This window comes from Homo sapiens, chromosome 4 (genome assembly GCF_000001405.40).
Source record: "Homo sapiens chromosome 4, GRCh38.p14 Primary Assembly".
NCBI lineage: Eukaryota > Metazoa > Chordata > Mammalia > Primates > Hominidae > Homo > Homo sapiens.
In genome coordinates, this window is record NC_000004.12 from 94,087,897 (window position 1) to 94,376,254 (window position 288,358).

The 288,358-nt window shown below is 38.1% G+C and overlaps 2 protein-coding genes, 2 long non-coding RNA genes and 2 pseudogenes across 36 annotated transcripts, besides 5 other annotated features; 3 read left to right on the forward strand and 3 right to left on the reverse strand.

Annotated features, from left to right (window-relative positions):
* Window positions 1-29,923: 29,923 nt before the first annotated feature.
* Window positions 29,924-119,660, reverse strand: SMARCAD1-DT (SMARCAD1 divergent transcript). Its single transcript, NR_125922.1, has 9 exons — window positions 119,634-119,660; window positions 77,952-78,029; window positions 77,240-77,300; window positions 76,002-76,033; window positions 74,701-74,825; window positions 48,128-48,263; window positions 37,005-37,146; window positions 30,885-31,015; window positions 29,924-30,205 (listed from the first exon to the last, which is right to left on the reverse strand). It is a non-coding gene; the product is annotated as an SMARCAD1 divergent transcript (long non-coding RNA).
* Window positions 60,142-60,436: an enhancer, noted in NCBI's record as "tiled region #519; HepG2 Activating DNase unmatched - State 4:PromP, and K562 Activating DNase unmatched - State 8:EnhW". NCBI's record gives its function as "activates a minimal TATA promoter and a strong SV40 promoter by Sharpr-MPRA in HepG2 and K562 cells {active_cell/tissue: HepG2 | K562}" and the evidence as "EXISTENCE:reporter gene assay evidence [ECO:0000049][PMID:27701403]".
* On the forward strand, window positions 60,426-61,452 carry LOC124900734 (uncharacterized). The gene is made up of 2 exons (XR_007058192.1): window positions 60,426-60,524; window positions 61,225-61,452. It is a non-coding gene; the product is annotated as an uncharacterized LOC124900734 (long non-coding RNA).
* Window positions 77,506-78,213: an enhancer, noted in NCBI's record as "OCT4-NANOG-H3K27ac-H3K4me1 hESC enhancer chr4:95086553-95087260 (GRCh37/hg19 assembly coordinates)". NCBI's record gives its function as "activates a minimal SCP1, AML or CMV promoter by ChIP-STARR-seq in naive H9 embryonic stem cells {active_cell/tissue: H9 hESC(naive)}" and the evidence as "EXISTENCE:reporter gene assay evidence [ECO:0000049][PMID:30033119]".
* Window positions 78,924-79,631: an enhancer, noted in NCBI's record as "OCT4-NANOG-H3K27ac-H3K4me1 hESC enhancer chr4:95087971-95088678 (GRCh37/hg19 assembly coordinates)". NCBI's record gives its function as "activates a minimal SCP1, AML or CMV promoter by ChIP-STARR-seq in naive and primed H9 embryonic stem cells {active_cell/tissue: H9 hESC(naive and primed)}" and the evidence as "EXISTENCE:reporter gene assay evidence [ECO:0000049][PMID:30033119]".
* HMGB3P15 (high mobility group box 3 pseudogene 15) lies at window positions 108,023-108,648 on the reverse strand (annotated as a pseudogene).
* Window positions 119,588-119,947: an enhancer, noted in NCBI's record as "active region_21729". NCBI's record gives its function as "activates an Ori minimal core promoter by ATAC-STARR-seq in GM12878 lymphoblastoid cells {active_cell/tissue: GM12878}" and the evidence as "EXISTENCE:reporter gene assay evidence [ECO:0000049][PMID:35858748]".
* Window positions 119,712-203,396, forward strand: SMARCAD1 (SNF2 related chromatin remodeling ATPase with DExD box 1). Of its 32 annotated transcripts, none has more exons than NR_164722.1 (25): window positions 119,712-119,839; window positions 120,450-120,688; window positions 138,223-138,400; window positions 146,058-146,226; window positions 149,056-149,122; window positions 153,010-153,110; window positions 161,758-161,859; window positions 162,856-162,937; window positions 164,720-165,111; window positions 176,811-177,010; window positions 178,166-178,342; window positions 182,832-182,922; window positions 185,721-185,820; window positions 186,842-186,901; window positions 186,994-187,069; window positions 188,443-188,578; window positions 189,126-189,263; window positions 190,526-190,621; window positions 190,720-190,837; window positions 191,027-191,154; window positions 192,696-192,884; window positions 193,576-193,694; window positions 195,225-195,407; window positions 197,064-197,173; window positions 201,577-203,396. NR_164722.1 is itself a non-coding variant. In NM_001128430.2 (24 exons), exons 2-24 carry the CDS (start codon window positions 120,499-120,501, stop codon window positions 201,636-201,638), a joined length of 3,087 nt encoding a protein of 1,028 aa, NP_001121902.1. In that variant the 5' UTR covers window positions 119,712-119,839; window positions 120,450-120,498; the 3' UTR covers window positions 201,639-203,396. The 32 variants fall into 32 exon arrangements, 11 of the variants coding, with proteins under 11 accessions (NP_001121902.1, NP_001362784.1, NP_001362787.1 ...); NR_164732.1 differs by lacking the exons at window positions 119,712-119,839; window positions 178,166-178,342 and adding exons at window positions 119,969-120,174; window positions 125,139-125,256; window positions 125,842-125,874 and having other exon boundaries at window positions 190,720-191,154; NR_164723.1 differs by lacking the exon at window positions 119,712-119,839 and adding an exon at window positions 119,969-120,174.
* Window positions 120,046-120,549: an enhancer, noted in NCBI's record as "NANOG-H3K27ac-H3K4me1 hESC enhancer chr4:95129093-95129596 (GRCh37/hg19 assembly coordinates)". NCBI's record gives its function as "activates a minimal SCP1, AML or CMV promoter by ChIP-STARR-seq in primed H9 embryonic stem cells {active_cell/tissue: H9 hESC(primed)}" and the evidence as "EXISTENCE:reporter gene assay evidence [ECO:0000049][PMID:30033119]".
* Window positions 210,639-254,940, reverse strand: HPGDS (hematopoietic prostaglandin D synthase). Of its 2 annotated transcripts, NM_014485.3 has the most exons (6): window positions 254,899-254,940; window positions 246,601-246,742; window positions 229,977-230,069; window positions 220,738-220,847; window positions 214,250-214,348; window positions 210,639-211,748 (listed from the first exon to the last, which is right to left on the reverse strand). In NM_014485.3, the coding sequence occupies exons 2-6, from the start codon at window positions 246,731-246,733 to the stop codon at window positions 211,584-211,586; spliced, it is 600 nt and encodes a 199-aa protein (NP_055300.1). In that variant the 5' UTR covers window positions 246,734-246,742; window positions 254,899-254,940; the 3' UTR covers window positions 210,639-211,583. The 2 variants fall into 2 exon arrangements, with proteins under 2 accessions (NP_055300.1, XP_005262989.1); XM_005262932.4 differs by lacking the exon at window positions 229,977-230,069.
* RPL35AP11 (ribosomal protein L35a pseudogene 11) lies at window positions 281,875-282,304 on the forward strand (annotated as a pseudogene).

The window sequence follows — 288,358 nt, forward strand, 5'->3', positions numbered from 1 at the left end:
TTCAGCCGCTAAGCCGAGAAGGAGTCAGTCAGAGAGCCTTGGGCCAGAGTTCCAGGGGCTCTGGGAGTGGCTGCCAGGTGAGTTGAACAGTCCAATTTCCAGTGGGGTCCCGCACAGATGGGACACGGCTTAGGAGGAATCCTGGGCTGCAGGCATTCCTTGGCCTGGTGGTCAGATTTCTGGTACTTGTAGCAAGCTCCTGTGGGAGGAGGTTCTGGAGGAACGCCTGGCCGCTGCGGTTCAGGCGTTTGGAAGTTCTTGTGTGCTGGAGATGTGGCTGGGGTTTGTCTCACAGTGGAGGCCAGGAATTGCAACTTTTTTCTATTATTGTACACCTTGAAGGCGAGGTTAATTAAATCCTGTTGTGGGGTTTGAGGGCCAGAATTTAATTTTTGGAGTTTTATTTAATGTCGGGAGCAGATTGGGTAATAAAATGTACATTGACAATAAAATGGCCTTTTGACCTTTTAGGGTCTAGGGCTGTAAAGCGTCTCAGGGTTGCTGCCGAACGAGCCATGAACTGGGCTGGGTTTTTATATTTGATGAAAAAGAGCCTAAACGCTATCTGATTTGGGATAAAGAAAAAGGAGCATTAACCTTGACTATGCCTTTAGCTCTAGCCACCTTTTTAAGGGTAAATTGCTGGGCAGGTGGGGGGGGCTAGTCACAGAACGAAACTGTAAGCCAGACCAGGTGTGAGGAGGGGAGGCGATGAAAAGATTACAGGGTGGAGGAGTGGAGGCTGAGGAAGAATTGGGACCTAGCTTCGGCTGGCGAGGAGGGAAGAGGTCACATGGGTCTGTAGAAAAGGAAGATTAGAAAGACTCAGCGACGCTTGGGGTTGGCACTGAGGGGACAGGCAGGAGGGAAAGAAGGAAGATTTGGGATGAGTTGCACTGGGCACAGAGACTAGGAAGGGACTGATGTGTAAAAGAATGCCTGGACGTCAGGCACCTCAGACCATTTGCCCATTTTACGACAAGAGTTATTTAGATCTTGTAGGATGGAAAAATTGAAAGTGCCGTTTTCCGGCTATTTGGAACTACTGTCGAGTTTGTATTGGGGTCAAGCAGCATTGCAGAAGAAAATAAGGCATTTAGGTTTTAGGTCAGGTGTGAGTTGAAGAGGTTTTAAGTTTTTGAGAACACAGGCTAAGGGAGAAGAAGGATGAATGGAAGGTGGAAGCTTACCCATAGTGAAGGAGGCAAGCCCAGAAAAAAGAGTAGAGACACGGAGAAGGGGTGGGGGGTTCTTGCCCTCCAGAAAAGCAGAGAAGGGGTTGGGGCACGGAAATAAGGGATTGGGGCACAGAGATAAGAGGTCAGGGTGTGGAAATAAGGGATTGGGGCTCAGAGATAAGAGGTTGGGGTGCAGAAATAAGCAATTGGGGGGTTCTTGCCCCCTAGGAAAGCAGGACTTGCCACTAAGGGTGAAGGAGAAGGGGTTGAGGGGTACTTGCCCCTGCCCCAGGAAAGCAGGACTTGCTGCTAAGGGTGAAGGACCAAGGCAGGCCTCCCTGCAATGATTAAACACCAAGGGAAGGCTGCCTTCCCAGTCCGTGACCAGCGCCGGAGTTTTGGGTCCACGGATAAAACGTGTCTCCTTTGTCTCTACCAAAGGAATTGAAAGGAATTGAAATTAAGAGAAGGGAGAGATTGAAGTGTGGCACCAAGACTGAAAGGAGAAAGAGGTTGAGGGATAGTGAGGGAGGTTGGAGAAGAGAGTAAAAAGAGGCCACTTACTGGATTTGAAATTGGTGAGATGTTTCTTGGGCTGGTCGGTCTGAGGACTTGAGGTCATAGGTGGATCTTTCTGATGGAGCAAAGGACAAGAGGACAGGAGATTGATCTCCCAAGGGAGGTCCCCCGATCCGAGTCAGGGCACCAAATTTTATGAGCGTCGGTGTGAAGAGACCACCAAACAGGCTTTGTGTGGGCGATAAAGCTGTTTATTTCACCTGGGTGCAGGTGGGCTGAGTCCAAAAAGAGAGTCAGCTGAATGTTTTGCTGCTCAGAAATTTCTTCCACCAGTTACCCTAAATCATCTCTCTCAGTTCTAAGTTCCACAAATCTCTAGGGCAGGGGCAAAATGCCACCAGTCTCTTTGCTAAAACATACCATGAGTCACCTTTGCTCCGGTTCCCAACAAGTTCCTCATCTCCATCTGAGACCACTTCAGCCTGGACCTTATTGTCCATATCACTATCGGGCTTTTGATCAAAGTCATTCAACAAGTATCTATTGAGTTCCAAACTTTCCCACATTTTTCTCTCTTCCTCTGAGCCCTCCAAACTGTTCCATCATCTGCCTGTTACCCATTTCCAAAGTCACTTCCACATTTTCAGCTATCTTTTCAGGAACACCCCACTCTACTGGTATCAATTTACTGTATTAGTCCATTTTCATGCTGCTGATAAAGACATACCCAAGACTGGGCAATTTACAAAAGAAAGAGGATTACTAGACTCACAGTTTCACTTGGCTGGGGAGGTCTCACAATCATGGCAGAAGGTGAAAGGCCCATCTCACATGGCAGCAGACAAGAGAAGAGAGCTTGTGCAGGAAAACACCCCCTTATAATAACCATCAGATCTCATGAGACTTACCATCACGAGAAAAGCACAGGAAAGACCTGCCCCCATGATTCAATTACCTCTCACCAGGTGCCTCCCACAACACATGGGAATTCAAGATGAGATTTGGGTGGGTCATAGCCAAACCATATCAGCATCCATATTGGAAAAAAGGAAGTCAAACTATCTCTGTCTGTTGATGATATGACCTTATGCCTAGAAAACCCTAAGGACTCCTAGATTTGGTGAATGAATTCAGTACAGTCTCAGGTTACAAAATCAATGTACACAAATAAGTAGCACTGCTATACAACAATGACTGATCTGTGAATCAAATCAATAACTCAATCCCTTTTACAATAGCGCCAAAAAAAATAAAATACTTACAAATACACTTAACCAAGGAGGTAAAATATCTCTACAAGGAGAACTATAACACACTGTTAAAAGAAATCATAGATGACACAAACAAATGGAAATATGTCTCAGGTTCATTAACTAGAAGAATCAATATTGCAAAAATGACCATGCTACTTAAAGCAATCTACAGATTCAATGAAATGCCTATGAAAATACCAATGACATTCTTTACAGAATTAGAAAAAAAAAACTAAACTTCATATGGAATCAAAAAAGAGCTCGAATGGCCAAAGCAATCCTAAAGTAAAAGAATAAATCTGGAGGCATCACATTACCTGACTTCAAATTATTCTACAAGGCTATAGTAACCAAAACAGCATGGTACTGGCATAAAAACATACATAGACCAATGGAACAGAAAAAGAACCCAGAAATAAAGCCAAGTACTTACAACCAACTGATCTTTGACAAAGCATACAAAAACATTAACTGGGGAAAGGACACCCTATTTCCCCTATTCAATAAATGGTGCTGGGAAAATTGGACAGCCGTATGTAGAATAATGAAACTGGATCCCTATCTCTACCACATACAGAAATTAAGATGGACTAAAGACTTAAATCTAAGACCTGAAACCATAACAATTCTAGAAGAAAACAGGAAAAACTCTTCTGGACATTGGCCTAAGCAAAGAATTTATGATGCAAACCCCAAAAGCAAAGGCAACAACAACCAAAATAAATAAATGGGGTATAATTAAATTAAAAAGCTTCTGCATAGCAAAAGAAATTATCATCAGAGTGAACAGACAACCTACAGAATAGGAGAAACTGTTTGCAAACTATGCATCAACAAAGGACTAATATCCAGAATCTAAAAGGAACTCAAATAAATCAGCAAGAAAAAAACAAATAATCCCATTAAAAAGTAGGCAGGTGACATGAGTAGACATTTCTCAAAAGAAACTTTACAGATTGCCAATAAACATATAAAAAAATGCTCAACATCACTGATCATCAGGGAAATGCACATTAAAACCACAATGAGATACCACCTCACCCCAGCCAGATTGGCTATTAGTAAAAAGTCAAAAACCAATAGACGTTGGCACAGATGTGGTGAAAATGGTACATTTATACACTTTTGGTGGGAACATAAATTAGTACAACCTCTATGGAAAACAGTATGAAGATTTCTCAAAGAACTAAAAGTGGATCTACCACTTGATCCAGCAATCCCACTGTTGGGTATCTACCCAAAGAAAAAGAAATAATTATATCAAAAAGACACCTACTCACATGTGTTCACTGCAACACAAGTCCCAGTTGCAAAGATGAGGAATCAACCTTAGTGCCCATCAACTATTGAGTGGATTTTTAAAAAGTTATATATATATATAAAATATACACACACATATATATACACACATTACATTTTATGTATTTGTATTAGTATATATAGAGAGATATATAGATATATATACACCACATTTACATACACACACTACTCAGCCATAAAAAAGAATAAAATAATGTATTTTGCAGAAACTTAGATGGAACTGGAGCTCATTATTCTAAGTAAAATAACTCAGGAATGGAAAACCAAATACCACATGTTCTCACTTACAAGTGAGAAATAAGCTAAGACAGGTATATTGGACATTGGAGACTCAGAAGGTGGGAGGGTAGGAGGGTGTTGAGGAATGAAAAATGATCTACTAATGTATAATGTACACTACTCAGGTGACAGATACACTAAAATCCCAGAATTCACCATTATATATAATTCATCCCTGTAACCAAAAAACACTTGTACCCATAAAGCTATTGAAATTTCTTTTTAAATTTTTTAAAGAAATGCCACGATTGCTTGTATGTTCATTTTGTATCCTAAAACTTGACTAAATTTGTTTATTAGTACTAACAGGTTTTTTGGTGGAATTAATAGGGTTTTACACATAGACATCACACCATCTGCAAACAGGGACAATTTGACTTTTTCCTTTCCAATTTGGATGCTCTATTTCTTTCTCTTGCCTTATTGCTTTGGCTAAGACTTAGATCTTGGAGGAAAAGCTTTCCAATTTTTCCCATTCAGTATCATTTTAGCCATGGGTTTGTCATATGACCTTTATTGTGTGGAGATGCCTTCCTTCTATGCCTAATTTGTTGAGCATTTATCATGGAGAGATGTTGAATTTTATTAAATGCTTTTTCTGTATCTATTCAAATGGTAATGTGGTTTTTGCCCTAAATTCTGTTAATGTGATGTATCATATATATTAATTTGCATATGTTGAACCATCCTTGCCTCCTTGGGATGAATCCCATTTGATCATGGTGAATGATCTTTTTAATATGCTGTTGAATTTGTTTTTCTAGTATTTCATATCCATATTCACCACAGATATTGACCTGCAGATTTTTTGTTGTGTCCCTGTCTGGTTTTGGTATAAGGGTAATGTTGGCCTTGAAGAATGAATTTGGAAAAATTCCCTCCTCTCCAATTTTTAGAATAGTTTGCAAAAGATTCATATTAGCTTTTCATTAAATGTTTGTTAGAATTCAGCAATGAAGCCATCAGGTCCTGGGCTTTTCTTCGGTGGGAGACTTTTTATCACTGATTCAATCTTATTAGTCATTATTGGTCTATTTAAATTTCCCAGTACTTCATGATTCAATTTTGGTAGGCGGTATGTGTCCAGGAACTTATCCATTTCTTCTAGGTTTTCCAATTTGTTGGTGTACAGTTGTTCAAAATAGTCTATCATAATGATCCTTTTGATTTTTGTGGTGTTAGTTGTAATGTTGCCTTTTTCATCTCTGATTTTATTTATTTGGATCCTCTTTCTTTTTTCTTAATCTAGCTAAGGGTTTGTCAGGTTTATTTATCATTTCAAAAACTCAACTCTGTTTCTTTGGCCTTTTATACTGTTTCTTTAATCTCTATTTTAGTTTTTTCTGCTCTGATCATTTTCATTTCCTTCTACTACTTTTGGGTTTTGTTTATCCTCATTTCTCTAATTTCTTAAGTTGCAATATTAGACTGAGATCTTTCTAATTTTTTGAAGGAGGCATTTATTGTTATAAACTCTCCTCTTAAGATGACTTTTGCTGTGTCCCATAAATTTTGGTATGTTGTTTTTTTCATTTTCATTTGTCTCAAGACATTGCTTTTAATCTTAGAAATCTTTAATTTAAAGAATATGGTATATCTTCAAGATTATAAACATTTGTTTAACTTTTATTTTAAGTTTAGGGGTACATGTGCAGGTTTGTTGTATAGGTAAACTTATATCATGGGGGTTTGTTGTACAGATTATTTCATCACTCAAGTATTAAGCCTAGTACCCATTAGTTATTTTTCCTGATCCTCTCCCTCCTCCCATCCTTTACCCTCCAATAAATCCGTGTTTCATTTTCCTCTATGTGTACATATGTTTTCACGTTTTAGCTCCCACTTATAAGTGAGAACATGCAGTGTTTGGTTTTCTGTTCCTGTGTTAGTTTGCTAAAGATAATGACCTACAACTACATCCATGTTTCTGCAAAGGACATGATCTTGTCCTTTTTTATGGCAACACAGTATTCCATGGTGTATATGTACCACATTTTCTTTATCCAGTTTACTATTGATGGGCATTTAGGTTGATTCCATGTCTTTGCCATTGTGAATAGTGCTGCAATAAACATACACGTGTGTGTATCTTTATGATAGATTGATTTCTATTCCTTTGAGTATATACCCAGTAATAGGACTGCTGGATTGAATAGTAGTTCTGTTTTTAGTCTTTGAGGAATTGCCACACTGTCTTCCACAATGGTTGAACTAATTTACACTCCCACCAACAGCATGTAAGCATTTCTTTTTCTCCACAACCTCACCAGCAAGTTACTTTTTGACTTTTTAATAATAGCCATTCTGACTGGTGTGAGATGGTATCTCATTGCAGTTTTCGTTTGCATTTCTCCACTGATCAGTGAGGTTGAGCTTTTTTCATATGATTGTTGGCCACATGTATGTCTTCTTTTGAAAAGTGTCTGTTCATGTACTTTTCCCACTTTTTAATGGGGTTGTGGGATTTTTCCTATAAATTTGTTTAAGTTCCTTATAGATGCTTGATATTAGACCTTTGTCAGATGCATAGTTTGCAAATGTTTTCTCCTATTTTATAGGTTGTCTGTTTACTCTGTCGATGGTTTCTTTTGCTGTGCAGAAACTCTTCAGTTTCATTAAATCCCATTTGTCAACTTTTGCTTTTATCGTGATTGCTTTTGGCATTTTCATCATGAAATCTTGGCCTATTCCTATGTCCAGAATGGTATTGCCTACATTGTCTTCCAGGTTTTTAGTTTTACATTTAAGTCTTTAATCCATTTTAAGTTAATTTTTGTAGATGGTGTAAGAAAGAGGTACTGTTTCAATCTTCTGCGTATGGCTAGCCAGTTATCCCAGCACCATTTATTGAATAGAGAGTCCTTTCCCTATTGCTTGTTTTTGTCAGCTTTGTGGAAGATCAGATAGTTGTAGGTGTGTGGCCTTATTTCTGGGCCCTCTATTCTGTTCCATCAGTCTGTATGTCTGTTTTTGTACTAGTACCATGGTGTTTTGGTTACTGTAGCTGTAGTATAGTTTAAAATTGGGTAGTGTGATGTCTCCAGCTTTGTTCTTTTTGCTTAGGATTGCCTTGGCTATTCAGGATTTTTTGGTTGTTCTTTCATATAATTTTAAAGTAGTTTTTTTTTTAGTTCTGTGAAGAATGTCATTGGTAGTTTAATAGGAATAGCATCGAATCTATAAATTGCTTAGGGCAGTATGACCATCTTAATGATATTGATTCTTCCTCTCCACGAGCATGGAAAGTTTTTCCATTTGTTTATGTCATCTCTGATTTCTTTGAGCAATGTTTTGTAGTTCTTTTTGTAGAGATCTTTCACCTCCTTGGTTAGCTGTCTTCCTAGGTATTTTATTCTTTTTATGGCAGTTGCAAATGGGATAGTGTCCCTGATTTGGCTTTCAGCTTGATTGTTGCTAGTGTATAGGAACGTTAGTGATTTTTGCCATTGATTTTGTATCCTGAGATTTTCTCAAGTTGTTTATCAACTTAAAGATCTTTTGGGCTTAAACTATGGGGTTTTCTAGATATAAGATCATGTCGTCTGCAAACAGGGATAATTTGACATCCTTTCTTCCTTTTTGGATGCCCTTTATTTCTTTCTCTTGCCTGATTGCCCTGACCAGGATTTCCAATACTATGTTTAATAGGAGTAGAGTTTCCAAAGTTATTTCTGCTATTGATTTCTAATTTCAGTCCATTATGGCCAGAAAAGATGCTTGACATAAATTCTGTTTTTGTAAATTTGTTGAGACTTGTTTTGTGCCTAACATGTTATCTATCTTAGAGAAAGTTTAATGTGTTGGTGAGTGGAATGTGTATTGTGCAGCTGTTGGATGGAATGTTCTGTAAATGACTGTTAGAACCATTTTATCTAGAATGCAATTTTTTTTTTTTTGAGAGAGTCTTGCTCTGTCACCCAGACTGGAGTGCAGTGGCATGATCTTAGCTCACTGTAGCCTCCGCCTCCTGGGTTCCAGTGATTTTCCTGCTACGGTGCAATTTAAATCCACTGTTTGTTTGTTGATTTTCTGTCAGGCTGATCTCTCCATTGCTGAAAGTGAGGTGGTGAATTTCCCTACTATTATTAGATTGAAGTCTATGTCTCTCTTTAGATCTAATGATATTTACTTTACATATTTTAGTGCTCTGGTGTTGGGTGCAGATTATTTGTTTCTTTTTTTCTTTCTTTACTTTTTTAAAATTTTTTTATTTTTTTGATACAAGGTCTCACTCCATTGCCCAGGCTGGAGTGGAGTGGTGCAATCATGGCTCATTGCAGTGTTGACCTCCTGGGCATAAGCAATCCTCCCACCTCAGCCTCCTGGGGCCTGGGACCACAGGCGTGCACCATCATGCTCAGCTAATTTTTGTATTTCTAGTAGAAACAGGGTTTGTCATGCTTCCCAGGCTGGTCTTGAACCCCTGGGCTCAAGCAATCCACCCTCCTTAGCCTCCCAAAGTGCTAGGATTACAGGCGTGAGTCACTGCACCTGGCAAATGTTTTTATAGTTGTTATATTCTCTTGCTAAATTGACCACTTTATCATTATGTAATGATAGCTTTGTCTCTTTTTACAGTTTTTGACTTAAAGTTTATTTTATGTAACATAAATATAGCTACTCCTGCTCCTTTTGGCTTCCATTTTCATGGAATATTATTTTCCATCCCTTTACTTTCAGTCTATGTGTGTCCTTACAGGTGAAGTAAGTCTCTTGTAGGCAACATATACTTGAGTGGGTTTGTTTTTTTTTTTAATCCATTCAGCCACTCTATTTTAACTGCAGAATTTAATTCTTTTACATTTAAGGCTATTATTAATAAATACAGACATATTCCTACAATTCTGTTAAATTTTTTCTGGTTATTTTGTAGATCTTTTGTTTCTTTCTTCCTCTCTTGTTGTTTACCTTTGTGGTTTGGTTTGTTTCTATAGTGATAAACTTTGATTCCTTTCTCTTTCTCATTTGTGTATCCACTGTAAATTTTTTCCTTGTGGGTACTCTGGGTTTACAAAAAAATCTTATAGTAATAAAAGACTACTTTAAGCTGATAACAATTGAACTTTGGTCACATACAAATATTCTAGACTTTTACTCTCTTCCCCACAATTCGTAATTTTGTTATCTTAGTTTATATCTTCTCATATTGTATATTCCTTAACAATTTGTTGTAGCTATGGTTATCAATGACCACTTTAACACTTAACCTTCACTCTAGAGATTTGAAAGATTATATACTATCATTAAAGTAATGGATTATTCTGAACTTGATTATGAGTTTACCTCTACCACTGAGTTTTATACTTTTATATGATTTTATAGTGATTAACATCTCTTCACTTCTGTTTGACGCTCTTCTACAATACTCAGTCTTCCATTATTCCCAACTCGGCCCCCACTCCCCACCGCTTGCTGCTTCCAGTGTATTTTTTATCTTAGAAATTATAGTTTTCTTCTCTCAAAATTTGGAGAAATTTTCATCTCTTTTATGTTGCAACACATTCTATCTTTCCTTTAGCTTTTTTAATTTATGGCATATAGTTCTAATAACTGTCCTTATCTGCTAATGCTAATAGCTGTGTCATTCTGGATGAGTTTTGATTGATCTTTCTCCTCATTATGCATGATATTTTCTTGCTTCTTGGTGTGCCTGGTAATTTTTTATTCAGCCTCAGCATTGTGAAATTTATCTTATTGGTCACTCGATGTTTTTTGTGTTCTTATAAACATTTTTAGTTTTATTTAAACTTTTGGGTCTTGCTTTTAAATTTGTTAGGTGGGGCTAGAGCTGTGTGTAATCTAGAACTAAACTACTTTATCCAAGACCCTATAAATTAGGAGCTTTCCTAGTCTCACTGAGGTAGCAGGCCCTATTCCTACCCCTATGGGAGCCCTGGGTGTTGTTACCTCTAATCCTTTTGATAGATTATTTCCCCAGCTTCAGGCAGTTTCCTCACATGTCTGTGCTGATCAACACTCAGCTGAGGATTTTAGAATGACCCTCTGCAGATATCTGGAGGTCACTGTGCAGCTTTAATCTAGTCAGATTTCTCTCCTGCAAACTCTAGCCACTTCAATCTCTCTGACCTCTTAATTCCATTTCCTTAACTCTAGGAACATGCTAGGTACCCCCTGAGTTCTCCCATCCTGTGCCACAGCCTGGCAATTCTCTCACAGCAATAAGCTGAAGCAGTCCTAGGGCTTACCTCTTGTTCTCTCCGGTATCATTGTCTTTTGTGGCCTTATGTCCAATGTCTTGCAAATCATCATTTCATGTATTTGTCTATTTGGGATTTTTATTTTAATTACTTCCAGCAGAAGGAACTATCCAGTCCCTATTCATACATCTTGATCAAAAGTGGGAAAAAATTTCTTTTGGGTGGGGGCTGGTGTGGGGTTGGGCCTTCCTCTTTGTCTCCTGGGCCCCTCAATCACATTTCTTAAGATCTGGGTCGAGAAGGAGGGGCAGCCAAGATGGCCGAATAGGAACAGCTCTGGTCTACAGCTCCCAGCGTGAGTGACGCCGAAGACGGGTGATTTCTGCATTTCCATCTGAGGTACCGGGTTCATCTCACTAGGGAGTGCCAGACAGTGGGCGCAGGACAGTGGGTGCAGCGCACCGTGCGTGAGCTGAAGCAGGGCGAGGCATTGCCTCACTCGGGAAGCACAAGGGGTCAGGGAGTTCCCTTTCCTAGTCAAAGAAAGGGGTGACAGACGGCACCTGGAAAATCGTGTCACTCCCACCCTAATACTGCACTTTTCCAATGGGCTTAAGAAATGGCACACCAGGAGATTAAATCCCGCACCTGGCTCGGAGGGTCCTACACCCACAGAGTCTCGCTGATTGCTAACACAGCAGTCTGAGATCAAACTGCAAGACGGCAGCGAGGCTGGGGGAGGGGCACCCGCCATTGCCCAGGCTTGCTTAGGTAAACAAAGCAGCTGGGAAGCTGGAACTGGGTGGAGCCCACCACAGCTCAAGGAGGCCTGCCTGCCTCTGTAGGCTCCACCTCTGGGGGCAGGGCACACACAAACAAAAAGACAGCAGTAACCTCTGCAGATTTCAATGTCACTGTCTGACAGCTTTGAAGAGAGCAGTGGTTCTCCCAGCACGCAGCTGGAGATCTGAGAATGGGCAGACTGCCTCCTCAAGTGGGTCCCTGACCCCTGACCCCCGAGCAGCCTAACTGGGAGGCACCCCCCAGTAGGGGCAGACTGACACCTCACACGGCCGGGTACTCCTCTGAGACAAAACTTCCAGAGGAACCATCAGACAGCAGCATTCGCGGTTCATGAAAATCCGCAGTTCTGCAGACACCGCTGCTGATACCCAGGCAAACAGGGTCTGGAGTGGACCTCTAGCAAACTCCAACAGACCTGCAGCTCAGGGTCCTGTCTGTTAGAAGGAAAACTAACAAGCAGAAAGGACATCCACACCAAAAACCCATCTGTACATCACCATCATCAAAGACCAAAAGTAGATAAAACCACAAAGATGGGGAAAAAAACAGAGCAGAAAAACTGGAAACTCTAAAAAGCAGAGCGCCTCTCCTCCTCCAAAGGAACGCAGTTCCTCACCAGCAACGGAACAAAGCTGGACACAGAATGACTTGAAAGAGTTGAGAGAAGAAGGCTTCAGACAATCAAACTACTCCGAGCTACAGGAGGAAATTCAAACCAAAGGCAAAGAAGTTAAAAACTTTGAAAAAAATTTAGACGAATGTATAACTAGAATAAACCAATACAGAGAAGTGCTTAAAGGAGCTGTTGGAACTAAAAGCCAAGGCTCGAGAACTACGTGAAGAATGCAGAAGCCTCAGGAGCTGATGCAATCAACTGGAAGAAAGGGTATCAGTGATGGAAGATGAAATGAATGAAATGAAATGAGAAGGGAAGTTTAGAGAAAAAAGAATAAAAAGAAATGAACAAAGCCTCCAAGAAATATGGGACTATGTGAAAAGACCAAATCTGCATCTGATTGGTGTACCTGAAAGTGACGGGGAGAATGGAACCAAGTTGGAAAACACTCTGCAGGATACTATCCAAGACAACTTCCCCAATCTAGCAAGGCAGGCCAACATTCAGATTCAGGAAATACAGAGAACGCCACAAAGATACTCCTCGAGAAGAGCAACTCCAAGACACATAATTGTCAGATTCACCAAAGTTGAAATGAAGAAAAAATGTTAAGGGCAGCCAGAGAGAAAGGTCGGGTTACCCACAAAGGGAAGCCCATCAGACTAACAGCTGATCTCTTGGCAAAAACTCCACAAGCCAGAATAGAGTGGGGGCCAATATTCAACATTCTTAAAGAAAAGAATTTTCAACCCAGAATTTCATATCCAGCCAAACTAAGCTTCACAAGTGAAGGAGAAACAAAATCCTTTACGGACAAGCAAATGCTGAGAGATTTTGTCACCACCAGGCCTGCCCTAAAAGAGCTCCTGAAGGAAGCACTAAACATGGAAAGGAACAACCAGTACCAGCCACTGCAAAATCATGCCAAATTTTAAAGACCATCAAGGCTAGGAAGAAACTGCATCAACTAACGAGCAAAATAACCAGCTAACATCATAATGACAGGATCAAATTCACACATAACAATATTAACTTTAAATGTAAATGGATTAAATCCTCCAATTAAAAGACACAGACTGGCAAATTGGATAAAGAATCAAGACCCATCAGTGTGCTGTATCCAGGAAACCCATCTCGTGCAGAGACACACATAGGCTCAAAATAAAAGGATGGAGGAAGATCCACCAAGCAAATGGAAAACAAAAAAAGGCAGGGGTTGCAATCCTACTCTCTGATAAAACAGACTTTAAACCAACAAAGATCAAAAGAGACAAAGAAGGCCATTACATAATGGTAAAGGGATCAATTCAACAAGAAGAGCTACCTATCCTAAATATATATGCACCCAATACAGGAGCACCCAGATTCATAAAGCAAGTCCTGAGTGACCTGCAAAGAGACTTAGACTCCCACACAATAATAATGGGAGACTTTAACACCCCACTGTCAACATTAGACAGATCAACGAGACAGAAAGTCAACAAGGATACCCAGGAATTGAACTCAGCTCTGCACCAAGAGGACCTAATAGACATCTACAGAACTCTCCACCCCAAATCAACAGAATATACATTTTTTTCAGCACCACACCACACCTATTCCAAAACTGACCACATAGTTGGAAGTAAAGCTCTCCTCAGCAAATGTAAAAGAACAGAAATTATAACAAACTGTCTCTCAGACCACAGTGCAATCAAACTAGAACTCAGGATTAAGAAACTCACTCAAAACCGCTCAACTACATGGAAACTGAACAACCTGCTCCTGAATGACTACTGGGTACATAAAGAAATGAAGGCAGATATAAAGATGTTCTTGGAAACCAATGAGAACGAAGACACAACATACCAGAATCTCTGGGACACATTCAAAGCAGTGTGTAGAGGGAAATTTATAGCACTAAATGCCCACAAGAGAAAGCAGGAAAGATCCAAAATTGACACCCTAACATCACAATTGAAAGAACTAGAAAAGCAAGAGCAAACACATTCAAAAGCTAGCAGAAGGCAAGAAATAACTAACATCAGAGCAGAACTGAAGGAAATAAAGACACAAAAAACCCTTCAAAAAATTAATGAATCCAGGAGCTCCTTTTTTGAAAGGATCAACAAAATTGATACATCGCTAGCAAGACTAATAAAGAAGAAAAGAGAGAAGAATCAAACAGACACAATAAAAAAGTGATAAAGGGGATATCACCACCGATCCCACAGAAATACAAACTACCATCAGAGAATACTACAAACACCTCTACACAAATAAACTAGAAAATCTAGAAGAAATGGATAAATTCCTTGACACATACACCCTCCCAAGACTAAATCAGGAAGAAGTTGAATCTCTGAATAGACCAATAACAGACTCTGAAACTGTGGTAATATAGCTTACCAACCAAAAAGAGTCCAGGACCAGATGGATTCACAGCCGAATTCTACCAGAGGTAGAAGGAGGAACTGGTACCATTCCTTCTGAAACTATTCCAATCAATAGGAAAAGAGGGAATCCTCCCTAACTCATTTTACGAGGCCAGCATCATCCTGATACCAAAGCCTGGCAGAGACACAACCAAAAAAGAGAATTTTAGACCAATATCCTTGATGAACATTGATGCAAAAATCCCCAATAAAATACTGGCAAACCAAATCCAGCAGCACATCAAAAAGCTTATCCACCATGATCAAGTGGGCTTCATCCCTGGGATGCAAGGCTGGTTCAATATACACAAATCAATAAATGTAATCCAGCATATAAACAGAACCAAAGACAAAAACCACATGATTACCTCAATAGATGCAGAAAAGGCCTTTGACAAAATTCAACAACCTTCATGCTAAAAACTCTCAATAAATTAGGTATTGATGGGATTTATCTCAAAATAATAAGAGCTATCTGTGACAAACCCACAGCCAATATCATCCTGAAAGGGCAAAAACTGGAAGCATTCCCTTTGAAAACTGGCACAAGACAGGGATGCCCTCTCTCACCACTCCTATTCAACATAGTGTTGGAAGTTCTGGCCAGGGCAATTAGGCAGGAGAAGGAAATAAAGGGTATTCAATTAGGAAAAGAGGAAATCAAATTGTCCCTGTTTGCAGATGACATGATTGTATATCTAGAAAACCCCATTGTCTCAGCCCAAAATCTCCTTAAGCTGATAAGCAACTTTAGCAAAATCTCAGGATACAAAATCAATGTACAAAAATCACAAGCATTCTTATACACCAATAACAGACAGAGAGCCAAATCATGAGTGAACTCCCATTCACAATTGCTTCAAAGAGAATAAAATACCTAGGAATCCAACTTACAAAGGATGTGAAGGACCTCTTCAAGGAGAACTACAAACCACTGCTCAATGAAATAAAAGAGGTTACAAACAAATGGAAGAACATTCCATGCTCATGGTAGGAAGAATCAATATCGTGAAAATGGCCATACTGCCCAAGGTAATTTATAGATTCAATGCCATCCCCATCAAGCTACCAATGACTTTCTTCACAGAATTGGAAAAAACTACTTTAAAGTTCATATGGAACCAAAAAAGAGCCCGCATCGCCAAGTCAATCCTAAGCCAAAAGAGCAAAGCTGGAGGCATCATGCTACCTGACTTCAAACTATACTACAAGGCTACAGTAACCAAAACAGCATGGTACTGGTACCAAAACAGAGATATAGATCAATGGAACAGAACAGAGCCCTCAGAAATAACACCACATATCTACAACTATCTGATCTTTGACAGACCTGAGAAAAACAAGCAATGGGGAAATGATTCCCTATTCAATAAATGGTGCTGGGAAAACTGGCTAGCTATATGTAGAAAGCTGAAACTGGATCCCTTCCTTACACCTTATACAAAAATTAATTCAAGTGTGATTAAAGACTTAAACTTTAGACCTAAAACCATAAAAACCCTAGAAGAAAACCTAGGCATTACCATTCAGGACATAGGCATGGGCAAGGACTTCATGTCTAAAACACCAAAAGCAATGGCAACAAACGCCAAAATTGACAAATGGAATCTCATTAAACTAAAGAGCTTCTGCACAGCAAAAGTAACTACTATCAGTGTGAACAGGCAACCTACAAAATGGGAGAAAATTTTCGCAACCTACTCATCTGACAAACGGCTAATATCCAGAATCTACAATGAACTCAAACAAATTTACAAGAAAAAAACAACCCCATCAAAAAGTGAGTGAAGGACATGAACAGACACTTCTCAAAAGAAGACATTTATGCAGCCAAAAAACACATGAAAAAATGCTCACCATCACTGGCCATCAGAGAAATGCAAATCAAAACCACAATGAGATACCATCTCACACCAGTTAGAATGGCAATCATTAAAAAGTCAGGAAACACAGGTGCTGGAGAGGATGTGGAGAAATAGGAACAGTTTTACACTGTTGGTGGGACTGTCAACTAGTTCAACCATTGTGGAAGTCAGTGTGGCGATTCCTCAGGGATCTAGAACTAGAAATACCATTTGACCCAGCCATCCCATTACTGGGTATATACCCAAAGGACTATAAATCATGCTGCTATAAAGACACATGCACACGTATGTTTACTGCAGCACTATTCACAATAGCAAAGACTTGGAACCAACCCAAATGTCCAACAATGATAGACTGGATTAAGAAAATATGGCACATATACACCATGGAATACTATGCAGCCATAAAAAATGATGAGTTCATGTCCTTTGTAGGGACATGGATGAAATTGGAAATCATCATTCTCAGTAAACTATCGCAAGAACAAAAAACCGAACACCGCATATTCTCACTCATAGGTGGGAATTGAACAATGAAAACACATGGACACAGAAAGGGGAACATCACACTCTGGGGTCTATTGTGGGGTGGGGGCAGGGGGGAGGGATAGCATTAGGAGATATACCTAATGCTAAATGACGAGTTAATGGGTGCAGCACACCAGCATGGCACATGTATACATATGTAACTAACCTGCACATTGTGCACATGTACCCTAAAACTTAAAGTATAATAATAATAAAATAAAACTTAAAAAAAAGTGGGAGAAACACTATACAGTCTTGTAAAATAAACTATAGAGTTTATTTCAAAATGATACAATTTTATGTCTATTCTTACTAATGGGATTTTAAAGATACCATCTATTACCCATCCAGAAGGAAAGAAATGAATCTCTAGGAAGGAGTACCCAAACCCCCATATAGTGCTGTAATTAGGAAAAGGAAAAAAATGTCTATTTTAATTATATGGAAAGGTATTTGCATCATCTCAATTAAGTTGTATGGCCTGCTAGTGAGAGGAAGAATATATTGCTACTCTTTAGCTCCTACACATGAAAGGTGGCAATGAATGCCTGCTGCTTATGATAATGGTAGATAAGATCAAAAGAGATCTCTTTCAGTTTTCTTAATAATAAGATATATATTAAGGTTTTCAAACTGAAAATATTGAGATTTAATAAGCTTAAGGATAAATATGTGAGATACATATAGGTATTTGTTTGGTAATATCACATACCCTCTGTACCTAGATGACTAGTACTCCATAGCAGTTTGTCATTTAAAGGACTTGCCCCTTGCCATATCACAACATGCAAAGGTTCCTGTAGTTTCTAAAATCTCCTCTCAAGGGAAACTAGGATTCTGTTTCCAGGCTGGCATAAACTGCTAATGATTTATGTGATACTTTTCCTATGCAAGGGCAATGGAAACAACTAGCTTTGCCACAAGACTACTGTCTCATTTTTCTGAGAATTATAACATCTGGAGAAAGAACAGTAAACCTAATATAAGACTTACTGTTTTTATCAGAATTTTTTTTGAAGGAAGCAGCTGGCTAGGATAGCCAGCAATGTCATAGCAAATGAAAAACGTGTTCCTGCTTTATTTTTTTAAGTCAATAACAAAATCATCAAGTAACTATTATTGAAATAAAACCAAAATTCCAGAAATTTTGGCACATCCTTTTTGTTGTTTACTTACGTCTTCCATGCAGGAAGAAATGAGAGGGATTGACTACCAAGTAGAAGTTGGTGACTATGGCACTTAGTTTTAACACAGCAGTTTCACGGGTTTTCTTTTATACTGAGTACAACCCTAGATCCCCCACATATAGATTTCCAAGAATTGTTTGTTTTGTAACCCACAGGAGAGAAAGGCTCTTGTACTCACATGTAAACAAACTTCAGAAGATTGATAATACATGTTTGAGAACTGATGAAGTATATATTTTGAAAGCAAGAAGAGTCACAGTATATGAGGGAAAATACACATCTGAACATAGATTCAGATATACATATGAAAAAACATACAGGATTTGCAGTATTTGTTTAGAAGATATTGAAAATATCTAAAGGATTCAAGAAATTTGTTCATGGAAGTATAATATATATTATAGATTCCTTTGGTTATTAAAATCTACTTTTTAAGAATACCTCTAGTAATTTCCTATGGTTGCTGTAACAAAGTACCACAGACTGAGTGGTTTAAAACCAAAGAAGTTCATTCTCCCACTGTTCTGGAGGCTTGATCAAAATCAGCAGGTTGACAGAACCAAGCTTCTTCTAAATGCTCTAGGGAAGGAGTCTTCCCTGACTCTCATCTTCTGACAGCTTCAGGTATTTCTTTCCTTGCAGCAGCAGAGCCCCACTCTCAGCCTCCATCTTCACATGGCCATCTTCCCTCTGTGTCTCTGTCCTCACATGGTGTTCTTCTCCTTCCAGTGTGTCTGTAATCTCTTTTGGTTTTTGTTTTGTTTTGTTTTGTTTTGTTTGTTTTTTGAAACAGGGTCTTGCTCTGTCACCCAGGCTGGAGTTCAGTGGCATGATCTCAGCTCACTGCAACCTCCACCTCCCGGTTCAAGCAATTCTCCTGCCTCAGCCTCCCACCAAGTAGCTGGGATTACAGGTGCCTACTACCACACCCAGCTACATTTTGTATTCTTAGTAGAGATGGGGTTTCACTGTGCTGGCCAGGCTGGTCTCAAACTCCTGACCTCAAGTGATTCACCTGTCTCAACCTCCCAAAGTACTGGGATTACAGGAGTGAGCCACGGTGCCCAGCCTGTTTTCTTTTTGTAATAAGCACCCCAGTTATACTGGATTAGGGCCCACCCTAATTGAGGATGGCCTCATCTTAACTCACTTACATCTCAAAGATGCTATTTCCAAACAAAGTCACGGTCACAGAGAAAACATGTTAGGACATCAACATGTCTTTTTAGAGGACAAAATCCAACCCTCAACAATACTTGACATAATTCTTTTGATTATGAAGAGGTTATTTTTTTCTTCATTATTGCATATCAGCATTCAATGCAGTGCATTCCCTGAGTTACTGTGCCCATAGTTTTATTTTCTTCATAAGCAGATAGTCAAGAACAAACTTGATTGGAAAAATTGAGGGACGATTCAATGGAATCAGCATTAATATTTCAGATACAAATCTATAACACAATGATAAATGATCCCACTGGATTTGGCCTCCATTTTTTAAAATTTATAAGGAAAACACAAATGTCCCATTGGAGTAAATGAGGAATGTGAATATTTGGATAACCTTCTAAGAAATAAATTATAACCACTAAGGCAGCGGGCATTAAGGCAGTCTGGAAGGCAATTCCTAGAGTTGCAGGAAGGGCACTGATGACTGAAAATGGTCACTACATGTATATAAAACACAGGCCAAAAGTGAACAAAACAAATCAAGGCGACTGGCTGAAATAATTAAAGCCAGAAGTTACCTGTTGAAAAAAGCTCCCTCTCCATTCCTTAGTCCAGTGCATAGGTATCACAGCTAGATGAAGAGAAAGAATTCTGGGACAGAATCCAAGGCTTTATTCCTGACCTTCTTTGAAACTGACTCAGAGAGTAAGGACCAGACAACCCAGCAACCAGGGATATCCTGACCCATTCACATCTCTGAAACACTCTATTACCACCTTTGTAAAGGCTGAGCCACCCAGAGGGAAGAAAGGGAATCCTACCTCTAAAACAGGAGGAAATATTCACCTGTCAGAAGAGGAGAAGGAATTAATGTGGGTGACTCAGATGTTAAAAGTTCCCTTTATTCATGCTCCGATCACATGTGTCTGGAGTTCTAGGTACTAAGTGCAGGTACAGGAACCGTGAAGCCTCAGAAGAGATGGTAAATCATATGTGGGAGTCACTGCCCTTTGACAAAGTATCACGGCACACACATGCCCTGTTACCCCGCCATGCAGCCCCAAACTCTGAAGATGAATTCTTTGACTATAATGGACACTTCTGCAGGAGTCCACAAAAATTTAAATAGAAAAGTAGGAGGTGCACAATGGACCTTTTACCAGATTAACTGACACCGGGGATTATTAGTTAAAATAGTACTTTTCAACCTCCATCCCCAAAACCTACTTAAATCAATTGATGTGTCTAGGAGGTTATTTCATTTTTGGTTGTTGTTGTTGTTGTTGTTGTTCATAGAAACGTAGAGTTTGATATTGGAGCAGAGCCCAGGGAACAGATGAGGAGACAAAAAGGAAGGGGTGAGTCTGTCTCCTACTGAGACTCAAAGGCTAGGTGTTTTTGCCCTTTGTAGAGAGAGCTTCCAGAAAGAAATTATCAAAATTTGCTTTAAAAGATTTAGAATACAATGAAAGCTACTTTAAGGCAAAAAGAAATATATTCTATCTGACTCTTTTTCCAACAGAAGGACAATTTTTAACAATTGTAACAGTAAGTGTTCACAGGAATGTAAGGAAACAAACTCTCTCATGCAATGTTGGGAAGATGGTAAATGAATGTTTTTGGGAAGACCATTCAGCAGAATATTCTAAAACATTTAAGGTACTTACCATCTGACCGAACAATTCCTCTTAGGAGCCTCTATCTGAAGACTGTCATACCCATACACAAAGATGTACACATAAGTATTTTCATTGTGTTAATGCCTAAAGTAGCAAAAACTGAGAAAGTCACTGCTATAGGTTAATGTGTGTCCCCCAAAAAAGATGTGTCAAAACTGTAACCCATAGTACTTCAAAACAGGTCCTTGGTTGGAAATAGGCTCATTGCAGAGTAGTTCAGATAAGGTCATACTAGAGTAGGATGGGTCCTTAATCCAATATGGCTGGTATCCTTATAAAAGAGAATACCTTGTAAACACAGGCATGCACAGAGGGATGACAATGTGAAGATACACACTGAGAAGATGGTCATGTGACTAGAGTGATACATCTACAACCCAAGGAAAACAAAGGATTACTGGCAAACACCAGAAGCTAGAAGAGACAGGAAGAATTCTCCCCTAGACCTGTCAGAGAGTGCATGATCCATTGGGCACCAGGATTTCAGGCTTCTAGCCTCCAGAGTATGTGACAAATTTCTTTGTTTGAAGTGACTCAGTGTATGGTATTTTGTTACAACAACCCTAGAAAATGAATACAGTCACTTACTGTGTAAGGAAACAAGTAAATACACAATGGTACAATTATACCAAAAAATAGCACCCTTAAATGTAGACCAACATGCAGGCACAGCAATCATAGCAATGAATTATTTTCAAAAAAGGCAAGCCACTGAAAAACGCATATAAATAAGACAAATATATATACACTACTTGCATATATCTGTGTGTGCATGTGTGTGTATATATATACCTATTCATATATACGGATTATACACAAACATGCACACACATGCATACACACACACACATACACACACATATATATATTTGTAAGTGGATTAGAAGGATCTAAACCAAATTTTTAACTGTGTTTCATGCTATCATCTACATTGTTTCAAACTTTAACAATAATAATGTAGTTGAGCTGGGTGCGGTGGCTCACACCTGTAATCCCAGCAGTTTGGGAGACCAAGGTGGGCAGATTACTGAGAGTCAGGATTTTGAGACCAGCCTGGCCAACATGGTGAAACCCTGTCTCTACTAAAAATACAAAAAAAAAAAAAAAATAGCTGAGCGTGCTGGCGCACGTCTGTAGTCCCAGCTACTTGAGAAGCTGAGGCTTGAGAATCACTTGAGCCCAGGAGGCAGAGGCTGCAGTGAGCTGAGATCACACCACTTCACTCCAGCCTGGATGATTGGGTGAGACTCTGTCTCAAATAAATAAAGAAATAAATAATGTAGCCATAAAATATTCATATAACTTTAAAAATAAAAGTATTTTCTTGAAACTTTATAAACAATTTTATATATTGTTGACTACATTGACTGGATACTGTAAAACTAAAGTCAAAAGAACTGTACATAAACATTACACCTAGATGGTAAAGTCATTTCTCATGGGAATACAGGTTAATAATTCTGAAACTGCTCTACATGTATACTGGTTGAACAAATAAGTAAAAAGTAGCTGACAGTAGAAGCCAAGCTTCTGCTTATTAGAAAAGAAGGAAATAAAAATGCAAGAGGCAAAGGCAAGAATGAACTATGTGGTACTAGGTTAGATTTGAAGACATCAGTATGAACTTGTTTTAAGTTAACAGGATAAATAATTACAGATATGTATGTATACACAGATTAGTATACATACACACATTTTCCAGTTCTGTTCACTGAAGAGGGTCTAGAAACAATGACACCCCAGTTGCAACAAACATATCCAGTACCCAGAATTTGGTTTCTACTACTATTTGTCAATAAAAGGAGCCAGGGATCATTTGTTGAGGAGACTGTCCTTTCCTGCTTGAATGGTCTTGGTATCTGGGTTAAAAATCATTTGACCATACATGCAAGGGTGTATTTCTGGGCTCTGTATTCTATTCCATTGGTCTATATGCCTTGTCTTTTTGCCAGTACCACACTGTTTTGATTACTATAGCTTTGTAATAAGTTTTCAAATCAGGAAGTGTGAGACATCTAATTTTGTTCTTTTTCATTCCAAGAATCTTTTTATTATTCAGAGTCCCTGAAATTCCATAAGAATTTTAGCACAATTTTTTTATAAATCTAAAAGTATTCTGAAACAAAAGTTTTATTTGTAAAATAATTTATTATTTGTAAAATATTTTATTATTGTTAAATAATTTATTATTAATGTTTTTTCCGTCAACAAATAGATATTGCTATTTCTTTTAACAACTACAAAATGCACTATTGTATGTATGCACTATTTACACAATTTTTTATTGATGGATATTGGGTGTTCGCCAATGTTGTGCTCTTTAAACTGCTTCAGTGAACATCCTTGTACGTACACCTTTTCTAACAAGTGTAATTATCTTTTCAGAAGTCAGTGCTTGAAGTAGGATTACTAAATCAAAGGATATGCTCATTTTAAATGTTGATTTATACTACCAAACTGCAGTATAAATTACTATTATCAGTTTATATCCCACCAACAGTTCATAAGAGAGATTGCCCTTCTCTCCATGTAAGTTTCATCTTTTTCATCCTTGCTAATGTGATAGGCTAAAATTTGATATCTCTTTCTTGCTTTAACTTTCTTCATTTAAAATCAACTAAAACCTTAAAGTTGAGCATTACATCCTCAGATCATCATATGAACTTAAAGCTTTAACTTTTTCCATTTTCTCCAGTAGAAATGTTTTCAGAGACTAGCTCTTGATCTAGCATAAAGTTATAATTTTATAGAAATCACAATGAGGTTTCTTTGCTACATGCCTTAGAAAGCAACTGTGATTAACTTTAGCAGAAGATAACATATTGAAAGCATATCATAAGGGTCACAGAAGTGACAGACAGCTGGAGAATTAGTTTTCTTAAAATGAGGGGCAAGGATTCCTAAGAGTAAAGCCACAAGAACCCTTAAGCAAGGAGAATGTGACCAGCATATTGCCACAGATGTAATGAATAAACTTCTGCAATCCTTTGTATCTTTCACTCAATTTTCAAAAGTCCTGAGAGAAAGTCTGTAATCGGTCAGGTTTAAATCACATGGCTATCCCTTGACTGCACCAAAGAGAGGGAAAACTGACCCCTTCAGTTTCCACAGTGTCATTGGTGTAAGTACATTATTAAACTAACTTATTTGATGGGCAAAATAAATAACCAACAAATCTATTTAAATATACTAATAGGCTGGGCACGGTGGCTCATGCCTGTAATCCCAGCACTTTGGGAGGCCGAAGTGGGCGGATCACCTGAGCTCAGGAGTTCGAGACAAGCCTGGCCAACATGGTGAAACCCTGTCTCTACTAAAAATACAAAAATTAGCCAGGTGTGGTGGCACATGCCTGTGATCCCAGCTACTCGAGAGGCTGAGACAGGAGAATTGCTTGAACTCGGGAAGCAGAGGTTGCAGTGAGCCAAGATCACACCACTGCACTCCAGCCTGGGTGACAGAGCAAGACTCTGTCTCAAAAAAAAAAAAAAAAAAAAAAAAAACCTAATAAAAAATTAATTATATTTGACTTTATCAATAATCATGAAATATAAATTAAAATATTTCTAATTGGCAAAGTATATTTTAACTCTGAATAAGTAATTCAAAATAGGTGAATATGTGCCTGTTATATATAACTCAAAAAGAATAAATTCAATGTGAATCTCTCCAAATCATTTATGTAGTATTATTATCAAAAATAATTAACCTGAATTTAATTATGAGATAATCAGAAAAAATCCAGATTGTGTAACTTTACATAAGACAATTGACTGGACTCTTCATAAACACAAAGATCATGATAAAACAATAAATAGTGGGAGCAGGAATATTCTAGACTAGAGGAGACCAAGTAGTGTCCTTTAATCTAACTATATACAATGCACTATCCTTGATTGGACCTTGGATAGGAAGGAAGGAAGGAAAGAAGGAAGGGAGGAAGGGAGGGAGGGAAGGAGGGGAAGGAAGGAAGGAAGAAGGAAGGAAAGGACGGAGAAAGGGAGGGGAGAGGAAAAAGGGAGAAGGAAAGGAGGAAAGAAAGGATGGAAAAGAGGGAGGGGGAGGGAAGAAAGAGAGGGAAGAAAGAGCTACATAAAGGGCATTTGGGGGACAACTGAAGGAATTTGAATATGGACTATATATCTATAAACTATTATTATGTTACTGTTGAATTCTTTTAAAAATAGTATTAAGATTTTGTAGAAGAGTTTCTTTGCTTTTAGGAGACACAGGCCAAAATAGTTAAGAATGAAATATCATGATATCTGCAACTTACTTTCAAAAGGTTCAGCGGCAAAAGCAACCACATGAGATTCCAATATAAGGCATTAATCACATTAATACTTATAATACAAAAATAATGGTTATAGTCCAAATGTCCTTAGTGGAAATGTCTACACAATGAGATTATAGACATTAAAATAGTTTTATGATTTTGGTTATTTTGCCTCCAAAGAAAATGTATTATTTAAGGGGTTCTTTTACAAAATGTTGCTTTTTTAAAAGGAAATATTTTTAAAGTGATTTCTTTGAAATACAATAAGCACAAAAGAATCACCAAGCCTAATGCAAAGAACAATACATTTTGGAAGTAGCATTCCAATATTTTATTTATCAATTCTTTCAGATTTAAGGATTGCATACAAACAAATCCATTGGCAAGAATGTGATTTTCAAAACTTATATGGTTTCTTCTAACTTTGGTTTCTGTAGTGCAAACAAGAACTAAGTAGGAAAGACAGAAATAAGAGAGTGAACAGCCAGTTATGTACTATGCAGGTTATGATGGCTGAAATCATAGATGTAAACACCCTTTAAGATATTTTGGAATAGGTCAGACACTAACCATTTATCAGCTAACATTTTACTTCTAAAAGGCAAGAAATATTCAAGAAGGGAAAACATATGGAAGGAAAAAATTAAGTCCTGAGGCATAAAAAGTCATAAAGATAAACTTTACCTACCACACTTTTTTCCTAGGTTCAGTCCTGGCATTTACATAAAACCCTCCCAAAACTCCTTTCCACTGTACACTTAACAATGATCTCATGTCATCTTTGGTATATGTACATAGGTTACTGATTTGTTCTATCTCCCTGTTGCCAGACAATAGGAAGAGCAGAGAGAGTTGAGTTGCTATGTCTTAGGTCTACAAATAGGACCATTTGGAAAGGCATTTTTCCTGTGGAACCTGTCTTCTCTGACTGAAACCTATTCAGTAAGACTGTTCATTCCTGACCTCCTGGCCCCTTGACACTGATCGGTCCTGAAGAGGATGGCAATATATTGCCTGTCAAATTTATATTAGAAAGCCATAGCATAAGGTCGTTATTTTTATATTGCACACAATGCTTTATGTCAAAGTTTGATAAACATGAAATCACATTTTCAAAGGCTAAAAAACAAGTGTCAGTCAGTCAAAAATAGTTGACCACTGTGAGTGTCTCACTGGTTGACCTTGAACTCCTCCATGACTCGGAGGTCAATAATATGCCATTAAAGAAGAAATCTCTTACAGGTTTGTGATAAGCTCATTTCTTAGACTAAGATCTTGACATTAGAAACAATTTTAAGTTGTCCATCTTTAAACACCTACCTAGTAAATTAAAACATAAACCTATAAAGGGATCAATCTTCAATTGTGTAATGAACTAACAATTTTCATGCAATGAAATTGATGTTAGTAGGAGTTAAACATGCATATCTACTACACAAAGAACACTAAGATTTCAATAGAAGTTCAGACCCAATAAGAGAGGCAATAAAGTAGAAGAAAAATAAAGAATGTCTGACGTTTCACTTCTATTTTATTTATGCATGATAGAAGAAAATTAGCAGGTAGTATTATGCAAGCATCTTCAAAAGTCTGAAAGAATTGTGAAGTTTACCATTTATTATATTATGTCTATTATATACCATTTAAATATTGTTCTTAGGTTTATAATATATCACACAAATAATTAATGCTATTCAAAGATTTTCAGTGTCAGTTTTTAATATCAGATATTAGGGAATTAAATGTAACCCAAGACAGGCTTACTCTGTTTAGATAGTAGAAAACATCACGTACAATCCTTAATTACTTTCAAAATGCACTTCTTTCCTAGAAATAATGAGTTTTGTTTGCTAGTTTTTTGTTTATTTGCTTGTTTGGTTTTGCCTTTCTGGAAAAAAAAAAAAAAAAAACAGAGCGACAAAAGGAATTAATTTGTATTTCCCTTTCTTCAGTTTCTCCAAATATCAAAGTCATGAGCAGAGAGATTTTAAATGAATAACACAGATCTGTTACAGACATTTACAGATTATTATAATGACCATCCTTTTGTGTTTTTCATCCTCTGAAGGCTAAAAGTTAGCTTACCATCCTCCCAGGTATGTTCAATGGACACAAAATATATCTTATAATTTCTCAACTATGATTTTTTAAAAAGTTATATCCACCTGAATATTCTGCAGAAGTACAAGGGCATGGATATAGGTTACTGTCCCTAAATATTTGTCGAGTATGTTTTGCAAATGTTTTCAGCCATGTGATTATCTGTACTGTGTCTTCCATATCAGATGAACTGTGACTGAAAATGCTGGGCAGCTTTATGATTATTTAGCAATCAGAATTCTTTATCCCACTTGAGTTTCCAATTCAAATAATCAAGTTCACTACACTTTAGTGTCTATGTACGTTTCCTTACTCCCATTTGTTCAGACTTAAGTAAAGACAGTCACTGAGGGGAAAACAGCCCTTAAACCTTATACTCAGTAACTTTAGACTCACATCTACTTGCAGGAGAAATACATGACAGATCTATTGTTCTGTATTAGCAGGACATTGTCCCAGTATATGAACACATGCAAACTACTCAGGAAGGCCTTTGAATATTTAAGGCAAGACACTAGTGGCTCATCCCAGTGGGAACCACAGAAAAGGGGAACCTGATTAAATTTAATGTCATTGTCACTTTTTTTTCATTGGGAAGAATTATATAGGTAGCCATAGCTACCACACTGTTCAGACAGCATGACCACAATATTCCCCCTCAGAGGTTGGCGTCAAGGACTGAATTATTCACTCAAAGAATGTGATTCATTGCTGGATCTGGTTCTTACAAGATTAAAAGAGTCATCAGTACATAAAATGCATATACATCCTCTAGGAGCAGAAGTAAAACAAACCATCGCAACCTTTTGATCACTGATTAGGCTTTTAAAGAATAATATGTTAAAAATTATAAATAGTTATTTGTATAATTTAGACTGTGAGCTCAAGTATTTCCTTTCTCCCATTAAAAATCAATTTAAAGTTAAGAAGTTTTCATACAAACTATTGGAGGAGTTTAGAATGAGATCCTCTTCTTATTCTAGTCCTTCTAAAAGGAAAGTTATTGACTCGATATTTAATTATGCTCTTCTATGGTACCCAGTATCTCTGGGTAAAACCTAATTCACAAAATTGTTCAGCAACACGAAGAAGCATTATAATAATAGTGTTTATCATATACATTATCCTTTATTGAAATGTAATTTCTCTTATGTCCCTAAATTTACAATTTTCCTTTGCTTGGATATGTATTTCTAAATGTGCAGTCATTTCTAAACATTAACATTTCACCTGGATAAACCAAATAAATAAGTTTTTTAAAGTGAAACAGTTAAAAATTAAAACTTCAGAGAGTTTTTACTTATTCATCGTATCTAATCAAATAGTATTATCTCTTACAGAAGAAAACATGCTATTATTTAGCCGTCTATGTTAAATTTCTTAGGTGTCATGCCAAATTTCATATTATTTTTTATAAACATCAGGCCCTGCTCTTTAAAAGGTAATATAAAAGTGAATGCTAGCTGCTGCATAAGGTAGTCCACCAAGGAAGTAATTGATGGCTTTTGATAAATTCAAGGGACTAATAAGGAGCCTTCTCTTGCAGAATGTCAGTTCATCAGTTTAAACCCAGTCCATGTGGGCCTGAGTGAAAGCTACACCACCTGAGTGTCACTCGCTGGAGTTTATAATGTGAACTGGAGGCAGACCCAGTCTGATTAATCATGGACACAAGTCTACGACCCAGCACCCACCATCATAATTGGCTCCCTCATTTGAAGTCTCAGGAGACTGAATGGGCTATGGAATTTGAACTACCAACTCATTCTGGTCTCACTAGGGATAGATGAAGGCTCCCTGGTGGGAATACTTGGAGAAGCTAGTAATGCTGCTATTGTGCCTTAAACCTGTCCTATAGATAGAGAGCTTCCTCTGTACAAGTACACACTTAAGCACCTTTAAAATACCAAATAATTCACTCTGCATACATAGGCTTAAAGCAATATTATTTTATGGTTGCCTAAATAAAAATGTATGTGAGCTCCTTTATTTTTTTTAATCTGCTTGGTAACAATTTTTTAAGATATTAATTATATAATGAAGACCTTAATTTGTACTCTAAAACATAATCACAGTATCATCCAGTAAAATTTTATTTCCTGAGATTGACCTCACATCTAGAATTTTTTAATACAATCTTATTCCACAGTATAAAAATATGCTAATGTCAAATTCAGAGACTGTAATTATTATTTAAATTAGATGCCTATAGAGAAATCACCTTATGGAGAGTAGGTTGTTTACAATGGAATTTATGAGAAGACAACTGTAAACAGAGAAAGCTTTGGAGATGCAACTTTGCCCCTGAAATACCAAATGATATTTTCCTCGGTGAAATGTTAAACAATGTGCCTTCAACAATAAACTGACAATGCCTTTCCTGAGGCTTGTGGTGTGGTCACGGTGTTGATCTTGCCTTTTCTTCTTAATGTGCTCCCATACCAGAGACATTACAATGGTCATTCACAAAAACTACAGTACGGAGAAGTTTAAGATGTTTTTTCTGTAATGTTTTTTTCTTCCAACTGCAGCTGGGAGTTTACAGCTGGTGTCTTTTTTTTTTTTTTTTTTTTTTTGGTTACCTGAATGGATTTCCGCTTAACTGTACCAGCTTGCCATTCATTGCAGCAATAGGTCCAATCAGAATATTTTAGTATCTTCTGGCTTCTGAGTTACCTTTTACTCTTCAAACAGTTTTAAGGCTAGTTTTGCTAATGTGAATATTTTGTTCTTTAATGTCTTAGTAATATTCCTTTATAATTATCTGAAACCCATATAATAACTAATACTTGCAAACAAAAATGATTGAGTAAATTTTAACTAGGGTCTATTTGTAGGAAATTTTTCTTTTCAAATTGGCTATAAACAGAAAAGAGATTATTAAAAATAGAATTAACCACAGATAGCTTCCTAATATTGCAGCTGTAAATGTTTATGATAGTTACAGAAATTGGAAAAAAAAATGAGGCATAAAATAACTAAAATTAGGCTCTCTGCTTCTTAGTCTATATTCTATCTGGGACTAGCGATGCAAATGACAGTCCAAGGCCACTACTAGGATTGTCCAAAACCAAATACTAAAACAGCATAAACAAGTGTTTTAATGACTCTGTAACATGCATTTTTATAAAAACAATCGCTACCATTTATGAAGTTTTTCCTATGTGCCAGGCATTATATATAATACTTTATATTGTATTAAATTGTATTAAATTATATTAAATTAATTCACACATTATAAAGCCTATTGGTGTATATATAAATAGGCCCATTTCACACTGAGGAAACTAGTGATTAGGCAGGCTGGGTAAATTATCTAAGATCTGAAATGATCAAGTAGAATTTGAATTCACATCTTCCTAACTTCAAAACCCTTGCTTTTGTATGCTGTATTATACAGCTTCTCCATATGTACATAATTGGATAGTCATCACCTGTGGATTTTTTATATACTACTATCCAAATATTTTCCCTTGGAAGATTTCTCCTGGCATTTGTTAACATTGGCTTTGATTTACTTGACAAACTTCATACTTACCTGATAAGTGACCTTGGGTATCATTTTATCTCTGAATTTCAACATCTCTCTGATCTCCAAAACAAGGTAAATGAACTGGATAGGTCTCTACAAGTCTGTATCAGTTAGCTTCTACATCATAACAAACTATGCTAGAAAAAAAAAAACTTATGTATGTATTCACTCATGATTTGGGGGTAAGAAAACTGGGTTGAACTCAGACAATGGCTCTTGTGCTAGCCTTGGGTGGGCTCAATCATGTATCTGGGGTAATCGACCATCTCAGTTTTCCTGCCAAATGAAGATGAGTTGGACACCCTACATGTGTCTCTGATCAGCTGGTATTCAAAGTTTTACTCTCATGTAGGGAGACCAGTTGATTGTCTACTGAAGCAACATGGTAAGTGAGCCATGAACCTGATCATCCTGCCAGGCTTGCCAGGCTTATTGATATTGTAGTAGATATAGGATTCACAAGACCAGCAAGAGAGGCAAGCCCCCAAAAGCCAAGTCCCTATCTCTATTACATTTGCTACTCTCCTACAGTTCAAAGCAAGTCACATGGCCCAGATTCAAGTCATGAAGAAATAGATTCCACTCTTAGTGGGAGGAAATGCAACGTTACACTCTAAAAAAAGTAGGGGGGGGGAGAGTATAAAATAAAAGGGGGGGGAGAGTATATAAATGGATGGAAAGAAATTGTAGCCATTTTTATAATCTACTACAAGATCATTTCCTGCCCTAAAATCAGAATTTCTATGTTCATCTACAAGCTCTATGTCAAAAAACCCATGTGAGTAACGGAATTCAAATAACAGCAATTATAGTTTACTTCAGCCAGTTCCAGCTGCTATAATAGAATACCACAGATTGGCTAGTTCAGACAACAGAAATTAATTTATCACCGTTCTGGAGGCTGGAAAGTCCAAGATCATGGTGCCAGTATGGTCAGATTCTGGCGGGGGTCCCTTTTCTGATTTGCAAATGGCCTTCTTTTTGTTGTATTCTCACACAGTGGGGAACAGAGAGAGGGGGGAAGCTCTCCTGTTTCTTCTTGTGACAGCACTAATCCCATTCATAAGGCCTCCATCCTCGTGATGTACTCACCTTCCAAAGGCCCCACCTCCTAATTCCATCACATTGTGGGTGATTTCCACATATTTCAACATACAAGTTTAAGAGAAACACAAACATTCAGTCCATAACATAATCTGTCTGTGGCTATACTGCTCTAAATAATAAGTAAACAATGTAGCTAGTTTAACTTGTCCCAAAACTGGTTATTCCATTGGATGAGTTTGTTTGGACCCCTTATGTGGGAAGTGGACAAGGGTTAAGTTTGCAATTATGATCTTAACATCATCTTTCTTCTTTTAACTTCTGTTAAGATTAAGTATGAAAATACATTCAAAACCAGGATATCTACACTGAATAGCATTTTTTATGTAGTTTACAGTGTGATCTAAAGGGGCCCCAAAAGGCTCAGGGACCCCAGGCTCATAACTGAGGGCAACCCAACAATAATTGCTTCCCCAATTAGAAAGTTCTTTGCAAAATGAAAGGAAAAAAATGCTAAAAAGGTAGTTTTTCATAAAGTGAAATGGATTGGATTATATTTATAACTAATGTATAAGTATACAAGTACCATATATCTACACATACAAAAATTTATGTATATTGCATATATAACATATTTTTTATATAGTACTTATAATTTTTCTCACTTGTTATACAGCAGTCAGGCAGATAATGCAAATGGGTGAAATGAGAGAAGTATCTTGGTGCAATTTTTAAAAACAGCCTGAGGGGATATAGCAAAATGGAAGCAGAAGTTTCATTTAAAGGAAGAAACTAAGTTCTTGGTCTAGGTAATTATTTCCAAATAGAATCAAGGCTCACTGTTCCTTTTTGTTTTTAAAGAGAAGCCAGAGCCAGGCGCAGTGACTCACACCTGTAATCCCAGCACTTTGGGAGGCCGAAGCAGGTGGATCACTTGTGGTTGGGAGTTGGAGACCACCTGACCAACTTGGAGAAACCCCATCTCTACTAAAAATACAAAATCAGCTGGGCGTGGTGGTGCGCACCTGTAATCCCAGCTACTTGGGAGGCTGAGGCAGGAAAATCGCTTGAACCTGGGAGGCAGAGGTTGCAATGAGACGAGATCCCGCCAACGCACTCCAGCCTGGGCAACAAGAGCGAAACTCCGTCTCAAAAAAAAAAAAAAAGAAGAGAAACCAGACGTAGACATTTTTTGTGCCAGGAATAATTTCTCAATTTTAAGATACTGAAAACTGAATTTTTTAAACATGTTTTTAACAGTGCAAGCTAAACAGTATACATCTAGTGCTGAATTCAGGCCACGGGCACCAGTTTTCAACTTCTATAATAGTTGTTACTGTGGATTATTTCCTTACTTGTCAATGTAGAAAGTTGGGACAAATATTTTGAGGAGATTTATTGGTCTGTGTAGGTTTTCCAAGCACAGTATATTTGTTATCTCTTGCTGTGTTATGTATTACTACAAATTTAACAGCTTAAAACACCCATTTTTCTTACCTGAATCCGTAGTTTAGAAGTCCAGCATGGCACTGCTGGTTCTCTGTTCAGTGTCCTACAAGGCTGAAGTCAAGGCATTAATGGGACTGCAATCTTACCTAAGTTTCAGGCTCCTTTACTAAGCTCACTGGTTACTAGCAGAATTCAGTTCCTTGCAGTTGTAAGCCTGAGGTCCTCCTTTCTTGGAGGCTGCCAAGTGGTGGCCCTTCTCAGTTGTCACTCAGGCTGGAGTGCAGCGGCACGATCTTGGCTCACTGCAACCTCCGTCTCTGAGGTTCAAGTGATTCTCCTGCCTTAGCCTCCCAAATAGCTGGGATTACAGGTGCCTACCACCACACCTGGCTAATTTTTGTATTTCTAGTAGAGATGGTGTTTCACCATCTTGGCCAGGCTGGTCTTGAACTCCTGACCTCGTGATCCACCCGCCTCGGCCTCCCAAAGTGCTGGGATTACAGGCATCAGCCACCACGCCCTGCTCCTTCTCAGCTTTCAGAGGCATCCCACAGTTGCGTGTCACATGGCCCTCTCCACAACATGACAGCATGCTCCTGTAAGGCCAGGAGAAAAATCTCTCCACCTTATTTAAGCACTTAACTTGATTAGGTCAGGCCTACCCTCAATCAACTGACTAGGGACCTTGATTACATCTGCAAAATCCCTTTTGCCAGGTAATGAAACATAATCAAGGAGTGACGTCCCATTATATCCACAAGTCCCAGCCTCATGCAAGCAGAAGGGATTATTCAGAACGTGTGCACCAGAGGATGGGAATCTTGAAGGACATCTTAGAATCCTGCCTACCACATATGGCAAACACTAGTTTATAATTCTCTTGTATAAGAATTTCTATTCTTCTGTTTTGTCATTAGCTTTTAGTGAAAAATGATCTAAGATACAGTCTAAAAAAGATACAGTCTTTTTTTTCCCCCTTGAGATGGAGTTTCACTCTTGTCGCCCAGGCTGGAGTGCAATGGCACAGTCTCTGCTAACTGCAACCTCCCTGGTTCAAGCAATTCTCCTGCCTCAGCCTCCCAAGTAGCTGGGATACAGGCACGTGCCACCACATCTGGCTAATTTTTGTATTTTTAATAGAGATGAGGTCTCACCATGTTGGTCAGGCTGGTCTCGAACTCCTGACCTCAGGTGATCCACCTACCTTGGCCTCCCAAAGTGCTGGGATTACAGGCATGAGCCACCATGCCTGGCCTAATCTAAGATATAGTCTTTTAAAAAACTGTTTCTTGGGACAGGCGCAGTGGCTTATGCCTGTAATCTCAGCACTTTGGGAGGCCGAAGCAGGCAGATCACGAGGTCAGGAGATCGAGACCATCCTGGCTAACATGGTTAAACCCCATCTCTACTAAAAATACAAAAAAATTAGCCAAGTGTGGTGGCACGTGCCTGTAGTCCCAGCTACTCGGGAGGCTGATGCAGGAAATTGCTTGAACCCGGGAGGCAAGGGTTGCAGTGAGCTGAGATGGTGCCACTATATTCTGTTGTCCCTTTATGGAGTTCTATGTGAGAAATTTCTTGTAAAGCTTACTAGGAGATGTCTTGCTTTTCCTGAAAAAATAAGATTTTTTTTCTCTTTTACACTAGAAATATATAATGGACTTTATCTCTTTTCCCTTTGGCTGCCTTGAAGCTCAAAGCCAATCTAAATGGACCTTTTTTGTCCGTATACAGTGGAGGAAAATTCCTCCCTATTCTTAAATTCTTATTCATATTTTTATAGTGCTGGCTTTAGTTCTTGATTTTATATATATGTTTTCTCTGTGCTCATCTCAAATAAAAAAGAAGAAACATGACAAATATATAGATTAGATAGATAAAAGAGGGATAGAAAAATAATAAATTAAAGATAAATGGAATAACTAGTGATAAGAGAAAGAGACAAAGTAATGATCATGTATTCTTCCCATTTTATAGGCTACCTATTCAATTCCATAAATGTGTATACCTGTCCTTGTACCAATATCCCACCATTTTATTTTAATAGCACTATAAGACTTTATTGTCTAGCAGGGCCTTGTTTTCACATTGCAAAATTTCTTTCGCAAAAAAAAATCAGTGATAAAATCAACAATAATCGATGACTTTAAATATTAATTTTAGCATTTAATATTCACTAATAAATTCTCTTCACTTTGAGCTCTTAATCAATTTTGTACTCTTTTGGAATATATTGGGTCTGATGCCTTATAGATGTGACTTGGCCAAAATTTTGGAGGTATGATCCTTTCCTTGCTACATTCATATCTCTCTACATGCATTAGGCCAGTTTTAAATCCACAGAGCTTATATCTTTTTCAGACTATTTCTACCTTGCACTTATATAACCATATTCATTTGGCATTAGACTCCATCCTTTTATTATATGTGAACTGTTCACCTCATATAAGGTCTCAGAAGAATTTAAGCATTAGACCTGGGATGGAGAGAGACAGAAAGGACTTGAAGGAATTAATGGTGATCCCATAAGGAAAGTGGAACATTTCATACAAAATTTGGGTTCACCTATACACTTCTTGGAGAACCCGGTGAGAATGCCAACTCACAACAAGACATTGTTTGGGACAAATATGTTCTGGGAAACAACTAAGCTCAAACTTGTTTGCCATCAGTTTAGTGATGATCTTGGAAGGAAGAGTAATATTTCCTTTAGGGTAATTTTGAGGACCGGCCAAATCTTAAACCTAAGAGGTAAACTGCTAAAGATTTAACTTCTATTTTCTCACCATTTTTATAGATAGTTGGTTGAGTCTGCTGACTGTTGGGCAGGGTAGTGGCGAGGGACAATAGGCACAGAAGAGCAAATACAGATAATGATATTTACTGACCCAGGGAAACCAAAAAGGCAATTTGAGTGCCCAAGATCTAGGCCCTTCTTGTCTTCGAGAAAGATATAAAGAACTTTATGACTTTCTAAGTCCTCCTTTTGTACTCAAAGACCTGGAGGGAATGTGTATACATAGTAAGGAGGTAATGAATATTATTATTATAAAAAATATAATTATTCAAATCACTCTTCTATAATATACACATACCTATAGAAAAAGTATCAACACTAACTTACTGTACTCCAACTTGAGACCTTACTGAAATATCCTATTAATACTTCTGTATTGTTAGAAGAGTTGAACAGTGAAGTGTTCTACTATTAGGGTTTTCAATTTTTTTTTTTTTTTTTTTGAGACGGAGTTTTGCTCTGTAGCCCAGGCTGGAGTGCAGTGGCGCCATCTCGGCTCACTGCAACCTCCACCTCCCGGGTTCAAGCAATTCTCTGCCTCAGCCTCCCGAGTAGCTGGGATTACAGGCACCCACCACCACGCCCAGCTGATCTTAAACTCCTGACCTCATGATCCATCCACCTCGGCCTCCCAAAGTGCTGGGATTACAGGCGTGAGCCACCGCGCCCGGCCAGGGTTTTAAATTTTTAAGATATTACTGATTGCTTAAGGAGAGCATCCCCCCCACCCCAAGACATACACCAGGCTGCTGCCCTGCACCCTTGACCTAATTTTTTAGCAGGATCCAGATCTAAACACATTCTAACTTTCATCAACGTGCAGCCGTGTATCTTACCTCTAACTTTTAAAAAGAATTCTGAGGACTTCATTTATTATTCTCCTCAATGCCTAGATGATGCAAACCATATTCTTGCTGCTCAGTTACATTGACTGCCAGCAATTTTTTTTCTGGATGATTTCTGATACAGATACATTTCCTAGAAAATGAGAGGGTTAAAGTTAAAGTGTATCATTAAGGCAGAATCCACTTAACTCTTAGAATTCAATGGAAATAAGTTACAGGACAAATTATAGTATCTCTACCATACTTTCATCTTTCAGATGAGGAGAAAAAGTGTTTTTTGGGGACTCCAAGTCCCCAAGATTTCTTCATTTCTAAATAGCCCTTTGGGCTTTTTAATGTATACTATTAAATAGTTAATAGTGTATACTATTAAAGATACTCATAGAGACACTAGAATTTACAGACAAAATCTGTTCTTAGATCAGCTTTTAGGAGGTGTCAGAATTATCTCGCTTTGTTTACTTGAGCCCTTTAAACAGAGCCATGTTTGGATTAATTTATTTCTTCAAGTTTCCTTGGGAAAATGACCACAAATTGTTTAAGTTTCCCACTTAATGAAGTATTTAACAACAGATGCTATGTTTGTGGGAAAAAATTACTAGGAATGAAAAAACGGTAATTTATTTTGATAACCTCCTATTGTATATATACAGATTATCTAGATTTTCCAATCAAAGCAATTGCATTGATTTGTTTGCTTTTTGTTTGCTGTTGTCGTTGTTGTTTTAGATTGAAGATCTGTTTGGTATTTTCCTCCTCTCTAGAATTGATTGGCCAATAGTTTAGTTTAGTTTATGTCAGTTACAGAGAGAAACAGGGGTGAAGAAGAGAGAGAGTCTTCCATACGGGTTACAAAGAAAGGGACTGATCTGAAAATTAATTTTCAAAACACATTAATTTAGAAAAAAATACACACTAAGCGGTAAAATTCACTAGCTACTTCAACAACTGAAGTCAGATTAGGTGCAGTTTTTTAAATTCACTGCAGATTTCTTAGTGATTAGATATAGTGATGAAATCCTCAAAAGATTTTGGAAGTAGGGAAAACACAGTGCCATAAAGTTATAATTGCTCTAGGGAAAAATTGCTTAGGTGACTGGTAATCTGGAGGAAGACAGAAGACTGGCCTCACACTATCACATGATTAAGATACATTATTTATTTTATATCATCAAATGCTAATCTCAGGTTCAATTTCCATGGAGATGTCATAAATGACAATTCACAGCTACATCAAATACTTGTGGTTCAAGTTCAGTGTAAATATTCTCAATACTTAGTAGTCCTGTTAGCCTTGTTTCATAACATGGAGTGGGAGCTTGTGGGATAATGCCTTGTACTTCTCCTATTTACTGATTTCTATTCATTTTATTATTGAATTCAACCTACGAAAAATGTCAAAGAAAACGGAAAGACTGTTATTTTTTTCCATTTTAATGATCTCTGAAAACAAAATAAATGTCAGTGTCTCTAAAGACAATTTAGTCAGTTTCATTCAACGTAGTTTTCCAAAAAGTTAAGTTACTTCTCCTTATTATATTTTTTAAAAAATTGGCCTTTCTATGTTTTTCTTGAGGGAGGAAATAGAGAATATGTATACAAAATGAAAAAAATAACATGTAAATTTAAAAATCAAATGGTCGGAAGAAAAAAGTCTTTAGCTGTCATCACAACACACACACACACACAGTGCTCCAAAATGAGGGATGTTAACTCTGACTTGATCTTTAAAGTCAGCAAATATAATTCTCTGTACTTGTGCCTAAGAATCTCAGCAGAACTTTATAACGTACCACTACTAAGCAAATTTTGGATGATTAGGTATATCATAGTAGGAGCGAAAGAATGTAAGGGAAAAGACAATTGAGTTGGGGTCCTGTTACCGTTACCAAATACAGTAGCATCTGCATAAAGCTTGTCAGGAGTCAAAGTACTGCTTAACTCAGCAAAGGAAGTGTGGCATCTAGTGGACATTTAGTTTCTGCAATATTTTTCTGTATTTTGCAGAGAAATAGATCTGATACATGATAGATCTTTGTGGTTTAATGGTTTTGTCGTGATTGTTTTTGTTGTTTTAAACAAGTCATGTTTTTATTTTCCACATTGTCTGATTTTTTTAAATGAATTTGGCAGTAAAATTCAAGCTGCTCATATAAAAATAAATTGTTTAGGACCTATAGTTCTACACAGTGATACTTTTCTGTGTGCTTACTTTTTATTTTGAAAATTATTGCAACCTAAGTTTCTTAAATTATACTTACATGACATAAAATATTTTTATTTTTCTTGTAATATTTTCACAAAATATGAAAATGCTTTCACATTTGTTAGAACATTTTGTGAACTATGCAAAATATACTGCTTCATATCATGAAAATCTTACAAATCAGAGATTTCAAGTAATAACAGAGATAGTGAACTTAAAATTCACAGAGTCCTAAGATACACATGAACTTTATTTTGGAAAACAATATTTTCAAACCATGGCATTTTAAATTACAGAATTACAAAAATGTTGTAGGCTTTATTAATTTTAAGTTATTCACTGATAAAGTTGTCCCAATAAACAACATTGTTCCAATAAAATCTTCTGTATATTTATCATGACCCCAAATACATTCACATACTACATTATAGAGTCATATTTCAAAATTCACCTTCATCTTCTTGTCAAATAAGTCAAGGTTTTTAAAAAATGTATAAATGTGGTATTTATTAAAAGTTGAGCAATTTCAAAATAGTTTATTGTTTTTCTAAGAATTGATAAATTTTCAAGTTATCAAAGACTCTTGGCAAGCTTTAGCTTTACTCTAAAATATTATATGTCTAATATTGACTCCCCAATATTTTCATACATTTGCTTGTATATCCTGATAGAGTTAGCCTTTTAGAAATAGGAAACACTGAAGACTAATTTGTGATTTCAAGTGGGCCATCTGAAATGGCTTGGGTTTTTCACCACCTGGAGAAATAATAGAAGCATATATTCTGTTCGTGGTTTGGTCCCCCCTAGTGGACATCAAGTAACACTGTAAATTAAAATTCTTACGTAATAATCCAGTGGTCAAAGTAATAGAGACTAGTTGTAGGTTAAACTGAGGAACTAAAATGGTCATGTTCCTGTGATACATGTGTGATACAGTTCACACATAACTTAGTATCTTTCCATCTATTGTTCAAAATGTGGAGGAAAGACCCTTAAATAATCTGTAAATCCATGAAGAAAATTATATACTCCCAAAGTTAATGTCTTAATGACTTGAGAAAATTTGAAATAAGACACTTATTTACTTGGAAACCCTCTTGTTCATTTCTGAGGTAGATAAATAATCATCTATACGTTGTTCCATGAGACTTTTGTAAATTTGGAAATATCTCTTCTGCTTCCTAAAAGACACCTCACTCTAAAAGTTTTGCAGTGGCTTCTTAAGTGCACAATAGTATTTCTTAAAGGGAAAGCTCTGTGTTCCCTTATAATGATATCCCTTTGCACATAATCTTCCACATCTTTCTGAAATAAATGAATAAATGAGAAAATTTAATGGAAAGACTCAGTGAATGTTTAAGGTAATATTTGTGTTTAACAAAATTTGCTGTTAATCTACCATTTCTAAAAAACACGTTATTCCTGACCTTAGGGACATACAGTAAACTAAATGAATAGTTATTTTATCTCTTTAAATTTAGCAGCCAGGAGTGGTGGCTCATGCCTGTAATCCCAGCACTTTGGGAGGCCAAGGCGGGCAGATTGCCTGAGGTCAGGAGTTCGAGACTAGCTTGACCAACATGGTGAAACACTGTCTCTACTAAAAATACAAAAATTAGCCAGGTGTGGTGGCAGGCACCTGTAATCCCAGCTACTTGGGAGGCTGAGGCAGGAGAATCGCTTGAACCCAGGAGACAGAGGTTGCATTAAGCCGAGATTGCTCCACTGCACTCCAGCCTGGGTGACAGAGCAAGACTTCATCTCAAAAAAAAAAAAAAAAAAAATTAAATTTAGCAAACATTCTAGCTAATTTTCACAACTCCTTACCAAAAAAAAAGCAGAAATAAGGTTTAATGATTTCAAACTTTCTGAATATTCAATTTACCTTAGAAAAGACAATAAAAATAGTCAAAAAGTTTATAGTGGTAAGCCTGCACATTAGGATCTTGGAAAGGTCATCTTCATAGAGCAAAAGAATTCCTAGAAACAAGACTTTAGGACAATTAAAATGAGCAAAATTTAGTTATAATGACTATAATGTTAGCAAAGGTATACTTTGAAAAAAGGTGACGGTCTCAAGCTATGAAAATATTCATACACTTTTTCTTAAGAACTGTTGTCTTGGAAATTTGTCCCAACAGAAAGAAAATTAGAGAGAATGCTGTAAACATCAAAATATTGCTCACAGCATTATAAAGTAAGAAATTAGAAACAACCTAAACAACAAAAGAAGAATGATTATGTGATTATGAAACTAGGTGAAATTTACTAAAATGCCTATTATTATGAAAACTTAATGGCATTATAAATAAACACATTAAAAATAAAATTAGGCAATTTCTTGGGAATTAATTTTAGAATTTTTTTTTCATTTCTTTCAGCGTGAAAAAGAAAAAGTTAAAAAAAAAAAGCAGGAAAAAAAGACTACAAAATACTTAGGTTAAGTAGGGTTTTTGTAGGTAGAAGGAAAAAAGTGATGAACTGCCAGAGCTTGTGTTTTCTTCAGCATCCAAGAAACATCCTCTGCACCAGAAAGTCAATGTTTCTGTAGCTGATGGAGTGATAATGAAAATGAGTACACAGGGCCAGGTGCAGTGGCTCATGCCTGTAATCCCAGCACTTTGGGAGGCCGAGGCAGGCAGATTACTTGAGGTCAGGAGTTTGAGACCAGCCCAGCCAACATGGTGAAATCCCGTCTCTACCAAAAAATAACAAAAATTAGCCGTGCATGGTGATGCATGCCTGTAGTCTCAGCTACTAGGGAGGCTGAGGCAGGAGAATCCCTTGAACCCGGGAGGCAGAGGTTACAGTGAGCCCAGATGGCACTACTGCACTCCAGCCTGGGTGACAGAGTGAGACAATGTCTCAAAAAAAAAAAAAAAAAGAAAGAAAGAAAGAAAAAAAAGAAAAGAAAAGTGAGCACACAGCACATGGTTGTCATATAGCTAGACTATGCTCATGAGTTCAAGGCCTGCATACCCTTAGTTCACGATGAGATCCCCCAAGTATACAAGATGTTGAAGGATGAAAAGAGAAGGAAAGAAGGAAAAAGGAAGGGAGGGCGGGGAGGAGTGAATGGAGTTGCTCTGTGACATTGGGAATGGGAGGGATTGCTCTACTTTGGCCATTTCAGCACTCTCCTATGCAAGCAGCCATGGCAAAATGCTGTAACGTAACACAAATGCATTTTATACACATAGCTGCAAATTATTTTAGTATTTAGTATTAGCTGGGGCTCAGAAAATACTACCCCAACAACTTTGAGCTGAAAGAGATTGGGAGGGCCTCAGAAGCAAGATGGTCACCCTGACCTTCCCCTACCTTTCTGTGTGAGAGCTGGCCATAAAGAAAAGAAAAGAAAAGAAATTCTCTGACCTACCTTCTGTGAAAGTAGGTCATAAGACCCTCATTCCAGGGAGGTCCTGCCCCATACTTTTTTTTTTTTTAAAAAAAAAAGGTCTAGGGTCTCACTCTACAGTGCAATGGCGCCATCACAGCTCACTGCAGCCTTGACCTGCCCGCCCCATACTTTAGGGAAAGGAATCCTGCACAGAGAGGCCAAGAAGAATCTGAATAGACAGGCCTTCCTGGGTTTCCCCTGCTCAATCTATTACCATTAGATCATACTCTTTTATCCAATCATATTTCTACACTGCTGTTTATTTTTCATCAAACCTAACCATAGAAATAAACAGTTTTCCCTGGGTCTTTGGGTCTTCATTTCTGAAGGCTCCTGTGTCACATAAAACTTTGATAACGTAAATGTGTTATGCTTTTCCCTTGTTAACCTGTCTTTTGTTATAGGAGTTTCAGCTGTTACCCTGATGGTGAATTAGGAAAGGTGTCCCACATTGGGACGCCTACACCACAGGATTTCTTTAGGTCTCAGGTATGAGAGCCTTATGTAATGTCTAAAGCACTACACAAACATGGTAGCAGTATTAGTAGAGTAGTACCCCCTTCTTCGTGGAGGATATGTTCCAAGACTCCGGGTGGATGCCTGAAACCATAGATAGTACTGAATCCTATATAGACCATGTTTTTCCTATACATACATACCTATGAAAAAGTTTAATTTCTAAATTAGACATAGTAAGAGATTAACAATAACTAATAATAAAATACAATAAAATAAAAAACAATTCTAATAATATTCCAGCATCACTTCTCCTGCACTGCAGGGCCATTATTAAGCAAAATAAGAGTTGCTTGAATACAACAACTGTGATGCTGTGTCAATCAATCTGCTGAGAGGGCTAAAGCAAATAACAGGCAGGCAGCCGGTCGCAGCCGCAGTGTGGATATGCTGGGGAAAGGGATGATTCACGTCCTGGGAGGGAGACAGCAGGATAGCAAAAGATTTTATCACACTATTCAGAACAGTGTGCAATGGAAGACCACAGAATTTATTATTTCTACAATTTTTCATTTAATATTTTCAGACTACAGTTGATCACAGGTAACAAACAGCAGAAAGCAAAACCGCACAGAGGGGGAACTACTGTACTGCTGTTTTTGCAGCAGCAATAATAGCTGGGACTTAGAGAGTGCTTACAAAAAAATATAGATGCAGTTTTAAGTGGTATACATACCTAAATTAGTTCATTTAATCCTTACAACAACCTTACAATGTGGGTTCTATTTTATCCTTATTTTACATATAGGAAAATGAGGCACAGAGAGAGGTTAACTGCCCAAAGCCACACAATTAGGAAATGGTAGAGTAAGGTTTTAGCCAGTAGTCCTAACTCATAAATCTGTGTGCTTCACCTCTGAGTCTCTTGAAAATAATATTAGTAATACAGGAATAGTAATAAGAATCTGATACGGAAATGCAGTCACGGGCTACAGAATGACATTTCAGTCAATGATGAACCGCATATACGACAGTGGTCTCATAAGATTATAACGGAGCCGAAAAATTCCTATCACCTAGTGACGTCTAGCTGTCATAAAGTTGTAGCACAGTTACTATTTTTACAAATTTAGTGTAGCTTAGGTGTACAGTGTTTCTAAAGTCTATGCTAATGTACAGTGATGTCCTGGGCCCTTACATTCACACACCAATCACTCACTGACTCACCCAGTGATATAGTCTGGATGTTTCCCCTCTAAATCTCATGTTGAATTGTAATCCCCAATGTTGGAGGTGAGGCCTGGTGGGAAGTCATTGGATCTTGGAGGCAGATCTCTCATGATGTGGTGCTGTCCTCACAATAGTGAGAGAGTTTTCATGAGATCTGGTTGTTGAAAAGTGTGTGGCTGCAAGGAGCTGTCGCTGACGCCTGTAATTGCAACACTTTGGGAGGCTGAGTTGCGCAGATGGCTTGAGCTCAGGAGTTTGATACCAGCCTGGGCAACATGGCAATACCTTGTCTCTACAAAAATAAAACAAAATAGCCGGTCTTGGTGCTGCACACCTGTAGTCCCAGCTACTCAGGAGGCTGAGGTGGGAGGATTATTTGAGCCTGGAAGTTCATGACTTCAGTGAGCCAAGATCATCCCACTGCACTCCAGCCTGGGCAACCAAGCAAGACCCTGTCTCAAAATAAATAAATAAATAAAATGTAAAAAACATAAAAAGTGTGGGGCACATTTTCCCCCCACCCCCCACCACTGTCTCTTGCTCCCACTCTTGCCATATAATACACTGCCTCCCTCTTTGCCTTCCACCATGATTGTAAGCTTCCTGAGGCCTCACCCAAGGCCAAGCAGATGCCCGGCACCATGCTTCCTGTATAGCCTGCAGAACTGAGAGCCAATTAAACCTCTTTTCTTTATAAATTACCCAGTCTCAGATTTTGGGTTTGTTTTGTTTTGTTTTGTTTTGTTTTGTTTGAGATGGAGTTTCCCTCTGTCGCCCAGGCTGGAGTGCAGTGGCTTGATCTCAGCTCACTGCAACCTCAGCCTTCCAGGTTCCGGCAATTCTCCTGCCTCAGCCTCCCAAGTAGCTGGGATTACAGACACATGCCACCATGTCCAGTTAACTCTTTGCTTTTTTGATTTATTTTTGTTGGGGGGGGGGGGATGGAGTCTTGTTCTGTCGCCCAGGCTGGAGTGCAGTGGTGCGATCTCGGCTCACTGCAAGCTCTGCCTCCCAGGTTCACGCCATTCTCCTACCTCAGCCTCCCGAGTAGCTGGGACTACAGGTGCCCTCCACCACACCCAGCTAATTTTTTTGTATTTTTAGTAGAGACGGGGTTTCACCGTGTTAGCCAGGATGGTCTCAATCTCCTGACCTCGTGATCCGCCTGCCTCGGCCTCCCAAAGTGCTGGGATTACAGGCGTGAGCCACAGCGCCCAGCCAATTTTTTGTATTTTTAGTAGAGACAGGGTTTCACCATGTTGACCAAGCTGGTCTCGAATTCCCGACGTCAGGTGATCCACCTGCCTCGGCCTCCCAAAGTGCTGAGATTACAGCCATGAGCCACTGCGCCCTGCCTCAGGTATTTCTTTATGGCAATGCAATAATGGCCTAACACACCCAGCAACTTCCAGTCTAGTAAGCTCCATTTATGGTAAGTGCCCTATACAGTTCTACCATCTTTAAACTTTTATATCATATTTTTACTGTACCCTTTCTGTGTTTAGATACACAAATACTTACCATTGTGTTATAATTGCCTATAGTATTCAGTTCAGTGACATACTATACAGATTTGTAGCCTAGGAGCAATAGACTATGCCATATAGCCTAGGTGTGTAATGGACTATGCCATCTAAGTTCGTGTAAGTACACCTTATGATTGATGTCCACATGACAAAATCACCTAACTACACAATTCTCAGGATGTAACCCTGTCATTCAGCAACACATGACTGCTTATTAAGTGTATACAGTAGAACTAATTATTATAACCCAATTTTGGATAAATTCTACTTTAAAATAACAAATATCACTAACATACATTGTAGACACTGATATTATGTTTTAGATTCATTTTCACATTTGAGAAACCAACCAGCAAAAAAATGCCCTCTTGCAGAATCACTGTTTCTATATGTTAATATTTAAAATGAAACAAAAAATATGAAAAGGCTCTGCACCAACTTTTAACAAGAAAATAATGTATTTAATCCAAGATCTTCATTTATTTATTTTTTAAACTGGTTTTTTTAAGTAGTGAACCCCTTATAATCTTTCAAAGACATTGGATTAAAGGGAGATTTATCTTTTTCTTTAAAAACAGCTTGCATGTAAAAGTCTGGAAATTCCCCAGCTCTGGGTGATAAAAGTTCAAGTTTATACAAATGTATCATCCTTTGAATGTGAATTAATTATATCAAACATTAAATAATAAGAATTTCAACGTATTTTCAAAGTAAAAGTATCAAATCTGCATATTAACACCATTGACACAATTTAGCACCAATCTTTGTTGTATTTGCTATCATTATTTTCCCTTCAATTAAAACGTTTTCCTATTTTATGATTAATTGATTTAGATTTATCTACTATAAGAACATTAATTTTAGTTATATGATCTTATATAGAGCTCAAGTTACATGAATGTCTTATACCAGAAAGGATAAAAATTGATCTTTTACAAATTGTATCTTTTGCAATTGGTGTGTTTCTAATTTCTTTATACATAGGCTTATTTGTTTTTAATAAACCTCAAAAATATCAATATAAACGTTAGAGCCAACACCAAAACTATGACAACAGAGTATGTTTTTCAAAGAATGAATGACTTTTGAGTAATAGAATAGAAGCAACAGAATAGAATCAACAATTTTGAGGTACCTAGAACTGCATTAGATATTTTAATGTATCATCTTATTTCCATGATTCTCAAAGTGTGGCTACTAGTGCACTTACATAATCAGCAGGGTACTTGTTAGAAATGAAAATTCTCAGACTTACTCAATCTGAAATGCTGGAGGTGAAGCCCAGCAATCACTGTTTTAACAAGCCTTCTAACAATCCAATTTAATCTTCACAATTCGAAATTAATAATTTCTGCACTTTACAAACAAAAGTTAACCAACATTCCAATGGTACAAAATGACAGAGAGAGAGAGAGATCCAACTGTATGCTGCCTATAAGAGACACATTTTAGATTTAAAGACACAAACAGGTTAAAAGGATGGACCTGGCACAGTGGCTCATGCCTGTAATTCCAGCACTTTGGGTGGTCTAGGCGGGTGGATCACCTGAGGCCAAGAATTTGAGACCAGTCTGGCCAACCTGGTGAAACCCTATCTCTATTAAAAATACCAAAAAAAAAAAAATTAGTTGGGTGTGGTGGCGCATACTGGTAATCCCAGCTACTCGGGAGGCTGAGGCAGGAGAACTGATTTAACCCAGGAGGTGGAGGTTGCAGTGAGTGGAGATTGTGCCGCTGCACTCCAGCCTGGACAACAGAGTCAAACTCCATCTCAAAAAAAAAAAAAAAGTAAAAGGATGAAAAAAATGCTATACATGCTATACAATTAATAGCCACAAGAGAAGTGGAGTGGGTATGCTAATACCACACAGAACAGAATTTAAGACAAAAGGTATTACTAAAGACAAAGAGTAGCATTTTATAATGATAAAAGCATAAATACATCAGAAAGATATAACAATTATAAACATACACATCTAACAACTGAGCCCCAAAGTATATGAATTTAAAGAATTAAAGGGAGAAAGAGACACTTCAAAAGTAATAATGGAGGACTCAAAATCCCATTCAAAAATGGATAGAGCAACTAGATAGAAAAATCAACACGGATATAGAAGATCAGGATAATACTGCCAACAATCTTGACCTGACATTTACAGCAAACTCCAGCCAACAACAACAGAATGATGCTCAAGTGCACATGGAACATTTCCCAGGACAGACCATATGTTAGTTCACAAAGCAAGTCTCAGTTAATTTAAAAGAATTGATATCAGCCAGGCACAGTGGCACACACCTGTAGTCCCAGCTACTCAAGAGACTGATGTGGGAGGATCATTTGAGACCAGAAGTTCCAGGCTGTAGTGCACTATGATGATCGTACGTATGAACAGCCATTGCACTCCAGCCTGGGCAATTCAGCAAGACATCATCTGTAAAAATAAAAATAAGAATAGAAAAAATTGATATCATACAAAATATATTATCTGATCATAAGGGAATTAAATAAGTCATAAACAGGAGAAAATATGGGAAATCTGCAGATATTTAGAAATTTTAAAATGTACATCTGAATAACCTATGAATCAAATAAGAAATCACAAGAGAAATTAGAAAATATTTTGAGCTGAATAAAAATGAAAACCTGGGCAGGCATGGTGGCTCTTGCCTGTAATCCCAGCAATTTGAGAGGCTGAGGTGGGAGGATCACTAGAGCCCAGGAGTTTGAAACCAGCCCTGGCAACATAGTGAGACTCCAACTCCACAAAAAATTAAAAAATTAGCCAGGCATGGTGGCTCATACCTGTAGTCCCAGCAACTCAGGAGGCTGAGGTGGGAAGATTGTTTGAGCCTGGGAAGGTGAGGCTGCAGTGAGCCATGATCACAGGACTGCACTCTAGCCTGAGCAACAGAGCGAGAAGAAAGAAAGAAAGAAATCAAAAGAAAAAAAAGGAAAGAAAGAGAGAAAGGAAAGAGAGAAAGAGAGAAAGAAAGAAAGAAAAGAAGAAAGGAAGGAGGGAGGAAGGGAAGGGGGGGAGGGAGGAGGGAGGGAGGAAGGGAGGAAGGAAAGGGAAAGAAGGAAACAAAGGAAGGAAGGAAGGAAAGCAAGCATTATATATCACAATTTATGAGATCATAATTTAATTTATCACAGCTTAAATCAGGAATAACTAAAATATGTAGAAAAGCTAAATAAACCTAACAAGTGAGGAAATTGAACTAGTAATTAAAAATCTTTACACAATGAAAAGCCCAGGTCCAAGAGGCCTCACTGATAAATTCTACCAAACGTTTAAAATACGACATTAATTCTTAACAAAATTCTTCTAGAAAATAAAAAAGGAGGTCAAACAGTTCAATCTGTGAGGTACTATCTTCATATTCGAAGAGAAGAAAAAGTGACCGAGAAAAAGGAAGATACAAATGACCAAATCAGAAAGGAAAGAGGAGACATCACTAATGATGATAGAGAAATACTGTGAATGATTTTATGGCAATAAATTAACTTAGACCAGGTGCAGTGGCTAACACCTGTAATCCCAGCACTTTGGGAATTCAAGGTGGGCAGGTCATTTGAGGCCAGGAGTTCAAGACCAGGCTGGGCAACATGGTGAAACCCTGTCTCCACTAAAAATACAAAAATTAGCTGGGTGTGGTGGTGCATGCCTGTAATCCCAGCTACTCGGGAGGCTGAGGCATGAGAATTGCTTGAGCCTGGGAGGTGGAGGTTGCAGTGAGCTGAGATTCCACCACTGTACTCCAGACTAGGAGACAGAGTAACACGCTGTCTCAAAATAAAAATAAGAAAAAGAAAAAGAAAAAGGAAAGAAAAGAAAAGAAATAGAGGAAAAAAAATTTTTGAAAAAAGAAAAATATCACTAAAATTGACTCAATAGAAAATATGAATATACCCACAGTAAAAAAGAAATTGAATTTGTAGTTTAAAACCTTCCCACAAAAATAAAGCTCAAGCATAGATAACCTCACCGGTGAATTCTACCAGACATTTAAAGAAGAAAGCATATCAATCCCTCATAAACTCTCTCAAGATAGAGGAGAAGCTTTCCAACATATTGTATGAAGTCAATAATACTCTGATAGCAAAGCCAGACAAAAATATCACAAGAACACTACAGACCAATATTCTTCATGACTATACATACAAAATCTTCAACAAAATATTAGTAAATCAAATCCAAGAACATATAAAAAAAGAGAATGTACCATGACCAATTGGTATTTAAACCCAAATGCAAGATTGGTTTAACATCCAAATATTAATTCGTATGACACCTTACTAATTAGAATTAAAAATGCACTCACACAATCCTCTTAATAAATGCATGAACATCACTTGGCAAAATCCAAGATCCATCCGTGATTTTAGAAGAAAACTATCAACAAATAAGAAATAAAAAGAAACTTCCTTGCTCGATAGAAGAAATCCACAAAAAACCTAAAGCTTTCCCCCTACTGTACTATAGGGAATAAGGCAAAGATGTCTGCTCTCATCACTCCTATTTATCATTGTACTGGAAATTCTAGCCAGGGTAATCTGGCAAGAAAAAAATAAATAAATGAATGAATGAATAAATAAAATACATAAAGATTGGGTTAAATCTTTATTTAACAAAACCAGTAAGTTCAGCAAAGTTGCAGGACAAAATTTCAATATACAAAAATTAATTGTACTTCTAAATATTAGTTATAAACCCAAAAATAAATTTTTTAAAAAAATTCCATTCACAGTGACATAAAAAAAAATACTTAAGAATACATTTGGCCAGGCATGGTGGCTCATGCCTGTAATCCCAGCACTTTGGGAGGCCAAAGCGGGAGGCCAGGAGTTCGAGGCCAGCCTGACCAACATGGTGAAACCCTGTCCCTACTAAAAATACAAAAATTAGCCGGGCGTGGTGGTGCCCACCTGGAATCCCAGCAACTCAGGAGGCTGAGGCAGGAGAATTGCTTGAACCCAAGAGGCAGAGGTTGCAGTGAGCTGAGATTGTGGCAGTGAGCTGAGATTGTGCTACTGCACTACAGCCTGGGTGACAGAGTGAGGCTCTGTCTCAAAAACAAACAAAAAAAGAATACATTTAACAAAAGATATGCAAGACTTGTACACACAAAATGTTAAAACATTGCTGAGAAAAATTAAATATCTACATAAATGGAGAGATATGCCATGTTTGTCAATTGGAAGACAAGATTATCAACATGGCTATTCTCCTCAAATTGATCCAAATATTCAACACAATCCCTATCAAAATTCCAGCAAGCTATTTTACAGATGCTGACAAGCTGATCCCAAAATGTATGCAAAAATGCAAAGGATTCAGTATAGCAAAATAATCTTGAAAACAAAGCAAAGCTCATACTACCCCATTCCAAAACTCTCTATAAAGCTACTGTAATCCAGGCAGTGTAGTTGGCATGCAGAGAGACATTTAGGTCAATTAAACTAAGTTAAGAGTCCAACCATAAATATTTTTGGTCTATTGGTTAAAACTAAGACAAAGGTGCCAAGACAATTCAACAGGGAAAGGATAATCTTTTTAACAATTGAAATGTACATACAAAACAGTGAATTTAGACTGTTAACTCACACAATAACACAAAAATTAACTCAAAACTTATCTTAGCTCTCAACACAAGACTAATTAAACATAAACTAAAAATTCTTGGAATAAAATATTTTAAGAAAATTTGCATGGCTTTGGGCTGTTCAAACTTTTTAAGCTACATCAAGAGCATGATCTGTAAGAAAAAAAAAACTGGAGACAGGTTCAAGATGACTGACTAGAAATATTATTTGCCAGTTCTCCTCCGAAATAAGAACCAAAATTACAAACAGATTATCGTAACTCGAATAGAATATCAAGGAGAGAGTACTAGAACCCAATGGAGAGCTCATGGGGAAAAATAAACTGAGGCACAAAAAAAGAAGGAAGGAAGGGGCCAAGTCGGGCCATCAGACGTTGTCTGGAATCCCTGAGGGACCTGGCATTGGGTGGAAAGGGTAAGTGGGAGGGTTTGGGCTCCCCTCACCTCCATGGCAGACTGCTGGTATGTAAACAGTAGGAGAGCTCTCTGCACTCATGATCCCAGACATTAGTCAGGGCGGTGATTTGGGGACTTCTTGAGGGCATTACACTAGACAGTGATCTTTTGCAGGGGCACTTGCCTTTTCCCCAGACTCGAGTGTCTGCAGCGAGGCACCATTGTAGGGGCGCAGCTGTTGGGGGACTGAATTCTGCCCAAAGAACCTCAGCCCTTGTGTTTCCATGTCCTGGAAGCTCCCATAGACGTTCGCTAGCACTCGCTAGGAGGGTGGTAATGGCACAGTAGTGTCTGGACCCAAGGGAGCTTCAGGGTTCCCAGTCATCTAACCCTCCGTGGAGCGCTGCTCCTAATGGAAGGGAAAGTACACCACACCAACGGGACAGCTCTTGGGACAAAGGAAACCAAAGTGTATGTTTCCCAGTACCCAAAAGCTCCCTGCTTGGGGCTGTGATTGGCAGCCCTCCTTCCAACAGACACACTCTATGCTGGGCTCTGCAAGTGAGGAATGAAATCCCATTTCACCAGCTGAGCAGCCTCAGTACTTGAGCCTGACATAGAGAAGGAGATTTCTCCTCTCTCTCTGCTCACAACTGCTGACGCGACTGTCGCTGCCAACAAGAAGTTAGCACAAGCAAGCAGAGGGGGCAGCCTGCCTGGGCCTGTGAGGGGAGACTGCATCCCCATGGGCAATGTGACCTCTGGGCCCAGATTAGCAAGAAAGGCAGAACCCCTTCCTCTCTCTGCACAGAACTGTGAAGGAGAACAGGAGGGCCAAGGAGCTGTGTGTTTGGGACTGTGGGGGAAGACTGCACTGCAGCCATTTCCAGACAGCACAGAGGCTTAGTGTTGAGCCACAAGGTAGGCATCTCCTACAGTTCTGGGCTACATTGCAGCTTAGTAATAAACAGCTGTGTCTGACCAAACTGAATATCCAGAGCATCTGGATGGAAACATGACAGGGAAATAAATCACATTAATGTATGCTGAGGCCATGGTACTGGGACACCCCCTATCTGCCCTGCAGAGAGCTCAGTGTGTTTCACCAGGGGTCCAATGACTCCTCTGCCACCTTTGTCAGGGCTGGTGCTTGCACCCACCATTGGAGGACCAGAGGGCAGGCCTGCCTGGTCCAGCTCTACCCAGCTTTACCGTCACCTCCCTGAGGATGAGCATGGAGCCCAGGCCACTGTGCTTTCACAGACCAGTCCCTTGCCAGAAGCATCAGAGAGCTTCTCCCAGTAAACAAAGATCTCCTCGTTAACAAAGCATAATTCCTACTGCTACTGCTGCAGCTAGCTGTTACCTACAAGTATCAGTAACTGACCTGGAGGTTGAACTACACAATCCAATACAAAATATGCTGACACAAGTACACAGTGCTTGTGAATGAGATAAGCTTCTCAAGACCTCTGCAACTCCAGTTCTTCAGGAGGTCATAAGCCTGCTCACATGCCCAGTACACAACTACTACAACCAACATTTGATAACCTCACCACACTGAGGCTATCTATAAAGAAGGAATTTATACAGCATTTTTGCCACTGAAAGCACCCAGAAGCAAAGCCGAACAACCCTGTTCAATGTACATTGCAGTCACATACTCAAGGGGAATAAAAACAAGTCATGTCTAAACGACAGTAAATTCAAAAATAACAAGAAATGAATTTCTTCAGATGAGAAGGAGCCAGCATAACAATTCTGGAAGTATGAAAAAACAGGATGTTACAGCACCCACTAAGTATCACAGTAACTCTCCAACAGTATATTCTAACCAAAATGAAAATTTTTTGTTTTGTTTTATACTTTTTCATTTTTTATTTTTCCAAATGAAATTTTGGATATACAAAATAAAGACTTCAAAATATTTATTTTAAAGATGCTCAGTGAGATCCAAGAGAAATCTGAAAACCAATACAAAAAAAAATCAGAAAATCAATTCAGGATATGAATGAGAAATTTACCGAAGTGATAGATTAAAAAAAAAAGAACTTCTGGAAATGAAAAATTCATAGAAGGAATAACAAAATATAGTTTAAACCTTCAACAATAGGCCAGGTGCAGTGGCTCACGCCAGTAATCCCAACTCTTTGGGAGGCTGAGGCCAGGTGTTCAAGACCAGCCTGGCCAACACGGCGAAACCCCATCTCTACTAAAAATACAAAAATAAGCACGGTGGCACATGCCTGTAGTCCCAGCTACTTGGGAGGTTGAGGCAGGAGAACCACTTGAAAGGAGAAAGGAGTTGCAGCAAGCCAAGATCGTGTCACTGCACTCCAGCGTGGGTGACAGAGCAAGACTCCATCTCAAAACAAAACACAAAAACCTTCAACAGTAGACTAGACCAAGCAGAAGAAAGAATTTCAGAACTTGAAAACAGATCTTTCAAATTAATTCAGTCAGACAAAAATAAAGCAAAAGAGGATTTTTAAAAATGAAGGCTTCCAGGAACAATGAGACTATGTAAAACATCTGAACCTACAAATCATAGGTATTCCTGAGAGAGAAGAAAAAGGCAAAAGTTTGGAAAATCTATTTGAGGATATAATTGTGGAAAACTTCCCTAGTCCAGCAAGAGATCTAGACATGGAGCTGTAAAAGCCTCAGAAAACTCCAGGAAAATACATTGCAAGAAGGACTTCACCATGACATTTAGTCATCAGACTGTCTAAGTTCAACGTGAAGGAAAAATTTTTCATATCAGCAAAAGAAAAGCATGTAATCACCTATAAAGGAAACCCTATCAGACTAATAGCAGATTTCCCAGCAGAAACCCTACAAGCCAGAAAAGATTGAGATTCTATTTTCAAAATACTTAAAGAAAAAAACTGTCAAGCAGAAATTTTATATCCTGCTAGAATAAGCTTCATTAAGAGACGGAGAAATAGTCTTTTCCAAACAAGCAAATACTGAGGGAATTTGTCACCACTACACCAGTCCTACAAGAAAGGTTCAAAATGTTCTAAACATGGAAACAAAAGGTCAATAATCACCATCATAAAAACACATGAAAGTATAAAACTCATATGTCTTATAGAGCAATTACACAAATGAAGAAAAGAAAGAAATCAAATGGCAACATGACAGAACACCAGACCACAAAGACAAAACAAACAGAGGAAAAGTAAATAAAGAATCTGCAAAGCAACTAGATAACAATTAACATTATGACAGGGACAAAACTTCACATACCAATATTAACCTTGCATTTAAATGGATTAACCGCTCTATTTAAAACATTCAGTTTGGCAGAATGGATATAAAAACATGAATCAACTATAGATGGCTTGTAAGAAACTCACCTTACTCATAAAGACACTTAATAGACTGAAGGTAATGGGATGGGAAAAGATATTCCACACAAATGGAAACCAAAAGTAAGCAGGAGTAGCTATACTTATATTAGATAAAACAGATTTTAAATCAGAAACAGTAAAAAAAAAAAAAAGATAAAGAAGGTCATTATATAATGATAAAGGGATCAATTCAACAAGAAGACATAACAATCCTAAGTATATATTTAGCCAACACTGGAGCACCCAGATTCATAAAACAAATATTACTGGACTATTGTACTTTAGACCAAATGGACACAACAGACATTTACAGAGCATTCTATCTAACAACTGCAGAACATAAATTCTTCTCATCAGTACACTAAACATTCTCCAAGAAGACTATATATGTTAGGCCACAAAAAAGCTTCAATAAATTTTTAAAAATCAAAATCACATCAAGTATCTTCTCAGATAATAGTGAAAAAAAACTAGAAACCAATTGCAAGAGGAACTCTCACAACTATATATACACATGGCAACTAGATTACCTGCTCCTGTACAATCTTTGGGTCAATGACAAAATTAAGACAAATTTAAAAAATTTTTGAAACAAATGAAAATGGAGACACAATATGCCAGAAAAATCTGGGGTACAGCCAAAGCAGTGCTAAAAGGAAAGTTTATAGATAGCCTTCAATGCCTGCATTAGAAAATAGATCACAAATTAACAACCTAGTGACACACTTCAAGCAACTAGAAAAACAAGAACAAACCAAACCCAAAGCTAGCAGAAGAAAAGACATAACAAAGATCAGAGCAAAACTAAACAAAATGGAGACAAAAAAAAAAAAAAAAATACAAAAGAACAGTAAAATGAAAAAATGGTTCTTTGAAAATATAAAACAAATTGATAGATTGTTAGCTAGACTAACCAAGAAAAGAGAAGGTTCAAATAAATACAATCAGAAATGAAAAAGGAGATATTACAACTGACACAGAAATTTAAAAGATCATCAGAGACTGCTATGAACAACTCTGTGCTCACAAACTAGAAAACCTAGAGGAAATGGATAAATGCCTGGAAACATACAACCTCCCAAGGTTGAACTAGGAAGAAATAGAAAGCCTGAACAGACCAATAATGTGTAGGGAGATTGACTCAGTACTAAAAATTCTACCCGCACCCCCGCCCCAAAAAAAAAGAAAAAACAGGAGCAGATAGATTCACAGCCAAATTCCACCAAACATACAAGTCCTGAGACTTTGCTGAAATTGCTTATCAGCTTAAGGAGTTTTTGGGCTGAGACAATGGGGTTTTCTAAATATACAATCACGTCATCTGCAAACAGGGACAATTTGACTTCCTCTTTTCCTAATTGAATACCCTTTATTTCTTTCTCTTGCCTGATTGCCCTGGTCAGAACTTCCAACACTATGTTGAATAGGAGTGGTGACGGAGGGCATCCTTCTCTTGTGCGGGTTTTCAAAGGGAATGCTTCCAGTTTTTGCCCATTCAGTATGATATTGGCTGTGGGTTTGTCATAAACAGCTCTTAATATTTTGAGATGCGTTCCATGAATACCTAGTTTATTAAGAGTTTTCAGCATGAAGTGCTGTTGACTTTCGTCGAAGGCCTTTTCTGCATCTATTGAGATAATCATGTGGTTTTTGTCGTTGGTTCTGTTTATGTGATGGATTACATTCATTGATTTGCAAATGTTGAACCAGCCTTGCATCCCAGGGATGAAGCCAACTTGATCGTGGTGGATAATCTTTTTGATGTACTGCTGTATTCAGTTTGCCAGTATTTTATTGAGGATTTTCGCATCGATATTCATCAGGGATATTGGTCTAAAATTCTCTTTTTTTTGTTGTGTCTCTGCCAGGCTTTGGTATCAGGATGATGCTGGCCTCATAAAATCAGTTAGTGAGGAGTCCCTCTTTTTCTATTGATTGGAATAATTTCAGAAGCAATAGTACCCAGCTCCTCTTTGTACCTCTGGTAGAATTCAGCTGTGAATTCGTCTGATACTGGAATTTTTTTGGTTGGTGGGCTATTAACTATTGCCTCAATTTCAGGGCCTGTTATTGGTGTATTCAGAGATTCAACTTGTTCCTGGTATAGTCTTGGGAGGGTGTATGTGTCCAGCAATTTATCCATTTCTTCTAGATTTTCTAGTTTATTTGTGGAGAGGTGTTTATAGTATCCACTGATGGTAGTTTGTATTTCTGTGGGATCTGTGGTTATATCCCCTTTATCATTTTTTATTGTGTCTATTTGATTCTTCTCTCTTTTCTTCATTATTAGTCTTGCTAGCAGTCTATCAATTTTGTTGATCTTTTCAAAACACCAGCTCCTGGATTCAGTGATTTTTTGAAGGGTTTTTTGTGTCTCTATCTCCTTCAGTTCTGCTCTGATCTTAGTTGTTTCTTGCCTTCTGCTGGCTTTTGAATGTGTTTGCTCTTGCATCTCTAGTTCTTTTAATTGTGATGTTAGGTTGTCAATTTTAGATCTTTCCTGCTTTCTCTTGTGGGCATTTAGTGCTATAAATTTCCCTCTACACACTGCTTTAAATGTGTCCCAGAGATTCTGGTACATTGTGTCTTTGTTCTCATTGGTTTCAAAGAACATCTTTATTTCTGCTCTCATTTCATTATTTACCCAGTAGTCATTCAGGAGCAGGTTGTTCAGTTTCCATGTAGTTGTGTGGTTTTGAGTGAGTTTCTTAATCCTGAGTTCTAATTTGATTGCACTGTGGTCTGAGAGACAGTTTGTTGTGATTTCTGTTCTTTTACATTTGCTGAAGAGTGCTTTACTTCTAACTATGTGGTCAATTTTGGAATAAGTATGATGTGGTGCTAAGAAGAATGTATATTCTGTTGATTTGGGGTGGAGAGTTCTGTAGATGTCTATTAGGTCCACTTGGTGCAGAGCTGAGTTCAATTCCTGAGTATCGTTGTTAACCTTCTGTGTCGTTGATCTTTCTAATATTGACAGTGGAGTGTTAAAGTCTCCCATTATTATTGTGTGGGAATCTAAGTCTCTTTGTAGGTCTCTAAGGACTTGTTTTATGAATTGGGTGCTCCTGTATTGGGTACATATATATTTAGGATAGTTAGCTCTTCTTGTTGAATTGATTCCTTTACCATTATATAATGGCCTTCTTTGTCTCTTTTGACTTTTTTTTGGTTTAAAGTCTGTTTTATCAGAGACTAGAATGGCAACCCCTGCTTTTTTTTTTTTTTTCTTTTTTGGCTTTTCATTTGCTTGGTAGATCTTCCCCCATCCCTTTATTTTGAGCCTATGTGTGTCTCTGCACATGAGATGGGTCACCTGAATACAGCACAGTGATGGGTCTTGACTCTTTATCCAATTTGCCAGTCTGTGTCTTTTAATTGGAGCATTTAGCCCATTTACATTTAAGGTTAATATTGTTATGTGTGAATTTGATCTTGTCATTATGATGTTAGCTGGTTATTTTGACAGTTAATTGATGCAGGTTTTTCCTAGCATCAGTGGTCTTTAACTTTGGCATGTTTTTGCTGTGGCTGGTACCAGTTGTTTCTTTCCATGTTTAGTGCTTCCTTCAGGAGCTCTTATAAGGCAGGCCTGATGGTGATAAAATCTCTCAGCATTTGCTTGTCTGTAAAGGATTTTATTTCTCCTTCACTTATGAAGCTTAGTTTGACTGGATATGAAATTCTGGGTTGAAAATTCTTTTCTTTAAGAATGTTGAATATTAGCCCCCACTCTCTTCTGGCTTGTAGGGTTTCTGCAGAGAGATGTGCTGTTAGTCTGATGGGCTTCCCCTTGTGGGTAACCTGACCTTTCTCTCTAGCTGCCCTTAACATTTTTTCCTTTATTTCAAACTTGGTGAATCTGACAGTTATGTGTCTTGGGGTTGTGTTACTCTTCTCAAGGAGGACCTTTGTGGTGTTCTCTGTATTTCCTGATTTTGAGTATTGGCCTGCCTTGCTAGGTTGGGGAAGTTCTCCTGGATAATATCCGGAAGAGTGTTTTCCAACTTGGTTCCATTCTCCCCATCACTTTCAGGTATACCAATCAAATGTAGATTTGGTCTTTTCACATAGTCCCATATTTCTTGGGGGCTTGGTTTGTTTTTTGTTGTTTTTTTTTTTTAATCTTTTTTCTCTAACCTTCTCTTCTTGCTTTATTTCATTAATTTGATCTTCAATCACTGAAACCCTTTCTTCTACTTGATCGAATCCGCTATTGAAGCTTGTGCATGCGTCACGAAGTTCTCATGCCATAGTTTTCAGCTCTATCAGGTCATTTAAGGTCTTCTCTACACTGTTTATTCTAGTTAGCCATTCATCTAACCTTTTTTCAAGGTTTTTAGCTTCCTTGCAATGGGTTCGAACATACATTTTTAGCTCGGAGAAGTTTGTTATTACTGACCTTCTGAAACCTACTTCTGTCAACTCATCAAAGTCATTCTCTGTCCAGCTTTGTTCAGTTGCTGGCAAGGAACTGCAATCCTTTGAAGAAGAGGCACTCTGGTTTTTAGAATTTTCAGCTTTTCTGCTCTGTTTTCTCCCCATCTTTGTGTTTTTATCTATCTTTGGTCTTTGATGTTGGTGACCTACAGATAGGGTTTTGGTGTAGATGTCCTTTTTGTTGATGTTGATGCTATTTCTTTCTGTTTGTTAGTTTTCCTTCTAACAGTCAGGTCCCTCAGCTGCAGGTCTGTTGGAGTTTGCTGGAGGTCCACTCCAGACCTTGTTTGCCTGGGTATCACCAGCAGAGGCTGCAGAATAGCAAATATTGCAGAACAGCAAATATTGCTGCCTGATTCTTCCTTTGGAAGCTTTGTCCCAGAGGGGCACCCGCCTATATGAGGTGTCTGTCGGCCCTTACTGGGAGGTATCTCCCAGTTAGCCTACATAGGGGTCAGGCACCCACTTGAGGAGGCAGTCTGTCCGTTCTCAGGGCTCAAACGTCATGCTGGGAGAACCACTGCTCTCTTCAGAGCTGTCAGACAGGGACGTTTAAGTCTGCAGAAGTTGTCTGCTGCCTTTTGTTCTGCTGTGCCCTGCCCCCAGAGGTGGAGTCTATAGAGGCAGTAGGCCTTGCTGAGCTGCAGTGGGCTCCGCCCAGTTCAAGCTTCCTGGCCACTTTGTTTACCTACTCAAGCCTCAGCAACAGTGGACGCCCCTCCCCCAGCCAGGCTGCCACCTAGCAGTTCGATCTCAGACTGCTGCGCTAGCAGTGAGCAAGGCTCTGTGGGCGTGGGACCCACTGAGCCTGGCACGGGAGAGGATTTCCTTGTCTGCTGGTTGCTAAGACCTTGGGAAAAGTGAAGTATTTGGGCAGAAGTGTCCCGTTTTTTCCAGGTACAGTCTGTCACGGCTTCCTTTGGCTAGGAAAGGGAAATCCCCTGACCCCTTGTACTTCCCAGGTGAGGTGATGCCCCACCCTGCTTCAGCTCACCCTCCATGGGCTGCACCCACTGTCCAACCAGGCCCAGTGAGATGAACCAGGTACCTCAGTTGGAAATGCAGAAATCACCTGTCTTCTGCATTGATCATGCTGGGAGCTGCAGACCGGAGCTGTTCCTATTAGGCTATCTTGGAATGGACTCCATGAATAATATATCGTGTAAAAGATTTCTAATCAATAATTTTTTAAAAAGCACTCTTGAAATCCAAAGGCAAAAAGACAAATTACTCAATCTAAAAATAGGCAAAATACTTAGACATTTCGCCAAAGAAAATATATAAGTAGCCAACATGATAGGAAATATTAGGTGTCAACTTGATTGGACCAAGGGCTGCCTAAATAGGTAGTAAAGTATTGTTTCTGGATGTATCTGTGAGGGTATTGCTAGAGGAGACTGACATTTGTGTCAGTGGGCTGGGAGAAGAAGACCCACCCTCAATGTGGGTGGGCACACTAGCCACTGCCAGAGTGGCAAGAATAGAGCAGGTGGATGATGGTGGGATAAGTTTGCTTGCTGAGTCTTCTGGTTCTCTTTCTTCTTCTTATGCCGAATTATTGCTTTTGTTCCTCCTGTCTTTGCACATTAAACTCCAGGTTCTTCAGCCTCCGTACTCTGGGACATGCACCAGCAGCTTTCCAGGGGTTATCAGGTCTTCAGGCACAGGCTGAAGCACTGTCGGTTTCTCTGGATTTGAGGCTTGTGAACTTGGATTGAGCCACTACCAGCTTCTCTCTTTCCTTGGCTTGCAGATGGCCTATCATGGGACTTCACCTTGTGATCATGTGAGCCAATTCTCGCTAATAAACTCTTTCTTATATATACATATATCCCATTTGTTCTGTCCCTCTGGAGAACTCTGACTAAAAGAGATGTTGGTACCAGGGGTGGTTCTAGAGGAACAGAATTTTAAGGATGAATTTCCTTAATTGGTTTTGTCATTTCTGGAGTTAGCTCTCTAATCTGATTAGACCTAAAAATGCTAAGGACTTTACTTTGTTTTTTCTTCTCATTTTACTTTAAGTTCTGGGATACATGTGCAGAACATGAAGGTTTGTTACATAAGTACGCATGTGCCATGGTGGTTTGCTATACCTATCAACCCATCATCTAGGTTTTAAGCCCCACATGCATTAGGTTTTTGTCCTAATGCTCTCCCTCCCCTTGCCCCCCATCCCCTGACAGGCCCCTGTGTGTGATGTTCCCCTCCCTGTGTCCACGTGTTCTCATTTTTCAACTCCCACTTAGGAGTAAGAACATGCAGTGCTTGGTTTTCTGATCCTGTGTTACTTTGCTGAGAATAATGGCTTCCAATTTCATCCACATTCATGCAAAGGGCATGAACACATTCTTTTTATGGCTGCATAGTATTCCATGGTGTATATGTGCCACGTTTTCTTTATCCAGTCTATCATTGGTGGGCATTTAGGTTGGTTTCAAGTCTTTGCTATTGTAAATAGTGCTGCAATAAACATACGTGTGCATGTGTCTTTATACTACAATGATTCATAATTCTTCGGGTATGCATCCAGTAATGGGATTGCCGGGTCAAATGGTATTTCTGGTTCTAGATCCTTGAGGAATTACCACACTCTATTCCACAATGGTTAACTAATTTACACTCCCACCAACAGCGTAAAAGCGTTCCTATTTCTCCACAGTCTTGCCGGCATTGGTTGTTTCCTGACTTTGTAATAATCACCATTCTAACTGGCATGACATGGTTTCTTATTGTGGTTTTGATTTGCATGTCTCTAATGACCACAGTTGATGAGCTTTTCTTCATATGTTTGTTGGTTGCATAAATGTCTTCTTTTGAGAAGTATCTATTCATATTCTTCTCTCGGTTTTTGATGGGGTTGTTTTTTTCTCATAAATTTGTTTAGGTTCCTTGTAGATTCTGGAAATTAGACCTTCATCAGATGGGTAGATTGCAAAAATGTTCTCTCATTCTGTAGGCTGCCTGTTCACTCTGATGATAGTTTCTTTTGCTGTGCAGAAGTTCTTTAGTTTAATGAGATCCCATTTGTCAATTTTAGCTTCTGTTGCAATTGTTTTTGGCGTTTTTGTCATGAAATCGTTACCCATGCCTATGTCCTGAATGGTATTGCACAGGTTTTCTTCTAGGTTTTTTTTGGTTTTGAGTTTTACTTCTAAGTCTTTAATCCACTTTGAGTTAATTTTCGTATAAGGTGTAATTTTGTATAAGGTGTAATTTTGTATAATTTTATATAAGGTATAAAATTTGTATAAGGTGTAAGGAAGGGGTCCATTTTCCGTTTTCTGCATATGGTTAACCAGTTTTACCAGCACCATTTATTAAATAGGGAATCCTTTCCCCAATGCTTGTTTTTGTCAGGTTTGTTGAAGATCAGATGGTTGTAGATGTGTAGTGTTATTTCTGAGGTCTCTGTTCTGTTCCATTGGTCTATATATCTGTTTTGGTACCATTACCATTCTGTTTTGGTTATGTACCCTTGTAATATAGTTTGAAGTCAGGTAGCATGATGCCTCCAGCTTTGTTCTTTTTGCTTAGGATTGTCTTGGCTATACCGGCTCTTTTTTCGTTCCATATGAAATTTAAAGTAATTTTTTCTAATTCTGCGAAGAAAGTCACTGGTAGCTTGATGGGAATTGCATTGAATCTATATATTACTTTGGGAATTCTGTCCATTTTCAAGATATTGATTCTTCCTATCCATGAGCATGAAATTTTTTATGAGGCCAGCATCATCCTGATACCAAAACATGGCAGAGACACAATAAAGAAAAGAAAATTTCAGGTCAATATCCCTGATGAACACAGATGCAAAAATCCTCAATAAAATATTGGCAAACCTAATCCAGCAGCACATCAAAAAGCTTATCCACCACGATCAAGTTGGCTTCATCCCTGGGATGCAAGGCTGGTTCAACATTCGCAAATCAATAAACATAATCCATCACATAAACAGAAACAATGACAAAAAACAAATGATTATCTCAATAGATGCAGAAAAGGCCTTCAATAAAATTCAACATCCCTTCATGTTAAAAACTCTCAATAAGCTAGGTATTGATGGAACATATCTCAAAATAATAAGAGTTGTTTATGACAAACCCATAGCCAATATCATACTGAATGGGCAAAAGCTGGAAGCATTCCCTTTGAAAACCGGCACAAGACAAAGATGCCCTCTCTCACCACTCCTATTCAACATAGTATTGGAGGTTCTGGCCAGGGCAATCAGGCAAGAGAAAGAAATGAAGGGTATTCAAATAGAAGAGAAGAAGTCAAATTGTCTCTCTTTGCAGATGACACAATTGTATATTTAGAAGACCCCATTGTCTCAGCCCAAAAACTCCTTAAGCTGATCAGCAACTTCAGCAAACTCTCAGGATACAAAATCAATGTGCAAAAATCACAAGCATTCCTATACACCAACAACAGATAAGCAGAGAGCCAAATCATGAGTGAATCCCCATTTGCAACTGCTACAACGAGAATAAAATACCTAGGAATCCAACTTGCAAGGGATGTGAAGGACCTCTTCAAGAAGAACTATAAACCACTGCTCAAGAAAATAAGAGAGGACACAAACAAATGGAAAAAAACGACTCTACTTCTAAGAGTGCATAGAGCACTGGTAGTCCTTGGCATGCATTGTTTAGAGAGTTATGCAAAATAAATGCATTTGATACTCCTGATTCACCACTACTGAGAGGCAAGGAGTTTAGTGACTCTATACATGATACCTTTGAATGTTTACAGAGAACCAAGGAACATAGTGAAGTTGGTTGGCTGCTCCTAAGTTTGCTGGACAAAGTGATGAAATAAAAAGATGAGCTCAGAGATTATATATCTCAGCTCCAGAAGTGCATACTTAACCTCAATCTTCTAAGATTGCCCTGGGTTTTTTTCAGGTTTGTTTGTCTTGTCTTCTGCAGACAAAGGGCTGAAATTGCTGAAAATAAGACCAAGCTCTTATCATGTGAGTGGCTGACATACAATGAAAGGCACACACTCAGCCTCACCAGGTGTCTACTGATAAAGTGAGACCATTGACTAGGAAATAATGGAACTCTACAACTTCAGATGGGGATGTGTGGAAGGACCCTGATGAAGCTGGGGACACTAAGTTCCTGAATTCCCATGAGTTTATTTTCCAGAGGAAATGGCCTTCACCTCCCTCACAACCCACTCCCCTGTGGGGGCAACATCCCCTCCCTCACCCAAGCTGCTATCAGCCTCTCCACCTTTGTCTGAGATTAACCCTGCACTGGCTGAGCAACAGTGATGGCCTCCCCTGAGGCAGCTGCCAGGCAAGACAATGCTGATTCTCCTCAGGACCCACCCCTACTACCTCTCTTTGCTTCTAGACCTGTAACTAGACTCAAGTCCCAGCAGACCCCTAAACGTGAGGTACAAAGTGTGACCCATGAGGGGGTGCACTATACTCCAAAAGAACTACTTGAGTTTTCTAATTTATATAAGCAGAAGCCTGGAGAATAGGTATGAGAATGGATATTAAGGGTGTGAAATAATGGTGGTAGGAACATAAAGTTGGATCAGGCTAAATTTTTTGATATGGACCCACTAGGCAGAGATTCTGCATTTAATGTTGCAGCTCAGGGAGTTGTGCTTTTTTTTTTTGTTTTTGAGATGGTGTCTCAGTCTGATGCCCAGGCTAAAGTGCAGTGGTGTGATCTCGGCTGATTGCAACCTCTGCCTCCCAGGATCAGGCAATTCTCCTGCTTTAGCCCCCTAAGTAGCTGGGGTTACAGGTGCCCGCCACAACACCAAGCTATTTTTTTTTTAATTTTTTAGTAGAGATGGGGTTTCACCATGTTGGCCAGGCTGGTCTCAAACTCCTGACCTCAAATGATCCACTCACCTCAGCCTCCAAAGTGCTGGGATTACAGGCTTGAGCCACTAAGCCCAGCCAGCTAAGGGAGTTTTAAAAGGTTCTAATAATTTATTTCTTAGTTAGTTGAAACATGGATCAAAAGATGGCCCACTGTGAGTGAGCTGTAAATGCCTGATCTCCCTTGGTTTAATGTAGAGGAAGAGATACAAAGGCTTTGGGAGACTGGAATGCTAGAGTGGATTTTTTCACGTTAGACCTACTCACCCCAAACGGGAGGGTTCAGAGGGCATACCCTTCACCAATACCCTGTGAAATAGATTTGTGAGGGGAGCACCAGCATCTTTAAAGAGTTCTGTGATTGCTCTTCTCTGTGTGCTAGATCTTACAGTAGAAACCACAGTCACTCAACTGGAAAACTTAAACACAATGGGAATAATCGGATTCCAAGTGGTAGGAGCCAAGTGGTAGCACTCAATTATCAAGGCAACGTGGGAGTAGTTACCATAATGCACAGCACAGGCAAAGCCACAATCAGAATATTCTGACCCATGTAGAGCTCTGGTATTGGCTAATTAATCACGGCATTCCTAGAAGTGAAATTGATAGGAAGCCTACTACGTTTTTACCTGATCTATAAAAAGAAAACTTCCAGGTCAAGTAGAGAAAAGTCTAATTTCAGTTATAAAAGCAGATAATCATAGCCTTCAATCAGTTTCCGCACTTGAGCCAGTTTACACACCCAGAACCCCTTGAATGACGAGGAGGCCAGGTCCCTTTGAGGAAGGACCCCACTATACTACTAAAAATTTATACTGTTAATCTTTCTTCCATCCTTTCCCAAAGAGACCTCTGGCCTTTCACCAGGGTAACTGTGCACTGGGAAAAGGGGAATAATCAGACCTTTGGGAATTACTAGACACTGGCTCTGAACTGACATTGATTCCAGGGGATCCTTGGCCTTCCAGTTTCAGTAGGGGCTTATGGAGGTCAGGTAATTAATGGCATTTTGGCTCAGATCTGACTTACAGTGGGTCCAGGACCTGTCCTGTGGTCATTTACCCAGTGCCAGAATTCATAAATAAATAGACATCCTTACCAGCTGGCAGAATTCCCACATTGGTTCCCTGACCTGTGGAGTGAGGGCTATTATGGTGAGAAAGGCCAAAGGGAAACCATTATAGCTGCCTCTACCTAGAAAAATAGTAAATAAAAAAACAATATTGCACCCCTGAAAGGATTGCAGAGACTAGTGCCACCATCAAGGACCTGAAAGGTGCAGGGGTGATGATCCCTACCACATCCCCAGTCAACTCTCCTATTTGGCCTGTTCAGAAGACAGATGGATCTTGGAAAATGGTAGTGGATTATTGTAAGCTTAACCAAGTGGTGACTACAATTGCAACTGCTGTACCAGATGTGGTTTCATTGCTTGAGCAAATTAACACATCTCCTGGTACCTGGTATGTAGCTATTGATTTGGCAAATGCCTTTTTCTCCATTCCTGGCCAGGGGCGGTGGCTCACGCCTGTAATCCCAGCACTTTGGGAGGCCGAGGCGGGCGGATCACGAGGTCAGGAGATCAAGACTATCCTGGCTAACACAGTGAAACCCCGTCTCTACTAAAAAAAATACACAAAAAATTAGCCAGGCATGGTGGTGGGTGCCTGTAGTCCCAGCTACTCAGGAGGCTGAGGCAGGAGAATGGCATGAACCTGGGAGGCAGAGCTTGCAGTGAGTCGAGAACACACCACTGCACTCCAGCCTGGGTGACAGAGCAAGACTCCATCTCAAAAAAAAAAAAAAAAAGTAGCAACTGGGGAGACATTTGCATGTCAGGGGATGAGAAATAAATCTAAAATTCAGGGGCCTTTTGCCTCTGTGAAATTTCCAGAGTTCCAGTGATGTGAGGCATGTTGAGATAGTCCTTCCAAGGTGAAGGATAAGTTGTTGTATCTGGCCCTTCCTACAACCAAGAAAGAGGCACAATGCCTAGTGGGCCTATTAGGATTTTGGAGGCAACACATTCCTCATTTGTGTGTGTTACTCCATTCCATTTATCAAGTGACCTGAAAGGCTGCTAGTTTTGAGTGGGGTCCAAAACAGGAGAAGCCTCTGCAACAGGTCCAGGCTACTGTGCAAGCTGCTCTGCCACTTGGGCCATATGACTCAGCAGATCCAATGGTGCTTGAGGTGTCAGTGGCAGATAAGGATGCTGTTTGCAGTGTTTGGCAGGCCTCCATAGGTAAATCACAGTGGAGGCCTCTAGGATGTTGGAGCAAGGCCCTGTCATCTTCTGCAGATAACTACTCTCCTTTTGAGAGACAGCTCTTGGCCTGTTACTGGGCTTTAGTGGAAACTGAACATTTGACTATGGGTCATCAAGTCACCATGCGACCTTAACTGTCTATCACAGCAGCATTCCGTCATCAAATGGAAGTGGTATACACGTGATTGGGCTCAAGCAGATCCTGAAGGCATAAGTAAGTTACATGAAGAAGTGGCTCAAATGCCCATGGTCCCCACTCCTGCCACCCTGCCTTCTCTCCGCCAGCCTGTGCTGATGGCCTTATGGGGAATTCCCTATGGCCAGTTGACAGAGGAAGAGAAAACTAGGGCCTGGTTTACAGATGGTTTGGCATGATATGCAGGCACCACCCGAAAGTGGACAGCTGCAGCACTACAGCCCCTTTCTGAGATGTCCCTAAAAGACAGTGATGAAGGGAACTCTTCCCAGTGGACAGAACTTTGAGCAGTACACCTGGCTGTGCACTTTTCTTGGAAGGAGAAATGGCCAGACATGCATTTATATGAATTCATGTGCTGTAGCCAATGGTTTGGCTGAATGATCAGGAACCTGGAAGGAACATGATTGGAAATTGATGACAAAGAAATTTGGGGAAGAGGTATGTAAATCAACCTCTCTGAATGGTCAAAAACTTTGAAGACATTTGTGTCCCATGTCAATGCTCACCCAAGGGTGACCTCAGCAAAGGAGGATTTTAACAATCAGGAGGATAGGATGACCTGCTCTGTGAACACCACTCAGCCTCTTTCCCCAGCCATCCCTATCATTGCCCAATGGGCTCATGAACAAAGTGGCCATGGAGGCATGGATGGAGGTTATGCATGAGTGAGAAACATGGACTTCCACTCACCAAGGCTGACCTGGCTATGGCCATCATTGAGTGCCCAATCTGCAAGCAGCAGGGACCAGCACTGAGCCGTTGATGCGGCACCATTCCTCGGAGTGATGAACCAGCTACCTGGTGGCAGTTTGATTACATTGGACCTCTTCCGTCATGGAAGGGGCAGCAGTTTGTCCTTACTGGAATAGACACATACTCCAGATATGGATTTGCCTTTCCTGCACCCAATGCTTCTGCCAAGACTAAAATTCATGGGCTCATTGAATGCCTTATCCACCTCCATGGTATTCCACACAGCATAGCCTCTGACCAAGGCACTTCACAGCCAAAGAAATATGGCAGTGGACTCATGCTCATGGAATTCACTGGTCTTACTATGTTCCCCATTATCCTGAAGCAGCTGGCTTGATATAGAACGGTGGAATGGCCTTTTGGCGTTTCAGTTACAATACCAACTTGGTGACAATACTTTGCAGGGCTGGGGCAAAGTTCTCCCAAAGGCTGTGTATATATGAAAGGGAGTTTATTACGGAGAATTGGTTCACACAATCACAAGGCAAAGTCCCACGACAGGCCACCTGCATGCTGGGGAAGAAAGAAGCCAGTAGTGGCTCAGTCTGAGTCCAAAAGCCTCAAAACCAGGGAAGCTGACAGTGCAGCCTTTCGTCTGTGGCTGAAGGCCCAAGACCCCCTGGCAAACCACTGGTGTAAGTCCAAGAGTTCAAAGGCCAAAGAACCTGGAGTCTGGCCCCTCCCCCTCCCCCTCTCCGCACGGTCTCCCTCTCCCTCTCTTTCCACGGTCTCCCTCTCATGCTGAGCCGAAGCTGGACTGTACTGCTGCCATCTCGGCTCACTGCAACCTCCCTGCCTGATTCTCCTGACTCAGCCTGCCGAGTGCCTGCAATTGCAGGCTCGTGCCGCCACACCTGACTGGTTTTGGTGGAGACGGGGTTTCGCTGTGTTGGCCAGGCCAGTCTCCAGCCCCTAACCGCAAGTGATCCGCCAGCCTCGGCCTCCCGAGGTGCCGGGATTGCATACGGAGTCTCGTTCACTCAGTGCTCAATGGTGCCCAGGCTGGAGTGCAGTGGCATGATCTCGGCTCGCTACAACCTCCACCTCCCAGCCGCCTGCCTTGGCCTCCCAAAGTGCTGAGATTGCAGCCTCTGCCCGGCTGCCACCCCGTCTGGGAAGTGAGGAGCGTCTCTGCCTGGCCGCCCATCGTCTGGGATGTGAGGAGCCCCTCTGCCTGGCTGCCCAGTCTGGAAAGTGAGGAGCGTCTCCACCCGGCCGCCATCCCACCTAGGAAGTGAGTAGCACCTCTTCCTGGCCGCCATCACATCTAGGAAGTGAGGAGCGTCTCTGCCCGGCCGCCCATCGTCTGAGATGTGGGGAGCGCCTCTGCCCCGCCGCCCCGTCTGGGATGTGAGGAGCACCTCTGCCCAGCCGCGACCCCGTCTGGGAAGTGAGGAGCATCTCTGCCCGGCTGCCCCGTCTGAGAAGTGAGGAGACCCTCTGCCCGGCAGCCGCCCCGTCTGAGAAGTGAGGAGCCCCTCCGCCCGGCAGCCGCCCCGTCTGAGAAGTGAGGAGCCTCTCCGCCCGGCAGCCGCCCCGTCTGAGAAGTGAGGAGCCTCTCCGCCTGGCAGCCGCCCCGTCTGGGAAGTGAGGAGCGTCTCCGCCCGGCAGCCACCCCGTCCGGGAGGGAGGTGGGGGGGTCAGCCCCCCGCCCAGCCAGCCGCCCCGCCCGGGAGGTGAGGGGCGCCTCTGCCCGGCCACCCCTACTGGGAAGTGAGGAGCCCCTCTGCCCGGCCACCACCCCGTCTGGGAGGTGTGCCCAACAGCTCATTGAGAACGGGCCAGGATGACAATGGCGGCTTTGTGGAATAGAAAGGCGGGAAATGTGGGGAAAAGATTGAGAAATCGGATGGTTGCCGTGTCTGTGTAGAAAGAAGTAGACATGGGAGACTTTTCATTTTGTTCTGTACTAAGAAAACTTCTTCTGCAAAAAAAAAAAAAAAAGAAAGAAAGAAAGAACCTGGAGTCTGATGTCCAAGGGAGGAGGAGCAGGAAGAAGCATCCAGCAGGTAAAGTTATCCCACCTTCTTCCTCCTGCTTTGTCTTTGCTGTGCTGGCAGCTGATTGCATGGTGTCCACCCACACTGAGGACAGGTCTTCCTCTCCCAGCCCACTGACTCAAATGTCAATCTCCTCTGGCAACATCCACACAGACACACCCAAGAACAATACTTTACCAGCCATCTGGGCACCCCTTCATCCAATCAAGTTGACAAATAATATTAACCATCACAGTACTGTTTCTTTCAGAGCCAGTATTCATGCGTCCAGGAATCAAGGGGTGGAAGTGGAAGTGGCACCACTCGCAATTACCCCTAGTGACCTGGCTAGCAAAATTTTTGCTTCCTGTTCCTGCCACATTATGTTCTGCTGGCCTAGAAGTCTTATTTCCAGAGGGAGGAATGCTGCCACCAGGGGACACAACAATGACTCTATGGAACTGGGAAGTTAAGATTGCCCCCTGGCCACGCTCCTCCTACCTCTAAGTATACAGGTTAAGCAGGGAGGTATAGTGTTAATTGAGGTGATTGACCCAGACTATCAAGATGAAATCAGTCTACTACTCCACAGTGCAGATAAGGAATACAGAGTATGTCTGGAATACAGGCGATTACTTAGGGCATCTCTTGCTATTACCCTGCCCTGTAACTAAGGTCAATAGAAAACTACAACAACTCCATCCAGGCAGGACTACAAACGGCCCAGACCCTTCAGGAATGAAAGTTTGGCTCACTCCATCAGGTAAAAAACCATGACCAGCAGAGACGCTTGCTGAAGGGAAAGGGAATACAGAATGGGTAGTAGAAGAAGGTAGTTATCAATCCCAACTATGGCCATGTAACCAGTTACAGACATGAGGACTGACTGTCGAGAGTATTTCCTCCTTATTTCATTAAAAATATGCTTGTGTATATATACCTGTACTAAGGAAATATCTAAGTACAGGTATATATACCTGTACTAAGAAAAAATCTTAATGATTTCACAGTAAGTGATGGACCTGGCATTTAAATTCAGGCCCACCTGCCTTCAAATATGTGTTCTCCTTTATGATGACTTAATTGCCTAAAAATAGACCTTTTGGATTTGGAGGTAGCTGAAAGGTAAAATATTTTAGCAAAAGGTACCCTCCAATACAATTAGTTTGTGAGGCTTTTTTCACATTTTCTTGCCCAAATATTTTTCTTTAAAATTGTGATTAGTCAATGATTACTTTCAGGTTATTATCCTTTATTTGCTAACTTTACTAACAGAAAGTCATTAAAAAATTTTTAAATTCAAAACAAAACACATTTTAAAGTGACAGGTTTTCTTTTATTCAACAAAAGTAACAGATTATATCAGCAGCCTAGTCATCCTGATTTCTACTCTCTACATTGTCTAGAACTTCTCGGAGCCAGAACATCACAGACTGAAAAGTGAGTCACCTTATCCACCACCTGCATATAACAGGATCACCTCAATACTAATTCCACTGAGATTTTTATCTAGCACATTTTTCTACACCTCTAATGATCCTGGCTTAATAACTAAACACAGTAATATATCAGAAAAACACAATTCCTTTACAAAAAAAAAAAGTTTCCTGTATTTCACAAAGCAGAGCAAAGCAAATTTCTAATCTCACAATTGTGACGCTCATGGCCTTTCCCTCCTTTAAAAGCTTCCAAAAGTTCCTTGCAGAAAAGTCTTTCCAATGCTTCCCTCCTACACACAACCTTTGCCTAGCTAAGTCCTAGTCATCACCCTTCTGGCCTTAGTTTAAATGTTACTTTATTTATATACCCAGGTTTTTTTTGGGGGGGGGGGTTTGTTTTGTTTTGTTTTTAAGTATAAGTACCATGTGCATACTAGAGGCAAGGCACTGCGTTGTGCTGGATTTTGAGGGGTGAAAGAACAAGCATGGATATAATGTTACTTTATTTATATATTCGGGTTTTTGGGGTTTTTGTTTTTGTTTTAAGTACCATGTGCATACTAAAGGCAAGGCACTGCGTTGTGCTGGATTTTGAGGGGTGAGAGAACAAGCATGGATATCTATCCTTTGAAAGCTTCTGGGAAGTTGGGGGTAGGGACAGAGAAACATTACAATTTAAAACCTATTTATAATGATATAATTATAATCACTAAAGGATAAGTGCTATGAAGGAAAGGTTCAGGTTACAAAGAGAAAGTAAAACTAGGGAATCTAATTTAAAATGAGATGTCTCTGAAGGCCTCTTGGTAAGTGACATTTAAACTGAAGCCTGAAGTATAAAGAATAATTATTGTGAAGGGTGAGGAGAAGTCTTGACTAAACCAACAAAGTGAGGAGACACTAAAGCTTGGGAGGGCCTGAAAGTAGCCTAATGTGACTCTAGGACAGTGAGCAAAATGGAGAAAGGCATGCATGAAAGTGAAAAGATAGGCCAGGTGCTTGGTGACTCACATCTGTAATCCCAACACTTTGTGAGGCTGAGTGGGGGGTGAATCACTTAAGGTCAGGAGTTCGAGACCAGCCTGATCAACATGGTGAAACCCCGTAACTACTAAAAATACAAAAAAATTAGCCGGGCATGCTGGCGGGCACCTGTAATCCCAGCTACTCAGGAGGCTGAGGCAGGAGAATCACTTGAAACTGGGAGGTGGAAGCTACAGTGAGTTGAGATAGCACCATTGCAGTCCAGCCTGGGTGACGGAACGAGACTCTTGTCTCAAAAAAAAAAAAAAAAAAAAAAAAAAAGTGAAAAGATAGACCAGGCTTATAGGCCTCCTTGAGGATATCTAAATTTTATATTTTATTTTAGTACAATGGTAAGCCTGTGACTGGTTTCAAACTGGTAAATAACAAAATCTGATTTACATTTCAAAAAGATCTCTACTGCTATTGTGTGAAAATTGGATTAGGCCAATTAAATTCAGAATGTTTAATCCCCAGATTCTTTTTTTTTTTTTTTTCATTTTACTTTAAGTTCCAGGATACATGTGCAGAACATGTAGGTTTGTTACATAGGTATACATGTGCCATGGTGGTTTGCTGTACCTATTAACCCATCATCTAGGTTTTAAGCCCCACATGCATTAGGTTTTTGTCCTAATGCTCTCCCTTCCCTTGCCCCCGACCCCCGGACAGGTCCCATTGTGTGTTGTTCTCCTCCCTGTGTCCATGTGTTCTCATTGTTCAACTCCCACTTATGAGTGAGAACATATGGTGTTTGGTTTTCTGTTCCCGTGTTACTTTGCTGAGAATGATGGTTTCCAGCTTCATGCATGTCCCTGTAAAGGACATGAACTCATCCTTTTTTATGGCTGCAAAGTATTCCATGGTGTGTATGTGCCACATTTTCTTTATCCAGTCTAACATTGATGTGCATTTGGGTTGGTTCCAAGTCTTTGCTATTATGAACAGTGCTGCAATAAGCATACATGCGCATGTGTCTTTATAGTAGAATGATTTATAATCCTTTGGGTAAATACCCAGTAATGGGATCATTGGGTCAAATGGTATTTCTGATTCTACTTCCTTGAGGAATCACCACACTGTCTTCCACAATGGTTGAACTAATTTACACTCCCACCAACAGTGTAAAAGCATTCCTATTTCTCCACAGCCTCGTGAGAAATGAGAGAATCACTTGAGCTCAGGAATTCGAGACCAGCCTGGTCAACATAGTGAGACCCCATCTCTATTTTTAAAAAAAAAAAAACGGGCAGTCTGGATCGGGACGCTTTTCCGTCAACATCTTTCTGTTGAACCACTGAAGGGATAATATTAACTTTGGGTAGGTGCTGGGGTCTGGTAACATCTTTCTTTCTTCCAAATTTCTGGTGCCCTCTACTATCTCCCACTTGATGGAAAAACAAGTAATCTCTGGATCACTTCCCTCGGGATGGGATGACCTGTGATGGCTGTCATGCTAACAAACATTTTGTTTGTTTGTTATTATGGATCATGGTTTTGTTACTCGTGGACCCCAGATGGTTTTATGAGCATGGAGCAGTATCAACAAGCTAGCAGGATGCATACCTCACCACAGCATCCTCAGGGCACTGTCCTTCAGTAGGAGTTCTGTCACCAAAACCAGGGGGCTGCTCCTCAATGATGCATCTCATCCTAGAGTGGGAGCTTATTTCTCATTCAATAAACAGTTTCTGCATTAACGAGAACAGCAGCATAAAGAGCCACATCAGAAACTAGTATGTGTTGAAAGCCAGTGATTACTAATACTTCAAAATAATTCTGGGAGTAAAAGTAAAATGTGTTCAACCTTTCATGTCTTCCCTGAAGTCTTACAGGAAGCTTTTAGTGTTCTGTTTTTTATTTTCTCACATTTAGAGATAAGAATGGGAGAAGAGCAAACATCATCATGTTTATATATTGTTAGAAGAAAGCAGAATTAGAATAATTGAAGATATAAAATATCTACTTTGCATGGGAAAATGTCATGTCTAATATCTGCTTTAAAATAATTCAACAAGAAGGAAAAAAATAAAGTTGATGATTATTGAAATGGGATGTTGGGTTTATGGGAGCTCATTAGACTATTTCCTATTTTAGCTGTATTTAAAATTTGTCGTAACAATAAAAAGCGAAAAAGAATTCATATGGGGGCCGGGCGCGGTGGCTCACACCTGTAATCCCAGCACTTTGGGAGGCTGAGGCTGGTGGATCACCTGAGGTCAGGAGTTTGAGACCAGCCTCAACATGGGGAAACCCCATCTCTACTAAAAATACAAAATTAGCCGGGCGTAGTGGTGCATGCCTGTAATCTCAGCTACTCGGGAGGCTGAGGCAGGAGAACTGCTTGAACCTAGGAGGCGGAGGTTGTGGTGAGCCGAGATCGAGCCATTGCCCTCCAGCCTGGGCAACAAGAGCGAAACTCCATCTCAAAAAAAAAAAAAAAAAAAAAGAATTCATATGGATTGAAGAAGACATTCTCTGACATATTACTGACAGCACAAATTAGTACAACCTTTTTTTTTTTTTGAGACAGTGTCTTACTTTGTCACCCAGGCTGGAGTGCAGTGGGGCAATCTCGGCTCACTGCAAACTCGACCTCCTGGGTTCAAGCAATGCTCCCGCCTCAGCCTCTCAAGTAGCTGGGAAAACAGTCATGTAACACCACAACCTGCTAATTTTTGTATACTTTTTAGAGACAGGGTTTCACCATGTTGCCCAGGCTGGTCTCAAACTCATGAACGCAAGCAATCTGCATGCCTCAGCCTCCTGAAGTGCTAGGATTATAGGCGTGAGCCACTATGCCCGGCCTTGCACAATCTTTTAAAAAGTAATGTGGAAGTATCTATTAGAATTTAAAATGTGCATACCTTTTGATTTATCATCCCAGTTGAAATTTAACCTACAGAAATAATAACATTAATATTTATGTGCAAGGACATTCACTTTACTATCATAATAGCAAAATAATAGACACACAAATGTTTATTAAATAGACCAATAGTTAATAAGACAAAAAAATACTATATCCATCTTAGTACATACAAGTGTCAGAGGCGTTTGAACTAGAGCAACTCCATCTTGAATAGGGGCTTGGTAAAATGAGGCTGAGACCTCCTGGGCTGCATTCCCAGATGGTTAAGGCATTCTAAGTCACAGGATGAGATAGGAGGTCGGCAAAAGATACGGGTCAAAAAGACACTGCTGATTAAACAGATTGCAGTAAATAAGCTGGCTAAAACCCACCAAAACCAAGGTTGCGATGAGAGTGACTCTGTTCATCCTCACTGCTACACTCCCACCAAAGTCAAGTGACACTTTACAAATGCCATGGCAACATCAAGAAGTTACCCTATATGGTCTAAAAAGGGGAAGCTTGAATAACCCACCCCTCGTTTACCATATGATAAAGAAATAACCATAAAAATAGACAACCAGCAGCCTTCAGGGCTTCTCTGCCGATGGAGTAGCCATTCTTTATTCCTTTAGGGATATAGGACTTTCCCAATGTCCTTGCTTTCACTTTAGGGACTCTTCCTGAATTCTTTCCTGCATGAGATCCAAGAACCCTCTCTTGGAGTCTGGATTGGGACCCCTAGCCAGTAACACAAGATGATTAGTACATACAAGATGAATATGTATGTACTACATGGCTCATGTTAGATCACTGAATGATGTTTTTAATTCCAAACCAGTATTATTGGCATTATGCATCTGTCCATTATATACTGACGTGTATAACTTTTGGGGAAAAGTTGAGAAGGATACATATTACATGGAGAATGGTTAATGGAGTATGGGTTTGCTTTCATACTTTACTGTAAATACTTTGTATTTTTTTAAGTAGTAAGATTACAGGTGGTTTTGTTTGTTTACCCAAGTGGCAAAGCTGAGCGATAAACCCAGGCAGCCTGGCTCCAGATGCCTGGCTTTTAACAACTCACTAAATTGCCTTTAACTGGAGCAGTATATAAAGTGTGAACTTAATATTCTTAGAATTTATTTTTATTTAGTTCTTCATATCATATCTTCATCTCTCCTATCATACTCAGAGTGACTATATGTTTCTGATTCCAAACATCCCTTACCATCCTTGCATCAAGAGTACCTTCTGTTTCATGAAGTATTGACCCATAATATTGCAGGCCCTGGGTACGTCCCTTAGAGATCTGTTTACAAGAAAGAAAGAAAGAACAAAGAACTACTTAACAGAACTTTAACATAAATCCCTGTTAATTGTGGTGCCCTTGAAATTATAACTTAGTTTGATAGTGTAGTTAAGCCAATTATTTTGAAAATGCTACCGAAATGTTCGGTAAGCAACAACCCCTCTGGCCCCCTTTGCCTGGTTTCTTTGTCATTGTTTGGAGCTTCTGCTTTGAAGTACAATAGCCTCTTTGTTGCGGAGCCATAGGTAAAAAGTACTCATGCTCAAAGGTGACAGATTCCTTTCATCATTAATCCCAGGATGACCCACCCCACCCTCCAGAAGTTCTTAGTCTATAAAGGTTCTCATGTATATGCCTGTTAAAACCAAGTTCTTTTAGCCTTGTTCTTGCCTTTCTTCCTACCTCCTTTGCAATTGCTTTTTCCTTAAGGCATTTTATTTAAGTGGAGACACTAAGTTATGTAAGAGAGGCAAGGAACATTTTCTTGCCTAGCCAACTAAAGGAATCTTCTTGAAGTAAATTGAGATAAGAGTAGTGAAAAAAGGCAAATTTTCTGCCAAAAAAATCAAAAAATTATTGTTAATATATTACCCAGAATTAATTAGATGGGCAGTTTAGCAACAGCATTACATTACTAATTTTTTTCCTTACCTCCAGCAGCTTTTAGAAGACTGATTTACCAAGCGTATTTTCTGTCCAAGCTTTCTTTCATGGAAAAATTTGCTTTACCTAGACAAAGCACATTAAAGCAAATTAAATCACATGTAAGATTAAGGAGGTTCTTGTTTGCTTTCAAAGCATATTCTTTTTTTTTTTTTTTGAGACAGAGTCTCGCTCTGTCGCCCAGGCTGGAGTGCAGTGGCGCGATCTTGGCTCACTGCAAGCTCCGCCTCCCGGGTTCACGCCATTCTCCCGCCTCAGCCTCCCCAGTAGCTGTGACTACAGGCCCCCGCCACCACGCCCGGCTAATTTTTCTGTATTTTTAGTACAGATGGGGTTTCACCGTGTTAGCCAGGATGGTCTCAATCCCCCGACCTCGTGATCCGCCTGCCTCTGCCTTCCAAAGTGCTGGGATTACAGTCATGAGCCGCACCTGGCCACACCCGGCCTCAGAGCATATTCTTAAATTATCCTGGTCTTTTCTATTCAGAAGCTTTGTGCACCAGGTATGTTTACTAACATGAATATGAAAATATTTCTGCTCGTAAACTTCAGTGTAAAACTCCAGAGCAAATATGATGAACTTTTTACGACTGATATTGGTCTTATTTGTAATTTGTAGAATTTAACTCTGCAGCAATAGATAAGCCCATGCACATCAGTATGCAAATGAAAATGGTGGCTATCTTAAAATCTTCCCTAAAAGAAATATGCCCTGAGCTAGCACATACAGTGTAGATACCATGATGCCCAATAATACTTACCAGGTTCTTTCATCCACTAAAATTATTTAGAATATTTCCACCAGGGCAAAATGAATAAACAAACTTTTATCTGATCTTCATATTAAATAGTTGAGAAAAACTGCCTACCATGGCAGCCACTCCCAATAAGAACTGTGATGATAATTTGACCTCAAAAGAGTACCCCATCAACCCCACTTGTTCCCCACTTGTTCCCCACCTTTTCCCTGAAATGGTCACTTTCATGCGCGTCCGTGTGAAGAGACCACCAAACAGGCTTTGTGTGAGCAATAAAGTTTTTAATCACCTGGGTGCAGGCGGGCTGAGTCCGAAAAGAGAGTCAGCGAAGGGAGATAGGGGTGGGGCCATTTTATAAGATTTGGGTAGGTAAAGGAAAATTACAGTCAAAGGGGGTTTGTTCTCTGGCGGGCAGGAGTGGGGGTCGCAAGGTGCTCAGTGGGGGAGATTTTTGAGCCAGGATGAGCCAGGAAAACGACTTTCACAAGGTAATGTCATCAGTTAAGGCAAGGACCGGCCATTTACACTTCTTTTGTGGTGGAATGTCATCAGTTAAGGTGGGGCAGGGCATTTTCACTTCTTTTGTGATTCTTCAGTTACTTCAGGCCATCTGGGCGTCTATGTGCAAGTCACAGGGGATGCGATGGCTTGGCTTGGGCTCAGAGGCCTGACAGTCACCAAGGAAAACTTTCCACCTCTAACATTGAACAATTCTTCCTGTTTTGAAATGATCCCAACTGCTTGCCCCTTTATGGCCTACCAGCTATTGCCAGATGAACTCAATGACCACTCAATAAAATTCTCTCTTGCTTCTAAAATTCCTACCTTAATAAATGCTTGCCAATCAGAGGCTTAGTATTTTCTTCACACACTATAAACTCATACTTGTCCAATACCATTGAAGACCTGCTGAAATAAAACATTGCCAAGGGCTTTCTTGCTACAAGTTTATGAATAAATAGACTGTTAATTTTGCCACATGCTTAGTTTTGTCTTTAACCATAATTGTATATGATATGTTAAACTATCTCCTAAATATCTCTGAATCCATCTTTTTCTCCCCATCCCCACTAATATTCTTTTTTTTTTTTTTTTGAGACAGAGTTTCACTCTTGTTGCCCAGACTGGAGTGCAATCGCACTATCTCAGCTCACTGCAACCTCTGCCTCTTGGGTTCAAGCGATTCTCCTGCCTCAGCCTCCCAAGTAGCTGGGATTACAGGCATGCGCCACCATGCCGGACTAATTTTGTATTTTTTAGTAGAGAGGGCGTTTCACCATGTTGGTCAGGCTGGTCTCGCACCCCTGACCTCAAGTGACCCACCTGCCTCGGCCTCCCAAAGTGCTGGGATTACAGGCGTGAGCCACCACGCCCAGCCAGTACTAATATTCTTATTATGCATCATCTAGAATGAGAATTAGTCCAGGAAGTGATCTCTTTGCCTCCAATGTCCTCGGATTCATCCTTGTCTTGCTGACAAAGTATTATTGGTAGAAGGCAAATGCATTCACACCCTTCTTTTATTTTAATGGCATCCCCAAAGCTAACTAACGTAATAATACCCAAATGCTTTCCAAAAGACTTGCAATAATAGTAATAGTAGTAGAATATTCTAATGAAAATAAATTAATACGTGTTAATTTATAATAAGAGTTTCCATTAACCTTGACAAATACTCTGAAGGGTAGAAAGGCTTTGTTATCCTAGCTGAGAAATCTAAGATTCAAGGAAGCTAAATGAAATTGCTCAAGGTAACTTAGCTAGTAAGTAGCGGATCCAGAATCTAAAACTGTGTTTATCAGATTCCAAAGCCCATGCTTTCCTGAATGCCCTCCCCAACAGCCATACTGAATTCTTTCCATTCTTTCAGTATGCTGTGCTGGCTCATACATCCTTCCCTCTGTACATGCTTCTGTCACTCTCATCTTCTGTGAAACTTTCCCACACCTTCACTCTCCCCAGGCAGAGATGACTGTTTCCTCTCCCTACTGCTGCTTTAGCTGAAACTTGCCTCTTTCATAGTCTTCATCACACTTTAATATTATATAAATAATTCCTTACATTGGCATTTCACAAAATTGTAAGCTCTTTGAGAACAAGGCGTTCTACTCCATTTTCCAGTTTTAAAAAAAGTGTTAGGCCAGGCGCAGTGGCTCACGCCTGTAATCCCAGCACTTTGGGAGGCCGAGGCGGGCCGATCACAAGGTCAGGAGATTGAGACCACGGTGAAACCCCGTCTCTACTAAAAAAAATACAAAAAATTAGCCGGGGGTGGTGGCGGGCACCTGTAGTCCCAGCTACTCTGGAGGCTGAGGCAGGAAAATGGCGTGAACCCGGAGGGTGGAGCTTGCAGTGAGCCGAGATGGCGCCACTGCACTCCAGCCTGGGCGACAGAGCGAGACTCCGTCTCAAAAAAAAAAATTAAAAAAAAAAGTGTTACTCTGACATACCAAATGACATAGAATTTTCAGAGAATGAAAAAAAACCTTTTTTTATTGCTCATTAAGGCTCTTCAACAAAGAAAGGAAACGGAGATGATAATTAGTTATTTCCTCAGTGAGTTAGTTTGAAGACTAAATCAGTGGTTCTAAAACCTGACTGTAAACTGAAATTCCCTTAGGAGAGTGGGATAATGTGAATCTCCAGATCTTATGCCATATCTTGTGATTCATAAATTGTATATGATTCATGATTCTATGTGCATGTGGATATCCAGGGGGATCTACTAAGCAACTAGATTTGGCTACCACAGAATTTAATGTTATAAGCTATTTAAACACTCATTAAACACAATGCCCAGCCCATGGTAAATGCTCAATAAATGTTAAATGATAACACCTTACAAATGTCATACTACTTCACAATTTACAACGTATTCACACAATAATTATTCCACTTGATCTTCAGAACAATACCAGTGATATGGTTTGGATCTGTGTCTTCACCCAAATCTCATGTGGAATTGTAGTCCCCAAAGTTGGAGATGGAGCCCAGTGGGAGGTGATTGGATCATGGGGGCAAATTTTTCCCCTTGGTACTATTGAGAGGTGACAGCCTGCTGGCAGCCCTTGCAGCCCTCGCTCACTCCCGGCGCCTCCTCTGCCTGGGCACCCACTCTGGCGGTGGTTGAGGAGCCCTTCAGCCCGCCGCTGCACTGTGGGAGCCCCTTCCTGGGATGGCGGAGGCCGGAGCCAGCTCCCTCAGCTTGCGTGCAGGGAGGTGTGGAGGGAGAGGCGCGAGCGGGAACCAGGGCTGCGCGAGGCGCTCGCGGGCCAGCTGGAGTTCTGGGTGGGCGTGGGCTTGGTGGGCCCCGCACTCGGAGCCGCCGGCCGGCCCCGCCAGCCCCGGGCAGTGAGGGGCTTAGCACCCGGGCCAGCAGCTGTGGAGGGTGCACCGGGTCCCCCAGCAGTGCCGGCCCACCTGCGCTGCGCTTGATTTCTCACGGCCCTTAGCTGCCTCCCCATGGGGCAGAGCTCGGGACCTTCAGCCCGCCATGCCTGAGCCTCCCCACCCCCGCCCTGGGCTCCTGCGCAGCCCCAGCCTCCCAGACGAGCGCCGCCCCCTGCTCAATGGCGCCCGGTCCCATCGACCGCCCAAGGGCTGAGGACTGCTGGCACACCGCTGCTACTGGCAGGCAGCTCCACCTGCGGCCCCAGTAGGGGATCCACTAGGTGAAGCCAGCTGGGCTCCTGAGTCTAGTGGGGACTTGGAGAAACTTCATGTCTAGCTAACTTTGTCTAGCAATCAGCACTCTGTGTCTGGCTCAAGGTTTGTAAATGCACCAATCAGCACTCTGTGTCTAGCTCAGGATTTGTAAATGCGCCAATCAGCACCCTATGTCTAGCCCAGGGCTTGTGAATGCACCAATCAGTGCTCTGTGTCTAGCTAATCTAGGGGAGACTTGGAGAACTTTTGTGTCTAGCTCAGGGATTGTAAATGCACCAATCAGCACCCTGTCAAAATGGACCAATCAGCTCTCTGTAAAACAGACCAATCAGCTCTCTGTAAAATGGACCAATCAGCAGGATGTGGGTGGGGCCAGATAAGGGAATAAAAGCAGGCTGCCCAAGCCAGCAGTGGCAAACCCCCTGGGTCCTCTCCTGCACCGTGGAAGCTTTGTTGTTTTGCTCTTTGCAATAAATATTGCTGCTGCTGACTGTTTGGGTCCATGCTGCCTTTATGAGCTGTAACACTCACCGCGAAGGTCTGCAGCTTCACTCCTGACGCCAGGGAGACCATGAACCCACCAGAAGGAAGAAACTCCAAACACATCTGAACATCAGAAGGAACAAACTCCGGACATGCTGCCTTTAAGAACTGTAGCACTGACTGCAAGGGTCCGCGGCTTCATTCTTGAAGTCAGTGAGACCAAGAACCCAACAATTCCGGATACACTATGTAGGGATAGTGAGCAAGTTCTCATGAGATCTAGTTGTTTAAAAGTGTGTGGCTTTTTTTTAACACTTTTTGGTTAAAGTGTTAAACCACCCCACCTTCCTCCTACTCCAGCCATGTGAAGATGCCTGTTTCCCCTTCACCTTCCACCGTGGTTATAAGATTCCTGAGGCCTCCCCAGAAGCAGAAGCTGCTATGCCTCCTATACAGCCTGCAGAACTGTGAGCAAATTAAACCTCTTTTCTTTGTAAATTACACAGTCTCACATATTATTTTATAGCAATTTTTAAATTCTTTTATTTTATAGCAATTTGAGAACAGACTAACACAAAGATCAACATTAATCTCTCTCATCCCAAACTATTCAGTAGAATGTAATCACTTAAATGCTGTCTCCTTCTATTGGAATGAAATAAAGAGATGAAGACCCCTTAAAAATAAAACTTTCTTTAGCCTGAAAAAACTCATCTGCTCTTCCAATGGTAGATTGAATATGATGACTCCCAGCTTTGGGTAATCAGATCTCTAGCTTGTTTAAATGGCATTTAGATCCACTGGTCATTAGGAGGAGAAAATAAAGAGTACTGGTTGGGCAATCAACACTGTTGTAAGAGTTATCTTTAGGCAAGATACAAATCTATATTTAGCCAAAAGAGTACCAAACCTTTATTTTCCAAGAAGGAAGAACACCAAAAGAATGAGAAAAGATGCTGTTGTAAACGTGATGCCAAATTGTGCAATTCCTACTCGCTCATGCAACTTCAGAAAGCTGAAGTTGAGCAAATTCTTCCAAATTTTTGCTTCCGGAAGTCCCAGCAGGGCACCCTAGTGGTAATACTAAGAATTACATCTAATATATTGAGTAATCTCTGTCAATAAATGAACATAGAAAGTCATAAAAAAGATATACAATAGGTTTCATGTCAAATTAGGTAGGTCAGGAGTTCACGGCCAGCCTGGCTAACATGGTGAAACCCCATCTCTACTAAAAATACAAAAAATTAGCTGGGAGTGGTGGCGGGCACCTGTAATCCCAGCTACTTGGGAGGCTGAGGAAGGAGAATTGCTTGAACCTGGAAGGTGGAGGTTGCAGTGAGCCGAAATTGCACCATTGCACTCTAGCCTGGGCAATAACAGCGAAAATCTGTCTCAAAAAAAAAAAAAAAAAGTCACACTACAGTAAAAATGAATTTTAATCAGGGGCTTGAGGGAAAAATCCTATAAGTAGTGTCAATATCCTTTTTGAAACTGTATTTGTATGAAGTTCCTAAGTTCTAACCAGTTACATCAGAGATGAGAATGAGTGGGCAGGCAATATTGCTTCTGTGCTAATCCAATAAATTTAATGATTTAATTTGTGATTTATTATGACATTTTTAAATAAATACATCTAAATAAATTTAAATGCTGTTGGACTCACGAATTTAATTTGAAACGTATAAATAAGTTTGACTGATATTAGACTTGTAACTTTAATTCAAAAATTGTGAAATTATTTGTTCATGAACATTATTTCAAATTTTAAAATAATTCAATATTAAACCCTCAAGTTTAAATTTATCAGATATGTAAGTAATAGTCAAATGCTTGAATAGACTTGTTGGATTTGCAAGCCTTCCTTGATTTGTTGTATCCTTCCCTCAGACATTGGAAAACTCCAGTTGAGCTTTCTCTTCACACATGCCCTCTTCGCCTTTGACCTTCTCTGTCAACGTTTTGACTTAGCACAAAAGCTCTCACCAGAAGCCTAGCAGATGACAGCACCATGCTTCTTGTACAACCTGTAGAACCATGAGCTAAATAAACCTCTTTTCCTTGTAAATTACCCAGCCTCAGGTATTCCTCTTTTAGCAACACAAAATGGAAAAAAAAATCTTCAATTGAGTATCTTCTAAATAGATGGTAAGAATATGTAAGAGATAGAAAAAAGAGAGACAATACTGTGTATTGGTTTTGTTAATGTGTCTACTAATTTCCTCTGTTTGGAATGACTGGCATTTCTTAATGTTTCTACTTCTATTAACATTGAGTGGAGGCTGGGCACAGTGGCTCACGCCTGTAATCCCAGCACTTTCGGAGGCCAAGGCAGGTGGATCATGAGGTCAGGAGATTGAGACCAGCCTGGACAACATGGTGAAACTCCATCGCTACTAAAAATACAAAAAAAAAAAAAAAAAATTAGCTGGGTGTGGTGACATGCACCTGTAGTCCCAGCTACTTGGGAGGCTGAGGCAGGAGAATTGCTTGAACCCGGGAGGCAGAGGTTGCAGTGAGCCGAGATTGCACCACTGCACTCCAGCCTGGGCCACAGAGCAAGACTCTGTCTCAAAAAAAAAAAAAAAAAAAAAAAAATTGAGTGGAATACCTAAAATGTTTCTGATTTTTGTCAGATGATGTACAAATTTAATCAAAATTTACAATTAGGTGGACACAAATTCCATTCACAAAATTATTTTAATTTTATTCCTGATCACCTTATATTCCTTAAAAAGAAAAAAAAAAGAAGGAAGCAGGGAGGAAGGAGGGAGGGGAAGGATAAAAGAAGGAAAGAAGGAAGGGAGAGAGGGAGGAAAGGTTGGGAGGGAGGGAGGGAAAAAGGCAAAATTCCTACGTTTCAGAGTGCTATGATCTGAATGTGTCCCCCCAGAGTTTTGTATTGGAACTTAATTAACACTGTGATAGTGTTAAGAGGTGAGGTCTTTAGGAGGTGAATAAGTCAAGAGGGCAGAGCTCTCATAAATGATCAGTGACTTATAAAAGAGCTGTGAGGGAGCTATTCATCCCTTCCACCCTTTTTTTTTTCTTAAACCCCTTCTCCATGTGAGAATGGAGCAACAAGTTGCCATCATGGAAGCAGAGAGCAGCCCTCACTAGGCACCAAACCTGCCAGCACCTTGATCTCATGCTCCCCAGCTTCCAGAACGCTAAGAAATAAATTTCTATTGTATATAAATTACCGTCTGGGGTATTTTGTTTGAGCAGCGCAAATAATCTAAGACACAGACATATTCAAAATGTAATCCTTTTACTCTTTTCTCTTTTGGAAATATTCAGTCATTCACCAAATATTTTTCAGGTGCCCAAGTGCCACATCCTGTGTTAGATGCTAAAGATGCACTCCTGAGTAATACAGGCATGGCCCATACTGTGTAGAATTTAAACAGAACTTAATAAGGTACAATAGAATAGACTAAAAAACTACAAAAGACAAGTAGATTTTAATTTTCTAATTAACTTGAAATATCTCTAAAGTATATTTTAATTCCTCACTTTATCAATATTTACTATACTAATAGATGTATTGAATTTAAAGGGTAGATGTGGGAAAAAAAGGTTCTGTTACACCAAATGCCCCGTAGGTGGATTTTTAAGATAAATATTTTCACATTTCAGTCTTTCAAACTAGTTATTGTTATTAAGCAAAGGACAAATAGACTAATTATGCTGTTTGGGGCAATGGTTTTAAAAATGGTCACAATTGGCTGGGCACGGTGGCTCATGCCTGTAATCCCAGCACTTTTGGAGGCTGAGGCCGGTGGATCACCTGAGGTCAGGAGTTCAAGACCAGCCTGGCCAACATGGTGAAACCTTGTCTCTACTAAAAAATACAAAATTAGCTGGGTGTGGTGGCATGTACCTATAGTCCCAGCTACTTGGGAAGCTGAGAGGCAGGAGAATCGCTTGAACCCAGGAGGCGGAGGTTGCAGTGAGCCAAGATCACACCATTGCCCTCCAGCCTGGGTGACAGAGCTAGACTCTGTCTCAAAAAAAAAAAAAAGTCACAATTAGTATAGTATATTAATTGTTTTATAAGCTTAGACAATACCATACAACAAAAATCTTTACTTCTAATCCATGGAAATTAAGTCTGAAATTATTTTTAGCCTATTAATACAATTTTGAAATGCCTTCTAAAGGAATTATATAAGACAGGAATCATTGACATTCAAGTTAATTAAGAAAATCTCTTTATAATTTAAAAAAATCTCCTATAGTCTATAAGATTTTATAGGAAATAATTAAATGCAAATAAGAAAGCCATCTCAATATGAATTTTGCTGGCTCTTGAGAAAATATTTTAATTTTAAAAACCACTTGATATACTTGTTCTTTTCTAAGTGTTTCATCCATTTCCATGAACTGAAAAGTATAATTTAGATTTAGGTCTTCCCTGCAAGAATTGGTCAGAAGCATTCCTACACAATACACAAAATTCAGAAGGTAAGCACAAAAGGCTAAGTCTACTCTCTTACTATAAGAACAAACAAGCTAACATTGCACTTTCTCAGTCTTTGAGTCCTATCTGATTTCTTCATTCTTGTCTGATTACTTCTCTGGCCTCAATCTGTTAACACTGCCCCTTTTCCTACTCTTTAAACACCACTTAGCACACTGAAGTTGTACTGACCCATTTACATCTTTTGACATTATGGTTTAGTGTTTCTCATACTGTGCTATACATTTCCTTTTACTTTGTTCAAGCAATAGAAATGATTTTGTCATAAATTTTGACCCCAGCCCTTGTTCAAAAATGGGCACATTAAAAATTTGTGCTTACCTTTTAGATGTCTCTCAAATAATCTTATTGTTTCATTCAAATCCAAAGATCTAGTTTAGTTTCTGTGGAGCTGAAATGCTTACTGGTTGTCTCCTCACTGGCTCTACAACCTGCAGGCTGCCTCCCACTTATCAAATCATTCCTTAATCTTGTTTTCGAAGACAATGGCAGCAGTGACTATCAGCTGGTGATAACATTTGGTGCCTTCGAGATTTCAGCATTTCATGTCCCTTGTCTGGGACACATGCATACCACCAGGCTCACCCTGTTTCTGGGTTTTCTACAGCTTGGTAAAACTATCACGGCTTCTCAATTTCTTACTTAATGCTTAGAGGACATCTACGGGAGTTTGGATTGGGTTGTCTGTCTTGCTGGAATCAGACATTAAATAGTGCCAGTGCTTAGAACCACAGACTCAGCACCTGCATCTGGCTCTGATTCACATCTGCTGTCTACTATCTAGTTCAAAATCATACAAGTTTTTTTTGTTCATGGTCACGTGATCAGAAATCCACATAAAAGCAGGCAGCATGAATTATTTTATTGATTTATTACAATGATGAGGCAAGAAGGTCTGTGTGGCAACTCTTGGGGTGATCAAGTGCATGTAGAGGTTCTAGCTATACTTGTTTACCTCTGGTCGTGGTTCTTCAAAACACTCCAAAGTGGACTTTTAGTGGAATTTAATTTGAACATCTCAAAATTGATTAATTCAACTTCAATTATAGTGTCTAATATAATACCTTATAGCAGGCAATTATCCAACATAGCACAGAATTAGTTGGGACAAACTGGCACCCAGTTTGTGCTTGGGTTTTTTGTTGTTATTGTTTGTTTGTTAATCTCAGGGAATATATGCAGCATTTTAGATGCTCAGGTTCTACTTTAATTTTAGAAACACAATATTGTGTTCTTACTGCCACTCCTCCTTGTTTGGTACAGATCCTATAACACAAAAAGTGTTTAAAAATGTGAATTTAATACAGGTGAATTAACATTTTCTAAGCTAGTGGCCTGTCTTTCTGGTGAAGCAAAGCTATAATTTTCCTATTCTTTAAAGCCGCAGTGGGGTGCAGTGGCTCACACCTGTATCCCAGCACCTTGGGAAGCTGAGGCGGGCAGATCACTTGAGCTCAGGAATTCAAGACCAGCCTGGCCAACATGGAGAAACTCTGTCTCTACAAAAAACACAAAAAATTAGCCAGGCATAGTGGTGCGTGCCTGTAGTCCTAACTACTCCAGAGGCTGAGGCAAGAGAATCGCTTGAACCTGGGAAGCAAAGGTTGCAGTAAACTGAGATTGTGCCACTGCCCTCCAGCCTGGCCACAGAGCAAGACTCTGTCTACCACAATTTTGATCGCAAACGCGTACAATCAACCCTATCATGAAAGACAAAGGGCATCTGACAATTAAAGAGATTATTATATTTGGGCTGTATTGGGAGATTATTCATTGATGAGGAACATCTCAAGGAAAAGTGGAGGTAGGGTTTTAAAGAGGTGGATAAACAGGGAAGTCATTGAGGAAGGATGGAGATGGGTTTTTTTGTTTGCTTGCTTGCTCTGTTTTTTGTTTGTTTGTTTGTTTGAGACAGTCTCACTCTATTGCCCAGGCTGGAGTGCAGGGTTGTGATCTCGGCTCACTGCAACCTCTGCCTCCCAGGTTCAAGTGATTCTCGTGCCTCAGCCTCCCGAGTAGCTGGGATTACAGGCACGTACCACCTTGCCTGCCTAATTTGTGTATTTTCAGTGGAGACAGGGTTTCACCATGTTGGCCAGGCTGGTCTCGAACTCCTGACCTCAAGTGATCCACCGGCCACCACCCCTTGCCAAAATGGGTCTTATCTAAGAGCACACAACAGACAGCAGGGTAGTTGTTTGTGGTTAGCTATTTCTTGGAGCACAAAAGAGTCGGAGGAGGGATCCTGACTATCTGGCTTTCCAGGTACACAGGGTTCAGGTAAAATTGAACATTGTCAATTGTCCTTTTGTTCAAGATAAATGAATATCACTTATTGCTGAACAACTTGGAGCTGATTATAAACTTCCCAAATGTTGACGAAGGGTCTAAGAAGTAGTCTCTCAAGAATTATTGTTGGTATTGTTCCTAGAAATCAGTTAAACCATCTATTAAGAGGTGGTAAAAAATGTTGATTGTTTTAGGATCCTGGAGACCCTAAAGGCTTGGGCATTGCAAGAGACAGATGCCTAAAACGAAAAAGAGAAATATTAGTATAAAAAGTTGTATTATAGTAAAGAGCTAGGAGTTGAACTCTGAGGGTACTAGTTCAGTGGATTCTAAGAGGTTGTCGAAAATCTTTTGGGTATATAGCATTGCTTGTTGCATTTCATGCTCTTAAGATAGCTTGTCAGTGCTATTGATGTTGTCCACAGTCTTGGTTGCATCTCATCTAAGGGTATGCTTGACCCAGGAATTCCTGGAATTCACTGGAATTCCTCAGTGGTCCAGACAGTGGCTTGTCCAGGGAGAAATCCAGCTCACTCATGGGTTGCTGCAGTGGTGGGTTCTTCCAAGTTTATATCAGATCACTGTTTAACTTGAGGGACTTCTTCAGATTCTGTGGAAAGGGTCAGCTGCAAGGCAGCCTAAAGTCCCAGAGATTGGGCAGTCAGGTTTAGTTCTCCGTGACTCCGAGTCAGGCAAAAGGAAGAAAAATTAGAAACATTAGTTTGGAGGACTGTGGCCAGATATTGAAGGAAACCAGAAGAATTAAAAATTTGGTAAGGATTAACTGAGCAAGGTAACCAAATTCAGTCCAATTTGTGGGTAGGTACCAGAACTGTTTTTTTCCACAGGGTGAGGGTTGGAAGTCACTTAAATCTCTGACAGACAAGACAGAGTTTGCATGTCTATCAGTTATCTATCAGTTACAAAGAGACATGAAAAAGACTTCAAAGATCATGAACTGGGCTGGAATCTAATAACCAGGAAGGATGTGCTGTAAATGACACATAGTTTTCCATTGAAACACAAAATTTCTCTCTATAGTCACCCGTCTTTTGATCAAAAATATTCCCAAAAAGAAGATTTTTTTTTTTTTGGGGGGGGGACAGAGTCTCGCTGTCACCCAGGCTGGAGTGCTGTGGCACAATCTTGGCTCACTACAACCTCCGCCTCCCAGATTCAAGCAATTCTCATGCTTCAGCCTCCCCAGTAGCTGGGAGTACAGGCACACGCCACCATGCCCCACTAATTTTTATATTTTTAGTAGAGACCGAGTTTCACCATGTTGGCCAGACTGGTCTCAAACTCCTGGCCTCAAGTGATCTGCCCAATTCGGCCTCCCAAAGTGCTGGGATTACAGGCACGAGCCACCACATCTGACCCCCCCACGTCTTTTTTTTTTTTTTTTTTTTTTTTTGAGACAGGGCCTCACTGTATTGCCCAGGCTGGCCTCAAATTCTTGGACTTAAGTGATCTTCCCAGCTCAGCCTCCTGAGTAGTTAGGACTACAGACATGCACCACCACTGTGCCTGCTAAGATTATAGATTATTTTTTTATTTTTATTTTTATTTTTTTTTTTGAGACAGGCTTTTATACCCAGGCTAGAGTACCAAGGCACGATCTTGGCTCACTGCAGCCTCTGCCTCTTGGGATCAAGTGAGCCTCCCATCTCAGCTTCCTGAGTAGCTGAGACTACAGGCATGCACCACCTTGCCCAGCTAATTTTTACATTTTTTATAGAGACAGGTTTCACCATGTTGCCAGGCCAGTCTCGAACTCCTGGGCTCAAGCAATCCACCTGCCTCGGCCTCTGAAAATAATAAGATTATTCTTGATTACAAAATAAAACTGGTCTAATTAGATTTGACTTGATTATTTATTTAGGTGTAGTCATAATAATAACTTACCATTAAGACCTTTCTAAATTTGCTTTACTGAATGTTTTCAATAAGGATTTAAGAATTAGATTAGACTTTTAAAAGCTTATTGAAGCTAGAAAGCTAAGCCAAGAAGCTAGATTTCACCTGCAGAGGCTATAAATTTGGGAGAATTCTTCTCTTCTTGGGGTTCCCAAATTATCTTCAGGCTTCTTGGCTTGCTAGGAAATACCTTTTCTTGCTCATCTGTAAGGCTAGAATCACTATAAGCCATGAACCAGACCAGTTTCCCAAGAGGGCTGTGTAAGCACTGGGTCCACAAAGTCAACCTTAGTTCCTTAAAAGTGCCTAGTGATATTAATAAAAATAGCATCATTCCCAAATATGATGTTCCAGGCCAAGATCTTGGTTGCATAACCAATGCTTCTAGTTATGTCCTGGTAACAAGGAGGACAGGCTCATTTTCAACCTATCCAGATAACTGTATTGCCATTAGAATAAGAATACTCAGTAATAGTTTCTGAATTTTGGAGTGGTTGAAATGGAAAAAAAGATCATTTACAAATGTTTTATATTGTTTTAAAAAGCAGAGTCTATTAAATTGTTATGAGTTATAGATAGCTTAAGAGAAAAGAGCAACTGGTTTCTTATATTTCCAAAAACTAGAACATTAAAGCATCAACAATACTCCAAACAAAAATCATAATCATCTCTCATCAGTTCATTCCTTTCAGTGTAATTCATTCATTCCAGTGTAATTAATTCCAGTGTAACAATTAATGCCCAATCTTAGATTAGTAGCCTCATGAGCCCACCTGCTTCTTGAGTGGCTTCTGGAAATACCTGAACATACCTGACTCAGTCTACTGGTATAGTCTGAAAGTTGTTTAAGTGATGCCATCAAAAGTCTGTACCTCAAAACATTTGGCATCATCCTTTTCCACAGCACATGAGACAGTCCTTCTTTGCTGAAGATGAAGTATTCGGGCCTGTAGTTAATTATAAGAGCTTTCAGAGCAGCATTAGAGAAAAACAAAAAAACTGTCTATTGATGTCCAAAGATTAAAAATGATCGTGGTTAAATTATTACTGATAATTTTCAAAAGTGGAAGGTCTGATGGGTGTTTTTAACAAGAATAGTGCCACTGAGAAGAATATTTGGGTATTTCTGTGTTATATAAAACAAGATAATAAAGTCAATCCAAAAAAGCATTTAAGACAAAATGTAAGCATAATGATGAAGCCTACTTTCCAAAAAGAGTGGTTATTACATTTAATTTATACATATGGATACGCATGATCTTTATGAAGAAAAAACTCCAGATATAATAATCCTGACATATACTATACCATGACTATATGCCAAGCACATATTTAGAATATATCAAGAATATCAAGTAAAAGGATTCTGTAAGTCTGGAGTATGTCCTAATCAGAAGATGCTAGATTCAAATTAAAGAAGTACAGTTGTAGCCAATATTTTTTAAATAACTGAAATTATGACTAATAACACTATACTGTTGCTTTTTTAATATGAGGCAAAGCAGCACCAGGACTCTGATAAATAGAAACATATCATGGACAGTAAAGGCACTGACAATTCTCCAGCAACTTCCCATACAGTTTACAATTTCTGAAATATTTGTATTAATAACATTTTACCATTTAATCTAGGGAAGACTAATCATAACTTCCTGCTTAGCAATTGCCCCACCCCAAGTTCCATTTAGCAACTATGGGCCAAGAATGAATAAGGGCTCTGGGGACTCAAAGGTGAACAAGACAAAATTCCTTTCTCCAGAGATCTTTGTCTTACAGTGTAGTGGGGAAAATACAGTAATAGGAGTTACAAGCACAGACTAGCCACTCTGTGCCCAAACTAGGAGTAGTGAGTAGAGTGAGAAAAGGAAAAGTAATGAAGGTGGGTTATGTACGGCTTTTGGAGAAATGATCGCTAAATGATTTTATGTGGTTTGAAGAATGAACCTGAAGAGTAAAAGAAAGGATATCTATGTAGACTTTTCTTAAAAGAGTTTAATGGAGTGAGTAGATAGGAAGGCAATGAAGGTATAGACAAGATATGAACAAGATCCTTAAAGGGACAGAAATCAAGAGCACAAATTAAGAAATACAGGCCAGGCACAGTGGCTTGTGCACTTTGGGAGGCCGAAGCAGGCGTATCACTTGAGGTCAGGAGTTCGTGACCAGCCTGGCCAACGTGCTGGAACCCCATCTCTACAAAAAACACAAAAATTAGCCGAGTGTGATGGTGGGTGCCTGTAATCTCAGCTACTCAGGAGGCTGAAGCAGGAGAATCTCTTGAACCCAGGGGGCGGAGGTTGCAGTGAGCAGAGATTGTGCCATTGCACTCCAGCTTGGGTGACAGAACAAGACTCCATCTCAAAAAAAATAAATAAATAAAAATAAAAAGTAAAATAAACAAATAAATAATAAAAAGCAGCCCTGAAATAAAAACGTGAATTTAAATGTAAAGTGATAGGTAAATTCCTCCCTAATCAGTAGAATTTTCCCAATAATGATGTCCTCTGCCAAGTGTGATTCATATAGTAATTAGAGCTTTTGAAGATTGGCTATAAATGTTTGAAATAGTTGCCAAAGAAAACAGGAATGAAAAGAACAGTGTCCAAAGACTGTAAAAGCACTTTCCATTGGCACTGATCCCCACCATGTATTGTAGAGATAATATTTCTGGAGGCACCAATCAGGTTCCACATTGGAACCTTCTCTAGCAGGGCCAAAAAGCCATTGTGTTGAGTGGAGAAGGCAGATTATGGAGGAGTAAAGATGTGAGACCTGGAGTGGGAATCAAAGGAATGGAGGGCTCTGTGCAATTAATAGTAGGAATAATGGGACAGCCTAAAATAGCTGGAAGGATAGGACCGCCTTAGCTCCTAATCTGAACCTAAACTATTAAACAGCTCATTCATTATATTAAATCCTCACATCAACCCTCTGAAATGAAGTGACATATTTTAGAAGCCACAGTATCCCAGATCTTGTACAGAAAATATTCTTCCAGAAATTTTAATTACACAAGCTCTTTTGAACCCATTCAAATCAAAAGGTATTTTGGTAATTAACTGATTTAATTTTATTTATTTTTTCTTTTTTGAGACAGAGTCTCACTCTGTCACCCAGGCTGGTGTGCAGTGGCATGATCTCAGCTCACTACAACCTCCACCTCCTGGGTTCAAGCGATTCTCCCGTCTCAGCCTCCTGAGTAGCTGGGATTACAGGCACCCACCACCATACCCAGCTAATTTTTGTATTTTTAGTAGAGATGGGGTTTTGCCATGTTGGCCAGTCTGGTCTCGATCTCCTGACCTCAGGTGATCTGCCCACCTCAGCCTCCCAAAGTGCTGGAATTACAGGCATGAGCCACCATGCCCGGCCTTATTTTAATTTTGTATTGTAGATGAGTCTGCTTCTACAGTAAACTCTTTTATAGCTAAGGATTAGGGTAATTTACTCAAACATGCTTTAAAAAGTTTATTCATTCTCCAGCAAAGTCTTAGTAGAAAAAAAGTTTATTCAGTCCAACAACTGATGAATAAATAAATAAAATGTGGTATAACCAATTAAATATTATTTGGGGATAAAAAATAGTAAAGTACTGATGCATGCTGTAGCATGGAAAAACTTTGGGAAAAAAGCAGCATGTGAAGTAAAAGAAGCCAGACACGAAAGGCAACATATTATATGATTCCATTTGTATGAAATGTCCAGAACAGGCAAATCTATAAAGACACAAAGTAGATGATGGTGCCTAGGGCTAGGGGAGAGAGGGAGGAGAATGAAGAGTGACCAGGTTTCTTTTAGGGGAGAAGAAAATGTTCTACAATTAGATTGTAGTGATAGTTGCACAACCTTGTGAATATACTAAAAAATACTGAATTATATACCTTAAATGTGTAAATTATATGGTATGTGAATTATATCTCAAAGCTGTTTTTTAAAAATTTACTCATTTCATGTTTTAGAGACCTAAAATGTACTAACAATTCAAAACATGATAGTTATTAACAATTTAGTAACCCGCTAGAAAATATTTCACAACCTATATCTGTTATTCCAAATAATTGGAAGATGGTAAATCAGTCATGTACCTAATTGATTGATAATTTATTTTTTAAAAAACTATGATATTTTGGTATAATGTAGAATGGCCTTTTTTCTTGGAATTGTATTATTGTAGGATTGTCTTATAATTTATTTATTTTATGGTGCTTATACTTCCATAATTTAAATGATTTAAACCCAATTGTACTGAATTTTGCTCTATAGTCATATTTTAAGGTGACATTGATATTTTGGTCCTCTATTTGGTCCATACTTATAAAATCATGCAGTTATTGGTATTTTAATTATAAAACATTGCTGAATCATTTCATCAAAGATTAACAAATTTCTTGGATTAAGAAAATGTGGCACATATACACCATGGAATGCTATGCAGCCATAAAAAATGATGAGATCATGTCCTTTGTAGGGACATGGATGAAGGTGGAAACCATCATTCTCAGCAAACTATCGCAAGGACAGAAAACCAAACACTGCATGTTCTCACTCATAGGTGGGAATTGAACAATGAGAACACATGGACACAGGAAGGGGAACATCACACACCGGGGATAGTTGTGGGGTGGGGGGAGGGGGGAGGGATAGCATTAGGAGATATACCTAATGCTAAATGATGAGTTAATGGGTGCAGCACACCAACATGGCACACGTATACATATGTAACAAATCTGCACGCTGTGCACATGTACCCTAAAACTTAAAGTATAATAATAATAATAATAATAATAAATTTCTTCACCGTGGATTGCTAAACATTAAATTCAATGTGTGGCACCTTTACCTGTTTGGATAGGTTATCTCCTTAGTTCCCAAATCAGCCTTACATTCTTCTTAGCAGCCTTTGTTTTTTGTCATTCATTCATTCAACAGCTTGTATTGAGCACCTCTTATGTGCCAGGTACTGGGGATATGCAGCAAACAGACACTCTCTCTGGGATGTAGGAGTCCAGGAAGGATGTATAATTGAATAAATAATTGCAATAATAGGCATTGTGGCAGCACTTAGTAAAGAGTCCTTAACAGATATAGAAATCAAGCTAAGGCATTTCAAGGAAGGTGATGACAAGGTCAAGACTTGAAAAATGAATAAAAATTAGGAAGGCAATGAGTAGGATAGTTCAAAGGGATAATAAGCATATTAAAAAGTGCAGAAATCGGTTACATAATCAAGCTTCAAAGGTAACGTTCAATAGTTCAGAGTGGTTTAAGAATTGAGTGCAAAGGAGGAGATATGGCTACAGAGAACTAGACAGGTTTTGAAATGCCTAATAAGCTGGTTTAAGGAATTTCGATCGTCTAAGGGGAATGGAAGTCTTGAAGAGTCTTAAGCTTTAAAACAAGATTAAGATCTGTGATTTTAGAAAGATTAAATATCTTTAAGTACTCTTCAAATCAAGCAACCTGACAAATCCTTATAATCATGATTCCTATGAACCTCAGCTATTATTTCCAAATATTTGGCATTTTTTCCCACTTGAAAAAGAGTTATCACAAAGGGATAATCTGTCCCTTCCAGTAGCAACCAATCAATTTGCAAGTGGAGCTCCCTTGGCTGAGAGCTTCCAGGTGCACTAGATCAAGAAGAGTAAGAACAACCATTTTTAAAGCTCCTTTTCATTACACAATGTTACCTCTGAAGAGATAATGGTACGTTTGCACCATGAAATATTATGTAATCATTAAAAATAAAGAATTAGAGCTATTGACATAGAAAGGTTTCCAGAAAGTATTTCTAACAAGAAATGCAAGATGCAGGAAAGTGTCTCCACAATCTTGCAACCATAACATCCCACTATATATGTATATGTATATTAGCATATGTATTGTACATGTTTATATTTGAATATGATGAACATTTATCACAGTATCCAAGCTGAGTAAAGTTTCTCACTTCCATTTGTTTTATATGCATGTATAAAACATGTATTTATATATATTTGTGTATATATATATTTTATGTGTATATATATATATATATATATATATATATATATATATATATATGTTTTAGATAGGGTCTGGCTCTGTCACCCAAGCTGGAGTGCAGTGTGGTGCAGTCTCCACTCACTGCAACCTCTGCTTCCCAGGCTCAAGTGGTTCTCCCACCTCAGCCTCCTGAGTAGCTGGGACTTAAAGGCGTGTGCCACCACACCCAGCTATTTTTTCTTTTTCTTTTTTTTTTTTTTGAGATGGGGTCTTGCTCTGTCACCCAGGCTGTAGTGCAGTGGCGCAACCTCAGCTCACTGCAACCTCTGCCTCCCAGGTTCAAGCTATTCTCGTGCCTCAGCCTCCTGAGTAGCTGGGATTACAGGCGTGCACCACAACGCACAGCCAATTTTTTGTATTTTTAGTAGAGGCTGGGTTTCCGCATGTTGCCCAGGCTGGTCTCGAACTCCTGAGCTCAGGCAATCCGCCTGCCTCGGCCTCCCAAAGTGCTGGGATTACAGGTGTGAGCCACCACGCTGACCCTGTTACATTGTTATATAAGAGCACATGTGATTGCACAAAGCAAAACAAAACGAACCTAGTAAAAAGAACCCCATCAACCAACTCCCACTAGGAACCTCAGCTTAGTCTTGATTTTTAATGAATACACATACACACTGAAGTTTTCTCAGTGTTGCAATTTGGCCTCCCTGGGAAGCTGACTCTGAGTTGGAGAGTGCAGGGAGTTCATTGAGAAATGCTTTGGGGATCAACCACTGTGGAATATTCTTGCAGAATTGTGCTGAACTGAAACAAAAGGACATTTATATTCACACAGTAATCAGTCATCGATGCGGGCTTCCTCCTCCCTACACACTTTGACTTTGTAGACAGCAGGTCTACAATCTTTTGAGGGAGAATGCAGCTGGGATGGGAACTGTAAGTTACCAGCAGTCAGAAGGACTTAGTGCTTCAGTCGTGAAATGGGGAATGAATAGAACATGTATCACAGCATCTACTACAAGTCATTAGCATTTTTTTTTTTTTTGAGATGGAGTCTCGCTCTGTCACCCAGGCTGGAGTGCAGTGGCGCGTCATTAGCATTTTATAAGGAATCATGATTTAATATACTTATTTATCCTATTTAGTGCTTTCATCTTAAATTCCAGCTCGTTTCATATTAATCACATTTATTACTATTATTAAGATTCAGGTCATTTTATAGACCTAGTAGTTAAATATATATTGTGGTAGCCAGCCTCCATGATGGCCCCCAATGATCTCTGTCTCCCAGTTCTCTCACCCATGTGTAGTTCCTACCCACACTGCACTAGGAGTAGTCTCTGTGACCACTGGAATACAGTAGAAGTGATGGCATGTCAGTAGTGACATTCAGTTATAAAAGACACTGCAGCTTTTATTACCCTCTTTTCAGATCCCTTGTTCTGGGTGAAGATGCTAGCTACGATAGGCAGGCTCGCTGCTGAGGACCTGTGGCTTGCAAATAACATTAGTAAGTTTGGAAGTCAATACTCCAGTCCTACTTGAGTCTTGACATGACTGCAGCCTCAGCTAAAAACTTGAGAAACCCTTATGCAGAACCACACAGCTAAGTCACTCCCAGATTCCTGATTCTCAGAAATGAGGTGAAATAATAAACATTTGTTGCTTTAACCTGCCTGATTTGGTGGGTAACTTGTTGTGTGGCAATAGATAACTAATACATATATATTTTTAATTATTGAAATATTTCTACCAAATTTCTGGAACTCATGAAGGTATAATTTAAACCAGCTAAAATAAATAAAGGAGGATAAACAATGGAAGATAATTAGGATATTAGAACATTTAGGACTATCATACATTTTGCTTTGCTAGAATCTAGGTATCTGTGTAGGCAAAGGAATAGTAAGATTGCTATAGAAACAACATACATTATATACACCCTTTCTCATGTCCTCTATTAACCCAAGATGATTAAGTTGGTTTAAATATTTGAGGGTTTCTCCTTTTTTTCTTTTTTCTTTAATTTTTTAAAAAAATTAATACTTATGTAGAAACTCATCTGGGGCTGACAGTCTGTCTTCTAGCTTACAATTTATAGCAACACAGAACAACTACTTTTATGATGCTCAACAGTCTTTGGGAATCAGTCTTAACAGGTGTGCTGCAAATGTCTATTTCCAAGATGACGACGATGACTACATCAATTTCAAACAGGAATGTGTTAGAATAGGACTGTGTGTCAATATTTGTTGAAAACTTAAAATAATCATGAATCAATGACCAAAAAGACAAGATTTAAAGGAAACAGGCCTAACAGATACTATCTAATACTATTACATAATTTTTCCTAAGCACACTAAAAATTGTATTTTTAGTTTATATCAGTTAAAAAATTAACTTTTAAAATTATTTGATTATTCTTACATCATTGGAGGACAGACAGTTTTACAGAAATCACAAGGAACATGAAAACAAAAAATGTTTAAGCAACAAATAGAAGTATAATAACTTTATAAAACTTGGAATAACTCTAAAGAGTTTGCAACAGAGCCCACTAGAACACAACTTTTTTCAAGTTCTAAGAATCATTCAACCTAATGTTTTTATTTACATATGAGAAAACCAAAGTAATAATAATGATAATATTTTACTGAAGGCTCATATATGTCAAGCAAAGCACCCACCTAAGCATATACCCCCGCACTTGATCTTTTCAATTTTGCCTTATCCTTTTCTTTCCAAAAGCAATGATCACTTTCTAATATACCACATAATCTATATCATTTATTAGTCTACTGTTAGGTTAAGTAATTTACCTACTCCCATGGAGCTTGAGCTGGGTTTAGATTCTAGATTTCCTTATACCTGTTTGAGCCTATTTGAGACTGTCAACAAATTTGTGCCTACTACGCACCACAACACAATCTATCCACAGGCCAAATTGCTGCTGCTTCTTTTATTTATTTATTTATTTTTTTTGAGATGGAGTCTTGGTCTGTCACACAATCCTCCTGGGTTCAAGCAATTCTGCCTCAGCTTCCGAAGTAGCTGGGATTACAGGCGCCCGCCACCATACCCAGCTAATCTTTGTATTTTTAGTAGAGATGGGGTTTCACCATGTAGGCCAGGCTGGTCTTGAACTCCTGACCTCAAGTGATCCACCTGCCTTGGCCTCCCAAAGTGCTGGGATTATAGGCATGAACCACTGTGCCCCGCCTCCAATTGCCCCATCTTACTGGAAATACAAAAAATTTTGAGGAGGAAAGTGCTTTAGAAATGATTCTAAATTTTTTTTATTTCCTTAAAGAGACTGTATTTAGAATATGAACCCATATTAATTATGAACTATTTCATGATTTAAATACATATGTTATTGTTTGGCTACTCTAGATATACAGAAATGTGTGAAATAAATGTCCCTTGTAGGATTAGTTCTTTTATCTTAAAATATTATGTTCACATTTAACTTGTGATTAGGGACTGGAATTCAGGCAGAGTAAAGACCTGTTTGGTTTATGACTCATACTATATAGATTTTGGGTGGTTTGGTGCCTGTGGCACTTCAGGCCTGTAATGGCAAATCATTGCTGGAATGATGATTTTTTTCCCCTCACTTTTGAAATCCTTCATCAAATGGATAAATGCACTTAAATAACATAACTTATGTAGGCTAAATATTGCAAAAATGGATATGGAGTTATGCTGTTAATATGCATTTCCCAGAATTTTTACAAAAGACTTACATTTAGCCAATTACATTTTGATCTCTATTCTTCCTTACAATTTAATCCCCAAACTCAGCCCTAAATATCAAAGGTGTTTGTATACCAAATTGTTCAAAGTACGTTTATACATTTCCAAATTATTTCTCATTTAATCCAGTTAAATTGGGTGAATTTAAGTCTGAACTCAAGTTATTCATTCCTTCATTCCCAGAATATTTATAGAGCATCTATTTCAAAAAGCATTTCAATAGGCTGTCACAGAGCTTAGAGTCTATGGGGGGTGACAGAGAATTATACAAGCAATTATGACACAGTGATAAGGACACACAATAGGAAAATACTGTATTCTCTGAACACTGAGAATGGCTGAGAAAGGGCATGAAAGACAATCAGCTGGGTGAAGGTGGGTGGAGATAACCTACCTTCAAGGAAGAGCGTCCAAGACAAGAGAACGGCATATGTTTAAAGGCTAGGAAGGGTGAGAATGTTGCACGGAAGGAGCAAAAGTTCAGTATGGATGGAGTTGGGTGGGGAGGGTCATAACTGAATATGAGACTAGAGAGAACCCAGTAAAATTTCCCCAATACAAAAGCTTCTTATCTATTTGTCAATGCTTCAAATTCCATTACTTTGCTCACTGGTTTGCTGATGATTCAAACTCGAGCCTTTCATTATGTAATTAAAAATTAAATTTAAACTGCAAAGACACAAGGCAGAAATAGCCACTGAAGCATTAATAACAGAGTATGCCTTTAGCTCACGCATACAGGTGAGTCTAGAAGCTTAAAATTGGGTGCAAATTTATGAGGGCCAGAATATTAACCTTTTATTACTTACACCTTGGACAGATCGATTTCACACTTATCTTCACCTCCTTTTCAGAAGACACAGAAACATTCATAACTGAATGTCTATGTGCAGATACTGGTTCCAGCTGGAAAGTCTTATCCCAACTTCTTTGTTTGCCCTATTTCAACTCATCCTTTCAGGACCCAACTGAATAGCCATCTCCTTAATGAGGCATTCTCAATTTACACAGTTAGTCTTACACCTTTTGTGCTACCAAAGTATGTCATTCATACCTCTGTAATAGCATTTACTCTGTGGTAATATTCTGTTAACAAGTCCATCTCCTCACTTAATGACAAACTCCTTCTCTACAGGTACTAGGTCTTATTTTCTTGGTATCCCTAGCACCCAGCATTGTAACTAGCCTATCAGACATAAAACTGATGGGCATGGTGATGAGTGCCTCTATTCCCACCTACTCAGGAGGCTGAGGCAGGAGGATCATTGGAGGCCACAGTCTGCTATGATGGAGCCTGTCAATAGTCACTGCACACCAGCCTGGACAACATAGTAAGGCCATATCTCAATCAATCTGTTGAAACATAAATCCAATCAGTGGCTAGCAGGGACTGGGGAAGGAGGGGAGAAGACTGATAATAAGATAAGAGGATGATATATTACCCTCTTGATATAGATATATGTCTCAGGGGATATATCTCAGGGGTGATATGTCTCAGGGATGGTGGTGGTTATATGACCATATATATTTTTCAAAACTCATCAAACCATTCACCTAAAAAATGTAAATTTTACTGTATGTATATTATACCCCAAAAAACTGCATAGGAATAAGGGAATAAACATGAATTAATGAAAGATACAATGAAGCATTTACCTGAGACTTAATTTCCTTGCTAGGACTACTTACTTTTTTTAAAGTGATATCTGAAACCAGGGCAATGCTTAGCAGCAACAGAACTTTAATGGTGGGTATTTTAGATACACCAGTGAGCTTTCTGAACAGGGGCACTTCTACTAATTATTTACATTATTCTAATTTGCCTAAGTATAAAAGTTACTGGCCAATATCTATCATTCTGAGACAACTTTGGTATTACTTCTGATACAGTACAAGTCATTATAATTCACAAAAATAAAGTATTCCTTTCGGTATAGTTAACTCAAAACTGCCTTTCCAGTAAGTCTGAGAGATATATTAAGAGAAGAAAACAAGTGCGCTACAGAAATTTCAAATGAAACCAAACTCTGAACATGTAGAACTTATAAAATATTTTGGACCCGGTGCATGGTAGCTAACATCTGTAATCCCGGCACTTTGGGAGGCAGAGGTGGGTGGATCACTCAATCTCAGGAGTTTGAGACCAGCTTAGCCAACATGGTGAAACCCCGTGTCTACTAAAATTACAAAAATTAACCACGCATGGTGACACACACCTATACTCCCAGCTACTGGGGAGGCTGAGGCACAAGAATCTCTTGAACCCAGGAGACAGAGGTTCCAGTGAGCCAAGATAGCACCACTGCACTCCAGCCTTGGTGAGGAAGTGAGATTCTATCTCAAAAAAAAAAAAGGAAAAAAATTGCATTAAATTTGTGACCTTTTTACATGTGCCTTAAGATGATCTATTTATCAAGTTATCCTTAGACACCTTTAAAATTGTGATAATCTGACAACAAATTAACCGATGTTGAGTTAGAGTTGTGATGGGTTACTAACCTGTTTCTCCCTCTCTAAAGACTTAGGTTTAAATTTGTCTTAGGACATAAATTTAAATGTTTACTATTCTAATTTAATCACCAGTGAAAGGTGGTGTCTATGCAGGCGTGCACATACAGCACCGTCACCTCTCATGAATTTCAATCTCCGCTCAGCGATGTAAGGATATTCTCCTACATAAACATAGTACCACTGTTACACCTAAGCATATGAACAATAATTCCATAATATCACCTAACATATAAACTATATTTAAATTCCTCCAATTGTCCCAAAAATGTTTTTTACATGATAAAAATATTCCTAAAATAAAAAGTGAAACTTGAGGCCTGTGTCAAGCATCATGGTACATTACTTGAAGCAATGTCTAGTATTGCATATAATTCACAGTTGTTTCATTTCTTCTTCTGTAATTTTCAAACCCAGCATTTTCTACAACACCCCGGGGCAGTTGGAAACAGCTTATGTCTGTTTTCCAGTCTTAGTTCCACTTCTTACCAGCTAAAACATGGGCTAAGTCACTGCCATGTAAACTTTCTAAGAGTCAATTTCTTCGTTTATAAATGAAGAAGTAACATTGTCATGATTATAGTCAGGATTTAATGAAATTATAGATGTCTTTTATAAACTTAATATACTCCATTATTTTATCCTGGATTCTTATCTTAGGACATGGACAAATCACTAGGTTTGTTGTAACTAGTCATAGCACAAGCCTGTCTACTGGTAAAATGAAGGGTGAATATGGGGAAATTTCAGAGATTGTTGTAGCTAAATCAACATATATTTGTTAAGCACTTACTATATACAAAGATAGAATAGTAGGCACCTGGGAAACAATACAATTCCTGCTTTCCTGAACTTATTATAACAAGTATTTATGTAAGTATTATCCCTGTTTTACAGTGAGGAACCAGGGCTCAGAGAAAAAAAAACATGCCAAGTAGCTATTTCATTGGTCTCTATTAGGACCATATGTGCAATGTATTTGTAAGTGCCCAGCATAATTCTTGGTCTTACAAAACTTCATTAAGGCCAGGCACAGTGGCTCATGCCTGTAATTCCAGCACTTTGGGAGGCTGAGACGGGTGGATCACCTGAGGTCAGGAGTTTGAGACCAGCCTGGCCAATATGGTGAAACCCCATCTCTACTAAAAATACAAAAAAAAAAAAATTAGCCGGGAGTGGTGGTGGTCGCCTGTAACCCCAGCTACTTCAGAGGCTGAGGCAGAAAAATCACTTGAACCTGAGAGGCAGAGGCTGCAGTGAACTGAGATCACACCACTGCATTCCAGCCTGGGCGACAGAGTGAGACAGCGTGAGACTGGGTTTTAAAAAAAACTACATTAAAACATCATCTAGGGAAAAATCAGTGACCTTCCAAGCAGGTCCTCACCACAATGTGGTTATCATGACAGCTTTGTATGTCTAGAAATCCTGTTTGATGGTTATCATTGTCCAAAGTTTATTTCATCATCTCCCCCAAAGTAGCTCCTCCTCCTCCACCTTTATTTCTTATGTCAGGAGAACCATCATCCATCTACGTCATTGTCCATTCCAGAATTCTCCTGTCCTCATAATCAATGTCCCCTACCTCATCTCAAACTATCAGCAAATCCTGTCAATTCTATTTTAAGAATTTGTTTCCAAATTCATCTTCTTCTCTCCATCTCCATTAGCACTACCCTAGTCTAGATAACTGTCATGTTTCCCTTGGAAAATGACAATGGCATTCTCTCTTAACTTTAGGTGGCCTTTGGCCTTTTGTTGTTGTTGTTTTTCAATAAAATTCTTTGAAAAGTTGAAAAATAATGTGATTGGCTCCCACATATCTCTCAGATTCACCATTTAACATTTTGCTAAATGTGTTTTCTGCCCCTTTTTCTCTATATATACATCTATAAATTTTTTTCCCTAAACTCTTTGGGTTTTTTTGTGGGGGAGGGTGGTTTTGTTGTTGCTGTTGTTCATTTGTTTGTTGAGTCAGAAGCTCACTCTGTCACCCAGGCTGGAGTGCAGTGGCCAATCTCAGCTCACTGCAACCTCCCCCTCCTGGGTTCAAGCAATTCTTAAGCCACAGCTTCCCGTGTAGTTGGGATTACAGGCGCATGCCACCATGCCCAGCTAGGTTTTTTTTCTATTTTTAGTAGAGAAGGAGTTTTACCATGTTGACCAGGCTGGTCTCCAACTCCTGACCTCAAGTAATCCACTCACCTTGGCCTCCCAAAGTGCTGGGATTACAGGTGTAAGCCACCGCGTCCAGTCCCCTAAACTTTTTGAAAGTAACTTTGGCAACATCTCTACCCCTAAATGTTTCAGCATGAATACCTAGATAAGGACGTTCTCCTACATAAACATAGTACCGTCGTTACACCTGTGCATATGAACAATAATTCCATAATACCACCTAACATACAAACTATATTTAAATTTCTCCAATTGTCCCAAGAATATTTTTACACTATAAAAATATCTTCCTTCTCCCATGTAGACTCCAGTAAATGTCTACACATGGTGTTTGGTTATTAGATTTCTTTAATGTCTTTTCATTTAGAATAGCCATTGCTTCCAACATTGATTTGTTTATGTTTTTCAAACTTTGCCTTGTTTGACAAGTTCAGGTTAGCTGTCGTAAAATGTTCCACATTCTGATTTTGTCTCATTGCTTTTTTTTTCTTTTTGAGACAGGTTCTGGCTCCATCGTGCAGGCTGGAGTACAGTGGCACAATCTTGGCTCACTGCAACCTCTGCCTCCTGTGCTCAAGCGATCTTCCCAGCTCAGCCTCCCAAGTAGCTGGGACTACAGGCACACACCACCACGCCCACCTAATTTTTGTAATCTTTTTGTAGAGACAGGGTCTTGCTATGTTGCCCAGGTCGGCCCTGAGTTCCTGGGCTCAAGCGATCTGACAGTCTCAGCCTCACAAAGTGCTTGGATTACAGGCGTGGGCCACTACACCTGGCCTGATTGCTTCTTTATTATGTTATTTAACTTATACTTATATCTCCTGTATTTCCTGTAGATTGGAAGTAAGGTAGAGATCTAACTAGATTATTCAAAATATTTTTGGCAAAAATATTGACAAAAGTCTGTACTTCTGTAGTAGTTTGGTAGAGCTGCCCTAACAAAGTTCCACAGACTGGGTGGCTTAAACAGCAAAAACTTACTATCTCACAATTCTGGAGGCCAGAAGCCTAAGATTAAGGGGTCGTCTGGGTTGGCATCTTCTGAGGGCTTCTCTTTGGCTTGTAGATGGAGATCTTCTCCTGGTGGCTTCACATGATCTTTCCTCTGGGTAAGTCTGTGTCCTAATCGCCTCTTTTTTTTCAAGATGGAGTCTTGCTGCATTGCCCAGGCTGGAGTGCAGTGGCGTGATCTTGGCTTACTGCAACCTCCACCTCCCGGGTTCAAGTGATTCTCCTGCCTCAGCCTCCCAAGTAGCTGGGACTACAGGTGCGTGTCACCATGCCCGGCTAAGTTTTGAATTTTTATTAGAGACAGGGTTTCACCATGTTGGCCAGGCTAGTCTTAAACTCCTGACCTTAAGTGATCTGCCCACCTTGGCCTCTCAAAGTGTTAGGATTACAGGCGTGAGCCACCACGCCCAGCCCCTAATCTCCTCTTCTTACAAGGACACCAATCATATTGAATTAGGGTCTACCCATATGACCTCATTTTTTCTTCATTACCTCTTTAAAGGCACTGCCTCCAAATATAGTCACATTCTGAGGAATTGGATTAGGACTTCGACATATAGATTTTGGAGACACACACTTCATCCCCTAACAACTTGTTGCTGCATTGCATCAGGGGGCGGATAATGTCAAGTTTGCCAGATCTCTGCATTGTAAGGATTCTCTTTGTAATTAGTAAATCATCTGTGGAATGAAAACTTGGAAGACCTTCATGTGACTGTCTTGTTCCCCACCATCCTTTCACCCATGAATTTTGCCATCCATTAATGATTCTTGCTCAAATTATTATTTTAAAGCTGCAAAGCAGTGGTTTGCCAATCATTTCTCTCTACATTTATTAACTGTCATTTTTCTGTAAAAAGAGGCCTCCAGTCTTTCTGCATTCCAAATTAATATTTGTACAGCATTAGTCGACTTAACTATAGCTGCCTAAAAAACGATTGATATTTTCCCTGCCCTGAGGATTAAGGACAAACTCCTTTACATAACCTCTCTTTTGTTGTTGTTGTTGTTGTTGTTGTTTTACAGATAAACAGTTTTTTTAATTCCTCCTCCTCCTCTTCTTCCTCCTTGTTTCTTCATCTTCCTCTTCCACTTCTTTCCAGGCAACTTTAGCAGGACTCTGCACTATCAAACTTTCCTGTAGACTTATAGTCAGCAACATCCTTCTCACATACTTCTCCTTCAGTTTTGCCGCCTTAGTGATGTAAGGCTGCTTTTCACTGTCATTTAAGTTATTCTACATCTCACCCAGCTTTTTTGCCACATCTCCAATAGAGATGCCAAGGTTTGTGGATTTGATCTTGGGGCGGAATTCTGAACAGAATAGGAAGAACCCAGATGGTGGCCTTTGGGGGCATTAGGATCCTTCTCCTTCTTGCCTCTTTTAGCTGGTCCATAATCCTTCATTTTCCGATCATAGCGTTCTTTATCCACCTTGGCCGTTTCATCAAATTTAGACTTTTCTTTCCCAGACATTGTCTTCCACCTCTCAGAGCACTTCGTGGAAAATTCTGCAAAATTGACAGGGACTTCTGGGTTTTTCTTCTTATGTTCTTCTCTGCACGTCTGCCCAAAGAAGGCATAAGCAGAGATCTTGCCCTTTGGTTTCTTGGGGTCAAGAAACGAAGAATGTATTGTTCGCTAGTCTACACAAGCTCTTAAGGACTTCAGCCTCTTCTCTCCTTGTCTCTGTTTTACTTTCTTTACTGGTTTACTTCTACTCATCTTTCATAACTCAGCTGTCACTTTTCCCTGGCTTCTTCTACAAAAATTGTAAGAGCACTCTAGCACTATACTTTCACTATCATAGCATATTTTGCACTATTTTGTAATTTAAGGTCTTCTCACTGACTGAGCTATCTGAGGAGAGGAATCTCATCAATCTTGTTTATTCTTACATGTCTCAGCATCTCTTATAGTCCTTGGAACAGAGTAGGCCCGGAATAAAGATTAATTAAATTAATTAATGGGAGTTATGCACCATATACAAATCTATGTACACTGTAATTTATAATCGATTTATGAAATTTACAAGGGTAACTTTTAGTTTTTTTAAAAAACTAAAAAAAACTTTAGTTTTTAAATTGACAGAAATTGTATATATTCATGGTATACAACATGATGTTTTGACATATTTACATATTGTGGAATGGCTAATCAAGCTTATTAACATATGCATCACTTCACATATTTATCATTGTTTTGTGGCAAAAACACTTAAAAATCTACTCTCAACAATTTTCAAGTATACAATACAAGGAGAATTTTAATTCAAAGTGTTTTTTTTTTTTTCACTTTATTTGCTTTCTGGGAGCTTAATTCCTAAGTACGATAAAATTCCATTCTAAAAATAAGAAATATTTACGTAGTCTTAACTATATGCCAGTCCCGGCCCTAAGCATGAATTATTTCAAATTTAATTCACAGAAATCCTTTAGCATGGGTACTATTTTCCCCATATTACAGATGAGGGAATTGAGAGAATATCACACAGCTAGTAAACAGAAGACACAGGATTTGCACTCAGGTGTCTCTAATTTCATAATGACTTTGTAATTTTGAAATTACTTTTTTTTTTTTTTTTTTTGGTGGAGGTGCCAGAGAATGAACTTGGGACCGCATACTGAAATTACTTTCTTAAGAGTTCATTTTCCTCATTATAGCTGACTATAAATTTGTCATTTTATGACCATCTGTGGAAGCCCATGTTTTTGATTCAGTAATACTTCTACCTTCAAGAGAACAGACACGTACAACATAACGCATTTACACTATTAGCAAATATCTAAGTAGGAATAGTCTGGACAACATACATTGTGCAAAAAATGTAAAATGTTAACATGTAACTTATTCTCAGAACTGTGATTTGATTACATCTAAGTAGATATGGCAGTAAGAGAATTTTGAATTATGTTTAATGTTTGTGGAATTTTAAATGGCTGAAAAAAGAAATAATTTATTTTCTCTTGGAATCTTTTTGTAAAGACCATTTCAAGAAGAAAAAATGTATACGTACAGGATTAGGGTGATTAGAGTGATCCTGTTTGAGTTGAATATATTGTGAAATGTGACTTTTGCAAAATGACACATATAAGAGGATAATTTTCAAGGTAAGAATTACTACAACAAAGATAAGGTACCACAAGTACATATGTGGTAAAATTTGGACATATATATGTGAATTTAATGATTCAAAGTATCAAACACGATCCTGACATTGTGGGTACATACAACAAAATGGTGACTATAAAGGAAGGGCATGATGGCTCACGCTTGTAATCCTAGCATTTTGGAAGGCTGAGGTGTGCTGATTGCCTGAGCTCACGTGTTCATGACCAGCCTGGGCAACATGGCAAAACCCCGTCGCTACTAATAATGCAAAAATTAGCTGGGCATGGTGGCGTGCGCCTGCAGTCCCAGCTACTCAGAAGGCTGAGGCAGGAGAATTGCTTGAACCCGGGAGGCAGAATTCCAGTGAGCCCAGCTGAGATCATGCCACTGCACTCCAGCTTGGGTAACAGAGCAAGACTGTTTTAAAAAAAAAAAAAAAAATAGTGACTATATAACGTAATGAGGAAACTGAATTGCAAGGCCACTAGAAGAAAAAATGTAAAATCTTGTGTATATGTGAGCATGAATTCAACTTGCCAGTTGAGGGTATCCTGAAAATTTAAGATATGCATAAGCAGAAAAAGGAAGGGAAAAAATAGGATTTTAAAAATCAAGTGAAAAAGGATACAGGCCAGGTGCGGTGGCTCACGCCTGTAATCCCAGCACTTTGAGAGGCCGAGGCCGGCAGATCACAAGATCGGGAGCTCTAGAGAAGCCTGGCCAATATGGTGAAACCCTGTCTCTACTAAAAATACAAAAAGAATTAGCTGGGCGTGGTGGCACATGCCTGTAATCCCAGCTACTCAGGAGGCTGAGGCAGGAGAATTGCTTGAACCTGGGAGGCGGAGGTTGCAGTGAGCCAAGATCGTGTCACTGCACTCTAGCCTGGGTGACAGAGCAAGACTCCGTCTCAAAAAAAAAAGAGTTACAATATGGAATTTGTTCTTCAAGTTCTAAAAAATCAAGCATCATGTAATTTAATTAGAATTTAAATCCCACTTTAAAAAAAAAATAAATTATGTTAGCAAAACTGGCAGATAGTTACCAAACCAAAAGTATGAAAATTTTCAATATTTTTTAGTTTCCTAAATTGGTAATGATAGTTGCTAGAAGTTTTAAGAAGGCACATATATGGATGTAATCACCATGAATTCTACCAGAGTTATGAGGATTGTGGACATCTTTGTCAGAATTTCTTAATGTGAAGCTCACAGAGCACGAAGCGTTCCATGAGCCCCCTGAAATTATGTGCCACCTGTCATGTGCATATGTAGTTTTTTTTGGAAGGGGTTTGTGACTTTTTAAAATTTGGATTCCTAAGAGAGATTTATAACCATGCCCTCTACCTTCCCAAATTAAGAATCATTACTCTACTTAAAGAAGTATTTGCTTACGAATTGGTAATATTTGGCTTACTTTCTTGTTACCAAGGAAGAAAGTTGTTTTTTAGTTTTATGACTTGGTATCTTGTCTTTTCCATTTTATATTCATGTGTGGGAGGCAAGATTAGTTTACACAAGTTTCCATTACCAACCAGGTGTGGTTTACATTTCTAAGATACCAAGTTAAGAAAGGATCCAAGTTTACAAATCTCATTTTTAATCTCTGTTGCTGTTCGTTTTTTTGTTTGGTTTCTTAATCAATTCAGTTCAATTTTGGAAGGGCTGCTCCTTCCTCAAATTGCTTCATGGTTTTATTTTGGTAAGTATGAAGCAAAAAGAAATAACAATAAAATTCCCACAGTCTTTTCTCCTATTTAAGAAATTTGAGGATTCTATCAAACATTTTCACTGAGCCCATTAAAAACTAACAGGTAATTAAAATGATTCTTGCAGCCATACATAAGTACTTTAATTTAAAAAGTGAATTCTGTGGGGCATGGTGGCTCACACCTGTAATCCCAACACTTTGGGAGGCTGGGGTAAGAGGATTGCTTGAGTCCAGGAGTTCAAAGCCAACCTGGGCAACAGAGCGAGACACCATCTCTAGAAAAAATACAAAAATTAGCTGGATGTGGTGGTGTGCAACATTAGTCCCAGCTACTCAGGGGACTGAGATGGGAGGATCTCCTGAGTCTGGGAAGGTCGAGGCTACAGTGAGCCATGATCACTGTACTCCAGCCTGGGTGAGAGTGAGACCCTGTCTAAAATAATAACAATAATAAAAGAATAGAAAAAGAATAAAAGAAAGGTGAATTCTATCCCCATAGGGACCCTTGAAGCAATATCTTATTCTAACCACATTTGAGTTGCCCTGCTGACAAAATTCTATTTTATGGTCTATATTCTAGGAAGTTTCTCTTAATGGCCATGTTTAATCCCATAAAGCCCTTTAACAAAAATTAGAAATAATGATGCTTTTCTATGATTCAGTAGCTATTTCTAAAGAAGAGATGCCTTTAATCTCATTTACACTCCTGAGAAAGAAGAATTAGACACTATTGTGGGAAATAATTATTCTGTAAAAGAAGATAGAGAAAATGTAAGGACACAAAGTATATTAAAAGGTGATTTTTAGACTGAACTACTCAAAACTTGACAAAAAGAGCATAAGATTTTCAGGCAGTTTTTGAGTATAGGGATTTTAAGATAGAAAAAAGAAAACATTTTAATTTTAACTGGAAGAATTGGTACACTCAAGACAAAAATGTAGAAAATATTTGGATATGTTTCAATTATCTAATACTGCATGACAAACTACTCCCAAAATTTAGTGGCTTAGAACAATAGCCATTTTTTTATATCTCATGATTTTGTAAATGAGCCAGGCTTGCTAAGTAATTCCAATTTATAGTTTTTTTCTCATTTGCTAGTTGGAATACTTTTATAAAGAGACACTTTCCCTTACCTCTTCTTCAATTATCTAGTAGAAGCCTTCAAAGAGTAAAGACAGGATAAAGCTTAATTCTTTCCATCTGTTTATCAGTTTTCACGATAATAAATTGTTTTCCTTTCATCCTCCAAAGTCAACCAGTTTAAAAAAAAATCAGTAAGAACTCCTGGATTTCAACATATTTGATGGCTTTCAAATCACTGCAATTTTTAATCACATTGAAGCTCAAACTGCCCCATCTTTGGCCAGTAGGAACCTCAAGTTGACCTCTGAATCTTTTTGACATGGTATTAGTGGTCTTTGATAATTTCCTTGCTTTTTGGTATAGGAAGATATTTCAGTCTCACCTTGTGCATTTTCCATTGCATACTGTAATCTGCTCTTTTTCAAAGAAGTCCAGGTTTCTGTTAGCAGTAAATGATATTCAAAGATTATGATCATGGTACTAGGGCTGTGTACTGGGCTAGTCACTTCCTAGGCCTTTTCGGTGGACAAAGATGGAAAACAAACACACATTGTGTCTGTGTGTGTATCACATCTCATAAGTTCATATTGATATTTCCAATTCAAATAAAAGACCATTCCACTTGCGCTGTAGGGTTTGTACTATAACCTCTCTCTATTATATCTCTGTTTCCTTTCTTCTACTCTGAGAATTGTGGTTCTCGAAAAAAAAAGAAATAATTAGAATATAATTATTAATTTGTTTTACCCAACAATATACACACATTGGTCTCAGGATAGCAACACTAAATACACTTCAACTGTTTTACTGAAAACCAGTTAAACATTTTTTTCATATGTTCCTATCATTCTTTGCCTTTTAGGAGGTGAACATTGACAGATCATATAACCATTATAAACTGTACTGTCTTTCTTTTAAACATCATATTATCTTTGTTCTGCAATAGTTAATGCTCAATACATATCCTTACAACATTGTCTCTATAGACATTTTGGTTTTGTGAAGCTTATTCTCTGATAGATACCTCAGTAGTACTCATGGAAACAATACCCACAGAATTCTTACCTGATGTTAGTAGTGTGTTTGTGCCTTTATATTTGGAAGGCACTTTTGCTTGATATAAAATTCTTGGATCACATTTTATTATCTTAAATCCTAGATGTCCAAGAAACTTTTTTATTTTCCTTTAAAATCTAAATTTTAATAGAGTATGTCTTAGGGTTGGCCATCTGTGTTGGTATGCTTAACTAAATGATGTGTTCTTTCAATATATAGTTTTAAATCCTTATAGTTTTCAGGAAATGTTTTTTTGAAAGATAGTTTTTAGTTATTCTACTCCTTTGCTTTGGTTTTCTTCTGTAACAACTCCTATTATAATTATATTGGATCTTCTTTATCTTCAATAATTATTTTTTAAAAATCTATTTACCTTTCTATTTTTATTTTTAAAGTATTTTCCCTTTCCACACTATATTCCTCTAAAGGCATTATCCATTATGTTTGCCTATCTATCTGTTAGGTCTACTTTAATCTCCATTTCTAAAATATATATATTTTTTTCTCTTCCTTTCTTGAGATCTGTCACTTCTTTTCTGAGATTTATGAACTCTGATTTATGTTGTACTTTTGTGACATATATCACTTGAATGGTAGTTTGCCTTACATTTTATTTGTGGTTATCTGTATACTCATACAATTTATCTAGTTATTAATATCATTAATTCACTCAACAAATATTCATTGATCCTCTACTATGTGCAGGCATTATAGTCTGAAGTTGAGCCACAGTAGCCAATCACTAGAAACATGAAAGAGAGATAAAAGCTTATTGCTTTATGCAACTAAAATTTTGTAGTTTGTTATACAACAATAGCTGACTAACACAACATATTTACAATCATTAACTCATGTGTTTAGTCTCAACAGAATGCTTTTACACCATGAATTCACCATATTGAAATTCTCATTTTGACATTGTCAGCTGGATTTATGTCTTTAGGAATATTTTAAGGAAGATATATTTTCAGGAAACTAGAAGTTTGAATTTTTTTCTTCCACAAATGAATATTTGTGATCTAGAAAATTATTGAGTCACAATCGTTTTCCCCAAATCATTATAAATATTGCATCATTACTTTCTGACGTTTAACAAAAAAGCTTTTGCTTGATTTCTTTCCCTTTGTAGGCTGTAGATTTTTTCTGAAAAATGCTTGCAAGACATTTTTTAAATTCTTGAAATTAAAACAAATTCTGCAGGATATTTTTACTGTATAGTCTCTTTCAATTGATTCTGCCTGAATTCACTAAGCTCTTTCACATGCAGACTAAATGAAAGCCCATGAACGTTTTCTATTATGTTTTTCATTATTTCTTTTTTTTTTGGTATGTGTGTGTGAGTATGTATGATTGTTTACACCTATTATTCAAAGCTTCATTCTCACTTCTCTGAATCTTATATTTATCATTTCTTCATATTTCATTGTTTTTTTTTTTTTTTTTTTTGAGATGGAGTCTTGCTCTGTCACCCTTTAAAGCAGTGGCATGATATGGCTCACTGCAACCTTTGCCTCCTGGGTTCAGGCAATTCTCCTGCCTCAGCCTCCTGAGTAGCCAGGGCTACAGGCGTGTGCCACCACGCCTGGCTAATTCATTGATTTCATCTATTGTCTGCAACAGATCTTTCCTTCATGGCTTTCAGAATATACTAACTCTACCAAAACCTTGAGAGTGGAAATCTAGCCTCAGGGACCAAGAGAAAATAAATTTCTGTTGTTTCAGTCATCCAGGCTGTTAATATACCAGCCCTAGCAAACTAATACATACCCTTAAACTTCTACTTCACTTTCAAAGAGAACCCCAATCATGAATCATTATAATTCTCCCAGGTCAATGAAGGTTGCAGAAAAATCCTACCCTTAGAACTGGTCAAAAGGAGTCCCTATCCTGGTCTAGTGCTTTAAAGGGCAAAATCTAGTTCTTTCCAGCTATGCCCTGCCCTAAAGGAATCTTTGGGGCCAAGAAGACGTGTTCATTCAGAACTTGTGCCTTCACTTTTAGACAATAATTTGAGTACCTGGTCCCTAAAATTCTTTGCTCACACAGCCCCAAGAAGTCTAACAGTGACTTTTCCCGAGGTCCTTCCTACTGAGGGCAAACAGTGCTTTCAGTATCTATAACCCTAGGCCAAAAATGTAGCCAAAAGGCCCCAAGGTCCAAGAGGTGACAAAGGAGTGGGAGAGCAGTAAGTTTGCCAAATAAAATACAAGACAACTTGTTAAATTTGAGTTTCAGATAAACAACAAATAATGTCTTAGTATCAGTTCCAAGTATTTCATCAGACAAATTTATACTAAGAATGTATTCATTGTTTATTTAAAATTCAAATTTAACTGTACATCCCTTTTTTAAAAAAAACAAATATGGTAACCCTAGTTGGGGGCCAGAGTTGGGTGTCCATATGCTGGGCATCTATGTGCATAAGCACATGGCCCATTATGATATCGTTATTGATACCATTAGTATCAAATTGTGTATGAAAAGGTGACACTAGCAAGGCAGGATATATGAGCCAATCAATTCTCTTTCATTAACCCACATTCTGACACAATAGAAATTCTAAATTCAACCTGGCTTCCCTGGTATTTTCAAAATAGGAAGAACATATTTAACTTTTACACTTTGTTGGCTATATTTATAATGTTTAAATATTTAGACATTTTTAATTTATGTGGTTCATTTTCAATCTTGTCCCAGCTATAACGTCAAGAGGTGGTACTGTTGCAGAAAAGCACTCTAAGCGTCAATATTATTGTTAATCACATTTAAAGAATGATGAAAGTAAGACTTAGAAAGGTCATTCAGCTAGAGGAGTCCATTTTCAATGTCAGATCTCTCTAAATAGAAATCAAATTGTCTTCATCACCAAAAATAATTTACTACTTACAAGTAAATATATATTTTTTTCTTTTCTTTTTCTTTCAATCATGGCTCACTGCAGCCTTGATGCCCCCAACCCGCCTCCCCCCACCCCCACCACCAGGCCAACATGGCAAAACCCCATCTCTACAAAAAATGCAAAAATTAGTCAGGCATGGAGACAAGTACCTGTAGTTCCAGCTACTTGGGAGGCTGAGATGGGAGGATCGCTTGAGCCTGGGAAGTCAAGGCTACAGTGAGCCACAATTGAACCACTGAACTCCAGCCTGGGTGACAGAGTGAGACCCTGTCTCAAAAAAAAAAAAAAGAGAGATGAAGTCTCCCTTTGTTGCCCAGGCTGGTCTTGAACTCTTGGCCACAAGTGATCCTCCCACCTCAGTCTCCCAAAGTGCTAGAATTACAGGCATGAGCCGCTGTGCCTGGCCATAAGTAAATATATTCTTTGATCACATAATTTAATATGCATGCATAAAACTAATGCATTTCATGGGATATTAAAGATAGGTATAAAGGAAGTCCTAATTGTTCAGGCTTTGATCTTGAGTTTTATTGGCCCAGACACCTGATTTTATAAATGTGCCCACATTTGATAAAACTGTGGGTATGTGTTGTAAATATACAATTCACAACACTGACTTATAAAACAAACTGGCAATTTAAGTTTACAATGGCTAATATATCTGGCAGAATGATCATTTGTAGCAATTCCTCTTTATGGGAAATGCCAACCAGAAGCTCAAATTATAACTCAGAAAATTGCTTGTCTAATGTTGGAACAAAGGGAGTATATCTTAGTTTTTTGTTTTTTTGAGACAGGGTCTTGCTCTGTCACCCAGGCCAGAGTGCAGTGGTGCAAACATGGCTCACTGCAGCCTCGACCTCCCAGGCTCAAGTGATCCTCCTGCCTCAGCCCCCAAAGTAGCTGGGACTACAGACGTGTGCCATCATGCCTGGATAACTTTGTATTTTTTTTAGAGATGGGGTCTCACTATGTTGCCCCAGCTCTGCCTTGGCCTCCCAAAGTGCTGGGATAACAGACGTGAGCCACTGCTCCTAGCCCAGGAGTATATATTCTTTGTTTTTTTGAGATGGAGTTGCCCAGGCTGGAGTGCAATGGCGTGATCTCGGCTCACTGCAAGCTCCGCCTCCCTGGTTCATGCCATTCTCCTGCCTCAGCCTCCCGAGTAGGTAGGACTACAGGCGCCCGCCACCACGCCCGGCTAATTTTTTGTATTTTTAGTTGAGACGGGGTTTCACCGTGTTGGCCAGGATGGTCTCGATCTCCTGACCTCATGATCCGCCCGCCTCCACCTCCCAAAGTGCTGGGATTACAGGCGTGAGCCACTGCGCCCGGCCAGGAGTATATATTCTTAAGCTAACATTTCCATCAAGATAGGTGAATTATATGCAAAAGAAAGGAAATCAGTGTATCGAAATGATATCTGCATTCTCATGTTTGTTGCAGCACTATTCACAACAGCCAAGATTTGGAAGCAACTTAAGTGTCCATTAACAGGTGAATGAATAAGAAAAATGTGGTGCATATACACAGTGGAGTATTATTTCGCCATTAAAAAAAATGAGATCCTGTCATTTGCAACATGGATGGAACTGGAGGTCATTATATTAAAGGAAATAAGGCAGGCACAGAAAAAAAACTTGGTATGTTCTCATTTATTATATTTGTGGGAGCTAAAAAATTAAAACAATTGAACGTATGAGAAACGGTAGAACGATGGCTACCAGAGGCTGGGAAGGGTAGTGTGGGGCGGGGGAGGACCCCGGTGGTCGGTGAGCATGGTTAATGGGTACGAAAATACAGTTTGAATGAATAAGATCTAGTATTTGATAGCACAATAGCATGACTACAGTCAACAACAATTTATTGTACTTTTTTTTTTGAGACAAGAGTCTTGCTTTGTTGCCCAGGGTGGAGTGCAGTGGAGTGATCTCGGCTAACTGCAACCTCCGCATCCCAGGTTCAAGCTATTCTCCTGCCTCAGCCTCCCGATTAGCTGAGATTACAGGCGCCCGCCACTACGCCCGGCTAATTTTTTGTATATTTAGCAGAGACGGAGTTTCACCATGTTGGCTAGGCTGGTCTCAAACTCCTGACCTTGTGATTCACCTGCCTCAGCCCCCCAAAGTGCTGGGATTACAGGCGTGAGCCACCACTCCCAGCTTATTGTACATTTTTAAATGACTAAAATAACTGGATTGTTTGAAACACAAAGGATAAATGCTTGTTATGGATACCCCACTTACCCTGATATGATTATTACACATTGCATGCCTGTATCAAAATATCTCATGTACCCTATAAATATGTACACCTACTATGTACCCGCAAACATTAAAAATTAAAATATTTTTAAAAAATTAATTAATTAATCAAATTCCATTCTAAGAACAATCAAGCCGAAAGTGAGGAATTACTTTAAATGCTTTGAAGCTCAGCATCCCGGGGTTCTTATCCGTCACTAATTACCTATACATTTGCAGGTCTCAGTTTCTTTGCTTTGTAAACATAGGCTTCTTGTAAGGATTGGGATTATACACTGAAAAAGCTTAGCACAGTATTATTACTATTATGCTATCTACATTATATTATAGGTGAAACACTACAGATTATAATACATACAATATATACTAATTGTATTATATATTGTTATTTTTTGTCATTATGCTATTTACTATTGTTCTATTTAATAACTCTCTAGATAATTTAACAGGACAAAGGTACAGAACAATCTGGCCCTTACAAGCCGGCGGAGACGGGTACGAATTACCATGACAACAGCGCGCGCCTCGACATTGTCGGCTCGCGCGTTGTTTGGGAAGAAAAAGCCTAGGCTGCGTGTTGCGTCATCATTACGCGCTCTTAAGGTTTCTCCGTGGTGTTTTGGAAGGTCCCGGCACGGCTACCGTCGCCCCACGCTAGGAAATTTTTTTTTTATTTTCAACCTTTGTTACATAGCACTGAGGCTACAAGATCGTAAGTACTGAGGGAAGAAAGAACAAGCGAGCGATTGAACGTTAAAAAGATGCCTTAGCATGCACTCCACCTCTGAACCTTCCTGTGTGTTCTTAATCCTATCAGCTTCCTCTCAGCTGGGATCGCGCCGCGTCAACTTCCGGGCGGATGCCCGCCAGCACGGCCTCCGCCGCTCCCCTTCTTTGGCCCCTTTGTGTCCCCGCAGTGTCGAGGCGCGGGCCCTGGCAGGTCCTTTCTCGAGGCAGGGGGCACGGTAGCACAGGGAGCTTCTCTTTGTGGGCGGGCGCGAGGCCCGCTAGGGGGTTATACTGGGGAACGTGCCTGCGCGTGCTTGGGTAAGAGGAGGTTGCATGAGGGTCAGCTCGTGGTTTCAGTAAGGAGGGGCGGGCGGGGGAGGCGGACGAAGGGGAGTGAAAAGCAATGGAAAATTTTAAAAGATACCCCCGTCCACCTTCTAATTGTTGCGGCCTAACAATGAAGCGCAGCCATAACAGTCCTGAGCCACTGGCATGTTTGCGGGCCCTTTATTGCCTTGGGAATAAACTGCTGTGGCATTGTATCGTATATTGTTTTCATGGCCTTTTTTCCTCTCTTTATTTTTCCCCTGCAGATAGTTCATTTAAAGCCCCCATCCCTGCAAGGTGGTGCTTTCTACCAATATGAATCTTTTCAACCTGGACCGTTTTCGCTTTGAGAAAAGGAATAAGATTGAGGAAGCGCCCGAAGCAACCCCTCAACCTTCCCAGCCTGGCCCTTCTTCACCAATTTCTCTTAGTGCTGAAGAGGAGAATGCTGAAGGGGAAGTTAGCAGGGCAAACACTCCTGATTCAGATATAACTGAAAAAACAGGTGAGTTACAATGTTAAAATTGATGTAACATCAAGGACAGTTTTTAAAAGATGAAAGGCAGAAGGGATTCTCATTTTTATTCTTGATGTCATATATATTGATGCATTGTCCTGCGGTGTGCCCTTTTAAATACAGCTTTGGGACTGCCATAAGCACCATGTACCCTCAACTGAGCATCCATCCATTGTCGCCTCACTTTTATATGAGTTCTTCGAATATGGCCCCATGGTGGAAGTTGAAATTAGAATTTAGGGCATCCATAGGTCAGAACGGTTGCTATTGGAAGAGCGATGTCAGTGATTCAGTCCTATGATAAACTTTGAGGCTATTTGGGCAGACATTTTCATTCATTCCAGTATTCCCTCAAAATATTGATCATCTACTGTGAGCTAGACATTGAGCAAGGTGCCTAAAGACAACCTCTGTACACAAGGGAAGATCAGATCACATCAAGTTCTTGCATCCACCTGACTTCCTGGATGTCCTCAGAATGCAAATGAGTAATTGGTATTCTTCATGGTGAATGAACATTTTTAACCTCATCAGCAGATTGTCAGAGACAAAAGTATTTGAGGATAAGCCAAAAATTAAGATTTCCACTCGAATCTATGTTCATTGAACAGTTAACTATTAGAGGAATATATTTGAGCTCTTGTTGTATTATAGGAATAGTGATAAGTGCTTCACCTTCTGTCATTTAATTTGCACAATAATCCTACAAGGTAGATATTACTGACATAGAGGTTAATGTGAAATGAGATTCAGAGAGGTTATTAGGAACTTGGTAGAGCCTGAACTCAAGTCCTGGCAGTATGATTCCTGAGCATAAACTAATTAGTTAGTTTCTTAGGAAAGGTGAAAGGAATGTTGGAAGTTATATTTTAATATTTATTTCAGTAATATCTTTTTTTATGCAAAACTCTGTTTCGTAAACAGCTTTTAACTTAATGTAGCCTGAAAGATTGGTAACACACATGTTTATCCTTGGTATCTTTTTGTTTGCCACCCTTCTACTTAAATGTAATAATGATGGCAGATCCTCTGCAAGTTATCATTAGAATAACATTTTTAAATACTTTGGTGTAATTGGAAATTGGCAGAATGATTTGGTAGATTGGATTAGGAGTCAGATTTACAAAGGCTTTGTCTAAGTAGTTTTGAATTTAAATGCTATAGGGAACAACTGAAGGATTTTAAGCACCAGGATTTTAATCCCTGTGTTCACTCTTTGAATAGATATTTGACATCCAGGTATTTTAATGCTTTTCCAATGAATATATTTGTCTGTTTCCTCTGTAGTTAGATAGTTCAGGAAAGCCAAGGTGTAGACATGGGATTTCGAGTCCATAGAAGCTTCTGCTTCTTCATTTTTGTTAAATGTGGGACATTAGACAAGTCATTTGAAATCTGTGATCCACACTTTTTTCATCTCTGAAAGTGAAAGCAGTTTGTAAACTGGATTTCAGTGGAATGTTTTAGTTATTTATCAGTATTGGTCATGTGAAATCTTTAATTTCCTTTAGTGATCAGAAGATATTTTTCTGTTTTTATTTCTTTCTAATGATAACACTCATTTTCTCTTTATTGGGACTTTTTTCCATACATAAATTCTGCTTAAAAACTGAGATTGCTTTAGGAATTACATGATCAGCCTTGATGGCTTCGGGAAATAAGAAAACTAAGTTTGTTCTAGGAATGTTGAGAATTAATCCTTGTAGGAATGGAGCACTTTGCTTTAATAAAAGATTGTTTTAAATGATACTGTGAATTTTGGAGAATCTTGAAAACTGAGAAGTTTAGATTTTACATTGTAAGTATTAGATATCCATTGAAGAACTTACAGAGTGAATGGAAAATGGTGAAAGAAAGTTTTAAAAGTCAGTTTAGCAGTAGTGACTAGTACACACTGATTGAGGGTAGGGATTGAAGGGAAAGAAAACATTTAGGCAACTCCTGTAATTGAGCTTAATGATAGCGGTAGAAATGGAGAAGAAAGAGATATGAGAGGTTTCAAAGTAATGAAGGGCAGGGTTTAGATCCCTGATGGGAATGAGATAAGATGAATGGTAAGATTTTTATGCGCGGTGGCTGAAGCCTGTAATCCCAGCACTTTGGGATGCAAAGGTGGGCAAATCACCTGAGATCACAAGACCAGCCTGGCCAACATAGTGAAACCCCGTCTCTACTAAAAATACAAAAATTAGCCAGGCATGGTGGAGCGTGCCTGTAATCCCTGCTGCTCAGGAGGCTGAGGCACAAGAATTGCTTGAACCTGGGAGGCAGAGGTTGCAGTGAGCCTAGATCACACCACTGCACTCCAGCCTGGGGGACAGAGACTGTATCTCAAAAAAAAAAAAAAAAAAAAAGGTAAATGTCTTTAAGAATTCAAATAAGAATCGAAGGTCTGGCTGGGCACAGTGGATCACCCCTGTAATCCCAGCACTTTGGGAGGCTGAGGCGGGCTGATCAGCTGAGGTTGGAAGTTCAAGACCAGCCTGACCAACATGGAGAAACCCCGTTTCTACTAAAAATATAAAATTAGCTGGGCATGGTGGTACATGCCTGTAATCCCAGCTACTCGGGAGGCTGAAGCAGGAGAATCACTTGAACCCTGGAGGTGGAGGTTGCAGTGAGCCGAGATTGTGCCATTGCACTCCAGCCTGGGCAACAAGAGCAAAACTCCATGTCAAAATAAATAAATAAATAAGAATAAAAATCAAAGGTCCTGCCCCCAAGTGCTAATTTAGCCTGGGGTCTAGGGATTGCTGAGGAAGTGGGGATTCAGAATTGAGTGTTGGATCTCTGGAGAGGACAAGATACTGAAGTTAGATTTTAAGGTCAGGACTGGAGATGAAAATTGGTGAATTATAAATAGGATGTGACTATTGACCTTACTTCTTTATCATGTGGTAACTTTTCATACTCCCATTGTGGGATAATGCTGCGTTAGTTTATTTACAGTAAAGTGTCAGGTCAAACTAAGTCAGCTTACAGGACAGAAATTGTATGTAGTCAAAATTACCTGTAATCACTCTTTTTGACTAATCCTGTTATTTTATCTAGTGAGTTGACTTCATTTCCTATGACCCTCCTTCAGTTACTGTGCCACCACCACATTGTTTCTTGAATCTTTCAAGCAAGGTCCCATCTTTGCTTCTTCCAATTTGCTTTTTTGCCTGGAAGACTCTTCCTGCTGATATTTGCATATGACTCAGATGCTTTGTTTCATTAAATCTCAGTAAAATGTCACCTTTTTAAGAAGACCTTCCTTGATCACCCTGTGAAATAGCCACCCACCCCAGCCCACCCTACCCCAGCTTTACTGTTATTTTTCTTCATAGTATTTATCACTAGCTAACCTTTCATTATGTAGTTGTGTATCACTAGCTAACATTACATTATATAGTTGTGACTCCCTTGTTAGAACATATGATTCATGAGAGCAGGACCTTATCTGTTGTGTTCACCTATTTATCTCCATTGTTCAGGGCAACGACTGGCTTGTCGTAGGCCCTCAATAAGTGCATTGAAGTAAATATTATTGCATGATGAGTGGGCATTATTAGTACTTTATACATTTTTTAAAATTTATTTATTATTTATTTGTTTTTAGACAATCTCACTGTGTGGCCCAGGCTAGAGTGCAGTGGCAGAATCTTGGCTCACTGCAACCTCTACCTCCTGGGTTCAAGTGATTCTCATACCTCAGCCTCCCGAGGAGCTGCGACTACAGGCTCATGCCACCATGCCCGGCTAATTTTTGTATTTTCTGTAGAGACGGCATTTCGCTATGTTGACCAGGCTAGTGTCAAACTCCTGACGTCAAGTGATCCACGTGCCTTGGCCTCTGAAAGTGCTAGGATTATAGGCATGAGCCACCACGCCCAGCCCTATACATATTTATTTATTATTATTTTTTTGAGATGGAGTCTTGCTCTGTTACCTAGGCTGGAGTGCAGTGGCACAATCTCGGCTCACTGCAACCTCTGCCTCCTGGGTTCAAGCAATTCTCCTGCCTCAGCCTCCCAAGTAGCTGAGACTACAGGTGCACACCACCACAGCCGGCTAATTTTTGTATTTTTAGTAGAGACAGGGTTTCACCATGTTAGCCAGGCTAGTCTCAAACTCCTGACTTCAGGCTATCTGCCTGCCTTGGCCTCCCAAAGTGCTGGGATTACAGACATGAGCCACCACACCTTTATTTTAAAATAGGACCTTAAAATAGTCCCTTTAGCCATCAGGTGTTCTTTGGCCATGGTTGCTTGAAGCTTCTTTTGGTACAGGACATCCTCCCTAATGCCCCTCTAAATCCCAGCCAGCCTTTGGATTTGAGGGCATACACTTAACCTCTGCCCCCTGATTTATTTTACTCTTCTCGGTGCCCAAAGTTGTCAATGATTGTTATTTACACATTATTTCTCCTTTTTTTCTTTGACTTTTGGGAGTACAGTGAGTTTGGAGGGATTGAAATAATGGCAGGTGAAAGGGAAGAGAGATCCTACTATATTTTATGAATAAAGAATAAAAATGAGTGAAGCCTGATCCTCCAAGAGCACCAGGAGAAAATGGTATGTAAATATATAGTTAAAATAGTATGGTGTGATAAAACCATATAATAGGGCAAAATACTAAGCAAAGTAGAATCACTATCTGTAATTCACAAATGATTGAATTATCCATTCTTCAGGGGAGGATCACAAAAAGTCACAGAGATATGACCTTTGGAGTGGACTCTAAACAATGAAATCATTGTTTACTGGGTGAACAAATGATGAGAGAGTTGAAAATATATGTTGCCTCCAAGAGTCTAATATGTGTGTGGAGGGTTGGGGGCAGATTATAGAACAGGAGGTTTTAGACAATATAGATGAAACTGAAAAGATAGAAGTGTAAACCATTGGGTTGTGAGGGGCCTTTATATCCTGTGTCAGGGACGGTAGATCTTATTTGGTACACATCATAGAGCATTTCATTATGGAAATGCTATTAGTGAAGCTGTTGTATTCATTGAAGCCTCAATGTAGGGAAATGACTGTAGAGATGACAGAGGAGGCAACTGAGGGGAGTTGTAAATGATACGCATTTGATGATATTAGGTGATCAGTTGAATGTGGAGGATTTACAGATAACTCAAATGTTCCTTGCTTGGACAGCTGGAGGATTGACACCATGGACTGAATTAAGAGGTGAGTTTAGGAGAAAGATACTAAAAATTATGTTGTGTTTGCATTACCCATCCTATTTTAGTACCAAGGTAGTAGATGGTTGAATATTAGAGCTCAGAGAGTGGTCTAAACCCTAGAACTTGGGACTCATCAATGTCCTAAGCAGGGTGTACAATAAAAAACATCATTTGACAATGGGCAGGAAAACCAATGAAAAATTTGAAGGATGACTAGAATAGTCATAGAAAATGATAGTGTCCTGGATACCTAAATACCTAGTTTGGTATTTAGTTGTCTAGTAACAAATCCTGTAGAGAAGTCAAGTTGAGTGGGGACTGATCAGTGACCAGTTTCCTTGGAATTAAAAGTAACTACTAACCTTTAACAGTTTCAGTAGAATGGTGATGAGATAGAGATTATTCATTCAGGAAAGGAAAGAGAGAAATAGGTAACCTGATTGGGAAGTAATGTCAAGAAAATATGTTTCAGGATTATTGAAAATTGAGCGTTCTTTTGTTTTTTTTTTTTTTTTTGAGACAGTTTCACTCTGTCACCCAGGCTGGAGTGCAGTGGCGCAATCTCAACTCACTGCAATCTCTGCTCTCGGGTTCATGCCATTCTTCTGCTTCAGCCTCCTGAGTAGCTGGGACTACAGGTGCCCGCCACCACGCCGGGCTAATTTTTTTTTTTTGTATTTTTAGTAGAGACCCGGTTTCACCGTATTAGCCAGGATGGTCTCAATCTCCTGACTTGAGATCTGCCCGCCTCGGCCTCCTAAAGTGCTGGGATTACAGGCATGAGCCACCGCACCTGGCCAAGCGTTTGTTAACCAAGGACAAGAAGCTAGTGGAGAGGGAAGGACTGAGGGAGGGAGGTATCTGAAGAGAGGCATCAAGTGATGAGAACTGAAGAACAGTTGGACTGTTTAACTGTGCAAAAGAATAAAGACATATTTTCCCTGGGGGGGATAATTGAAGGAGATAAAAATAGATGGGTTCATAGATTATTTTGGCATTGGCGGAATGGAGGAAAGTTTTAGTATATGTTTGATGAATTTTTTTTTTTTTGCTGAAATAGATTTAGTCCTCTAGAGTGGTTGCCTTTTCAAGGTGGTTGTCATATTGAAAGTAGCACTTGTTGATAAGTGAGAGACATTTTTAAAACTATACCAGTCGTCAGAAAGATTTCCTGAGAGTATTGCTCTGCCACATACAGATTGTATGATCTTGAGTAAAAAGTCAACTGTTTGGGTCTTACAGTCTTCTCCTGGCTTTGCTTAGTTTTCTGTATTCCTTGCCCACATTAAAATGGTTATTATCCTTTGAATGATGATACTGAATGTATCATTTTAGCTTCATAATTCCGTGACCATTGCGCAATACTCAGTCTTTTTGTAGGTGTCTGTGGCCAAAATGTGAGCCATCGTTAAACCTGTAGATAGTCATTGTGGTTTCTTAATGTCTGTTAATGTTAATTGAAAAGCAATACTTAGTTAAAGGGTTAGTGCTGAATTGTTGTAACAGAAAGTACAATAAGTACTCAAAAGTAAGTAGGAATCTTAAGTGCATTTTAAATGTGCATGTATTTGGCTGGGCACAGTGGCTCATGCCTGTAGAGTCGCAGCACTTTGGGAGGCCGAGGCAGGAGGATTGCTTGAGACCAGGAGTTCAAGACCAGCTTGGGCAATGTAGTGAGACCCTGTCTCTACAAAAAATGAAAAAATTAGTCAGGTGTGGTGGTGTGCACCTGTAGTCCTAGCCACTTGGGAGGTTGAGACAGAAGAATTGATTGAGCCCAGGAGTTTGAGGTTATGGTAAGCTGTGATCACTACACTACATTCCAGCCTGGGCAACAGAGTGAGATTCTGTCCCAAAAAGGGGGGTGGGGGGGAGGAGGGGGATAGAAATATTATTTTAGTCATTGTCACTTCACCCTACACACAAATTTCACTAGTTTGTATCAGACTACATCTTGGTTTTGATGTCTGCTTTTTCATACCTGTCTAAAATATTGCAGACCTTTATTATCTTTAATAAGCTAATAGGCAAAAGTATGTTATTGTTGCTTTTTCTTTATTTTTTAGTTTAAGTATGTTTTCATAAATTTACTAGCCATTTGGATTTTTTGTGTTTCTTTATGCTTTTCTGTTTTTCTAATACATGTCTCTCCGATAAATTATTTGTAAGTATATCTTAAATTCCACGTGTCTTAGTCTGTTAGAACTGCTGTAACTACCATGAACCGGGTAGCTTATAAGCAATAGAAATCTACTCTTGGCAATTCTGGAGGCTGGGAAGTCCAAAATCAAGGTGCTGCAAGATTAGGTATCTCAGGGCCCTATTCCTAGACCACAATCTTTTAACCCCATGTGGCTGAATGAGTGAGGGGTCTCTTGGGCCTCTTTTATAAGGGCACTAATCCCATTCATGAGTGCTCTGCCCCCATCACCTAATACCCCTTCCTCCCTCCAGCAAATGTCACCTCCTAATACCATTACCATAATGGTTAAGATTTCAACATACCGTTTTGGGGAGTGGGGCACAAACAGACCATAGCACCCCCTTTGTTGTTTGCCATAGAAAAATTTTAGATTTTTATGTGGTCACCTTGTTCATCCTTTCCTCTAAGTCTTCTGCATTCCGCATTACCACACTATAAATATACTCATTCATATTTTCCTCTAGTATGTCTGTTAATTTTAAAAATTATGATAAAATACACATAAGAAAATTTACCATCTCAACCATTTTTAAGTGTACAGTTCAGTACATTCAGTTCAATACATATACATTGTCATGCAACTATTCTCCAGCACTCTTTTCATCTTGTGAAACTGAAACTCTTTATGCATTGAACAACTACTCCTCATTTCTGATTCCCCCAGCCCCCGGCAACTACCGTTTACGTTGTCTTTTTATGAATTTGACTATTCTAAGTATCTCATTAAAGTGGAATCATCACTTAGCATAACATCCCCAGGATCCATCCATGTTGTAGCATATATCAGAATTTCCTTCCTTTTTAAGACTGAATAATATTTCACTGTGTGTATATACACATTTTGTTTATCCATTCATCCATCAATGGGCACTTGGATTGCCTCCACATCTTGGCTGTTTGAATTGTATTGCAGTAAACATGAATGTGTAAATATTCTCTTTGAAACCCTGCTTTCAGTTCTTTTGGTTGTATACCCAGAAGTGGTATTGCTGGATCATATAGTAATTCTATTTTTAATTTTTTGCGGAACCTCCATACCGTTTTCCATAGGTGCTCCACCATTTTACATTTCTGCCAACAGTGTGGTGGGTTCCAGTTTCTCCACATCCTCTCCAACCTTGTTATTTCCTGTGTTTTTGATAATAGCCAACATAATGGACATGAGTTTGTATCTCACTTTGGGTTTCGTGTTGATTTTTAACTTTAAATCTCCTCTGAATTTTATTTCATTATAGGGACTAAAGAAAGGGTGATATCGTTTTCTCCTTTGTTCATTATTCACCAGTTACTAGTCAGTTTTTCATTTATTGAAAAATCCTTTTTCTTACATTAAAATGTCATCATTATAGTCTAAAATTCCCATGTTTGTTTGCATCTTTGGGTCTGTTAATCTGTTCCTCTAATCTTAATTTACCAGATTATTTTAATTTTTATAGTGTCATATATATGATGTATCCTAGATTTTGATGTGTTTTTGTTGTTGTTGTTTTCTCTTTGACCTGAAAGTTGTTTAGAAGCCATTTTTATGAGGTTTTGTCTCTTTTTAAAAAATTTCCAACTGGCAGAAATTTTGCTTGCATATTTTTGTTAACATTTACTTCTAATTTCACTGTTTTGTGACCAGAGAATGTGGTCTGTAGTATTTCTTCTTTGGGGGAAATTAACTCAGATTTTCTTTGTGGCCTAATATTTAATTTCTGTAAAAATTCAAGGGTGCTTGGAAAGAAAACATAATCTAAGTACAGATTTAATTATATGTCGAATAATAGATGAGTTTTATTATATCTTTGTTTTTCAAACTGGATCATAAACATTTATTGTGTCATAAAATCAATTTCTTGGGTCCTGACTAAATATGTATAACTACAATTTTTAATGGAGTAGAACAAATAGAAAATTATCAAAGTGTATTGCTTATAGTAAGAGCTGCTCACATTTTCTTTCAGTTACACTTGCAAATCTAACAATCTGTGTGCTTAGTATCATAATCTGAAATATGTCTCTCACAGTGGGTTTCAGTCAAAAATGTTTGAAAAACACTGTTCTACATCTTGTTTATTTTTGTGCTCTTGCTTTATTAAGAGCATAGAGAAAAGTTAATGCTTCATATTTGTCTCTTGACTCTTTGCCTTATATATCCTACAATTTTTATGCATTTCATTATTAGTATGGAGTTGGGATATGTCAGTTATATTTTTATTGTAGGTATAAAGTCTATTATTTAGAAGTCCCTCCTTTAGGTTTAACGCTTTTGCCTTGTTCAGTGTTAATTGCATGACTTTCTTTTCCTTTATGTTTTAATTAATTAATTGTTTTATTTTATTTTTTTTTTGAGATAGAGTGTCACTCTGTCCCCCAGACTGGAGTGCAGTGGCATGATCTCTCTCACTGCAACCCCCACCTCCTGGGCTCCTGAGTAGCTGGGACCTCCTCCTGACTCAGCCTCCTGAGTAGCTGGTACCACAGGCATGCATCACGACGCCCAGCTAATATTTGTATTTTTGGTGGAGACAGGGTTTCACCATGTTGCCCAGGCTGGTCTCAAACTCCTGACCTCAAGTGATCCACCTGCCTTGGCCTCCCAAAGTGTTGGGATTACCGCACCCAGACTCCTTTATGTTTCACCCTTTCTTTTGACTTAAATTTGAAATGGGGTTTTTTCCCTCATTTTGTCTTAGAATGATGTATTAGAAACTACTCTTTAATCTTATATTTAGTGTATTGTTTGTCTTTTCTAGGGTATTTATTAGAGAGTTTGATTCATCTTTTATTAAGATGCTAAAGGTATTTTCCTGTCTACCATGATATGCAAATTAAGACTACAGATTTTATAGTCTATTGTTTTGGTAATAACTCTTTTGAGACAGAGTCTCACTCTGTCACCCAGGCTGGAGTGTGGTGGTGGGATCATGGCTCACTGCAACCTCTGTCTCCTGGGTTCAAGCAATTCTCATGCCTCAGCCTCCCAAGTAGCTGGGATTACAGATGTGCACCACCACGCCTGGCTAATTTTTGTGTTTTTAGTAGGGACAGGGTTTCACCATGTTGGCCAGGCTAGTCTCGAACTCCTGACCTCAAGTGATCTGCCCACGTTGGCCTCCCAAAGTGCTGGGATTACAGGTGTGAGCCACTGTGCCTGGCCATATTTTGGTAATCTTCTAAGAGGGCAAATATATGATGTGTTTTAGTTGGTATTTGAAGGAACTGCCTTGAAAATCAGTTGCCATCTAAAGGATTGAACAGTGTAGAGCAATACATGATTTGAATATCAGAAACGGCAGGGATTTATAATTCTGCAAGACAGGTATAAAGGTTTAGGTGTTTTTATTCTATTTTGGGAGATCACCTTTGTTTATGGATTATCAAATTAATTTAAAGTATTTCTATGTGAATTCATAATCTCCCACTAGTGATTTTTTTTGTTCGAATGAGCCTTAATCTCCTACTAGTGATTTTTTGTTTGAAGGAGCCTTGATCTTGGACCACCGAAAAGGTAAAACCAGTGGCAAGCTTGAATGCTTGTTTTATGGTAGACTTAGATACGAGAACGGGTAAAGGGTACTGGATAAACTTGGGATATAAGATTGTCTTCTTTTATGCATACCACTCATACCACTGGTGGGAAATTTCATTTGGAATTACTCCCTAGGGCCATGGAGTCTTCCTGCATATGCTAATAATGTAAGTTCCCATTACCTTTGGTAATAAGAAAATATCTTTAAAACAAGTTAGCTTTTCCTATTGTTTTTATATGGAAGGACAGGCTGTTTTCCCTCCTGTTCATTTAGCATTTTGTGTATTCTCTCATTGCACAAATTATGCTTATAACATAGTTACTCATGAACATGGCTACTTCACTCCTATTTCAAAAGGGCAAGTTGAACTGTAACTTGCCATTATTTTGCTTTAATATCCCCCACCTGGTACAATGCCTTAAACACAGACAATATTCAGCATATGTCAGAATTGAATAGTAGCAGATGTCTTTTCTTTATAACTGTTTCTGCTTTTCACTATTCTTTCCTCTGTTTTTGTAGTTTTCCTTTTTGCTTCCTGTCTCTTTTATGGTACTACTTAAAAGTGCCTATTTGCTTTGAATTAAAAAGCGTCATTGCAGCAGGAATATCTTTTTAGCCATTGGCTGTTAGCTATTTTGCTGTTGCTTACTTCTGAAAATAGTCCAGATAAACAAATCTAAGTGTTCAGCACTATTCTAATTCTGATTATTGACTATACCAGTATGTTGATATATTATAAACGGCTTTTACTGATTTTATTTATTATTATTATTTTTTTGAGATGGAATTTTGCTTTGTTGCCCAGGCTGGAGTGCAATGGCGTGATCTTGGCTCGCTGCAACCTCTGCCTCCCAGATTGAAGCAATTCTCCCACCTCAGCCTCCCTAGTAGCTGGGACTACAGGCGTGTGCCACCACACCTGGCTAATTTTTGTATTTTTAGTAGACACAGGGTTTCACCACATTAGCCAGATTGCTCTCGAACTCCTGACCTCAAGTGATCTGCCCGTCTCGGCCTCCCAAAGTGCTGGGATTACAGGCATGAGCCACCGTGTCCAGCCCTCATCAGTTTTCAAAGTGTGGTCTGTGAACTTTTTGAATGTTCCCTGAGGACTTCTGAGGGTGTCTACAAGATCAAAACTATTGTCATAATAATATTAAGACACTACTTGCCTTTTTCACGATATTGATATTTGCACTCATGGTGCAAAAGCAATCATAGGTAAAATTGCTGGTGCCTTAGCACCACGGATCAAGGCCAAGGCTCTAGACGGTTCTAGTAGTCAATGTATTCTTAAAATTGTGTAAATGCCAGTATCACTTAAAGACTCTTGAAGCAGTAAAAATTAGTAATTTTATTAAATCTCAACTTAGGAGATGTCTTTTTAATACTTTGTGAAACAAAATGTGAAGTACGCATCACTGCATACCGTACAACAGTGATCTCAAGGGAAGGCGTTTGAGCAATTGCTTTGTGCTAACCAGTCACGTTTCTTTCCCAGAACACCACTGATTCACAAAGTATGGTTATACAAACTTAGGAATTTGGCAGATGTTTTCTCAAAATGAACAAAGTAATACAAAGAAAACAACACAGTATGTATTTCCAGTGATAAAACCCCAGTTTTCAAAGGAAAGTTTGAATTTTGGAAAACTAGTGTCCATGACTGTGAGTTTGACAGCTTCCAGATACTTAGACATTTCTGAGAAGATCAATGGTGATATTAACAAAAGTAATTTTTTAATATAATATCATGAAATGTGTCGACCTTTGGAAGATGTGTATTACTCAGTGAACTAGTATTTTCCAAATGACCAAAGCACAGTATTAGGAAATAATACATGGTTAACGGTTTTAACGTAATAGAATGCAAAATGTTTTTTCGTATGGTTCCAGTTTCCACATTGCAAATAACTCTAAGAAATTACCACCTGTCAAGTTTGGGTTTAGTATCAAAGAAAAATATTCACAATAATCTAAAAAGGCTATGAAAGTACCCCTCCTTTCTCCAACTACATAACTTTGTGAGGCATAATTTTTTCACAAAATGAAATGAAAACAATGTATTGCAACAGATTAAAGGTAGAAACAGATATGAGAATCCAGCCATCTTGTATTAAACCAGAGATTTTGACAAATATAAAACAGTGTCATCTGACTAAATAAATTACTTGTGGCTTGGATATATAGTTTTCATGAAGATGTTGTAGGGGAGCCAGAGATCACTTCCAACTCCCGTTTAGCTCTTATATGGGCTCTTTTGGCTGAATCTAGAAACCAGATCAACACCAGGAAGATTACAAAAGAAAAGCGTACCATTTTATTAGGTCTATATGTACATGGAGATCTACCCGAGAGAAATCAGAAGAACTGACCAAAGCAAGATGCTTTTTTACTTTTTAGACAAAGAGCAATAAATTTGAGAAGAAATGATAGGACAAAGGGGATCTGGCAATGGGCAGCAAACTTTTAGGGGAGTCACTAGGAGACATATGGGGGGTGTAAAACTGGTGGAAGATAAGTGTTACTTTGGTAAGTATATTTAATCAGGTCTGTGCAACCCTCAATTCTCAGTCACTGGTGATAAGGGCTATATATTTGCCCTGGTACGGAGAGGGTACCCCTCCCAGAGGAGCCTTCATGACTTGCTGCATGCAAGAAGAGATGAGTCAGCTACCCATTTCTGAAACTACAATTTCTCCAGTGTTGTCAACTCATATCAATGGTTTGGCATATTTTGAAATGACATGTTTTTCATTACTTCAATATATTATGTTAATATGTGAAATGTTTGGTTTTAAGTAAATAAATATTTAAACATTCACTTTTATTTTCAAGTATGGTAAGTATCAGAGATACAACTGACATAAGGAAAAACTCTTTGGGACTTAAAGAGTACGAAGGGGTTCTGAATTGGAGAAATGTTGTATCATAGCTTTTCCTCACCCAGCCCCCCACCCCCAACATTATACTATTTCCTCTGTTAATCACTTGCCAAGCAGGCTGTGAGGATGCCACTTGGTTCAGTACAGTCTGCATGTTTAATGTATATATTTTGAGAGTATATATTACATATCTGATAAGTGCTAAGTAATTGAGTACATAATGGGAAGTAAGCCAAATTTTATTTTATTTTTTCTGTATTCTTCTGTTCTGTTAACTAAGCATATTAAAGGTTAATTTTAAAAATTGAGGCTGGGCTTGGTGGCTCACACCTGTAATCCCAACATTTCAGGAGGCCGAGGCAGGTGGATCACCTGATGTCAGGAGTTCAACACCAGCCTGGCAAACATGGTGAAACCCAGTCTCTACAAAAAAATACAAAAATTAGCCGGGTGTCGGGGCAGGCACCTGTAATCCCAGCTACTTGGGAGGCTGAAGCAGGAGAATCACTTGAACCCGGGAGGCGGAGGTTGCAGGGAGCTGAGATTGTGCCACTGCACTCCAGCCTGGGCGACAGAGCAAGACTCTGTCTCAAAAAAAATAAATAAAATAAAAATTGTTATGTCTTCACCATGTATTTTGTACTACAGTCTGTTTAAGGGAGAAAAACAAAGAAAAGGTCAATAAAGAGTCATGTTCAGGAAGTTCTAGTTCTCCTAATCCTCACTAATTAAATTTTTAGACCCCCCTACAGGTGAAAAGATTATTCTTCATTTTTTATCTGCAGTCCAGTGCTCTGCCTCTGAGCTGTAACCCCTCCTGTCTTCATTTTTAATAAAGAGGGCCGGGCGTGGTAGCTCACATCTGTAATCCCAGCACTTTGGGAGGCCGAGGCAGGTGGATCACGAGGTCAGGAGTTTGAGACCAGCCTGGCAGATATGGTGAAACTCCATCTCTACTAAAAATACAAAAATTAGCCAGGTGTGGTGGTGGGCGCCTGTAGTCTCAGCTACTCAGGAGGCTGAGGCAGAAGAATCACTGGAGCCCAGGAGGCGGAGGTTGCAATGAGCTGAGATCACGCCACTGTACTCTAGCCTGGGCGACAGAGCGAGACTCTGTCTCAAAAATAAATAAATAAATAACAATAAAGAGAGTTTTTAAGGAAAACTGGACAATTCATTTTCTCATAGCCTTTCCTTTTTCTTTTTTTTTTTGGAGACAGAGTTAAGCTTTTGTTGCCCAGGCTGGAGTGCAGTGGCACGATCCTGGCTCACTGCAGTCTCTGCCTCCCAGGTTCAGGTGAGTCTCCTGCCTCACCTCCCCAGTAGCTGGAACTACTGGCGTGCACCACCACTCCCGGCTAATTTTTTTTTTTTTTTTTTTTTTTTTTAAAGTAGAGACGAGGTTTCACCACCTTGGCTGGGCTGATGTCGAACTCCTGACCTTGTGATCCGCCCACCTCGGCCTCCCAAAGTTCTGGGATTATAGGTGTGAGCCACCGCACCTGGCCTCTCATAGTCTTCCTGAAGTGTCAGAAAGTAGGACTTTATTGTTAAAGTGTTCAATTGACAGGCATTAGCTTTAGTTCTCATTTTTAATACAGTAAAGATCTAAATTTTTAGTTTTATGTATTTTTAGATTTGTGATACATCAGCAAAACTGTAAAATCAGAGTCTAAAGTACCTCTATACTTACTATATAGGAGTTTGGACTGTTTTATTACTTTGTGTATGATGATAATATGTAGGTTTCTTCATGTTTATGGCAATTAACATGGATGTGATTTATTCCACTACAGAGTTGTTTGCTCAACTTGCATGCAATGTTTATAAAATTGTTCTTTTGGAAAAAAGTATGATTTGCTTTTTGCTGTTGTTCCTAGGACTGCATTGTAGGAAATAGAGAAATGTTTGTGTTTTGGTGCTCTCTAGAGCAAATAGTAGTTGTATAGTACTTGGTTGTTGTTACAGGTTGAGTATCCCTTATCTGAAGTTCTTGGGACCAGAAATGTTTCTCATTTTAGATTTTGGAATATTTGCATATACATAATGAGATTGGGAATGGAACCCAAGTCTAAAACCCAGCTGATCTGTATTTCACATACACCAAGTTTGTGCGTAAAACAAAGTTTTTACAGCATTTTTGATCACATGAGATCAGATGTGGAATTTTCCACTCTTGGAGTCATGTCAGTGCTCAAAAGATTTCAGATTTTAGAACATTTTTTATTTTGGGTTTTTGGATCAGGATGTTCAATCTGTATTTACAGATACAGCTCGTGAGCCCTAATAATGATTGTTATAATTTAGTGTTACGATTTAATGGAGGTGGCTAATAGTTTTAGGGTATAACAGTTTAGACTTTTGGACTTGGATTTCAGATCTACTTTCTCCTATATGACTTTGGGCAAGTTGCTTTTTCTCTCAGGGTTTATTTCTCTCTTTCATGGGGGATATGTGTCCCTCATGATTATTGTGAGGTTTAAATGTTTATTATATTTGAAGACTTGATAATGACCTACGAGAGAATTAATGACAGCTATCATTTTTAACCTTTGAACTAAAGATTCAACTGGTCATTGCTTTTTAAAATTAATTTCCTAGACCAGGCACTGTGTTTACTTTAATACGACTCCCTTCAATCTGATCCATTCCTCCTAAAATATGTAAGGGTAAATGGTGGTTTTATTGGCAAAAGGGAAAATAATGTTGGAATTTACCCCTTGGAGAGAAGAGATCTTGGTGTAATACTTTATTGACCTGTTTTTGAACAGACAGATGATACCAATCATACTAGTTTTCTAGAACTGCCATAACAAAATGCTACAGGTTCGGTGACTTAAGAAATTTATTTTTCACAATTGTGTAGCTTTGAAGTCCAAGATCAAGTTGGCATGTGTTTTCTTCTTGGGCCTCTTTCCTTGGCTTGTAAGGTGATCTCCTTCCTGCCTTGTCTTCAAATGGCCTTTCCTTCTTTTGCATCCCGGTGTGTCTCCCTTTTCTTATAAGGACATCAGTCATATTGGACTCAGAGCCCATCCTGTAGGCCTCATTTTAACATAATAATTTTGAGGGTACAATCTCCAAATATAGTCACAAAGAGTAGGGCCCACACACATGACCTCAGTTAAACCTTAATTACCTTTTTAGAGGCCTCATCTCCAAATACAATTACATTTTGAGGTATTGGTGATTGGGACTTAATGATGGGGAGGAGTACACAGTTCAGCCCATACACCACATATTCATAAGAGCTAATATTTATGGGATGCTGGCTATGTGCCAATTACTGAACTAAATGCTTTACATATATAATCTGATTTTATATGCATATTAACTTTGTGATTATTAGTATCTGTATTTACAGAGGAGGAAATTAAGGCTTAGAGAAATTAATAAGATGAAGAGGTGGGATTGGAATCTTTTGGGCTGTGGTGTTCATGCTGTCTCAAGTAAAACCTAAGTGCTACAAAGTAAAAGTACAAGAGGAAAGTATTAGAATATAAAACACAAACCTATGTTATTTTGCAGTTTCCACTAAAGTCTTGTTAGTAAACAACCTGTGAAACAGAAAATGTAACACCAGCCCTGGTTGATGATTAATTTTTTTCTTTAAAAAGTGGTGAGAATTTTGATTTTTAGATTGGAAACAATGAATGAAATTTGAGATTTTAGCACATGATTATAACTAACAACAGATTCGTTTTCCAGTTGCTCAAAATATTTTTCTCCTTTTTATTCTCTTGCAGAAGATTCTAGTGTTCCAGAAACTCCAGATAATGAAAGAAAAGCAAGTATATCATATTTCAAAAATCAAAGAGGAATACAGTATATTGATTTGTCTTCTGATAGTGAAGATGTCGTTTCCCCAAATTGCTCCAATACAGTTCAAGAGAAAACATTCAACAAAGATACAGTGATTATAGTGTAAGCTGATTAATAGATATATTGTATTTGCATGTGTGTGAGATTTTCCAAGAAAAAAACCTACCTAATTTGAGATATTTTGGTGACTTCCCTTTTTTTTTTTTTCTTTTTTTTTTTTGCCCCACCTGCCTTTCTTGGCCACATCTTGGTTATTTTCTCTAACTTATAGTCATGGAGAGGTACAATGTGTGTGTTTTCTGGATAACAGTGATTTTTTTTTTTTTTTTTTTTTGATAACAGTGATTTTGAGAGCAGATACTTAATTTCCTTATTATGGAAGTTTAAAAGAATTGTTTAGTACCTTTGATCGTGTATAACTGCTTTATGATTTATTCTAAAGTCCATGAATCAAGTCATTTTAACATGTTTATTGGAAACAGTCTGAGCTAGGCACTGTTTTATGATTAGAAATACAACAGTGAACAAACCATCCCCAGCTTTCTTTCTGCCCTCACACAGCTTATATTCTAGTCAGGTAGAAAAGTAATAAAAGATGTAGTGTGTCAAAAGATAAGTGTTATGGGCAAAGGGAAGAGGAATAGGGAGTTAGGGTCAGGGAATCGTTTCTTTTTTTTTTTCTTGTTTTTTCTAGAGGTGGGGTCTTGCTATGTTGTCCAGGCTGCTCTCAGACTCCTGGCCTCAAGCAGTCCTGCCATCTCAGCCTCCCAAAGTGCTGGGATTACAGGCGTTAGACACCACACCTGGCTCGAGGGTCAGGGAATGGTTTCTAAAGAGCGTGGTCAGAAAAGCCTCAATTGAGAAGACAGTGCTTAATTGAGAAGACAGTGCTGGAGCAAAGACATAAAGGGGGTGAGAAAGTGAACCATGTAGATGTGGGGGAAAGAGTATTCCAGGCATTGGGAATATCATGTTCAGTGACTATATTATGCCTGGTGTTTTTGAGGAAAGTGGGAGGGACATGATGCGGAGTGAAGGATCTGAAGCCATAGTGTAAAGGATGAGATGAAGGAGGGGCTTCATCACATTAGTTCCATAGGCTGTTTGGTTTTTATTCTGACTGAGATGGGAATTCCTAGGAGAATATTGAACAGAGAGGTAAAATTATCTGAGTTAGATGTTTAAAAGGTCTTAATGACTGTGAGGGAGCAGTAGTAAAAGCATAAATATTGTTGTAATAACCCATCAAAAAATGATGGAGACTTAGATGAGGCTAGTGCCTGTGGGAGGGATAATAAGTGGTTAGATTCTGGAATATACTTTGAAGATGGAGCAAGAGAGGATTTGTTGCTGGATTTCATGTGGGTTGGGAGATAAAGGAGTCAAGGATCACCCTAAGATTTTTGGCCTGAGCAAACTGGAAGGATGGAGTTACTAGGTACTGAGATAAAGGTGACTGTTTCTGCTGTGGGTGGGCAAACACCTTTTGAAGGAAAGTCAGCAATTCATTCTTGAACATGCTATGATTGAGAACACTCCTAGACGTCTAAATGGAGATGTCAAGTAGGTATAATTAGATTTGGGACATTTGAGTTCTGGGGAGAGATTACATGTCTGAATTTACTAGGTGACAGAGTATTGGTTTGCTATTTAAAGCCATATGATCAGATGAAATCAGTGTAAGGGACACTAGTATAGTATAGCTGAAGAAGGGAAGTCCTCTTGGTTGAAATACTGAGGCTAGGGGAACTCTGGATTTTTAGAATCAGGGAGATGAGAAGAAACCTGTAGAAGGTTCTGAGGAGGAGCAGCTATTGAGGTAAAAGGCTACATGGTCTTCTAGAAGTTAAGTGAAGATAAAGTGTTGTAAGAAAGAGCAAGAGATCGGACTGTCTACTTCTGATAAGATGAGGACTTCATCTTAAAATGAACTTTTCACATGAAGCTGTGATAAACATGCCTAATTCTGAAATGTACTCCAAGATAAAATGTAGTGAAGATCCTGCATGGTTAATCCTGAGGAAAATTGTCATATTTTGGAAAAATTGTAGAAAAGTTGCAAAAAAAAATGCATTATCAACTCTCACAGTCTTTTCAGAATTACCCTTGTTAGCATTTTCCCACAATTGCATTATCACTCTTCGTAAACAGCAATTACAATAACTACTGAACACTTTGCCTGCAGTATTTTCTCATTTATCTCCTAAAAACAAGGTCATTCATTCATTTGCATATTAACAGTAATATTTCAAACCCAGAAATACCAATTAACACTAGTACAGTACTATTATCTAATATACTTTTCATATTTCAATTTTGCCAGTTATACCAGTAATGTCCTTTAGAGCATTGCTACTCAAAATACTGATTTATAAATAAGGAATATGTCTTAGAATGCAAATCAGGGTACTGATTCCTTCACCAAGAATATCTTGCAGTGAAAAAAAAAAAACAGCTGAACTAAGCAATGTGCTCAGTAACGTAGTTGTTTACGTTCTGTTGCTAGTTCCTTATGTTGTCATGGACAGACTACAGTTGGAGAACTAGCAGTCAGTCCCTGGACCATATTTTCAGTAGTACTTTATGGTAATTTTTTTTTTACAGTGGATTTAGTTTGTCATATCTCTTTAAACTCATTTAATCTGAAACTATTTCTCAGTCTTTTTCTGTTTCTCAGGATACTGACCTTTGAAGATAATAGGCCAGGTTTTTTTAGAATTTTTCTAAATTTGGGTTTAACTAATGTTTCTTCATGGTTAAATTTAGGTTAAGTGGAAAGACTACTACATACTACTACCTAAATGATCTTGTGTCGTCCTCAGTGTGTCATATCACCTTGAGGCATGTGTCAGGAGACACATGATATCCATTTGTCCCATTATTGTTGAACTTTGATGACTCAATTAACGTGGCCCCTGCTAGGTTTTGTCTGTCAAGTTACCATTTTTCCCTTTGTAATAAATAAGTTATCTGTGGAGAGATACTTTGAGACTGGGTAATAGTCCTATTCGCTAGCCAGCTTTCACTCAGTAGTTGTAGTATCTATTGATTTTTGTCGGATTAATTTATGATAATGATGGTGGGAAAATGTGGTATACTAACCAGTGTTCTAGAACTTAACACTTGTATTTGGTAGTCTGTAATGTTCCTTTTTCTCCCCATTTGTGCTTTTATTTATGTGGTACAATAAATATCAAAATGAAATTATAGATGTGTACTTATTCAGTGGTTTATAATTTAGTACTATTATTATTCATTTTGGTGCACAAATTTCTCAGTTTTGGCAGCTGAGGGCCTCTTCAAACAGGCTGTTGTGTTTGTTTGAGGGATTCCTATCATTTTCCTTTCTGGAACAAGGTATCCCAGACTTCTACTTCTCCTACCTCAAGCCTGAAATAAAAATTAGCAATTTCTCCAAGTAGTTCTGGTTCTTTTTAGTAGGAAATGATACTTGGAAATATAGAAACTTCTTCTGTGTTCTTTCTTTGCTGCTGGTGAGGTAGGAATTAATGTCATTGCCCTTTCAGCAGAAGGACCTAGGAAATACTCGGGTGTAGGGGGTTGGAGTTAGGGAGAGAGAGAAGGAAAAATGTGAAAATGTGTGGTGTTTTTTTTTTTTTAATCATTTGTTTACAGTGATACTGATAATTCTAATCTATCACTACAGGTCTTTTCTTTGCCTCTCATTCTGTTTTCTTCTGACAGTGAGAACCCTGACTTCTACCAGTATCAGTATATTTTACTAATCTGTTCAGTCATCAAGTATGCATAAAATAGTTTTAGAATAGCTACACCCATACTACTTGACCATTGAGGGTATACAGTCAATGCACTTGGATTATTAATTAATTAATTTAAATGTTTTGTTATTCATTTGAAATACCATTAATTATTTTGTATTCCTTTTAGGGTTTTTCCCTTGTTCTTTTCTTTTAAATTTTACTTTCAAATATTTAAAATATGAACAAGATTCCAAAAATCAAAACTCTACAAAGGATATACTCAGATCCCTTACTCTCTTTCTGTCCCTTCTCCATTCAAACCTTAGAACTAACCAGTTTGTTTAGTTCATTGTCATACTTTCGTGTATTTTTTTTTTTGTTTCTTACACAAAAGATAGCATACTACATGTGTGTATATTCATTTGTTCTTTTATTTACTTAGCATATATGTATATATCTCCTGGAAATCATATCAGTTCTAGAAATTTTTATTATTTTTTGCAACTCCATAGTACTACATTGTGTGAACATTCCTTATTTTATTCATTCATTCCCCATGTATGGGCATTTTGGTTATCACAGTTTCTTAAGCTTGACATTTATTGACATTTGGAGCCAGATAATTCTTTGTTGTGAGGTGCTGCCCTGTACATTTAGGATGGTTAGTTAAGTATCTCTGACCTCACCCCAGCAGATGCCAGTAGCATTTCCCTAGTCAAGACAATCAGAAATATCTCCAGACATTGCCAAATATCCCCTTGCAGCAAAACTACCCCCTACCCCAACTTTGAGAACCCACTGATGTGTATGCTAGAAACTCTGGCAGTAGATAAAATCTCCTAGGAAGCATTCATAGACAAGAAAGAACTGAAGGCAGAATCCTAGGTAGCTTCAGCAGTTGAAGAAGGTGAACAAAGGAAGAAGAGCCTGTTACAGAGATTCAGAAGGACAGGCTGAAAGGTAAAAGGAAAATCAGAAGTAATGTTGCAGAACCCCTGAGGTGAGGGTGGGGCCAAATTTTCAAGGATATGTTTGTCAACAATGTACAGGACAACACAGGAAAACTTAGATAAGCAGTGAAAAGTTTTTATTCCATTCAGCAGTTTAAAAGACATTATTGTCCTTAGTGAGAACAGTTTCACTGAGTTGTTGTGCGAAAGATGTAAAAACAATAAGTTTGAGAACTCCATAAGAAAGGATGTAGAAAATCAGTCTAATAAAATCTGTGAAATGGAGGAGAATGGGGTTTTTTGTTTGTTTTTTTTCTTGCTGCTGTGTCCACAGTGCCCGGAAACCCTGGCACATGGAATTAATTGAATTAATGCAGTCTTGAGCACATTGCCGATTGGGGAGGAAGAGCTTATGAAGAGAGAAAAGATTCAGGAGAAACATAGTAGATAGTTAGAGCAGAGTCTTGTAGATGTAGAAAGGGCTAGAATGCCTTAGCAGTGAGAGGGGACTTTGTCTTTAACAGGAAGGAACTTCTTTATCTGAGACTGGAAAAAAGAGCAAGTGGTCAACTCTGTTGTTCTTACAGGTTTTTTTCTTCTGTTTTTAAAGTTTCAAGCACACAAGAAAATGAAATAGTATATAAAGAACACCTGTATACCTTCCACCTAGATTTAACAGTTGTTTTCCTTATTTGTTTATTGTGTCACCTATTATTATTTTTAGCTGAAGTATTTTAAATTACGGACATCCCAGCATTTCTCCCCTTAATACTGGTTATGTATCTGCCATCTATCAATGAACAATTCTCTAATATCATTTAACTTGTACCTTAGGTTCAGATTTCATGTTTTTTATAGCTGATTTTTTTCAAAACCAAGATCTAAATTACATTTGGCTATTAGGCTTCAACTGTGTTAATCTAGAATGGGCCACTCCCCTTTTCTGCTTCTCTAAAGAGATCAAGTCTTTTCTCAGAAAAAACAGATTTTTCTTTTTCTTTCCTTTTTCTTTTTAGACAGAGTCTTGCTCTGTTACCCAGGCTGGAGTGCAGTGGTGTGATCTCAGCTCACTGCAACCTCTGCTTCCTGGGGTCAGATGATTCTCATGTCTCAGCCTCCCTAGTAGGTGGGATTACAGGCACCCGCCACCATGCCAAGCTAATTGTTTTAATTTTTAGTGGAGATGGGGTTTCACCATGTTAGCCAGGCTGGTCTTGAACTCCTGACTTCAGGTAATCCACCCACGTCGGCCTCCCAGAGTGCTGGGATTACAGGTGTGAGCCACTGCACCCGGCTGGTTTTTCTTTTTCTTCATGACATTATTTATTTTCTATCACTTGTATTTCCTGTAGTCTGGAAGATAAATCCAAGCCATAGTGATATTCATTGTCAGCATCAATATTTATTACATCATGAGGCACATGAATTTGTTAGATCATTGAGTCTGATCACTGGATAAAGGTTGTGACCACCAGAAGAGTAAATATCTTTGAAAGTGGTTATCCAGGGCAGGAATTATAAAAGGATTTTAACCTGAATGCTTTCATTTTCTCAGTCACCTAAGAGGCAAGGTCAAGTAGGGAGCAGGGAATATAGAGAGGCATAATGAAAATTCAAAGTTGAGTACATCAGGAATGAGAAGTCTAGGTATAATAATGCAAAGGAAATGCATGTGATTGTCCTCAAATATTTGAAGGACAGGCATAGTGATAAAGGAAGAGGTGTATTTGCCTCGTTACTTTAGAGCGGTTTCTCAGAGCTGATCTCAGGAAGTCAACCTAGAAGCTTTTGAAATACGTACACTGGCTAGGCATGGTGGCTCACACCTGTTATCCCAGCACTTTGGAAGGCCAAGGCGGGCGGATCGCTTGAGCCTAGGAGTTCAAGACAAGCCTGGCAGAAACTCTGGCAGTAGATAAAATCTCCTGGGAAACATGGCAAAACCCTGTCTGTACAAAAAACACAAAAATAGGTGTGGTGGCAAGCACCTGTGGTCTCAGCTACTCAGGAGGCTGAGGTGGGAGGATTGCTAGAGCCTGTAAGACAAAGGTTGCCGTGAGCCAAGATGGCACCACTGCACACCAGTCTGGGTGACAGAGTGGAACCCCGTCTCAAAAAAAGAAAAAACACACATATTCTGTTCTTTGGAAATTTGCTTTTAGATGTTCTTAGGCATCACATGTTGTGCCATAAAGGACACAACAGAAATAACATGAGTACATATAGAGAAATTGCATATTCTAGATATGTGTCTAAGAGAGCTATTCAGAAATAGAATTAGCAGCATAGCAAAGTCTGAGTTCACTAATGTTAAGATTATACCTAAGTATAGTCCCATCTTGCTTTCATTCTCTGATCTCTATAACTTACATTCATTTGTTACTGTTCTAGTTCTGATCTCTAGAGTGCCTACCATGTTTGAAAACCAAAATTTCAAAATGAGATTTTTTTGTTTAGGGAATAAATGAGTAAAATTTGACTCAAAATGTCTTTTATAAAGGATAAACATATGAAGTTAAATAGAACAGGAATAAAGTTAGTTGTTGGAGAATAAACCCTCATATGAAATAAATATTCCCTGTTTGCTGAGGAAATGTTTTGTTTCTGGCAGAGATTCCTATATTCAATGGGACCATTCTGATTTTAGCAGTTAGATCCTGATCACACCTAGGTAGGCCTGAAAATTACTTTATCTTTGTATCCATTTAATCTTCATAATTTCTTAGGAGTAGCATAACTTCGTCTGACATAGAGAGTATTGGTGAAAGAAGATGAGTAAAGAGGAAGTGGGCATGCAATAAATGCGTGTGAGTCCTAACAAAATAAATGCTAGGAAGTTCCTTTTGTTCGTTTCCATCCCAGCTCAGGGTTGAGATTTTTTCAGTGTATACTGATGTTGGTAATGCAGATTTTTCACATAACTACACTGAAATGGAAAAAAAAGGTCTCTTTCTGACAAGTATAGATTGCATTTACTATTGAAAAGAACTGCAGATGTGTTGTACTATGTATACACATAGACACTATAATGAAATAACATTAGTAATACATTAAAAATGTTTTTTGCTCCTCTAAAAATATTTTTAGTTCTGAGCCATCTGAAGATGAAGAGTCCCAAGGCCTTCCTACCATGGCACGTAGAAATGATGATATTTCAGAACTGGAAGACCTTTCGGAATTGGAAGACCTTAAAGATGCTAAACTTCAGACTTTGAAGGAACTTTTTCCACAAAGAAGTGACAATGATTTACTTAAGGTTATATTCATTGGTTATTGTAGCTGTAATGATGATAAAATCTCTCCTGCATTCAGTGCTATAGTTAGTAGTGGATAGTCATTTTTCTAAAGATATCTTACGTTTGAAGATATTAACTATTAAATCTAAAGGAAGTAAATGCCAGACATTTATTTATTGAAAGTCTTAACTTTTTAATAGATGAGGTTATTTATTTGTAAATAGTGCAGTAATTAAAGCCTTAATAGCGAACATAGGTTGTGAGTTTTTTTGTGTTTGAATGTTTCTAAAATGCATAACCTCCCCATTTCCATTAGAAATACTCAGAAATGTCAGGAACCACCTCACACAACTGTGACAAGGGTTTTTAGTGGCATTTAGTGCCCTGAAGCCAGCGATGCTAAACACCCTGCAGTACTAAGGACAGTCCATAACTAAGGATAGTCCTGCCAGTAGCACTCTTGCTGAGAAATATTGATTTAACTACAGAAACAAAGGAGTATAGTTGAAATGTAAAGTGATGTTTAGGTATCTCTAATTATAAGAGTAAATAAAAATTGACCAATTTAGTTTTAGGTAGAGAATAAATTTCTGAAGATTAATAAACAGTCTGTTCCTAGCTCTGCCACTTATTAGTTGAATTATCTTAGGGGAATCATTTAATTGCAGGTCCTTTGTATTTTCACCTTTGTATCTGTCTTCGCTGCTACCACTACCAGTTCTCCTCCTCACCATATGAGGCTTAGGAGTTACCATATCTGTATGGACTAGGCAGGTAACTTTGAAGTGGTAGAGACTAGTATACTATAGAGTACATATTCTTTTTTAAAGGGGTAGCTGCTGTCTAGCTTCAGCAGGACATGGCCATGTGAGCTGTCAGTGATAGCCCATTTTTACTGGATACTCAGATTTTTCAAATAAAGCCATAAGGCTGGATTTTTATTGAGGGTTGGTCACCACTTTAACAGCTATATTCCTATGCCTAAAATCACCCATTTAAAATATACAATTTTGTGGTTTTTACTATATTTATGAAATAATGCAACTGACTCCCAAAAGAAACCTTATATCCATTAGCAGTCACTCTCCAGTTTTGTCCCTCTCCCAGTCCCAGGCAACCACCAATCCTTTTTTTTTTTTTTTTTTTTTTTTTTTTTAGCTTATTGTGGATATTTCATATAAATGGATTCAGATATGTGATATTTTGTGACTGGCTGCTTTCACCTAGTGGAAAAGATTCGTCGCTGTTGCAGGATGTACTTTGTTCCTTTTAATGCTAACTAATTTAAAGAAAGATAAAAATAAACATGCTATTCAAGCCAAACAACACATGTCTGTGAACCATAGGTGGTCCTGTGCCTGCCAGTTTAAGTGTAGATTACATTATTTTTAATCTATGTTATTTTTGACATGAATCCACTGGATTTTTTTCCACCCAGATCATTTTGATACCATCTTACTATTAGCTAAATGAAACTTTAGTGATATCTTGAGTCTACATTTTCTCTGACAGCAGTGTTACTTGTCTGCTAATGTGAATTTTTTTTTTTTTTTTTTTTGTGGAAACAAATGTAGACATGAGGGCTAAAGTATTTTAAAGCAGTAATAAGGAAAGAGCTTCTAATAGAATAAACATGGAGTATTAAAATATTCAACATAAAGGGCCAAATCTCAGTTTAAAAATACTTTCACTTGATTGCCAATTTTTAATGTAGTTCAGAGTTTTTTTCTTGTAAAAATCTTTCTAATTTTGTAATTTTATTGGAAAAATAAGATTGATATGCATAATTTCCCTGAATGTTTCATAAATCAGTATCTGAAATTGTGTAATTTAGTATATCACACACTCCAGAGCACTCTCTTGAAGTAATCTCTATTTCAAGTGATCCCCTTCAGTTCTAGAAATTTAAAGGTAATGTTTATAAATTACTCAACAAAAGGTTTTAAATCCATGTAAAAGAATTCAAGAGGTTGTGAAATAGTTCTAAGCTTGCTAAGAATATGCTTTGGCTATTTTGAAAATGAAGAAGGCCAATAGGATATATCTTAGCATCCAAGATTAGGAAAAATTAGTGTGGAAGAGAGCACTTTGATTTGAGGCTACTTGATTTAATACAAAAAGTAGCTTATTTAAAAGTAAGATCTTTTTAAAACAAGTAACTCATTTGAAATATGGGAAGCTATAATAGGAGAAAAATAGGGGATTTTAGTTTCTTCTGAAATCTAAAATTACTGAGCAGTATAAAAACAGTATATTAGAATGATGTCATGCAAGCAATATATGCATATGTTCTTGAAAAGATTCAGACAATTCAGAAATAGAGTAAAAATTAAGAGCCCCTATCCCATTTATCTCGAGCAGTATTAGATTTTTTTAAAAGAGCAGAATTGTCCTTTTTCCCCTAGAAATTAAAAAAAAAGTAAATAGATGTCTGTCAGTCTCCTCTTTCCCCTTTCTCTCTCCATCTGACACACACACATACACAAACGTGAGCATGCACACACAGGCACGGAGTGGCCTGGACATGTTAAGTAGGAAGTTTTGTGTAAAACTTTGTAATTAAAATAGCAAAAACCTAGAAAATACTGTATATATGTGATTGTGTTTTAATTTTTCCTTTATAGTAAGAATGAGTCAACCTGATACATTTTAAAATATGCTTAAAATTCAGACCTTTTACATAAAACAGATTTTCTGAAAATTTATCATAGGACTTAATGAACTTAAACTATGACACACATACTTTCCTGTCATGTTTATATTTAATATGTTTGTTCTTAAATATTTCAGTAACTGAAATAATTCTTAAAGTGCTGATTTAAAACATTAATCTTTTCTCGTTCTGTTAGTTGATTGAATCAACAAGCACTATGGATGGAGCAATTGCTGCTGCCTTGCTGATGTTTGGTGATGCAGGTATGCTTGACTTAATTTTAAGCCATGTCGATTTATTGTTACGTCATAATAATAGTACCTTCTCATTAATATTGCTCCACAGTTTATCAAACACCTTTATGAATTCTTACAGGAATTTGTGAGGTATTAATAGTTTCACTGTTTTTCCCTAAAAAGGGAAGAAGTTTCTCACTGATAATTTTACTGCTTTTCTACCAATCAAATCTTGTAACAGTGAAGTTTTGTAGGATATATTTTCTCTCTTTTTAAAGTATAATTTCTAGTTGCATTGTGGTTTTATTATAGGTTTACGAATCTTAGTAGGAACATAATGTCTTAGGGAAAGGCGTAGCTGGTAATCAACATTCCTTTAGTAAATATTTTTTCATGTTTCAGGGGCTTGGGATACAAAAATAAATGCATTTGAATGAGCTTGCAATATAGAAGCGTGTCCAGTTTTTAAATAAATGCTGACTCGATTTTTTTTAACTTACACATACTAAAAAAAAAAAAAGTAAAAATCACCTGACCCTACTACTAAAAAAGTATTTAAATAGTGAAAGCAAACCCACACTTCATTAACCACCCTTAAATTATAACCACCTTTTATGTCATTCTCAACTTTTTTCCTGCTTATATACACTGGCATACAACACACATACATTAGGTTACAAAATGTAAATATATTGGTTTACATCTTTTAAAAAATCATATAATAATTTGTCATGGATAGCTTCACATTCCTCTGTGACTACCCACAGGATTAGTTTAACTGTTTCCCTATTAGCACTTACGTTTTCATTATTTCATTATTATAGCACTAAAGTAAATGTCCTTATACATAAATAGAACAAAAATTTCTGTTATTTATATAGGCTAAATTTCAAACTAGGATGTTCAAGCAAAGTGTATGCACATTTTAAATTTTAATATGTATTTCCATGTCCTTTTGTTAAAGGTTATGCCAGTTTATGCTTTTATCAACAGTATGTTTCTGAATGCTCATTTTTCTAAGTGGATTCTTACTACTATTAATTTTTTCGAGGTTTAAAATATGTACAAAAATACAAAACGATGTGTTCCCATGGACCCATCATTCTCCAATAATTATCCACCTCATTTTTCTTCCACTAAGTGGCCTGTATTCAAGTAGATTCTACATAAGATTTTTATTTTATCCATATGAAATATTTTAAACCTTTAATTTCCTCCAGTTTGAGCAAGGAGACAGTATTTTGTGGGTGCTACCTACAGTGTATCAAGATTCTTTTTTGTCTTCTATTTATTAATAGCTGTGTGACCTTGAGCAGTGTTGCTTGACTCTTCTGTCTTTGTTTCCTTAGCAGTAAAGTAGTATAATAGTGCCAAACTCAAAGGTCGTTGTGAAGAACTAATAATGTATACTACTTCTTATGGTGCCTGGTACATAGTGAGTGCATACCAAATGTTAGCAACTATTTGTTTAAGGGTCATCTGATGATTTAAAAAAAAAGTTAGAGGTGAATGTTAGCTGTGTCTTCCTCATTATTTCGTCCCTAGCACTTACTTTAAAAGCTTCTGAGCTAGGATTGTGCCACTGCACTGCAGCCTGAGTGACAGAGCAAGACCCTGTCTCAAAAGAAAGAAAGAAAGAAAGAAAGAAAAAACCTCCTGAAAAATGATACGCTCAGTGAACATTTGTTGAGCTGCAAAATAGCTTGGGAAGTTTTGTAGCTTCCCAATACATTCTTGCTCTCACATTATCTCATTAGTCCATAAACATTTCATTAAAAACAGGTTGTGGAATTACTTTATTCCACGGTGGTATCTAATCTTTTTTCTCTTGAGCAATTCATCTTATTCAACTTATTCATTAATTTCACAAATATTTATTATGCTGCTTTTACTAGGTAGCACAGGCTGTGGCTTAGGTACTGAGGTTACATGAGGAAACAGTGGATACAACCTCTGCCGTCATAAGAGTTTACAATCATTAAATTTATTTAACTTCAGCTGAGCTTTTTCTTATTCCATTGTACTTCAGATTATTTCAATTAAAAAAATGTTAAATGGCAAATTACAAGGAAATAAAAAATTAGGATTTTCTGGTTTTTTAATTAAACTTCCATGCTGCATCATGGAACGGACAGAACAGTCTTATCAGACATCTTCATTTTTAGTGTAGTGCACTTTGAGGTAGTATATAGAATGACAGGTTTGTCTAACCTTGAAGATAAGGTTAATCTTCAGTATACTATGTTATTGAGACAGGAAACTATACTTGCCATTTTAGGACAGTTTTCAACAAAAGACCTTTTTAAATACCTGTAAGTGATCTTTAACAGATCCAGAAATTGTGACAGTTCCCATTGTTTCTTTTAACCACAAATTGCAGTCTTAACAGACAGTATCATCCTGCGTATTAAACACTAGGGATGTTTTTATGCTGTTTGTTTTGAAAGTTTGTTTTTGAATATGAAATTACAGAAACAAAAAAATGTATATCCAAAGTTTTTACTCTACTTCAGAAGATAAGAGTACGAATTTATTGATGTTGTCCGGAGTCTCTCTAGCTGCCCTGTTGTGTTTTTTTTTTTTTTTAATTTTTTATTTTGAGACAGGGCCTCACTCTGTCACCTAGGCTGGAGTGCAGTGGTGCGGTCTCAGCTCACTACGACCTCTGCCTCCCAGGCTCAAGTGATCCTCACGCCTCAGCCTTCCAAGTAGCTGGGACTACAGGCATGCACCACCACGCCTAGCTAATTTTTGTAGTTTGAGTAGAGATGGGGTTTCACCATATTGCCAAGGCTGATCTCGAACTCCTGAGCCCCAGAGATCTGCCCACCTCAGCCTCCCAAAGTGCTGGGATTACAGGCATGAGCTGTGCACCTGGCTTCTGTTCTGTTCTTTTTAGGAAAGAATTCAGCATGTCTAGGTGATGTGGCAAGATTATCTGGTTTGAAGGTTTTTTTCAGACTTAAAATATTACATTTAGAATATTGTGGTTAGTGTTTGTAGTGACACAAATACTCTGCTTTAAAATGTTAATAACATTCCATTTTTATTTTGTAATAGCCATGTTAATGAAATTTTTAAGCTGACATGTATGTATGTATTTGAGCTGCATAGTTAGGGCTCTGATATAATTAATGCTGAAATCTTAAACCTTTGTAGTCTTTAGCAGGTGCTTTCATAGTAGCACAGCAATATGTCTGACAAACTTGTTCTCTGAAAGCAAAAGTATTTAAGAAGTAGGTAAATATATACATAATGTATACAAGCATACATAAGTAGCATATGTAGCTCTAGTTTGTTTTCTTCCAGTCACGACAATATGCAGATTTCCTGTTACTGCTGTACTCTATGTTATATTCTCTTGTTTTTACATTAAAAGCATTTGTTGCTTAAGCTCTCTGTATCTCTATCCTCCTCATTTGTGAAATAAAAATGTTACCTACTTTGTAGGTTTGTGTGTGAAAAGTAAATGAAACAATAGTTTATAAAAGACCTTGTGCAAGGCCTGGTACATAGTAGACTCAGAAATTGCTGGTTTCTGTGATGGTATTCAGATAACTTACACTTGGTGGGGGTCAGCTTTATTTCACTGCTCAACACTCAGCCACTTGGAAGAATCCCTCCCTCCTAATGTTGCTCTGTAGAATTACTCATCAATTTAGAGATGTATATTTTTAGATTAAATAATGTGATGGTTTATGAATATAGTATTACAGTGATTTCTACTTCTGAAAGACTGCAAAGAATGTTTACTTTTTTTTTCAATTCAGTCATATGTAGAACAACAAACACTGGGCCTGATATCAAGAGAACTGTCTAGTATTCATTATAATACATTTTTGCCTTTGTTTTACATTAAATTGATTTTTTGCTATTTCTGTGCAAAGTTTGAGTGTGCTGCTCTGCTTTAAAAGGTGGTGGGCCCAGGAAAAGAAAATTATCTTCTTCTTCAGAGCCATATGAGGAAGATGAATTTAATGATGATCAATCTATAAAAAAGACAAGACTGGATCATGTAAGTTTACATTTGAATTACAGTATCAAAATTGGCTGCTTAAGGTTAGGATATGTGGAGTTTGTGGATATTATTAGACCTGAAAATCCACCTAAATGAATTCCTTTCTATCACAACTAAGGGAATTTACGTCTACATTTAATTTGTGACTGTTTTTGCTTTTTAATTTATCCAGTATGAAGCCTGCTTAAGCACAGACTATTTTGTGTCTGTGGATATCAGACCTGAAAATTTGTCTAAATGAATCATTCTTTCTTTTCTTTCACAGCTAAGCCAGATAATTTGTGCTTGCATATAATTTGTGACTGTTTTTGCTTTCTTTTAAATTTATCCAGTATTAATTGCTTATCTCTGCCCTCTTCATTACATTGGGTTCTCTGAACTGTGTGCGTGTTCATCTCCAAATTTCCCCTTTTTATAAGGACAACAGTCAGATTAGGTCCCACTCTAATGACCTCATTTTAACTTGAGTGTCTCACTGATGACCCTGTCTCCAATAAGGTCACATTCTGAGGTACTGGGCATTAGGACTTCAACATTTGAATTTGGAGGGGACACAACCCATAATAGTGGTGTTTCCAGAAGCAGGTGGATAGGGAAGGCAAATTCATACTTAGAGCAGGTTATCTGTTACTATATCTTTCATGATGAATCGTGAAGGTGTAATCATCCTGCCACCAGACAGTTGACTGAATCTCCCAAGGAATGGTGCTATAATGGGAACTCGTTGGCCTCTGTTCCTTGCAGGTTGAGCACTGACCGTAACAATAGCCAGATTAATCTTGGTGTAGAAAGTCTTACCTTGTTGACTTGCATGCACAGACTCAAGCCCAGTTGCCATGGCCATTTGTAAATGGGCCTATTGAGCAGGCATTCAAGTGGCTGTGGACTTAACTGGTGTTCACAAAATGGATGATCTTGTATACCTGATCTTTAAAAATTTTCTCTGCCACGTGTGCACCCTTGGCTGAACATTCACACAAACACCGTTATCCTTCTATTCTATTCTCAGGATAACTTCTTTTTTTTTGTTTTGTTTTGCTTTTTGAGACAGAGTCTTACTCTGTCCCAGGCTGGAGTACAGTGGTGTGATCTTGGCTCACTGCAACCTCCACTTCCCTGGTTCAAGCAATTCTCGCACCTCAGCCTCCGGAGTATCTGGGATTACGGGAGTGCAGCACCACGCCCAGCTGTTTTTTTGTTTTTTTTTTAATTTTTTGTAGAGATGGAGTTACACCATGTTGGCCAGGCTGGTCTCGAACTCCTGACCTCAAGTGATCCACCCACCTCGGCTTCCCAAAGTGCTGAGATTACAGGCGTGAGCCACCACGCCCGGCTGTATTTTCAGAATAACTTATATTCTGAGATGTTCAGCAATGTACCTCTTCCCCAGACTTCCTGGTCACCAGTTTTTTAAGTCTTCTTTTTAGCCTCTGTTCCTGATACATTGCTGATCTCTACCTCTGGCCATCTCTTGGTACACAAAATGGGCAACAAGATGTACTGCCCAAAGTTGTACACAGGGCTACTCTCTGAGTTGGGTTTATATTATAGCAGTTGTTCACTTGGCTGGTTCTAAAATTATGCAAATCCTTTGTAAAGTCAAGCTGGTTCAGGCTGGGTGCATTAGCTTATGCCTATAATCCCAGCATCTTGGGAGGCTGAGGCAGGAGGATTGCTTGAGCCCAGGAGTTCAAGACCAGCCTGAGCAATATAGTGGGACTCCTGTCTCTGCAAAAAAAAAAAAAAAAATTTTTTTAATTAGCTGGGCATGCTTACATGCAGCTGTAATCTCAGCTACCCGGAGGCTAAGGAGGGAGGATTACTTGAGCCCAGAAGGTTGAGGCTTCAGTGAGCCATAATTATGCCACTGCACTCCAGCCTGGGTGACACAGTGAGACCTGTCTCACAACATACAAATGAAGTTTAAGGATTTCTTCCCTCTTTATCAGGTCATAAAGAATTTTCTCTTTTCTTTCTTTTCGAGACAGAGTCTCATCCTGTCGCCCAGGCATGATCTCGGCTCACTGAAACCTCTGCCTCCCGGGTTCAAGTGATTCTCCTGTCAGCCTCCCACGTAGCTGGGATTACAGGCGTGTGCCACCATGCTCAGTTAATTTTTGTGTTTCACCATATTAGCCGGGCTGATCTCAAACTCCTGACCTCAGGTGATCCGCCTGCTTTGGCCTCTCCAAGTGCTGGGATTACAGGCGGCAGCCACTGTGCCCAACCTATCAGGTCATAAAGAATTTTTTATAATGCCTCAGGTAATAGTTGAAGAAGGGGCAGCAGTGATGCAGAAGCAGGTACCATGAGAGTCTGAGACATCTGCACATGCAATTTATTTGTGTCTCTTGAACCTACTCAAGTCCATTCTCAAGTATACCATTTCTACTTGATGATGGGTTGCTGCTGCCAATGCTCCGTTTTAGGCTAGGTAAATCAGATACCCAGATCACATAACGGCTCAAGTCTCATGGTCATTTGATGTTCTGTGGTCAACCATTCTGCTTTTATCAGGATTTATTGTCAAGTCAATAGCTGTTTCACAAAAATACATCAGTCAGTTCTGTTTTTAAAATGTGAATTTATTCCAGTGTTAATACATTAGAGAACGATTTGAGCATAATCCAAAATTTGCATGTGCTTATGTGCAGTTTTGTCCATGAGAAATAGTAGGTGATCATAGAAAATTGCTTCCAGCTGAACCAAGCCACATAAAACACACACGTTTCCAGTATCCACTGGCTGCCTCTTTTTACCATGTATATTATCCTGTTAGGTGGTGATATGCTATTCTTTGACATTTGTGATCTTTTCTATTTGAAAAAAGCACTCATTCAACATCTCAAACCTACCTAAGCATTCTGGTTCAAAAATGCCACACAGTACATGCAGAGGGAATGTTTTGAGTATTAAGGAGAAGCTTGAAACAAGAAAACATTTGGAAAGATAAAAACATAACGATACATCCCAAGCAACAGATATAAAGGAATCCACATTATGGACCATCAAAGATAATGCCACAAAAATAAAAGTGTATGTATGGCTGGACCAGGTTCGAGTGCTGGAAAGTCCATAAGAACAAGGCATAAAGAAACAGAAGAAAAAGAAAGATTGTCAAATATTTGGATTCAAGACCAAAGGGTGAAAAACTTAAGGAACAACCTTTCTCATACAGATCTTTGTAATTATATACACAGACCTAAAATAGAAGTCACTGTACCCTGCATAAGTGGCTCCTTTTAGTGCTAGTAGTGGTTGCTTTAATGATTTCAAACAGTGCTACAGTTTCCTACAAACAATGCTACAGTTTCCTAAGCCTTTGGCTGTCAGACATAACTATTAGTGTAGATATGAAAGCTGCAAAAGAATTTTTCAGCAGTGATAGGGAAGTAAATTGAAGGCAGCTGTGCATGGTGTTAAATTCTTGGTTTTGATTAAACAAATATCTGTTATGAACGCATGCCTCGAATAACCCAAATATGAAAGACAGAAAACATGTTCTAGGATTTAAGGCTCCTAAAGGTAACATAACTGTGATATTTGGCACCAGTGCCAAATGGAGATTTGAAGCTGAAGCCAATAATGTCACTCACCAAACTTTGAGCCTTTTAAAAGATATTGTTAACGTCAGCCTTTGAGGTTCATGTCAGGTATAGCAAAAATGTATGGATGGCTGCCCACATTTGCATTTATATTTTTACTTAGTTCTTCTCTGTTAAAGAGGATGAATGCCCCAAAACATTAAAAAAAAAAAAAAACTTAACTTTAAAAATTCTTACAGTGTATCAAGCTCTCTCTCTACAAAAGCAGAATTCAACCTATGTCACATTCTTCCTTTTGCCTCCAAAAACCACCTCTCTGATAACAGCCCCTTTTTAAGTGTGTGACAGCAGTGTTTATAGCTTACTATTTAAAGTGAACATTTTAGATATTAATTGCTGTTATCTAAGGCAGGGTTGCAGAAGTGGTTACAGAATGTTGGAAGAGGTTTAACATTGCAATGTCATTGTTGAAGCCTGGAGTAATATACCGAGAGTGTTTGTGTTATGTGTGGCAGAAAATTGCCTTTGACTTGATTCTTTATTTTGAAGAATTTGATACTTCAGAGAAATTTTAAAAGTTTAAAACAAGCTATATTGATCTAAGAAAAACAGTTTGGACTCGGAGCAGTCAAAAATGAGGATATTGAGAAGTTTCTAGGGTCCTGTCCTGATGATCTAACCACAGAAAACATTCAGCAACTTGCTGCTTATGGCTGTATGGATGCAGAAGATGTCGATGACAGTGATAATGAAAGTCAGAAGTCTGTGTATGCCATGACAGTGTAATACAAATGATCAGATGTTTTAAATGCTGTGAAAATAATTGGACTGCCTTGAAGATAATGGCTTTACTGCTGAAGATATTAGGATAGTCTTGTGTGGCATCCGGATGAATTTGGAACCGTACAGGCAGCTTTAGTGTAAAAGGAGGAGGCTGGCAACACCACAGAAATTTTATTTATTCTTTATATTTTAAGTTAGTACAGCAGACATAACACAAGGACAGTGAGCTACAACCTTCTGTATCTGGTGTTAAAAATTTCCATTCATTTTCAGATAACCTGTTTTTTGCCACTTTACAATAACTCGTAAGCTGTAACTCTTCCAATGTCCACAAGCAAACTTCAGCTCATATTTATTGTAGTATTTAGGTATTAACTATTTAATGTGTGTAAAATTGTATCATTTTTATTAGATTGCCTTCTCTTTTTATATGTCACTGATGAAGTTTTTGACATTGTATCTCTAACAGTTTTTCTCCTAAAGGCTGCAATTTTTAACAATTTTGCATAATGCAGTAATTTTTGGAAATATATGTGTCACAGCAAAACTGACTGTGGTCAGTAGAAGAGGACATGATGACCTTTCTTTAAAACTCTCTAAAACGATTTTCCCACTGGGGCTTGCCAAAGACTTCATACAACATCCTTACCTGCAACAGATTCTTGGAGAATCATTGCATCTGCTGGTCACGAAACCCAAGTGGCGGAGTACCTTGTATTGCACTCTGGACCTGGTACAGAGCCGTCTCTTAACCTGGGCCCCATTCATAACTGACATTCTTTTTTTTTTTTTTTTCTTTTGAGATGGAGTCTCGCACTGTTGTCTGGGCTGGAGTGCAATGGCATGATCCTGGCTCACCGCAACCTCCGCCTCCCGGGTTCAAGCAATTCTCCCACCTCAGCCTCCCGAGTAGCTGGGATTACAGGTGCCTGCCACCACGCCTGGCTAATTTTTTGTATTTTTAGTAGAAACGGTGTTTCACTGTGTTGGCCAGGCTGGTCTCAAACTCCTGACCTCGTGATCCACCCGCCTCAGCCTCCCAGAGTGCTGGGATTACAAGCGTGAGCCAGCGTGCCCAGCCATAACTGACAATCTTAAGAGGTATTTTATAAAATGAATCAAGCAGTACACACCCTAATGAAGTATATCTTGCCTCCAGTGTGCAGTGAGCTCCCAATGTCCAGTCTAAAGAGGCAGATAGGTGCGGCCTTTCTTTTTTCTTAAGAGTGGAGTTTGCAACATGCTCCAGACTACACTCCCACGAAAGTGGTGGGCCTCAGAGTGAGGATGGTTATTCCTTCACCCTGATATGTGGCATGTACGTATCTGACCAGTACCATTGAAAATACCCACTACCTGTATCAAGTCCAGTCAACATGATGTCAGTATAGTGGATCAAGTGATACTCTCTAGACTGTGCAAAACCATCTAAGTCCATGAGTACTGTATTATTTGAGAGAGCCAGGAAAGTTACTCTAACTCTGAAGACTGAAGGTATATCATTAAACCTGCCAAGATAAAAACGGATTGTTTCTGTTTGATCTAATTGGGAAAGGGGAAAAAGCAAGTACTTGATTGATAACTGCATAGCCATATTGATTTGCTCCAGCAAAAATACCACATCCTGTAAAGCAGCTGCAGCTGGAGTTTGATTGTTTATGATACTCTTAAATACTTGCAAGACTCATCTACTTTTTGTATAGGTCAAGGAGGCATCTTACATTGGGATGGGATGGTGGTGTCAATATCTGCAGTTCCTTTAGGACTGTAGTAATTGCTTATTGTTTTGATTGAGAGGGACAATTCTAGGGACTTGGATTTGGTGTTTCCTATAATAGTAGCCCATACATCATGGGTCAGGGAACTGATATAGTATGGGATTTCTGCCAGTGCCAAATATGTCTGTTCCAACTATGATTCTGGAGATGGAAAAATAAGCACTGGGTCGAATCATATCCCTTGGGCCCGCTGAGACAGATACAGTCCCAAATTTTATCAGCTAGCTTTTGTAAAGTGTCTGTGTAACCTCCTGGACCACATGAGTATATTCAGTCACCAGGGATAAGCAGAGCTGGCATAAGTGTGGGACCCAAGAGCAAACAACACATGATAGGCACACCATCTACTAAATATTTGATTCCGAAGAGCTGTTTACTGTTTTCCAGATATTTTATGTATTTTTTTATTGAGGTGAAATTCACATAGCATAAAATTAACCATTTTAGAGTGAACTATTTAATGCTATTTAGTACATTCACAGTGTTGTATACCATCATTCCTGTCTAGTTCCAAACGCTGTCATCACCTCGTAATAGCATGCTATACCCATTAAGCAGTTTCTCCCCATTCCCTCCTCCCCCTAACCCCTGGCAACCGCCAATCTGCCTTCAGTCTCTGGATTTACCTATTCTGAACATTTCATTTAGGTGGAATTATATAATATGTAACCTTTTATGTCTAGCCTCTTATTTTTTAATTTCAGAAAAATGTGTTTTATTTGTTTTTTCTTTTTTCAACTTTATGTTAGAATTGGGGTACATGTGCAAGTTTGTTACAAACGTATATTGCGTGATGCTGAAGTTTGAAGTATGAATGAATCTGTCACCCAGATAGTAAGGATAGTACTCCATAGGTAGTTTTCCTTAACTCTTCCCCCACATCCTCCCTCCGCCTTCTTGTGTTCCCCAGTGTCTGTTGTTCTCATTTTTATGAACACGTGTACCCAATGTTTAGCTCCCATTTATAAGTGGGAAATGTGGTATTTGATTTTTCTGATTCCACATTAGCTTGCTTAGGAAATGGTTTCCAGCTACATCTGTGTTGCTGCGAAGAACATGATTTTGTTCTTTTTTATTAGCCTCTTACATAGCATAATGCTTTCAGATATACTACAATGTTCATTCATGTTGTGGTGTGTATCAGTACTTCATTCTTTTTTATGACTTAGTGATATTCCATTTTATGTGTTTACCACAATTTGTCCATGACGCACATTTGATATATTAACAAATGAACAACTGAAGTTTAGTTTTCACTTATGTAGTGAAAAAGCAGTGGTCTAGAGTTAGATACTTGGATCTGTTCCCTCCTCAGCTGGTTGTTGTCCATCTGTGAGCTTTAAAATACTGTTCTTGGAATTTCAGTGTGCCTGGGCTGTAAAGGTGGCAGTATGAATTTTGAAGATTTTGAAATGGTTTCTCCAGATGGGTTTCACCAGTATGTCTTATTATTCCCCTGCTCAAAATCCTGTTGCTTCTTAAAAAAGACTAACCTTAGGCTTTATTCCATGTTAGCTCTGGTTTAATTCTTCATCCTTGTAACCTATTAACATTCTCTGCATTTGAGCCCAAGTAGACCACTTAGTATTATGAAACACATGCAATTTTCTTCTTTAGTCCAGATATCCATAGCATTTTATTGGTCTCTGTTTTATGAAATTTTATTTTACTCCATTGTGCAGAGGAGGTATCAGAATTTAGTTATTTCTATCTAAGGTACTGAAAGAGAAAAATAGCAATTCAGTTGTTGGATAATAAAGGAGGTTGAAGAAGAAGATTGTATTTTTCTCCATCTTGTGTGTATAGCATGTGGTGCAGTTCTAAGCAGAGTAGAAAAATGCTTTTTGATTGACTAAAATTTTTCCTATGCATGAACACAAGGAGTCTTTTCTTTTTGCTTAAATGTGGACTTTAACCAGTTTCTTCAAGTGAAGTTAAGTGACAGAGAAGAAGGAAAAGTGAGACTATGTATAGCCACAATTCTCATATTAATTAATCTGTTCGGTTTATACATTATTTAGTTCCACTTAAATTCCTTTTATCATTGTTTCAGTTTTATGTTGTGACTGAACAATTAATATTTAAGCCATTCTGTGAATCAAGAGTGAAGTAAAAGTAAACTCTTCTCAGAATTTGAAATTTATAGGTGGATATATAATAGTGAACATAGATGAGATATTTGTATCCTTTTAAAATTTACCGTTGTCTTGGAGAAGGCATCAGTATACTTGAATTATATTGAGTTAATTTGAGGATCATTCTAGTTTTTTAGGAGATTTATCTCATTTTAAGCACTGAGAATAAAGTTTGAGTTACCGGATATGCAATCAGGGTCTTTCAGTGATCTTAAGTCAGCAATATTTTTCATCCTTAAAGACATAAATATGTCAATGTTCACAGAAACAAAAAGAAACAGTTTGGATTCTTCTGACTGATGATGATAATTTTCAGATCAAGTCAAAATACAATGATAATTGCCTTAAGACCATTGTTATTGATATCTCTTAAATTGTTTTCTTTTTTTTTTCTCCCCATTAGGGAGAGGAATCAAATGAGTCTGCAGAATCTAGCAGTAATTGGGAAAAGCAGGAAAGTATTGTACTGAAATTGCAAAAGGAATTTCCCAATTTTGATAAACAGGTGAGTAGTCGTGTATGAAAATTTAATCAGTGTGTACTAAGTGTTTTTATTATAAAATAGTGTTAAGAGTTCAACCACATAAAAGCTTAGGGTGAGTTTTGTATTCTTCTAATTAAATGTTCTCCTTTTATCAATGTTATAAAGTATTTTCATACTGTTTATTTATGTTGTTTATTTACCTTGTTTACTATAGTATCTATACTGTATCCCTAAGTCATTAAAAAATAACCGTAATAAAAATTGTGAACTCATTTATAACATGTAAGTCATCTAGAAAGTCATCTGTAACCCTGCCCCCATCAAGTAACTGCTTAGTTTTTTTCATGTTCTCATTCTTGAAATTTCTTACAAGAATTTAAAAAGTATTCCATTTCAGTGTCTTAATATTTTATAAGCTTTCTACTACTTCCCAGATAGTGAGAATGTTTTCAGAGTCATTAAAAAAAAAGACTCATGCCACGCATCCTGTTGCTAAAAGGCCCTCTGTTTAATCCCATGATCATATATAGAAGCACATATTTGTTTAGCATTTAGAGTACATTTACACTTGCACTGATTTATTTGAGTATATATGTTCAGATAGTACATCTACTAAATTCTGATGAGCTGAATGCAAAATCTTGTTGCAATATTGGTTCTTTACCTTTGTTGAAACTACGTTTTGAAGTTAGCAGTTTGTAAAAGCCTAGCTGCATATTGAAATTTCATTTTTAATTGAGAAAACATTTCTTGATCCTCTAGTGTTCACAGTACTTCATAGTGAGCATTAGAAATGCAAAAAAATGTCAAGTTTTCTTTCCTTTGAAGACTATTGTGTATTTGTGGAGGTGAAATTACACAGAAAGCATTTGTAAAGCAGTGTAAAAACAAGTGCAAAATAATCAGATGTGAATTCTCTGTTTTCAGGTGATTAACTTATTTTTAAAAGAGCATAGACGTTTTCTGCAAGTTGCTAATTTGAGATTTTTAACAAAAAGATAAATGACTTATTTCTAGGAACTTAGAGAAGTACTCAAGGAACATGAATGGATGTACACAGAAGCTTTAGAATCTCTAAAAGTGTTTGCAGAAGACCAAGGTAATTATTCTGGGTCATAGAAAATACATACTTCTCATTATAGTCTGTATTTTAGTATATAAGAAAATGGTATATAAGAAAAGCTATTAGCTGTTAATCAGAGGGTGGGATTGCAAAAGATGTTGAAAGTAATGATGTAAAAACATTCTTTAACAACCAGTTTTTAAATGTTTTGACCTGCCTGTTCTTTATCATAGTGTAAAACAAAACAATAAATATCTTTTTCTATTTGTTCAGTCTTTCTTAATAGTTAAGGCTACTTTTAAATTGCCATGTTTTATTGAGTGTAAAATAACCTTTTTAACAACTGTCAGGATGGATCTTGTGATTGGTGATATCATGTCATTACTGTAATGTAGATGTCTTAGCCTATACTTGCACAGATATCAAAAGCACTAGCATCAAAAACTTAAGGGTATCATAGGCATGAACACATTTTGGAACACTCTTAATTCTAGGAACCAAATGATAGAGGAGAGGTGGTAAGGAAGAGTTGAGTCATACATGTTTAGTAACATACCTAAGGAAGAATCAAGTAGACTAGCTCTTCATAATTGCAAACCCAGCATGGTAGCTTTTGGTGTTTTGGTTTGGGTTTTTTTGTTTGTTTGTTTTTAATAAATTGTTTTAAAAGGCTATACTACCAATACTGTTGATGGCACAGAAAATGATATTCTGTGGCAAAAAGAAAGCCACCAAATATGAGTTTGAAAAATGAGTCAGAAGAGCCATGTTATGAATGTGAAAACATTTGAGGAATACTTTAGCCAATTCATTTTGCTTATTTTTTATAAATGCACAAAAATAAAGGTATGATAATCTGTGTAAGTCTAATAGCTTTCTGAGTAAGTAAAAATTTCTGAATAAAGTATTGTATTATAGATTGGTGCATGTTTTCTCACTGGTACATAAAATAATGGTGTTACCTTCATTCACAGGCATCTTAGAATTCTGTAAACTGATAATCAGTGATAAAGTAGTGGGGCTTTTTGATAATACTGTATTTGAATAATTTTTTTTATTTTTTATTTTTTTTGAGACGGAGTCTTGCTCTGTCGCCCAGGCTGGAGTGCAGTGGCACAGTCTCGGCTAACTGCAACCTCCACCTCCCAGGTTCAAGCGATTCTCCTGCCTCAGCCTTCTGAGTAGCTGGGATTACAGGCATGCACCACCATGCCTGGCTAATTTTTATATTTTTAGTAGAGACAGGGTTTCACCATGTTGGTCAGGCTGGTCTCGAACTCCTGACCTTGTGATCTGCCCGCGTCGGCCTCCCAAAGTGCTGGGATTACAGGCGTGAGCCACCATGCCCAGCCTATTTGAATAATTTTTTAAGTAACGATGCAACTTAGAATATTGAAGATAGTATTGGAAAATTATGGATAGTTGAAACATACACACTTTTTATTAGTAAGCTTTATAGTAGTGTAAGCATCATTCTGCTATATTCTTCAGTGTTGGCATAGTTGAGTGGGGCTGCTAGGAATATCTGAGACATCATACAGATACGCAGCTGCCATTTGTGTTCTCAGGACCTTTGTTAGAAAACAGAGATTTATATTTAATTCATTTTAAAAACAAGTTATCACCTGCTTTTGAAACAATTGTTTAACTTCAAATTCTACTTAAGTATTTTTAAAGTGTATCAAATTTAACAATAAATTGTCGTTGAATTCTTCTGTATTCAATAGGAATAGGTAAATGTTTTAAGTTTTTATTTGAAGTCTATCTTTATATTTATGTATTTCTAATTTAGTTACTGTTTTTGTCTTTTATATACAGATATGCAATATGTATCACAAAGTGAGGTTCCAAATGGAAAAGAAGTTTCTTCAAGAAGTCAAAATTACCCTAAAAATGCAACTAAAACAAAACTAAAACAGAAATTTTCAATGAAAGCACAAAATGGCTTTAACAAGAAACGTAAAAAAAATGTTTTTAATCCAAAGAGAGTTGTTGAAGACTCTGAATATGATTCAGGTTCTGATGTCGGTAGTTCACTAGATGAGGACTATAGTAGTGGTGAAGAAGTGATGGAGGATGGCTATAAAGGTAAAATTCTTCACTTCCTTCAAGATGCTTCAATTGGTGAACTTACTTTGATTCCTCAGTGTTCTCAGAAAAAGGCTCAGAAGATAACAGAACTCCGGCCCTTTAATAGTTGGGAGGCTCTGGTAAGGCTTTATTCTTTTTTTCCCCTTGTATGTGTGTGTGTATTTAATTCACAGTACCGGTTATAGTCAAGTTGTCTTCAGCCCAGGTAAGCATAGATGGGTGGCCTTATCCTGTGTAAAGTCAAACATTACTTTCATTGTAAGCCAATAGTATTTCAAATAGTGTCATATGACCTAATTTTGAATGAATTAAGGGGTGATTTTCCTGAAAAAACCCAAGCTGATTGGCTGGGAATACTGTCACTCATTCCTTTGCATAGAAACTTCGTTCATTTCACTGCAGAAGAAGAAATTAGAGCTTACATTTAGGAAGGAGTTGTTTGCTAGCCTGTTCTGATCTGTTACTGCTGAGACACCATGCAGAAAGCAAGAATGTGGCAGAAATTTTACTACAACTACTTGAAGAGCAATAGCAACGGCCAGGGGAGCTCCATGATTCAAAATGCCAGCCTAAGTGTTTTATGCTTCACCACAAAAGAAGCAATTGTTTATTTTCTTTTTTTCTTCTAAAAGTAACAGCTCAGTCTCTAACATGTTTTTGTTGGTTAAGCAACGTGGCCATTTTATGGAGTGTAGCAGGCTGCAGCGTTTTTAATTGGAAAGATAGAAAAATTTCTGGAAGCCTATAATTCAAGCGTTAGGTGAAGGGAAGGCATAAGCACTGGTAAGTACACTTTGCATGATCATTTTCTGGAATTTGACTTTCTATAAACAGGTTGTATACAGAATACCTGCATTTTGAGTTTTATGAATGCCAACAGTCATCAAATCTTATTCATACAGATAAATATAAGAACTCTTAAATTTTGCTTCAACCCTTACGTGGGCTTTTATAGCAGGAATTGTATATAGGCCTGTTGTAAAAGCAATATGGATGATTTTTTACAGCTTTAAAAGATGCAGCGACTCTTGATGCTTTATAAAATTTTTTAGGAAGTTTTATTCCCTAAGTTAGGGAGCAAAGTTGCTTTTGTGGTTAATTTTATACTTGAAACAAATCTAAATGAGCATTAAATGCCCTGATAAGTGTCTTGAAGTGGCAATAGGGGAGAGTCCCTGAACAATGGTTGTAAATACATTTTTTTAATTAAAATATTTGAAAAATACAGAAACAACATTAATAATATTCCATAGCTTTAAAAAATAATAATAAAACCATTTGTTTTGCCTGAAGCCTTTGCTTTTCCAGAGAACATCTGTCAAAGCAGGCCCTTTCAAAACTTGTTTGGCTTTGCCTGAGTGATTTATTTGTTAAAGTATTTGCTGAAGGGCTTTCTTGTTCTTCTTTTCTTCCTTTTCTTCTTTCTTTTAATCTTTAATGGTCTCTTATGTTGTTGCAGAGTTGGGTTGCTCAGGCTTGTTGAGATTCTAATTTATTTAATAAGATATGCAATTATCTGCACTAGTTTGTTTAGTTGCTGTAAATACTTGCCCGAATATCTTATAGTAAAAGTAAATTATACAATTTTACCAGAGGTATATGTGCCAGATGTTTTTAAAAAATATTCAGCAACTTAACATGTGGAAAGCATATTTCCCCTACTAATTAATCAGCAGAGTTTAAATTAGTCTTGACATGAATTTGGAGATTATGCATTACTTACTTAAACCTCCTAACATCTTGCCCCTTTCTAAAAGTTGAACATAAAGACTATATTGTTTGTTCTAACCATCCATCCAAATGTGAAATATTTTATGTAACAGTCTAAATGTATCTGAAAAGTAAACTTTCTACTTGAGTTCAGTGAAGACAGCAAAGTAGGTGAATGAGCTTTTTCAAATTAATAGTGTAAATTAGCAAGTAAATACAGATATGCTTTAAATTTTAATTTGCTTAGAACTTTGAGCTCCTACTTTAAAAACCTTTAGAATTTTAAATGTGATTTATTTATAGAGTACTTTTTTAGCCCAAACCCTACCCTAGAGCAGATTTAATATCTTAATAAAATTATCAAAAGTCAATATTATGCATATTTTTTAGTTAAAAGCTATATAATTTGCTTTTTCCCTGTTAATCAGTGAGGTTTGATAATGTACCTCTAAACAACTTCAAAAGGAAACAAAAGCCAAAAAAATTGTTTTGTGTTGATAGCTGCCATATTTAGAAATTTCCTTGAGAATTAGTTGAGGTTTTAATCATATTGCTCAGTCATATTTTAATGAAAATTACAAGGTATTAAATATATTAAGAACAACCTGCTAACAAATAGTCTGCTCTTTCTTGAAATCATTGTTTAATCTTACTTAGTCTTAAGAATTGGGGAATTTCTATTTACAAACTGTAAAGTTCATAAATATTTCATTAAAAAATGCATACTTGAGCCCGTGAATAAAGTACATATATACAATAGTAATTTTTGTTAAAAGTGAGGTTTCTTTAACGTTGGTGATTATTAAATGATTAAATGTAATCATTAGTATTTCATTGTCTTATTATAAAAGTAATTTGAATGTGAAAATTATATTGTGCCTTTTAAAACAACATTTGAAAAGTTGTAGATCATTGGGTTGTTTTCAAGGTAGTAGACATATAAATGTAATATAAGTGTAGTAGATATATATAAAATGTAAGTATAATATACTTATTAATATTACCTACTTGGTAATCTAATTTCAGTAAGTTTAGAGGTTACTACCTTTCTATACTACTATGACTTATTTGTCAGATAATTATGCTTTTTGAAACTAAAATACTCAAGATTTTAGTCACCCTCATTTTACATGAGGAAAATTTGATTTTTTTTAAAGTATATTACCTAAAAGGATATTTATGCTTCAGCTTTATAATCATTTATTAGTCAAAATTTAAATATTGTTTTTAAATTTTTCTTCATAATTTTTTCCATTTTACTTACAGTTTTTCTGCATAATAGCAGTAATGTAGGTGCCTATTGTGAGAAAACCTCATCATTAAATCAAGTAGGGTTCAGAAATACAGCAAGCCAAAAATGTCATTAGTTTAAAAACTTGTACTGTTATTGTGGTAAAAATTGGAATTTTTATTGCCAAATTTCACACATTTGATGGCATCAGTTCACCATCCACTTACTGGATTTTTGTCTAGCCTTGCACACAGTAGGGAGGGGATATTATTATGTCTGTGAAAAATACTACTCTGTTGCATCTTTATATGTTAATCAGAGTAGTAATGTTTTTATGCTGACCAATGCGACATGCATCAGTAACTCAACCTGGAAACTTTCATATATGCATCTACTTTGTTAACATTTAGATCAGTGTAGATCCAGTTTTCCTTGGCTGATAACCAAGCAACTCAGGTTTAGTCCATGTCACACACTGTGCTCCTCATTATGTTACTCTCATCTACTAGACTGTGGATTTTCTTTTTTGGTTTTTGTTTTGTTTTGTTTTGAGACAGAGTTTCGCTCTTGTCACTTAGGCTGGAGTGCAATGGTATGATCTCAGCTCACTGCAACCTCCACCTCCCGGGTTCAAGCGATTCTCCTGCCTCAGCCTCCCTAGTAGCTGGGATTACAGGTGCCCGCCACCACACCTGGCCAATTTTTATATTTTTAGTAGAGATGGAGTTTCACCATGTTGGCCAGGCTGGGCTGGAACTGCTGACCTCAGGTGATCCACCTGTTGCGGCCTCTCCAAGTGCCGGGGTTACAGGCGTGAGCCACTGCATCTGGTCCTTTGCTTTGTTTAACTGGTGATTTCTGTAAAATACCTGGCCTAAATTGGCCACTTAAAGCATGGTAATACATATTTCTTCCTTCTGAATAAGGTGGCACCAGTGAATTTATTTGTAAGATTACTATATATTCAGGCTTTGTTTTAATTTGTGTAAGTTTGATAAGTTTGTATTAAAAAAATCTGCAAGTACATTTTGAGTACTTTGTAGGCTGCTGCCAGGTATTTATAATAATGAATAAGCTTGGGATTCTGTCCTCAGGGCTGTCTTTTGGTAAGTGGGGATTTAATGATTTGAAAATTAAATCTGCTTTTAAACAGTTTCCTCCTTCCTATGGAAATTCAAAAATATCTGTACAGTAAGAGTGACACACTGTGGCAAGAGAGTGATACTTCAGATGCTGACTGTTTTTGAAAGAAAAAAGTCCTTTGAGTAGTCACTTGAGTTTTTAATGAAGAGATATGATTGGGGCCATATTGATGAGTTTTTTTCATGTAATTATTCAGGAAGTAGCAATTAGCTTTTTAACTTTCTTCCTCCTGAAAAAAAGATTTATCATTTTTTGAGAATGATTTGTTTTACCTAAAATTGAAACAGCATGTGCAGAAATGAAAAAGTAAAGTTTACCCCAAATTCTACCAAAGATACCCACCATTTAAGGTGTTTTGAGCATCATCTATTTATGTATACATTTGTATACTTCATACCATGTAAGCAGGATCATCTTTTCTGTGGTTTTCAGTAACTTCAGATTTACTAATAGATCCCACATTTACAGGGTACTTTGTATTTCTTAAATCTTTTTTGGGGGAAAGTTAAGTAACTTACAGGATTAAGTGATTTTTGTGTTCAGAAAACAGTAACATGGTGGCAGTAGAGTGTTCTTACATCTTTCCTTAAGTGAGAGCCCCTCTTTCCCCATCCCCAAATTGTTTATTTACTTTTTGTTAATGTTTATACTTTTATTATTTACACATATACTTAGATTAACAAATAATTCTATAGGCTTGTTCTCCGCCCCCACAAAAAAAAATCTATATCCACCCTTTTCCCCAGCCTGTTGCCCATGCTGCAGATAACTTCTTTCATGACTTTTTGTCTCATTGTTCTGATCACCTCCATATCTTTATGTAATATAGTTATAATGCACTTTTTGTCATTTGTAGGTCTTATCTATCAACTTAATATTATAGACAATAGGATTTAGTTCTCACTGTCTACCTCACTTCACATGCCCATTTTCTGTTCCCCAGTTCTGTTAATATATGTTAATATGGTAATTTTGAAGATCATTTTTAGTGTCTACATTGTTATGACTATGCAAATGCCTTTCATAGATGAACCATGTAGTGTACTACATGATTTTTATTTTTTTCTCATTTTTTTTCCTAGTTGTTATTTGTCTCGGTTTTTCTCTTTATTTTCCTATATACTTGTCATTAGGTCAACTCTAAAGTCTTTTCCAGTTGCCTAAATTTCCCATCAGATTTTTTTTTTTTCTTTTCCTTCTTTCAGACAGTCTTGCCCTGTCACCCAGGCTGGAGTGCAGTGATGCGATCTCAGCTCACTGCAATCTCTGCCTCCCACGTATAAGCGATTCTCCTGCCTCACCCTCCTGAGTAGTTGGGATTACAGGCGTCTACCACCACACCCGGTTAATTTTTGTATTTTTAGCAGAGACGGAGTTTCATGATGTTGGCCGGGCTGGTCTTGAACTCCTGACCTCAAGTGATCCGCTCACCTCCACCTCCCAGAGTGCTGGGATTACCTGGGCCTGTCAGATTTTAGACACCTCTGGTAATCTGTCAGTTTCATCTCTTTTAGAAAATCAGGAATCTTATCACCTGCTCTGATTTGGAAGTGGCCTTAGCATTTCATTTTCCTGTCATCCTGGAGAATCCTTTTGTCTCTCTCATTTTGAGTCTCTTGTTTCTGAATTCAGTGCATGCCACTTTTTTTATTCCATTGGTTTTGTAAGTGCATACTAGGTGATAGATGAATAACATAGTGAAGCTAGATGACCTGATTTTGAATTCTTGTCTGTCATTTTCTAACAGCTTACATATCTGTAAGCAAATATCTGTAAGTGGGGTGTAATTATAGTGCCTGCCTATGGGAAAGTCTAAAAATTAAATGCCATCAGTTGCCTGGCTCTTTAAAAACATTAGCTGCAGATATTCACAATAATTTGCATTGCAAGTGTTGTGTATATTATTAATGAAATGCCAAGAAACTATTTGTTGTTTTCTGTTTGTCCACTAAGTTCTAGCCATATTGAATCAAACTTTCTAAAATCAAACTATTCTTCTTTTTTTGTTGTTGTTAAATATCCATGCCCACCCTATAGCTTTTTAAATCAGATTTATGGCTGGGCTTATGGGCACATTACCCACAATATATTAAGACTAACTGTTTTAGCCTCCCTTGTGATCGTTTGACAAAGTTCATTCCAATGGGATGTGAGCAGTGGTATGTTACAACTTTTGGAAAGTGTTGTTTCTTCCTGCCGGTAGAAGGGTCAATATGATGGTGGATGTTGAGGTTATTGAAGCAACAGAGTTAGAAGAATCCTTAATTTTGGAAGCAACATACCAAATCTGAATCAGTTCCTCAGATTTTTATTTACATGAGAGATTAATAACTTTATTTAAACCTGTGATATTTGGGTTTACTGTCACAGCAGAATCTAATCACAGTAAATTCATTCAATTAAACTCTTTTTCCTTTAAAAAACTGTCTACTGCTGTTTTACATTCGTGGTTAGTGGATTGTTATTAGATAGATCTAAATTCTAAATCAGCAGCAGTCATTTTGATCATCTCTAAAGTTGGTTTACCTGTGTGGGAGGGGAGAGGTAGGGAGTGTTAAGGGGTCCTAAGGAGTTGTTCTGAAATTTCAACTTCAAAATAACCAAAAAGTGAAGTTCAGTTAAAAATCTCATAACCAACCCTTAACTGTTAAAGCGTCCTGAAGTAAGAATGACCTTGTACTCCCCTTCATTGCCTCCCCCATTTTGTTATTACAAGAAATTTAAGCACACAGTGTTATAATGAACCCCCATGTGTTTCTTCCATACTCTTGTCCACTTCCTTCCATCATATTATTTTGAAGCACATCTCAGACATCATTTTATCCTTATAATTTTAAATGTGTATCTCCTGAAGAAACCATAACATTCTTATATCTAATAAAAATCATCAATAATGTCTTAATATCAAAATATTCAGAGTTCAAATTTCCAGTTGTCTCATAAATGCCATAGTGTTTGTTCATTTGTTTTATAGTTTGTTAGTTTGAATTAAGATCCAAGTAAGGTCCACTTATTAAGATTGCTTGATAGGTCTTTTAATCTGTAGATTCCTCATCCCTCTCTCTCTCCCCCTTCTGTTTTTCCAGTTTTTGGTAAAGAAACTGGGTCATTTGTTCTATAACTCTCCTGTCTAAACTTTTCTGATTATACCTCCCCAGTGTAGTTTAACATGTTCCACTGGACTAGTACTTTCTGTAAAACGATCATTAGAAGGTTAAATGCACCCACCAATATTATTACATAGTTAGTGATGTGTTCTTTCATCAGAAGACAGTAATATCTGATTGTTACTTTTTGTAACATTAGCATCTGTTGATGCTACATGTCTGGATCCATAATTCATTAGCCATTGCAAAATTAATACTTTTTATTTTATTTTTTTTTATTTTGAGACAGTCTCTCGCTCTGTCACTCAGGCTGGAGTGCAGTTTCGTGATCTTGGCTCACTGCAACCTCTGCCTCCTGGGTTCAAGAAATTCTTGTGCCTCAGCCTCCTGAATAGCTGGGATTACAGGCGTGCACCACCACACCCAGTTAATTTTTGTATTTTTAGTAGAGACAGGGTTCCACTGTGTTGGACTTGAACTCCTGGGGCCTCAAGTGATCCACCTGCCTCGGCCCCAAAAGTGCTGAGATTACAGGCGTGAGCCACCATGCTGGCCTGCAAAAATAATATTTTAATACTGTTATTGCTGCTTGTTGAGGAAGTATCTATAAAAGAACTTCTTACATCTACCACTCTAAATGTTGCCGTTCATATACAAAATTCAGAATAAATGTTTATTCTTTCCTTTAATTTTCCAGCTCTCAAAGTGATTGGTCACCCCCACCTTTTAACCCTTTCTTGTGGCTTCCAAATGACCATAATTAATTTATGCTCTCAAAAAATAAGTAAAAGGAAGAAAATTTTTTTAATAAATAAAAAGACATCAAACTTAAATGTGTAAATTGGTACAGCTTAAGTGAATTTGTGATTTATGTCTGCTGTAATTTTTTTTATATTAGGAAGTTTCAGCTATGAAGGAAATTTTACACTTCAAAAAGCTGTTCAGTGGCAGAAAATATGATAATGACAGATTAGATCACAATATGCTAATTTTTTCAGAGTTACCTCTCGTGTAACACAGCTTTTGAAAATATTTGAATAGTACTATATTCTTTTTTAAGTGAAAAAAAAAAAGAAACCTGTAATTGCTTTATAAAGATTCAGTGTGCTTCAGCTTCACTTTGAATATATCCACTTAGTATAATCTAACATTGGTTTTCTTAATAATGGTTGTGTGACTTACATGTTAGGAATCTTCACAGTACACATTTTACTTTTTATCTGTTTCTCAGAAAATATTGACTGTTATTTATCACTAAACTCATAATATGCTTAGGCACTAACCTTCAACAATACAGTAACATCTTTAGATTTCTACCGAATTGTGAATATGTTATTAGATGAATATTTACCTCTCCATGTGTTTCTGGCACATATCTTCAAAGCATAACTATTATGAATAAAATTATACATTTATAACCACTGTGAATAGTTACGTATTTAATTACTCAGAACTGTCCATGAGAAATACTATAGAAATTATTTACCATGTGGTGTATTTTATATAAATTCATTATAATTGGTGAAAGATTAAGTTTGTTTGTTTGTTTTTGAGACGGGGTCTCACTCTATCACCCAGGCTGGAATGCAGTGGCGTCTTGGCTCACTGCAACCTCTGACTCCCGGGCTCAAGCCATCGTCCCACCTCAGCCTCCTGAGTAGCTGGGACCACAGGCACGTGCCACCACACCGGCTAATTTTTTGTATTTTTGGTAGAGATGGAGTTCTGCCATGTTGCCCAGGCGGGTCTTGAAATCCTAGGCTCAAACAGTGCTCTTGCCTTGGCCTCCCAACATGCTGGGATTATTGGTGTGAGCCACCACAACCGGCCAGTTTATTGTTTTTTGGCAGTTAAAACTTAACACTTCACTTTTTGAAATTATTTCTTCCTTGGCTTCTCTGATACCACATCCTACATTTCTTCTTGCTCTGTCTTTTTAAATGCTTCTAAATGTTGGTGTTCTTCAAGGTTTTGCTCTCAGTCTTCTAATCTCCAATTTCATGTGCTTTTCCTTAGGTAATCTCATCAGCATCTTTGACTTTGATGGTCACCTGTGTGGCATCTTTTTCTCCAGCTTACATCTCTTCCCTAAGATACAGATCTTTATTTAACTAACCACTGGCTCTTTCTCGAAAATTTGGTAGCTGCCCCAAATTTAATATATCCAGAAACAGACTTCCTTTGCCATCTTGGTAAATTTTAATCTCAATAGATGGTACCACTAATCTGTTAGCATTGAAGCCAGAAGTCTGGGAGTCAGGCTTAACTCTTCATTCATCTCCCCACACTTAATGGGTTCTACCTCCTGAAGATCGTGAATCTTATCAGTTTCTCCGTGTCCAACACAGACCACTATTGTCTCTCAACTCAAAGCCTTCTTAATAGTTTTTTGCTCTCAAGCCTTCTTCACATTACTCTCATAGAGTTCTTTCTAAACAGGAACTCTCTAAAACCCTTCAATAGCTTTTTAATGCCCATAAGTTCAGTTTAGAACGCATTAAAATGATTCATACCCTTACTGCCTTCCTGTTCAGACTTGTCTGTTGCTTCTCTAGGTTCTGACATGTGAATTTATCTTTCCATTAAAACAGTTCTTTTATTATTTCTGGCTTCTTACTCCATAAGGAATTACTAGGTCTTAGATTTTATTAGTCTTTTTGTGATGAGTGCCCATGAACTTTTGTTGTTTCCCTTGTTTATACCAGAGGTTATGCTTGAAATTGTTACTTGTGTTTCCCAATGTTCGTAGACCACAAGGACAGGGCTGTGTCTATCTCCCAGATAATTCAACAGTTACAGTAATTTCTGTTAAAAAAAAAAAAAAAAAAGAAAGAAAAGAAATGGTAGTTGGTTACAGAAAAAAAAAAGTGTATTTTGAACTTTTAAGGTCTTAAATTATTTTATTTAGGGAGGTACTAGTTATACAGTGAAAAGGGCATGGAATTTTTCTCTTACCCAGCTTTGTGATGTTGGAAATTGAACCTTAGTTTTTTCATCTAGATTTGGTAGGCTAGTCTTGGTAGTTGTTACGAGGATTTAATGAGTTACTGAATAAAAGGTATCTAATAGTTACTAGCACATAAATGGCACCTAATGTATGTTCATTCCTTATTTCCTGATTAATTTGTTGGGTTTCTCTCACATTTCAATGTATTACACACACATACTACAATCAGCATGAGATTGGTTTATGGCCTATAATTTTTGGTTGCATTTAAAAATAAAAGTATTTTAGCTAAAAGTTCTAATAGAACCTCCTTAAGACACTGATTGTTATCTATACTGCTGCTTATGAATAGATCTTTCCCCTGAAAAGCACAAAGTAGGGGGAGTAGGAGATCATATTGTGATTATGAATTTTGTCCCTGTGAAAAATATAGAGTAGTATGCAAATAAACTTAGTATTTAACAGTGCCATTTTTGAAGTGCTAAGAATAGATTGGATATTTTGTATATTTCCAAGTTATTCTAGGATAAATATGGAAAATGTATATTGCTATAAACTGTATTTTATTTAGTTATCTTAGTATATCCAAAAAGCACTTAATTACTATTGCTTGAGCTTTTTGCTGAACTTAGAAATACTGTGATCACAGTGATTACTTAGAGTTGTTAATGTGATTCTTGTCATAACTTGGAAAAATATGCTAAATAGGATGACATGAATAAAAATCGTGTGGTATTTTCCTAATAGATGGTTTTATTTTAGTTTCCTAGATTTAGTTCTGGCTTATGGGATTTTCATTTTTGCCCCAAGTATTTCAAATAGCTTTTGGACTTTCTCATCCTTTCCACTAAAAATATTTTTTGTCATGTTTTATAGAATATATATTTTCAGCTATCTATCTGAAAAATTCTAGTTCTGATATAGCTTTTACATATGAAGTATTCAGTGCCTCCTTTTGAAAAATAAATACAACTATATTTTGAAAGAAATTCTGTGAGTTTTCACAGAGAACCATTTATAGTATTATATTGAAATTGGTTTTTAAAAACCTTATCTAATTATTGAATTGGTCATAGTTAACTTTTGATTCATGTGATATCTCTCCGTGTGATAGTCTGTTTAGAAGTAAAGTATCAAGTGACAAATAATTAGAGTTTTGAAAACTTGAGGGGCTATACTTTGATGATAGATGTGGAAAAATATCTTTTAAGATTAATCTTAATATGTAATAGTCATAGGAAATGACAAGTAGAGGTGAGAGATCAGATTTGCAGTGACTACATTTGATACTATTACCTTTGGTATTAGGGAAAAGTGAATTTAAGATTTTGAAATGTTTTTAAAAACTTGATAGGAGATAGTAACAATTACTTGTGAATGTTTCTCTTATAAGAGAATAGCTGCCAGGGTCAAAGTAACAAGTTTGGGATTATGCATTTTTTGAGGTAAGATATATTTTACTTTAACATAATGAGTTTGATGTGTGACAGTAGAATATAAAAGTGAAACATGTAGCAACTCAAATATAAACATGAAGAATCAGGTTCTCTTAGTAGTTGACTATAAGCTCATTAAGTAAAAGTTTAAATTAGCAAACTTGTTTTCCTCATAAAGAAATCAGGATTGCCTTTCTCTTTCCTAGATCTGAACTATTCAATTATTTTTCTTTTTATGCTATAGTTCACAAAGATGTCCAAAACTAATGGCTTATCAGAAGATTTGATATGGCACTGTAAAACACTGATCCAAGAAAGAGATGTAGTTATAAGGCTTATGAACAAATGTGAAGACATTTCAAATAAATTGACCAAACAAGTTACCATGCTTACTGGAAATGGAGGTGGATGGAACATAGAACAACCTTCCATTCTAAACCAAAGGTAATCTTTGTTGAATATATTTATTCGTATTTTATCTCAATTATACAAAATATCTGAATTTATTTCTGTATCGTGCCTAGAAAGTGATATGGCAACTAGTGGTAGGAGAGAACCCCCAGGTTTTCTGTAATGGCACATAAGTGGACTATGAACTGTTTTTCATTGATTTCCCCCACCCCCAAGTAGGGTATTTTATTCTATCATATCATTATAAATTAAAGGGGGGGATGGTATGATACTATATGACCAGTGTCTTTTTTGCCTCATAACAGGTAATTGTTTATATAATCAGAGAAACTGAAAAAGTGGTTTTAGTTACTCCTATACACAAATTTGATATCCTAAAAAAAGTCAGCTGCTTAATTGCATCAGCGTAAAACCTCCTTTCCTAGCCCATTTTCTTTTTAATCATAAATAAAATGAAATGATATCCCATACTGTGATGAAATGTTTTAAATGATAAGGCCAGCTTTTTAAATCTCCTTTTGGGGTAGAAATACATCAGCAAGGGAAAGGACAGATACTTTGATTAAATAGATCATATAAGTCTACATATTTCCCCAATTTGCTACTTTCAATAAAATACTTGTCAGAATTCATGCAAAAAAAAAATACTGTCTAGTGGCCAGTACATATTAAAGTGGTTTTTGTAATTGTGATCGCCCACATTTTGCATGTTGTTGGCAGATTGGGGTGGGGGAAATTGTGTTGAACTTCCTTTAAAAGTTTGTATATTTTTAAGTAGTTTGGAGACTCAGAACTGTTCAGAATACTTCCCTTTTTAAAAAAAATAATATAAAACTGTTAATAGTATGATATTTATAGTGGCAAAACCATGGAAACAAATGGAGTTCCTAAAATTAGGGAATAATTGAAATGAATTATGGTATATCCATACTTTGCAATGTTACACAACTTTCAAAATGAGTTACATCTGTTCAAAGTATTTCTGATAGGTTAAGATTAGCAGTAGGATCTCATTAAAATTAATTGCCTTAGTTGCTGATTTTATTTACTTCTGATATTTTTCTAAGTTAATGATCAAAGCATATTTGCTGATCATTGGTTAATAATTTAAAATCAAGGTATGGAAAAAAAAACAAGATGATTACTGGCCTTTAATAGTAAGCTACAATCTTTTCTGTGCCCTTCTAGGGTGCTATGGGATGGTGTAGGGAAACGTGATGCAGTTCCCACAAAGAAGCTCTTTTCTCTGTTGCATAGAAAGAACTATATCAGCAAATTTCATCTCCTAAAAGTGTAGTTGGAGCTGCTGCTTCTTGTTCTCCAGCATTGGATATGGGGAGTTCTTCACTCTACAAGACTTACCCAGTTGAGTCTACTTTATCATAATTTGGATTTTTAAAAATCAAGTGCTTTATTGCATCACTTTAAAAATTTCTCTCTCAAAACCACATTCACAAAGTCCTGTTACTTGTAAATAGTTTGATCAGGTAATAAACTATCCTTTCCATTAGACTGAGGATTTTTTAAATGAAATACTTAATAGATGAGAAAAATAGTTGTTGTTGTTGTTTTTTTAAGTGCTTGTTGGATCTTATCCAAAGTACAACTTCTAAAACCTATATGGATAGTCTCTTTAAAGTTTATTTAAGTGCACTTTTAGGGGTTAGAATTTGTTGTCTTGATTTTTGTTCTTCAGCCAAGGTAAGAGTTGCATAAGCAATTTTTACTTGGTGTACTGGCCAGGCATTGTGGGTACTTAGTATGTAGACATTTAAAGTTGTCTCCTTGCTTTAGTAAAGGATTTATTAGCACAGAGGAAAATATTAGACTATCCTGATGAATAACCTATCATGCTTGCATTTTTCTCTAAACAGAACAAGTTCTTCATGACGAAGTTTACTTTGCTACAAACTGTTGCAAATTTATGTGAATTGTAGGAGAAGAAAGTTTGCCTTTTAGAAATACAAATATTCCGGAATTCCTTGTGAAAAATGACATCTTTATAGGGAAAAGCTAAAGTTTTCATATGTACTTCAAAACCATTACTTTCATAATCTTTATTTTAAAATGTCAAAATTTAAATTGTTTAAAATATAATACAGTGAGGAAAAAGAAAATAAATCCTTAGTATTTCTCCTGTTTTATTCTTACTATAGATGTAGCCATCTCTAAAGCTTTAGTTAATTAATCTATAATTTATCAGCCTTAAAAGATTTCTCACATGTTCAGAATACAATATATTTAATCAAGTGTGTCTTGCCTTTTGAGCTAAATCTGCCAAGGTTCTTCTGATCTTGTTCATCCTGAACTTGACAGCATGGTTCCTACCCTGTTCTTACACAGGAGCTCTGAGACCCTTTGTCAGTGATGTGAACGCAAATTAACACTGCAGATGTGGTTTCACTAACTCAAAAGTAGTAGGATGTAAATGTTTAGTTTGAACATTTCTGTCACTACAGACTAATATTGTGGTAGTATTTGCAGCAGCCATGTCATACTTACGGGACATAAACTTTTGGTCGGACAGCATCCGTAACCTGTTTTCTATGAACTGCTTTAAACAAGTCTCTCTAGCCCTGTATTTCTGTATTTTAAACTCAAATTTATCACATCACATGTACCCCTGTTGTTTCTATTTTACGCCTTTCTCACCTTTGAAAATAATTTTGGAACTAGTTTCTCTGGCAGATTTAAACCCAATTGAATTTTCAGACTGTGGAGAAATCATAGTAACTCTGGAGGGAATTTTTTTTTTCCCCTAACAAAACAATAACTTCAAAATAGCCTGTTGCCTCATTTTCTTTCATTATCTCAGAAAATCTTTAAATCACTTTTTTCCTTAGTGAGAGATAAAAAATCTTCAGTTCAGAGATATTTTAATACTCTGTTGAGAAGAAAGCACTTAACTTATTCAGAAGACCTGAGCAAATCCCCATGTTCTTAACAGTAAATTGGTGGTTCAGATATATATTTGGTCATGAAAATTCTTAGAAAACTGTGAAGCGTCAAAATAGATGGGAAATATGATTATATAGCATCTAAATATTAGAACCAACTAGAAAAGAATATAGGTATCCTATTTTTAAATGTTGTTATAATAAATGGGTTCAGAGTCTATCAAAATTGCATTTTCTTTGGTCCTTTTACATGCTGAGAAAGGATCTGTAATTGGCAGCAGTTCCGTGATAGTAAGCAACAAAGCTACTTGTAATTTAGACAAATCTAACAGAACAGCAAACATATATACACATTAATACTTTATATTTTTATAACAAATATTTCAATGTAATAAAACCATTTCATGTCCTGATCAAAACACCTTACCATAATTTGTCATTTTGAATAAAGCAATTTTATTTAAATTTTAAAAATCTGTGTAGTTTTTTAAATTTCCTCATCACTTTTTAAAATTTGATGTTATAGTGAGTATTTTGACAGTTAAATAGACTCTTTTCCCAATGTGTGTTGGTGATGAAGAATTTCAGTAATTTTTGTTTATTAAGAATATTTCGTGGCTATTTGTGATAGGTTGTATGTTGGGATGGCATGTGGGTCCTTGGCTGCATTTATAAGTGATGTATGCCTACCTTATCAAGTTTCATTAGTCGTAAATTGTGAGCCTTATGTGAATAGGATGACTAAAGAATTGGGAAGGATGCATAAAAATAATGGAAAACTCAGTGTGTTGACCGTAGGATGGGTGGGTCAGGATGAAAGATAATTTTTTCATTTCTACTATTTACTGGTTAAGTGCTGAGCTCTGGATCACACCTGGATTGGATACTGACACTACCATTGCAGATACAGATTTGGTTAGCTACATGACCTTGGGCAAGTTACTTAACTTCTGTGAGCCGCAGTGAACTTCTCATCTGTAAAATGCAGATAATTAATATTTCCTATTTTTAATATGGATTAAATGAAATAATAATGTATATTAAGCCCATAGCATAGTCTGAAATATGGTAAATATTCCAGTTTTAGCATTTACTCTCACCGTTATAGTAGAAATAATTGTTTTGGATCTGGAAATTAAAATGTCTATGATAACATGTTCCATTTGTTACTACTTTTATAGTAGTAGCATAGAAATTATATTGATTGGGAAAGCAAAGACCTTTTTTAAAATTCAGCAAAAGAATTGTAAAGACAGAATTAGAAAATTATAAAGACAGAATTAGAAAAGAATTATAAAAGGCAGAATTAGAAATACTGCTTTTTCTCCTACCTATACTTTTAGTTGTATTAAATGGGAAATGTTTTATAAGTTGCATACCCCACAGTTAAAACATAGATTCTGATTTAAGATGGACATCATTCAACTACCTGTTCTTCACTCAGTTCTAATTATGTCTTGATTTCAGAGTTTGATCCTTCAACAATTTATTATACTATAGCTATGTCCAGACCCTTCCCTGTGTGCAAACAGGATATATGCAAGAGGAGATTAAGGGGACAGGATAAAAGCTGGAGAATGGGAGGCATGGCCTTGTCCTATGTTTTCACATTAATGTAAGGTGTTTTAGTGAATATGAGAATAGGCTTTGGAGTGAGATCGACATCCTGAATTAAAATCTTAGTCTTAACACTTTGTAGCTATGCAACCTCAGGCAAATTAAGTTTTTTTTTTTTTTTTATCTGTTAAAGTGATGATAGTAACTACTTTATGGGATTTTTAAAGGGTTAAATGAGGTGATGTTTGAAAAATGATATCTGTGCCTATGTATAATAGATGTTCAATAAGTGATAACTGTTAATAGTTTTTAACCATTTGAACTATTGTTTTCATTCTGTTGTTGTTGTTGTTGTAATTGAGACAGGGTCTGGCTCTGTCACCCAGGCTGAAGTGCAATGGCATGATCTCAGCTCACTATAACTTCTGCCTCCCAGGCTCAGGTGATCCTTCCACCTCAGTCTCCTGAGTAGCTGGGACTACAAGCATACGTCACCATGCCTGGCTAATTTTTTTTGTATTTTTGGTAGAGATAGCGTTTTGTCAATGTTGCCCAGGCTGGTCGCGAACTCCTGAGCTCAAGCAATCTGCCCAGCACAGCCTTGCAAAGTGCTGGGATTACGGGCATGAGCCACTGTTTTCATTCCTTATAACTCTGCCATATTACTTTCCAAACAATTCATTCTCAGGGATTAGTCTGTTTATATGTTTCCAAATTAAATAAGGTTTTTGACACTTGAATGCTACTTTCTACTCACTGATGTTCACTGTCTTTTAGCATTTGCTAAAACATCAGTGAACATCAGTGAGTAGAAAGTAGCATGTAAGTGTCAAAACAAATAATTTTGCTAAACATGTGCTGTGTACATTTGTACGTAGTATGCACATAATACACACATAAATGCGTGCTTCAGAATTATACATACCACTGATATTAGGAGTGATTGACACACATTCAGAAAGTATTTATTAAACCTACCTGGCCAAAGTAGCAAATTATGTTTGTGTTTTTTTGTCCTAATACTTTTAAGTTCTTTAATGTGCTAAAAATCAAATCAACACAATTCAATTTTCTATTATAGATACTAGCTTAGTATTAATATTATCATAGTTAATATTCTAATCATTTATGGAATTAATTTGGAGGTACTATATTATGACCAAATATGGAAATGCTTGATTCTTACTGCCAGAAGAAATAGAATAGAGAATAAAGTTTGAGAAGATCTGAAAAATCATTTATGTCTTGGGTTCATTTTTTTTAAGTAGGTGTACATAGCATCTAACAGTTAAAAGGTAAGATTAGACCTAGGCATTTTAGTTTTTATGTGCATTGTAATAACTAATAGAAAACTGATAGAAATATAGATGTGTAATATTTGGTAACTCTCTCTTTACCAGTTTGTCACTCAAGCCCTATCAGAAGGTTGGTTTGAATTGGCTGGCATTGGTACATAAACATGGACTTAATGGCATTTTGGCAGATGAAATGGTAAGTGTACTTTATTTCTAAGATTTGTTGTTGAAAGTGTCATTAAAAGGTATTCTTGCTGTCATTTAAAACATGAAACTTTTTTTTGCTACTGTAGTTAACTACTGCCACCTCAGTACCTTATATTTTATCTCATCTTTGTTTTTGATAGAGTTAGTTCTACCCTCCTCACTCCTCCCCAAGATGAAGATAGATTTATTGTCTTTCTGATTATCAGATTAGTAAATACATGTTGCAAACATAAAAATACAAATTAAAAAATCGAAATCAAAGTCACCTGTAATTCTACCACTTAAACAAGAACTAGTTTGGTGTCTTCTTTTCTAGATACTACCTTCTGCAGATGTTGTGTATGTACATGTGTACGTACATACATATATGTGCTTTTTCTACAGCTGCCTTTAAAATTGTAACTTAGATCCCTGTCCTTGTCAGTAAACAAATCCACATATATATCAGCAACATCATTTCAGCTATTTTATTTTTATTAGCGGTCTCTCCGGGTCTCTGTTCTTTCTCAAATCACATTGCCTTAAAGCTGAGTTCACAAAGTTTGTTATAGCCAGTAGTCCAGGTGTTGTCATATGGAAACTTGACCTTTAATCTAACATCTCTATTCCTCCAGCTATACTTTTTTGAAGTGTATATTTAAAATGAGTCATGTTCAGCAAAGAAAATGTTACACTGTGTGTTGGATTCCTAAAATAAAAGTTAACACAGATAATGATATTTGTTCCCTCATTAGCCTCTAAGAAAGTAATCTTTAGCATTGTAAGATATTTTCCCATATATATTTCATACTGTCATTAAAACACAGATACTGTTTATCTAATAGAAAAGTGAATAATATTCACAGGATTTCAAAATACTTACAGAAATTACCGAATATATGTCATTTCAGTTGTGTGACTGCACTTGGAAATCAGACCTGGGTTTGGGGTCCCCAGCTTTGCCTTTCAGGAGCTATCTGATCCTTTCCAGTTGACCTAATCTCTCAAAACTAATAATAAAATGTAGATAGTCTTTATATCATAAGATTGCATTTGCTATCAAATGAGGTATATATTATGTGAAACTATTTTTGTAACCTGTAAAGCGCAACACAATATTTATAAGTTGATGGCTTAGTCAGCTAGCATTGCCATAACAAAATACCACAGACCAAGTGGCTTAAACAACAGAAATTTGTTCTTCACAATTCTGGAGGTGGACAGTCCAAGATGAGTGTATCGGTAGCTTGCGTTTCTCCTGAGTCCTCTCTTTGACTTGAAGACAGCCACTTTCTTACTCTGTCCTTATGTGGCCTTTTCTGTGTATGTACACATGCCTGATATTTCTTCTTACAAGGACAGTCATATTGGGTTCAGGCCCCACACTTATGAACTCATTTAGCCTTAATTTCCTCCTGAAAAGCCTTGTCTCTAAATACAATGGCATTTGAGGTTACGACTCCAACGTATGTATTGTCAGTGGGAAGGAGGTGGACACAATTCAGTCCACAACAGTTGATAGCATTCAGTTCCCCTGAGGATCTGTATCTCCTAAGTAACTTTTTTAAACCAGTATTTTAATGATGTCTAATTTAGTTGCAGTAAAATGTACAAATATACAGCTTAGTGACTTTTTACATATATGTACACCCATGTGACTACTACCCAGAGAAGCTTTTCCATCATCCCAGAAAGTTTCTCATGCTTTTTTCCAGTTACTGCTACCACTATTCTTATACCTATCCTCGTGGATTTTTTTCTGGTTATGTAGTATATGCAGTATACTCTATACTATTTGTTTTTGGTTCATTTGGTGCAACATAATGTTATTGAGATCTATCTGTGTTCTTATATGTATCAGTAATTTTTTTGTTTCTGTTTTTGTTTTTTTAAATTGCCATGTGGTATGGTAGTCCGTGGTATAAATACAGTGCAATTTGTTGATCTTCTTCTGTTGGATATGAATATTTAGGTTATTTCTTTTCTTTTCTTTTTTCTTTCTTTCCTTTTTCTTTTTAAGCAGGTGCTTGCTCTGTCACCCAGGCTGGAGTGCAGCGGCGCACTCTCAGCTCACTGCAGCCTCGACCTCTTGAGCTTAGGCAGTCCACCCACCTCAGCCCTCCCGAGTATCTGGGATCACAGACATGCGCCACCATGCCTGGCTAATTTTGTATTTTTGTAGAGATGGAGTTTTGCCATGTTGCCCGGGCTTGTCTCAAACTCCTGGGCTCAAGTGATCCACCCACCTCAGCGTCCCCAAGTTCTGGGATTACAGGCATGCACCATGGCACCCAACCTATTTAGGTTATTTCCAGTGTTTGGCTATTAAGATAAAACTATGAACATTCTTACCCAAGTCCTTTTGCCAACATAAGCGCTCATATCTCATGATTATATTCTTAAGGGTAGAATTGCTGGGATAGATTAGGCATATGTTTCCTCCATTTAGTCATGGGACATTGCCCTTAAACCATTCAGTGGATATTAAACATTCACTGTGTCTAAGCAATAACCAAAATTATATCCTTTCCATGCAATGCAAAAAGTCTTCCATATTAATGTGTATTGTATATGAACTAGCAATGAAGATCTATCCACTGCTCAGTAAAGTAAGTTATAGCATCATTTGGAGATTATAATCAATTCTGTCATTTGAGAACTAAGAACATAGTAGAAATTCCTTTAGAGTTGCATTCTGGGAAATCAAAAGTGAATACAGCACAGAATTACTGCTTTTTCTTCTGTATTTTTATGTATTTATTTTTTGTTTGTTTTAAAATGTTATATATTGTCTTTTAAACTTTTTAGGGCCTAGGAAAAACTATTCAAGCCATTGCATTTCTGGCATACCTCTATCAGGAGGGTAATAATGGTCCTCATTTGATCGTTGTTCCAGCTTCAACTATAGGTTTGTAATACTGGAGACAACTGTATTTAACTTTATCATGTTTTATATAGGTAGAAGAGAGTGTGTGTAAGGGTGTGTGTCGGAGGGGTGTTGTGGTTTCTTAGTTTGTAGAGATGAATATTAATTTTATGGTCTCTTTATACTTTTCTCCTTTGTTTATATATGTGTGTTTGATTATATTGGCAGTCTTTTAAAAAGAACTCAAATGTAAGTCAGTTTTAAAATTTTAGACCAAGGACGATTTATGTTGGTTTCATAATACTTTTAGTTACTTTTAAAAGTGACTAAGAGAAAATGAGTACTTTTAAATGTAGAATTAAACAGATACGTAATTAATTCCTACACACATAACTGTTCCATTCTTTCTCAATTCGTTGGATGTAGAAGTTAGAATAAGAGAATATTTGTACATGTGAATGTAACAAAGAAAACCCCCTTCTCTTTAAATTGGAGGTTAATAATCAACTGTAAATATAATATTTGGTCATCTGCCCTTCATTTTGATGCCTCACAAAACCTCAAGATCATTTTACATAGGTTTCATAAGGAGTAATATTGTAAAGGGTCTGTGATAAAAACAATCGCCATGGTATTTATATTTTAATTTTTAATTTTTATTTATTTTTTTTAAGACAGTCTCGCTGTGTCACCCAGGCTGGAGTGTGGTGGCTCAATCTTGGCTCACCGCAACCTCCGCCTCCCAGGTTCTCGTGCCTCAGCCTCCCGAGTAGCTGGGACTACAGGCGCCCGCCACCATGCCTGGCTAATTTTTGTATTTTTAGTGGAGATGGGGTTTCACCATGTTGGCCAGGCTGGTATCAAACTCCTGACCTCAGGTGATCCACCCGCCTCAGCTTCCCAAAGTGTTGGGATTACAGGCATGAGCCACCTTGCTGGGCCAGTATTTACTTTTTATAAAAGACTGATTTCTGAGTAGCACTTGTCAAAGTTTAGTGTTAATTTAACCATGTGAACATACCCTATTGTAGCAGATGCAAATAATGTCTCTTCTGTTCCATAGATAACTGGTTAAGGGAAGTTAATTTATGGTGCCCTACTTTGAAGGTCCTCTGTTACTATGGTAAGAATATGTCATTCTGCTTTTAACTTTGGAAATTAAAAATAAAGTACAGCACAATAAATAGTCATGTGTTTATTGTTTTTAAATTCTAGGTTCTCAAGAAGAACGTAAACAAATTAGATTTAACATTCATAGTAGATATGAAGATTACAATGTAATTGTGACCACGTAAGTATTGAGAAATTTGGGGAGGATGGATATTTATGCAGCCCCCAAATTTAAAAAAGAAATTGTAGTAGTACTATGTAGGAAAGTTTATGCTGTTAACTGTGATACGAAAGTAATAGAATGACTAATGTTGAGGATTCAGGCATTTTTTAGTTTGGTGTGTAATACCCATATAGGAGGTTTTTGTTAGTGAATCACCTCATTAATGGTGACTATAAAAAGGTTTTGCCTAGTTATTGAAAAAAGTCGTCTTGTAATAGTAATTTCTCAGTTAAGCTTAAAGTAAAATTTGAGATATCCCACCAAAATTATTTATATTTTTAACTTACAAATAAGTATCTGTAATAAATACAATGAAATTTCATTTTCTCAATGAAAAATTTGAGTTAGGGCAGAAATAAAAATGAAAAATAATACTAATAATACTACTTGGTAATAATTGATGTAAATATCTTGCACAGAACTTAATGCTCTTGTGTTACATTAGTTGATTTATTTAAAGTTCTATTTTAACTGTAGTTATTATTTCTCTCTACTGGCTTCTTGTGTAGGAGTCTGTCCTTTAAAAATTCATGCGGAATTTTATTTTTTCTTAATAAAACAGGCTCCATATGCAGTCTCAAGCTGCTAGCTATTAACTATTATTTCTTGGATCTAATCTGCTAGTTTAATAAAATATTAAGTTTTAAAGAGAAACATGTTTTAGCTTCACGTTCTTTTTTGTGCTTATTAAAATATAACACTTCATGGAGCAGATTACTTACAAGTTATACCCAAATTGACCTCCTCCTGGGTATGTAGAAGTTGTCCGATTGTAACATTAACATTTTCTTTTTTTTTTTTTTTTTTGAGACGGAGTCTCACTCTGTCCCCCAGGCTAGAGTGCAGTGGCGCGATCTCAGCTTACTGCAACCTCTTGCCTCCCGGGTTCACGCCATTCTCCTGCCTCAGCCTCCTGAATAGCTGGGACTACAGGCGCCCACCACCACACCCGGCTAATTTTTTATATTTTTAGTAGAGACAGGGTTTCACCGTGTTAGCCAGGATGGTCTCGATCTTCTGACCTCGTGATCCGCCCGCCTCGGCCTCCAAAAGTGCTGGGATTACAGGTGTGAGCCACCGCTCCCAGCCTTTTAACATTTTCTTTCAATTATGTATTGCAGCTTTCATAGCTTGGTTACAGTGTACATCAATAATTATTAAATACAAGTACGTCAGTATTTATTTGAGTATCACCCGTGTCTAGTGCTGTGCTTTAAGTACTGGCTGTTAGAAATGTGTAAATAAAAAATGATTTTATAAGACATTAAATTTCACTAGACTCCAAGCTCTTAAAGGTATAACCTTAGAGATGTTTTTTCTTTTGGTGACAGATATAACTGTGCGATCAGCAGTTCTGATGACCGTAGTCTGTTTCGACGGCTGAAACTTAATTACGCAATTTTTGATGAGGGCCATATGCTGAAGAATATGGGCTCCATTCGCTACCAGCACCTTATGACAATTAATGTAAGAGAATGTTTGTAAAGTTTTCCAAATTACTGTAAAATTTAGATTACGTAATTTAATATATGTAGTATTTATTAGCAGAATCTGTATTATGTAGTTTAATATATGTAGTATTCTGTGTTAGCAAGTTTTTTCTGTAAAAGGGAAGATAGTAAATATTTCACACTTTATGGACTAGATGGCCTCTGTCACGTATTCTTTGATTTTGTTTTTTAACAACCCTTTAAAAAATTATTAGGTCATAAGCCATAATTTACCTGTTCTATATGTTAAACTATTTATAAATAATCTTTCATCATCTCATAAAGGTGATACGAGGACACAAGTTACCTACTTATAAAAGAAGACCAATGGTTTTCGTATTCATTGCTGTTGATAATAGCGGACGTCAATTATTTAAATTACTATATCATTTATCACAGAATGTTAAATTATTAATAATGGTTTTAATTTATCTCTCCTCCCTTCACCTTTCACTGGGGAGGATAGACATGAAAGGAGTGGCTCTTTAAGAAAAAGCTAATATAAATTTTACCTTCATTCACAGGCAAATAACCGTTTGCTGCTCACAGGCACACCTGTACAGAACAATCTGTTAGAACTCATGTCGCTGTTGAATTTTGTTATGCCACACATGTTTAGTAGTAGCACCAGTGAAATACGAAGAATGTTTTCCTCTAAGACAGTAAGCATAAATGCATATTTTCTCCCAAATATGTTATTTGTGTTTTATCTGGGCCATTCTTCTGTTAGGTCTCTTTTGTTGTTTTCATAGTGCATATGCTCTATGAAGTAACTTTAAGTAGGTGATAACTCTATATTTGGATTGGTTTGGAAACCAGCCAAAATATAATGGGAAAGAAAATAGCAATTTCCCTAATCAATGGCCAGAAGTCTTGGTTAATATCCTAATTTTCTGAAGGATGACGATTTTAAATTGATGAAGAGCTCAGATATATAGTATGTGCGGAAAGTTTGATCATTACATCATCTGTATCAAAATTGGCTACGTAAATTAGTAACATTTCTTTATGGGTAAACTATAAAACTAGACAAAGCTAGAATATCCAGAAAATGCCTATGCTGAGAAATATATTCTGAAATAAAAGTTCATAAAACCAAAGTCACAACTAAAAGCGACAGTAAAGAAATCCTCTTCACAAGAAAAGTTTTGTTACTTCTTTATTGTTTAGGAAAAGTATAGTCTTCAAGAACTCCCAGTTTTTTCAATACCGCAGTGTTTACACTGATTCTTGGCTCTCTTCCACATCACTAATCTTTTGCAAGAATTTTCTGTGATACTCGTCCACTGCAAATTAACTGCCTTTTAAACATTTACTAATTTGAATTCCCTCCCACTTAATGTACAGTGTTTTAAATGGCCTAGCAGATTTTATGAACCATTTTCTATCTTCAGTTCATAATATATGGAGGACTCCTTCACATCCTAGAATAAAATTCTACTTCTTAATTCTCCAGAGTCACCAGTTCTGACTAAGCACTATTCCCCATTTTTAGACCAAGTGATTTGCATCAGTCTGCACTAGCTTCCTTTTGGGGCCATTTTCCACAAAGAAATAAAGGATTTTCTACCCCCCACGCTCCTCCTTACCCACACTTAGACACATTTTTCAATGAGAGTTATCTAGGTAATCGATACATGACTCATCAGTTGATGACTTCTGAACACCCATCTGGTACAGTTCAAATTGATTACTTCAGTAGAGAACATGATTACGTATCATAAAACTTCAAAATACATATGGAGCTTCAAGAAGTACATGGCAGCCCAGAATTCAGATGTGAAGTGCCATCTAGAATGAATCAAGTTTCTGCAGAAAATAACTCAGACTCTAATGAGGGAGATTTTTATGTTGTGTAATAATACTGTTATTGCAATAATTTAAGTGAATAATTCCTAAAAGGATATGTTTTTATTTTGCTCAGAAATCAGCAGATGAGCAAAGCATATATGAAAAGGAGAGAATAGCACATGCAAAACAAATTATAAAGCCATTTATTCTCAGAAGAGTAAAAGAAGAGGTAATGCATATCTACATGTTTTTTATTTTTATTGTTTTTAAAACTTAGGTTTTTCTCTTTACTAGAATGATTATCTTAAACTGTTTTTTCTGTCTCAGGTTCTCAAGCAGTTACCCCCCAAGAAAGATCGAATTGAGTTGTGTGCAATGTCGGAGAAGCAGGAGCAACTCTATTTGGGTCTTTTCAACAGATTGAAAAAATCTATCAATAACTTGGGTATAATCTGATTTTTACTCTTTTATGTGAAAAAGAATCTTGTACTGGGGATGCATTTTGTTTAGTCATATAATGGGATTTGTGCATTTTAAAAAATTATCTGGAATTTGAGGAAATAATTTTAAAACTTAGTTGATATATTTCAACAGTTATCCGCTTGGTTTTATTTTTTACTGTGTTCTCTTTGAGTCACAGAAAAAAACACAGAAATGTGCAATGTCATGATGCAGTTGAGGAAAATGGCCAATCATCCTTTATTACATCGCCAATATTACACAGCTGAAAAACTCAAGGAAATGTCTCAGCTTATGCTAAAGGTAAGGATTTCATATTATGTTAACACTAAGCTTTAATAAGAGGTTAAGTTGTTAGGCTATAAGATTGGTGAACCCAATGGGCATACTAAACCTTTAACTACATATTTAAGAAAAACTTTTTTTTTTCAGACCAGGTCTGGTTCTGTTGCCAAGGCAGGCAGTCTGGGCTCACTGCAACTTCTGCCTCCTAGGCTTAAGCCATCCTCCTGCGTTGGCCTGCTGAATAGCTGGGACTACAGGCACGCACCACCATGCCCGGCTAATTTTTTTGTACGGATGGGGTTTTGCCATGTTGCCCAGGCTGGTCTTGAACTCCTGAGCTCAAGCGATTCGCCCGCCTTGGCCTCCCAAAGTGCTGGAATTACAGGCATCAGTCACTGCACTGAAACACGAAAAACACATTTTAGACTAAGTTCAAAATGATCTGGGGGACATAAAAACAAAGAAGGACTGATAACCTACATTATAAGTCAGCAAACTATGGCCTTACGGCAGTGACTATTTTTATAAATAAGGTTTTACTATAACACAGTCATGCCTGTTTTTGTTTTCTGGGACTGCTTTCTCACTACAGGGGCAGAGTTGAGTACTTGCCTTACAGGTCATTTTGCCTACAAAGCCTAAAATATGATCTGGCCCTTTACAGGAACAGTTTGCTAACTCCTAGTCTAGACTTCCATAATGCACTTCTTTTTCATTTTATTTCTTTATAATTTTAGCAATTACTCTTTATTTTTGCCTCTTTCTCCTTTAACATTTTAACCTTATTTATCCTTACTGATCTTTGGTTGAAAGCAACCCATTTTCTTCCTTTTCTTTACTTTTTTTTTTGAGATAGACTTTTGCTCTTGTCGCCCAGGCTGGAGTGCGATGGCATGATCTCTGCTCACTGCACCCTCCGCCTCCCAGGTTCAAGTGATTGTCCTGCCTCAGCATCCTGAGTAGCTGGGATTACAGGCACCTACCACTACGCCCAGCTAATTTTTGTATTTTTAGTAGAGATGGGGTTTCACCACGTTGGCCAGGCTGGTCTCGAACTCCTGACCTTAGGTGATTTACCCACCTCGGCTTCCCAAAGTGCTGGGATTATAGGCGTGAGCCACTGCACCTGACCAACCCATTTCTTTTTAAATTTTTTTTTATTATTTTAAACTTATGGAGAATTTCAAACATTTATAAAAGTAGAATTGCATAATGAAACTGCCCATATGTTACTTCACCCCTTTGAAAGTTACCATTTGATAATAACACCACCCTTGTTTCATCTATACCCCAGACTTCTCCCCAGGGTTATTTTGAACCAAGTTCTAGATGTTATTTCATCTGTAAATATTTTAGTATGTTATCTCTCAAACAGTAAGGACTTCTCCCCCTTTATTATACCTAAAAGATTAATACTAATTTTCCTTGATAAGTCTGTTACACTAAAAGGTTCTATGATTTAGATATTTTATCAGGTATAAACAGTTTTATTAAACTTTTCTCATCATATTATTAATTATTTTTATTTTGAAGTATACTGTGTTTTGTTTTGTTTTAAGGAACCTACACATTGTGAGGCTAACCCTGACCTGATCTTTGAAGATATGGAAGTTATGACAGACTTCGAACTACATGTACTTTGTAAACAGTACCGACACATTAATAACTTTCAGTTAGACATGGACTTGATTTTAGATTCTGGAAAATTTCGAGTTTTAGGATGCATCTTGTCTGAATTGAAACAGAAGGTATTAAAAAAGAATGGCGTTTCTTTTGTATTTTCTCAATTACTTTAACTTCTTAAAGCAATTCTGGCACACTGACTTGCTTGAATTAGCCTATGTCTGTTCTGCATTCTTCCAGAACTTAGTGTTTTGAACATTTTCTTGACGTATTTTCTTGATTACCTCCTTTCCTCTGTTGAACCTCAGACAAAAACAATAGAAAGTTAGTAGACTGTATCTGTATTGATGTTTTAAAAAAATCTTAATTGTCATTATTTCATAGGTGACAATCTGTATGTGTGCTTCAAAATTAGTTTTTAAAGACACTATTTGTTAGTTATTTAAGTAATGCTGCCGTTTATGTGTGAAATAGCCTAAATTTGTAAAATCACAGTCCAGATAATACATACATAAGCAGTTGTCCACATTTTCCGACGTTTTTCTTATGAAAAGGAAGTAATTTAACTGTTCTTAAAATCAAAACTGAGAGCTAGCTTTTAGCCCTGAAGTTAAGGCAGTTTATTCATATATAGGCTGCAATAAGACATACGTCTTCGGTATTACTGATTTGTATTAAAGAAGCAGTTTATCACAGAGAATTTTCTGCAAATTTATCAACATGATATAAGTAACACTTCTAACTGTTTAAACCTGTCAAGGCTTTGAGTAGTAAAACGATTTTTTCTATTTCTAATTCATGTATGTATTTTCACAGGGTGATAGAGTTGTGTTATTTAGCCAATTTACCATGATGCTGGATATCTTAGAGGTTCTATTAAAACATCATCAGCATAGGTACCTCAGATTAGATGGAAAGACTCAGATTTCTGAAAGGTTGGTATAATTCATGTTAGTTACAAAAAAATAACTCATTTATTATTATTGTTAGGATTTTAATTGTCTAACAAACAATTGATAGTATTTTGTTGTTTTTATGTTTGATTACTTCAAATCATTACCTTAAAATAAGAGTAATTTCAATGGTCAGGCATGGTGGCTCACGCCTGTAATCCCAACACTTTGGGAGGCTGATGCGGGCGGATTGGTTGGGCTCAGGAGTTCAAGACTACCCTGGACAACATGACAAAACCCTGTCTCTACTAAAAACACCAATAGCAACAACAACAACAACAAAAATAGCCAGGTGTGGTGGTGCACGCCTGTGGTCCCAACTAGGGAGGCTGAGGTGGGAGGATTGTTTGAGCCCCGGGGGGCGGAGGTTGCAGTGAGCCAAGATCGCACCACTGCACTGTAGCCTGGGTGACAGAGCGGGACCCTATCTCAAAAAATAAATAATTTTCTTTTAAATTTTCTTTCTGAATTACATGCAAATACGTTTTTTTGTTTTTTTTTTTTTTTTTGAGACGGAGTCTCGCTCTGTCGCCCAGGCTGGAGTGCAGTGGCGCGATCTCGGCTCACTGCAAGCTCCGCCTCCTGGGTTCACGCCATTCTGCCTCAGCCTCCCGAGTAGCTGGGACTACAGGCGCCTGCTACCACGCCCGGCTAATTTTTTGTATTTTTAGTAGAGACGGGGTTTCACCGTGTTAGCCAGGATGGTCTCGATCTCCTGACCTCGTGATCCGCCCGCCTCGGCCTCCCAAAGTGCTGGGATTACAGGCGTGAGCCACCGCGCCCGGCGCAAATACGTTTTGAAACAGCTATTAGAATTGTATTTTTTATGGTTTTCACCTTTAAATTTTTTTCAAAGTCTAAAACACCTTATCTTTCATCAAGATTGTTTTAAAATCTTTCACATTTTAAGGGTAATTAAAGTTTTTTTAATTCCCAAAGGTTGTAAAGATTGAGCTTAGTAAAGAAGGGATTGTCTTAATAAGGACGGAATTGTGTAGTATGTTTAAATTGCATTATATATTTTGATTTATTTTTTTTCTGTTGGCCAGAGTGGTTTTTTCCCACCCGCATTAGACTAAAGGTAAAAGTAATGTTTTTTTTTTTTAAAGAAGAGAATCCACTTACACAATTTGATCATGAAGTCCTTGATTCATCAGAAATGTTGTCTGCCAGTAGGAGCCGATATACTTCTGAGAAGGTTAAAGATTGAAAAGCCATACACAGAATTTAGCTAAGCCACAAGTTTAAAAAGGACAAAATAGTCATTTAGGAATTAATTGAATCTGAATAGTTGAATTGAAGTAAGAGTTGGTAGGGGTAGCAATATCGTAGAAAAGAAGTTGGGGAATTGAGGAGGCTCTTCAGTGATATAGCCAGAGGAGAAATAACTGCAATACTAAGAGATGTACATACATCTTCAGGTTTCTTTTTCATGTGATAATGATTGTTTTCCATTTTAATTACATTATACAACTTTTTAGTGAGATTTAACCTAATTTGTTTATCTTACAGGATTCATCTAATTGATGAGTTTAATACCGATATGGATATCTTTGTGTTTCTGCTATCAACAAAAGCTGGTGGATTAGGAATAAATCTGACTTCAGCAAATGTTGTTATACTTCACGATATTGACTGTAATCCTTATAATGACAAACAAGCAGAAGATAGATGCCATAGAGTAGGCCAGACTAAGTAAGTGTTTTTAGTTGGAATGTATTTTTAATTCAGTGCCACTTTAATTTGTGTAGACCATTAGAATATAGTGTTGGATGTCCTGCCTTAGTTTTTGTTTTTTCGGCAAAGCATGGCTACTGATGTATTTTATACCAGCAGTGTTGAACATCAACTGCACTACGTAACCCTTCCATTTTCTAGTAATTATCCACCCACATTCCAAATAGTTCTGCAGTTCATGAAGTATTAACAATTGACGGCCGGGCGCCGTGGCTCACGCCTGTAATCCCAGCACTTTGGGAGACTGAGGCGGGCGGATCATGAGTTCAGGAGATCGAGACCATCCTGGTTAACAGGGTGAAACCCCGTCTCTATTAAAAATACAAAAAATTAGCCGGGCATGGTGGCGGGTGCCTGTAGTCCCAGCTACTAGGGAGGCTGAGGCAGGAGAACGGCGTGAACCTGGGAGGCAGAGCTTGCAGTGAGCCGAGATCACCACCACTGCACTCCAGCCTGGGCGACAGAGCAAGACTCCATCTCAAAACAAACAAACAAAAAAATTGTCTACCCCTTTGAAAAAGATGAGTAATTAAAAAAACTTGCTTGTTAGATCAGTTAAGTCCCAGACAAACTTGGTAATATACAAACTTGCTGGGCTGTCCTGTTACCCTTTAGGAAGTAAATTGAGTTGTAAATTATTTTAGATGAATGGTACATTTTGACATTGGTCACAGCACTGTAAAGAGGTGAAGATAGCCGGGCACGGTGGCTCACACCTGTAATCCTAGCACTTTGGGAGGCGAAGGCGGGTGGATCACGAAGTCAGGAGATCAAGGCCATTCTGGCTAACATGGTGAAACCCCGTCTCTACTAAAAATACAAAAAAAAAAAATTAGCCAGGCGTGGTGGCAGGCGCCTGTAGTCCCAGCTACTCGGGAAGCTGAGGCAGGAGAATGACGTGAAGCCGGGAGGCGGAGCTTGCAGTGAGCCGCGATCGCACCACTGCACTCCAGCCTGGGTGACGGAGCAAGACTCCGTCTCAAAAAAAAAAAAAAAAAAAAAAAAAAAGAAAAAAGTAATTTCCATCTGAACACAGAACTGTTTGTTGTAATGTAGTTGTAATGTTTTGTTTTGTTTTTGAGACAGAGCCTCACTCTGGCTGGAGTGCAGTGGCACCATCTCTGCTCACTTCAATCTCCACCTCCCAGGTTCAAGCAATTCCCATGCCTTAGCCTCCCAACTGCTAGGATTACAGGTGTGTGCCACCACACCCAGCTAATTTTGGTTTTTGTTTTTTTTTTTTTTCGTTTTTTTTTTTAAGTGGAGACAGGGTTTTGTCATGTTGGCCAGGCTGATCGGCTGATCTCGAACTGCTGGCCTCAAGCAATCCACCTGCCTCAGCCTCCCAAAGTGCTGGGATTAGAGGCATGAGCCACTGTGCCCAGTCAGTAATTTACTTTAAATACAAATATCTTTCTCTTTTCTTCCATCTGTAGGAGTGTCTAAAAGTTAAATAGTCAGAAAATGTCAGTCTCAAGTGGCTTAAATAAAAGAATTTAAGGATATGTTTGTCGTAATTTTCAAAGTATTCTTTTTGAACTCTTAAATATAGTTTACATATATCCAAATAACTATATTTAGTAACCAATGGACATATTTTGTATTTTTTTTTAGAGAAGTACTAGTTATAAAACTAATAAGCCAAGGGACGATTGAAGAATCCATGCTAAAAATTAACCAACAGAAATTGAAACTAGAACAGGATATGACTACAGTAGATGAAGGTGAGTTGTTTGTAAGCAGAAACTTCAATATTTATCTATATGACCATGCATCTAATTAGTCAGTGCAAGAGGATGACAAAGATGGCTACCTTAACTAGCTTACAGTTTAGGGATGATGTGTGATGTGGGAGAAGGTAAGCATGTTTATTTCAAAATACTAAAATAATTTTTTTGAAGTTTCTTAAGTTCAAAATTTTTATTTTTGTATATGTTTTTGAAAAGAATATGTTCAAAACTCAGAAATGAAAGAACAGACGCCTCCTAGTCGCCCCATCTCCCAACTTCCCCAATAGAGGTGACAAGTGTTAGCCTTTTGTTTTTGTGTGTGTGTGACCAGTTATTTTATGTGTATAAAAATAAACACGTGTTCTTTCTTTTATGGGAGAAAGGGTGCATGTCAACTTACGATACACTCTTCTGCATCTTTTCTTATTTAATGTTAAATTAATTGGAAATAAGCAAGTTTTTTCATTCTAATTCCTAATATTGATAATTGTTCATTTTAATTTAGCAAATTTCTGTTCATGACAGACACTGTTATGTCTGTGTTATATTAGGCACTCTGTTCTGTAAAAATCAATATACTTTAATCTGTCTACAGCGAGAGAGAAGTGCGTATGATCAAATAATTACTAGTCTTTCTTGCGTAGCATTTATTTCAGGGTGCTGTGGAAGCTTGGGGAGGTGGGCGGTAGAGAAAGTTTGAGTAAGAAGCAACTGAGATCTTTAAGAGTAAGGATAAGTAGAGTGATCATAGTTAAACAATTAGCAGTCATTACTAGGCTTTGTGTGCATGTGGCAACTTGCCAGTTTCAGGTTGTCCAGGAAATACAGTAAAGTGAATGCATAAGGCAGATTCTCTTTGGGCAATGTTTTCCTTATTATTTTGGTAGGGCAGCTTTTAGAATTTAGTAAAGCATTTAAATTCTTTTTCAGCAATACTAGCAAATATCCAAATATATGGATTTTATTCTAACAAGTTTCTAAATATAATAGAACCATAATAGTTGATAAAATTAACTATAAGTCTTTTCTTATGGGCTAGTTCATTTCCTCAGAGGGAAATTTTTCAACCTCCTGTGAAGTGAAGAGAGGTAGGGAGAGAGGTGGTATGAGAATGGCCCTGAGAAATGAAGGAGGGAGGTTTGTTCTCTTATTTAAATATTAATAGTTAATCTGCCTGTTTTCAGCAGCCTCTTTCTTCTCTTCTATGACAAGTCCAGAGTTCCTCAGACTCATGTTCTCCAAAGAGAATAAACCTTCAGTTTTATACATTTGGAGCAAATGGCTGGCTCTCTTGGGCAAGCTTTAGACATCTTACCTGTTCAAGCTGATTATAACTTCATGTTTCCCATTTACCCCCATTTCCTGAGCTTTGAAGGTAGAAGGGTAAGGATTCTGGGTGTGAACTAGCCTTGCATTTCCCACCTGCAGACACTTAAGCTTTTACTTTATTATCGAAAATCAGTTTCCATTCTTTCATCGTTTTCTTTCAAAAGTTGTAGACAACTCTCTGTCTGCTGTTGTCTTTTTCTCCTATTCTTTCTCCTTTGTCTAATTCCCTTACACTTTTTTCTCCCATCGTATTTTAATGGTATTATGGGTGATGGGAACAGAGGTGATGTGTATGTTTGATCATTTTCAGTCATAATGTAAATTATTTGTATTTGTATAAATTTGGTCAGTCTAAAATTTTGCCTGTTATGTTCACCTACATTGTCTGTTAAAATAGCAGTGTATTTTTAGCTGTGCTCTCAAGCCAATAGCTTTGAAGTGTTTAGTTATGAAGAATCCTGCCCTCTCCTTACCACTTTTTTCAGAGTCTTGCTCTGTCGCCCAGACTGGAGTGCAGAGGCGCAATCTCCGCGCACTGCAAGCTCCGCCTCCCGGGTTCACACCATTCTCCTGCCTCAGCCTCCCAAATAGCTGGGACTATAGGTGCCCGCCTCCATGCCCAGCTAATTTTTTGTATTTTTAGTAGAGACGGGGTTTCACCGTATTAGCCAGGATGGTCTTGATCTCCTGACCTCGTGAGCCACCGCGCCTGGCCTCTCCTTACCACTTTTCCTAGAAGTTTTCCTCTATCTTGTTAAAGCTGTTTATATGTGTTTTTCCCAGTGTGTATTTTATTTGCTAGAATAAGGATGTAATGGCGTCTCTTATTTACTCGTTTAGCTGTAATCATTTGTCTTCAGCTGTGTCCCGGGTTTCATTTAGGTAATTTTGACACTGGACTGATGATAATACATGTATGCCCTTCTTTCCATCTCTCACAGTGAGGTCCTTTTCCTCTATAAACAAAAATGTATATTTGTAATTGACTATGTATTGCTTTTTGTTACCAATCTGTTTGTCCCCTCTTACATGAAACTATGAAAGGTAAAGACCATGATTCCTCTCAAATATGCTTATCAGATTTTTGTGTTCCTAGAGCTTGCCTTAGTTGTTACCAGAGTACCAGCAGCAGGAGCAGCATCTCCTAAGAAATTGGCAATTTGAAATGCAAATTCCCAAGCCCCATTCTATACCTACTTAGTCAAAAACTCTGGCGATGGCACCTAATAATACTTGGTTTAACAGGCTATTGAAGTGATTCTGATAAAGCTAAAATCAGAGAACCACTGCTTTAAAATAAAGATTGTGTTTGGGTTTTTTTTCATTAACTTCCCTTAATGTATTAATTGTATTAATACATTTTTTACCTTTTGGAACTTTAAAAATATATATATATTACCACAATCATGACTACATACTTTTTGAATTTTTTTATTACAGAAATAGTCATACAAAAATGAAAGCAGTGGCTGGGCGTGTGGTTCATGCTTATAATGCCAGCACTTGGGGAGACAGGCGGGAGGATCGTTTGAGCCCAGGAGTTCAAAACCAGCCTGGGCAACATAGCAAGACTCCATCTCTATTAAAATATATATATATTTTTTTAATTGTTGAAAGTATAGTATGAATGAAAAATACAGCGATTTAACAGTTGTGACATTTGCAGTGTTTGTTTTTTCTACTTCTTTTTTCCCATTGATCCATAATAAAGTCAATTGTAAACATGGCAATTTATTTTCAATATCACAGCATATTCCTCAAAGTTGGTACAATACCATTGTAGCATCTAAGAAAATAAACAGTAATTTTCAGACATTATCATATATTATTCATATCCAGATTTCTCTCATTTGTCCCCTTAATGTCTTTTATAGCTTTCCTTAAAACACTAGGGTCCAAAGTTCACACACAGCATTTTATTGTATTCTGTCTTTAGTATCTTCAAGTTTAAAAGAATCTCCTTATTCTTTTCCTTCTTTTCTCTTCTCCCTGCATTCTTCCTAACATAGTATCAGTTTATATAGTAATTTATGAAGTGTCAATTTGGATTTTATGGGCTATTTTCAAGTCTGTGGATGAGCTTGGAAGCAAGGATGTCAGTGAACTGACATCCCTAAGAGTTGATGTACTATTTTGTGTTCCTGTGGATATATGTGTTTTGTTTTGTTTTTTGTTTTTTTAACAGAGAAAAGAAGAGTGGATGAAAGTACTCATAATTTTAGATTATAGCTGAGGTGTATATTTGTGAGAGAGGGGAGGAGGAGAGAAGTGGTTAGTTTTGCTACATTTCAGCCACATCTAATTTATAAAATTATTCATAGTTACAGATCTATCACAGATCAGCAAATATTTGAATTGCCACCTGTGCTGTTGTCACTAACTAGTAAATTAATCAACTCATCTCAAAATATTCTCAGTGCTAAATTGAATTAATCAGGGATGGCTAGATTATCTGCCACTGTGACACAAAGAGATTTAGAAAATCTCAAATAATTCCTGTAAGTGCTTATACTGGGGCCTCATTTAATTAAAATATAGGGCAAACATTGGATAAACCAGGTAATTTAAAGTGGCTAATTTAATCATCAGCTGGTATGCTGTGCTCAGAATGTTGTTTATATGTATACAGTGTGGGTCTGAGTCAGTGATTATATCTTTAGATGAAAAATAAGAATATAGATTGGTTTTCGTTGGTTTAGGTTTGGGTTTGTTATCCTTGTTTTCCCTACTCCATTTCTTACATAAATGTTTTTTATTTAGCAAATGTGAGAAGTTAAGTACCATGAATTAGATACGATCCAGTGTATTACCGTGTATTTTTATATAGCTTTATAAAATTGGAAAAATAACCTTAGATTGCTATGTTGGCAATATGAACAAGAACATAGAGGAAATAGCCCTAATCTAAGTAGAGCTTAGGAAAGTTTTTAACAGGGGTGAGTGACACTGAAGCAAACTAGCCCTTGAAAGATGAGTAAGAATTCACCAAAGAAAAAAAATAATTGAGACAATTTTTTTTTAAGTAAAATATTTTTATAAAGCTTTTAATGCTACTTTCTGACCTACAGGTGATGAAGGGAGTATGCCAGCAGATATAGCCACATTACTAAAAACATCAATGGGCCTGTGAAATAAGAACTGTGAACTCTCAATTGATGAGGAAATATCAACTTGGTGCACTCAAGGACATTTACATTATGATGACCATGGGGTTTATGAACATTTATAACTTTTTATAATTTCCATATTACATTTCTCATAGTATGGACAACTTTTTGCCACTAACTGAATTCTCCAAATACTCACACGTGAAATTTCAAAAAAGAAGCCACAAATATGTAGTTCTGAAGATGTTGAATAATCATTTTACAAAGCAGTTTTCTGAATGGGGATTAGTTGGTGATTGTTTGTAACAAATATGCTAATGCTTTAGAAATGTCAGTATTTTTGTAATTATTTCTACCTCCAAATATATATATATTGTCTTTCACTGGATAATGTGTGTAGATTTTTACATGTGCCTTATTTGACAATGCTTATGTCTTGTTTTTGCTTGTCTCATTTGAAGTTCTTTTTTATTATGTTAAAGAATGCAGCTGTATAGATTATATAGCTTTCATTTTATTGCTATTTGAAGCAGATGTTCACCAATGTCAGCAAGAACTCAACCTGAATTTAAAGGTGGCATTCCATATACTAACATCCCCCAGGTCCTCTCAAGTACTTCTGCTGAAACAAATTTATTTGGCTAGGCACTAAGTTGTTTTCCAGTGAATAGTAACTAAAGAAGCCCCTACCTTGCTCCATGGATTAATTCCTTCTGTTCATTTTCCAACTGCACTAATTGTGCATATTACTCTGCCTAATCTTGTGCATGTTTTCATTGATTTCCCTCTCCCGGCTTTTGCTTCTCTTGAAACTGTTGCCCAGTCACTTCTGCTCCAATTCTCTTCCTCTCTAAATAGTAGTTTATTACTGCCACATCTCCATGCATCAGCAAAATGTTGGTGACATTTTTCTAGCCTGGCAGAACAGATTACTTAAAGCTATTTCATTTCAAAGCAGACTGAATGTGACTTCATCTAAAGGCAGCATTAGGTACTGCATGGAAATAGGTCATTAACTTGAAACTCTTATCAAAATATATTTTACCAGTTTCCAGAATTTCCAGTACAGGACCGCCTGAAGAGAGAGCCATTGTTCAATTCCAATTCAGTGTGAGTGACAAAGTGAAATTTAGAAGTGAAGTTGTCTATTTGATATTTAACTCTTTATTAAATCTTTCTTTAAATTTCTGCCTGTCAGTCTATATTGCTGTTTTTATTATACATCAGTTTCTTTGTATAACTTGTGAGTTCCATGTGTTTTGTTTTTATTATGTAAATATCATTATAAATAAACTTATTTATAAATCAAAGATTTGTTAATTTTTGGAAATCATGCTTTTCAAAGCATCCTAACTTGCTAAGATGCTAGGTAGTACGACCCTCTGGATTTGGAAGGCAAATAAAACTCTTACAGTGATTATTTAGATATTAAAGACTGAGAACTCACGGCTTAACCCCAGTCTTGATGGTATATTGAACAGACTGAATATATTTTACCATTACAGGGCTAAAAGGAGTCTTCATGTGTTAATACTACCTCCTTGTACATCACTATACCCAAATCAGTTATTCAAATTGTTAGGAATTTTACCTTTTAAAATCTCATAATGGATATCTCATGTTTTCTGTATTAATGTATTTTCAATGATAGGCTGTTTCTTTTTTTGTTGTTATTGTTGTTGTTGTTATATCCATACTTTTATCTCTAATGAAATGTAGTTGGGTTCTTCCTGTAATGCGCTATTATGTCTTGGGCTTAATAAAAATATTTGTGATCATAAGTTGTATTTTCACACCCTTTTTAATAGTTTCTAACCCTTCCTCCTCCTACCCTTAAAATCATATAATATTGGGCACAAATGAGATTATCTTATGTGCTTAATATTGCCTGTTTGCCAGTAAATTGGAACTTACTACTTAGGATGTATTCTCATTGGTTCCTTCATTGGACTGATGTCAGTAAATACTGTAACCCATTATCACTACAGAGCAAATGAAGCGAGAGTTGGAGTAATATCTTGACCAACTGAAGCATTTTTTAAATGCAAGCTACACAAAGAAGACATGCCTTATGCATTTTTATAACTGTTTGGGACCCCCATAGAGTTTTAACTTTATGCCAGTAGATACTTACTTTGAAACATTACTGTAGTTCCTAACAGTTGGCATTATCGTGTAGTGGAGAGACGGGGTATGAGGAGATTTGGTTTCCATTTGTGTGACCTTACGTGTGATACTTCACAGTCCATAAATTTAAGGAATTCGGATTGTTTTAACTCTTACCAAAAATGTATTTTTGAAATTATAAATTCAATATGCAGTTCACTTTCTGCTTGACTTCACTCTCGCTTAGCCACCCTCTCTTTGTATAGAAGCAAAGAGACATTTAATTTGCATACACAATGGGATAATGGAATGTATTGTCCTTCAGCGCAAAAAGATTACCTAAAGGTTATAATAATGCTAAATATTTCCTTATGAAACTTGCTGTGGTTATACTTTATACTTGTATTATGATTTGTATAAATAGGATTATCTTATTTTGAATTTTCATAATTTTGTATAAGCATTGGATTATCACTTTTACTTAGTTCTGTCTTCATTAAAGCTTGATGTGGGGGAAATTTAGCTATGCAGAAGAGTGAAGAAAAGCTAACTACTTTTATTATCTAGAACATTATTTGCATTTCTTTTGTTAAAGGTAATTTTTCTTCAGATTGCCTGGATTACATGTTGGAGGGTTTTGAATGAGATTCACATACAACCTATTATCATTTACTTATAGCAACTAATAACAAGAAAATTTGATCCAAAGAATCAAGGTACTTAGAAAATACACTGTTTTTATGTGTAATCCTTAATAATTTATATTTGTTATTGTTGTTGTTGTTGTTTTGAGACAGAGTCCCTCTGTCATGCAGGCTGGAGTGCAGTGGCGTGATCTCGGCTCACAGCAACCTGTGCCTCCCAGTTCAAGTGATTCTTGTCTCGGCCTCCTGAGTAGCTGGGATTACAGGTGCCCGCCACCACACCCGGCTTATTTTTGTATTTTTAGTAGAGATGGGGTTTCACCATGTTGGCCAAGTTGGTCTCGAACTCCTGACCTCAAGTGATTCACCCTCCTCGGCCTCCCAAAGGCTGGGATTACAGGCGTGAGCCACTGCGCCCGGCCTAAAGTATTAGGTAACTTTTTTTTCAATTTCATAAAACATTGAGAGGAAAGAAACACCTTAAATAAGATCATACCTATCTGGGCTTTTCTTTTCCTCTTCTTTCTTTCTCCCCAACATCCTCCTCTCTTTTTTGACTTCTTAATTGTGAATAAAGCTTCTGTAAATATATGTGGACAGGTTTTTATGTGGACATGTTTTCAGGTCCTTGAAATAAATATCAAGGAGCACAATTGCTAGATTGTATGATAAGCATATGTTTAGTTTTATAAGAAATTGTCACTGTCTTCCAAGGTAGCTGTACCATTTGTACTCTCATCAGCAACAAATGAGAGTTACCCGTGCTCCACATCCTCGTCAGCGTTTGGTGTTGTCTGCTGTTTTGGATTTTTTACCATTGTGACAGTCATATAGTGGTATCTTGTTTTAATTTGCAGTTCCCTAATGACATTTTGTTGGGCACCTCTTCATATGCTTATTGCTACCTGTATCTTTGTTGAGGTGTCTATTGAGGTCTTTTGCCCATCTTTTGATCAGCTTGTTTGTTGTCTTATTGTTGAGTTTTATGAGTTCTTTGTGTGTGTGTGTGTGTGTGTGTGTGTGTGTGTGTGTGTGCAACATGGCTGTTTATTCCACCTGGGTGCAGGTGGGCTGAGTCCGAAAAGAGAGTCAGTGAAGGGAGATACGGGTGGGGCCGTTTTATAGGATTTGGGAAGGTAATGGAAAATTACGGTCAAAGGGGGTTGTTCTCTGGTGGGCAGGGGTGGATCTCACAAAGTACATTCTCAAGGGTGGGGAGAATTACAAAGTCCCTTCTTAAGGGTGGGGGAGATTACAAAGTACATTGATCAGTTAGGGTGCGGCAGGAACAAATCACAATGGTGGAGTGTCATCAGTTAAGGCTGTTTTTACTTCTTTTGTGGATCTTCAGTTACTTTAGGCCATCTGGATGTATACGTGCAAGTCACAGGGGATGCGATGGCCTGGCCTGGGCTCAGAGGCCTGACATTCCTGCCTTCTTATATTAATAAGACAAAACAAAATAGTGTTGAAGTGTTGGGGTGGTGAAAATTTTTGGGGGGTGGTATGGAGAGAGAATGGGTGATGTTTCTCAGGGCTGCTTCAAGCGGGATTAGGGGTGGCGTGGGAACCTAGAGTGGGAGAGATTAAGCTGAAGGGAGATCTTGTGGTAAGGGGTGATATTGTGGGGATGTAAGAAGAAACATTTGTCGTATAGAATGATTGGTGATGGCCTGGATACGGTTTTGGATGAATTGAGAAACAAAATGGAATAAGAGAAGGAGAAAAACAGGTATAAAAGGTCTAAGAATTGGGAGGACCTAGGACATCTGATGAGAGAGTGCCTAAGGAGATGCAGCATAGTCCTGCCAGCAAAGATTATTTATTTACTTCAAGAGTTTAGAGTGGCAGTTTGGGGATAGCACCAGGAGATATCAGCTGTGATGGCTAGGAGAAAGTGTAAACCGGCAGTGTAAACAAGAGCACGGCATGCATGAGTAGTTGAGAACGGTGAATAGGAGTATGACTAGACAAAAGATAGTAGGGATGACAAGTTTTTTGGGGGCACAGTCTAAGTTGGTCTGGTGTCAAATGAGACTGGGGCCTAATAAAAAGGAGCGTCTATACAGGAGCTTAAATGGGCTGTACCTTGTAGCATTCTGAGGACAGGCCTGAATTCTGAGAAGCAAAAGTGGTAAAAGTATTGTCCAGTCCCTTTTAAGTTGGTGGCTGAGCTTGGTGAGCTGTGTTTTTAAAAGACCTTTAGTCCGTTCTACTTTTCTTGAAGACGGAGGACCGTAAGGGATATAAAGGTTTCACTGAAACCTACTAAAAGCCTGAAAAACTGCTTGGCTGATTTGACTAATAAAGGCTGGTCCGTCATCAGACTGTATAGAGGTGGGAAGGCTAAACTGAGGAATTATGTTTGACAGAAGGAAAGAAATGACTGCGGTGGCCTTCTCAGACCCTGTAGGAAAGGCCTTTACTTATTCAGTGAAAGTGTCTATTTGGACTAAGAGGTATTTTAGTTTCCTTACTCAGGCATGTTGAGTAAAACTAATTTGCCAGTCCTGGGTGGGGCAAATCCTCGAGCTTGATGTGTAGGGAAGGGAGGGGGCCTGAATAATCCCTGAGGAGTAGTAGAATAGCAGATGGAACACTGAGAAGTTATTTCCTTGAGGATAGATTTCCACGATGGAAAGGAAATGAGAGGTTCTGAGAGGCGGGCTAGTGGCTTGTACTATAGCATAGCCTGCCTTTGCTGGTATGCGGCGATTAGGCCTGGTGGAACTGCCATCAATAAATCAAGCGTGATCAGGGTGAGGAACAGGAAAGAAGGAAATATGGGGAAATGGGGTGAATATCAGGTGGATCAGAGAGATACAGTCATGGGTGTCAGGTGTGGTATCAGGAATAATGTGGGAGGCCGGATTGAAGTCCGGGCCAGAAACAATGGTAATTGTGGGACTTAAAGAGTAAGTACAGCTGAAGGAGCCGGGGAGCAGAAAGTATATGCGTCAGGTATGAGGAAGAAAATAGATTTTGGAAGTTATGAGAAATGTAGAGAGTGAGTTGAGCATAGTTTGTGATTTTGAGGGCCTCTAAAAGTATTAAAGCAGCGGCAGCCGCTGCACGCAGACATGAGGGCTAGGCTAAAACAGTAAGGTCAAGTTGTTTGGACAGAAAGGCTACAGGGTGCAGTCCTGGCTCTTGTGTAAGAATTCTGACCGCACTAACCATGCCTAGGAAGGAAAGGAGTTGTTGTTTTGTAAGGGATTGAGGTTTGAGAGATTAATCGGACATGATCAGCAGGGAAAGCACGTGTGTTTTTATGAGAATTATGCCGAGATAGGTAACAGATGAGGATGAAATTTGGGCTTGACTGAAGTAATGGGGGCTGTCTGTGAAGCCTTGCGGCAGTACAGCCTAGGTAATTTGCTGAGTCAGGGCCAAAGTGAAAGCAAAGAGAGACTGGGATGAAGGGTGCAAAGGAATAGTAAAGAAAGCACGTTTGAGATCTAGAACAGAATAATGGGTAGTAGAGGGAGGTATTGAGGATAGGAGAATATATGGGTTTGGCACCACGGGGTGGATAGGCAAAACAATTTGGTTGATAAGGTGCAGATTCTGAACTAACTTGTAAGCCTTGTCTGGTTTTAGGACAGGTAAAATGGGGGAATGGTAAGGAGAGTTTATAGGCTTTAAAAGGTCATGCTGTAGCAGGCAAGTGATAACAGGCTTTAATCCTTTTAAAGCATGCTTTGGGATGGGATCTTGACATTGAGCGGGGTAAGGGTGATTAGGTTTTAATGAGATGGGAAGGGGTGCATGATCGGTCGCCAAGGAGGGAGTAGAGGTATCTTATACTTGTGGGTTAAGGTGGGGGGATATAAGAGGAGGACACAAAGGAGGCTTTGGATTGGGAAGAAGGGCAGCAATGAGATGTAGCTGTAGTCCAGGAATAGTCAGGGAAGCAGATAATTTAAAGTGTCTCAGCCTAATAAGGGAACTGGGCAGGTGGGGATAACTAAAAAGGAGTGCTTAAAAGAGTATTGTCTAAGTTGGCACCAGAGTTGGGGAGTTTTAAGAGGTTTAGAAGCCTGGCCGTCAATACCCACAACAGTTATGGAGGCAAGGGAAACAGGCCCTTGAAAAGAAGGTAATGTGGAGTGGGTAGCCTCCATATTGATTAAGAAGGGGACGGACTTACCTTCCACTGTGAGAGTTACCCGAAGCTCGGGGTCCGTGATGGTCTACGGGGCTTCCGAGGCGATCGGGCAGCATCAGTCTTCAGCCGCTAAGCCGAGGAGTCAGTCAGAGAGCCTTGGGCCAGAGTTCCAGGGGCTCTGGGAGTGGCTGCCAGGTGAGTTGAACAGTCCAATTTCCAGTGGGGTCCCGCACAGATGGGACATGTCTTAGGAGGAATCCTGGGCTGCAGGCATTCCTTGGCCTAGTGGTCAGATTTCTGGCACTTGTAGCAAGCTCCTGGGGGAGGAGGTTCTGGAGGAACGCCTGTCCGCTGCAGTTCAGGCATTTGGAAGTTCTTGTGTGCTGGAGATGTGGCTGGGGTTTGTCTCACAGTGGAGGCCAGGAATTGCAACTTTTTTCTATTATTGTACACCTTGAAGGCGAGGTTAATTAAATCCTGTTGTGGGGTTTGAGGGCCAGAATTTAATTTTTGGAGTTTTATTTAATGTCGGGAGCAGATTGGGTAATACAATGTATATTGAGAATAAGATAGCCTTTTGACCTTTTAGGGTCTAGGGCTGTAAAGCGTCTCAGGGTTGCTGCCGAACGAGCCATGAACTGGGCTGGGTTTTTATATTTGATGAAAAAGCCTAAACACTATCTGATTTGGGATAAAGAAAAAGGAGCATTAACCTTGACTATGCCTTTAGCTCCAGCCACCTTTTTAAGAATAAATTGCTGGGCAGGTGGGGGAGGGCTAGTCACAGAACGAAACTGTAAGCCAGACCAGGTGTGAGGAGGGGAGGCGATAAAAAGATTATAGGGTGGAGGAGTGGAGGCTGAGGAAGAATTGGGACCTAGCTTGGCCTGGCTAGGAGGGGAGAGGTCAGATGGGTCTGTAGAAAAGGAAGATTAGAAAGACTCAGCGACGCTTGGCGTTGGGACTGAGGGGACAGGCAGGAGATTTGGGACGAGTTGCATTGGGCACAGAGACTAGGAATGGACTGATGTGTAAAAGAATGCCTGGATGTCAGGCACCTCAGACCATTTGCCCATTTTACGACAGGAATTATTTAGATCTTGTAGGACGGAAAAATTGAAAGTGCCGTTTTCCGGCTATTTGGAACTACTGTCGAGTTTGTATTGGGGTCAAGCGACATTGCAGAAGAAAATAAGACACTTAGATTTTAGGTCAGGTGAGAGTTGAAGAGGTTTTAAGTTCTTAAGAATACAGGCTAAGGGAGAAGAAGGAGGAATGGAAGGTGGAAGCTTGCCCATAGTGAAGGAGGCAAGCCCAGAGAAAAGAGAGCGTAGAGACACGGAGGGAAGGGGTTTGGGGGTTCTTGCCCCCTAGAAAAGCAGGACTTGCCGCTAAGGGTGAAGGAGAAGGGGTTGAGGGGTACTTGCCCCTGCCCCAGGAAAGCGGAACTTGCCGCTAAGCGTGAAGGAGAAGGGGTTGAGGGGTACTTGCCCCTGCCCCAGGAAAGCGGGACTTGCCGCTAAGGGTGAAGGAGAAGGGGTTGAGGGGTACTTGCCCCTGCCCCAGGAAAGCAGAGAAGGGGTAGAGACAAGGAGAGAAGGGGTTGGGGTACTTGCCCCTTCCCCAGAAAAGCGGGACTTGCCGCTAAGGGTGAAGGACCAAGGCAGGCGTCCCTGCGTGGTCTGACACCCTTGATACATGGGTGTATAATCAGAGAGGCGTCCCTGCATTGATTAAACACCAAGGGAAGGCTGCCTTCCCAGTCCGTGACCGGCGCCGGAGTTTTGGGTCCACGGATAAAACGTGTCTCTTTTGTCTCTACCAGAAAATGAAAGGAATTGAAATTAAGAGAAGGGAGAGATTGAAGTGTAGCGCCAAGATTGAAAGGAGAAAGAGGTTGAGGGATAGTGAGGGAAGTTGGAGAAGAGAGTAAAAAGAGGCCGCTTACCGGATTTGAAATTGGTGTGATGTTTCTTGGGCTGGGCGGTCTGAGGACCTGAGGTCATAGGTGGATCTTTCTCACGGAGCAAAGAGCAGGAGGACAGGGGATTGATCTCCCAAGGGAGGTCCCCCAATCCGAGTCACGGCACCAAATTTCATACGCGTCCGTGTGAAGAGACCACCAAACAGGCTTTGTGTGAGCAACGTGGCTGTTTATTTCACCTGGGTGCAGGTGGGCTGAGTCCGAAAAGAGAGTCAGCCGAGTTTTATGAGTTCTATATAATTTTGAATAATAGTCTTTTGTCAGATACATGTTTTACAAGTATTTTCTCCAAGTCTGTGGCTTGTCTTCTCCTTCTCTTGATCTCTGGGGTATCTACATTTTTCTCATCACAACAACTTTATTCATGTCAGTAAATTCATCTTTACAAGTTTCTCTGGCTGCATATCTAGAGCCTTTTGAGCCGTGTCAGATTCCCACAGTCAGCTCTTTTCTCGATAACTCTTTATATTCAGTTTGAATTTCATTCCAGGATTATCAGTTTTTGTTCCTTTGCTGCACTTTCATCTTTGTTGGGGAGTTCCCTCTTTTGATTCATTTTTGTAAAATGTCAAAGGGATTTATCACTGGGCCACAAGCAGGCAATAGCAATACAACTACACACTTTGCTATCTATGCAGGAATAACAGATGTGCAGTGACCTCTGGCAGTCTTTGATAGAAGTGACTGGTCATTGGTCATGATGTACATAGGTTATTTACACAGCGATATGTGAACTGGAGAGCTACTAGCAAAGTTTGTGTTTTATGCAATTACAGGTAATTGTGGTAGCTGAAGTCCAAAACATTTTGGGGGAGGGGAAGAATGGTGTTGCTAAACCATTATGACTGCAATTCGTGCATGTTAGAACCTGTGCAAAGCAAGGTCTGCCTGTATTACATACTATTTTTCTGTAATTGTAAATGATGAGAAGCTATTCTGAAAGAAAAAGATACTGAAGAAAGATTTGTTTTTATTTTCCTTTTTAAAAATCAGAATATGGCTAAAGTGAAAATCTTAGTGGAGCTGGGGAGGGAGCATGTGGATTATCTGGCAGGCTGATGTAGCTGTCTTATCTGATGAGAGAGATGCCCCCGAGAAAAACAAACTTGAAGGCAACATGGATCAGCTAGAGTTTGGTTTGGGGCCTTCGTTTTATCCAGTTAGCGACGGCAGGAATGGCTTGGACTTTCTTCCGTAAAGTCACCAGCCTTGGATGGTTGTCTAACAGGTCAGGCTTAAAGACCAAAAGTGTGGTACTGCAAATCTCCCAGTAGAAGTCTGCCCAAGTTACCTAGTTTAAAGGAAACAAACTTTTCATTTGAACATAGAAAGTGTAGCTGTATCAGCATTCCAAAATTGAAATTAGTTTCTTAATCTAAAAGATTCAAAACAATCTTGTTATTACAAAAGCAGAATGTTTATATGATAGAAGTTCAGAAAATTACTGATATCACACTCCAGCAATCAGGTTACTACTATTAAACATTTTCGTGTATAAGATATTTTTCTATGCTGATAGATGTTGTTTTACTAACATGAGATCTTAATGGTACATACTCTTGTAACCTTGTCCAGTCTCCACCTCTCTGTGACAATACATTTTCCTTATCCAATAACCAATACGTATTTTTCCATCTGTTCTAAAATTGCCCTTTACAGGACAAAGCAGGATCTATTCCAGGTCTATGCATTTGATCTGCTTATGTCCATTAACTCTTCAAAGCAGTACCCTTTTTTTCACATCACCAAATTATTGAAGATTTCACACTAGTCCTACAGAATGTTCTATCTTCAGGACCTTTGTATTTCATCTTACCTTGTTCCTTTGTACTACGTAGTATAAAGGAAGGTGCAGGTTACTCTTAGAGGGTATATAATTTCAAGTGAAATATTTGTGGCTAAAATACATTATATTGTATCACATAAAAAGAATATATGGATGTCTGACCATTAGGGGTATGCCAAGATTGGCCACTGGATTAGTGATGACAGCCTGGTCCTACCATTGTACAGTTGTATGTTTTTATCTTTGTGTTAGAAACTAATCTGTATGCTGTTACTTTGGCTCCATATGATTATCAAAGAGTGAAGTTTAAATGTGGCCCACTCTTTTTTCTTTTTGTATAGAATTTAATAAAGCTGATTGCTAGTGCCTCAGGAACTTATTAAACATCTGTCAGCCAAGAGAAGCTACTGGCTGGAAGACTCAGAATTCAGAATAAATCCAGAATTTATTCAAATATTTATCAAGCACCTACTGTGTGCCATGCCCAGGTTTAGGTGCTGGAGAGCAAGGTAGGATGCAAGCCCTTCTCTCATGTAGCTTTTATTTTAGAAGGGAAAAGCAAATATGCAAAATGATAGGGGTTAGGAAAAAAAAAAAGTGAAGTCATGTGATGGACTATGACATGGTCAGAGAGGACTTTTTAAGAGGTGACACGTAAGCCCAGGCTTAAATATAAAAAAAGATTAAGACCTGCAGTGAGCAATCTGGGGATTAAGCGTTCCAGGTATAGGGAAATGCGTAAAGGCCCTTAAGTGGGAATGTGAGTTAGGTCTGAGGGACACACACACCAGTGTGGAGCACTGTGAAGAAGGGAGAGAGTGCCCAGAGATGAGATCAGAACATCATTTACAAAGGAATCTTAATAGAAAATGAAAAATAAATTCTTAGAAATTTTTCAATAGGGCAGGGAGAGGAGCATTTTAGTAAAGGCTATGAGGGGAGTCAGAAGAAATGAAGGGGTATGTGAAGAGGTTGAAAGTTGAGAATAAAGATGTGGCAAATGTAGTTCTGTATCACCCAGAAGGGCTGAACAGGGCAGACAGCAGAGTGTCAGCATGCTACAAAAAAGCAGTCTTATCTCCCAAAATGCAGTCTCCCTGAAGGTAGAGACCTCCACCTACCACAACTTGTAATCAGGTTTAGATTTGAATTTTTTGGCAAGACTACTAGGTGGTAGTGTGCCTAGTATCTGGTTGTCTAACTTTTTTGTGATTATTGATGGTCCATGCCTACGCCAATTAATTTTTCTGGGGTTGGAAAGTGGTGATAGTTTATTTCAGTCTTTCTTTCTTATCTATTAACTGGAATACTTTCATGAAGACAAACTTTTTCCAACTGATCGAGATATAAAATGCTTCATAATTTATCCTGATATAAAATACATATGAGTTTATACTGTTAGCTGTAGTTCAAGTTCAGGAATGGATATTTACTTGACCTTACTCACCTTACATCTCTATCTCCGTTCTCCCACATTGAAGATCCTGGTTCTCAGTGACATCAACACAATTTATTTTTGTACCCACAATATAATTATAATAATACCAGAAAAAAAATACCAATAGTTTGTAGTACCACCAACAATATGATTACTGAAAATAGTATATGATTTTTTGTTGTTCTAAGCTAAGAGATATCTGTCTTAGATGTATAATCAGATTAGTGTGTTTTACAAATGATACTTCTTGAAATAGTTCTTCTCTAGTAGAGTACATATGTATTCTGTGTGTTCTCTATGCACCTCTTTTGCATAGTTAGGTTCATTTACTTTGCTTTGATTTTTAGGATAGCTTTTTAAGTTTTCGCTGCCAATATATAATTATATAAAATATGGTTCCAAAGTCAAATCTATTTTTTAAAAAGGTTTATTTAAAGAAGTTTAACCTTTGTTCTTGCTGTAAATTCTATCCCCTCCCTATAGGTAACTTTTTTTCAGTAAGTTTTTATACTTCTATTGGTTTGTCCTTTTATTTGCTTGAATTTTTTAAGATATAAAACATACTCACAGAGTTACCAATAAGCCATTCTCTCCCCCCTAAATATGTGTCCAAGTCTTGCATAAGATGAGGCGCATTATACGTGAGCAGCTCATTGAACATCTGCTCCTAGGAGAAGGAGAAAATATCACTTTAAGAATAATGAGAAGAAAAGTAACATGATCTGAGGAGGAAGTAGATTTCTCCATCTTTATTCTCCCACATGAATTCAAGAAGAAAGAGAAGTAGCTAGATTTTTTATTCAAATTTATGACATGGAGATTTAGGTCTGATTCTCTATAGATGTGAGTCATCTCTTTATTGCTCATGGATTAAAAAAATAGTTTTGTGTCACCAGTTCTTAGTTTCTTTGTGTATAATGACTAAATATTTTACCCACAAAATCTTATTTTTTCTTAAATTTACTAAAGTGAAATGATTCTCTTGTCTTTTTAGATTCCTAAAATTTCCCTCTTTCTTAACCTAGCTTTTTTAAAGCTAAATAATGTAACTGAAGGTAAAGAAATTTATTTTATTTCGTAAGGCTAGACTCTTCTAGTTTGGCAGTTCTTCGTTTCACTATTGCGTTTATAATGAATCATGATCTTGGGCCTTTATGTATTTTCTCATTGGACTACCATTGTGCCTCATTATCAGATTTGTCCATCTTGAATATCATCTACAAAATGCATCATCTAGTTATCCCCTCTTGATATATAAACAAATATTATTTAAAAATTAACATCCTTAGGAAAATATATATAAAACATCCATTTTTTTAATTGTCATCATTTTTCTACTTAAAGCTCTGAAGACCAAATAATTTACTCAAGGCCTCTTTCTTGATAAGAGATGTTTGTTTATATATAAGAATTCTGCCTGTTTGAGTCTTGGTTATGAAATAGAAGCCAAACTCAAAAATATAAAATGTATATATCATTTATTAATATGTCTAAATGATCTATAATGAAATCCAACCTTTATTAAGATAAGTCAGATAGTGGATACTGTACCAATTTGCTGATTTACTTGCTGTTATGATTATGACTTAGCTAGATGGTATATACTACCACAACATAATGCCTTATATTTAGAATACAATTTGCAAAAGCATCCTTACATACAGGTTGAGCCTCCCTAGTCCAAAAATCCAAAATGCTCCAAAATCCAAGACGTTTTGAGCATGCGCATGATGCCCAAAGGAAATGCTCAGGGGAACATCTCAGATATCGGTTCTTGAGATTTGGTATGCTCAACCAGTAAGTATAATGCAAATATTCCAAAATCTGAAGAAAACCCCAATTCTGAAATACTTCTGGTCCCAAGAATTTCAGATAAGGGATACTCAACATGTACTTACATATGTTTGCCAGATTTAAAAACCGAAGCTTATAAAGCTTGTCATTATTTTGACTTTATGTTCTTTCCCTTGTTCTATAAAGTGCTCTGTGGTCAGTATGTTCATAGTTTTAAAGAAAACATTAGTTATGAGTCTTTCTGCTGCTTACACAGAATTTGTAATCCCATTGAAGGGCAGTGAGTCGATAACCATGTGGTGCTTGCCACAGATCTGCTCACCTCAGTTGGCATCAGTCAGAAAAGTAATGGCCAATTTGATTGTTGGACAACTTTCCAAAAACTCCTGTGTGCACTCCTGGCAAATTCTGTTCTTCTAACGTGCATTTCCAGAGCTTCAGGTGCACCAATGTTTGTGTATATGCAGAGTCAAATAAAACTCTTATATCTGTGCTACTGACTTCTCCTTGAGCCCAGATTGTCTTTGTAAGTTTGGTGAATTATTTCAGTCTAATGAAATGTAAATTAATAAACAGTGTAATTAGTATTTAAGTTTCATTTTAAAGTACAATCAACCAAAATAACATAAAGAAGATAAGATTTGATTACACTTCTTTTTTTTTCCAGATATATTTTAAAAAACACATTTCCTGATCCATCCTAGATAGCCACTCCTTTACTTGATGGATTCAGAAATTTCTAGCCTCCCTTTTCAGAGGAGGTTTTTTCACCCTGAGAATTTGTTGCTATGAAAGTTTAACAAATGACTTTTAGAGAGGTTCGTATATTTCTCAAAAGCATTTTCAGATATGCACTACCAAAATTATTTTGTGTTGGAACCACGACATCAGAATGTCCTCAGGCCTTCTCATTCTTCTTCCCCATCCTGTTCTTTAGATGAGGAAATGGAAACACAGATACATTAAATAACCAAAGTAACACTAATGGTGAGTTCAAGGATTGTCATGGTGACCAATATCCAAAGGCATCTTTTGCTTTTAATTCTTTTTTTATTGGAAATGGAATTTTTAGTAATAAATACTGTAAAATTGTGTGTATTTGGTAGATTTTTAAGGTGTATATGACAAGAATATATTCACTATCCATCTTAAGTGCATCAATATTCTGCCTTTGAAATTTTCACCTGACCACAAGATGGCAGCAATGTAGCCCACTACCAACAGTCTAAGAAATGAAATACAGAACAGTGCATTTTTCATTATATATTAGCCAAGTCCTGCTTGTTAATTAGATAGTCTATAGCTATCAGCAATGTTTCTGCAACGTGTTCTGCCTTTGTATGATTTAATCATGAACTTGGATTGCTGTGTCCTTTGAAATTGTTTTTTTGGAATTGGTGGTATGTAAGAGAGTTGTTATTCTAATACAAAGGTAGAGTGTTACTCTTATCATAAATGTTCGAAGAATATTTTCCTCTGGGAGGTGGTCTCTGTTATGGAGCCTCAGCCACAGAAAGGTAGAAAATAGAAAAGTAGAGAAGAGCAAACTGATAAATTGATAGACTGCACATTAGGGGGGTGTTTGGTACATGGAACAAAAATCTTTAGACACTTCTAAATTGGAGAGCATCTGTTTCTACATTTATAATGATATGTAAAATACAGATGCCATGTCTGACAAATAGTAAAAACAATTAACACCAAAGTATATAACACTATTAATTATAATAGTTAATATTTAACACTTCCTACCTAGCCATAGGCACATATGCTAACATTTAATCCTGCCAACATACTTCAAAGTAGAGCCTGTTGTATTCCCACTTTACAAAGAGTTTGAACTATAAATAGGGAGTTAAGTGACAGCTAGTAAGAAGGGAATCAGGATTCAACCTGGCAGTTTGACTCCAGAGCCTAAATGTACTTATGTCAAAAAGTTGTATTTCTATCATCAAAGCTGAGCTTCATTATTTCCTGGCTAGGCCTATATATATACGTGTGTGTGTGGGCAGACCCTACACACCTTACATTTATATCATGGAGTTAGTCAATGTAAATACTTTTGTGTCCGGATATCTCTATTCAAATCAGAAGGTGCTAATTAAATAGTATTTACAATAAATACTAAGTAGATAGTATGTGCTTAAATATGTGCTTAAGTAAATTGATAAGACTGCCTGCTATTTGTGCTGTGGCTTTCGACTATAGGCTTTAGCTTTAACATGTACATAAATATTCATGCGCAGCTGTTTTGAACAGCTGCTTGCACTGTGGTATTATACCCAGTGGTTAAGAACCTGGGGTTTGAGTCAGTGACGATTTGAATTCCTTCTGCACCACTTCTAGCTGAACAATTTTGGGTAAGTTGTTTACACTACATGAAACTCTTGTTTTCTTACTTGGAAGATGAGGATAACAGCAGTTTCATTCTAAAGGAATGCTTAAATTAGTTACTAATTTAAGCAATTGTATACCTAGGTGATGAGGCTATGGGATCTAAATTCAGCTGTCTGGGCTCAGTTCACAGTTCTGTCAGTTGTGTGACTTTGGGCAACTCTGTAACTTCTGTTTCTCAGTGTCTTCATCTGGAAAGTGAGCATGACAATAAAAAGCACTTATCTTGAAGTGGGAGGAGGGCTGACTGAGATAACACATAGAGCTGAGAGTAACACAGGCACATGGTGTGCATTTGATGAGTGTGGTTCTGATCACTTATTCAACAAGTGTGTAATGCCTACTATGTAAAAGGCACTGTGATGGCGGTGGGGGATCAGTTGAATAATACAGACATGATTCCTACCCCACGATGCATCCAGCTTGAGGAGACAAACAACAAACAAGTAATCACACACCACCTGCCAGTCTCTTTAAAATAGAGACTGTGATGAGCGTCCTAAAGGAAACCACTAGAAGCTGTAATAAAGACGTCTATTTAGAATTCTGCATAAAGATGAATAATTTGACAAATATATATCATTTTGCATTCATCTCTAAACCACAGTAATGAATATTTTTAAAAAGATAGAACCCACAAGGAAGTGGAAAGAGAGGAGATAAGAGCAAACAAAATTTGAAGCTAGTAAGCAGATGGGTGAATGGCACCTGTGAAGGGAAAGCCAAGAACCAATCCTATCAACAACACAAAATCCTTAAATGGCTCAGGAAATGACCGGATATGTCTAGAACTGGGGTTAAGGAGGTTTGGGAGGGGATAAAATGAGGATTGGTGGAAAACTATTAAGCGGTTTTAGCATGGGATGTTCTTCATTTTACATTACTAGACAGCTGTCCCTTCCCCATTCTTAGCGGAAAACAGCCTAAGAATTTTTATAAATTTAGAAGCACAATATCAGAAATTTAGAACTCAAGGACTGATGAGAAATGCTTTCTAAAAGTAATGCAGAAAAGCCAAGAGACGGGAAATAGGAAAAGAGCCAACCAACATCTGAATTACTGGAATTCTACTATAATGGAACAAAGAAAATAAAGGGGGAGGAAATCATTAATGAAAGAATTAAAGGAAATGTCCTTGAACTAAAGGACATGGGTCCCAGATTGAACGGAATCACCAAGGAAACAGCACAATGGATGAAAACAAGATCATACCAAGACTCACCATTGCAAAATTTTAGAACTCTAAGGGCACGTGTTTTGTAATCTTTCAGAGTGGAAAAAAAATAGGTCACATACAAAAGGTCAGTAATTACATTGAATTCAAACTTCTCAACAGCCTTTCAAATACTAATGAAAAACTACTTTCATCAGAATTCTACACCCAGTCAAACTATAAACAAGTTTGAGAATAAAATAAAAACATCTTTAAACAAATAAGGCCCCAAAAGCCCCAAACTTTTATTTCCTATGACCAGTAAGCTCTTAGAGGACTGTTCCACAAAAGCAAGGAAAGAAAACAGGAGAATGAACCCAGGAAAACATAAAAAAAAAAAAAAAATCCTGGGTAATAATAAAGATCTCAGGATGACAACTGTGACCAAGTATCTAGGACAACCATACCAGAGCGAAGCAGTGTGACTCACAAGATAGACATATCCATGCCATCTGTCATAATCATATCTGCTGTCATCAAGCCTTCATTTTAACTTTTGGAATACTAGAGGATGTGCCCCCAAATAAACAATGGAGTAAACAAAGAAAGAAGGCAGCATCCAGGAACAGGACTCCAGCTCCATAGAATGGCATCACTGGAATAACAGCAAAGGGAATTCCAATGATGACAGCTGTGCAGAAAACCTGGAGAACTCCACAAAGAATGGAAGTCTCCTAGAGAGCGCTCCAAGAAATATTGGAAATAACAGATGAACTGACACTACGTTGACCTTGTGGAAAATCGTATTGGCAGGCTATTGGATACTGTGGAAAGTCAGCAGTAAAAGTGAAAAGAAGCAAAAGAAAGCAATTACTAATTTTAAGGAAGAAAAGTGAGAAAGAAAATATAAAAGCATACTACAGTGCACAGTTCTGTGCATTATTTGCATAGCCTACTAATCACAGGATAATTAACCAAAAAATTTTCACATCACAATATTGGGAGCTTGGTGAAAAGGAAGCAGAAAGGATGACTATGTAAGAGAAAAATTGTTATTTCAGGTTGAGATCCCTTATCCAACATGCTTGGGAACAGAATTGTGTTGAATTCCAGACTTTTTCAGATTTTGGAATGTTTGCATATACATAATGAGATATATAGGGGATGGGGCCTAAATCTAAAAACCAAATTCATTTATGTTTCATTTACACCTTATACACATAGCCAAAGGTAATTTTATACAGTATTTTCAATAATTTTGCACATTTGCTAAAGTTTGTGTTAAGTACTTACATGTGGAATTTTCCACTTGTGCTGTTATCTTGGTACTTAAAACGTTTTGGAGTTTGGGGCATTTTGGACTTCAGACTTTCAGGTTAGGAATGCTTAACCTGTACTATCATAAGTCCTGAGAAATCATTTACAATTGGTCAATCAGAGGAAGTCATATTTATTTATCCTATAGAAATATGGAAATGTGTAAATCCTAAAGAAACTGCTAAACAAAGTTTTAAAAGGGTTGCATCTGGGGAGGAGTTAATGTGAAGGGGTACAATAGGGAATTGCTGTACTTTATTTTAAACTTTTAAAATATAATTTGGTATTTTAAAATTATACATATTCTTTTGATATTAAGGAACTTTCTAAGGCACCTAACACAATGTCTGGCAGGTGGTATATAATTAATACTAGGAATAGCAAATGGATCACATTACTTTCACATCTTGCTTTTTCTCTGCCCAAGGAAAACATGACATGAAATCATCCAGAGTGTCCACAATAGCATCAACATGACATTGTTCCATTTCTGTGTTTCCAGCCAAATCTGTGGAATAGAGAGAGGCCCATCAATATGTTTAATTTACTATATTAAAAAGTTTGTTTTTAACAGATAGTATACTCATATGGTTGAAAATTCAAAGAGTGTAAAACAATATCCAGTGAAGACTAGCTTCCATCCACCACATTTTGCTCCCTTACCTACCTACCTTACTGGTACCACTTTAATTAGTATTCTACATTATTTCTTTATGAAAATACAAGCAAATAAAATATATATCCCACTAGATATGCTTCCTCATCCCATGTCCCCTACATATCTTTCTTTACAAGTACCCAAAGGGTGTACTTGCTTTTTTTTTTTTTTTTTTTTTTTTTTGGCTACATAGGGATTCATTGAGGTAGATGCGCCACAATTTATTTTTTTATTTTTTTAATTATACTTTAAGTTCTAAGGTACATGTGCACAACATTCAGGTTTGTTACATATGTATACATGTGCCATGTTGGTGTGCTGCACCCATTAACTCGTCATTTACATTAGGTATATCTCCTAATGCTATCCCTCCCGCCTCCCCCCACCCCACAACAGGCCCCGGTGTGTGATGTTCCCCTTCCTGTGTCCATGTGTTCTCATGGTTCAATTCCCACCTATGAGAGAGAAGAGTGAGAACATGCAGTGTTTGGTTTTTGGTCCTTGAGATAGTTTGCTGAGAATGATGGTTTCCAGCTTCATCCATGACCCTACAAAGGACATGAACTCATCATTTTTTATGGCTGCATAGTATTCCATGGTGTATATGTGCCACATTTTCTTAATCCAGTCTATCATTGTTGGACATTTGACTTGGTTCCAAGTCTTTGCTATTGTGAATAGTGCTGCAATAAACATACGTGTGCATGTGTCTTTATAGCAGCATGATTTATAATCCTTTGGGTATATACCCACTAATGGGATGGCTGGGTCAAATGGTATTTCTAGTTCTAGATCCCTGAGGAATCACCACACTGACTTCCACAATGGTTGAACTAGTTTACAGTCCCACCAACAGTGTAAAAGTGTTCCTATTTCTCCACATCCTCTCCAGCACCTGTTGTTTCCTGACTTTTTAATGATCGCCATTCTAACTGGTGTGAGATGGTATCTCATTGTGGTTTTGATTTACATTTCTCTGATGGCCAGTGATGACGAGCATTTTTTCATGTGTCTTTTGGCTGCATAAATGTCTTCTTTTGAGAAGTGTCTGTTCATATCTTTCGCCCACTTGTTAATGGGGTTGTTTGCTTTTTTCATGCAAATATGTTTGAGTTCTTTATAGATTCTGGATATTAGCCCTTTGTCAGATGAGTAGATTGCAAAAATTTTCTCCCATTCTGTAGGTTGCCTGTTCACTCTGATGGTAGTTTCTTTTGCTGTGCAGAAGCTCTTTAGTTTAATTAGATCCCATTTGTCAATTCTGGCTTTTGTTGCCATTGCTTTTGGTGTTTTAGACATGAAGTCCCTGCCCATGCCTATATCCTGAATTGTATTGCCTAGGTTTTCTTGTAGGGTTTTTATGGTTTTAGGTCTAACATTGAAGTCTTTAATCCATCTTGAATGAATTTTTGTATAAGGTGTAAGGAAGGGATCCAGTTTCAGCTTTCTCCATATGGCTAGCCAGTTTTCCCAGCACCATTTATTAAATAGGGAATCCTTTCCCCATTTCTTGTTTTTGTCAGGTTTGTCAAAGATCAGATGGTTGTAGATGTGTGGTATTATTTCTGAGGGCTCTGTTCTGTTCCACTGGTCTGCCTATATCTCTGTTTTGGTACCAGTACCATGCTGTTTTGGTTACTGTAGCCTTGTAGTATAGTTTGAAGTCGGGTAGCGTGATGCTTCCAGCCTTGTTCTTTTTGCTTAGGATTGACTTGGCAATGCAGGCTCTTTTTTGGTTCCATATGAACTTTAAAGTAGTTTTTTTCCAATTCTGTGAAGAAAGTCACTGGTAGCTTGATGGGAACGGCACTAAATCTATAAATTACCTTGGGCAGTATGGCCATTTTCACAACATTGATTCTTCCTACCCATGAGCATGGAATGTTCTTCCATTTGTTTGTATCCTCTTTTATTTTGTTGAGCAGTGTTTTGTAATTCTCCTTAAAGAGGTCCTTCACATCCCTTGTAAGTTGGATTCCTAGGTATTTTATTCTCTTTGAAGCAATTGTGAATGGGAGTTCACTCATGATTTGGCTCTCTGTTTGTCTGTTATTGGTGTATAAGAATACTTGTGATTTTTGCACATTGATTTTGTATCCTGAGACTTTGCTGAAGTTGCTTATCAGCTTAAGGAGATTTTTGGCTGAGATGATGGGGTTTTCTAAATATACAATCATGTCATCTGCAAACGGGGACAATTTGACTTCCCCTTTTCCTAATTGAATAACATTTATTTCCTTCTCTTGCCTGATTGCCCTGGCCAGAACTTCCAACACTGTGTTGAATAGGAGTGGTGTGAGAGGGCATCCCTGTCTTGTGCCAGTTTTCAAAGGGAATGCTTCCAGTTTTTGCCCATTCAGTATGATATTGGCTGTGGGTTTGTCACAGATAGCTCTTACTATTTTGAGATACGTCCCATCTATACCTAATTTATTGAGAGTTTTTAGCATGAAGGGCTGTGGAATTGTGTCCAAGGCCTTTTCTGCATCTATTGAGATAATCATGTGGTTTTTTGTCATCGGTTGTGTTTATATGCTGGATTACGTTTATTGATTTGCATATGTTGAACCAGCCTTGCATCCCAGGAATGAAGCCCACTTGATCATGGTGGATAAGGTTTTTGATGTGTTGCTGGATTCAGTTTGCCAGTATTTTATTGAGGATTTTCCAATCGATGTTCATCAAGGATATTGGTCTAAACTTCTCTTTTTTTGTTGTGTCTCTGCCAGGCTTTGGTATCAGGATGATGCTGGCCTCATAAAATGAGTTAGGGAGGATTCCCTCTTTTTCTATTGATTGGAATAGTTTCAGAAGGAATGGTACCAGCTCCTCCTTGTATCTCTGGTAGAATTCAGCTGTGAGTCCATCTGGTCCTGGACTTTTTTTGGTTGGTAAGCTATAAATTATTGCCTCAATTTGAGAGTCTGTTATTGGACTATTCAGAGATTCAACTTCTTCCTGGTTTAGCCTTGGGAGGGTGTATGTGTCGAGGAATGTATCCATTTCTTCTAGATTTTCTAGTTTATTTGTGTAGAGGTGTTTATAGTATTCTCTGATGGTAGTTTGTATTTCTGTGGGATCTGTGGTTATATCCCCTTTATCATTTTTTATTGCATCTATTTGATTCTTCTCTCTTTTCTTCTTTATTAGTGTTGCCAGCAGTCTATCAATTTTGTTGATCTTTTCAAAAAATAAGCTCCTGGATTCATTGATTTTTTGAAGGGTTTTTTGTGTCTCTATCTCCTTCAGTTCTGCTCTGATTTTAGTTATTTCTTGCCTTCTGCTAGCTTTTGAATGTGTTTGCTCTTGCTTTTCTAGTTCTTTTAATTGTGATGTTAGGGTGTCGATTTTAGATCTTTCCTGCTTTCTCTTGTGGGCATTTAGTGCTATAAATTTCCCTCTACACACTACTTTAAATGTGTCCCAGAGATTCTGGTACGTTGTGTCTTTGTTCTCATTGGTTTCAAAGAACATCGTTATTTCTGCCTTCATTTCGTTATGTACCCAGTAGTCATTCAGGAGCAGGTTGTTCAGTTTACATGTAGTTGAGCGGTTTTGAGTGAGTTTCTTAATCCTGAGTTCTAATTTGATTGCACTGTGGTCTGAGAGACAGTTTGTTGTGATTTCTGTTCTTTTACATTTGCTGAGGAGTGCTTTACTTCCAACTATGTGGTCAACTTTGGAGTAAGTGTGGTGTGGTGCTGAGAAGAATGTATATTCTGTTGATTTGGGGTGGAGAGTTCTGTAGATGTCTATTAGGTCCACTTGGTGCAGAGCTGACTTCAATTCCTGGATATCCTTGTTAACTTTCTGTCTCATTGATCTGTCTAATGTTGACAGTGGGGTGTTAAAATCTCCCATTATTGTATGGGAATCTCAGTCTCTTTGTAGGTCTCTAAGGACTTGGTTTATGAAACTGGGTGCTCCTGTATTGGGTGCATATATATTTAGGATAGTTAGCTCTTCTTGTTGAATTGATCTCTTTACCATTATGTAATGGCCTTCTTTGTCTCTTTTGATCTTTGTTGGTTTAAAGTCTGTTTTATCAGAGACTAGGATTGCAACCCCTGCTTTTTTTTTGTTTTCCATTTGCTTGGTAGATCTTCCTCCATCCCTTTATTTTGAGCCTATGTGTGTCTCTGCACGTGAGATGGGTTTCCTGAATACAGCACACTGATGGGTCTTGACTCTTTATCCAATTTGCCAGTCTGTGTCTTTTAATTGGAGCATTTAGGCCATTTACATTTAAGGTTAATATTGTTATGTGTGAATTTGATCCTGTCATTATGATGTTAGCTGGTTATTTTGCTCATTAGCTGATGCAGTTTCTTCCTAGCTTGGGTGGTCTTTACAATTTGGCATGTTTTTGCAGGGGCTGGTACTGGTTGTTCCATTCCATGTTTAGTGCTTCCTTCAGGAGCTCTTGTAGGGCAGGCCTAATGGTGACAAAATCTCTCAGCATTTGCTTGTCTGGAAAGGATTTTATTTTTCCTTCACTTATGAAGCTTAGTTTGGCTGGATATGAAATTCTGGGTTGAAAATTCTTTTCTTTAAGAATGTTGAATATTGGCCCCCACTCTCTTCTGGCTTGTAGAGTTTCTGCTGAGAGATCAGCTGTTAGTCTGATGGGCTTTCCTTTGTGGGTAACCCGACCTTTCTCTTTGGCTGCCCTTAACATTTTTTCCTTCATTTCAACTTTGGTGAATCTGACAATTATGTGTCTTGGAGTTGCTCTTCTCGAGGAGTATCTTTGTGGCGTTCTCTGTATTTCCTGAATTTGAATGTTGGCCTGCTTTGCTGGATTGGGGAAGTTCTCCTGGATAATATCCTGCAGAGTGTTTTCCAACTTGGTTCCATTCTCCCCATCACTTTCAGGTACACCAATCAGACGTAGATTTGGTCTTTTCACATAGTCCCATATTTCTTGGAGGCTTTGTTCATTTCTTTTTATTCTTTTTTCTCTAAACTTCTCTTCTTGCTTCATTTCATTCTTTTGATCTTCCATCACTGATACCCTTTCTTCCAGTTGATCAAACCAGCTACTGAAGCTTGTGCATTCATCATGTAGTTCTCGTGCCATGGTTTTCAGCTCCATCAGGTCCTTTAAGGACTTCTCTGCATTGGTTATTCTAGTTAGCCATTCATCTAATCTTTTTTCAAGGTTTTTAAACTCCTTTGCCATGGGTTCAAACTTCCTCCTTTAGCTCGGAGAAGTTTGATCATCTGAAGCCTTCTTCTCTCAACTCATCAAAGTCATTCTCTGTCCAGCTTTGTTCCATTGCTGGTGAGGAGCTGCGTTCCTTTGGAGGAGGAGAGGTGCTCTGATTTTTTGAATTTTCAGTTTTTCTGCTCTGTTTTTTCCCCATCTTTGTGGTTTTATCTACCTTTAGTCTTTGATGATGGTGACGTACAGATGGAGTTTTGGTGTGGATGTCCTTTCTGTTTGTTAGTTTTCCTTTTAACAGTCAGGACCCTCAGCTGCAGGTCTGTTGGAGTTTGCCAGAGGTCCACTCCGGACCCTTTTTGCCTGGGTATCAGCAGCGGAGGCTGCAGAACAGCAAATATTGGTGAACCGCAAATGTTGCTGCCTGATCGTTGCTCTGGACGTTTTGTCTCAGAGGGGTACCCGGCCATGTAAGGTATCAGTCTGCCCCTACTCGGGGGTGCCTCCCAGTTAGGCTACTCAGGGGTCAGAGACCCACTTGAGGAGGCAGTCTGTCCATTCTCAGATCTCAAGCTGCATGCTGGGTAAACCACTATGGTCTCCCAAGCTGTCAGATAGGGACATTTAAGTCTGCAGAGGTTTCTGCTGCCTTTTGTTTGGCTATGCCCTGCCCCCAGAGGTGGAGTCTACGGAGGCAGGCAGGCCTCCTTGAGCTGTGGTGGGCTCCACCCCTTTCGAGCTTCCTGGCAGCTTTGTTTACCTACTCAAGCCTCAGCAATGGTGGGCACCCCTCCCCCAGCCTCGCTGCCGCCTTGCAGTTTGATCTCAGACTGCTGTGCTAGCAATGAGCAAGGCTCCCTGGGCATAGGACCCTCTTAGCCAGGCACGGGATATAATCTCCTGGTGTGCCGTTTGCTAAGACTGTCGGAAACGCGCAGTGTTAGGGTAGGAGTGACCCGATTTTCCAGGTGCCGTCTGTCACCCTTTTCCTTGGCTAGGAAAGATAATCACCTAACCCCTTGCACTTCCTGGGTGAGGCGATGCCTCACCCTGTTTCAGCTCATGCTCGGTGCACTGCACCCACTGTCCTGCACCTACTGTCTGACAATCCCCAGTGAGACAATCCCCGGTACCTCAGTTGGAAATGCAGAAATCATTCATCTTCTGCATCGCTCACGCTTCGAGCTGTAGACTGGAGCTGTTCCTATTCAGTCATCTTGGAACTGCCTCTCCCACAATTTATTTAACTAGCCTCAACTGATTAGGTTTATTTCCAGTCTTTTGTTAATACAAGCAACACTGCAATAAATAACCTGTACCTATGTTATAATTTATTTTGTATCAAGAATTATTTTTATTTTTGCAGACAGTTTTTGTCAGGAGCATTTGTTTTCTGACTGGAGACTAAAATTTTTAAATAATAGAGGGTTTTTTTTCTTTTGTCTCATTTGTTAATCATTATTTTTGGTAATAAATCATTGGTCTTCCTAAAAGTTTTCTCAATGGTGCCAATTTAAAATGCTCCCGTGTAGAAGCTTTCTAAAATGGATTGCTTTTGTAAAACTGTATAAATTTATTAAAAATTAAGAAACTGTATACTGACAGTGGATGAATTGTATGTAAATTATACCTCAATAAAGGTGTTAAAATCGAAAGAAAATTCTTGAACGATTTAGAGTTCCTCTGTAAACTATATTTTTGTGTGTGTGATATTCAAAGGTTGATTATTCGTCTTTCTGACCTTGAATAGTCTTCAGAATTCTTCACTCATTTTCATCCCTACTTTGACTTCCACCTCAAGGCTTCAGCTAAAAATTTATGGAGGTGACTCCTTATTCAATATTTTTAGTCCTAAACCACAGGCTCATTTTTTCAGCCTCCTTTTGGATATATCTCTGATTACTCTTTTGGCCCCTGAACATTCTTCCACAAATCCTCAAATGCAGTCATCACACCTTTTCTCAAACCAGCTCTCCTTTTTTTACCCAACAAATAATTACGGGCCTCAACTGTGACTCAGCCCCAAGTAGTGGCTGTATATAGTAGTATTGAATAGAAGAGGTAAATTCCTTGCATGCATGGCACGTATGGTCAACTGGAGAAGGCAGACATTGAGGAGGGTATTGCAAGTTGAAAAAAGTATTTTGAACAGAAAAGAGAAAGAGACGAAAGAGAAGAGGAGAAGGAGGAAGAAAAGGAGGAAGTAGCAGTATATAGCATATTGAGAACGGCAAACTCTGTCTATGCTGTTCCTCTCCTGGTTAAATAGACTGCCTTCCACATGGCAACGTCTATCTACTGTCTCTAAGATGATTCTACATCCACAAATTTTTCGTATTTTTCTTGGTCTCTCTTCTTTGCCATCTGGACCATTTCAATGATCTCTTAATATGCTTCCCTGCAGTAGCCACAAATACAAAGTAACCACAATAATCTTCCCAAAATGCATAGCGGTAGTTATGCTGCTTTTCTAGATAAAAACCTACAATTGCATAAGAAAAAAAGTCCATATTCTAGATCCTTCTAGATCTTTCTAATCAGATCCAATCTATCCTTCTAAGCATTTCTCTAATTCTCTTCCACCTGCAAATTTGAAGTTCATTCTTCTTCTCATGCCATTTTCTCTCTGCTTAGAATGTTCTAGCCCAGAGATTCTCAAAGTGAGATCCATGGACCACCTGCATCATCTGGGAAATTGTTGAGAATGCAAATTCTTGGGACCCACCCAAGGTCTACTGACTCAAAGTTGCACAAAGTATATTTTAGTGAGCATCCAGGTGACCCTGATGCACATAAAGTTTGAAAAGCACTGCCCAGGTCCAAGTCTTCCTCTTGAAATTCTAGCTATCTTTGAGCCTAAACCTAAATGTCATTTTCACTTTAAAGCCTAATTTCCCTGGTCATAAATAATTTCCATTTCTTCTAAACTTTCAAAGTAACTTTATTTGTTGAAACATGTTAGTGTAACACAAAACTTTGTATTTTTAAAATACACTATTTCATTCCAAAATGAGGTTTAGTATTCATGGCCCATTTTATTTGTGAGCTATGTATGTGTCTATGGCTTGGATCATAGCAGTGGCAATGGTGGTGGGGAGATAGGTTTCAGAGAATGGTGATTCTACAGATTGATTGAAAGAAACGAGCTTTAAAAGAAGCCAAAAGTAGCTTTTGGCTCAAAAAGGGTGTGAGAATAGTTTGAGGGAAGAGAGAAGACAATGGAGCATAGGATGGGAGAAAGTGTGTCAGGTAAAAACAAGAACAGTTTCTATTGTTTCTCTTCCAATACCATGGGTGTGGGCACTAATGCAACAATCCGGAAGCCAAGTATCCCCTTCAAGTTTCCTCAGATGGCACTGAGTGGAAGCAAAGAAACTCCCTATTTTTTTCAGCATGATTAGGATGAAGGACATTACTGAGTATATAATTTTAAGTCTAAGAAATTTCAACCTCCATATGCCATATGTATTTTCTGCTAAGTAATTTTCTCTAATAACTTACCATATGCAAACTAGCCAAAGTTTGGAATGAAACATCCCTGTCCAATTTTTCAGCTAAACTCCAAAAAGGGCTTGGAGAGCAAACAGATGTAAGGCAGGAAAAGCAGGAGGCGATATAAAATAAAATTGTCTAATTGTCCAGGGAACTCATGGAAAGTTAAACTGATACAGGTGGTATATTTATACTTTTCTCTTATTTAATTCCATTCTTATTTGTACTATAGTATGCTATGCTAAAGTCATTTAATGAATATTGAATATATATCATGTATTTGTTTCAGTTATCAAAAATCTTAAGCACAATAAACATGTTACCTGTGTTTTTGGTCAAATATCTTGCTATTGCTAGGCTCTGGTGAAGAGTAAGTCCATCAACTTCCAAAATGGGGATTTTTCCAAATGGGAGAGCTTAAAATGAAATGAGCAAATAATTAACTTCATAACAAAACCAGAAGTTATATTACTTCCATTTTTACTGATCATCGTGAAAACAAAGCATGATTTTATGGAATCATGAAATTCTTAAATATTTTTAAAGGAACACTTGACAACTTGTAGTGGAATATTTATATTTTATAAGTTTTGTTTAAGTTGTTAGAAAACCTGATTTAAAATTAGTGACAGAATTTGTTCTTAAGCTCAGGTTTATAGTGACACCATATACTGTACTGTATTTTACATGCTTACTGTTAAAAAAAATTAATTGTAAAACTTCATTATTTTTTGCAGCCTCAATTGCAGATTATTAAAATCGTAGTCTGAGGATTATGAAGAGTTTGATTTACATATTGAGTTATGGTAAGAACTTAGCCATAGCCTTTTTAAAATTAATACATAATAATTGCACATACTATGGGGTACATGGTATATGCACACAATGTAATGATCAAGAAATTTTTTATTTCTTATTTAATTTCTTCATTGACCTAGTGATCATTCAGGACCATGTTGTTTAATTTCCATATATTTGTATAGTTTCCAAAGGTCTTTTTATATTGATTTCTAGTTTTATTCCACTGTGGTCTGAGAAAATACTTGATATAATTTTCATTTTTAAAAATTGATTTAAAAAAATTTATTGAGATGTGTTTTGTGGCTTAACATATGGCCCATCCTGTGTGCTGCTAAGAAGAATGTGCAGTCTGTAGCTTATGGATTAAAAAAATTTTTTTTGAGGTGGAGTCTCGGTCTGTCACTGAGGCTGGAGTGCAGTGGTGCGATCTCAGCTCACTGCAACTTCCACCTCCCAGGTTCAAGTAATTCTCCTGCCTCAGCCTCCTGAGTAGCCAGGACTACAGGTTTGTGCCACCACACCCAGATAAGTTTTGTATTTTTAGTAGAGATGGGGTTTTGCTATGTTGGCCAGGCCGGTCTTGAATTCCTGACCTCAAGTGATCCACCTACCTCAGCCTCCCAAAGTGCTAGGATTACAGGCATGAGCAACCACGCCTGGCCTATGGATGAAATGTTCTGTAAATGTCTGTTAGGTCCATTTGGTCTCTAGCGCAGATTCAGCCCAATGTTTCTTTGTTGGTTTTCTGGCTAGATTATCTGTCCAGTGCTGACAGGGAAGTGTTGACATCTCCAACTCTTGTTACATTAGAATCTATCTCTAACTTCAGTTCTAACAATATTTGCTTCATATATTTGGGTGCACATATATTTACAATTGTTATATCTTCTTGCTGAATTGACCACTTTATTATTATATAATGACTTTTTCTCTTTTTACATTTTTTACTTAAAGTCTATTTTGTCTGCTATAAACATTGCTGCTCCTGCATGCTTTTGGTTCCTGTTTTTATGGAATATTTTTTTCCATTCCTTCATTTTTAGTCTATGTGTGTCTTTTCAGGTGAACAGAGTTAATTGTAGGCAGCAGATAGTTGGCTTGTATTTTGTTTTTGATTCAGCCACTTTGTATCTTTTTAATTGGGGAATTTAAATCATTTGTATTCATTGATAGATAAAGGCTTATTTATCTTTGTGATTTAGTGGTTATCTATAGTAATAACTTTTGATTTTTTCTCTTTCTCATTTATGTATCTGCTCTACCAGTTAGTTTTATACTTTCATGTGTTTTCATGATGGTAGATATCATCCTTTCACTTCCAGATGTAGGGCTTCCTTAAGCATTTCTTGTAGGAACAGTCTATTGGTGATACATTTCCTCAGTTTTTGCTTGTGTGAGAAAGACTATTTCTCCCTCATTTTTGTATTATACTTTAAGTTCTAGGGTACATGTGCACAATGTGCAGGTTTGTTACATAGGTATACATGTGCCATGTTGGTGTGCTGCACCCATTAACTCATCATTTACATTAGGTATATCTCCTAATACTATCCCTCCCCTCTACCCCCACCCTGCAACAGGCCCCAGTGTGTGATGTTCCCCATCCTGTGTCCAAGTGTTCTCATTGTTCAGTTCCCACCTATGAGTGAGAACATGCAGTGTTTGGTTTTCTGTCCTTGAGATAGTTTGCTCAGAATGATGGTTTCCAGCTTCATCCATGTCCCTACAAAGGACATGAACTCATCCTTTTTTATGGCTGCATAGTATTCCATGGTATATATGTACTACATTTTCTTAATCCTGTCTAACACTGATGGACATTTGGGTTGGTTCCAAGTCTTTACTATTGTTAATAGTGCTGCAATAAACATACATGTGCATGTGTCTTTATGGGAGCATGATTTATAATCCTTTGGGTATATGCCCAGTAATGGGATCACTGGGTCAAATGGTATTTCTATATCTAGATCCTTGAGGAATCACCACACTGTCTTCCACAATGGTTGAACTAGTTTACAGTCCCACCAACAGTGTAAAAGTGTTCCTATTTCTCCACACCCTCTCCAGCACCTGTTGTTTCCTGACTTTTTAATGATCGCCATTCTAACTGGTGTGAGATGGTATCTCACCATGGTTTTGATTTGCATTTCTGTGATGACCAGTGATGACGAGCATTTTTTCATGTGTCTGTTGACTGCATAAATGTCTTTTTTTGAGAAGTGTCTGTTCATATCCTTCGCCCACTTTTTGATGGGGTTGTTTGATTTTTTCTTGTAAATTTGTTTAAGTTCTTTGTAGATTCTGGATATTAGCCATTTGTCAGATGGATAGATTGCAAAATTTTTCTCCCATTCTGCAGGTTGCCTGTTCACTCTAATGGTAGTTTCTTTTACTGTGCAGAAGCTCCTTAGTTTAATTAGATCCCATTTGTCAATTTTGGCTTTTGTTGCCATTGCTTTTGGTGTTTTAGTCATGAAGTCCTTGCCCATGCCTATGTCCTGAATGGTATTGCCTAGGTTTTCTTCTAGGGTTTTTATGGTTTTAGGTCTGACATTGAAGTCTTTAATCCATCTTGAATGAATTTTTGTATAAGGTGTAAGGAAGGGATCCAGTTTCAGCTTTCTCCATATGGCTAGCCAGTTTTCCCAGCACCATTTATTAAATAGGGAATCCTTCCCCCATTTCTTGTTTTTGTCAGGTTTGTCAAAGATCAGATGGTTGTAGATGTGTGGTATTATTTCTGAGGCCTCTGTTCTGTTCCATTGGTCTATATCTCTGTTTTGGTACCAGTACCATGCTGTTTTGGTTACTGTAGGCTTGTAGTATAGTTTGAAGTCAGGTAGCATGATGTCTCCAGCTTTGTTCTTTTTGCTTAGGATTGACTTGGCAATGCAGGCTCTTTTTTGGTTCCATATGAACTTTAAAGTAGTTTTTTCCAATTCTGTGAAGAAAGTCACTTGTAGGTGGCTGGGGATGGCATTGAATCTATAAATTACCTTGGGCAGTATGGCCATTTTCACGATATTGATTCTTCCTACCCATGAGCATGGAATGTTCTTCCATTTGTTTGTATCCTCTTTTATTTTGTTGAGCAGTGGTTTGTAGTTCTCCTTGAAGAGGTCCTTCACATCCCTTTTAAGTTGGATTCCTAGGTATTTTATTCTCTTTGAAGCAATTGTGAATGGGAGTTAATTCATGATTTGGCTCTCTGTTTGTCTGTTATTGGTGTATAGCAATGCTTGTGATTTTTGTACATTGATTTTGTATCCTGAGACTTTGTTGAAGTTGCTTATCAGCTTAAGGAGATTTTGGGCTGAGATGATGGGGTTTTCTAAATATACAATCATGTCATCTGAAAACAGGGACAATTTGACTTCCTCTCTTCCTAATTGAATAACCTTTATTTCTTTCTCTTGCCTGATTGCTCTTGTCAGAACTTCCAACACTATGTTGAATAGGAGTGGTGTGAGAGGGCATCCCTGTCTTGTGCCAGTTTTCAAAGGGAATGCTTCCAGTTTTTGCCCATTCAGTATGATATTGGCTGTGGGTTTGTCATAAATAGCTCTTATTATTTTGAGATACATCCCATCAATACCTAATTTATTGAGAGTTTTTAGCATGAAGGGCTGTTGAATTTTGTTGAAGGCCTTTTCTGCATCTATTGAGACGATCATGTGGTTTTTGTCTTTGGTTCTGTTAAGGTGATGGATTACATTTATTGATTTGCATATGTTGAACGAGCTTTGCATCCCAGGAATGAAGCCAGCTTGATCTTGGTGGATAAGGTTTTTGATGTGTTGCTGGATTCGGTTTGCCAGTATTTTATTGAGGATTTTCCCATCGATGTTCATCAGGGATATTGGTCTAAAATTCTCTTTTTTTTGTGTCTCTGCCAGGCTTTGGTATCAGGGTGATGCTGGCCTCATAAAATGAGTTAGGGAGGACTCCCTCTTTTTCTATTGATTGGAATAGTTTCAGAAGGAATGGTACCAGCTCCTCCTTGTATCTCTGGTAGAATTCAGCTGTGAATCCACCTGGTCCTGGACTTTTTTTGGTTGGTAGGCTATTAATTATTGCCTCAATTTCAGATCCTGTTATTGGTCTATTCAGGGATTCAACTTCTTCCTGGTTTATTTTGGGGAAGGTGTATGTGTCCAGCAATTTATCCAGTTCTTCTAGATTTTCTAGTTTATTTGTGTAGAGGTGTTTATAGTATTCTCTGATGGTAGTTTGTATTTCTGTGGGATCGGTGGTGATATCCCCTTTATCATTTTTCATTGCATCTATTTGATTCTTCTCTCTTTTCTTCTTTATTAGTCTTGCTAGCAGTCTATCAATTTTGTTGATCTTTTCAAAAAATAAGCTCCTGGGTTCGCTGATTTTTTGAAGGGTTTTTTGTATCTCTGTCTCCTTCAGTTCTGTTCTGATCTTACTTATTTCTTGCCTTCTGCTAGCTTTTGAATGTGTTTGCTCTTGCTTCTCTAGTTCTCTTAATTGGGATGTTAGGGTGTCAATTTCAGATCTTTTCTGCTTTCTCTTGTGGGCATTTAGTGCTATAAATTTCCCTGTACACACTGCTTTAAATGTATCCCAGAGATTCTGGTACATTGTGTCTTTGTTCTCATTGGTTTCAAAGAATATGTTTATTTCTGCCTTCATTTCGTTATGTACCCAGTAGTCATTCAGGAGCAGGTTGTTCAGTTTCCATGTATTTGTGTGGTTTTGAGTGAGTTTCTTAATCCTGAGTTCTAGTTTGATTGCACTGTGGTCTGAGAGACAGTTTGTTGTGATTTCTGTTCTTTTACATTTGCTGAGGAGTGCTTTACTTCCAACTATGTGGTCAATTTTGGAATAAGTGTGGTGTGGTGCTGAGAAGAATGTATATTCTGTTGATTTGGGGTGGAGAGTTCTGTAGTTGTCTGTTAGGTCTGCTTGTGCAGAGCTGGCTTTAAGTCCTGGACATCATTGTTAACCTTCTTTCTCATTGATCTGTCTAATATTGACATTGAGGTGTTAAAGTCTCCCATTATTATTGTGTGGGAGCCTAAGTCTCTTTGTAGGTCTCTAAGGACTTGGTTTATGAATCTGGATGCTCCTCTACCAGGTGCATATATATTTAGGATAGTTAGCTCTTCTTGTTGAATTGATCCCTTTACCATTATGTAATGGCCTTCTTTATCTCTTTTGATTTAAGTTGGTTTAAAGTCTGTTTTATCAGAGAGTAGGATTGCAACCCCTCCTTTTTTTTTGTTTTCCATTTGCTTGGTAGATCTTCCTCCATCCCTTTATTTTGAGCCTATGTGTGTCTCTGCACTTGAGATGGGTCTCCTGAATACAGCACACTGATGGGTCTTGAGTCTTTATCCAGTTTGCCAGTCTGTGTCTTTTAATTGGAGCATTTAGGCCATTTACATTTAAGGTTAATATTGTTATGTGTGAATTTGATCCAGTCATTATATTAGCTGGTTATTTTGCCCATTAGTTGATGCAGTTTCTTCCTTGCATTGATGGTCTTTACAATTTGGCATGTTTTTGCAGGGGCTGGTACCGGTTGTTTCTTTCCATGTTTAGTGCTTCCTTCAGGAGCTCTTGTAAGCAGACCTGGTATTGACAAAATCTCTCAGCATTTGCTTCTCTGTGAAGGATTTTATTTCTCCTTCACTTATGAAGCTTAGTTTGGCAGGATATGAAATTCTGGGTTGAAAATTGTTTTATTTAAGCATGTTGAATATTGGCCCCCACTCTCTTCTGGCTTGTAGAGTTTCTGCTGAGAGATCAGCTGTTAGTCTGATGGGCTTCCCTTTGTGGGTAACCTGACCTTTCTCTCTGGTTGCCCTTAACATTTTTTCCTTCATTTCAACCTTGGTGAATCTGACGATTACATGTCTTGGAGTTGTTCTTCTCAAGGAATGTCTTTGTGGTGTTCTCTGTATTTCCTGAATTTGCATGTTGGCCTGTCTTGCTAGGTTGGGGAAGTTCTCCTGGATAATATACTGGAGTGTTTTCCAGCTTGGTTCCATTCTCCCCATCATGTTTAGGTATACCAATCAAATGTAGATCTGGTCTTTTCACATAGTCGCATGTTTCTTGGAGACTTTGTTCATTTCTTTTTACTCTTTTCTCTCTAAACTTCTCTTCTCACTTCATTTCATTAATTTGATCTTCAATCACTGATACCCTTTCTTCCACTTGATCAAATCGGCTACTGAAGCTTGTGCACGCATCATGATGTTCTCATCCCATGGTTTTCAGCTCCATCAAGTCATTTAAGGTCTTCTCTACACTGTTTATTCTAATTAACCATTCGTCTAATCTTTTTTCAAGGTTTCAGCTTCCTTGTGATGGGTTCAAACATCCTCCTTTAGCTCAGAGAAGTTTGTTACTACCGACCTTCTGAAGCCTACTTATGTCAACTCGTCAAAGTCATTCTCCATCCAGCTTGTTCCATTGCTCGCAAGGAGCTGCGATCCTTTGGACAAGAAGGGGTGTTCTGATTTTTAGAATTTTCAGCTTTTCTGCTCTGGTTTCTCCCCATCTTTGTTGTTTTATCTACCTTTGGTCTTTGATGATGGTGACCTACAGATTGGGTTTTGGTGTGGATGTCCTTTTTGTTGATGTTGATGCTATTCCTTTCTGTTTGTTAGTTTTCCTTCTAACAGTCAGGTCCCTCAGCTGCAGGTCTGCTGGAGTTTGCTGGAGGTCCACTCCAGACCCTGTTTGCCATTATATCACCAGCGGAGGCTGCAGAACAGCAAATATTGCAGAACAGCAAATACTGCTGCCTGATCCTTCCTCTGGAAGCTTCATCTCAGAGGGACACCCAGCTGTATGAGGTGTCAGTCAGCCCCTACTGGGAGCTATCTCCCAGTTAGGCTACTCGGGGGTCAGGGACCCAGTTGAGGAGGCACTCTGTCCATTCTCAGAACTCAAACACCATGCTGGGAGAACCACTGCTCTCTTCAGAGCTGTCAGACAGGGACGTTTAAGTCTGCAGAAGTTTCTGCTGCCTTTTGTTCAGCTATGCACTGCCCCCAGAGGTGGAGTCTACAGAGGCAGGTAGGCCTTCTTGAGCTGCAGTAGGCTCCACCCAGTTCAAGCTTCCCAGCCGCTTTGTTTACCTACTCAAGCCTCAGCCATGGCAGACACCCCTCCCCCAGCTAGGCTGCCGCCTTGCAGTTCGATCTCAAACTGCTGCACAAGCAGTGAGCAAGGCTCCGTGGGCATGGGACCCACTGAGCCAGGCGTGGGATATAATCTCCTGTTGTGCCATTTGCTAAGACCATTGGAAAAATGCAGTATTTGGGTGGCAGTGTCCCAATTTTCCAGATACAGTCTGTCATGGCTTCCTTTGGCTAGGAAAGGGAAATCCCTCAACCCCCTGTGCTTCCTGGGTGAGGCAATACCCCACACTGCTTCAGCTTGCCCTCCGTGGGCTGCACCCACTGACCAACCTGTCCCAGTGAGATGAACCAGGTACCTCAGTTGGAAATGCAGAAATCACCCATCTTCTGCATCAGTCACGCTGGGAGCTGCAGACTGGAGCTGTTCCTATTCAGCCATCTTGGAAAAGATCTCTCCTTCATTTTTGAAGGATAGCTTTGCTGGTTATAGTATTCTTGGCTGACAGGTTTTTTTTTTTTTTCAGCACTTTGAACATATCATTCCATTGTCTCCTGGCCTCTAAAATTTCTGCTGAGAAATCTGCTGTCAGTCTGATGGGGATTCCTTTATGTATGACTTGACACTTTTCTGTCACTATTTTTGGAATTCTCTTTGTCCTTGAGGACAAAGTCAAACTTGACAACTTGACAAGCTTGACAGTTTGACTTTAATGTTTAATGACTTTAATGTTGAATCTATACCTGAGCTTCATGTATCTGGATGTCTGAATCTCTTGCTAGACTTGGGAAGTTTTAACTATCATTTTGTTAATTGGTTTTCTATGCCTTTGTCCATCTCTTCTCCTTCTGGAATTCCCAAAATCCCCAAATTCAAACATTTGGGTGCTTTATGGTTTCCCAAATGATGTAATACAGGCTTTCTTCATCCTTTTTTCATTCTTTTATTTTTTTCTTTGGTCTGACTGGGTTATTTCAAAAGACCTGTCTTCAAGTTCAGAAATTCTTCGCTTGACCTAGTCTATTGAAGCTCTAGTTGTATTTTTTAAATTTCATTCATTGAATTCTTTAGCTCCAGAATTGTTTGGATTTTTTTTATAATATCTATCTGTTATATTGAATTTCTCATTCAGATCATTGTCTTCCTGATTTCTTTGTATTATCTGTATTCTTTTGTATCTCACTGAGTTTCTTTAATACCATTATTGTCAATTCTTTTTCAGGCATTTCATGTATTTCCTTTTTTATGGAATTGGTTACTGGAGAATTATTGGGTTCCTTTGGAGATGTCTTGTTTCCTTGCTTTTTCATATTTCTTGTGTCTTTATGTTGATTTCTGTGTATCTGGTATAGTAGTCGCTCCTTTCAGTTTTATGGATTGATTTTTGTAGGGAAACCCTTTTTCCTATAGATATATCTATAGTGTTGGTTGGGTAGGGTACTTTAGCTTTGATTCTAAGTAGGTGCAATAATGTAGTCTTCATATGATTTCTTCAGCTATAGTCAGCATCAGTGGTGTCTGTGAGTTTCTCAGTGGCTTAGGCTGTAGTTATTAGTGAGGCTGTGGTGAGTCTTTGCTGGGGAGGGGGATGCCAAGTGGACTCATCCTCAGGCACTAGTGGTGGCTACAGTGGCCTGGGTGTGTGGATTCCTAGGCCCCTGAATGGGATGCACTGGTACCAGCAGTGCTGGGTAAGGCAGATCCAGCCCCCCAGACAATGCTTGTGAGTCCCAATGACAGTGGCAAGCAGAAAAGGTGACCTCAGGCCCCTGGATGATGTGCACAAGCACTGGTGGTGGCTGGTGGAGTAGGTTGATCCTCAGGCCACTGGACAATGCATTCAGGAATTGGCAGCAGCAGTGACAGGCAAGATAGGCTTGTTCTCAGGTCTCCTGAGAGTGCATGTTTGCACCAGTGGCAGCAGGCAGGGCACGTTGATCCCCAGACCCCTGGATAATGTGCTTGGGTGCCAGTGGCAGTGGTAGTGGGTGGGGTGGGCTGGTCCTCAGGCATGCAGATGGTGCACATAAATGCTAGTGGTGATAAGTGTGGCAGTACTATCCTCAGGTCCTGGAATGGCATATTGGTGAGCTGGTCCCCGGGCTTCATAAAGGTGCATGAAGGTACATTGTGGCCCTGATACTAGAGAAGGTATGGTTGCTGTCTGTGGCAACAGCCCCAGGCAGGCAGCTCTCAGACTCTGGAGAGTGCGTGCTTTAGCTTCCTGTGTTACAGCAGCAGCCTGTCTGGTATGCTACACTGTCTCTTCCCCAAGGTTTGGGACACTACATGGGCTAAAGGGCTAGGCACCCAGCCACAACACTTAAGTGAAGCCAGCATTGCAATGCTGCAGCCCTCTGGGTTGTTGTGGGGGGATGTCAGAAGGGCTCCAGGGATGTGGAGATGCACGGGCTTTTGGGTTCCAAGGCAAGATATAGTCTGGTGGGGACTGGGCTCTCCAAGTGGCACCATGATGCAGCTACTTGGGTCTCAGGGGGTGTGTAGGACACAGCACAAACTTCCACTCTGGAACAATGTTCTCACATGGACTCCAGGCACTCCCTATCCTAGTCTCAGGGCCCATAAGGCCCAAGGGGGCTCTCCCATGGCTAGAATTGCAGGAGTCTGCGGAGTAAATGTGGACCACTGGGGATATCTCTCTTACCTTTTCCCCACAATGGGGAGTCCCTCCCGGCTCCAAGCTGATTCCAGCCACATCAGCTGCTTCGCTTCCTTTTCTTTCTGTGCCTCAGAGGTTTCCCATCACTTCCCAGCTGAATTCCAGTCTTCTCTCTTAGATGCTCTATTAGATGTGTGGTTATCTACTTGCTATTTTGATCCTTCTTTGAGGAGATGAGTGTCAGTTACCTCTAGTCATTAATTTTGAAGCCCCACTTCATTTTGATGAGGGACTATTTGAAATGTATAGCAAGGCAGCAAGCATTTTTGCACAAATATCGGACAGACTGATAGCAGATACCATATTAATATTTTATCTGTAAATCCTACTGTTTTCTTATCTAAACCTATTATATTTTTGTCACAAAGTAATATACATTTATTATAGAAAAATTATAAACTGATAAATGAAAATAATTCAGCCACATAGTTTTAACCATTTTAATATTTTAATTGATTTCTCATATATATTTTAAAACAAATTATAATGCATGTAAATCACTTTTCATTTCAAGTTTTGTAAATCACTTTTCATTTCACAGTATCTTTTAAACATCTTTCTAAATCAATGAAACATCATCTTTTTAATGACTACGTAATACTTTGCCATGTGTATTGACCACAACTTTCCCAACCAGTGCCTTAGTTTTGGACATAAAATTATTTTAAAAGAGAGAAAATAATAAAGTGCCAGTCACACTCTGATGACCCTCATACAACTACTAGAATCAACTTTGTGTGTCTCCTTCAAGTATCTTTCATATGCACACCTAAATAAGTATATGAGAACTATACTTCACATCTGGAATAAAAATACCTTTAAGTACTTACCTTTAAGTAATGAGTGTCCCAACTACTATTTTTGGTGCCTGAGATACTTCAGTGAGCAAAACAAAGTCTCAAATGAAATTGACATGAGTTGGGATGCCTTATTTGAAGCAAAATATGTGAACAAGAAGGAATCAAAATGCGTAATTTTTTTGTCAGGGAGAGGTTTTTTTTTGTGCTAGGCATTGTACTAAATATTTAGCATGCCCATTAGGTCTTCTTTTACCTACAACAACCTTATGAAGTAGGTGATAACTATCTCATTTTATAAATGAAGGGATGAAGTTAAGAGGTTATATAAATTGCCCTGGTCACACACCTGGTAAAGGTAGGCTTCACACTGAGGTCACTTGGAACCCTTGCTCAGCTGTTTTCTTAGTTCTATGAGCCATGTTTTGAGAAAGATATTAAAAATCAGAGCAAGCTCAGAGAATAGTCTCCAAATTAGTGAGAGATTTGAAAATCTTATTTTTTTGAGGATTGGTTGAAGAACCTTGGCACTCTTCACCTGGAGGAGATAAAACTAGCTAAGTGGAACATAACCACCTCAAATAGGACAGAACTATCAAATAGAAGAAAAATTTGACTTATTCTGAGTACCTCTGAAATGTGAAACTAGAATCAAAGGGTAGTAGAATAAAGGGCAGATGAAGAATAATTTTGTTCGCATTAGAGCCATTGACAACAGAATGTGTTTTCTTGTGAGATAGTGAGCTTTTAGCTACTGGAAGTGTTTGAGCCAACCTTGGGATAACTGCCCACAACTGGAACACTGGGCTGCATCTAACAAGAAGACATTTAAGAAGGCAAATGCTAAGTCCTTCATTTGATTCCAGAAAAAATAATAATCCCAGTGTTGTTGGAGGTGTCAACAGAAGTATTCTAAAGCTTAAAAGGCATTAAGGAATTTTGTTACACTGAATATGAGGCCTCAATGTGATGTGGCTGGCAAAATAACTACAGTGATCTTGGTAAAATGTCTTACAATGATGTCTAGTCTTGTGACAGGAATGATGGTCCCATTTTGCTCTGTGCTGTTCTTGTACCTTAAACACTGTGTTCTCCATAGGTATCACACCTTAAATGGCAGATGTACAGTAACAGGAACTTGTTTGGAGGATACCTACGTGAGTGGTGAAGAAATGCAAATCAGGGAATATAAATGAGCACTCAAGGAAGAAAACTTAATTGTCCTTTGGACCTGGGTGTGATTGTAAAATTGTAAATCACAGATGGTCCAGGGAAGAATGGCATCTAAATCAAGAAGTAGAGTCAGGGATGGGAAAGTTGGACTAAAATTCACAATGATGATCAGAGAAACTAACAAGGAAGTTCCAAAATTTGTTAACTAGTTAGAGGTACAGATGCATGAATTAAATGGGACCCAATTACAAATTCTGCCAAAGACCTTTATCTTCACTCAGCACATTTGTATTGAACTAACCACTCAGAAATAGCTTTTTTTTCCATGACGTCTTTAAAGAAACTAGGTTTCTTTAAATATTTGGTTGTAAAAGAAGGAGTAATCTGGTTCTCCATGGATTAAAATTATTAAGTACAAGACCAATCTATGAAAGCTATAAGGAGACAGATCTCAACTTTGTATAAGGAATAGTCTTTCAAAATTAGTCTCCCTTCTATTTTCTGTTCTCTCTTTCCAGAATTTTATTTGAAAGTTGGACCTCCTAAACTGAGCCTCAAGTTTCCTTTCTTTCTTCTTTTATTTTTCATTTATTTGTCCTATTTTTGTACTTTTGGGAAAAATATCCTTATTTTTGTCATTTTATTGATGTGTTTGTATCATAGTTTTAATTTTCAAGAACTGTTTGTCTCTGAATATTTCTTTTGACAGCACCCTGTTGTTAAAAGAAAAACTTCAGCCGAATTAAATTTAAAGGAGTTTAACTGAGCAATGAACGATTTGCCAATTGGGAAGTCCCCAGAATCACAGCAGAATCACAGAGCCTCCAGGGGAGGCCTCATGATCAGAACAAATTTATAGACAAAAAAAGTAAAGTGACACACAAAAATCAGAAGTGAGGTACAGAAACAACCAGATTGGTTACAGCCCAGAGTTTGCCTTATTTGAACACAGTTTGAACACTCAGCAGTATATGAGTGGTTGAAGTGTGGCTGCTGGGATTGGCCAAGACTCAGCTCTTCTTATAGGTGCATATTCCTAAGTTAGGTTTTAATCTTGTCTACTTACTAAGTTAGGTTACAGTTCATCTACAGGGACTCAAATATAGTAGTACAGAGTCCTTCTCAGGCCATATTTAGTTTGCTATTACAGTGTTCTTGTTTCATGGATAGAATATCTTCTCTTATTTCTCTGAGGATTTTAAAAAATGTTTGAAGTGGTATTTTTTTCTCGCTAAATCATCTTGGTTTCCTCAGAGTTGCTTTTTTTCTGCTTCTTTGTTTAGGTATGTTTTCTGTTAGATTTTTCTCAAATATCTATTGATTTTTGATTGCCATTTATGTCTTAAAAGGCAAAGAAATAAAAACTACCTGTAAGCTCAGTGTGCATGGGAGGGGCTTGCCAACAGATTGGGCTGGGCTGTTTCATTAAGAAACTCTCGATCGTTCATTAACTTGAGCTGATCAGCTTCCCCAGAGAGGAATTTCTGCTCAAGGAATATTAGCCTGGTTGTAGCCTTCTGATTGTAGAGCAGGGGAAAGGTGCTATGGATCTCACCATTTAGTTTCTATACTTCCACTGAATCCCACCTTTATTATAGCATTGTGTCCTCAAGACATGTCTGTTGTCCCAGAAGCCTCTGGTCTATCCTCCCCTGAGAGTAACCTCCATGCTTATTCTAGGGACGAGAAGGGATATGGTGGTCACAGTGCTTCTTCACATTGATAGAGGCAGGAGGCAGAGAAATTCTAGGCAGACAGCAGCAGGTCCCCAGTGAAACCCCACCTTCAAGCCAAAAAGCCTGAAACCTGCGGCCCAACATAAGAAAATCTATTCCTGTTTGCCTGCTGTCTCCTGATTGGTTCTTTCTGAATAATGCTTTTTTACCAATTGAATGTTGCCTTTTCCAAAACTACCTATAGCCCACCCTGCCCCACAATCGTGTGCCTATAAATACTTCAGACTCAGTTGGTAGAGGAAAGAAAAGCGGCCCAGCTGGAGAGAGTTGACTTGACTTTAGAGAGATGGCTGGACTTCGGAGGAGAGATGACTTGACTTCAGGGGAAGACTACCTGCCCACCCTGTCCTCTCTCCAGCTCCCCTCTCTGCTGAGAGCCATTTCCACCACTTAATAAAATGTTCTGCCTTCACCATCTTTCAAGTGTCTGGACAACGTAGTTCTTCGGACGCTGGACAACAGCTTGGGACCCACTAAGTGCAGGGACCCACCAAGTACAGGGAACCAAAAAAGGCTGTCGCACTGGCCTTTTGCCCTTGCTGGTGGGGGGCAGCCACCCCATGTGATGAGGCAAGAGGCCCACTGAGCTGATAACACACCGCTGTCCATGGATGGCAGGGCTAAGAGAGCATTGTAACATGCCTCTGGGGCTTCAGGGGTCGCAGGCACCCCAACCTGGGTGCTGCTGCAGGGCCCACACAGAGCTTGCTCCTGCCAGCGCCCAAAGCGGTCAGCTGGATCCCATGCTTGCTTGCTCACGTGCTCCCTCCCACAAGGGATTGAGTGCAGTGGGCCAAGTAAATGGGGCACCCCATCACAAGTCCGACAAAGGGGTCAAGAAAAATTCTCCATCAACATTTTTCTAGTCAATCCTATGTCAGCTCAACTTTTCGAGTTATCTGCTACTACAAATTCATGAGCCTTTTTCTGTATCTCTGGTGATTTAGCTTGCCTTCTGCTCCTCAAGGTTTATGTTTGAACTCTGGGCCTACTAAGTCACTTTACCATGCTTTGGCCTGCTTTTTAGCTTCCAGAATTGTGTGCTATCATATCTACATTCAAGCTTTATTTCTTTGTCCTTATGGACTTTGGCCCTTTTTTAAAGTACTTCAGTGTTATTAAAGGAGAGAAAAAACGTTTTAAAGGGAGAAAATGTAAACTCATATGTGCAATTTACCAAGTTTGTCCAGGAGAACATTTTAATAAAAGTATCCAGTGATGGAATGTGTTGACTGGAGATTTTCTAGGTTCTAGCAGAGGGAGTGTCGTAGCAGGTTTCAAGCACCAGAGAGCACTGCTAAACTGGACAGCAGATGAGACCAAATAACATTTGTAATAGAAACTGCTCCTTAGTAGTACCTGTTCTTTCCTTTCTTCTTAGAGTAATAAAACTCTGGATTTTTACCTGTGCAAATGATTATCCACAATTAAATCAGCATCTCTCAATTTTCCTTGTAGTAATATGTGACCGTTGGGCTTACCAAGTGACGTATGCAACTTTCTAGTAAAAGGAAGGGGTGTGTCCCCTCCCTCTTTCACACTTTCTCTGAGCTACAATGTGGAAGGAATGTGAGCTATCTCACACTGTGTCAATAAGACACCAAGGGGTGGCAGATCAACAAGAAACCTAATCTTTGACAACTGTATGGAGCAAAATCATGATACCCACTTGGGGTTTTGTGTAAATGAAATTTCTGTCCTTTCTAAGAAAATTTTACATTGCGTCTTTGTCTATTAAAACATTTGAAACTATATCCTAACCATCATGAACTTTAAGATTCCTTTCAACTCTGAAAATCTATGGAAATATTAAGAAAATACAGAAATTCCATTTTTAGTAACAATGAAAAGTTCAGGTAGAATAGGGAATGAGGCACTCAGTGAACTTATATTTCAAAGCTAACAGGCAAAATTTATTACATGTAATATCTGCACCTTTCTATCCATGTTGGTCTAATTAATTAGTGGATAAAAGTAATGTTCACCTATTATATATTCACTGTCTTAAAATCCCATGTGTAAATTCCAATATCGGAAGAAACATTTGGATATTAATGGTAAAGTATCATGAGAATAAGAAATAAGATACACTATCTCACCAGAGAAGAGGTCTCTGCTAAGAAAAAGAATGGTTATAAGGGCAATGACTTTTAAGGAGCTCATGCTTCCAAAGGCTGTGGCAATTCATTGTTAATATGCCTGTTATCATAGTAGTGTTGTTTTGGCATTGTCTAGTGCAAATAGCTTGAGCCTGGTATTAAACTGACCTGGGTTTGAAACTCAGTTCTACTTGCTAGGGTCGTGAAACTGGAAAAATTACCTAAACTCTGTGCACTTCAGCTATCCCAGTGACAAAATAGAAAAACAAACAAACAAACAATGTCGCATGTTTATTTCAGCTCATATTGTCTGCTAAAGCTTTATACTGGTTTACCTTTATATTCTCTTTCTGTAAGTTTTGTGTTTTCACCTCTAATAGGAAATTTGCTTGATCACACAGCATTTATTTAGTCTGAACTGCTGCTTTTCAATTTAAAGCTACATGAGCTTCGAAAACCTTGATTTTTTTTTCATTTCCCTGAGGAAAAACAAAAGGTTCTGAAAGCATATTTTTCCTACATTTATTATTTTTGCTACTTACTTGATTTGATTTCAGGCCAGTCAGCTTGTTCTATTCTGTGGTCTTCATACTGTATGTCCAAATAAGCAAATATGTAACGAATAATTTCTGCTCTCCCCCTCATATTAAAATAAGTGAGTTTGTAGTTTGGCATGGTGCAATTCTGGAAAAAGAAAAAGGGAGGGATTATTTTAAGAGCCCTCTAGAGATGCCTCAATATTTTTCTTCAGAATTTTTTGGAAAACTTTATGGCATCTCTTGAGATTACTGGAGACATTAGAGGATATTTCAAAACCAAAATTATAAATCACTATCTAATTACATACGGGGAAACTTGGTTGAAATCAGATCATGACTCTCTCTTGGCACTACTTAGAACATTACAGTGAAATAACCAAATTCAAACTTTATTTATAAAAATATTCAGATTAAGAGGGTAACTACACCCCAACCTTCAGAGCATGGAGCAAAAAAAACTTCCCACTTTAAGATGATTTTACCCTCCTTTTAGTCACTGGTAATGTGTAATATTTGATATTTTGCCTGTTTTGTTTGCCCTTGTGACACAGCTCAGAGTTTATGAGGACATCTGGGTAAGGACAGCCAAGGGCTGGGCACATGCAAGAGGAATGTGAGTGCCATGCCAACCTGTCTTTGCCTCTCTTTCCTCACCTGTGGCTTTCCCTCTAGGCATCCAAGGCCTAGGGAAACACTGCTCTCTGGTTCCCTCTGACTACATCCACGCTACTGGGTTTTACTGGGTTACCTGCACCACAAAACACACCCCATCTCCAGACCTCTGCAGAGATGGGGCAATCTTCCTTCATTCCCTCTGTAGAGGAAGAAAGCCAAGTACTCTTACATTTCAAAACGTTTGCTAATACCGACGAATTCAGTCATTATAATTTTATGGGTTTTCAGTGATTTGTATCTTTTCATTTTCATTGTTTATAAATGGTTAATGACTTTAAGCACTCGTAGTGGAATATATTTTAATTTCGTAAGATCAAACAACTGAGAAAGAAATGTTTTCATTTGAAATTCAATTCTTTGAATTTGGGCTTTGGCCAGTTAAAATCTCCCTGAATTTCAAAGACCACTTTTTATAAATAGTGATATTAACATGGATTTGTAAATTAATGAGGTAATACATATAAGGTACGTAGCACAATGGCAAACTTAATCATTAGCATCAGTAATAATGACTTTGATCTCATTCTGTAGTCAAGAATAAACACTATGAATACAGCACACTAAAGATAAATAATAATTATGGTAACTAAATGAATAAAAGCATATAATGATGATTATTTATTTAAAGTGGTGAGTTTAAATAGTTTATTCACTACTAAGAAAGTTTTTAAAGAATATTAATGGAATACTAATTAGATAAAAGGGAAAGTTGGGCTCAAGCCTCAAAACAAAGTTTCATCAAAAATCACATCACAGACCAGGCACGGTGGCTCATGCCTGTAATCCCAGAACTTTGGGAGGCCAAGGCAGGCGGATCACCTGAAGCCAGGAGTTCGAGACCAGCCTGGCCAACATGGTGAAACCCCATCTCTACTAAAAATACAAAAATTAGCCAGGTGTGGTGGTGCGCGCCTGTAATCCCAGCTATTCAGGAGGCTGAGGCAGGAGAATCGCTTGAACCCCAGAGGTGGAGGTTGCAGTGACCCAAGATCACGCCACTGCACTCCAGACTGGGCAGCAGAGTGAGACGCCGTCTCAAAAAAAAAAAAAAAAGAAAGAAAGAAATCACACCACATAAAAGGTTAAACACGAATCATAAAAATCTAGCTTGCCAAGTCTTGACTTTAAGTTTATATATTCCTGGAGTCTAGTGGGAAGAGGATGACCTGGAAATAACTGGTTGCCTATCTAGAAGCTCCCAGGTTCAGGAAGTGACGGTGATGGTAATTCCTAGCAAAACCATTTTTTCTGGCCCTGGCTTCTGTGTCCAGATGTTGTGGAGTGAAGCTGGTGCTCCTTGCTAAAACGAGAGAGCTACTGCCAATCATTCCTGCCCAGTTTGCATCAGCCAGTCCAGTCCCCACCCAACTGAGATGTAGCATTCACCGCATATATAGATATGTGGGGAAATGTCCTTGAAAGAGACAAGAATTGACTAAATAAATAAGAATTCCATGATTTACAGCCATAAATTTCTTTCAGGGAGAACTATACATATAAAGGAGTTCAAATTTGGGAGACTAAATGAAATGCCCATCAGAACAATGGAACTGTTTTCCAGGTTACTTAGAAATGTTGAGCTTAGAAATAAATAGTGGAAAAGGTCTAAGAGCACGAAAATAGTAAATAAAAAACATAATAATTAAGAGATTATTCTTATCCAGGAAAAGCATGATAGTTATAATTCCTGGACGTATTTGTTTTAAATATCAAAACAATTTTTAAAAGCCTACAGAGTGGAAAAAGTTTGATTATTAGTTGTGGTTTCTATTTGGTGTTTCGTTTTGTTTCGTTTTGTTTCGTTTTGTTTTGTTGCAGCACAGTCTCACTCTGTCCCCCAGTCTGGAGTGCAGTGGCTCAATCTGGGCTCACTGCAACCTCCGCCTCCTGGATTCAAGCAATTCTCCTGCCTCAGCCTCCTGAGTAGCTGGGATTACAGGCATGCACCATCATGCCTGGCTAATTTTTCTATTTCTAGTAGAGATGGGGTTTCACTTATGTTGGCCAGACTGGTCTCAGATTGGTCTCCCAACCTCAGGTAATCCACCCCCCTTGGCCTCCCAAAGTGCTGGGATTACAGGCGTGAGCCACTGTGCCCAGCCTGCAGCTTCTATTTGAAAAGCATTCTATATAAAACTTTTTATTGGTTTTGTTGGCATAGTCAATGTTTCCACAGCATGAAGAAATTATATTTTCTCCCTTTAATATTAAAAGTTATTAGCATTACGTGGGGCACCATGGCTCACGCCTGTAATCCTAGCACTTTGGGAGGCCAATGCAGGCAGATCACAAGGTCAGGAGTTTGAGACCAGCTTGGCCAACATGGTGAAACCCCGTCTCTACCAAAAATACAAAAATTAGCTGGGGGTGGTGGCGGGCGCCTGTAATCCCAGCTACTCAGGAGGCTGAGGCAGAAAAATCACTGAAACCCAGGAGGCAGAGGTTGCAGTGAGCCAAGATCCTGCCATTGCACTCCAGCCTGGGGGACAGGGCAAGACTCCATCTCGAAAAAAGAAAAAAAAGTTAACAGCATTAAAAGTTAAACATACAACCTTTTCTCATTCAGTCAATTACCACATAGATACCAGTGTCCACCTGTTGAATTCTGCATGAAAACAAAGTGATTGTTTTTTATTATTGTTAATTTTCAAAATCATGCTATTTTATATTGTATTTCACTCAAGTAAAGAAGACATTTAAAAATTCTCAGCATAGGTTGGTAGCTATCTATATTTCTCTGCAAAAATATCTTGAAGTCTAAGATTTGGCAGAGGCCCAATAGCAGCTAACAAATGCTTATCTTTCCTTTTAAAATATTCTTTCAACAGTTGTAACTCATTAATGAAGCTGTACTTTTTACATGACATTTCTGTAGTTATTTGCATAATTATATTTTCTGTTTGTCTCAGGAATACCAGATGTTATATCAGAACATCCATCTGTATAATAAACTACATTAAAAGAGAAAAATCAGGCCGGGTGCAGTGGCTCACGTCTGTAATCCCGGCACTTTGGGAGGCCGAGGCGGGCAGATCACTTGAGGTCAGGAGTTTGAGACCAGCCTGGCCAACATGGTGAAACCCCGTCTCTACAAAAAAATATACAAATTAGCTGGATGTGGTGGTGTGAGCCTGTAATTCCAGCTACTCAGGTGGCTAAGGCACGAGAATTGCTTGAACCTGGGAGGCAGAGGTTGCAGTGAGCCAAGACCGCGACACTTCACTCCAGCCTGGGCGACAGTGAGACACTCTCTCTCAAAAATAAGAAACAGAATTATCATGAAACATACTATCATCTCAATAGATACTAAATGCTTTTAAAAAGCATTTATAACATTATCACTCATTTGTGATCAAAATTCTTAGCAAAATGAAAAAACAAAATAAAATACCTCTTATCAAACTAGCAATAGAAGAATACTTCCTTAACCATATAAAGAGTCTCTACTAAAAACTTATAGCAAATATAATACATAATGGTGAATCAATAAAAGCATTTTCTTTAATGTCAGAAGTAACAAGAATCCCACTATAACATCTACTATTCAGCATAATGCTGGACAGCCTAGCTAATTCAATAATGTAAGACAACAATAAATAACATTTGTTAAGTAGTAGGAAGGGAGCGACACAGCATCCATTTGCTGTGTCCAAAATGATTGTCTATATTTAAACTTCGAGAGATTCTACAGATAAACTGGATCCTAGATTTCAAATGGAAATGCTAAGGACCAAAATAGCCAAGACAAAGAAAAAAAGAGAACAGGAGAGGAGGACCTGATGTACCAGATAGCAAGACTTAGATAAAAAGCCTTGTAATGCGGTATTTGCTCAGAGGTGCATTGTCTTAAAACAGAACCTCATATATAGGACAGACATGACATAGAGTGAGGACTAAATGGTTCTGAGACTGAAACTAGACTAAAATGGTTCTGAGACAATAGAGGGAAAATAAGCATAATTAGACCCCAACTTTCTATCAAACACAGAAATAACATCTAGGTTATCTTGGTATGATTTGACTAGCATAGCAAAACTGCAGTATCATTCTGGTCCCTTATTTCCTGTTAGCTTCATTTCTGAACCCTTCCACTGTCGTTGTGTTAAGAATCTCATGTAGAGAAAACTGCATGTTTCCTGAAATGATACAGAAGCCTGAAGTTTAAAAGCTGATTGTGTTTGAAGATATTTACATCTAAAGATCTTTGCATCTAAAATTAACCACTGGCTTCCTTACACCCCAAAGTATATCGTGTAAAGTTACTAATTCAGCAGATAGATAAAAAGCTCATTTAGAATTCTGTTTGAAAAATAACCTATACGGTTTATCAAAGAACACATAAACGACTAATAAATACCCTGGATAAAAACTTAGACATATAAACTCATATGAACATAGCTATCCACTGCAGAAGATTTAACTTTTAATATTAATATATGCATTAGGAAATAAGCTCTTTTATATGGGAAATAACAGTGTTTTTAAAGTACTATCTTGGGTACTTCCTTTCTTTCTCTTTCTTTCTTGTAGCTTTTTTTTACTTTATAGAATGCTTGTTATGGTTTGGCTATATCCCCACCAGAATCTCATCTTGAATTGTAGCTCCCATAATTCCCACTTGTCATGGGAGGGACCCGGTGGGAGATAATTGAATCATGGGGGCGGTTTCCCCCATACTGACTTCATGGTAGTAAATAAGTCTCACGAGATCTGATCATTTTATAAGGGATTTCCCCTTTAACTTGGCTCTGGTTCTGTCTTGCCTGCTGCCATGTAAGACATCCCTTCCTCTTCCGCTATGATGGTGAGGTCTCCCCAGCCATGTGGAACTGCAGTGCAGTGGCGCAATCTGGGCTCACTGAAATCTCCGCCTCCTGGGTTCAAGCGATTATCCTGCCTCAGTCTCCCAAGTAGCTAGGATTATAGGTGTGCGCCACCACATACAGCTAATTTTTGTATTTTATTTTTTAGTGGAGATGGGGTTTCACCATGTTGGCCAGGATGGTCTCGATCATCTGACCTTGTGATCCGCCTGCCTGGGCCTCCCAAAGTGCTGGGATTACAGGTGTGAGCCACTGTGCCTGGTCTAAACCTTTCTTTCTTTCTTTCTTTCTTTCTTTCTTTCTTTCTTTCTTTCTTTCTCTTTTTTTTTTTTTTTTTTTTTTTTTTTTTTTTTTTTTTTTTTTTTGAGACGGAGTCTCTCTCTGTCGCCCAGGCTGGAGTGCAGTGGCGTGATCTCCACTCACTGCAAGCTCCACCTCCCGGGTTCACGCCATTCTCCTGCCTCAGCTTCCCGAGTAGCTGGGACTACAGGCACGCGCCACCACGCCCAGCTAATTTTTTTGTATATTTAATAGAGATGGGGTTTCCCCGTGTTAGCCGGGGTGGTCTCGATCTCCTGACCTCGTGATCCGCCTGCCTCAGCCTCCCAAAGTGCTGGGTTTACAGGGGTGAGCCACCGGGCCCGGCCCGCCCCCCTCCCTTTTTTTTTTTTTTTTTTTTTTTTTGAGACGGAGTTTTACTCTTGTCGCCCAGCCTGGAGTGCAATGGCGTGATCTCGTCTCACCGCAGCCTCTGCCTCCCGGGTTCAAGCGATTCTCCTGCCGCAGCCACCAGAGTAGCTGGGATTACAGGCACCAACCACCACGCCCGGCAAATTTTTTTCTTTTTTTTTTTCTTTCTTTTTTTTTTTTTGAGACGGAGTCTTGCTCTGTCGCCCAGGCTGGAGTGCAGTGGCGCAATCTCGGCTCACTGCAGCATCCGCCTCCCGGGTTCAAGCGATTCTCCCTGCCTCAGCCTCCCCAGTAGCTGGGATTACAGACGCCCACCACCGCGCCCAGCTAATTTTTGTATTTTTAGTAGAGACGTGGTTTCGCCATGTTGGCCAGGACCTCCTAACCTCAGGTGATCCGCCAGCCTCGGCCTCCCAAAATGTTGGGATTACAGGCTGAGCCACCTCGCCCGGCCAAACTTTTTTTTCTTTATAAATTACCCAGTCTCAGGTATGTCTTAATCAGCAGCGTGAAAACTAACTAATACAATGCTGATTTATTTCATCTGATTAATTCAATCCCAGAGGCAATTTTAACATAATCATTGAAAAAATTACAAACTTTTATAATAAAACAATTTAACAATATATTATTCCGTATACTGCTGTAAAAGCACAGTAAAAAATAGTCTCAAAAATTCTAGTCTCTGTGCCAGAAAGATGACAACAATCCAATTTCAACTCTCTGACAACACAGGCTAATCAATATCCAATGCCTATACTAAACATCTTAATAAAGACTTCAGCCGAAATATTTTTAGTTCAAAAAAGAGAACTTTTGGAATAATTTTGTTAGATAGAAAACTTACAAATGAGGAATTAAGTATTGACCATTCTACAGTTCAATACAAAATGTTAGCCAACGTAAGCTCTTACTCTTAAATACGACACATCAAGAATTCAAACATATTTGGGCATTCCAGACACAGTTTTTTACATGCTTAGTAATTGCGCAATAATCTGAGTTAGAGATATAAAAACAAAGATTACTTGTGAATTTGCTATAGCTCTTCTTTGAGTTTAAGATGCAGATCTTAACTTGCCCAGTAATAAACTTATACAAAATGTAATGGCCTAGAGCATGTTTACACTCCTATTATATAGACCCTGGTGTTCTGAAATGTAAAAATTGGATTCAGACAGCAATCATGTGAGATACTATTGTTCACAGGGGAACTTCTTGCATATACTGACATTAAAACAGCTTTTTATTACCCCTAACATTTGATGGTAAAGAATGTTAATTTCCCTCATTTCACAGTGTCCCTGGGCATTTCAAGTTCAATTCTGGAAAAGTTGCCAGGTTGGAGTTAAATTATAGGACAATAGAGAAATAGAAGAATTGTTGTTGACTGAGTAAGATATTGATTTCAATCAAGCACTGGATGTTTAACTTTGAATTAGCAAGCTGAAAGCTCTATTTTTTTTTTTTTTATCAAATATCAACTAAATGTCATTTTAAGTGACTGTTTCACATTAAAGCCAAAGCAAGAGGAATAACTGAAATATCCTTTGGGAGCTGTGAGTTGAAATTCCTGGCCTGGGGTAAATCCCTTAAACCATCTCTGAAGCCAAAAGATGATAGGTTGCAATTCTTATCAAAACATGGAGATGCTTCAACAAAATGTGCCTTAAAATAATATAAAATATTACCAGTAAAAGTCTTAAACTTTAAAGCAAAGGAAAGAAATTGAACAGCCATGAGATAATATTCTCTACTCCATCAATCCAAGTTATTGAAGAATCACTTGGGAAAATTCTGGAAGTAGTAACAAACCCTGATTAAGACAGGATTTTTCCTCTAGCATTGATTATATTTTCTATGTTAAAATCCACTTGAAGAGATCTTCTTAAATCTCCTGTACCTATATTTCCTTAAAAATGACTATTTGAGTTTCACATATTCGCATATATGGAGAGGTTCTGGGTAAGACAAGGTCAGAGTGAGCACCATCATGAAAATAGCTCACAAGACAGTTAGTCACAAACAGGATATGAGAATAATAAAAACTCTGAAGTAAAGAGTAAAGCATATCTCATTTATTACCTATGTGGAGTTCAGTAATATGACTTACCTGTGTTATGTCTCTCGGGAGTCTGCAGTGTCTTGTATCCCTGGGTATGTGACTGTGCCTTGGGTTTATATGACGAGTAAGTGATAATCACGAGCCAGTGAGAGGACAGGCAACTTCCTTCTACCTAACGCTCTTCCTTCTTTTCTTAGATAAAACATGCATGCCAGGCAGTTCAAGCCTGCGAAGACTGCTGGTTATACAGGATATCTGGGTATAAATAAACCAACACATTTGTATACAAGGTAAAGTCAAAGTTATAGCTGCATATGTATGCCCACTGTTACATGTTCACTTATTTTCAGTTTTACACCATAGGCTCCTGGAGAATAAGAAAACCTGAATGTAATGAAATCATCTTTGCAGATGTGCACATGACTTGCTTCTCTATTTTAGAAACAGTCTCTCCTGTACCTGCTGTATGTTCCTTCGAGGCAGTGTCTAACAATGTGGTGTATTTAACTTGTTTGTTTTTGGTTTCTCCCAGTGGAATGTAAGCTCTGTAAAGGCAGGCACTTCACTGTCTTTTTCACTATTGTCTCCTCAGTTCTAAGAGGAGTGCCAGGCATGTCATGACCACTAATATACATCTGATGATAGAATAACCCTAATTTATAGTTCACGTTTTTGCAAGGACTGTAAATTTGCATTGTTGCTGGTTTATTTCATTTACTCTCATTTCTCAGAAAAGCCAAAGTGTTTAAAGTAAACCTGGTGTAGAAGTTTCCAATTCATCTTGTTTGTGATCCTTTTACAATTTAGTAACAAATGCCTGACATTTTAGAAATTTATTGTTTCACTTCTTAGTGCAGGAATTATTTTTATCTATAATATTAGGACAGCTCAGTGAAAAGATCCAATAAAATGCCTGCCTGGGCCTTACTGAGCCTGAGGATTATCCATGAAACATTTCAATGACCAGCTGGCTTTCAACTTCCAGAAAATTACTCCCACAGGCAACAATAGCAACATATCAATCATTTAATATTTCTTATTTCTAAAGTGCTTTTAATTTTGAAAAATATGTTTACATCCACTTAGTATAAACGTCAGAAATGAAAATAAATGTAAATACTAGTATGTAAAAAGAGAAGACGCAAGTGTAGCCCTTTACCCACCAAAAAAGGATACATGTGTGTCAAAATCAAGTGCAAATGGGATGGGAGTGGGAGCTATACAAAATTAACACAATGCATTTATTATCTTTGACAGCTTTAACTTATATTTTCAAAAAAATCTTTTTATCCTCACCTCAATGATTTTTAATCCCTATTTTTATAAATGAGGAAACTGAGACATAGGGAAATTAGGTAAATTGCCTGCGAATTTTTGTTGGGACAAGCTAGGATTAAAATCTAGGCCTTCTGATGACACATTTAATATTTTTCCTTACATAATGCTGCCTATATATAATACGAGACTGCTTCAGTTAAAAAAAAATCAAGTATACAAAAAATAACACTTTTCTCATTTTGTATTACAATTTTATCTTTTACGACCAGTTGTTTTGGCTGGAGGAAAGCAGAGTAACACATCAAGGATTGGGGAAGGAGCAGCCACTTGATCCTTGGTCACCGATCAACAGAGGCTGCTCTAGAGGCATCCATTGTCCTTGTGTGCATGGCCTCCACGCCAGGAGCTCTCTGCAGCTCCTGTAGCATTCTCATTTTGCTACCTTCTTGCCCCAGTGTGGTGGTTTCATCACAACGCTGCCTGAGATTCCACCTGCCCAGTACCCAACAGAGCCACTTCTTCTCTGTGGTCTTTCTACCTCCCTGGAGGCACAAGAGGGTCCCAGGAGAGGGTCCCAGATCTCCTCTACTCGGGAAGCACAGCTTTCCCATCCTCTTGTCTCTTCTCCCAGCCCAGGTGGGGGTGCTCTAACTCTCCTAGTCTTCTACCAGCTGTGGGCCTTTGGGCAGGTAACTTAATCTCTCTGTGCCTGAGCTCCTTCACCTTTAGATGGAGATTGATTCTACAATAAATATTTATTTGTTCCTAATCTTTGCCAGGTATTGTTCTGAACGCTAGAGATATAGCAGTAAATAAGGCTGGGCGCGGTGGCTCACTCCTGTAATCCCAGCACTTTGGGAGGCCGAGGCAGGTGGATCACAAGGTCAGGAGATGGAGACCATCCTGGTCAACATGGTGAAACTCCATCTCTACTAAAAATACAAAAATCAGCCAGGTGTGGTGGCCCACGCCTGTAATCCCAGCTACGCGGGAGTGTGAGGCAGGAGAATCGCTTGAACCCGGGAGGCAGAGATTGCAGTGAGCCGAGAGCGTGCCACTACACTCCAGCCTGGCGACAGAGCGAGACTCCATCTCAAAAATAAATAAGTAAATAAATAGAGATATAGCACTAAATAAAATCAGACAAAAACAAATCTTCATGGAGCATTCTAACAATATTAGTAATAACTCTCTCATAAGCTTTTACAGAATTAAATGAGTACACAGATATGTGCTTCAAAGTGTGCCTAATGCATAGTTAGGGATCCATGAGTGAGAGCAATTGTTAATATTATTAGCAGTTCACCTGAAGGGAAAATCGTTTCCCTTCAAGAATCTATGCTCAAGAATTCTTTCCTTTTCTGTGGTTGGGTTTGGGCACTAACAGCAGAAAGAGAAGTAGCTGTCAGGCAACTTTCATTTTTCACCCTGCTTCATCCTCTTCTGAGGAAATGAGCACGGAGCCAAGTGTCTACTGGAATAGGGAGGAGGAAAAGGGCAAGGGCAAAGTGAAAACCCCTCATGGATTGTTACCTCTCAGTTCCCTGCTCTCCAGGGCAGTGACTTCTTCATGCCACACACCCTTCAGGAGCATGTTGTGGATCCAGACTGGACTGCATGAGAAATACCCGTGAAAAAACGTGTCAAGTTGTATGATCATGTCCACACAGTCATTTAAAGGCCTATTATAATTTAATAAATATGTCTTCATTTTCTCTGGGGCTTCCTAGTTGGAAAACTTTTAATCCTGTGGTATTGAATTAGCAAATTCCTAACTGCTGTTAAAAATCCAACGTTAAATCATAGTCCATTTCTGTCCTTGTTTTCTTTATTTGCCCACCTGTGTAGTAATGTGACTATACAAGATAGTGATTAAAGAGTTTCATCCTGGAATCATGACCTCTTAGAGGAATCTCCACTCCATTATTTGCAAGCTCTGGGACTTTAGGCAGCTGCCTTAGTTTCCTTATCTGTAAAATGGTGATGATAAAAATCATTCTACTCAGAGTTGAAAGGATTCAATGAGTTTGTGCATTTAAGTCACTTAGTGCCTTGCTTAGCAAGCAGTTGCTCGATAAGTAATGGAAAAACACATACAATTTTTAAAACGTGGCCCACATATTTGTTCCTCTTTATTTATTTTTGTAAAAGAGAAGTGTTCAAACAAACCTATTTCTCCTTTTCTAGCTTGTCTGTTGATGGGGAAGGGGAGAAGTATCCAGGAGAAGCCCACAAAACTTCCTTTGCTCAGATTCTAGAGTGGTCTGGTTTACTTTTGTATATTTTATTTAATAAAACAGTTTTCCTTTTTATAGTTAGTTATTTGAAAAACTAAAAACATGTAAAAGTGACGTATTTAAACCTGGGGTTGAAAATACAGGAAATAAAGAATATGTTTTTCTGCTTCTAACCTACTTGAGTAATTGAAACATGCCTGCAAATATTTTAGTGTCTGTGTTTTCCCAGATTTCAATAATGATAATGCTATTATCTGAAGTCTGCCTCTTCAGATACTGTGAAGAATGATATGGTAATTATATCCAAGATTATGAGCAAATCTTTCACTACCTAGCCTTTTGGCTAAAAGAGGATTCCTATATGTAGGCAAATAATAGTAATAGAAATAGCTAAAATTCATTAAGTATTTCCTGTGGGCCAAGCATTGAACCAAGCACTTGTCTTGTATTACCTCATTGAATGCCTACAAAACAACATCACAAATAGTGCATGCACCCTTGAGTGTAATTGCATAACTGACTGGGCCTTGTCATGAAAGCATTTATAGATAGAAAATTTCTCAGACATTTGAATCTCATTCACAAGATTTTATGTTTTTTCTTCTGTCAAGAATGAAGAAAATAAGCATTAAGTTAATTTGTTTTTCAAGGTTTTTTCAGAATCAATTAATGTCACCTCTGTACCATTACAACTTGTGCTGTAGGAGGAAGGACTGTGCAGTAAGTCCCACCTTTGCCTGTGCCCTGTCCTGTGTTCCCCAAAAGAGTCATGTCTCCTCTCTGAACCTCAGTTCTTGGAAAAGAAAAGAGATGTCCTGGTGACCTCTGAAGTCACTTCCTACTCTATTATTTCATGACAGAATTTTCCCCCTGAAGACATTTCTCTGTCTTACATGATAATTGAATGAAAACTAAGTCCAAAAAGGCACAGAGCTCATGGGCTGAGAGTTACAGGTACACAAGTTACCTTTGTCCCCAAGTCTAGCAAGAAAGGCAAAATTCTCAGATCAAAGGAAGGCCACCCATTCTGATAATCCCAGGTCACAGGATGGACTTACTATTTATAGGTACTAAGAAAATGCAAACAAAAGTGTAATTTAGAGAGAATTTTTTTTTTTTTGGTGAGATTAAAGTGTCTTCCTAGCAGTTATCAAGAAGAGGCAACCAAAATATACCTATTAAAGGAATTTGTATATTTGGAATTTTCTTATATCTCAAAAACAGATTAATCTGAAGAGGTGTGTTTTCCTCATGAAGTCTAGAAAAAGGAAATTTTGGAGAATAAGAAGGTGTCAGAAAATTTCTAGGACTCCACAGAGGACTAATAATAGCAAACACGGACATTTGAGTTTATCGTGTACCTGGTACTCACTCAAGATTTTAATTTGCCAAGGTCTCAAACCTAGCAAGCAGAAGATCCAATATTTGAACCCAGTAGTCAGCCTTCAGAGTCTTTGCGATTAATTACTGCATGAGATTGACTCCAAAATATAGAATACTAGAGTGAAAGAAAAGAAACAAGTTACAATCATTTGCTGACATTTTCTCAGGATTATCCAACTTTCTTTGGCCTAACTGTAAGTATCAAGCAAATTTCAGACCTAAATTCTTTCTCCTAAGCAGGTTTTTGCTCACCATTTTATTCTGAAAGTTGGTTTTGCATCATTCTGAGCAAACTATCACAAAGACAGAAAACCAAACACTGCATGTTCTCACTCACAGATGGGAATTGAACAATGAGAACACTTGGACACAGAGCGGGGAACATCACACACTGGGGCCTGTCGTGGGGTGGGGGAATGGGGGAGGGATAGCATTAGGAGAAATACCTAATGTAAATGATGAGTTAATGGGTGCAGCACACCAACATGGCCCATGTATACCTATGTAACAAACCTGCACGTTGTGCACATGTACCCTAGAACTTAAAGTATAAAAAAAAAAGTTGGCTTTGCATGCCTTCGTATCAAACATACAGAATTTCTGGAAGAATACTTTCAGATTGGCCTGTGATACAAAGAAAGGAAGCTACCTACAAGAAAGAAAATCAAGAAATCTTGGTTTCTGATGACACAGCTCACATTTGCTGCCCTGTTCCTAGGGAAAGAATTCTACAGTGAAAGGAGAATTTTAAGAGATGACTGCAGTAATTAAATGAAGCTTCAATCCTTAACACAAACTTATACAAGAATATAAACAACATATTGCTATGTAAGGAAAGAAAAAACTGTTTTCATCTGAACCAACGTAGCAAGAAGATCCAGAAAACAATGAACAAAATTATGCTAAAAATATTTTTCTGGCCTCCAAGATACAATTTTACTACATATACTTTGGCTTTTCATAAAGTGAGCCATTGAGAGAGAAAATACCAGCTGCTTCTAAAACTCTAGGATCCAGTCCATGAAAGGCTAGAAATGATCTGTTTTCTAGCAGTACATACATTTTGTTGGTGTTAACAGTTAAATAACTCATGGGAAGCTGCAGGCCTCAATTACAATATATCATCAAAATTTAGAGACAAGATCCAGAATTGCCACTAGGTCTGCGATTTGGAAGAACTTATATAAATGGTAAAATTTGTCCCCTGTGGACACCAACCGAAAGATGATGTGTAAATTTGATTCTGAAAACTTGAATGTTTCCTAAATTTTAGCACAGACTCTATGACTCATGTAACAAATATCAGACACATGGTTTTGAGATGGCGGCATCTTTTGTTTAATGACTTTAGATGGATTTGACCATTTGGCTATTCCCTTTCTGGTTGCAGACATTTTATTAGGCCCAATTTGAAAAGACAGGCTTTCTTTTCTGCAAACAAATTCATATGAAACTGTATGTCACACTGACTTAGACTTCGTGCTAAAGTGCTGCTGTGTTTCTGTAAATGTTCAGAATAAAATCTTTGCCTTTTATATTATTTCTTTGGATGTAGTGGTAATCTCACATCAATTTTAAAATTTCTATTTGTTTCTGTTTTATAACAGCAGATTACAAATACGTATGCTCTGAACTACACCAAAATCTCTTTAGTTACACAGCTTAAGCAAGATGATATTCTGATACAGATTAGCTACCAAAGTGAAGTGGCTGTTCATGACTCATTTTTCCAGTCTTAGCAAATGGAAAGTATTACATTCTTTTCAAAACATCAAAGTCAAAGGCATCTTTTAACACCCCATGAATGTCAAAAAGTAAAGTTTGAGCTTAAGCTGATTGAGTATTTAGTTTTAGTTCTCATTCTTTGGATCATATTTACAAAGCCCTGTTTATTAACTCAAGGAATAAAATTACATAGCAATTTTCCTGGAAAATATGCTTTTTAAAAATAAATATTTAAAAATGTTCTGCTGTTATCTTAAGAGCTATATAATGGAAGTACACAAATTAAATATATGTATTGATCTCTGGAAACAAGTCACAAATCTTATATATTTTACTTGAAGTTTTAAAGATTTTTTTTCCTTTTGTATTATTCATATCAAGTTTAAGATTTTTTTTCTCTTTTGTATTATTTATATCAAGTTTAAATCCTATTATTTAAATTTCCAAACTTGCTCTTTTCAAGGCTTCTGGTTAAGCATGACATATTGACAATACATCTTAATCTCATTTCCCTCCCCAAGACCCATGAAAGGTCAGTAAAATTATACAAAAGGTATAGTCAACAAGGACAAAGAGAAAGGGTATAAAAGCATGTAAGAAACATTAAAAAAAAAAAAGAAAAAAGGCTGGGTGCGGTGGCTCATGCCTGTAATCCCAGCACTTTGGGAGGCCAAGGCGGGCAGATCACCTGAGGTCAGGAGTTCGAGAACAGCCTGGCCAACATGGTGAAATCCCGTCTCTATAAAAAATACAAAAACTAGCCGGGCATGGTAGCGAGCACCTGTAATCCCAGCTACCCAGGAGGCTGAGGCTGGAGAATCACTTGAACCCGGGAGGCGGAGATTTCAGTGAGCCAAGATCATACCACTGCACTCTGGCCTGGGCGACAGAGCTAGACTCCGTCAAAAAAAAAACAAAAAACCCTTTATCTGACAGGAAGCAAGTGGAGGAGTGGCAGTTGAATGGACTGCATAGTCAAAGTTATGAGCTAAGTTTAGGGGCAGACACACTGAGGGGAACAATGCCATCCCAAGCACCTTTGAAGGATCCATGAAATACCTGGCCCCCAAAATCCACATACGTGAATTTGATATTTGAGGTCAAAAATGAAAAGATTAGTTAAAAGTCAGCATAGAAAGCACTAGAACCTGCTTTCCCTACCTCTTCTCACCCGTTGCTGCCCACCAACAAATCCCTTGGTCTTAAAAAGAAAAGAAATAGGAGAATCTTTGGGAAGCAGAGAAAATACAGGTTCTGAGATAAAAATTAAAGTATCAGTCATTCATGCCATTTGAAAAACAGTGACTGTTGGCATCAGACCAAATTCCCATCAGACTCTACTCCAAAGCTCACTATAGAATGCATTCGCCTCTGGCTCGGATAATGAACCACGGAAGGTAAGAGAGGACTTCCAAGGTTTCTGTCAACTCGGATTTTTATAGACATTTCTACCTGCTGTTCCCAGTTCATTTTTGCTTGGAAAAAACTTTGCCAAAAAAAGATTTATAAGTTCTTCACAATCACAGTTGCAATAGGAATTGCAATTATTTTCATACTGAGAAAGTAAATGGAAAGCATTGTATGGATGAATAGAGTAGTCTAATTTTTGAAGATCTTCTTATTTGAGAACATTGCAGTGAATTCAAATATTTGGTGTGCTTATTTCATAGTCATGATTGCTGTGGGGATATTTAAGGCACACAGCAAATCTGTAATGCAGATATTATTAGACCCATTTTTACAGATGAAAACATTAAGGCTTAGAGTGATTAAGTAACTGATGCAGAGTCATACAACTGTGAAGTAGTGGTGGTATGAGTGATCAAACTCAGTTCTGTTAATTACAACTATCCCAAAATTCTTCACAAAGTTTTGGTTCACAACAATTCTGCACCAAGGGGAGATTCTCCAGGGTAAAGAAATAAGTGTCAAGGAAACTTCCCTACAAGTTTAGAACTTCTAGTTATATGAGTGTTTATTAGATTGATGAACTTGAAATTTAAAGGCTGGGAAAAATACTTTCAAATATTACTTTTTTTTCTAAAACTGCAAGTACACAAAATCAAATTTAGAAATACAAATGAAACTGAACAATGAGGGTCAAACTTATCAAGTGTTTCTTATCTTGTTTCCATTAGTCATTTTCTCTGACACTTTTTCTCTCTGCCTAATGTGGTCTGGACTCATCTGCCTGATAAAAGTTTTGCCCCGGTTAATATTTGGTCCAAGATGAATTAATATGATTTCTATTCATATAAATATTAGCTGAATATTTTTTGAATTCTGTGTCACCCTTTGTCAGGTAGCCCAAAGAGCAGTTTGCATATTCACATTTTGATTTTAAGTTCCCACTTTCTTTATATGTAACAGTCGGGCAGAATCACCCTCCGGGACAGTTGGCTGAGGTAGGGGTGGGGAATTGGGTAGAATGGGTAGAAGGATCAATTTGTGGGAAGATCTGGAAGGAAAAAAACCTTACAGCAAGTCTTTTGCCCATTTGCCATACCCAGCATTTTTAGGCAGGTTAAATAAAATGAAAAGTGTATCAAGAACAGCATTAAAGAGGAGAAAAGGTATGAACAGCAAAATCCTTTGAGGATACTGTACAAATGGGGTAGGGGCAGTGCCATCTGATCATCTCTTTATGCCTAAATCGGGGAGGGGTGAGCTCTTGAACGTGTTCCATCCTCAATAGTCTGTTAGCACCAATGCCAGCCTCCCCACCAAGTGCCTGCCCAGCTGGGAGGATCTTCACAATTCTGAGCCAGGGCTGACCATCCCAGTTCATTCTTTATTAGAAAGTGCCTGAAAACGCTCTGCATCAACTATGCTGCATTTGTTTTCTTCCCCTGCAGTTTCATAAGATCTGCTAAAGAAACTCCCGACAAAGTGTGCTAGGTCCAAAAGTTTACAATCTGTGTACAAAATGCTATAAAATTCAACCTTTTTAAAGGTCTACAATGAAACCCAGAGAACATGTTAAAATGAATTGCCTGATAACCTTCCTCTTTTCATTTTTTTCCAGCTTTATCTTTCTATCTCATATTCGCCTTCCTGTTTCCTGATAGTTTTTAACGTTTCACAGTAAAGACACATTTTAGTTCTGAAAAGGAATTTATTATGTTGGTGGTAAATCTGCTACTTTATTGGTAAGTTTAGTCTACTATGAACTACAAAATTTGTGATTATATGCAACAGATGAAATGATCGATTTAGCTCTGCCATGTATATAATGGTGATGTTCAGGTAAAAGCAAGAGAACAAAGAACTTTCCTCAATTTGGTCATTTTTTTCCCCAAGTAAATACCTTTGTACATAAGTCTTTGCACAATCACTTTTGTTGTCAATTCCTAGAAGAGGAATTGCTGAGTAATTGGCTATATGCATTTTAAAATGTTAATACCTATTGTCAGATTGATATCCAGAAAGATTGCACAAATTAATCTCTAGCCAATGAGCTGATGTTTATCATTCTATTATTTTCCAATCTTATGGGTTAAAAAGTGTCTCACAGTATTTTATATTGGCATTTCTTTGATTACAGATAAGACTGAACATCCCATGTTTCTTTATTTTTATGTGTATACTTTTGTGAATGTCCTGCTATTGCCGTGGAGTATTTTTTTCTATTGTGGTTTTCATCTTTTTTTCTTATAGATATTATAGGCAAGCCATAGAATATATATTCTATATATTTACCCATCCTTGCTGTGGATTCTCAGTAGGCAGAGTGTACTTTCTCATCATTTGGCTGGAAACTTGGCCATGTGATTTGCTGTGCCCAGAGTGTAATACTAGATGTGATGCAACCAGAGGCTTTAAATGTGCTTTCACAGTTTGGATTTTCCTCTTCCACTCCTGTGATGTGACATAAGAAGGGCATTCTTGTAAGAAGCCATCCCAGCTGCCCTGTAGACTTGTGAATGAGGACACTAAAATGTTTGTTGTTATAAGCCACTGAGAATTTGTTATGCAGCATTACGGCAGCAACATAATGCTGCGAAGTTTTTCTCTAAATATCAATGTGCTCCTGTCAACTTACAAAAAGAGGAGATATTTTAAAATACAAGAAAGAAAAAGAAAATAACGTAGAGAAAAAAATATACTGCTCTTTTTTCAGGGAAAGAGGTATACTAAGAACACTTTGCCCGCAAATAGTTGCTAAGGTTGGCAAGAGAAGTAGCAGCTTCCACCGTTATCAGCCAGTATAGCAGACTGTACTAGGAGGCAAAGTCAGAACAGCCATTTCTTCATGAAATATTTAATGGTCATTGTATTGGGTCAGGGTTCTCCAGAGAAACAGAACCAATAAATATAGAACCAACAGAACCAACGTGCATAGATATAAAAAGAGGTTTATTTTAAGGAATTGGTTTGCATGACTGTGGAAAGTGGCAAGTCCAGGAGACCCAGGAGAGCCAATGTTGTAGTTCCCGTTTAAGAGCAATGTGCTGTAGAGCCAGGAAGAGCCAATGTTGCAGGTGAAGTCTGGAGACCATCTGCTGGAGTGTTCCCTCTTGCTCAGGAGAGGCTGGTCTTTTTGCTATACTGAGGCCTTCCGCTGATTAGATCAAGCCCAACCATATTATGGAGGGCAATCTGCTTTGCTCAAAGTACACCAATTTAAATGTTAATCTTATCTAGAAGCATCCTCACAGAAATAGCTAGAATAATGTTTGGGCACCCCGTGGCCCAGCCAAGTTGACACATAAATTAATTACAACAGTCATTTTGAGATAATTGTTGACCATAAGGCTAAACTTGGAATTTTGAGGTCAACATGAACCCAGTGTAACCAGGGTATGTGGCAAGATAAGCCTGATATAAGGACACTGAAGCCATGGACAATCTCCAAAGAACCATGGAGGAAGATAGGGTCAGTCACAGTCCAATCAGGAGACCATGACCACACCAGTTATTTTAACCAAGAAAACTTAAGAAAAGGAAATACTAAGTATTGAAGGACTAGAAAGTTTAAAAGAGCACCTTTAAATACCATGGAGGTTAGCATACACAGGAAGCAACTCACCTCTCCTGGCCTACAGGAACAAAGGGAAAGAGGTTGACATTATTTAAACTTATAAGCTTGAAGGAGATGCCCCATGTCACTGAAGCTCAGACACCTGAGGAGGGGCCCATGAGGTTGCGACACAGACCTCTGAGGAGGGATGCAGGTCAGCTGCTGATAGTGTCCCTGAGAGGCACAGTGAGGCTGGTCCTACAAGGGTTGGAAGAACGGAGAGCTGAGATCAAGGGCTGCTACTAGAATGAACTGCCTCTTACAGGGTGAAGAATTGTTGCTAGGGTGATGCTTGACACCGAGAGGTACAGCAAACAAACACGGAGAAACAGGAAACGGCAATTCCCTTCTTCCTCTTCCAGCCTTGACATCTCCCTGTAGTGTCCTCTACTGACAAAATCTAATAGACAGCTAGCTGGCCAAGGAGAAATGTGATTGGCAGAGCCCCCGCTCAGTCCCAGCTGAGCACAGAAGGGTAGATTTGCAGCTGGGAGACATTAGCTAATAACAGGCACAGACCCATGATCTCCAAAGTGAGGTGCATGCACCCAGGGAGTGCAAAAGATAGTCCACTAGGACATGAGAAGAAATCCATTTCCATTATATTTCTTATCTAAAAGAATAGGAAAAAAAATCAAGCTTTATTCATATTTAAAATGCAGATTGATAAGCCTCCTTGGGAACAGTAAGACTGTGGAAAATAAAAGTAAAGAAAACAGCCAAGAGAAAGCAAAACAAAACAGCAGGTAGGAAACTGGTCTCAGTAAAATGCAATGTTTACATATGTAGTGACAAGGAAGAGGAATTAATAGCCAGGCTCAAATTTGCTAGTTATTTCTCTAATGTGGCATAAGCATCTGCAATATTAACAGTTAGTTAAAAGTTCAAGGATAGGCCTGGTGCAATGGCTCACAGCTGTAATCCCAGCACTTTGGGAGGCCGAGGCGGGCAGATCACTTGAGGTCAGGAGTTCGAGACCAGCCTGACCAACATGGTGAAACCCCATCTCTACTAAAAATACAAAAATTACCCAGTCTTGGTGGCGCATGCCTGTAGTCCCAGCTACTTGGAAGGCTGAGGCAGGAGAATCGCTTGAACCCAGGAAGCAGAGATTACAGTGAGCCGGGATCATGCCATTGCACTCCAGCCTGGGCATCACAGCAAGACTTCGTCTGAAAAACAAAAAAAGATTCAAGGATAACAGAGAGAAAGATAATTGACTGCTAAGGATGGAGGAAAGTCTTCCCAATAGAAAAATGCCTTTGAGGTAAGTTAGTATTGATCAGGGCCAGAGTTCTAGCTAGCATCTAGCTCCAGGTAGATGAGTCTGAAAAGCAAGCACAGGTCAGACCATAGCAAGTCTCTCATGGCATGATGGAAAGAAAGAAGCCTGTGGAAACTACATGTAAACTTTTCTCCTTGAGAACTCTGTCAGTTGCTAATAGCATGCTCTACCCACTATTTCTTATATATGTATAGAGAACTAAGCCTTAACTGTATGTTTAAACACAGTCATAGGAACAGTGCATTTATGATCAATAAGCCCAACTAAGTCTCAACTCTCTTTTAGAGTTTAGATATAGTCAACTTGATAAACTTTTATTGAGCAATAGCTATGTAATACTTAAGCCAAAACTTGAAGATGAGAAAGTGTGGGAAAGAAGAAAAGCATTCAGGCAGAGGGAAGGTTCAAGTAAAGGCACAGAAGTAAGAGTGAAGAAGACATTCCAATCTCTATGTAAAGCAGGGATCCTGGTGGGAGGCAGGTGTTGTCTGAGCCTAACCCACCAGACTGAACCTCATGGAGCTTGTACCCCAGGCAGTGAGGAATCACTGAAGGATTTTAAGTAAGGAAGCAACAGGAGTACATTTCATTTGTAAACAATCGCTCTGACCAATATGAATCAGAGAAAGAAAAGAACTATGAAAAGAAAGCAGTGAAGTTGCACTAAGACATCATAAAATGTTAAATGGAATTATCGAGCCTCTTCCATAACATGCCTACAGTAACAACACAAGCAGTGTTTGCTTTTTAAGTTTTCATTAGGCAGTTGTTTCAGGGAGGACCCTGTTCAACAGCAACCCCAAATTACACAGACTTCAGAAAAAAATAAAAAAAGAATTGTATTGGATATAGAAATGGCTGCCTGATCTCATGCTGTTATCACCAGCTTCATCCCTCGGTTCTGCTTATATAAAGTTAGTGCCATTCCCAGCTTCCTCCTCATGGCTTCCAGCTACTCCGAGATTACCCCTTGTGGTTGAAAATATCTGAGCAGGTGCAAGCCCAAAGGTCTTTTGCCACCAAATCCAGCAGAATAGAAGGCTTCTGTTTCCCAGAGGCCTGGCAAATGTCATCTAGAATCTCACTGCCTGACTGCAAGGCCCTGTGCCTAGGGCCTGCAATACTTTCAGGGGCCTATGAAAAATGTTTTAATTTCTTTCAAAATCAAATGAAAAAAACACTTCTAGTTCAAGGAAAATGTCTTATTAACAATATCAATGTATCTATATCAGTGCCATTTAAAATAAGATTTTTAATTTTTTTGTATGGAGGAAGGTGTCCACGTAGGCAAAAGTACCCAGGGCCCACAAAAGCCGTACCTTGCTCCTGGGTGACTGGGTTATGTGCTCATCTCTGAACCAATCACTGTGTCCTGAGTGGTGGTGGAGGGTATGGTGATCAGGGAAAACCAATAAAGGCTCACTCCAGATCCAAAGATCAATCCTACGCCAACCACTTGGCTGGGAATGGGGGTTGTAGTTTTAGGATGCTGTTTCCAGAAAGCAGAGGATGATGCTGGACAGCAAATAATAGATGCCCAACATGCAGGGCCTTCTGATAACACAGGGATTTGTACACTTTTTTTTATGCTCTTGGCATTGCGTGAGACACTTCCTACTACAGGTGTTGCTGTATTTTATAGTTCTCTTAGTAAATCCAAATTTTTAATGTCCAGCCTTTGAAGAAAGAAATGTTCTAGGCATAGTTTTAGTGATTATCTGATTTCAAGCCCATTAGATGAGAAAGAAATGTCTTTTTAGTTTATCATACATTTTTATTTTAAGAGACAGATTCTTGCTATGTTGCCCAGGCTGGACTTGAACTCCTGGGCTCAAGAGATCCTCCCACTTCAGCATCCCAAGTAGCTGCGATTCTAGGTGCATGCCACCACGCCCAGTTTATCATAAAATTAATTCTAATTAAAGAAAATAGTGGGTCTTGTTATTTTCTCAACAATCTAGCATCCCCTTTCCCCATTCCACTGGGTTCTAATGGGGCTTTCCATCACATTGCTCTACCTTCCCAAACACAGAGATGGATACGTGACTTATGCCAAGTCAATCTGAATTGTAACTTTTCTATCAACGATGATTCATTTAATGAAAACAAATTGTTCTACAACTTGATGGGGTATCTCAGCAGATCCCAAGCTAGGATTCAGAGTCTGGCTGCAGGCATTGGGTCAATGAGTCAGCCCTTCATCCAAGATATTGACTTGAATTATTTCATAAGCATGAGAGGAGAACATTTTTCTATCAGTCTATCAGTGAGTGAAAGAAAAGGGATAGGAAGACAGAGAAAACTCAGGTTTGTGTTCTCCTTGCCTGGCCCCAAAACTAGATTTGTAGGGTTGCAGGAAGCAGAGAATGGGGGTCTTTTCATAAACAATTTTGTGAGTACTGCTTTGGATCTCTGTGTCAAAGTGTAGCACTGAGTTGGGATGAGGAGAGGATTCTATTTCTTGTACCATTTGCCATCCCAAGATTTCTCAGTTGCAGGAGCATCAGGACATGCACCCTTGTTGAAGGCAGCAACATTTTCCCATTCTCACATTGTTTAGCTAAGGCAGTGATCATGAGGAGACACTCCCTCAAGGTGCTTGTAGGTAACAGGCAGCAGCAACAAGGAAGGCAAGTCAGGAGAACCAGACCAGACTTGTTCTTACACACATGTGAGACATACTCTGGGGATGTTACAAAAAACTGAAGATTTTGGAAGAGGGATGCTAATAACTGTCAGTCAAGAAGGTGAGGCACAGAGCCTGTTAAATTTGGAAAAATTGATGTTAACATGACCTCATTTGTACCTTCATGCTGTTGTAAACAAGAGATGTGTGTGTCTGTTGGAGGGGGTGGGGTGTGGGGAGCTGGTGGGGTGGGATATTCTTTCAGTCTAGAACTATTTCTTGAGTGCCTTCTATCTGCCTGGCACTATTCCAGAAATCAGTGGTGCGCAAAATAAGCAAGTTTCCTTCCCTCAAGGGTTACACACCTAAGAAGTCTATGTGAAGTAGAAACAACCTGGAGCTTGGCTTTCCCTGATGTTCTAGAGTTCTGTGGGTGTTACACTCCATGTCATTTATGGATTATCAGGCTCTATGGAACTAGCTTCTAAATCAGAGTCAGTATCAAGGTAATCTCACTAACCCTCTAGCCAACTCAGTAAAATTGTAATGCCTGTCCCAAGCTAAACTCAAAGCATAAAGCTTTACTCCAAATTCAAGTAGTCATCCATTAGCTCTATTAATTCTATGCCTAATATTTGGAGGCCAGTGGTCTTGAAATGAAACGTATGGTTATTTAGCTTGGTTAGAGAGATAGAGACTGAATTCTTAGCCTCAAACCATTGGTTTTCTTTCTTTCACCTTTTTTCAAGATGTGTCTTTAAAAAATGGGATCACTGTGGCAATAGATCCAAAAATTATTTGATGAAGTGGAATATTGATCATTCAGGTGCCTAAGTACTGACACTATTTTTTAATTCTTACACTGTTTCACACTGAATGGAAATATAATCCAAGGTAACCTTCTGCTCATTGGGACTGCCTTAAGCCTTATGCGCAGTAGGGCTATTTATTAGTGATCCCAAGCAGAGAATTAAAAAACAAACAGCAAAGCATCCATTTGAACAAATTGAACTCATATGGTAAACTCAGATACACATTCTTTAAAGGAACTGTGAAGTAATCAAGAGTTTCTTCCAAAAGACATTTATAAGGAATCAAATGGGAAAAAGCCAAACGTGTATATATTCTAAAGCTACTCATCCTTTGGGATAGTGAAAAAGATCTGAAAATGGATAGTGGTGATGGCTATACAGCAGTTTGAATGTACACAGTGTAATGTCCCTAAACTATACATTTAGAAATGGTTAAAAAAGTAAATTTTTTGTTATGTATATTTTATCACAATAAAAATATTTGAAAAAAAAACCTTTCCATCCTGAGTTAAACCAGAACTTAAAAATATTCTCCAAATTGAGCTTGAACTTTCATCATATGTTATTTGGTTTGAGCCTTGAGTGACTACCACACCAGTGACTCTTTAGCGCCTGCCAAAATCTTTCTGAATGTATTTGGCTTAGTTTTAAATAATAACATTTATTGGATACAGAAAATATAACTCATGTCCTTTCCGATTCATTGAAATAAACAAATAAGTAAACATACTGTCCAAACTGAGCTCGGTTTTGAATTAAGTCATTATCATAAGCGCAAAGCAAAATGCCTGTTGTCTTTCTAGCATGTGTGTTCGATACTTGTATTTGTATTTGCCAGTTATTCCCCCAGAGATGTCATATGAATGCTTTTAATTTGAAAAATGTTGGACTGCTTTATCTGATGTCCAAACCTTACAAAAAATGTTTGCATGGAAAACTAATTAATGGTTCAATGTCCATCTTCAAGCCAAAGTATGTGCACAGCTCAAATGACGTTCAATTTTAGGCCATTGGGATCAATGCTTAATACAGAGTTGATGGTCCTAAGATCCTGGAGATTATTGTCAAGTATCTCAGCCAGGATTCTTAAGCCAAGTGGCTGTTTGCTTTTAACATAAATTTGACCTAGGTTTTCATCCATCACAGAATCAGGATATTGTTTTCCACGTGGTTTTGTGTGTGTGTTTGTGTGGTGAGACAGGCTATTATGCAGTGAGTCTATGCATAATTACTGAATTTTTTTGTTTCATTTTGTTGAATTTTTATTTAAATAATTTTCTGTTATGAACAATTTAATTCTAGTTGGTTATTGGTATTTTATTAATTTAAATATGTGTTTAAATCTGATCTGCATAAAATGATCACTACTCAACTAAATTCCAAAGGCTTATAACAAAAGAAATGTTTCAATTCCTGGTCAGTGATACTTAAGCGTTTTGGTTGTTTTCAAAGAAAAATTTCATCATCTTCTCCAGTATAGTCATATATATAACTAGTGGCACCCTATGTAGAATGCCACCATTTATGTTGATGATTCTAGTTAATATTTCAATCAATTATTACTGAATGATCTCCAATCAAATATATCAGTTCTTAAGAACATCATTGACTTTTTCTTTTGAGATAGATACAGTGGCCCTATTTTGTGATTTGATTAAGTTACTGTCTTTGATTACATCTTAGCAATACTCTTAGCTAACATAACTTACTGGCAGTAGGCATTGTTCTAAGTACTTCATATTAATTAATATATTTAATTTTCATAACTGCACTATGGGGTTTTGTATTATTGTTACTACTACTGTTATTCTTATAAGTATTTTACCACTACTATTATTTTTTACTATTTTTAATTATTACTACTACTATTATTATTCCTATTTGATAAGTAAGAAAACTGAGGATCAGAACTTGCTCACAATTACACAACTAATAATGAAAATAATATGGACTTGAACCCAAGCAGTCTGTCTTTAAAATCATTGCTCTTAATCCTTACACTATAATCCAGGCACATCCTCATAAATTTCCTACCTGTATCCAGCTTCCTCTCTTGGCATTTGCCTCTTAACACCCTATGTTCATACATTACAAAACTCATAGTTGTTTTTGCTTTATTTTGTTTTGAGCCTTTACAATACTTACTTTAGTTAGGGAAAATTATATGGTAGAGGGCAGAAAGGTGTTTCTGATTCACTTGCTTTGCTTCTGGGTCATGGTCTCCTTGTAGATTGTGACTTGCAGCCAATAAGGATTGCTGAAGTGACTTTGTCAAATGGAAATCAGTGTTTGCAGAAATGCGATAGAATAAAAGATATCACAAATATATTTTTAAATGTTCTGTATGGAACTACTTAGATTCCATATAAAGATAATCTAGGTAAGACCTGCAAGAAAAGCTGAGATCCAGCATCATTCATACTTTGTCTATGATGGAACTAAGTGTTGGTTGCAAGGCTGAGAGTAGAGGCTACCTCTCCTGACTCCCTATTTAATGCTCCTTCTTCTCGCCTCAAGAACTAATAGTCTAATAATGGGTGCATGGAAGTGAAAAGACAGTTATACAACTGGGAATGTGGTAGAGGTGAGCATAGAGTGGAAAATGAATATATGGAGACTAGAAAATATTTCCCAAAGGAGGAGATACAAACTTTAGAATTGACTAGGTAAAGGGGAGAAGGGAATGCTCCATGAGGTGAGAGCAGCATATTTTAAAATCCCAGGTCTGTGAGCATAGAGGAACTGTTCAGAGACTGCAAACAACCCAGGATGTCTGGGTAAGCTGGAAAATGAGAAAGGGGAAACTGGATATAGATAGGAGAAAAAAAATATGCCTACTATGCCATATTGAGGAATTAAAATTTTAGCCAGTCTTTTATGGATGACACTGGATGATTTTATACAAAAAAAAAGTGTCATTATTAGATTTGCATTTTAGGAAGAATGCTCTGTAAGAGAATGTGTTGGACTCTGGGATGGGAAGAGAGCTCTGTAAAGACTAATGACGGGGTGCAAAGAGACAAGAGGAAACTGTTGCAATGCAATGGAGAGGAAAGAGCAAATCCCAGAGACAGGAAGAAAACAGTGACATTATGAAAACACGTGCCTTAGGTATCTGTTGCATGACGCCAAGACAAAAAAAAAAAAAAAAAGCCAAGTGAAGAGCCCACTAAGAGGTTCATCATGAGGTAATTGTGAGAAATCCAAGTGGAAATATCTAATTGATATATGGTTCTGTGCATCTGGTGCTCAGAAAAAAATTCAAAGGCAAAATACAAATGTGGTCATTATCAATCATTTGTTTGAACAACATCTAGTAAGCATTTACAAAGTGCCGGTATTGTGATAGGCTCTGGGAATTCAGAGGAGAATCAAGTCAGATCCTATTCTTGTGTCTGTTTGTAGCTTACAGAGGAGGAGAGGAACATATGAAGAGTTAAGGGAAGGAAAGAATTTTTGGTTTGACCACACATTGTGTCCAGAGCACAATGCGATAGTTGTCTCTGGGAAAGGTAATCCAATGCAGTGCTCTGCAGTTATAGTCTCGGTGCCTTTGAAAAAATAATTTGCATAAATAATGAATTGCTATCTCACAATTCAATTAAGTTTCCTTTGGCATTTGACCCTGATTATTATTATTATTTCTGATGTCTCAGAAATAATAATAGTAGCTAACATTTATTGACTACACTTACTACATTTATTGACTACCTTGTCTACTACCTGTTAGATAATTTTCTCAGTATTTCAAGTGTATTTTCTCATTGACTCCTCCCAACAACCCCATAAAATTGGTACTATTATAATCTCTATTTTACAAATAAAGAATCCAAGCACAGAAAGAATAGGTGACTTGTCCAAGTACACTAGTTAGAAAATAGCCAACCTAAAATTCAGGCCTGCAGATTCACTTCAGGTCTGAATCTTATAGAAAAAATAAGAGTAACAGATTATAGGAAAGATAATAAAATGCTACTTTTTCATCATCGGTTGTGCATTCATGTTAAATTGTCTTATTTTGCTCTGCTATAAAATTCATATGAAGTTAATTTTTTTCAGAAAAACCTTTAATTTGGAATTACTTAATGGATTGAGAATCATTCGTATTTTTTGTGCCAGGGAGTAAAATATCTTCTTGATTTCCTTGATTGTGTTTGCTTTTCTTCATTCTCAACCTACCAAAATATTTAATGACCAACTAAGAATGTGACCACCCTCACTGTTACCATGTTAAACAAGCTTAGTCACAGACCTCTTTTTCCGGCTCCTTTATCTTTTATCTAAAAAAAAAAAAAAAAATCAAACTAGACTCATTTCCTTTTAGAACCTTTTTTTCTCTTATCTCTTTAACTCTAATTCTTCCATCAATTATAGCTTTTATTCCAGAGAAAAAATATAGACACCCTTAGCAAGAAACTCAGGGTGTCAACACTGTTGGTGATAAAAGTGATACAGCCTTGCGTTTCCTGTGGGCTGCTCGGAGAAAAAGTACATAACAATGTGCAAAAAGGTCCAGGATTGTCATGTTGAGTCTGCATTTACTTACCTAACTATAATGCTGTGAAGACACATAACTGTAAATTGTCCTAGTCTCCTGACTTTCTCTATTTTTGCTTTTAGACAAGGTCTGTCTCTGTCGCCCAGGCTGGAGTGTGGTGGTACCATCATAGTTCATCGTAACTCAAACTCCTGGGCTCAAGCGGTCTTCCTACCTCAGTCTCCCAAGCACTGGGATTACTGATGTGAGCCACCACACACCGCCTCTCCTGATTTTTATCTCCTCAAAAGAAATAAACAGGAATCATAAATTGTGTGAATGAATATGAACCATCTCACAGAGAAACAAACTCCAAAACTGCTAAATTTTCTTCTACAAGTTTCACTCTCTTAGTCTGGACCACAACACACTGGCTGTAGCAATTATAATCTTAAAACAAATTCAATTAATTATTATGTACTATGTTCCATGACTGCTGGTAATCATGTTTTTAAAGTTATGTTTGAACACTTGTTTGACTTTTTTGGGTCATGATTATGAAGCACAGTTAGTTTTTTTAACATAAATTGTTTTGGATCATGATTTTTAAAGCAAGGTTAAGAAAGCCAACTCAATGGCGTGCCATAACTAATGGTAATTTTAATTGAACTGACAATCAGACTTCAGGTTTGATGGAAATTGCCATCAAACTGTATTTGAGGACACAGAAAAGGAAGCTATCCTGAACATTAAGTTATATTATTAGAGACTGGTCTTCCTCACTCCACTCTTGCTGTTTCTTATTTATCTTGATTTGTACAATTAAATTAATCTTTCCAAATAGCAAAATAATTCTGTTATTCTTTGGCTCAAAACCTTTCGTAGCTCTTTATTGCATACAGAAAAGGAATCCAGTTGATTACAGCAGTGGTCTCCAAACTTGTTAAAAAATCAGCTATGACTAAACAAAGTAAGGAAAAAGAAACCATGCAAATATGTATTGCCTCTCTGTAAAATCATATATTACTATAATTATCTAATATCTAGTAGGATATCTAGTATAATTATCGCTTAGCACAGGCCTTATTGCTAACGATAGTAGATTAAATTCATCTCTCAAATGGCCTTCTTGATTGTTTGACTAATTTTATTAGACTACTTCCTCTCATATTCAATTAGATTATCATTTGCTTTTTATCTCTTAACATAGCTGGTCAAAGATGGGCAGGAAGAAAGTCAGCTTTGTAATTTCCTCGTTGTCTGTCTGTGCTTGCATTTTTAATATTTTCCATTTATGGCTCCTTTGCAGAGATCTTTTCACGTGTTGTCCATTTATGATTGTTTAAAACATATTGTATATCAGTGATTTCACATAAGCAGGCATACAGTATACAGCAGGTGAAGACTTTAAGGTCTGATAAGATATCCAGCCCTAACCTCTGTTTCCAGAAATATGGCAGTCTGATGTTCACAGAATTATTCCTAGTAGGAAGCACTGAACAATATTGTATAAAATACTTTTCAAAAAGGATTATTGATTAATTCTGGCAGAGGAATTAAAGAACCCTTCAGAGATTAGAAATAATAAGAACATGGAAAGTGAGCAATTTTTTTTAATTTTTGTGAGTACAATAGGTGTATATATTTATGGGGTACATGAGATATTTTGATACAGGTATACAATGCATAATAATTACATCAGGGTAAATGGGGTATCCATCACTTCAGGTATTTATCCTTTTTTCTTTTGGATTACTTTGTTTCGGTGTAAAATTCAAAAACTCCTTTAAAATAAGCCTTGCAACACTATAATTTCTGAGAATGAGCCTTACATTCTTGTCTTTAGTATCACTTCCTTCATGATTTTGCATTTTATATGTTATATTTACATTGGATACTTTCCACAAAATTATTTTATGATGAGAAGACTTCTATTTTCCTTGTACAATGGTTGTTAGCAAGATTGAGTTCCTCTTGAGCTGTTGGACTAAGGGCATCAGGTACTTGTTGGCTGCCCTCAGTTTCTTGTAATATGGGTCTCTCCACAGGGTAACAGGCTAGCTCACATAGCTGGGTCACAGGACTGATTTTTGGTTCTTAAGAAAGTGTTTTTTGGGTGGATAGTTTTCCAATTTGGTGTTCCTGTAGGAGGAACAATTGCTGGAGGCTTCTATTTGGCCATCATTTATGCCATCTATGCCTCCTCATTTATCCTTTCTTTGAGGTTACAAACATCCAGTTATACACATAACTAAAAGTTTAGTTAAAATAACTGAATTTTGAAATGTACAATAAATTATCGTTGACTTTAATCATCCTGTTGTGCTATTAATACTAGATCTTTTTTATTCTAACTATATTTTTGTACCCATTAACCATCTCCCCTTCCTCCTCCACCTCCGCTACCCTTCCAAGCCTCTGGTAACCATCATTCTGCTTTCTAACTCCATGAATTCTATTGTTTTACTTTTTTTTAAAGCTCCCACAAATCAGTGAGAATATACAAAGTTTGTCTTTCTGTGACTGGTTTATTTCACTTAACATAATGACTTCCAGTTCCATCCATGTTGTTACAAATAACAGGATTTCATTCTTTTTTATAACTGAATAGTATTCTGTTGTGTATACATGTGCCACATTTTCTTTATCCATTCATTTGTTGATAGAGACTAAGGCTGCTTTCAAATCTTGGCTATTATGAATAGTGCTGCAATAAACATGGGAGTGAAGATATCTCTTCAATACACTGGTTTCCTTTCTTTTAGGTAAATACTTAGCAGTGGATTGTTGGTTCAAACGGTAGTTGCATTTTTAGTTTTTTGAGGGAACCTCCAAACTGTTCTCCAAGTGGTTGTACAAATTTACATTGTCACCAACAGTATACAAGGATTCCCTTTTCTCCACATCCTTGCCAGCATTTGTTATTTCCTGTCTTTTGGATAAAAGCCATTATAACTAGCGTTAAGATGATATCTTATTGTAGTTTTAACTTGCATTTCTCTAATGACCAGTGATTTGAGCACCTTTTCATATACCTTTTTGCCATTTGTATGTTTTCTTTTGAGAAATGTCTGTTCAGGTCTTTTGCCCATTTTTAATCAGATTATTATATTTTTTCCTATAGAGTTATTTGAGTTCCTTAGATACTCTGGTTATTAATCCTTTGTCAGATGGACAGTTTGCAAATCTTTTTCCCAATTTGTGGGTTGTCTCCTTGTTGTTTCCTTTGCTGTGCAGAAGCTTTTTAATTTGATGTGATCCCATTTGTCCATTTTTGCTTTGTTGCCTGTGCTGTCTTGGTATTCCTCAAGAAATTTTTGCCCAGTCCAATGTTCTAGAGAATTTCCCCCAATGCTTTCTTTTAGTAGTTTCACAGTCCAAGATCTTTAATCTATTTTGATTTGATGTTTGTATATGGTGAGAGATAGAGGTCTAGTTTCATTCTTATGCATATGGGTATCCAGTTTTCCCAGAACCACATATTGAAGAGATTGTCCTTTCCCCAATGTATATTCTTGACATCTTTGTTGAAAATGAGTTCTCTGTAGATGTATGAATTTATTTCTGGGTTCTGTATTCTGTTCCACTGGTTTATGTGTGTGTGTTTATGCCAGTACATACTGTTTTGCTTACTGTAACTCTGTAGTATAATTTGAAGTCAGGTAACGTGATTCCTCTGGTTTTGTTATTTTTGGTATATTAACATCAGGTACTGTGATCACTCACCTGATTTTTGGTTCTGAAGAAGGTGCTCTTTTGTGCGGATAGTTGCTCAATTTGGTGTCCCTGCAGTGGGCAGAGTATGATCACTGGAGGCTTCTATTCAGCTGTCTTGCTCCACTGGGCTTTAATGGACCACTAATAAGGCCACGAGACAAACCTGGGGTTCTGACCAGAATACAGGTTTGGGACAGAGATCTTGGCATAAAGTCAGTACACTTAAAGGACGGTATCTATATTAGGTAAAATAAGAAAAAATAATGGTCCTCACAGAGAAAGATAGCTGCCACATTCTGAGAAGATTAAAAAAAAGAAAATTTCTCCTAATAATTTGTAATCACAAGCCTGCCCTCATATGGGTTTGTTGCCTAAATTCATAATATTTGCCCCTCTCCCAAAAAACACAATAAAAAATTTAAAGTAATTCCAGATTGTAGTGTTCTCTGAAAAAAGGTACATTAAACTCAAATAACAAATAATTCTCCCAAAGTTCCAGGGAAAATCAACTCATAAGAAAAAATTACTAAATAAAAATTAAAACAAGACACCATGAGTGAAAGTCAACGGAAACAACAAACTCCTATGTTAAAGTCTTTAAAACTATAAATGTTAGAATTGTTAACAAAGGAAAATATGAAATAAGTTTGTTTAGTATATTTAAAGATATAAAATAAATTCATTGAAAGTATGATGAAAGAGCAAATTATCAAAACTGATTAATAATTGTCAAAATTGTAATAATTGTAAAAATTGTCAAAAGAAGTGTCAAAAATGAAAAATATAATAATTGACATTAGCAAATCAATGTTTTGGTTAAATTGCAGATTGGAAATGACTGAAAGAGAATTAGTAAATTGGAAGAAAGTAGAGCTAAAGAAATTATAACAAACGTAATCTAGAGACTCAAGGATCTAGGAGATATGGAAGAACAAGATCAGAAACGTATGGAATAGATAGAGAAAATCATACCTGCATCTAATTGAAGTTCAACAAAGAGAAAGAGACTAGAGAGAAAATTTAAAGAGATAATGGCTGAAAATTTTCCAGAAATGATGACAGAAATCAATCCTCAGAGTCAGAAAGCTAACTAATCTAACAAAGAATAAATAAAAAGAAATATGCACATTATACTATAGAGGAATTTCAAAGTATCAAAAATAAGATCTTAAGAGTAGCCAGAGATAAGATACAGATCATCTTAAAATACAGATCATCTTAAAATACAGATTAACTAAGTTCTCAACTGCAAGAATAGAAATCCAATAACAGTGAAATAACATCTAGATGTTGTCAACCAGGTTGACAAGTACTCTATCCTTAAGCAGCACTTGGAAATGTGGAGTGTCTTCCTTGTCACAATGACTGGCGTGTGACTAGAAAGTTACTGTTCTTTGTGCCTCAATTTTCTTATCATTATGGGAGTAGTAGTATTTATCTCATAAGATTGTTGTGCAGATTACATGAGTTAAATATATAGAAAGCATTCATAATAGCACTTGACACATTGAAAGTGCTTGTAATGAAAAAAGGAGTTAAGACAACCAAGAATTGTCTCACCCAAATTTCTAAGAAAATCCCTCATTGGAAAAAACTGGAAACCTATCCAACTTCTTATACAACTCCAACTATTTTTCTCCATCTCACCTCATCACACCCTATCCTCCAGTCACTCTCACTTTTTCATCCAATAAATTTAGTTAGACAATGCCTAGTAGGTGCCAGGAACTATTCTTTGCATTGTTTTGTGATTACATAGGTTTAAATTTCACAAGGGCATATGTAGCAGAGACTGGCTAGATATTCACTAATTTCATTTTCTCTTCCTGGTCACATGAGATGATTACATTCCTCAGCCTCCCTTGCACTTGTGGTAGAGCTACACAACTGGGTTCTTGTTAGTGGAATGGTAGAAATCATGCACTCCACATCCAGGCCTGGCCACAAAACATCACATGCTATCGTTTCCTCAAGTGCTCTTTTTACTTATGAGCCTGCTAAGTGCGAAGTATCCAAGGGTGGACTTCTAGGAGACCAGAAGCTCTGAATCAGCATATCCAAAACACCTAATAAGACTTTGACATAAGCAAGAAATAAACCACTATTATGTTGAGCTGCTGAAAATTTTAATATGCTGACGAATGCAGCATAATTATTTCCTTTAAATCTTGTAAACCTAGAACACAGCACAGTGCCTAGTATATAGTAGATCTCTGTAAATATTTGTTAAGACAATAAAAGAAAGGAAAGAAAGAAAAATGAAAGAAAGGAAGAGAGGGAGGAAGGAAGAGAGAATCCACTAATAAATTTAACCATTCCTTATTTTATGTGAAGTGATCACTTTAACCTATCTACATCTCTAATTTTACCAGTCATGCCCTCCGTTTTGATAAGGAAGACTCCCTCCTCTGCCTCCTATTTATCTTCCTTAACTTATACACTGTAAGAAAATACAAGACCACTTTTCTCTCCCGCCATCTTGGATCCTATGGAGGCCTGCTGGGAATAGGACTTCTAAAAGGAAATATATCTGGAAGGCTGTTGTCCAAGCCATTTTGCGGTCTATAAGCGGGGTCTCTGGAACCAAAGGGAGCACACAGCTCTTCTTAAAATTGAAGGTGTTTATTCCCGAGATGAAGCAGAATTCTATTTGAGCAAGAGATGTGTTTATGTATACAAAGCAAAGAACAACACAGTGACTCCTGATGGCAAACCGAACAAAACCAGAGTAATCTGGGGAAAGGTAACTCTGGCCCACGGAAACAGTGGCATGGTTCATGCCAAATTCCAAAGCAACCTTACCGCTAAAGCTATTGGACACAGAGTCCGAGTGATGCTGCACCCCTCAAGGATTTAAACTAATGAAAACTCAATAAATGAAAGTGGATTTGTGCAAAAGGAAGGAAGGAAGGACCACTTTAGTGATAATGTTGGCTTTTTAGGTACTGTTCTTAATGGATTAAAGTAAGAGCATCTATTCAAAATTGTTCCTCAGACATTTCTTTTTCCAGAAGAAAAGCAATCCTGAGCATTTCACCATTGGAGCTGGAGTGGAAGTGATGCAGTCGGATAGGCTGGAGGCTCTGAATGAGGCAGGAGATAGTACACTAGTACTGAGACCCTGCAGATAAGATGAGCCCAGTAGTGGAATGGAAAGGACAAGCAGAGCTTTCAGAGGGTCACCTTCCCTTCCTTCCTTGCCCTCAGCCATCTCTTCCCACACACTCTCCACTGAAGTAGTACTAGGGAAATGGGTGTGAGGAATCTGAGCTAGCATAAGGGTAGGAACGGGGATAGAGGAAGAAAAGGAAGTGAGGTCTCAAGATCAGCAACTGGAAGGAAATAAGAATCTCTGTGCTCAGCACTGGCAATTTTTCCTGTGTAAGGGCTATTCGTAAATTGAGCTTAAAGACTTTTTAGGCTGTCTAATATACGTCGGAATGCTAACTTAATTCCAATACATACCATTAGGTGATCTCTAGTTAACTTTTACGGTTAAAATTGTTCCTAAGGTTTTACAAAAGGGAAAGTAAACCAAACACTTCACTTAATATTAAACCTGTCCACATTTGAAAACCACACATGTATTGTTTCATTTGTTGTTATTTTTCTTGTATTTCTCCAAGATTCCTTTGGAAATAATCACTGTTGTAAACTCACTGATGTATCCAAGGAGACAGTTAGAAGCCTAGTTTCAAACATATGGCAAAGTAAATACATAAAAATATTTGGAAATGAATTTTTCCAATCATAAACATTCTTATTAATGCTTGGGAAAGCACAAAAGACACTTTTATAGCTCTCTGGTGGTGATTTGATTTAAGACAAGAAAATTCTGGTAATCATTTTTCTCCTCCGTACTTTATAACTTTTGTTCTTTCTTATAAAGGAAAACATTTTTGTGGGACTATAGCTTAAGCTGAAGAAATGCCTATTTTTATATATCATATCACTCAAACCAATTTATATTCTGACTTTTTAAGGTGTCCCAGCATCAGAGTAATGTATAATTTTCTTTGGAACTCTTGACAAAACATTCTAATTCACAAGTCTTTAAACACTTCAAAAAGATTATATTTTCATAAATTTCATATTGTCTCTTTCCTGAAACAGCAACTTCAGTTAGGAAAATTTGCACACAGCTTTGGGAATTACCAGTTTGTAAGAAGCCCATGTGTTCACTACCACATTTCAAAATATATAGAGATGGTTTCCCTGGAATCCTCCCAGGAACTCCAGTTTTGGAACCATGAATATAGAGGACATACTTCAAGAGTGACCAGTGAGGAATAGGACTTCCTTGATGCAAGATAATACAAGAAGTTGGGAAGGAACTGGATTAGAATAGTGACTTTCAATCTCTAGCCCACCTGACTATAAGGGGTTTTAAAACTAAGTAAAAAGCCTATAATGCACATTAAATGCTACCTTTATTCAGAATAAATAAAATTATTTGCAAATATAGATATTAATAATGCTATGATTTCTGGAGATATTCTTAAAAGTAGTAAAATATCAAAGTGTTGCTGAACTCATGGTAGCTCTTGCTACTATCTGTTCCCCATCAGTTACTTTCAAGTAGAATATTGGTTTGATATCAAGTAGCTATGGTTTGAATGTATATGTCCCTTTAAAATCCACATTGAAACAATCCCTATTTGTGTGGTATTAAGAGATGAAGCCTTTTGGAAAGTGATTAAATCACAATGAATGAAATTATTGCCCTTATAAAGAGGCTTCAGAGAGCCACCTGACCCTTCCATCTCTTTCACCATGTAAGAACACAGTGAGAGGTACCATGCTGTAAGCAGACAGCGAGCCCTTACCAGACACCAAATCTGCTGGCACGTTGATCTTGGACTTCCCAGGTTCCAAGCTTTATTATTATAAATAATTTCTATTATTTATAAATTACCCAGTCTAAGGCATTTTATTATAGCAGCAGGAACAGACTAAGACAAATGTGTATCAGCCCCATTACTAAAACACAACCGGAGGAGGAGTTGGTCTGGCTGAGAACAGAGGTGTCCTGGGAGGTAAATAAATCTCTATTTCAATGGAAACAAATGGTCTTCACTAGATGTTTCCCATTTATCAATGACAGTTGTCATCCTTTCCTTCTACTGCCAATATATCTTGTTAATAGCTGCAGAGGTATGTACTGTGCTTAGTTACAGGTTCTTGTTTTTATTGACTGGAGGCCCTGCTACTCTCAGATAGACTTCTCTGATGACAATTGTCTGCACGGTTCAAATAATAAATAACCTTGCTTCAAACCCTGTCCTTGGCTCCACCAACCTACTAGAATATCCAGATGCCTCAGTTTGTACTAATGCATTTGTTGGTGTTTGCTTGAATTGTGTTTGAAGACTATTGAAACCCTTAGTTACCAGGCTTTCCTGCAAGACTTAATCTGTCTCATCACCTGCTACAGATGGAACTTGGGCCTATCCTACTCCAGTGGGAGGGTTTATTGCCATCCCTAGATTTACAGTTCCAGTAGTCAAGTGCCATACGGTGTCATAAACTGTAAGAATGGGCACCAAATGGAAATGTTCTCTAAAAGGTAATACAGTTCTTCGTTTAGAAAAAGAATGTTCCTTCCTTTCTGGAGAGTTCTAAACTGCTTTTTCTTCAATGTGCCCTCTACCTTAATTGAACTAAGCTTTCATCTTGCATATTTTGAGCCATGATAGGTTTTATTTCCATATAGGATGTTAATGAACCAGATTGTGTTAAATTTTCAAGTCTTTATCAGTAGTCTCCACACTAGGGCGCGTGAAGACTTCTCATGGGGGATGTGAACATGGAAAGTTTTAAGGGAATCAAGTTTCTTTTCTCAACTTTTAAATGTTCACTTCCTTGAAACTGATCTGCCTGAGAATATGACTGTGTTCAAGGAGTCATGCCAATTTTCCTCTCCCACCCTCCCTTTCACTATATAAAAGTGAGGTGAACTGCCCAGCCATACTGAATTTAATATGTACATTATGCCAGGGTGTAAAAATCTCTGGGAGTGCCAAAATAGAAGAAGTTCAAAATTATTGCTGTCCGTGAAGCCTCATTTAAGTAAGTTACCATAAATCAACAGTAGAACTTTATATATTTCCCTCTATTACACATGTTTCTTTGCATAGTGTTAGAAATGGGGTGTTTTGGCCCGTGTTGGAATGGAGCAGCAAGAGGGATGACTGTTTTTGTTTAATGATAATTTCTTTTCTCTCCCCTAATTATGGTCAAGAAAAATATGTTTCATGTGAGAGAGAAAGCAATAAAAACATCCAAGCACAGTGGTTCACATCTGTAATCTCAACATTTTGGGAGGCCGACACAGGCAGATCATTTGAGACCAGGAGTTTGAGACCAGCCTGGGCAACGTGGTGAAATCTTGTCTCTATAAAAATTAGCTAGGTGTGGTGGCGCACGACTGTAGTCCCAGCTACTCAGAAGGCTGAGGCAGGAGGATCACTTGAGCCTGAGAGGTGGAGGTTGCAGTAAGCTGAAATCGCACCACTGCACCTTAGCCTAGGCAACAGAGTGAGATCCTGTCTCAAACAAACAAACAAAAAATGCAATCAAAACAAAGCAAACGGAATGTCAGAAATGTATACAAAATGAAATGTCACCACAGCACCTTATTTTATCCAGTCAGCAAATTCAGTTTTTTGAACTCCTCTTCTCCAGTGATCTTTTTCTTCATCCTACCTCAGCCATCAACTTTCAGGATTATCGATTATATTTTATTAAGCCTTGTCATGTACAATAACTGCAACACCTCCAGAGTCTCTCACCACCACAGGTACTCACCCACAAAGAAATGTAACCATATCTTCCATTCCCTCCTGTTAGTAAAGATAACTATTATACTCTGATCAAAATCCAATTTCTCCATCTTGGTACCAGTCCCAACCTTTCTCTACTCAGGAACTGGGAAGAGTGAGCTATGATCACATCACTGCACTCCAGCCTGGGTGACAGAAGAAGACCCCATCTCTTTAAAAACTTTTAAAGGACTGAGAATAGCATTCCCACTCTTTTCTGCATCATCAGTGTTCACCCTCTACCAATTATTTCCTATGAGTATCAAAACATGCTGTCATTTTTCCTTAGGAATATCCTTTTAACCTCACTTCTTCAGAAAACTACAATCACTTTTTGTTCTCATTTCTAACAAGATTCCTCAAAAGAATCATCTATACTTGCTTTCCCTAATTCCTCTTTTTTTTTTTTTTTTTTTTTTTTTTTAGACAGAGTCTCACTCTGTCACCCAGGCTGGAGTGCAATGGTGCAATCTCAGCTCACTGCAACCTCTGTCTCCCGGGTTCTAGCAATTCTCCTGCCTCAGCCTCCCGAGTAGCTGGGATTACAGGTACACACCACCACACCCAGCAAATTTTTGTATTTTTAGTAGAGACGGGGTTTCGCTATGTTGGCCAGGTGAACTCCTGACCTGAAATGATCCACCCGCCTTGGCCTCCCAAAGTGCTGGGATTACAGGCATGCACCACCATGCCCAGCCCTCTTCTCCCATTCTCTTTAACTCATTATGTGCTACAAAATTAGGTTTTCACTCATCACATCACAGTTACTAAACCCAATGATCAATTTTGTCTTAGGGGATTTAATTTGGTCAATTAATCTTTCCTCCTTAATATAGAGATTTTCCATTTGACTAAACTCTTTGTTTTCTTTCTCCCTCACTGGTCTCTCTTTTTCAGGTCCTTATTTTTTTCTTCCTTTTCAATCCAACCTGAATATGATGACCTGTCACATGGCTCAGTCCTTCATATCTTCTCTACAGCCAATCCATTTGTGATCGTGTCCAATCTCATCACCTTAAATAACATAGTCCATATGCGAATGACTCTCAAATGTATATTTCTAGCCCAGTCCACTCTCCTGAACTTCAGGCTTATTATGTATTTTATTTTATACACACACACACACACACATACACACACACATTTATAAAAGCCCTTAGTCATCCTTCATCCTTTCTCTCATGTTGCACATCAAATGCATCTAGAAATCATGTGACCCACCTTCAAAAAAATTGATAATCAGACCACTGCTCATCAGTCTCTTCTGAGATATTGTCATTTCTCACTTGAATTATTCAATAAGCTCTTTAGAGGTCTCCCTAGTTCCACACTTGCATCCATACTGTATTCTCAAAGCAACCAGAATGATCCTTTCAAAATGTAGTTCAGATCATGTTATTTATCTGTTTAAAACCCTAGAGGGCCCCCTCCTCCATTCCGCTCAGAGTTAAAACCAAAGTCTTCACAGTGGCGCTCAGGGCCCTTCATTATCTGGACTCCTAATACCTCTCTGACCTCCTCTTCTGCTCTCCCATCCCTTACCACACTGCAGACACATTGGCACCCTTGAACATGCGAGGTGAGCTTCCACATTAGGACCTTTGCATTGGCAGTTCCCTTTATCTGGAATAGTCTTCTCCCACTTGCCTCATCCCCTCCCCTCTTTTAAGGCATTGCTCAGGTCTTATTAATACATTAATACTACAAACCACCTAAACCTCTCCCACTGCCTTTGCATTCCTGACTTCCTTTTTCCTATTCTACTTTTTCCTTTTGCCATAGCACATATCACCTTCTAATACACTATTTAATTTAATTATTATGCTTATTATCTGTTTCCTCTCACTAGACTGTAAGCTTTTTGAAGGCTGGATCTTGGTTTTATTTTGTTTACTGATGTATTCCAAGAATGTAGAATAGCACCTGTCTATAGAGGATGCATAGGAAATATTTGTTAAATAAGTGAATGAAAAATCCTTTAGAGAATAGGCAAGCAAATAATTTTGAAAACCGCTACTAGGAATGATTTCCAATTTCATAAGGGAACTATAAGTTCAAGTGAGACATGTCTAAATGAAAATCTTCTAACAGCAAATTTTGGGTTTGATTTTTTTTAATTTAACAATA

Coding starts and splice junctions, on each gene's coding strand:
- SMARCAD1 (NM_001128430.2), top strand. CDS start 120,499: ATGAATCTTTTCAACCTGGACCGTTTTCGCTTTGAGAAAAGGAATAAG. Junction 138,401..146,057: donor AAAGATACAGTGATTATAGT/GTAAGCTGATTA, acceptor AAATATTTTTAG/TTCTGAGCCATCTGAAGATG. Junction 191,155..192,695: donor TGTCTCAGCTTATGCTAAAG/GTAAGGATTTCA, acceptor TTTTGTTTTAAG/GAACCTACACATTGTGAGGC.
- HPGDS (NM_014485.3), bottom strand. CDS start 246,733: ATGCCAAACTACAAACTCACTTATTTTAATATGAGGGGGAGAGCAGAA. Junction 230,070..246,600: donor CTGGCCTGAAATCAAATCAA/GTAAGTAGCAAA, acceptor TTTCATTTTAAG/CTCTCCCATTTGGAAAAATC. Junction 220,848..229,976: donor ATATTTGACCAAAAACACAG/GTAACATGTTTA, acceptor TCTATTCCACAG/ATTTGGCTGGAAACACAGAA.